The sequence below is a fragment of the Sarcophilus harrisii genome, chromosome 2, assembly GCF_902635505.1.
Source record: "Sarcophilus harrisii chromosome 2, mSarHar1.11, whole genome shotgun sequence".
Classification (NCBI taxonomy): domain Eukaryota; kingdom Metazoa; phylum Chordata; class Mammalia; order Dasyuromorphia; family Dasyuridae; genus Sarcophilus; species Sarcophilus harrisii.
The window spans coordinates 484,620,008-484,908,365 of NC_045427.1; the positions used below are offsets into that span (position 1 = coordinate 484,620,008).

The window sequence follows — 288,358 nt, forward strand, 5'->3', positions numbered from 1 at the left end:
CACTTAAGCCAATTGCCTCAGCAAAAACAAACAAATAAATAAATAGCAATATATATATATATATATATATATATATATATATATATATATCAATGAAATCACAGATCCATGACTATCAACATCTAATATGATAGATACTGGGGATGAAAGTACTCTGAAAGCCCTCTGAAAGGGCTAGTCCTTGATTAAAATCAAGGTATTAATATTCATCCTATAGGTCTTTCCTTCCACTCATTAAGTTCACAGTAAGGTTTTCTTCTAAGTTCTTAGTAAAATCAAGATATCCCCATCCACATGTCTTCCCCTTCCATTGTTCTCAAATCCCCTAAACAAGGCCATTTCCAGTCATTTTACTCTCCAAAGAAATGATAATATGCACTCTTTATTTAATTTGCCATGGCTCTAAAATACTAAGGAAAATTAATACATGTCCTTTTGGGATATTATTACATAAAAGTAAAACCCAGTGGGTTTTTGCTTATTGTGAGACTTTAGTGGGCAAAGGCATAATGATCCCACTCTCTATGTACTCAAAGACAGTGTAAGGGTCTTGATCCCCATTGACATAAATGACATTATCAAAAAAATCTTCCAGCAAAGAAGAATTTCTGTAAAAAAAATCAATTTTGACCTTCACTTTCTCCTCTGTATCCCCTGGGTGCTGCATAAGACGCTCCTGGATCTCCATTGTTGGAGGTGGCTTGTACATTAAGTGATATCTACAAAAGAACATATGGCATAAGAAAACAGAGAATCAACTATTTCAAGGGGAATTGTGAGATTTGATCCATTTTTTAAATGCATACTGAACTAAAAGCAGTATATGGGTTTCTAGAGGACCCCAAACCATCCTCACCAGCAGCACCAAACATTTGCTAAGTACTTATGACATGCAGAACTGAAGCTAGGCACTATAGTCACAAGAATGACCAAGACATTATCTCCTGCCCTCAAGGAGTTTATTATTATCGAAGTGGAAAAATAGGACATGAACATAAAAAAGAGAAGTGATCACAGAAATTCGGGAAAGAGAGAATCTGGTAAGCTGAAAGCTCAGGGAAAGGAAAGGTGGAAGGGATTTGATCTGAATCCACTTCAAGGTGATTTGGATCTAAATGGATGAATTAAGTTGATGATGGGACAGCCTCTCCATATCATCTATCTGTCAAAAACATTCATTACCAAAGAGGAAGGGGATGCTGGACTGCTTGCTATAAAGCCAAGTATAGAACCCTGAGTTCCTAAACAAGGAAATGTGCCTTTGACTATAAGAGAAGTAAGACAATCCAATACTTTGTTGTAGGAATATGTCACCTTGAAAATTAAAATCATATGAGGGATTTTATAAAATTAGAAGGCAGGAGACAATTCAGCCTTCAGTTCCTGATAAGCATGGAAAGAAGGTTCAAAATTGTACTACTTCCTCCAGAAAAGGAGTTTCCCCTATGCAGCTACAGATGTTACTAATCACTGAAAGAATAAAGTCCAAATGGAGAATTGCATTTTCCTCAGTTCTTAACTTCATTACAGTATATACATTTCACAAAAATGAGAAAAACAGGGGAAGAATATTGCCCTCTGGAATGTAATGTATGGCCATGTATCACCCTAGAGCTCTCATTGTTTTACTGTGTGATTTTAGGCAAGTTAATTACCTTCTCTCTGCCTGGATTTAGCTTCAGCCAAAGAGGGCCAATAAATCAGATAGTTCCAAGGCAGTTGGTCTTGTGAGTTCACTTCTTTAAGTCAGCTGTCAACATTTAACAGGACTTCCATTCGACTGAGATTTCATCAAGCAACTATTTTCCTTTCTTTAGAATTCAGATTAATAAAAGGGGATAAGGGGGAGAGGGAGAAAGGGGGAGGAGAGAAAAGAGGGAAAAGAGAGAGGAGAGGTGAGGGCAGAGAGAGGGATACAGAGAGACAGAGAACAGAGAGAACTGACCTTTCTCCTGTGGTTGGATCTGTTCTTCTTAGAGTTAACCGTTCAATGACAGAATCATATGGTACATTCAGAAAAAATACCCTGTGAAGGAAAAATGCCCACCATTAGCATGTTAGTGAATTCATGAGAACATGACATTCTCCTTACACAGAAACCAAAAGAGATGATCTTTATAAATGTCAGTGACAGCTTGAAATCATGAAATATCAGGGCTGGAAAGGACCTTTGAGACCTTAGTCCCACTCCTATCTCCTTGTTTTCTAGATGAAACTTAAAGAGGGCCTGTAGGCCCCAAGCTTCCTGCCTCTCTTTCCCCACCACTTTATAATCACTTCCCAAAGTTGAATGCTGCTTTCTTTTAGCAAATGTTCAAAGTCAAAATTTAAAAATATAATTCCAAGGCTTTTAAATGAAATGAAATATCTTCTTTTAAGAACAGTTTTTTTTTCTCTCCTCCCTTCCCTCTGTCTCATTTCCCTCTCTTCTGCCTCTATCTCTTACTCTTTTCCTTCTTCCCTGCCTGCCTCCCCCTCTCACCCACCAGCATGTAATTCACTGACATTTGCCTATGCAGTCACCAGAGAGCTATTTTTCTGGTGTCGGGTGGGGTCTAATCCTATGAAAAGCCTGAGTTTTCCCTCCATGCACATATAACAGTATACCAGGCATCCTTGCAGGCCTGAAAGTTATGAAAATCAGATATCTCGCTTCAAATGTTCACAGATAATGATTTCCATTCACAACGTGCTGCAAAATAACAGCCTCCAAATAAAACATTCCAGATTGGGGAAATTCCAAAGACAGGGGAAGCTGAGTTGTCTCAACATTCTTTCATCCCTTACACTCTGAACATGTTGTTTCCCCCCTTTATTTGTGTGGCCTACCAGTTGTACCAAAATGTGACTGTCAGAACAGCTAACGCCTCATGAAGCCTCTCCAGGTGAATATGCTAGTAGAAAGGAATCTGGTTTGGAAATCCATGATAATTGATGCCATTTCACAAACAAACAAAACCCCATTGAAAGAGTTTTAACCCAGCATATCAAGATCGCTTGTCGTCATTCTAGTGATTGGGCTCCGGGAGGATGGCGAGATTTGAAGTACAAGGACACAAAATTGGTACTTGAAACACAGCATTTGGAAAGCCTTGTTGGAGAGTCGCTCTGTTCTTACATGAGCTGGCTCTGATTACCCAGACTCATGTCACCATTAAAGGAAGGTGTCTGTGTAAGATGGGGGAGGCACCAGCCTTCTCTGCTTAGATGTGAAGCATCCCTTTCTTATTTCCCCCTTCACAGTAAGAAAACAAAAAAAAATGCACAAAGAAAACCAAGGAAAGCATTCGCCTTTGAAGTGAGCCATATTGGATCCAGGGAAATCTGTTTATGACGTAGAGAGTGGGATAGGCTAAGGGGTAGAACGAAAAGGGGAGAATGCTACCTATGGCTGGGATACAAATGATTTGCCAATGGTAACATTGAGTGACAAAATACTAGATGATACAGCTACAAGAATACTGGACTTGACATCACCAAGATCTTCATATTCTTTTTCCCCCGAGTCTCCATTCTCTTTTTTCCCTCCTTCCTCTCTCTGCTCCCAAATGTCTTAGCTATTCATTAGCTTTATGAATCTAGACATGTTACTTTATCCCTCTCATCTTCAGTTTCCTCATCTATAAAATGAGGAAAATAATAACTATAGTACTTAACCCATAACAAATGACAGCATAAAAAAATTTAAGACTAGACCAGTCTCTTGGTTCTCTTTTGAACATCCTACATTTCATCAGTAACTGTTAGAGGAGGAGAAGGTATCCAATGAGGGGTTGTGGAGAAGTCTCAGAGTAGGGCAGATAGGTGAGAAATGAGGAAATGTCTGAGTTCAGCTCTCTCCTTAAATGGAAGAATATATAGTCATGGTCTCATTTTCTAATAAGAGAGACAAAGTTAATGATGAGGTAGAGTACCAAGGCCACTAAGGTCTTATACCATAAGCAATTATAAAGTCACTGTAGACATTACTTGATAGTGTGAAGGAAACACATTATTTGATATTAGGAAGTTAATGATCCAATCAAAATCTGATGCAATTAAAAATATACAAATAGGTACATTTTTAAAAAACTATAGGAATCATGTACACAAGTGACAGCTATGTAGACATGAGTGTGAGTACTTGTATAACAGGATAATTAAATTATGATTTCTCACTCTAGGAAAAATGTTTCCTGAAAACAGCCTATTCACTAGACTGATTCCTCCAGAACATAAAAAATTCTGCCAGGCTATGGGTATGTGCTTTGTGTGTCCTTTGTGTGTGTGTGTGTGTGTGTGTGTGTGTGTGTAGTGTGTGTGTATGAGAAGAGAGAGAGAGAGAGAGAGAGAGAGAGAGAGAGAGAGAGAGAGAGAGAGAGAGAGAAGCAGAGAAAGAGACAGAAATAGAGAGGCAGAGACAGCAAGAGAGAGAGAAAAGAGAGAGGAAAGGAGGGAAGGAGAGGAGCAAGGAGAGGAAGGCAAGGAAAGAGAGAGAGAGAGAGAGGGAGGGAATATGGTTCTGGTTAGAGTCTAATGGCAATACTCCTTTTGTTGTCAGTTTTTCCTTAGCCTCTCTGACACAAGGCTAGATTCAGAGGTTGAAATCTCCAGCACACTTATTCTTCATAACACCAGCTATTTGCAGTCAGAGTTGTCTTTGACAAAGAGTTTTTCAGTGGCTGCTGCTGAAAAGGGGAGTTGGACAGAAAGGAAAAGGGACTTTTGATGGAAAGAAAAAAAAAGAAAGGCAAGGAAGGAAGGAAGGAAAGAAGGGAGGGAGGGAAAGAGGGAGTGAGGAAGGAAAAGAAGGAGGGAAGGAGAAAGGCCACACCAGAGTAGTATCTTGAAGAGCCTGTTTAAAGGTGTGAGTAAAGTGAAGTCAGGGAAAGACAGGTTATATCACATACAAAGTTACTATCAATTTTCTTTCCTTCTTATACTATCAACCTCTGAAGATTACAAAAGTACAACAAAGTAGAAGGTACAACTTTCTACCCAACTTCCAGGATAAAGTGTCATCCTAAAAGCAGAGATCTCATAGTATCTAGCAGTTGTTATTTGGAGGAAAAACCCATGTGAGAAAGAATTTGAAGAAGCTACAGGTTGTTAGTAAAGGGTTATTCTGTACGAAAAAGTTAATGAGGTTGGAATTTTTAAAATTAAGTCCCAGTTCTTCAGACTTTTAAAATCAGGTTACCTTTTGTAAGATTAAATCTCTTTAACAAAAATAAAACTTAAGCCACTTTTTGTAATATACAAAGCATTGTCCTATACATCGAGTTCTTAAACTTGACAATTGTCTTGTGAGACACAGTCCATATCCTATTAAAACTATTTTACAGATGAGGAAACTGAGGCTCAGATTATGATCTGTTTAAAGTAATTTCTTCTTCTCAGCTGCCAAAATGATTTTCTTAATGTGAAGGTCTGATCATGCCAACTCTCTTCCCCTTTCACCATTCCAGAAAATCCCTGTTGCTATCAGCATCAAATACAGGGTGTCCCAAATGTCTTGGTAAAACTTTAAACTCTTATTGGCCACTCTCTGGAGAAGAAAATGAGGCAGGTGAGCTTGCACAGTTGTTCCTCACTTAAATCCAGTTTATGACATCACCTCCCTGATGTTGTGGTGCTCTTCAAGAACAAAAGACAAACAACAGCTACTACCACTAGTGCACTACAAATTTTTGAATATATTATGTAAAGTCTTCTGTTTGGTATTTAAAGCTCTTTATAACCTGGTTCCTCTTCCTTTCCCAGTTACCAAGCTTAACTAACTGGCTGTTCTTCTCAAATGACATTTCATCTCCCATCTCCATTCATTTGCATTGGTTTTCTCCCATACCTGCACTATTTTTCTACCTCGAATTTTCCTGGCTTCCTTCAAGGTTTAAATCCAAGGTTTCTGCAGGAGACCTTTTTTATTATTCTCAGATGTTAATGTCTTCCCTTTTGAGATTATCTTTCATCTAATCTGTAGGTATACTTTATATAGTATGTATGTGTGTATGATATATATAATCCATAAAGTGTATATATATATATATATGCATTCTGTGTATGTCAAGTAATTTTCATATTTGCCTCCTTGAATCTCCTTGGGGCCAAGGGCCTTTTGTCTTTCTCCAGGGTCTAGTTCATGGTAAGTACCTAAAAATACTTGCTGACTAAGATCCCAAAGATGGGACTCAAATCCAGGTTTTCTAACTTCAAGCCAAAGTTTCTTTTCTGCTACTACTTCCAGTGTACCTAATGATGCAGGAATCAGTCATATTTCTTCTGGGACAACTTTAACATCTGATAAAGTCCAAAGGTGATTTTTATAATTTAATCCAAGGATTCTAAAGTAACCTGAGTGAAACAGTATGGTATAAATGAAAGAAACTATGGCTTTGGAATCAGAGGACCTGGATTCAAATACTCTCTCTGATGTTTGCAACCCTGGTGATCTTGACAAATCATATAACCTTCCTGGGTTTCAGTTCCCTTCTCTATAAAATGAGGGGATTGGAATAAGTACTCATTGAGGTTTCTTCCAGCTCTACAACTATGATCTTATGATCAGTATTCTTTGCCCCTCCTCAGGCTTAAGTCATAGTGAGATCAAAATGATCCAGGATCTGTTATCCAAGTATATAGATAACATAAATATATAAGATCAAAATCTTCTCTCCAACAGACAAGTAGCTAGACTACATGAACAGTTTGAAAAAGAATTGCAGACTATTAATGATCATATGAAACAGTACTATGAATCACTAATAATAAGATAAAATGCAAACCAACACAACCCTCAGCTTTCACTTTTACATCCAACAAATTAACTAAGATGACAAAAGATAGCCAATGTTGAAAAGGTTTGAAAAGATGGGTACATTCATATATTATTGGTGGAGTTATGTTTTGGTATACCCATTCCAGGAAACAATTTGGAATTTTTCAAAAAGAATCATTAAAATGTGACCCAGAGATTCTACAAATAGCTATATGCCCCCAAAGAATTCATTGACAAGAAGAAAGACATCATAATATTCATAGTGGTACTTAAAAAGTTTTAAAATTAGCAATCTTTTTTTCTCTCTCTCTACACTCCCTAATCAAAAAGAAAAACAAAATACTTGCAACAAATAAGCAAAACCAAATTCACATATTGATCATTTCCCAAAAATGTGTCTCATTCTGCATATTTACTCTATCACCTCTATGTCAAAAGATGATTAGCATTCTTCATTAGCCCCCTGGAAACATGGTTGATCATTGCATTTATCAGACTTCTTATTTCATTGAAAATTGTTCATCTTTACAATGGTGTCATAGTATAAATTGTTCTGGTTCTAGCAATATTTTTACAGCAGCAAAGAGCTATAATCAAAGTAGGTGTTCATTGATTAGGAATGGCTAAATAAGTGTGATACACAAATATAATGAAATATCACTGTGCTGCAAGAAATGATAGCTGTCATACATATAGGAAAATATAGAAAGACTTATATGAACTAATTCGATGTAAAAGAAATAACCAACAACATTCAAACAAATGAAATTGAATGCTGTGAAATTAGAATGATTTCAATCTAGCTCCCAAAGAAAAGAAATGAAAGGGAACCTGTGCCCATGTCTTTGAAGAAGCAGGGGATTATGGATGTGAGTATAGCACTGCATATAATCTTGGACTGTTTGGATACATTGGTTACTTTTGCTGAGCTTTCTTCCCTCATTTTTTCAAGATATTTTGGATCTAGCTCTCTGGGAGGAGGAAGCAATGAGATACATTAGAAAATGTAAATGATTTAAAAACAAAAGATATCAATAAAATTTATTTTTAAAAACCTAGGATCACAATTCACTTAGGTGCAGAGAAACAGGTTGAGAGATGAATTTAATGATCTTTGGAAGTCCATTCCAGATCTCTAGGGGAGAAGTGGATAGGTCCCATTTACAAAGCAGAGCAATGAGTTATTAGCTCCCCAAAGTGAGGGTCTTAAAAGAAGAAACTTAGGAAATGTGCGAAAGTGTGGTGGTAGAATGAATCACATGTTTGCTCCATTTGGGGTCTAAAGAATGTTTGTTCAAGGAATGCAGACTTTCCCATTCCCAGATGATTCTGTAACTTTAAAATTAGAAGGCCATACATCACATACTTCTTTTTTAAATGTCTTATGTATCTTGCTTCCTACTCTCAGGTACCAGATGTACTATTCTTATTCTTTCCTCTCTTCACTCCTTAGAAAGAGAAGCTCCCGGCTGGCCATTTCTTGTTTAAAACTGTGCATAATTGATAGTAGCAAATCTACCCCAGCTGTGTCTAAAACCTCTCCGGGGGCAAGAAAAACACTCTCTATGACTGTCATTAACTACTAAATTAGCAAGCACTACTGGCAGTTTACAATGCACCCTACAAAACACATCAATCTGGTTTAAGAAGAATGACCTAGGGATCAAATTCTTGCATAATCTATAGACATTTTAGAATCATCTTCAAGTTACTGCATCCTCTACCACGGGGAAGAAAAGGAATAATCCTGATCAGCACCATCAAAACATTCACCCAGACAACATCTGAAATGCAAATTGTGGGAAGCTAAAAAGTTCTGAAAACTTTCCGAGAAAAAAAAAATTGTGGTTAAAGAAGAAATGACAGAGGGATAGGGAAATGCAAGAAATAACAGAGAATAGGGAATGGAAAACACCAAAGAGCTAAATCTCCTCTTACATGATCAGAGGCATAGGAGAGCTTTCTGACCTATTCCAGATGCTCGAGGTCATGGTGGATACAAAAAGATGAAAAAGGTTCAAATTCAAAGTGAGTGTCAAGCCTTTTGGATCCTGTTATAGCAGGTCACTCAATCATCTGAGCAGCCACAAGGAAGGAGGAGTGATATAATATTTACCATATGCATTTGCAAATGAGGGGACATTATAATGAGACTAGAAACACAAAAAGTATGTACCATAGGAATATCAGGATATTTAATATTGTGCAGATCACCACCAAAGGAGGAAGATGCAAGATCTAGTATCATTTTTCACTGATGGACTACCCCTAATTATTAAACTTCAAGTACCAAGTTTCTACATCTCTTATGTCAGATGATTTTGTATTTTGTAAAGATCACATTCTATTTTGGTTATCTATAATGAATGCAATCAAGTTTCACAATAAATGCACTCCCTTGTAGCTTCAGAAGCATTCTATTTTTTTATGTAATCAATGAGAATGAAGAGAAAATTTATTCAAATAGCAGTGTTCCCTAAAAATTTGTTTCCCTATTCAAAACCTTATTCACTTAAGAGTCAAATGGGACAAGTAACTTGGATAATGACTTCTATTGCTTTTTAAAAAAACTGCATATTCCTCACTAGTTAGCACCTCTGATGTTTCATTCCTATAGAAAGATCTTTTTGATGGAGACATTGCTAGAAGGTTTGGCTGAATAAATATTCCAATTTAAAGGAATTCTGTTGGAAACTGGATTACCAGAAGATGCATGATCCTTGCTCTTGTGACTGGTGGAAAATCTTAAGAGAGAGATATCACAAAGAAGAGGTAATATAAAATTCTACAAAGACCTATTCATAGCTTACAGGTAGCCTCACTAGACAAGACCTTTGGAAATAGATGGCTGAGATATATGCTTGAAACAAGTAGTTTTCTTAGGGTCCATTACCAACTCTGGTAGGGAGAGAACCGATTCTAAGTGGGGGTGTAATCTTATCTTCCTAGAGCACAAATGATGTGTGATAAATTCAGGGGGAGAATCACAGAAAACTTATTGTTTGACCTAAGTAAATGCAACCTGTTCCCTAAGAAGTGGTTTGTTAGAATCTCGCTGATAGTAAAATTAAAAAAAATACTGGTTCTCATTTCTCTTCTGATCTATATTTTAGCTGGGTATGATGAAAAATAAACAAACAAAATGGACGTTTAATTTTTTCCACAGCAATTATCTCAAATTCATCTGCTTTCTAATACAGACTCTTTTTTTATAGTATCTTTTTATTTTTCAAAATGTATGCAAAGATAGTTTTCAACATTCACCCTTGCAAAATTTTGTGTTCCAAATTTTTCTTCCTCCCTTCCCCCTCTCTCCTAGACAAGTGATCCAATATAAGTTAAACATGTAATTTTTCAAAATATATTTCTATATTTATCATCCTGCACAAGAAAAATCACATTAAGAGGGGGGAATGAGAAAGAAAAAAAAAGAAGCATGCAAACAATAGCAACAACAAAGTTGAAAATACTATATTGTGATCTACATTCAGTCCCAATAGTCCTCTCTCTGGAAGTAGATGGCTCTCTCCATCACAAGGCTATTGAAATTGCTCTGAATCACTTCATTGTTGAAAAGAGCCAAGTCCATCACAGTTGATCATCGAATAACCTTGTTGTTGCTGTATACAATGTTCTCTTGGTTCTACTCACTTCACTTAGCATCACAGACTACTTTTTAAAGAGATTTTAGCCACTTTCTAGGGTTTGTTTGTTTTTTTGGCAAAGATACAATTTTCTTCTTCAGGCCCATTTTACAGATGAGGAAACAGGGTTACGTTTATTTCTGAGGGTCACATAGCTACTAAGTTTCTGTGTTCAGATTTGACCTCAGGAAGATGAATCTCCCTAAATGTCAGCCTCAGCACTCCACCTACTGTGCCACCTGGCTGCTCTATTGTACTGGATACTTTATGGGTACCTTAAGGAATTCTTAAGGGTATTTTGACCTATATGAGATTTTTGCCTTACTCCTTAATGTTTGAACTTAACCTTCAGGTAAAATATTACTTTCCTGTAGCTACAAGGCTCTGAGTTAAGGCTGGGAATAAAAAGACTAAAAAAAAAATTAACTGTTCCTGCCCTCAAAGAGTTTATATTCTTCTGGAGGGAAATGAGTTCCCCTACTTTACCAATAAATAAATCATAAGAAAAATTGAGGTGGGAAAGAGTTTAAATGATCAAGGAAGACTTCGTACAGCAAAGACTTTTTGCTTTGAAGAAAACAAGAACTCTGGGAAGCAGAGGGAGAGAGTACAGTCTAGAAATGTTACAGTTAAATGTAACAACTTGTATAAATTCACAAAGGCAGGACAAGCAGAATACTGTAGGAAAACTTTGACTGTAAAATAGGATTTGTACAGGGTAATAATATCATATAAGGCTGGGAAAGTAGGTAATGAGGAACCACTGAGGGTTTTAGAATGAAGAGAGTCATGATGAGACCTGTGTTTTCAGGAAAATATTTTGGTTATTAAATAATTTTTGACAAAATTATTTTGATGTGGTGGATAGATTGGAGAAACAAAAGGTCAATTTGGAGGCTATTGCAGAAAGCTGCAGAATAGTGGCTATGTGAATGAAGATGGGGGTGCCATGTGAGTAGTTTTATGAACATAGAATAGACAGTAGTTGGCATTTGATTGAATGAAGGGTGAAGGAGGAAGAAGAATCAAGAATGACTTCATGGTGAAAGACTCAGGAGACTAGGAAGATATTAGAGCCCTAAAAGTAAATATGGAAGCTTCAAAAAGGGGAAGCTCAGGGCAGCTAGGTGGCGTAGTGGATACAGCACTAGCCCTGAAATCAAGAGGACCTTCGTTCAAATCTGATCTCAGACACTTAACATGTCCTAGCTGTGTGACCCTGGGCAAGTCACTTAACCCCAATTGCCTCAGCAAAAACAAAACAAACAAACAAAAAAAAAAAAAACAGGGGGTGGGGGGGAGAGGAAGCTCATCTTGGAAGAGGGTGTGACAGTGGGTTTTCATACCCCATAAAGATTGAATATTCCTTCACTAGTAGCATCTCTAGTGTTTTAATCCTTTAAGGAGTCCCAGATGGGGTGGAAGATTGGCACTCTATCTGAACTTCTACCTTTGAAGAATTTGGGTGAAAATGATCATGTTCATGATCTAAACTATTCTTCTTACCAAAAGTATTTAATCAATGACTTGCCAAGCTGCTAAAGAAAACTTGGATGGAAAGGAGAGAAAGAAAATAGGGACAAAAGGGACACTCTTTCCTCTCCTCTGTCTCTCAGAATCCTGGTTTCCCTTTAGCAAAACCAAAATACCATCTCCTCTATTTAGTTTCTCCTCATCATCCAAGTTCCTAGATCAAGTTTTCTTCTACTGTTCTTATTGGTATATTTAAGGAACCCCTTTCCCTTCAGTAGAAGCTTTTGGAGGGCAGGAACAATTAGATTCTTTTTAGTCTTTTATTCCTGTCCTTTATCCTTTTTTTTTTATTCTGAAGAGAATCCTTTATGTAAAAGAACAAGGGTTTTAATTACTACTTATTAAAAAATAAAAATAAATACCCAAATAAACAAATAAAAGACTTGATGTCCAAGAGCCACTAGTTCCAACCCTAGAGCTTCCCCATGTCTATTTTTCATCCCTAGAACCATTGCCTAGATGTCAGTTCTTGCTGTTTCCACCAGAAAAAGCCATCAGACACTGTGTGGTTATGACATTGTCTTATATTCCTTGATGGATTACCCCTATGTGGGCAGAACTTTTGTAAGAATAACCAATTTTACCCTAGGCAGTGGAGTATTCAGCCAGTCTTTGATAAGTGAATAAAAATGGCAGCTATTTTCACTTACCATCATCATGGGAAAGTTGAAGAGCTTTCAGCAGCTCAAGAAAAGAAGTCTAGGCAAATAGAGGTTCATCACACCTGGTTTGAACCCAGCTGCTATGAGGCTAGTTTTATCCCAAGGAGATATATAAGAAAGGATAACTAGAGTAGGAGGCCAGGACTTGGGCTCAGGGACTAATGCCACCATTGGCTGTACAATTATGGGCAATATGACTTAGTAAACATTTACCAAGTACCTGCTCTGAGCTCAACATGAGAGATAAAAAAAATTAAGAAAAGGAAAATTATATAATTTCTGTCTTGTACAGTACTAAGTACTAAGGTACTGTCTTCAAGTACCTTAGGAGGATATGGCCACATACAGGAAAATGTGATAGATGCAAAGGAAAATAACAAAATTAACTGAGCAAAGACAAAGTAACTTAAAAAAACCTTAGGAAGAAAAATACTTCCAATTGAGGGGATGAGGGAGTTTCATTTACAAGGTTGTAGCAGGTGCACTGGGTCTTGAAGAAGAGAAGGATATTCAAAGGCAAAAATAAGGGAGGGAGTTCCAGAAATGGGCCCCATGGATGTAAGAGAAGACAAGATGAGATTCAAGAAACAGCTGATTGTCCAATTTGACACTCAATCCATGAAGGAGAACAATGTGAGTGGAGGTTGGAAAGTGGAATAAGATTACAAGGGGCCTTCAAATGCCAGGCTAAGGAGATTATGTTTTATCCCATGATCAACTATGAGCTACTGAAGGATTTGAACTGACAGTGTGTACATCATTTCAGAAGGTGTGTGAAAGATAAATCAGAAAGAAGTGTAGAAACCTCAGGAGAACCTATTTCACAGAATCATAGAATGCCAGAGTTGGAAGGGACCAGAGCAGCCTTCAGGTTCAACCCATAATATCCTAAAAGAATTCCCATTAAAACAAATGTGTCAAATGGGCATTCAGCCTATCTAACTGGGAGGGGGAGATGGGAGAAGAACAGATACACCACCAGTAGAGATATCCCATTCCACTTTTGGATAGCTCTAAATATTAGGAGGTGACAGCTAAGTAGTGCAATGGATAGAATGTCTAACCTGAAATCAGGACAACTCATCTTCCTGAGTTCAAATCTGGCCTCAGTCACTTACTAGCTGTATGACCCTGGACAAGTCATTTAAATCCACTTGATTCAGTTTCCTCATCTGTAAAATGAGTTAGAGAAGGAAATGGCAAACCACTACAGTGTCTTTGCCAAGAAAACTCCAAATGGGGTCATGAAAAATTGGAAGTAATTGCAACAAGACTAAAAACAACAACAAAATATTAGGAATTTAGGTTTTTCTTGATATGAAGTCTAAATATGCCTTTTTTCAGTTTATACTTATTGATCCTGCATCTGCCCTCTGGGCCCAAACAAATGTTTTCTTTTTACACATGGCAATTTTTCAAATACTTCAAGTCAGCTATCATGTCCTGCTTCTCTTACCCCTAAGCCTTCTCTTCTCCAGGCTGCACATTCCTTCTTCCTTCAGCCTAACCTCATATGAAATGCACTCAATACTCTTCATAACTTTACTAGCCTTCTCTGGATGTTTTCCAATTTAGCAATATCCTTTTCAAGCTCTGAAGCCCAGAACCAAACACAGAACTTCAGATATGGTCTGACCAGGGAAGAGGACATGAGCATTACAGCCTTCTTTTCCCTGGAAACTGAATATTGAAACAGCTTTTTGGTAGTCAGTCACAGGCAGCTAAGTGGTAGAATGGTTAGGGAATCAGATCTGGAGTTAGGAAGACCAGAATTTAAAATTCAGACTCAAAACATTTAATAACTGAGCAAGTCTTAATGTCTGCATGAGTTTCCTCATCTATAAAGTAAGAGTGACAATAGCACCTATCACCCAAGAATTGGGTGTTGTAAGGATAAAATAATATTTGTAATGCGCTTTATAAAACTCGAAGCACAATGTAAATGCTAATTATCATTATTGTTATTTCACATTAACTCATGTTGATCTTCCAATCTAATAAAACCCCCAAAGTGCTTACTATCTATCTCCTTTGAAGCCATGTGAAAGACTTTACATTTATATTTATAGGTTTTCACATTTTATTGCATATTTTACTTTATTATTTATATTATAAATATTATACTTATATGTATTATATAATAAATATTATAACATTTTATTATTAGATTTGGCCTAATGATCTAGCTTGTCAAGATATAATGTGTTACAAGCTAATTGTACAATATTTCAGAGTGTGATTCTTTTTCTACAGCAAAATAACGTTTTGGTCAGGTATACTTATTGTGTATCTAATTTATATTTTAATATATTTAACATCTACTGGTCATCCTGCCATCTAGGGGAGGGGGTGGGGGGGGGTAAGAGGTGAAAAATTGGAACAAGAGGTTTGGCAATTGTTAATGCTGTAAAGTTACCCATGTATATATCCTGTAAATAAAAGGCTATTAAATTAAAAAAAAAAAAGATATAATGTGTTAGCTATCTTTCTCAGCTTATTATTATCTGGAAATCTTATAAACATACACTTTATCCAAATCTCTGATAAATATATTACAGCAGTACAAGGTTAAGCACAGATCCCTAGGGTACTCCACTGAAGATCTCTTGCTAAATTGACATTAAACCAATAATGACTATTCTGAGTCTAGTCATTCAACTAATTATATTAACAGGTAATATAAATCTCCCCATATTTTCCATGCTTTATCAAACACTTTAATGAAATTAGGGAAACTCTAACTAATAGCATTCTTCTGACGTGTTGGTTGAAGTAACCTTGTCAATAAAGGAAATAAAGCTGATCTCAAATGACCTGATCTTGATAGAGTTAATGTTGATCCTTTGTAATCATTCACCGTGTCTTTCATGATCCATTCTAGAATCCCAGGAATCAAGGTCAAGCATATTGGCTTATAGTTTTGCAGACTGTTCTTCATGTACCTTTCTCCCTTAGGTAGTTTACTATTTCCCATGATATTTAATAATAGTGGCTTAGCAATCACATTTTCCTGTTTTCTCAGTATCCAAGGTTATATTCATTCAAATGGGCCATGTGGCTTACATTCATTAAGCAACCAAGTCTCTTACCATTTCCTTGCTGATCCTTGGAATATACTCCCCAATAGCCTTTGAAGGTTCATTCATTTCCAGAATAAAGTCTATCATCTTTCCCAAAGAACATGGAACCAAAAGTTTGTCTTCTCTCTATTGTCAGTTACCATTATTTCATCCATCTTAAAGTCCTTAGCTTCCCTTGCCAGTTCGTCCTGAGCTTTAGCCCTTCTAATGATATTTTTATGAAATCTTGCCACATTCCTAGTCATGCAACAGTCTGTTCTTGATTTCATCTTATGTGCAGATCTTTTTTTTTCACTCTTTAGGTCACTCACTCAATTCATCAATAAACTACTAGGTGCCAGATACTGTGATAAGTATTTTTTAGATCTTCAGATTTTCATTCTTAAGAATTTCCTCCATCCCTCTAGGCTGTCTTCCCTCGTAGAATTTTAGTCCATGGGATTCTATCTATTCACCCTTTGAACTATTTGAAATCTTTTCCCCACCAAATCTAGCATACATGTCTTCCCTCTCTTTTATCACATCCCAGCCACCATTCTACTTTGCTGTAAAAATTAAATCCAATTTAAAAAATCATTTTCCTATTGTTTATTTCACCTTTTGAAGTATGAAATTATCATTAAAACAAGTCAATAGTCAAGATGAGTACCAATCCACCCCTTCTAAGTTCCATTTTTTTCCATCTTTAAGATGAGAGGGCTGTGCTACATGATTTCCAAGGGCCCTCCAGGTCCTAGAGATTGTATTTCTAATCCAGCAAAAATAAAATGTCTGTCTGCACAGAGAAATTCATGTAATTCTATTGCCTAGTTTAAGCTAACAGTCCTAAATTCATGGTTTAAACATTAGTTTGGTAGGGCTAAAATGCAACTGAAATCCAAGGTCAGGGTCTGCAGAAATCAATACCATCTAAAAACCACGCAAAAAAGATCGCACATAGGACACTGGACATATGTCCTGGTTTTTTTGGGGTGGGTTGCTCTAAGTCTCTGCAGGATCAGCCATGTGAGATTCTACAATCATTTTCAGTGAAGCACTCCAGGACAAGGACTTCAAGGACTAGGGGGCTTAATTTTGAGAGTATGTCTGGAATGTTTTAAAAATCATAATAGACCAGTGTGTCCTCAGATTAGTCAACTGGAAATGGGAAAAGTAACGTATGTATACATGAATCAATTCTGAAGTTCCCCCACCAAAGCATATCAAATGCAGCATAAACAATTATGCTTGATATAAGTGTTATATAAGTTAATTTGACCATTCCACCAACCCTTGGCCAACACCACCCTTTTCACCCCACTCTCTCACCAATATCCAAGGTGCTCACACTTCAATTATCTACCTTTGCCACTTTCTACAACTGATAGGCTAGAATTCTGACATATGAGTCTCTGCACTGAAGTCCATTTTGAGCTTCATTTTTTATTCTTTGCATTTTCCTTCCTTCTTTCTTCCCAAATTCAACCCCTCTGTATACCACACTCCTGAGGCTGTTGTAAATATGGGGGAGGAGGCATGAAGAGTGACTTTTAGAACATTTCTGCTTGGATTATTCACTTCTGCCAATGTCTCATCCATCCCACAGTAGACGAATCAATCTCAGTCAAAGCTCCAACCTGTTCCAAGTTCTTCATCTTGTTTGAAATGGCCTGCATTTCTTTAATGCTTGGGTTCCTTTTTAATTTGCTTTCTTGGGACAAATCATACACACTTCAGAATCCCAGGGTTAAAGGTGAATAAACTGTATTCCAAAGAATCTTTTCTACCCTTACTGCTACTTTGCTGAGGAATCATTCTTATATCGGCTGCAGCACCTTCATTTATTAAACCAACACTTTAATTACTCCAAAATTATGTTAAATCCTGGAAGCAAATATTGAAGCAGGGTCCTCTGAAGAATTTCATTATACTGACGAGTTGCAGTGAAGAACAAATGGTTATAAAGTAACAGCCAAAACGACACATAAAGATATATATTGTTTTTAAATGTTTAAAAAAGCAAGCAGGTTATCATTTGTTGGATCACCCAAGTGTCAAAGGAAAAGAGTTTCATAATAGCAGAAATTTTCCATTTTAAAAGACCCAAGGAAAAAAAATGCCCTTCAGCCCTCCAATCTAATAGGCTATACTTCTGGAAAAACCTAAACCCAATTAAATATTAATATATAGTGGTATTAATTAAGGGGGAAAGCCCATCAAGAGAACCCCAATATGTTTACAGTGTCCCCAGGAAGCTGGAAAATTTCACAATCAAGTGTGTAAATGTTCTAAAAAAGGGTCCTGAATATTTTATGAATATTTGTCATAAAACAGAAATAATAACCACTGTGCAGAGCTATTAGAATTAATATTTATGCTGCCAGCCATGAAATATTCATGGGGACAGAGAAAGGGGGGCCGTAAGACAAGAATTAATTTACATTGGGCTCGGTTTACCCGCTGGCTTGATGTTTAAAGACGGGTTGACAAGCCTCTATATGAATCCGCCAGTCACTTTCAGCAGTAGGTGGAGTGGAAGGGGAGGGGAGGGGAGGAGAAGGGAAAGAAGGGGGGGAAATGGGTCCAAGCTGCTGACAGCTCACAGATTGAGTTTCTGACAGGCCTTAAAAAACCTAAACGGCCCCCCACCTTTTTTTCCCTTCTTCCATTGCCCAAGGCGCTCTGTACTGCCACCGTTCATCCGATCTCCCCTTCCATCTGCTGAAATTAACGAATTAATGAGAGCTATACGCTTTACTGTGGGGCCCTATGAATGTTTACAGGCGATTAAATTATAATGCCACGGAGCTGTATAATTCATGAACCAATTAAAGGAAGTGTTAGTTGATTTGATGGGATGAGGACGAACAAAATGCATTTAACTAATAGGGAACCGTGGGCTGCCGATCGGCCGGGCGGGCTCTCTCGGATTACGCGGCTAATTGCTCTACTTTATAGGGCTGTCACAGATAGCCATGCATATTTCATTGTTCTCAAATACTTCAATTGTTTGCTTTCGTGTCGCTGCTGTAATATGTAGAAGCCCAGCCAAACTTCAGTGTAGTTAAAGTACCTTGCCACCAAGGCAGACCGGCTGGGGCACCCGGATGGGAGGGGGGCGGCGGGGATGGGAGGAAGGAGGGAGGGCGGGAAGGAAGGAGGAGCGAGGACCTAACCTGAGCCCGCCGCCTTAAATGTCACTCGGCAATTACATGATTAGAAGTCTGAGCATTCGATCCTCTTTTGCTTTCACAATTTTAGGACGCTAATTTCCTATGCAGACTCCTTAACAATGAAAATATTAGTCAAGCGGCCGCATGATTTGGTGAGCGGGAGGGGTGAATATTCAGGCGGGTGCGCAGTAGTCTGGAGGCCTTAACTGACCTCAGCCCATGACTTCCTTAGGCCGGTAGGCTCAGTTTCCAGCAACCCCAGACAACTAAAGCGAGACATCTTTTCTTCTAAGCAGGAAAATGTCCTTTTCCTCTCTTGCTTGCCTCGATTGGCCCACCTGTTAAGTAGGGTCATTTGGTGCTTCAGGAATCACAACTTTTAAAGACATGTATATGACAAGCACCCGTGCATTTATCATCAATTCCCTTGGTTTACGACAGGGAAGGAAAAATCGGAGAGGACAAAGAGTTGCCCTGAGAGAGAGCTGAATTATCCTGGTTCTCAGGGAAAATATATAATGCTTTTACTTACATGACTCCATATGCTGAAGTACATAAGAGATGAAGGCAGCTGATTTCCCAGCTGGGAGAACGTGGGATGTCTAATTTAGAGAGCTGCCACATTATGTTCGCTCTTTATACCAACAATTTCAGTTTATTCTGCAAGGAACAGGGAACTCGACAGCAGGGTGGCTTGGGGATTTTTTTTTTCAAGCTCATCCTAGACTGACAGACCACAGCATCGATAAACTATTAATTTCAATAACACAGTTAACTCTGATCATCTGATTTACTGGCATCTTCCTTTCAAGTGGTTATGCTCTTCTATATGAAAAGATCAAGAAGGAGTTACAGCTGAGAAAATAAGTGTGGTCATCCTCATGGATTCCCTGGGTGCAGGTGGGATCTGTTTTTCTCCTTTCTCATACATACATTAGACTAAAATATGCTCCAGATCCCATTTAATCTGAAGAGAGATTGAGCTGCTTCTCTTGAAACTTCATTGATTTCCTTCAGTAAAATAAAGGGGCTAGATAGATAACCTCAAAGATCCCTTCTGTATTTAAATCTATGATTCAAATGATGTATTAATGGGGTGTAACAGTAGTAAGGCCTAGAACTTTTTTCTTATTCTTTTTTTTAAAAATACTGTCAAATTTGATCAAGTTTGGAAGGATTTCCTGCTACATGGTGAGAAATATATGTACTTACAACCACTTAGTTGATCATCCACTTGAATAGAATAATATGGAAATAATACTATATCATAGTCTTCACCACAGATTTGAGTATTAACCAACCAGTCCATGAATGGGAGGAGAGAGGGAAGGACAGGGCCCATGAAAGGAAATTTTATTGACAATGAGCAAAAGTTGAATAGTCTCATAGCTGAATCCAGACCTATACCATGATTGTAATAAATAGATTGAACTGTGAGGGTTAAATTCATTTTTAATATACTTTTGTTGGTCTAATGGTATAAGAACATATTGTGTAGTGTAAGTTTGTGTGAGAATTAGCATCTATGCCAAGCACTGTATTTTTTGGTGATATTTTGGGATAATATGCATGTATGAGATAGTAGAAACATTTCTTTTTTTCCCATGCCCTCTATATTGCTTGTACTCTCCCTATACCTTTCCCCTCACACCCCAATTCCTTGCCTCTAACTTTTCTTATCCAGATGAGAAAAGGTTATGGCCAATGAACCAGGCCATTTGTATTAAGCATGGGATTATAGTTGAATTCATATCATCCCCAATTACTGGCCTACTATCAAAGGTTCCCTGAAAATGTATTATGCTAAAATAAACACTTCATCCTACTATGGTATACAAAGTAGACAAGGGCACAACAGATGTCTTACTTCCCTCGGAGAAATTGCCTGAAGAAATGCATTCCTAACACTAATTCCTAACTAGCAGTCTAGTAACATGCAATGTCACCAAGGGTAGTATGAATGAGGAAGGATGACTCCAAGCAATTCAACACTTCAACTAACAAAATGATGCAACCAAATAAACTGAAAATGAAACTAAAGGCCAATGAAAGTTTAAAACCCATGAAATGTGTTGTTAACCCTTTGTGTGAGCTTCATGGGTGAGTTCTAAACTTGATGTGAAACCCAAACTACCAAAAAAATCTCTTTATGCTTCTATTGTCAACTCTAAATCCATGTTCATGTATTTTGTCTTTGTTACACTAATTAGTACCCTAGAGAGGAGTAAGTTTGAGGTAAGGAAGTGCAATGATGTATTGAAATTTCTGCAAATGTCTGATTTTTCAACTTGTAATTCACAAAAGACATCCTAGTTCAACCAACATTTTTATATCAGGTTGTGATTTGAAAAGATTTGAAGAGTGATTAGCTTTTTCAAAAAAAAGAAAAAACAACCTGTGAACAAAACCTTGATCCATGAATTGGGTAACTATTCTTTTTCATTTCAGATATTAATCCTCCCTCATTAGTCCTTAATTGTACTCTACATGTAATTTTACATGTGGTAGATAGAGAGACAGAGAGAGAAGACAGAGAGTAATAAAAGCATCAGATAGCTGAAAATAACTGCCCTTTGTGCTTAAAGTCATTTATTCAAAGTTGTCACCCCTGGTGGAAATTTCAATATGTGCTCAGGTATGTCTAAAAAGACCAATTTATGACTAACTATATGAGTAAGCACCATAAAAGAAATGTTATAATCTTTTTAGTTTGGGGTAAGGAAGAAAGAGAGCTTTTTTTCCTCCCTTTCTTTCCCAGCTCCCCTCCCTCAATTGAGGATGAATAGAGCATTCCCAAATAGTCAAGGTGCAGATATTGAGGTTGCTACTACAGCTGCAGCTACTAGGCAGGTGTGTGTGTGTGTGTGTGTGTGTGTGTGTATGTGTGTGTGTGAGAGAGAGAGAGAGAGAAAGAGAGAGAGAGAGAGAGAGAAGACAGATACATATTTATTAACTAGTATTAATAATTTGATATTTGATTTTTTTATGTAATGGGGAAGTTGGAAAAATACTATTTTTAAGTCACTCCGACAGCTCCAACAGAATTTCCCTTTGGGGTACACTCTACGGATCAATTCTTTTGCTCAAGGTGACTTTTTAGACAAAATTTTAAGGACAGTCCTTTTAATGATGAATTGTGACTTTTTAAGAGATGCTTTTTTAAAAAATGGGATGATGCTAAGGACATAAAACCAATTTTCTAATTTACCTGGGATTTTATTTAAGTGTGTAATATACAAAAAAAATCATAATTATATCTGATGCAGATTTTCCAAAGGGTAGGGCTCTCAACAGTATTTATGTGCTATTTAGCACATCTCTCCTTCCTTTATCTCCTTTATCTCTCCTTCCTCCCCTCTAACTTCTCTTTCCCCAGTCTACCTTCTGTTCTCAATATATCTCCTGTTCCAGTTCATCTTCTCATCAGTCCAATCATCTGCCCACCCCTTTCATCCTCTCAACTTCCATCTTTCTCAGATGCTAATGAGCAGCACCATCAGTCAAAGCTATACCTCCCTTGTCTCATGCATTTTGAAAAATTACTAACAATTTGCTTAACTGGATTTGTTGTTGTTATGAGAGCAGATGCTATGGAGATTACTGGGAAGTGATGGTGGTATAAAAAGCAAAATGTATTAATAAAATATCAAAAATCATTACCAAATTTTGATTTCACAAGTGAAATCATCTCTGTCCTCAACTTTCTAAATACAATACATCTCTTTTATTATAAGGTTTACTATAATAGATTCAGAAAGGTTAGATATCAAATTACACCTCCCCAAAACACAACTACATAAAGCAAAGGTTTGTTATAATGTAGCCAGCCTACAAGGCAGTTTGTTAGCCTTGTCCCCATACTAGCTTCTTCTGGGTTCCACTATGCAGTCTCTTTTCTGAGATTTAGCATGCCTAAAACTTTAGTGTCAGTGCTGAATTACAAATGGAAAGGAATACAAATTGAAACTTGGGACTACATTCTTGCTCTTCAAAATAAACCCATTATAAGGATAAAGAACACTGACTTCTTGGATACTAAACCTGAGATTAATTCAATGTACTGAATGTAAGCTCAATTAATGGACGGGGGGGAAAAACACTTGAGGTTAAACTGTTTATCAAGGTTTTACTTAGGTTAAATTTCTAAAACAGACACTGCTTAGGATCAGAATCCTGAATTGGTAGATAAGGCTTTTCTAAACTTTCAACTGGACAGTCAGGCTTGCAATTTAAAACCCAAGCTCTGAAGCTGACAAGAGTCTCCAAGAACTGTTAATTGAAATCAAACTGTGACTTGTCTTGCAATGCTATCAAAGCTGGAGGACGTTTTGACTACATCTTCTCATGGCACCTTCACTATTTAATACTTTGAATAGATGGGTCTATTTGTATGTCAGGTTCCCAGCAGTTAGCATTGGTATGTGCCAGCAAGTCCACAAATTCATACTTCCATTTCTATGGGGCAGCCCTAGATACATATTGGAACCTATTCAAAGACCAAATGATGTTTGTTTCAGGTTATCCTGTGAGCACTTTAAAAAAGTACCTAATGGAGGCTGGCAAAGCAGATTGGTCTGGTTTCTCAATCACATATGTGTACCACATAGGACTTCAAGACATGACAGTGATAGAAACACTAGGGAAGACCTTCAACAAGTCCAGATTCCCCTGAGGAAAGGGAATTTTGAAAGGCCTAGAGAAGTGTCCCCATTTTTTCCTTCCTTCAAGCCAGCCCTGTACCTTAAGAGAAGAACTCCTAGACCTCAGCAGAAGAGCTAAATAAACTGCAGGAGAGGTTAGTTCATGGCCCTGAAGAATCCATTCAGCACAGTGAAAACTGCGTAGAATAAAGAAAAGAGAAGATGGGTAATTTCACATTGAAATCTCTGTTGGCAACAGCTGACAGGAGACATCAGAATATGGCAATGTCAGAGAATCAGAAGCACAGCACGAATTACGTTCTTTGATGCTTTTGAAGCACCTTGGATATATTCAATCACAAAGATGTATTTCGGTTCGGTATGGAAATGGCTATTTGCATTTCAATATGTTGGAGCAGGACTGCCAATACAAACAGGGACCCATGAAGAAGAGATCAGCTTACTGGAGTGAAAACCACAAGGTGACATCTAGGAGACCTTTAAGATGAAACGGAACCCAGCTTGTAACATTTTTTGTTGACTTACCAATATTTCTGAATGATTGGGTTTTCAAATGAGATCAGTCAGCATGCAAATGAGGAAACAGGATCAAGACATCCTCTCTATCTGATTGGATGTGGAATATATCAAAAGAGTCTTTTTTTTGTATCAAATTTCCATCACAAAAGGTCAAACTTTCAACTCCCATTACTCTTGCTAACTGCATTTCCTGTGACTGCTGGTTTATTCCTGATGCTGTTGCACAAAGGCAAAATTTAACAAAATGCAGACAAACACACACACACACACACACACACGCACACACACATCACTACCACTACCATCATTGTATCTGTCAAATGCAATGGACCAGCATTTTCCAATCTGATTCTATTTTTCTCCAACCCATAAAAAAAGGCCTTACAGCCAAAACATCACCTCTAACCTGATTAGCTATTCCCAGCTGATATTTTTATCATCTCTTTTCCCTTTTCAGCTGACAGGAGCATTCACTGTAGTGCCAGAATATCTGGATTTTACAACTTGGTCATCTAAAATATTTAAAGGGTTTTTCATATTTTCCATATGTTAAGGACCTAGAGCAGCATCATGTCTTTGGCATCTCATGAATTGTTCCTTTGGCCTACAGTTCCTTCCAGGAGCCAGTCTGAGGTCTTGGGCAACGCTCTACTAGGAACAGTCGGCATTACCCCAGGAGAGACTGCTGCAGGTTTGCCTTTGGCACAGGCTTGCACACTTGCCAGGTAGTTTGCTAACCAAACACTTCCTAATCCTTTTCCCACTAGACGACATAGGTTTTAAAGAAATGTATTCAGCTGGAATATTGAGAACTATAAATCATTTGCTAGACCAGCAACAGAATAGGATTCAGGGAGTCAAAAAGGTCTCCAAGAAATCACCTAAAATTTTAGACCAAACTGCATTCTATTCATCCCACAGGGAAAGCTGTCTTTTATTCTTAAAGATTTCCAAGAAAGAAGATTCATTCCACCAGTTCCCATGGTAGTTATCTCCAGTGTCTCCCAACCTTTTTAGACATTAACTTTTTCTTTATGTCTAATCTGAATCCCTTTTGGGTCATTTTATGCTTCTTTCCCATTGTTCTGTTCTCATTGGAAAGAGAAAACATCAGTTTCCTTATACTCCACAGAAAATATATCTTATATATAATGTTTTATAAAATACATGTTAATAAAATATTGAATCTGTGTACACATTATATATTATATATGCATATGTATATAAATGTGTGTGTATATGGGCACACACAGACATTCACCTGCTAAGGCACAGACAGAGGAATTCTCCAATACTCTCTACAAAAGGCTGTTAGACCACAAAAAAGGTCATTGTTCATGAGACAGGGATATTACAGTACATTTTCTTACTCGAGTGAAAGCATCTTTTACTGTGCTAAATCTGACTCAATCTATCTTTGTGGGTTCAAACAAAAGAAATAAATAGGTGATAAAAAGACTACTACTTTCCAAAAATAATCCCATACTTGTCTTTGGCTATTTCTGGGAGAATCAAAGAGCCATAAGTAGGTTCTCTCTTGATTTCCAATTTCTAACTCTGCATTTCCTAACTGCTGAACAGCTTCTCTGAAAAATGAATTCCCACTTAACGTGCCCATGAAACTGGTCCAAAAAGAATGTGATGATTTGAGATCAATGCCCAATTAGGTGTCTGATAAATACTATCAACTGAATCTAACACCTTACTCTAAACAGTCCAGTCCTTATTTAGAACCATGCTGTGCAATCATATTTTGGTTTTGAAAAGAACTCTGAAGGTCAAATGGTTGGGTCTTTGGAAAGTAATGAGCATTTGGCTTTAGGCAATGAAGTTATTAATGTCACAAGCAAAAGTCTGTGTAAGGCAAATTAAAGTCAGTATGCTCATAAAATGGCTCTCTCAATATCATTATCATCACAACATATATAACTCATCAGATTAGCACCTAGAGATTTCTGCTCATCTGATTTTCTCTGTTGTTCTTATTACTCAACAACTAAATGTTTCACAAAGTCATTTCCTACCGAAATATTTATGTTCTCAAATGTTTATTATCCTCTCTATCATGATCAAGATTTTATGAGCACTCTATACCAACTGTGAATTAAATACATAATTTCTGATCCATCAAAATCCAGTTTGGCACTCTGTTTGTCTGTATTATATAGCAGCTGCAATGGGCTCCAGACAGATTATAAGAGAACCATTTTGGATATCCAAAGCAACTGATATTTCTGGCCAGGGGGCTTATTGGTCATCACTGTTAATTGGTAACGAGGAGGAAATTCATGGATCCCACTGAGTTGTCAGAGGGACGATGTGATATAAAGAAACCTTTTGATGGAATCTGTAGCTAAAGATCTAGGAAAGGTTTCTTAATAGCAAGAGAAGAGAGATACCAGAACATTAACATCAATTCTCAGTCTTCTACAAAGGAAAGGGAGAATCTGCCTAACTGTAGGAATCAGAAAAAGTCACAACTTTTAAATGTACAAGAGAATCTATAATAATAACTAAGATGTTTTTCCCATCTGATGTTCAGAGAGCCACCAGATCTCTTTGCTTGAAGACTATGGAGCTGAGATTCATAGAATATTAGAGCCAGGAGTGAAGAATTTGAACACGTAACATTAGAGCTGGAAGGGACATTAGAGCTAGTAAGAACTTGAGAAAACCGAAGTATAATATGACAAAATCTAGAATATTAGAGCTGGAAGAGGTCTTAAAAATCATCTACTTCATTGACCTAGAGAGGATAAGGAACTTACCCATGACAATAGCAATGGTCCCTAGCCCAGGGAATTTCCATGGTGACCTGGCACTATGGGAATGAGCCAGCCTGATTTAGAATGATGGTTTCACTCTGAAGATTTCTTTGCTTCTCCTGGGTTCCCCAAACCATCTTTAGTGGTGCATCTCACCCATTGGTTTTTTTGTTTTTTTGTTTGTTTTTCAAAAATACAATTTCCATGGTTTTCTACATGTTGTCAGACATGAGAACAATTTTCCCCAACCAAACTCCAATGCCCTAGAGTAGAGGTCCACCCTCCAGATTAAAATGCAATTGAGAAATATTTAATAAAATAAATAAAAATCGTAGTAAGTTATAGATAAAACTAAGTCATTATGTGGCTCAGTAACCCCATTTCTATTTGAATTTGAGATCAGTTCCTACACAAAATAATGTGGTCTATTGGAGAGTAGTAAAGATCAAATGAGATAAATAATATTTTATAAAGTATATTTTCTTTTAAGAGTTAGAGCAAATGATTTCCTTTCCTGTTGATCTAAATGCTATCCCCATAGCAGATTATCCCAAATTTTCACCTAACAGAAGTACTGTAACAATAGGAAAACTAAGTGACTTTCAGCTTTTTTCTTTTACATTTCCTGGAGAAGATGGTTGATATAAGTACGACTTGCTTCCTTACCAGTGAGCATTGTTATTTTCTAATTTTACCTATCTACTCAGAGCACTAAAAATTGTATAATATTCTTAAGATGAATTCTAACTACAAGTTAACTGAGAGTCACTACATCACCCCAATGTATGTAAAGATATATATTTTTTAAGTGGAAAGAATATGATATTTTATTCCTTCTTTATTGTCCATTTTTCCCCTTTTTTCTTTATTAAAACTTTATTTTTCAGTAAAGATATATTTAAAAGGAATTCTCATTCCTTCTACAGAATGTGTACCCTATGGTTAAGTTCTGGATAGCCCCACATTTCTCAGTGCTCAAATCCTGCCATTGATCAAATGGATTCATCTCCAAACCATATATGATCTATCATCCTTTAGCACAATCCACTGGGCCCATCATAGAACCCAGAATTCTAAGAGACATTTTAAAACATCTTGAAGAAAAATGACGAATATTAATGCACTTAAAAGAAATTTGTATTTCAGCATCTTAGGAAGGATCAAAGTGAGAAAAATGGCATGGGAAGAAACAATATGATAAAGGACACATTTCTACCCATTTCTACACATTACTAACTCTTAATGGAATCACAGACTGGTAAGACTAAGAATGTACCTTAAAAATTAGTACCCATAATTTCAGAAAGGCCTAAAAAGATCTACATGAACCAATGCTGAGTGAAGAGAATAGAACAAAGAGAACATTGTACACAATAACAAGATTATGTGATGACCATCTGTGATCAACTTGACTCTTTTTGACAATTCAGTAATTCAAGGCAATTCCAATGACTTAGGATGGAAAATGCCAATCACATCCAGAGAGAGAGGTTTGTATCTGAATGTGGATCAAAACCTAGTATTTTCACATTTTTTAATTATTTTTTTCCTTGTGGTTCCCTCCCCACTTTGGTCTGATTTTTCTTGCATAATATGACATATACGGAAATATATTTAAAACAATTACACATATTTGACCTATTTCAGATTGCCTGCTGTCTTGAGAGTGGAGGTAGGTAAGGAGAAGGGGAGAAAAATTTAGCACATAAAGTCTTACAAAAGTGAATGTAGACCTGTAAGATTAACTAGAATGACAGGGAAAGATAATGTGGAATGTTGGAGGGGATGTGGGAAAACTGGGACACTGATACATTGTTGGTGGAATTGTGCATATATCCAGCCATTCTGGAGAGAAATTTGGCACTATGCTCAAAAATATATCAAACTGTGCATATTTTCTGATCCAGCAGTGTTTCTATGGGCTTATATCCCAAAGAGATCTGAAAGGAAGGAAAGGGACCTGTATGTGCAAGAATGTTTGTGGCAGCCCTCTTTGTAGTGGCTAGAAACTAGAAACTGAATGGATGCCCATCAATTGGAGAATGGCTGAATAAATTGTGGTATATGAATATTATGGAATATTATTGTTCTGTAAGAAATGACCAGCAGGATGATTTCAGAAAGGTCTGGAGAGACTTATATGAACTGATGTTGAGTGAAATGAGCAGAACCAGGAGATCATTATATACTTCAACAACAATACTATATGATGATCAATTCTGATGGACCTGGCCATCTTCAACAATGAGATGAATCAAATCAGTTCCAATAGAGCAGTAATGAACTGAACCAGCTACACCCAGGGAAAGAACTCTGGGAGAAGACTATGAACCACTACAAAGAATTCCTAATCCCTCTATTTTTGTCCACCTGCATTTTTTATTTCCTTCACAGGCTAATAGTACACTATTTTAAAGTCCGACTCTTTTTATACAGCAAAATAACTGGACATATATACATATATTGTATTTAACTTATACCTTAACATATTTAACATGTATTGGTCAACCTGCCATCTGGGGGAAGGGGTGGGGAGAAGGAGGGAAAAAGTTGGAACAAAAGGATTTGCAATTGTCAATGCTGAAAAATTACCTATATATATATCTTGTAAATAAAAAACTTAATAATAATTTAAAAACTGAATGTCAAAATCCATCTTTACAAGTATTTGGAAAATAAAATACTATTCAAAAGAAGAAAAAACAAATTAGTTCCCAAAGAAGTGATATGAGAAAACACCCCAATACCTCCTTTACAGAGATGAGAAGTCTACAGTTATGACACACTGCATACATTTTTTGGACTTCTGTGGATTTATGGATTTCTTTTAAAACATTTTTTTCTCTTTTTCCTCCTCTTTTTTAAAAATGTGGGATGACTCTCTTGAAGGGGAAAAAGAAACGGATGACCAGGAGAAATTTTGTAAATTCAGGTATTTAAAAAAACACAACAAATAACAATAAAATATTTATAAAAGAAATCAGTCAAATGTTCTCATTTTATTTATAGGAAACTGAGGCCCAGAAAGGAAAAGTGACTTTCCCAGAGTCATCTAGCTAATGGGAAGGAAAAATGAGAGAGTTATAAATGTCAGCGAAAGAGGAAAATTGGCTAAGATTTCAGGAAAATAAAATGAGAGGCACTTGCATCTAATTTATGGGTCCTTATATTGTAACCAAATGTTTAAAATCAAAAGAGGTACATTATGGTGGTCTATCTCTATCCAGTCAGAAAAATCTGGGTTCAAGTCCTGGTCTTTGACACCTATTGGCTTTGTGACCAATCTCGAGCAAGTCAACAACCTCTCATTGCACCTGCATAATTTTCCAAATCTCTAAGTTGCAAAATAGTTGTTACATGTAGGTTTAGTAGAAGAATCTCCTCACTGAGACTTCCCTACACCAATAAAATCAAAAGTATAGTTTTAAACAAAATGTCAAACAAAGAGCAAGCTCATTTTAAAGATGAAGATAAAAAGGTCAGAGCTGAAAGGAACCTCAGAGATTATCTGGCTAACCCCCACTAATGTTATAAATGAGGAAGCTGTGAGATAGGCAAAGTCAATTGCATAAGCTCACCCAGACAGTGGTAGAACTGTGGCTGGGCTGAAATTCTCCTCATAAAATATTTTGTTGAAGTCATTTATTTCTGTTTGTGATGCTACTTTTTCTCTTCCATAGCTGTCATTCTCAATTAGCTTCTTACTAGCTGTGTGACCCTGAACAAGTCACTTAACCCTATTTGCCTTAGTTTCCTCATCTGTAAAATGAGCTAGAGAAGTAAATGACAAACCAGTCTAGTGTCTTTGCCCAAAAAATCCCAAATGGGGTCATGAAATGTTGGACATGACTGGAAAATGGCTGAACAACAACAGATTGGTTTTCTCTGCCACATATATTGTGTTCGTTCCCACCACTGTTTTCCTCCTCCCTCCCCATTCCCAGGGCTACCATCCTAGGTCCAGGGCCTTTATAAACCAATTGGGAATAATAATAATAATAAAAACAACAGCCTACATATTAACAAATCTTCCTGCCTCCATTCTCCCCACTTTCCATCATCTATGGGCCAAATGCCAAAATAATGTTTCTTACATATCACTTCTTTGCTCAAAAATCTTTAATGGCTCCCTCTCAAGTAACATTCAGTTTCTTTTGCCTGATACTCAATAAACTTAATAAGAAGCTGACACTCTACCCTTTCCAAGATGATTTCATATTACTCCCCTCCACATACTCAATGTTTTAGTCAAAATTAATTCTTCTCCAGGCCCCTTGTCCTCCCTCTAGACATTCTCTTGTATTCTCCCACCTCTGAACCTATTCTCCTTTGAACTTGCATGCCTAGAATGTGTTCTTTCCTTTCATTTTTAGAATTCTTATCTAGTCTTTAAAACCCAATGCCCTGATGAATCTTTCCCTGATATCCCCAAGTCAGGAATGACTTTCCTCCCTCCCAGAACCCTTAGTTTTGAGCTTCTTAATGCACTTATTGGATAATGTTCTCAATAGTTGTGTGTATTTCTGTCATTTATCTATTAGCTCTATGTGGGCAGAAAGAACAGAGTCTTTAACCTTCGTTTCTTCCCAAGTGTCCAACAAAGACTCTACACTTGATGGGCACTTACTAAATGTTGGTTGAATATATTTTCCCCCCATAGTAAGGGACAAGTCCCTAAGCATACCAAAACCCCAATTCCATATAAGCATTCATATCTCCAGAAATCAGCAAATGCAAATCAGGGCTAGATATACTCTTCTGTTGACTAGCCAAACTTAAGAAACCGATCGAGAAGATGTTAAAAACTTAAAAGTGGATCATGTATACATCTCTCCCTTCCTTCCTTTCCCCTTCAACTACTAGTGATTGAAATTATACTAGCAGATCACAGAGGGAGAGAAAATTCTCCCTATTTATTTCTCCCCTTTAGTCAATGTCCTAAGTGGGATCAAAGATATTCAGACATTGCAGGATCAGAGGAAGATGATGGACAAAAACTGAACACCAGGAGCACTTCTCAAAATTCCCCTTCAAGTTCTGTAAAGGAGAAAGCAGGGAAGGCAGTAGGCTTCAATCAATACCTGTCACAAGACAGGTATGCCCTGTTACCACTAGAGGGGGAAAAACTAACAAAGCTAGATGCACTGAATACAGCTGGAATGGCCTGTGACCCACACAAGCCCTGGCTTTAGAAAGGTATCAAATAAAGCCAGAGCATACCTTTTGCACAAGGCTGACACATGGAAACTGTTTTGGACTTGGAGTGGGCAGACTCAGATTCTTGTTGTAGCTCAGTGACAGGCTAATTGAATGTCTTTAGGCAAGTCATTGAACTTCTCTAGACCTCAGTTTTCCCATCTGTAATAGGGGAAGGGAATCAAATGGATGAATCCTAAAGCCCCAAACAGCTGTAAAATTCAAATGTAATAGTCAACAATAAGAATGCTGAGTCAGCATACTCTCATCCTGATCTGGGCACAATGGGTAGTTGTTTTTTTTTGTTTGTTTTTGTTTTTTGAGAAAGAGAGAGAGAGAGAGAGAGAGAGAGAGAGAGAGAGAGAGAGAGAGAGAGAGTGTTTAAGGTACGGAAACTTTCAAGTAAAATTTGAAAGGAAGGAAAGACACTTCAAGGTGATCCTCAGTTCTGACATGGCCATAAATTATCAAGAAAATTAGTCCTGTTCTCATATCACTCATTTAAAAAAAAAAAGAAGAAGAAGAAGCCAGGTTGTTCCGACTGATGCCACTTGCCATTCCTGGGAGGTAATCAGATAGCTGTTAATTAATAAAGCTGTCAGGTGAATCGCCCTACTCTGGTCATTATTATCCATTCAGTAACAGGATCCTGCTATCACCACCCCTATCTGCCCCATAGCTTCCAGCTCAATTAACTTAATGCTATGCAAATGAGAGGCTCTCCTCATCATTAGCTTAGAGTCCATGAATGTTAATAGCATAATTGGGCCCTTCAACAGGGTAATTAGACACGATTTCTTCCATTAGTCTTACAAGGCTAATTATTGTTGATAGGAGAGAGGGGACAAGTCCCAGGGCTACGTGCAAAGAGGGGCATCTGGTCAAAGCAAATATAGACAAAACATTGACAAGGTAAAATAACAACCAGAACCCAAGGCAAGCTAGGCAGAAAGAAAGGAAATAAAGAGGAAGAAATCTTACCACTCTGCAAAAGGGTAATGGCAATAACAGTAAGAACTTTTAGAATGTTTTACATTTTATGGCATTTTTGCTAGCAAGAAACTTTTGGTCTAGGGATCATGCTCACTTTATAGCTGAGGAAACTGGAGGCTCAAAGAAGACAGGGAACTTGATCATGACTAACAAGGCATGGGGTCAAGACTAATAGCCAGTCTTCTGACTCCTAAGTCCAATGCTCTGACTATACTACCTCAAAGAAAAGTGAGGAAAGGGAAAAACACCAACATGAGAATTCTGACTTTTGAAGTAATGAAAAACCTTATGGTATTGAAAGATAAACAGAAACCAGGTATATACCAACATCTCAAACTGCACACCAAGATAAGGTCAAAGTAGATACATGACTTAGACATAAAGGAATTTATCATAAACAAATTAGGGGAGCACAGAATATCTTACCTGTCTTATCTATGGATAAGGGAAGAATTTATGACCAAACAAAAAATAAAGAGCATTATGAGATGTAAAATGGATAATTTTTTGTAACATTTAATTTAAAAGGTTTTGGACAAATAAAACCAATGCAACCAAGATTATTTAAAAAAAGAGAAAGAGAGAGAGAGAGAGAGAGAGAGAGAGAGAGAGAGAGAGAGAGAGAGAGATGGGCAATATTATTATCTTAAGTTTTTCTGATAAAGACTTCATTTTTCAAATATACAGAGAACTGAGTCAAATTTATAGGAATATGAGTCATTCCCCAACTGATAAGTGATAAAAGGATATGAACAGGCAGTTTTCAAAAGAAGAAATCAAAGCTATCTATAGTCATTTGAAAAAACTTCTAAATCACTACTGATTAGAGAAATGCAAATTAAAACAGATATCATCTTACACCTATTAGATTGGCTAAAATGACAGAAAAAGAAGATGACAAATGTTGGAGGACAAATGCGGAAAAATTCAGATACTAATTGGTGAAGCAGTGAACTGATCTAACCATTCTAGCAAGCCATTTGTTACCATTCCCAAAGGACTGTATAAAACTGTGCATACTCTCTAACTCAGAAATATCACCACTACTAGATCTGTAGTAAAATAGATCATTTTTAAGGGAAAAAACATATATACGAAAATATAATGGGTTTTTCATGGTGGTAAAGAACTAGAAATTGAGGGAATGCTCATCAATTGGGGAATGGCTGAATAAGTTGTAATAAATGATTGTGATGGAATACTATTGTGTTTAAAGAAATGATGAAGGGGATGGTTACAAGAAAATCTGGGAAGACTTGTATGAACTGATGCAGAATGAAGTGAGGAGAGCCAGGAGAATATCGTATGTAGTAATAGCAACATTGTAATGAAGATCAACTATAAAAGACTCAATTACTACTTGATCAATACAATGATCTATGGCAATTACAAAAGACTCATGATCAAAAATACTATCCTCCAGAGAGAGAAGTGATCAGACTCTTGAGTGTATATTGAAGCATATTTAAAAAAAAATTTCTTGGTTTTTGTTACTGTTGACTTTACAATATGGCTAATGTGGAAATGTATTGCATGACTTCATATATATAACTAGTATAACATTTCTAAAGTTTTCAGTGAGTGGGGGAAGGATTAGAAGGAGAGAATTTGGAAGTGAAAATAAAAAATTTAAATTAAACACTTAAGTGACTTTAGGTCCTATAAGAATAGAATTTCATTTATTTCATAAAACAAGCTATACCTTTCTAATCTTAACCAAGGCTTACTATTTTCTAAACATGAACACTAATGACAGACTGTTGATGGCTTGGAAAGAAAACAAAAAAACAACAAAAACCCACAGTAATACTTTTTTTTAAAGGTTCCAGGATCTGAAATTTTATTTGACTAAAATTCTGTTAAGAGAAAAAAGAAGTGTGGAATTGGATTGAGTTACTTTTGATAGAGCATTTAAGATTCTATCTCAAAAGAATAAAATACTTCTTTGATGCTTTGCTGAGATGTTAATTTTACTGCATTAATACACATTTTTTTAAACACATATACTATAATATACCGGCACCAATATGCATTTTTAATGCTTTGTGTTGAAACCTACATTACAAAGCATCTTACATCTTAGTAGTAGTACATCTTAGGCAAAATTGTGATATGAATAGAAACTATCTTCAGTGACCCTAACTTATAAGCAACAGATCTCTTTATGCTTCTTCCCATTGTCCCAAGAATCTTGGAACTACTTTCTTGGGCACTCTCCAACATTCTCTAAATCTCTGCCTTATATCTTATTCCCAAAGCTGCTAAATGCTCTGTTTCTAAAAAGGTATTAGAATGATTTGAGAGGAACAGCCTCTTAAGCATTCATCCCTTCCAAGGATAACAACATATTGTGGATTTTAAAAGGATTTTAGGAGGTAACTAAGTAGTACAATGGATAGAATGCTAGGAAGTTAATTTCTGTTCAGGGACTCATCTTTCTGAGTTCAAAATTTGGCTATAGACACTAGCTGTGCAACCCTGGACAAGTCACTTAACTCTGTTTGCCTCAGTTTCCTCATCTGCAAAATGAGCTAGAGGAGAAAAATGGCAAACGACTCCAGTATCTTTGTCAAGAAAACCTCAGATGGGGATCACAAAAAGTCGGACATGACTGAAATGACTGAACAACAAACAAAAAAGGTAATAGACTTTGTTTTCTCAATAAATGATTCTCCTAGGTAATGTGATTATCAGTTCATGTGTAAAGTACTTAAAGGGAGGGAGGACATGATAATAATGGTCTTTGTGTGTCTATACAAATTTCAAGTTTTTTAAAAAGGGACTGGATTTGTTCCATCTTGCCCTAGAGGATAGAACTAAAAGCAGTATCTACAAAAGGGAAAACATGGCTTAACTTGCTAAGAGGAGAGCTGTCTAAAACTATCATGGGATGCTCCAGGAAAAGTAAGATGTAGTGATATTTCTGAAAGGGTATAGGGAGGAAGTTTTCACAATATTGGTGATATTTAGGAAGAGGCTCTTCAAGATTTTAAACATCTGCAACCTGCATCTGGAAAAGCTCCAAGCTTTTAAAGCACAAAGCAAGGTTCAGCAGTTCAGTGCTTTATTTATGCCTCTAAGGAAAATGGAAAATTGAAGTACAGTCTGAAGTCTCCCCAAGACTCCTATGGGTAAAGAAAAACAAATATGATTTCTCCAAGTCATCTTTGTGTCTTAGTCCTTTTGCCTTTTTCCAGGAAATGAGTTTAAGTTAATGGTCTGGCATCATGCTTGCTAAAAGTGGTGACATCTATTCATCAGGGCTTGAATCAAATGCCAACGATTCTGTGCTCTGGCACTGTGAAAGGTTAGTCTGTCATTCTCTACCCAAGGAATAAAGAAGTCTCTGAATTTACTGATTCAGCAAGTCCAGGGACCAAGTGTTTATTTTCTCTCCTTATTGGTTTGTCTTTAACTTTTACTGCTGGATATAACCTATTGCTCTGTTTAAGATTATAAATGAGTATGAGATTAGATGAATCACTATTTTGAATCCTGAAGAAAAGAAAGAAAAATTGATTGGATATTAAAGTTGTAAAATAATGAAACAAGTCATTGACAAAATCTGTTTTAGGTTTGAAGAGTTAATTTTCAAGGGTTGGGTGATCAGGCTCTTCCATGCAGTCCTTGGTACTTAACAGAAAATTCTCTCTAAATGGATAGTAAATGTTACTTCTATGCCACAAAAAGGTGACAACAGGATCTAATATACAATCCACATATATTTCACTGGGTTTTATTAATTTTATTGAATTTTTATTAAAAAACCTTTGACCTGACTATAATGATACTAGGTCTATACCTCAAAGAGATCAAAGACAAGAGAAAAGGATCTTTATGTGCAAAATTTTTATGGCAGCTCTTTTTGTAGCGGTAAAGAATTGGAAACATTGTATTGATCAATACAGCAATTCAAGTATTAAACACATTTAGCCTCACTTCCAGTGGTGACTTCATCCATCACTAAATACGTCAAAACAGAAACTATATTACAGGGATTAAAATGGAATGGAACAAAAATTTATTAAGTACCTACTATGTGTCAGACTCTCTGCAAAAGCACCTTAATGAACATTCTCTCAATTTATCATAGCAGTGATCACAAGGCTATGGGTAATGAAAAATCAACCTCAGGCAAGAAAAGAATCTTTTTCTTTTTAATAAGGAAATGTATCTGCCTGAAGATAAGAGAATAGGCTAAGTGACCTGTGGAAGTCTCTCAAATTAATGCTTTGGGGACAAGGACAACTAGATTAAAATTCCATAACAAGCCTATTTTATACCTAATAGAGTGTTACAGAATTCTTAAGAGCATAATACCATAGAAATTAGAGGTATTCTTTGTATGCACTAATATCTAACATGATGATTCTATCATCAGTCTTTTAAAAATTGCTTTGCAAGGAAAGACTGAATCTTGTTATAAAGTAAGCTGTATATCCATGGATGTCTTCATAGAAATTAAGCTTCCTAATTTTTTCTCTCAGGTTAAAGCAGTCTGCCTTCTATAGGTAGCATCACTTAAGAGTTCTTATTCTTATCAACCCTCAAACATCTAAGTGTCACGGTGGAAAGAATGCCAGGCTTGGAGTCAAGAAGATCCACTTCTTAAGTTCAAATTTAGTCTTAGTTACTTCCCAGCTGTGTGACTCTGGGCAAGTCACTTTACCCTGTTTGCCTCAGTTTCCTCATCTGTAAAATGAGCTGGCAATGGAAATAGCAAACCATTCCAGTATCTTTGCCAAGAAAACCCCAAATGGGGTCTCAGAGAGTTGGATATGACTGGATAACAATTCTTATTACTTCTCCCTAAAGTTTCTTTCCCACAGCATGATGTGTATCTCTCCAGATCCTCAATGTGGACAAGATGATCTTGGATGGCAAGGGGAAATCTGGACTCTCCATGAAATTCACTATATTTTTCTACTCTGTAAGATCCTGGAGGCTGCAGCCATGGAGTTCAAAGGTAATGTACATTTTTGGCTGTCTTTGCTTCAGAAGTAATTGCTCTTGTGCTCTCAACGACAGACAACAAACCTAGTAACAGACTTTCATAAACTAAGTTTTAACCCAGGGAGAGTAAAGCTGACCTTCCACATTTGCTCAGAATAATATTCACCAGACTTTTTCTTACACAAACATTGGAAGTAAGTGGTAAAATGTCAACAGTCCCTAGATAGGAAAATAATGGAAGAGATTTCCTTTTTCCTTTCAAATTCTTTACTGCAAGATTAAAATGCTACAACTTCATGAGACACATATTGCATCACCATCATGGATTCTAAGCTCTGAGACTGGTAGCCAGGGGATCTGAGTGTTTGATGCCAGGCCTGCTGACCTAGCCGCTGTTTGCCTGTCACAATCATCTTCATTTGCAGGCTCTGAAATCACATTAGGAAATGCTGGCTTCTTCAGCAAAGGCCCAAGAGCAGAGAAGATGGCAGAAGATGAAAAAAAATATTTTTAAGACTGGCTATTGTTGTCCCAAAATAAACTGACATGCATTCTTAGAATTCAGATTTTTTAGTTTGCCACAAATGCTACTTTTTCCTGTCTTCTTGAAGTATAGTCTGCATAGCACATATGAAAACCCTGATAGATGATTCCAAACATTTCAAACATTGCCTTCCTTAAAGCCGATTTAATTGGGAGTGATCGGCTTGTCGTGGTAGTTGCAAATTATGCCTCAGACAGTGGATATCTGTTTTCATTTTGGGATGGATCAACTTTTATGTGTCAAAAGGTTTCTTTTCATTAAGACCCAAGGAGAGGAATCCTACATAATAGGCACAGGAAATAAATTAGGTATGGATCCAATGGTTCAATCAGATGCCCCCTCACTGTCCAACCCAAATTACAGCCTAATTGAAAACACATTAGTTCCCTTTTAAGGGACATAAAAAGATATGACTACAAGGAACTCGTGGGCATAGAAACTTATAGAACAAAAGAAGACTACAATATCTCTTTTTAGTTTCATGTATCTGTGGAATTGGAACAACTAGATGGCTTAGTGGATGAAAGTGCTGGATCTAAAATCAAGAAAACCTGAATTCAAATTCAACCTCAGACACTGACTAACTATGTGATATTGGGTAAGTTACTGAACCTTTGTTTACCTAAATCCACCAGAGAAGGAATTGGTAAACCATTCCAGTGTCTTTGCCAAGAGAATTTCATGGACAATACAGTCCATGGGGTAATAGAGTCAGATATAACAATGACTGAAACATCATCATTTATAGGGTTGCTCTATGGGGCAGATGGAAGGATCTTCTCTATACAAAAAAAGATCACTTTGGTTGTTGTGTCTTAGGTAGCTTTTTTGTAGTGAAACTTTCATAACAGATCTCATTGTCTTTTTTTCACTGAGTTTAAATTTAACTCTTGAACCCAGACATGCTTGATGAACTGATGACCATTTCAAATAGCAAGCATATTCAAATATGAAGTATAAGAAATTAGGATTCACATGAAGTATTCCATATATATGTCCGGTGACATAAGTGGGCATACCAAGTATTTGCTGCACCTGTTTTTCCAGAAGAATTCATAAATGCTACACCTGGAATGGCTTACAGAATTGTTTTAAATATAGGTACATGACTGCCAAAGGGTAGCAAACCAAATATTAAGAGGGGTACTAAGATAACTGATCCTAAAAAAGGAAAAAAAATCTTTTCTTCCAATATAAAAGATGCATCTATGGAATCATCAGTCAATGATATGTATTCTGGTCCATGTCTGGTAAACTCTCAGATAATAGCAGCATGCTAGGGTCACTGGGGTTCTATTAGCTCAATTAATGAGGAGTAAGATAAGGCTAACACCCAGCTCTTCAGATGGCTAAGGAATAGAGCTGGTAGTAATGGAGTTATTAACCTGCGTCAGCCAGTAAATTTTGCTGCTGATTCCAACTCCATTTCCTAGTTCAGGCCTCCATTAATAGGCTGTTTATTATCCCTAATCCACATAAGGATCAGCTGCTGAAATGTGAAAGCTTCTTGGAAGGACCAAATAAATGGTCCCCACCAACCCACCCAAAATCTCCCTGCTTTGCATTCTAATTTTCCCTGTGGTCCTGTGAACTTCCTCTTAGGAGATTGTAACATCACCTACACTTTTAATTACATAGAGCTCTACATCCTATTGAAAAGCTACTGAAAAGTATCCCAGGTACCTAAAATAATAATCCAATCAGATGGCTTTGTCAAATCCAGCATGGGTTATTTTAATTGTTGATTTCATAAAGTATGACTGTAAATGAGGATTTGTTTATCCTCAATAACTAAGATTTTAAAATGAGTATTTAAAAACTACGAGTAGCAAAATGGCACTATGTGGAATTTCCACTTGTAGGAGTGAAAATGTCTCCCTTAAAATAAAAAAAAGACAAGAAAGGCAAAGCAAATGATATTAAAGGAATAAGTCACGCAGACATTTAGAATGTGTTATTCATATGATCACATATGGAATAAATATAACAAATACAAGTTGATATTCTCCTAATTCTGTCCCCCTTCAACACTTAGTTCAGGTGCCCTATCCTCCAGGTAGTAGTGTTTTGTCTTCCATTTTCATGCACCATACATGGTTTTTTATGAGTTGTAAAGTGTGGTCAAGGCAATTTCTCTATTCACTATTCCATACTCCTTTTTGTACATACCAAGTGTAAATATGTGTTGAATTAACTGCAGAAAGAACACTTAACCCTAGGGTCAGAGGAGCTGGGTTCAAATCCCACATTTGGTAATTACCACCTGTGTGGCTTTGGACATATCACATCACCTCCTCAGTTTCCTCCTCTATAAAAATGAGCAGATTAGGCTAGATGGAATTCTGAGTTCTATTCCAAATCTACATATAACACCCAAGAAATAGGGTGTTATATAGGGTCCAATACATTCACCAGCTTTATTTATTGATCAGTCATTTCAGTCATATCCAACTCCCTCTGACCCCATTTGGGCTTTTCTTGGCAAATAATTGAGTGGTTTGCCATTTCCTTCTCCAGTTCATTTTACAGATGAGGAAACTAAGGCAAGCAGGGTTAAGCAACTTGGCCAGAGTCACACAGATTGTACAGAATTGTACACAATTCAAGTTATCATTTACTAAATTCCTTCTCATGCAAAAGACTATACTATGTACTATGACCACCACAATAAAAAAGAACAATTTGTCTCAAATTGGCCTGTAAAAATTTCTGTTCTCAGAGTTTACAATCCAGTAAAAACCCATTCTTGTAGTTCTAATGTTGCTGAGCAGAAACTCTAGGCTAGAAGTAAATTCTTTTGAGATTAAGACACAAAAAAGAAAGAAAAAAAATTCTATAAATTTGACCTGAAGAAATTTGAGAAGAAACAGATTTAGAAAAGGTAATATTTGGCCAAGAAAAGATAGTGAATAAGTGGAAGGAGAATGGCTCAAAATTATAGGTGACATTGAACTAAAAGCCCATGTTGTTCAGTCATTTTTCAGTCATGTCCAGCCCTTCATGACCTCTATTTGAAATTTTCTTGGCAAGGACACTAAAATAGTTTATTTCTTCCTTCAGCCCATTTTACAAATGAAAAAACTGAGACAACTAGTAAGCATCTGAGACCAGATTTGAATTCATTAACATGAGTCTTTCTGATTCCACACCTGGATTTCTTTCTACTGTGCCATCTTCCTGCTCTAAAAGGTCATAATATTATTAAAATAACTAAGCCAGGGAAAGCTAGGTGGTGTAGGGGATAGTGTACCTGTCCTAGAACAAGGAGGATTTTAGTTCAAATCTGATCTCAAACACCTAATAGTTAGTAACTGTGTCTTCCTGGGCAAGTCACTTAACCCCAATTGCCTTGCCAATTTTTAAAAAAATAAAACATAATAATAACTAAAGCAATTGGACATAGAATCAAAATTAATTGCCCATGTACCAAATGACTACACTAGAATATTCTAGTAATAATAGTACAGATACAAAGACATCCTCTTTTAATAATTTTGAAACTGTTTGATTCTCCTTGACTTGTAATACTTTTATCTAATCCTGGAACTTTTATGGCAGTTTAATGTTATATGACTTAACATCACAAATTTATCTTTGATTTGTTTTCTCTTTCTATTAAACAAACACTGTTCTTTTGAGTTGCTACTATAATGGAAGATGTGCGTTTATAGAAAACTGCCTAAAATTCTCTAGAAGCCTCTAGAAAAAATATTTAACCTCCAAGTTTTTCTTGTTGTTTAGCATTCATGGCTGGTAAGGGGAAGGGGGTCTATGTTGGTCAATAACAACAACAATAATAACAGCACTATTATTTAGATAGCACTTACAGTGTGTCAGGCACTGTGCTAAAAACTTTACAATGATTTTTTTTATTTGTCAGTTTCCTAAACTTTGATTCACGACCCTATATGGTTGTCTTATAACTGAATGACGGAATTGTGAGATTATGTTTTATTATCAGTAAATGTGTGCTTTGTATCTATTTTATATACCTATATATTGAAGGTCACATAAAAATTTCTCAGACACAAAGAGATTGTGAATAGAAGAAGTTTAAGAAGCCTTGATCTGATTCTCACAATAACCTGAGAGATAAGTGCTATTATTTCCATTTCACAGATGAGGAAACTGAGGATGAGTGCCTTGCTCAGGATTACACAACTAGACAGTGTCTGATGATGTATTTCAACTCAGGACATCCTGATTCGAGACCCAGTATTCTATCCATTGAGCCACCTAGCTGCCTCTTAACAATAATCTTCCTAGCAATCATTTGATAAATTCATATATTTCCAATAGGTCTGATCCCCTAAAACACAGTGTGATTCAGTTTACTTGCTTCACAAACAGATGCAATCATGTTTTGAAATTAATTTCTATGAATCAGTGGCCATAACCTCCCCTCCCCCTGTTTTTTTTTAATCTCTCTCAAAGATAAATAGTTCCACAAAGGACTGGCTACGCTGACCTTTCTTTGTCTCCAAAACCTTTTACTCTCCCACTTCTGTGTCATTGTTCACTCAGTTCCTTATTCCTATCCCACTATTCACTTGTTGGATCCCTATTCATTCTTTAAAGACAAATTCAAATACCATTCTGACTGTTAATGGTCTTTCCCCTTGGGCTTCACATATTGCTATGTTTTGCTATTCTCCTATATTTAATGTTATATTTTATGCTAATCTATTTTTTAAAATGTTAGTGTCCTACTAAATTGTAAGTTCTATGTGGGTAGGATTTGTTATATTGATACTGCTTCTTTAGCGTAGCATGATGGTCTGTACATAGTGCTTAAGAAATGATTGCTGAATGAATAAAGGAGTGAATTTCATTGTCACACTGGATTTGGATTCAAAGGACCTAACCTTGGATCTTCCTCATCTACAAAATAAGGGAAGCAGCATAAAAAAAATAATGCTCCAATCCCTAAAAATCAGATAAATGGAATCAAAATAACCTCAGTGTATCATCATGTACCTAATTATACTGGATTAAAAAATAGCAAAGAATCATAACACTTAAGTGTCAGTGGGGCTGCAGAGAAACATACCTTATAAATCAGAAGTGAACTTCAGTCCCATATCACCAAATGCATTTTGGACCTTTCAAAATGGACTGTGGGTATCTCCATCCCAACAATCCTGAAACAGAAGCTATTTCTTTTTTTCTAAGCTCACTCCCTGCCCTCTTCTTCTGAATTTCCCTGTCTCTGTCAGGGGCATTGACATGCTTTCATTCATTCAGGATTGGCATCCTCCTCAACATCTCATTCTCCCTTCACCCAAAATATCCAATCAATTGCCACATTTTGCTATTTCTACCTCCACCACATCTCTCCCATCTATTTCCTTTTTTCTCCTCATACAGCCATCATCCTGGCCCTCATTATCTCACAGTAGCTTTTTAAGGGATATCCCTGTCTCAAGCCTGTTCCCACTCTGATCTATTCTCCACACAGCTGCCAAAATAATGTTCCTAAAACACTGGTCTAACCATCATTTTCTTAAACAGCAAGCTCCAATGACTTCCTATTACTATCGTCATATATCGCTGTGTTATATACATGATTATTATAACCAATATGGCATATATAGTTACATAAATATATTATACATGATTATCATATCATCAAATATAAACTTGTTCTGTTGGACATTTACAATGTGACTCTGCTGTACTTTTCTAGCCTTGTTCCCTATTATTCCCCCTTCCCTCAGTTCAGCCAAAATGGCCTTCTTATTAGTTCCTTTCACACCACCCTACCTCACCCATCTTTATGCCTTTGTCCAGGCTGCCTCCACACCTGGAATGCTCACTTCTGCCTCTTAGAATCTTCAGCTTCCATCAGCACTCAGTTCAAACACCAAAAGGGCCCTTTTGTGAACTGACTCCTAGAGTCTCCTCTCCCTCCAAATAACCTTTCATTCCTTTTGTGTAAAATTACATGGATATGCATGTTGTTATCCCCAGAAAAGTTCATTGAGAGCAGGGACTATTTCATTTTCATCTATGTATTCTTAGCACCTAGCCCAGTGCCTGGAATACAGTAAGTACTTAATACATGCCTATTAGTTGAGGTTGGTAAATTGTTAGTCAAACTTTAGGTTGGTGTCAATACTTTGGAAAGCAATAGGGTTGCCAATAACAGTCAGAATACCACTCAGTTCATAACCCAGTGATCCTATTGCTAGAATTTTGTTTTACAACATTATAATAAGGGAAAAGGAACCTATCTATACAAAAATATTCATTGCTGTTATATTTCTAATAGCAAAAAATGGAAACCATATATCCAACAATTGGAGAATGGCTGAATAAATTATGGTATATGAGTTTAACAGAATATTATGGTATCATAAAAAAGATAAATATGGAAAGTGCCAGAAAATATGGAAAGACCTATATAAGGTGGTGCAAGGAGGTATTAGCAGAATGGGAACTGTATGTACACTGACTGCAATTATACTTTTTTTTTTTTTTAAGGAAAGAAAGAGAAGAAAACCTGAAGTAGTAGATTTTCAGATGGCCCTGGAGAGAGACACAGAACAGAAAACATTTTTTAAAACTGGTTTGTTGTTGAGTGATTTATTTGGTTCTATTCTGCTAAATACGAATGGATCATTATTCATGTGGTTTATTTTATTATGTGCCTTTTTTGTAGTTTTTGTTTTTATGCTATGTTTTTAAACAAGAAATGAAATGGACTAGGTGATCTTTATGAGCTCTTCTAGATCGATACCTTATTATCCTATAACCCTGAATGAAAGTTCATTTGGGGAACGTATCCCCAGATACCTAAAGAGCCTTCGGACTTACTTGTCTGGTGAGAGGCACAACACCAGGACACCGCCCTCTTTGGCCTGAGATTCCCCACTCCAGCAGTCCAGAGGTGGGACAACAATCAATACTCAGGATCTTTGAGATGGTTGGAATTTGCCCGTGTTTGACTTGCTGTCAACACCATCTTTCCCTTGGAGGCAGTCCTTCTGTGTAGACACCAGTTTGGCTCTCTAGCAGGCTGTTTGTGATAACTGTCTTTTTGTTTAGCAGGGACTGAAATAACCCTGGCATAGTCTAAGAGGCAAACCTAATGACAAGAGATCTGTCACAGTTTTCCCAGTGACAATGAAGATAAAGTTCCCCAGAAAATGTGGGTGTGGAGCTGCATGTCTATCTTACTTGGGGTGTCCTTTTAGGGAACAAGCAACTCGTCTTAGCCTCTTTCACAGAGCAATTTCCATCTTGTACCAGGGTGTTTGAGACACAAATTAGCTCGTCCAAATGATCATCCTGGAGGGATTTATTTAGACCCCCACAAAAAGTGGGGGGAACGAATCATTTTAAGGAAAATAACAATTATAAAATGCCTGGTAGCACTCTGCTGTCATAAACTCATCTAGCATTTTACATATCTTGTACTGCATGATTCCTTTCTATTTTTCACCCAGGTACTTTGCAGCCATCCCTGCTGAACTAAAATAAACAGGATTCTGTACCGGCTGTCGATGAAAGTCTCCATTAAACCTTGACATAAGTAAACCAAAGCCTTTTATTTTAACCATCCAATTCTTGCAACTCCTGACATGAGAGATTTTAATGGTACTTTTTTTTTTTTTTAATGTCTCCACCCTGTGCTATCATCACTCAAGACTATCAGAGAATTGGGCTTCTCATTCACCTTAAAGGCTTCCATAATTCAACATAATTAAGATCACATCCAGATACCCAGCAACTTCCATAACAGGGAAGATTTTCAAAACAGGTTTCCCTCCTTGTACCACAGATGCGAAGGAGGCAAGAAGACATTTTTGTCTGGTTCACTGCAAACTTCCTGATATCAATCTGAATTCTATTCTCTTTCTATGGTAAATATTAATTCTAAAGGAAAATACCATGCTTCAAATTTGCAGCATGAAATGAATTATCTTACTGTTAGGCAGAGGGCAGAAGTTTGGATGAAGCAGTGGATTTTTTTATATCATTATTATTGTATTTTAACAAACTTTATAGCCCATATTGTTTGTTCTCAAATAACTTTTCCCCCCTTCTTTTCTGCCATCAATTACTTGGTTTGTTCCCTTCACTGTATGATGTTGGAATCAAAAGATTGATACTACTCAATGGTATATAATTTAGTATTATGTGCACTGGGTTTATGCGGTGGGAGTCAGACAAAACATAGCATTTGAACACTATCCATTTATTAGCTCTAAGAAAGAGATTTATATTGTGACAACTAGACAATAATTCTGTTTTCTGATAAGCCAAAGAGGTCTGTTTTTGAATCCAATACACAGAGTAGCTTACCCTTTCACCAATAACTCTGTTTACTAGTGTGAGTATATTTTAATAATAAACTTGATATATATGTAAATTTATTTTAATCTAATTTCATCAACTGAACCCTCCTAAAAATGAGTCTTTGTAGATTGTTTTCATATCTGAGTTATAGATTTCTGTATCCTATTCCCAGATTGATTTCTAGGCTATAATTCTGTCAAGATTTCCTCCTGGTGTCAAAAACAGTAACACCACAGCTAGAGTGTTTTATAATTGGCATCACACCTCAACCAGAATTATAGCCCTAATGTGCTTTCCCAGGGTGGGTGGTTTGATTTTTGAATCTCTCTTTCTCTCAGTCTATAACTGGACTTCAAGGTTTTATAGCAAAAATTGTCTGCAGGATTAATCAAGAAATATTTATTTTAAAGCATATACTTGGGTGTGGTAGAGAGAGGAGAAAGAAGGAGAAAAGAAAGAGAAAACAACCCTGTGAGGAATGGAAGGGAAATGTAGAAGAATGATTAAATGTACAAATTAATCAAGGATTTAAATGAATATTTTAAAATAAATCCATCTTTCTTCTAATCTGAGGGCAAATAAATTAAGTTGTTGTTCCTTACTAATTCTCCAAGCACTAATCATTATTACCTGGGAGAGTGGGCTCTTTGCAAGCCTAAATTAAATCAAGATCATACTTGTGAAGTGCTTTCTTGATCGATTAAAAATAAACACTTGGTAATACACACATCTTCTCTAGTCCACATTGATTCATCTGTTTCTCCTACGTGTATGATTGTCTTGAGTTTATCAAAAGCACATTTCATTCCCAAATATTTCATGTGCTTAAAATAAAGTGCAGTCCAGCCATGATGAGATTACTTGTCCAACATAGGAGTAGAAAAAAAAAGATATTGTGACCTCATTGAAATAATAGCCCCATAATTTCACATCATGTTGAAAGTTAATAAGAGGACCAATTTTAATAAGAAAAGCTCAGAAAACAATACTGCTCGGGAGTTATTAAGGAAAACAGAAAGGACTGAGAACTAATATAGGAAAGAGCCAGCAAAGTTTAAATTATAATTATGTGGTAAACAGAATATTTGACATGAATTACTGTAATCTATGGCAAAGTGATCCAGAATGAGAAAGGGGGCAATGTTATTGGGAAGAAAGAGTAAGAATAGTGAAAACACAGCACTATGGAAGATACAAAAACGTATGACATATTGGCCCAGCTCTCAAGAACCTTACTAAATTAGTTGAGGAGACGAGATTGTTCAGAAAGTTAAATAACAATACTAGAAATGCCACAAGGCAGGGTGAGTTGAATCCTACTCCAGTAATTGCCAGAATTGCTGCTTTGAGGATCAAATGAGTTGATGCATGTGAAAATGCTTAGGAAAATATTTAAAAACACACACAAGCATATTGTAATATTAATAGTAATGATAACTTGGCATTCTATTCTGGGCTCTCCAATCCTGAGCACAGAATCTTGGAAAAGTCAGTCAACCTTAGGCAGAATTTTCCCATTTTAGAAATGAGAATATTGTTTGAATATACTATGCTTGAGAATTACTTTAAGAACTATGAGGTAGACAGACTACAGAATTCTAATGAGACAGCAGCTGCAATTTAGTTCTGGCTACTACAATACCAGGATAAGGTAGTTAACTGGAAGTTTTCAAATAAGAGAAAGGAATATTGTACTTATATTGGAAGATAAAAGAAAAATAGCTACAAGCTATCCCAAACTACATTTATTCCATATTCCTTCAGTCTCCATCATGATCTTCTCTGTGATAATGCTGCTTATTCAGTTGTATAATCCTAGAGGACAAGGATCTTGCTTATTTAATTCATTTAGTTTCACAACCAAAGGAGTGCTTAATAAATATTTTTGAATAGAAAAAAGAATTCAGTGAATGGAGGCTGATGTCAGGAAAAAATTTAAAGTGATGTTATAGGAAGTAAGTTCCTTAATGCAAGGCAGATATGTAAGCTCAGGCAAATCATTGTTTCACTTTTCCCAAAGAAAAGGGAATGACTACAGGGGCCATTGCAGCTCCCACATTCAAAGTTCTAGGCATTTCCAACTTCAACATTCTTATTCAAAGGTCACTTTCCAAGTCTTGCATTCTGTATTTTAGGATCCCTTCCAACTCTAACAATCTATAATTCTATGATTCTACATGCCCAGAGTAACCTTTGCTGTGGTCCAGTAACAAAGATGTGATTAATTTATGGCTTAACAAATTAAGGCAAAGGATAGGCTTATTCATTTCTATAAACCATGAATTTTAAGAATTTACCTGCAAGATTGAATTAACTAAATGCACAATGATTAACAATGCATAACAAATACATTCATTAATTTGTTCACCGACTCAACAAATTTAGAAGAGATATGGTCAAAGCTAAGGGATTAAGCACAAAACATGAATGAGAATCAAATTTAAGGATATTAAAGAAAAAAACAACTAAAGCTACCCATTATCATTATCATTATTATTGTTGTTTTTTTTTTAAGTCTTATTCCATGGAGTTCATATAAAAATGGTCCTGGTTGGGAATTGATATCCTGCTATTCTTCTTTTATATTTGATATTCTGTAGTTACTGCACAGATGCACAAAATGATACCTTTTGTATAAAATTATTATTGATTAAATTAGCAAGATATAACATCATCCTCTACAGGTTCACTGAAAGCTTTCCTGATACAATTCCAGCAGACAGACAAGAGCAATGATATCCACCTCGTCCTATTCCTACATGATTTTGATCCACTCTGAGAGGTCTCTGATGATATCCTTTATACAGCATTTTAAGTTTTGCAAAGTGTTTTACAATTATTACTTTATATTTTGAAAGTTTTAAGGTGATATTCTCAAGTTTTTTAGATCCTTGTTATCTCTAGGTGATTAGGGGCAACAGTTCATTCTGTGTTGTTTTAGCATACATTATTGGTTGAATTCTCCTGATTGTTATCATTATGATCATTATTTTCATTACTCTACTAATACTTACTTCACTAGAGGGTGGAAGTGACTGGTATTTCCCAGATTATGCCAGTAGAGTACAACCTATGGCAGGTTTTACATCTTAGCAAGACAGGAAGGCTTTGAAGATGGGACTATCTAGGTACTGTATTATTCAAAGAATAGACTAATCAATCTGGCCAGTTTGTGATGATTTTTTTGGCTACAGAAACTCATGAAATTGCCTACTCATTCATGGTGAAGGGGGAAGGGAGAGTTGCAATCTGTGCTCATGGAAGACTCATAGAAATGACAATCTCTCTGAGTTATGATTTGCATGTAAAATAAAGGGGCTGGAGTAGATCATCTTTAAGGTCTTTTCCAGTTCTATAATTCTTTCAATCTAAGTACCAACCATACTTCATACTCGGATAGTGTTTTACAATTTTCCACAGAATTTTCACATATCTTATTGAATCCTAACAATAATCCTGTAAAATAGACAAAGGCTATGGCATCCATTTTATAAATGAATAAACTAAGGTTTGAAAAGTTTTAATGATTCTTTCAAGGTCACACAGGTAGTAAGTGGAAGAATCAGGTTTCTCATCCAGGCTTTTGAAGTCCTAAGTCCAGTGCTCTGTACTAAGGGAAGAAGAGCTAAGATACCCTTCTCAACATCCTTCCAGAAAAGGCAGAACTCAACATGCAGAAAGCATTGAAAACTCAACAATCTGAAATGAATGAAAATGTTCTGTGACAGCTCTCCAGTGGGCTTTGCAAATTATAATTAGTTCTAGTTTTAGAATGAGAGGAATTGGGTCCAAAGGCTGACTCCATCTACAATCTGTCTGTCTGAGGTAGTCATTGCCTCTGGACTTTAGCTTCCTTATCTATAAAATTGTAACACTTAAACTTGATCATTTATAAGATCCTTGCTAACTCAAAATGCTATGATGCAAACTACAGAAAAGTCTAGTAATGGAGACACTCACCAAACTTCAGAAATTCTTGCCACAAGGAATTGTAGTGGATGCTCATCAATTGGGGAATGGCTAAATACAATATGGTAGATGAATGTAATGGAATATTACTCTTCTATAAGAAATGATGAGCAGACTGATTTCAGAAAAGCCTAGAAAGCCCTACATTAACTGATGCTGAGTGAAATGAACAGAGCCAGGAAAACATTGTAACAGCAAGAGTATGTAATGATCAACTGTAATGGACTTGGCTCTTCTCAACAATGCAGTGATTCAAGGCAATTCCATTAGATTTAAGAATGAAAAATGCCATCCACATCCACAGAGGGAGATTGAATATGAATCGAAACATAATATTTTCAACTTTTTTGTTTGCTTTTCCTTTCTCATGGCTTTTTCTTTTTTGGTCTAATTTTTCTTGTACAAGATGACAAATGTGGGTATATTTTTTAAAGGATTGCACATATTTAACCTATATTAGATTATTTGTTGTCTTAGAGAGGAGGAAGATAAGAGAGAGAGGGAAAAAAATTTGGAACACAAAGTCTTACAAAAATGAATGTTGAAAAAAATTTTATACATATTTTGGGAAAAAATACTATTGAAAAAAATTTTTTGCTACAGGAAAACATTAAAGATCAATACAAGGGACTTAATGTCAAATTGTTTACTTCATATATGTGAAAATATTAGCATTACTCTTATAAAGATTGTCATCATTATTTGAGTTATTGAAAAAAAGGCTTAGACTGAGCTGAATATGATAGGGTGATGCTAAAAAAACAAAACTGTTGGGAAAGATAGAAAGAAATAATTTATCTCATACAAATAATCATAAAAGGAAAAACTGATACAGAACAAACTAGTAAGGGGGGAGGGCAAGTAGAGGTAGAACCTTACCTTTTATTTTTGTGTATATATCTAATTTTTATGTTTCTTGAAAGCAACATATTGTTGAATTCAAATTTTTAATTTGTTATCCATTTCTGTTTTGTGAGTAAATTTGTCCCATTCACATTCTAAGCTCCAATTACTTGTTTTGTATTTTCCTCCTTCCTATGTAATCTATTTATTCAGTGTCATGCCAATTAAATTACAAAAAAAATTGTTTTGCCGAGTTAGATAAAAAAATAACAAAGTTCATTTGAAAGAGCAAAATGTCAGGAACTTCAAAGAAACCAGGAAAAAAGATTTAAAGAAAGCAAATTCAGCAGTATCAGACCTTAAACTATATTTGAGGGAGAACATTGTTGGAGCATAAACAGAATAAATCTGATTATTTTAAATTAAAATTTTCTTATATAAATAAAACCTATAATAGAAAGGAATAGAAGGAATGCAAAAAATTAAGGAAAAATTTTCATAGACAATCTCTCAGACAGGATGTGATTGGGTTGGAATATTGCTGTGATATAGGAAATGATAAGCTGTGATTTAAAAAAAACATGGAGAAACTTGGAGTATGAAGGAAGATGCCATCCACCTTTAGAAGAACAAATAAAGGTGAAAATAAGCATAGTATGATCTTATGTATATGTGTACGTTTGTAGCTATGTTTATGTATGTATATGTGTATATATAAACATATATTCATGCTTAATTATAGCCTTCTATAATGGGGAGGGAAGAGAAAAAAATAAAATAAAAAATGTACAATGTACAAATGAAAACCAAAAAGGAGGCAAAGTTGGGAAGCTTTGAAAACATTATTTAGTTTTTATTATGTAGGTTTTCCTGAAATGGAAATTTTTTGTTTTCTATTAAATCTTTGCTTATGGCCTGTAGTGTATACATTACTATGTGTAATTTTTTCTCATTTTACATTTAAGTTTAAAATAAAATTTTACAAAAAAAATTCTTGTTACAACTAATAAAATACCTGTTGGGCATGAGTCCCGCACTATTCAGGAGAGTTGCTTGGTCTAAGTCTTGAGGGAAACCATGAAGCACCCATCCATAGCAAATACAATCCTGTTTTTTCAGACGGCTTGACAGAACTTTTATGATGATTTGATCAGGAACTAGGAGGAAGAAAAAAATGAAACCTTGTTTTGGACAAAAGCAAAAAATAGAATTTATTTATGGTATGTGAATGTTATGGAATATTATTGTTCTGTAAGAAAAGACGAGCAGGATGATTTCAGAAAGGCCTGGAGAGACTTACATGAACTGATGCTGAGTGAAATGAACAGAACTATGAGAACATTATACACAGCAACAACAAGATTATACAATGATCAATTCTGATGGATGTGGCTCTTTTCAACAATGAGATGATTCAAATCAATTCCATCTGTTCAGTGATGAAGAGAGCCATCTATACCCAGAGAGAAGACCATGGGAACTGAGTGTGGACCACAACATAGCATTCTCACTCTTTGTTGTTGTTTGCTTGCATTTTCTTCTTTCCCAGTTTTTTTTTCTTCTTGATCCAATTTTTCTTGTGCAGCAAGATAACTGTATAAATATGTATACATATATTGTATTTAAGATATTTTAACATAAAAATAGAATTTATGAAGTCTCTCTTGGCAGAAAGTAAGATTTATATGAACTGTCGGAAAGTGAAGTAAACAGAATGAGGAAAGCACTAGATACAATGATTACAACAATTTAAATGGAAAAAAAAACAACCAAAAAAAAACCCAATAAAAATTAAATGCTATGAAATTATAATGGCCATGTCTAATAAGCTTTATGTCCTCCTAAAGTGAATAGCACAGGATTTCTATATAGTAATCTCCTATGAAATGGTAGTTGGATTTTATAGGAATATACCTTGTCTACCAAATTAAACTGTCAGCTCTCAGAAGATGGTTTGTATTTTATACAACTTTGTTTTTCCCTCAGAGTACTTCAAATTTAGATTCGTATTTAGATCTGATTGATTCATAGCATTTTCAACTATCTATTTTGCTTTGTAATGGTTTTCAAGTTTCTTCCAGTATGTTTGGCTTGTTTATATACCTTCTTCAAGGTAGGAAGATACATATATATATATATATATCTTCCATTTTTAAAAGACTTTCAATTACTTCCAGTCTGTAGATCTGTAGACCCCAAGGAGATTAAAGAAAAAGGAAGAGGACCTATATATACAAAAATATTTATACCAGTTCTTCTGGTAGCAAAGAATTAGAAACTGAAAGGATGCTCATCAATTGCGGAATGGCTGAATAAGTTTTGGTATGCAAATATGATGAAATACTTAACTACTGTATAGTCAGAAATGATGAAGGAAATGGTTTCAGAAAGACCTGGGAAGATTAATATGAACTAATGGAAAGTGAAATGAGCAAAATCAGGATAAAAATCTACACAGGAACAGCAATAGTGAAAAGATAATCAACTGTGAAAGATTCTGATAGATACAATGATCTACCAAAGGATTCATAAAGTAAAAATGATATTATTTCCAGATAGAGAACTGATAAAAACTGAAGCATATTTTTCCCCTTTGTTTTTCTTGCTTTGGTGGTGGGAAAAGGAGGCACATGCATAATATGGAAATGTTTTATATAACTTCATGTGTATAATGGGTATCATTTCTTGTCTTCTTAGAGAATGGAAGGGAAAGTGGAAGAAGAACTGCAACTGAAAATAAAAAATAAAAATAATTATTTCCAGTATGGCATTCATGAGGTCAGGGTAGCAATTCCTAGTTCGAAATAAACAAGGGACAAATTCACAATGGCCAATCTTTTTGCCCAAAGTGACATTTATTTAGGAGAAGAGGTTCTAGACAAAATGAAGAGGTAATAGGCATTGGGAGTGGTAAATATGAGATAGATTTGGGAGAGCAAATAGGGTTAACAAGAAAAGGAGTTTGGAAAAATCCATTAAAGGAACATGTGGCCATGGGCAGATTTATAAGGGAAATATAATTTCAAGGGAGGAGGGGAAGTACCCGGGAAGAATATGGTAGCTCAAAGGGAGAGATCAAGGAAGAGCCAGATGGAATGCACCTGGCAGACCAGGTCCCAGACCAGTCTAAAGATATGCTAATCAATACTTCAAAGATTGTTTAAAGATGCTCTGAGTTTGGAGGCATAGACAATGGAGGCTGAGAGAGTTTCAGTCTTAAAATCACTGTATACAAATAGGATAGTCTGGGGCTTGGTTATGTCTTATAACAGCCAGATGGGCTTCTTCCCGACAAGGGAGAATAATTAACTCAAAGTCCACATCAGCACCATGATGCATAGCGTATAATCATGTAAATGTTTATCAACTTTTAATTACAGACAAATAAGGGAAATGATAATAGCTTGCTCCCTAATTGAGAGACAAGATAATGCTATCGGGTACAGTGTCACATGCTTAAAGACCTGAAGTATTATTTCATCATGTTGATGATTTATTTTCACTTAAGTGAAATCAGTCTCATAGTATGTCTCACAGGCAGAATTTGAACCAGGTCTTCCCAATTCAGAGGTTAGCTCTCTAATCACTAAAACATACCAATAGCATTGAGTGTCAGGAACCAAACATTGAGATTGAGGAGACTAATTGGCAACAAATGTTGGGGTTCGGTTGTGTGAAGAATTCACTATGGCCAATCTCTTTGGGAAAAGGTATATTATGTGTGATAAGAGGGTATAGATAAAATGAAGAGGTACAATATTCACCAAGAGTAATAAATATGAAATAAGAGTTGGGAGAACATATAAACATCATGAAACCTAGGGGAGGGGTAAGGAGAAAGACACTCTGAGGCAGAATGACATAGTGAAGTAGCCCAAAAGGAGTTCACCAAAGATGGCATGGGCCATGGACAGATTTATGGGGAAATTTAACCTCAGGAGTTTGACATAACTTAGATTTCTGACTGGACACAGCAAGGCGGGGCTACCACGACCTTCAAAGAGGGTGGGATTATAGGGTTAAGCTGATACCCATCAGTGTCCTTCCCTGTTTGACTCAAGGAGTAATTTTAGCAGTACTTCAGGTTTTCTCTAACAACACCCCCCCCCCCCAGTTACCCAGGACCTTATCCATACTGTCTCTCAATTTACAGATGAAGAAACTTAATCTGAGGGTTTAAGTAATAGCAATAGCAACAACAATAATAATAACTAAGATTCATATAATTCTTAGAAGTTTGTAAAGCACTTTACATATGTCATTTCATTTGATGCTCAGAAGAACACTATGAAGTTGATGTTATTACTATCTCCATTTTATTGATTAAGAAATTGTGACTTGCGAGGAGTCATACAGTTAATAAATAGAAGAGATGGCACATGAAGCCAAATCCTCTAACTTTCGGCTTTTTTAGCTTTTTTCTCTCCGCCACACTATATTTTCACACTACTAAAATGTTTCTAAAAATTCTGAGCATTTATGGAAGTAGGATGAGCTTAGTATCTAGAGAAGGCAATTGTTTTCATAATCAGAAAGCAAGCATTCAATTCAGAAGCATACCATATGCCTAAAACCAGAATCTCTGCATACTGATACATACAAATGGCCAGATGCACCCAGGTGAGACCACGAGAAGCAAGGTGAGGGTAGGTTGGGAAAATGAATCACAGAACACTAGAAACGTTGAGTCTGTTTCTCCTCCCACTGGAACTCTGTGAAGTCATACTATGAAAGTCCTCCTGACCCATTCAATGGTGTTCAGAGAAGCACAAGGAGTTCTGCAGCAAGTCCACAAATGAGATCGAGTCCACAAGCTTTCTGTTTAGCTGGGGGAGACAGGGAAGGATCCCCTGCACTGGCATAAAATTATTTAACAAGTTGGCTCCAGTTTCGGGTGTCGGGTTGCACTGGCTCGCCACTGTAGTTTTTCTCTAAAGAGACACATCACACAGGATGACCAACCTCAGTTTCCAATTGTCTCTTAAATGTTATTTGTCAATCTATGATCTCCTATAACTTGCTTTTCTTCCAGTCTTCACCTCACATTCTTTTCTGATTCATACTTAGAATCAACTATTTCTCAAGATTCAATGTTCAAGGATAACTGAAGACTACAGGAAATGTATATAGAAAATGAAATATTACACTGAAAGCTCTTATTTACATTGACACAACTGACATTTTCCTGAAATTTATACCTTCTCCCCCAGTCTCATTAAATATCCTATGTGGTGATGTTCTGAGTTCCAGCAATTTGCACTGCATTCCCTGCAATTTGCACTCATTTTTCAGAGATGATTGGTAAATATTACCATTGTTTGCTGTGAAATTAGTTCTCAAGAGAAGATAGGTTCCTATATAGTTATTATAACTGACTGTTTCACACCTTCTTTAGAGATGCATAGCTTCCCTAATGCAATCCTACAGATAAAAGAGACTCCAAAGTAAGTGCTTATCAGGGATTTACAACAATGTAAACAGAAAGAACAATAAAAACAAAACTGAATGTTTTGTAATTACCATGACCAGACTTTGACCAGAGAAGGGCTAGGAAGAGGTACCTCCCTCCCATTCTTGGAGACATGGAGAACCATGGGTGTAGAATATTGCTTGTACTTTCAGATACAATTGATGTTCACTGAATTGTGGTTTCTTATAAATTTCTGTTATAAAGGAAGGTTTGATGGATAGGGGAGAAGAGGGAAGGATATATTTGGAAATTCATTTAATATAAAAACAAAAGGCACTGGCAAAAATAATAATAATACTTTGTGCTGGGCCTGAATGCTGGTTATTGTTTCAATAGGTAAAGCTGGGGGGTGGGGGTGGGGGGAAGAGACATTATATCCATTAGGAACACTACAGAAATGCACAGAAATGGGAAGGTTTGGGAAATATTTACAGGAATAGTGAATAATTTATTTGCCAGAAACACAATTAGCCTGAGATAAAGGTAGAAAGATAGGCTGGAGCCAAGTTATAGAGGTCCTCGAATATCAGGGTAAGGAGTATATACTTTTTTTTTTTTTTTTTTTCAGGAGAGAAGTAGCAGAAAGAGCCCTGCATTTGAATAGATGACCTGGATTTAAGTTCCATATCTTCGGTGTACTACCATGTATGACTCCTCCCTTATTGGATCTTATTTTCTTCGTTGTAAAATGAGAGTGTTCAGCTCTAGGCCAATAATCAATGGCTTTGGTGGAGCCACCAAAGGTTCATAAATCTAGAAGTAACAGATTAGAAATATGCACTAAGAAGATCAAACTGTCTATTATATGTACAATGACTCCGTGAAAAAGCTAAATTGGAGGCAGGGAGGCCTGTTAGGAGACCAAACTATAAAAGTGACAGTAGGAGGGGCAGATGGATAGTGTAGTAGATAGAGCACCAGTCCTAAAATCAGGAGGACCTGAGTTCAAATCTAACCTCAGACACTTAACACGTTTTAGCTGTGTGACCCTGGGCAAGTCACTTAACCCCAAGTGCCTGGGATGGGGGAAAGGTAATAGGGGTAAGAAAAAAAAGATGACAGAAAATTTGACATGACCTTCACTGATTGTACTAAGAGGTTTCTTTAAGAAACAATATTCTTCATCCAAATTATTGATTTAAATGTTATTGTTGAGTGATTTTTCACTCCTGTCTGCCTCTTCGCAACCCATTTAGAGTTTTCTTGGCAAAGATGCTGGAGGGGTTTGCCATTTTCTTCTCTAGCTTGTTTTACAGATGAAGAAAATGAGGTAGGAGGGGTAAGTGACTTACACAGCTAGGAAATGTCTGAGGCTGGATTTGAACGCAAAAGAATGAATCTTCCTGATTCCAAGCCCAATGTTTATCCACTGAGTCACTATCTGCTTGATTAAATATGGCCATCTTCATACTGAAGATTCTTTAAACTCTAGAAAGAACTGGGTCACACTAAATTCAATTAAGTTCTCTGTACCAGTCAATGTGATGTAGTACAGTCGTTGTCAGGACTGATGTGAACCCTAACCGAGTCCACCCTGTTCCCACTGTCAACCTTGTCACACACAAAGGGAGGCCAAATTGTCAGCCTGACTAAGGCATACTCAATTAACCAAATCAGATAAGGGACCCCTCTTGCCTGAACAGGTGCACTAGACACATTCTTGCCCTATAAATAACCTTTGGAAGTAGCCTCATTATCCTGTATTAGCATACCTCATTTTCTCCAGTCCCAGTTGCTAAAGTAGACATAATGAAAATGTGAGTTTACCCTCAACTAGGACCTCCCTCATTCCTCCCTAACTCTCTACACCCCACCCTTATTTCCCCTCATCATCTTCTCTTTAACTTTAAATAGCCCTCTTCACTCACAGCCCTCTGTTTTATCATTTTGATTAGACTGGGAGCCTTTTCATGACAATAAAGGGCCCTTGTGATTATAATACCTGGCACTTCATCAAATGTACTAGTAGGTGCTTTGGATACAAAGAGAAAATCAAAGTCCCAGCCATCTAGGAGCTTACATATAAATTCTGGAAAGGGTCTAAACCTAGTACCAATCCACAAATGTTGAATTGTGATCACTTACAGTTTTTTTAGGATTTGACATCACCTTTCATTCACTTTAAAAACTTATAGCCCACCATGTTCAGTACACATTTGGCACTTACCAAATGCTTATTGAAAACTGAATTTCGTTTTAACACCAGCTCTGCAAGTAACTAAATAGATGAATCTTAGACCAGTCTTAGTCTCTGTTTCCTTCCTCATATTTAAAATGAGGTGTTGAATTCAAGTTTCTAAAGTCCTAGCTCTGATATTTTATGATTTTTATAAAGAAACAGGTTAAAGATGAACTCAACTACGTGTGAAAATGCTCTTCCAAACACAATGGTGACAATTGTCTTTTCTAAGGGGAAAACTATATTGATGCAATGCTTTCTTAAAAAAAAACAAAAACCTCTCTTCATCTGTTGCCTTAAAATAGAATCATAGAACCACAAGATTCTAGAAACCATACATATTAACTGGCAGGGAGATCTGATAAATTATCAGATTCAAGTCCTTTTAGAGCTACAATTTTCTGTTTAAAGCTCAAACCTTCCATCTCATATCTATCAGACAAGTATGGATGATATAAAAGGAAAATGACTGAAGTGGGAAGGACTACAGGAAAATAGGCACATGTATGTATTATGGGTGGAGCTGTGAATTAGTCAAGCAATTCTGGAAAACAATTTGGAACTAAACTTTCAAAAGTTACCAAAATGTACTCATCTTTTGACCCAACTATATACAATTCCTAGCCCTGTACTCCAGAGATCAAAGAGTAAAGGACCTATACATACAATTATATATATATATATATATATATATATATATATATATATATGTGTGTGTGTGTGTGTGTGTGTGTATATATATATATATATACATATATATATATATAACATTTATTTTCATAACAGTCCGAAGCTGGAAATCTAACAAAGCACCGATCTATTGGGAGATCACAACACAAATTATGACATATGAACATAATACAATAATAATGTGCTATGAGAAACAACTAACTAGACAGTTTCAGAGGAGACTAAGATGATGTCTATGAACTGATACAAAATGAAAAAGCAGAATCAAGAGAAAAAATTTCATAAGGAAAACAACACAGAGGAAAACAACTTTGGAAACTCTAATCAAGGCAAAACTAAACCATTGCAAATTCAAAAGATTAAAGATGAAATAAGCCATCCACCTCCTGTCAGAAAGATGATGAACTTAAAAATGAATAAGACATACATCTTGGACATGACCAATATGGGATTTATTTTGGTATAGTATAAATATTCAGAATGAGGGGTCTCATTTTTCATTTTAAAAAATTGTTCAGTAATACATGGGAGGGGTTTGGGAAAGATATACAAAATGCTTATTTTAAAAAAGACAATTGAATTTTAAAAAAGGAAATCAAATTCTGATCATTCAACTAACAATATAGAATAAGACACATTTTTGCCCATGAATAGTACAACACAAATTTACACTTATTTGTTACAAAGGAGGCTTTTTATTTGAGATGAGGGGAAAATTACCTCTCCCCACAAAAAAAAAAAGAACATCGTAAATAAAACATCTAAAAATACAAAGAATAAAAGGAAGAAAGGGGTATAGACAAGCCAGGAAATGATTTTAAAGGACAGGTTGATATGTCACAAATTCATAATTTCAAATATAACCCTCTTTTTTCTGGTTTTCTTTGTATATAGAAATGTTCTGTATTGTTCTGTTAACATTCAAGAGTTTAAAAAGACAAGATGGTAGAACCAGAAAAGACTTTAGAGACCATCTAGTTCTACCCTTTTATCTTGTAAATGAAGAAACTGGGATTTATTCAAGTTTATACTGCCAATGACTGGCTAGGCAAGAGACACAAATCAAAGTCTCCTGGGAGTTGGGACAAAGCAACATACATTTGGGTCAATTTTTTGAAAACTATGAATGAAAATGAAAATCTTTTCAAGTCTGTATGTATTTGTGGTCCATATTATCACTAAGAAGTACTCTTCAGGCAATAACACAATAAAATCTTTTGAGAATAAAAATAACGAGAAAACAATGGAAATAGTTATGTTAGGACATTAGCGCCCTTAAGAGACCACAAGGTTCAAACCCCTCATTTTACATAGATGAGAATAGGGAAACAAAAGAATGGATTTTCCTAGAAATGCATAGCTAGTGGTAGCAGAATATCAATACCAGAATCCACATCTGTTTCACCTTTTCCCCCCTATACAAGATTGTCCTGAACTAATGACCCTTTCACATAAATATCCTAGTTTATGACAATTTTCTGCACTCACTTATTCCATCCATCAATCAAGAATCATTTTAAGTACCTCCTGTACTAGGCACAGGGGGAGAATACCAGGTTTGGGTAAAATACAGTTTTTGATCTCATAGAGTTCACAGTCTAGTAAAGGGATAAGTCACTTAGTGTTAGGGGTACTTAGTGGCACAGTAGATAAAAAAAATGCTGGGCCTGGAGTCAGGAAGATCTGAATTCAAACCTGCCCTCAGACACTTACTAGCTGTGTGACTCTGGGCAAGTCATTTCCTCTGTCTGCCTCAGTTTCTACATCTATAAAATGGAAATGATTACCCCTACACCTCCCAAGGTTCTTGTGAAGATCAAATGAGATAATAATTGTTAAGCACTTATTGCAGTGCCTGAAACATGGCAAATGCTATATAAATGTTAGCTATTATTACTAAATACAATCTTATTTGTAAAGTACTTAATATAGTAGCAGGCATATCATAGACACTAAATATCTTTTCCTTTCCCTTCCTTATACATTTAGTATCATATGCAATGATATTTGAGAAACACCTCACTGTTGTATAAAACCAAAAACTATGTGACATCTGAGGGGAAAAACTGTCATCAACTGGGGTTATCAGGGACAAACTGATGAAAGGGGTAGCATGTGAACTGAAGACTAGAAATTCACCTAATGTCACACTGATTCAGGCCAATTTTAATAGACTTGTGATAGAGAGAACTATCTCCATCCAGAGAGAGGACTGTGGGGACTGAATATGGATCACAGCATAGTATTTGTACCTTTTTTGTTCTTGTTTGCTTGCTTTTTTCTCTTATTTTTTTTCTTTTTGATCTGATTTTTCTTGTGCAGCATGATAAATGTGGCAATATATATAGAAGAAGTGCACATGTTTGACATCTGTTGGATTGCTTGCTATCTAGGGGAGGGAGTGAGGGAAGAGAGGGGGGAAAACCTCAGAACACAGGGTTTTGCAAGGGTGAATGTTGAAAACTATCTTTGCATGAATTTTTAAAATTAAAAACTATTATTAAAAAGAACAAGAAATTCAATCAATTAAGGCAAGACTCGAATATGTGACATCATGGTTAATGGGTGCTACAGAGGAAATATGTGGTGTCTAAGTGGAAAAATGGGTATGATGGTATTAACATACCTTTCCTAACCTCCTTAATCTTTATGTCCATGGAATGAAAGAAATTGACACTAATGGGCCATCACTGTGTTTGTGTACTATCATATTGTGCCTCAAATCCCAAATAAATATGGTAATGGAAATGGCCCATTTATAGCACAATCTATGATCAATTAAAAATTCAGGTCACTCGAAGGCTGCCACTTTGACCAGACACATTTTGAGAATAAACAGGTTGCAACATATTAACAATGACATTCAAGGATTGGTGTAAAAGAGTTTATCACTAAGATGGTTAAAAAAAGAAGGTAAGCTAAGTTGATGGTGGTGAACAGAACTAGAGTACAGACTGTTTTGTAATTTAATCTTGCAGAAAGTCCCTGGATATTAAAGAAGTCATAGTATAGGGTTTAGAAAGACACCGAAACCAGAACTCCACTGGATAAACCCATGTGTATGGGTTGTGCCCTATACCATCAGAGGGAGTGACCACATTGATGAGATCACAGATTTGTTTGACTATATATAAATTTCTATCCATCAGCTTGTACTTTCCAGTATATCTCACAGGTTTATTGTGATGAAAATACTTTGTAAATCTGAAACCAGTATGAAAATGTAGGTTATAGTGATCGACATGAATAAAATGTCAAAATCATATGCATTGGCTGGCAAATCTGGTTAGAAGAAGAATGCTAGTTTACCTGAGCAGAAATCTTAACCTTGTCCCTCAACACATAAACTTCCCTTATCTGTGTTTATTCATTGTTCAGTTGCAGGCTGAACTATATAATGTGTTTGCTACTGGAGCAAACCTACAAGTCCTACCCCTGAGTACTTGCTAAGGCTCTTGGGCAGAGATCCTCCAACCCTGTGCACCACCAAACAGCATTAGACAGGTGGATTGTTAGCCTATTTTTAAAGATCTCCAAAGATTGTGGCATGAATTAATGAGCTAGGTGAATTACAAAAGCAAAGTTAAAGCGATGTCTGTTTAACATTTTTCTCACACAACATTAGGGAGCTCCCCCATAGAGCACTTCTGTGTCACTTATCTAAGTTGAGGTGAAGAGGGGTGGGAGATATTGCTAGAGGCTACAGCAAATTATAAATGACTCTGGGTGCACTGACTTGAACTGCTTCATCTGAAGCAAGAAAAACTCTTGCCAAATGAGCTTTTCTTCTCACCTTCTAGAAAGATTCCTTGAAACATGTAAAGTCCCAGGATACAACCCTGGAGAAGACCATGCATTTAGCTAAACTGACCAAAAAATCTATCTTCTCTCCTATCTCCAGTTAGTGTGCCTTTTTTTCTCTTTCACTGTCTTTTTTCTCTTTTTATCAACTCTATTTTTTTCCCTGTGAAGGCTATCGACTCATTTCTTCCACCTTGCCCTGTCTGGCTGGCCAGTTCAGCACAAATGCACTTTTCAGAAAGGATCTTTGCTGTTGTGTTCTGCCAAAAGTTTAAAGTACCCTTGATAATACTGCCCATTTAGCCTTTATCCTCTTCTCAGATAGAGATTTTTCAGCTTGGGTCTAAAGTCTTTCACCATTAATTCAGATGCCTAAGGCTTGATTTCAGTGCTTGACAGTTAACATCTTACCCCGAGTACAAGCTGCTGCTAAGGGCTACCTCCCTGGAATGTCCTGTCAACCCTAAATTTAGCAAAGTGCAAGATGTGAATGTCCTATTATTTTAGGAGGCCACACTGGATAACTTCACTTGCTTGCTCAAGATCTTCCATGAAAGACTTGAATCCTCACAAAGACCTCAGAATTGTTAAAACTTCAAATCACTTGGTTCCAATTAGACTTGTGGTACTGATTTAAATAGTGGTTTAATGCAGTTTATCATCACAGAGGCTAACTAGAAAATGCCCCCCCTCATAGAATGGGTCTATGTCCTAAAGAATGAGTTCCCCCTTAATCAAGCTGGAATTCTAATTAGGAAAAAGGTCACTGGTTAGGATGCCCCACCCAATGCCACAAGTGATGGATTGTGAAAAGGCTCTGCCTTTTTATTCTATGCCAAATCACAGAGTGTAAGGATGGGATCATCTTAAAACTATCTCATCTAATCTTCTGATTTTACATATAAAGATCCTGATGCCCAGAGAGGGAGTGTAATCTTCCAAAAGTGACACAGGTTTCCACAGTCCCAATCTGTGGGCTTAACATTTCACCATGCTGCCATCTGTTGTATTGACCAACACCCTCTTCCTCTTTCCTTGACCCCCTACTTTCAAATAAGTATTTTCTAGATGCAGAATAATTAAACATTAGAGCTGGAAGGAATCTGAGACCTGAAGAAATGTTACAGAAAGGTTTAAGTTACATCCCCAGGATAAAGGAATCTGAGTAAAATAACCTTATTTGCCTTCCTGCATATTTCCTTTTCATCTCCCTTCCAACACCATCCTCTCCCAATACACACACACACACACACATACACACACACACACACACACACCCCTTTTCTTCTGGCTGGGCAGTATGGTTTTATAACAAACCTGAAGCCTAAATGAATTTAGATGAATTAAACTCAACAATTAGCCCATGACCCACCTGGGTGTTCCCATCCGATTCTGTTAAAACTATCTCTCCTTTTCAAGTTATATTTTTTAGACTTTTTTTCTCTTAAAGACTGCCTCAGTTTTATTTTTTATAAAACTAAAGATATAGGTGTCAGGGAGAAATCATAGAATTTGAAAGTTGGAAAGGACCTCAGGGATTCACCTACTACAGCCTATATACCACTGTAATATAGACAACAAGGGGTCAACCAACTTCTGCCGGAGGGTCTCCAAAGAAGAGAAACCCAACACCTCCTAGGTTACACCGTTCTCTTAAACTGCCCACTTGGAAATGTCCATCTATTGCTCTTGCTTCTTCCCTCTGGGTCCAAACAGAACAAATTTGATCCATATGATAGCCCCTCAAATATTTAAACATGTTTCTCTCCCTAGAACCACTTCCCCACCACCATAGCCCGTGACAAAAAGATGAAACAATCAATGTACCATTGCTAGTCATTTACAACAGAGACTAAAAACAAAGTGGAGAATCCTATATACAAAAATGGCAGCACTTTTTTGTAGGAGCAATGAACTAGAAGAAATGCAGGTGTTTTATCAGTTGGGGAATGGATGAACAAACTTGTACATGGTATATTGTCTTGCTATAAGAAATGATAAATAGGAAGAATTTAGAAAAATTTAGTAAGTGTGAGGCAAGCAAAACCAAGAGAACAATTTATACAAGTAGCATAATAATGTCAAGGAAAACTCCATGAAAGATTTCAAGCCTCTGATCAATGCGGTCACCCAGTGTGACTTTGGAGGACTGCTGGTATGGAGCAAAGTGGTGCTGGATTTTAGGGGTAGAATGAGGGAATAAATTTGCAGACAGCGTCATTGACTTTATTCCTCTTTATTTCATTTGCTCAGTTTTGTAAAAGGAGGGTTACCTTATTATGGCTGGGGACAGGGGAGCAGAATCTCTAGGAAGTGATCACAGTATTAAAAAACAAAATATTTCTCCTAAAAGATTGATATGTCCTGAGTACTCCTCAGTCCCCCTGGGACAACTCTGAATTGGGGAGTATTGAACAGGAGGAATACTGTTCTTTTCAGACAGCTGGGTGGGCCGGTTACCATTCTTGGGAAGAGTTTTGGGAAAGTATGGGATGGGAGAAGGTCAAAGATGGGGGTGCTAGGGTCTTTTTGATGGCAGTCTCTTTATATCCCAAATCAAGTGTGGCTTTTAAAAGCAATAAAAGGGGACTCTGGGAGGCACCCAGCCTTTGCTCGGAGCCATGGTCCAAGAAATTCAAGGATGATTCCTCCTTCCCGAAAGACTACGAGTGCACCACGCATGGCACGGGTTCTGGCAGTTGCCAGTGCCTCCCTGCTTTCTTCCCGGTTGTAACTGGAAATCATGACTGTCATTCCTAGCACCCATGGTTCTGAAAGCTAGGTTAGGGGCTCAGATATACTGCCAATTCCTGCTCTTTCCAGTTTGTTTATTATTTACTGCCACCTGCTGGCCAAAGGTATATCCTGCACGTCTCCAATAGTCGGCTCGGAAATGCAGAGAATGGATTCACATAGAATCCAGGGAAGGCCAGAAAATAATGGAAAGTGTTTTTTACTCTCCACATCTGCCTCTTGGTCACACCTTGAAATTCTCCAGAGAAACTCATCATACTTTATAGACCTTTCTGATAAACTCAGATCACAGGTAACACAACTCAAACTGCTTTTAAGAAAAATCAAACAATTCCAAAAATCCTCTACAGGAAATATAATCAAGATGAGAATTTCTTATACATGTTTTTATATTTAATTTATTTATCTATACATTACATATTTATTTTTCCCTTTACAGAAATATATTGTCCTTGAACCAATTATAACCACACTTAATGACTCCCCAAACCTGTTTATTTTTTAAATAAATAAGAGCAGATTCTTCCAAACCCCAAAACTTAGTGAGATCTCATGCTTCTCCTCTGATAATTCTGCCAAGGAAAAAGGCTTAGAGAAAGCCAAAGAAATATAGTCCTAGAGTCAAGACCCTCAAACCTTGTGGAATCCTTCCTAACATAGTAGATAATATTCCTGGGATCTCTGCCAAGGACTTAATTTTTTTTTCCATTTGGACTAAATAATTAATATCTTTTTGGGTTTCTGTTTTTCTGTTTTGCATTTTGTCAATATAAAATGAAGCTCATTCTTATTTAGAAACATTATCTTAAAAACACTGTGGGATGAAGATGATACTGTCATTGAAATGACTGAACTACTAGACCCTTTGTAAAATGAAAGTTTGGATCTTTTCATCCCATTTTAACATAATTAAATGAAGCCTGATTTAATCTCCAGTACACAGAGTAACTTAGGAGGAACATAGGTCAGACGTAAGCAAGATGAACTTAATTTTTATTTTTAGATTTTGATGCAGTCCAAAATGTAAAATTCTAAAAAAAAAAATAAAAGGGTATTATAACTGTATAAATTTCATGCCTACTGGAAAGGTACAGTGCCAAAAAAAAATTGGCTTGAATCTCTCCAGAGGCACAACTTCAAAAATTGCTCACTGTAGTGGGTGAAAAGGGAATGGGGCGACTTCAAGGAACTACCAAATAACCAGCATCTCTACAAAACTAAATAGGAGAAAAATCTCAGGCTACTAAGCAGGACAGCACCCTAAATTAAGGACTCCAGCTTTGGTTTTCATTCTGGTTGCCATTTTAAAGTAGCTATTTTAGACTAACAAATTCATGTAGGTGTTCCCACAGTGATGTGAAATGGGAAGCTTGTAAATAGATCCTAAAAAAAAATTTTAAAGCATGCAAACAGACTTTGCTTAGATTTGGGGGAGAATGAGGGAGGGAGCTGTAGAAACTAAGCCCCTAAGATCAGAGAAAAGAGATAACACCTTGAGTTAGTAACATTAATATCAACAAATAAAAAGGCCTCAAGTTCATATACACTTATGGAGAAATCCTTTTATTCCCTCAAGGAAATGCCAGTTACCTAGCTTTTTGTCTCCTTCCCACCCTCCAGACATTCTTCTAGTTGCAAACAACTTTTTTGTTAGCTTGGGACCAGAAGATCATGGGCTTGTAGTTTTAGAGCTGAAAGGAGTATACAAAAGCATACCGAAGGACTCTGATAAGCCTGGTCTAGAGGAAAGGTTGGTTCTTCTGAATGCCTATGAACTAGTTTTTGTGCATGGAATAAGATACTGCATAAAGCTAAAGCTTGAGATGGGGAGTGGACAGCAGGGAAGGAATTGAATTAGTGGATAGAAAGTGGTCCCCAAAGCCAAAAGACCCAAGTTCAAGTTCTTCTTCTGGCACATACCTGTGCAAAGACCAGACTGCAAAGATTGGTACTTTTGTAGCTAGAGGGAATTTGCTCACGTAGGAGTTTTTTATAGGTCCAGTCCCTATTCCTTATAACTCTCTTTTTTTTTTCTACACCTACCATCCCCAACCACATAATCCTGAATCATAATGGTTTCCTCTGGTTGTTTCCCATATCCTGGAGATGTCAGGTCAGATAATAAATGGTATATTCTCCTTTTCACTTTAATGCTGGGGCATTTCAGTATGTCTGAGTCTTCATGACCCCATTTGTGGTTTTCTTGGCAGAGATACTGGAGTGGTTTGCCATTTTCTTTTCAGCTCATTTTACAGATGAAGAAACTGAGGCAATAAGGATTAAGTGACTTGTCCAGGGTGATACAGCTAGTAAGTATCTGAGACTGGATTTGAACTCAATGAGTTTTCCTGATCGCAAGCCCCATGCTCTATCCACTGCACCAACTTGCTGCCCCTAACTCTCATTTATTATATGCTGATACTGTTGATACTAAACTTAGGCTATGTAAATGTCCAGCCTAGACAATTCTGACTCAAATTTTGGGGATATTACTCGATACTTTGGCCACAATCACTAATCTCGAATGTTTAAAAGAAACATTGATAATTGCCCATTTTTTTCTTCCCTTCCTTTTGCAGCTTTAATGCTGGATAAAAGCTTTTGGCAGTGTTACCCATTATCATTCTCTATATTCTAACATGTCCACCCATAAGTTTGTGCCATCACTGTACATATATATTTACTAATCTATGTGTTTGCACTGGGTTTTCTACACAAAATCTTCAGGGATATTTTCCATTCAACAAGCTCTTACTATCACTTTTATATTCTTGAGTGGTTCCACAGATGTAAATCCATTTTCAGAAGAGAAACCCATTTGAGTTTCACCTGCCTATGTTGTCAGAAGCTGGGGGAGTTTTAAACAAACCAGGAATTAGAATTCTGAAAAGAGATCTGGAGGGCATCTCGAGGAAGGGCCTGGTGTCATATCTTTGTGCTCTGCCATGGGACTTCCAGGCTGGAGAAGGTAGTATTAAGTCCTCTGTAGGTTACTGCCTGTCAAGACCAATTTCATAGCTGAATAGATTGGAATGTTATTTTTTCTCTATAGCCATTGTGGCCATGGAAAAAGAAGGAAGAATTTCCAGGACATCTCCAATTAAAACAAGGAGAAAACCACACACTCATGGATTATTCACTTCATAGGACTAAAAGTGTGACTGATTGTTTCATGAACCAGACCCCTTTCAATCACTGCCTCAGTTTCCCCCAGCCAACTCTGATCTTTTCATGACTATACTTCGTAAATCATGATATGAAGATGTAAAGCAAAAATAGAAACAATCCAGTTAAAAGAATACAGAAGGGACTCATCATGTCAAATAAACCTATTGATGAACAAGGACTTTAACTCTCAGTTCATTAATAGAAATTTCAGCATTTAAAACATACTGCTACTTTTGACTACCCTGGCCACAGATTTTCTTCAACTGAAAAAAAAAAAGATTCCTACCTATTTTCCATAAAGAAATCTTTGTAGCAATCCCAGTGGAAAAGTCAAAAGTTTGACTTGAAAAAAGAAGCTACTTCAAAAGCATTGTCAAACAGAGGTGAGGGTTGCTTTAAAATGCATAAATTAAAGGGGTGTATATTAATACACCTATAGGAAACTTTACATGGGGGTTCTATCCAGAGGCGGGCAAGAGGATGTGTATCTGCATGTATTGGGGAGGTGAATAAAATATACATTTAATAAAAGAGCAAATTAATCTGTTTATTACTTACTGTTTGGACTGCCTCTGTGTGTGCAAGTGTGTGTGTATGTGTGTGTGTGTGTGTGTGTGTGTGTGTAGAAAAATGAAAGAAAAATGTAGAATTTTCTCAATAATAAAAAGGGAGTTGCACTGCGGGGCCCCTAAAGCTTGTGAAAAATTAAACTCGACGGATTCAAACTGTCCTATTTCCACTTCAAAAGAGAAGAGGCACTGAGCTCTTCCCAACTTATCTTCAAACGCCCAGCACCCTAGAAAGTTTCTTTAAAAAAAATAAAGTCTCCTGTTCCCCCAAGCACTGTACCGGTTACTGTATCCACTGTCTCTCCCTCTTCTAATTATACCCATGTGAGTCTATTAATCAACTTGTAAATTATTTAGAGAGTCATGCGCTATCTTCAGCTAGTACAAACACACTGCATGCAAAGACTTGCTGAAAACGCATAGAGGTCCCTACGGGTCTCTCTCCCGTGTTAAGACAGCTTGCAGCTCGCCAATACAGCGCCGTTAAAAAACAAGGAATAACATTCAGCTTTACCTCCTCAGATAGAAAGATTTACTTTGCCTTTCAACTCAGCAACTCTTTGCAAGTTTTTAACAAAAGAGAAAAGCTGGCCTATTGTCGAATCTTTAGTGCGCATTTAGTGATGAGAATATTAATTCACCGTCAGAAATGAAGGCTTTGGCAAAGCCGTGATCATTATCATCCTGGGGAGCCGATCTTTGGGAAAGTCCAATTTGGAAATCTTCATAATCGTTCCAAGTTAAAAATGTTTGGTTTTTTTGATTGCTGTACTTGTAGCACAATTCCTAGCACTGGTGGAAATTAGGAAACCCATTTTCCTTCTACTCCTCTATTCCATTCGCTCTTTCGTGGGTGTACACATTCATTAAGGATCTCTCTAGATGGAAATATCTAATAAATGTGGAGGGGGGGGAGAGAAGATATCTATTCTGGTTCCCCTCTGAGGGATTTCAAACAGCGACATAGTGTGATCTATTCTCTATGTGCATCAGGATCTGCATTTTAATGAGAAAAGCCATTATAACAACTAAATAGCTGTTTTCTCAACCAAAAATAAGTGTGTCTCTCCAATATGCTCTGAGGAATTCAGAGATTTTTGTGATTGCCCTCCTTTGGATGAGGGTAGGTGTTGAGTCGGAAATGTAGGGGGATGTGAGGAGGTTTGGTGTAAAGACTTGTTGCAGCCTGGCAAAAAAAAAAACAAAAACAAAAACAAAAAACCCCAACAAAACCCAACAAACCCATATTGCAAAGGTATGAACATACTGATATTGTCCCCGGCTGAGCTCTTAGAGAAGTCTATGAAAAACCATAGCCTGACTCAGAAATTCCTGGCTGGATGAATAATCTTTGGAGCATTATCCTGACCTTACTATTCCAACAAGTTTGAGAGTATGCCTCTCATTAATAAAGACAAACATCTCACACACTCAGAGCAAAGACTTCAACCAAGAAGGACAAGATATGCCTTTGGCTGTTTTTAATATCTTCCCTGAGCAGCCATTCTCCAGAGATGGCCAGGCAAAGCGAGGAAGAGAAAACAATTACCACAGTCTCAATGGAAGGCAACCTTTCTGAACTAAGGAGAAGATGAGGTGCAGCTAATTGGACTCAGGAATCTGAAGGTGGGGCTCCTACCTCCTACCGGTGTCTGGACCGCAATTTATGGGTGAAACTTTCTAAGGCACAGCCGCTTTCTTTATGGTGTGGTATTATCTGGTGGACTGTATTGGCTTTTATCCTCAGTATAAATACAGAAAAAGAATTTTATGATTCAAGAATCCTCACTCTTGTCTAGGAAAAGTCAAAGTTAGGAACACAGTACCCTAAAACCAGCTAAAGTATAATTCAGAGATGGCAGCCAGAGCAAATGTTTGAGATGAGAAGATGACTAAGACTCCATAACTAGGACATCATCTCCACTTCCAATACCGATTTGTGATGTCAATAGTCCAGACATGCTGGAAATCTATCAATGCCAGGAGCCTAATCTTAAGTGACATATAAACAACTCAGTACTTAATTCTACCCAACACCTGGAGTTGGTATTAACTCTGCATTCTACCATTGTAAAAGTGACAGAGATATACAGCTATGAAAATTGAATGTTTTAAAACTTAATATCATTCTTCATATGCAGACCAAACACCTATTGACTTTAATGGGGATTGTCTGCATAAAGAGCATGTGCTTAAACCCCTGGGGAATAAATTTGCTATTCAATGTGCAGCTATAGTCAGAATGAGTTTAGGAGGTCAGACCTATATATTTTCAAAGTCTAGGACACATACATTGAGCAAAATTAAAAAAAAAAAAACAACTATCCTTCAAACACTTCATCAATGCTGCTGTATTCAAGGTTCTATAACAGAAGATTTAAGACAAAGTTAAGGTAGGACCTTAGGATTCTCTTGCCAAATAAATGTGAAGACTTGGGTAAGTGGTATAATCACTAATATTGTAGTTGATACTGAATTTAGGAGATGTTGGCAGTACCTGTGAAGACCCCCCCCAAAAAAATGTAAGCAAGACTAGAAAAGTCAGAAAGGGTTTATAGGATCATGAAACCAAAACTGGGGTGGGGGTGGGGGAGTAGCAAATCCTTTTGAGGAATAGAATGTGACAACTGGTGCTATTCAGTAAGGGCAAAGTTAATGATATGATGTTGGTGGTGGTGATTATTTTATATCTATGTCTATATATATATATATATATACACAAATAGTCATGGATGTATATTTACATAAATATACCAAAATCAAGAATTTATCATCAAAGATGAACTCCCAAGAGTTTATCACTTAAATCATATATGCCTATGAGGCCAGAACTTGATGAGACCTTAGAAAATAGAATTATTAGAGAGGAGAATATGACAGTTCATATTCATTCATTCAGCAAATATTAAGTACTGTATCTTGTTCATAGCACTGTGATAGCTATTATAAAAGTTTAGATAATGTACCATTCTTATGCTTGCAGTCTAGAAGAAAGATAAGATATGGTGCCCAAATAACTATAATATATAATCATTTTTGCATTCAAGAATATAAAACAAAGTCTGAGCAGAATAATCAGAGAAGACTTCACAGAGAAAAGTAGCACTTGGACTTTAAAGAACAGGGAACTCAACAGTTGAAGACCATGGAAATATTTTAGGTCTGGGAACATCGTGAACAAAATGTTTAGGGACAGAAAGTAATCCAGTACAGGATTAGGACAGAGTTCTTGGAAGGTCACATTTTGAGATAAAATTGAAAAAGTGATACATGGGAAAGACCCTTGACCTTGAATGCCTTTGTACTTTCCTCAGTAACCAGCAAAGAGCTATCACAGATTTTTGAGCAGAGAAGTAGAAAGATCTTTAAGTAAGGACATTATTTCAACAAGGAAGGGAAAGACTTGTAAGGCCCTACAATGGTCCTGATGAATGTTAATGAGGGTCTATACTAGGGTGGTGGCAGCAGAAATAGAGAGGAAGGATTGGATGTGAGATGTTTCACAGAGGTGTGATGTGCACTTGTGATATCAAAGTCAAATAGAAATAGGGCCCACTATATCTTATGTTAGGATCCTTGCAGGCTTCATATTGACTTTGCTTTTAAAATGTGATATCTATGTTTTAGTGTAATTTTATTTTGTTAAATGTTTTCCAATTACATTTTAATCTGTTTCAGGAGGTTTTTGGTAGTGTTATGGTATGCAGGCAGCCCTTGGGCCATTTTTTTTAATATTTTTGTCTATAAGACTGGGTAATGAATTGTATAAGAAAGTAAAGAATAAATCAAACAATTTTTGATCGTTTGTAGGTGAACATTGCTGTTGTTGGGAAAAATTGTGAAGTCAGAAAGATCAAGTTAGCAAGTCAGAGAGCTAGACAATTTAGACAAAGTTAAGAGTAAAGACCATAAAATGCTGGAAACTAGAACACAGAATGTTAAAGTTGGAAGAACCCTTAGCAATCCACTACCCTCCCCCCCCACCATGTGTGAGAAAACTAAACCCAGCTAGGTTAAGAGGCTTGTGCAAGGTTACAGAAGTCAGAATTTGAATCCACTGCACCACCCCAGCACCTACTATGAGCAAGGCACTGTATTAAATACTAAGGAAACAAAGTACAAACAGACCTTGTCCTCTAGCAGTTACAACCTGGACACAGGTAAGTATGGCACAAGAGAAATGAGGGAAATGGAAGAACCATCAACGGGGGAGATGATCAGGGGTTTCTCAGTTCCCCTGCATGGATTCTTGAGGGAAGATGAGACTTCTGAGTTATCTCTCTGTTTTCATATCTATTGTCAGTTCTTGATTTGAGAGCACACTAGCAATTTAAAACAAAGGCTGAGCAACCTCTTAACATGGGCAGGATCAGAAAGGATCCAAGAGTTTAAAAAGTCATGATGTAAAAAGATTGCCTTGATGTCTGCCCTGGAGCCCCAGAATCCCACAGGGGCAGCTAAAGAAAATCCATATGGGCCACATGGCTCTGAATTTAGGAGAGAAGACTTGAGTAATTTCTTAACACCTAATGTGAGACTACCCTTAGAGCTGTCATGTAAGAATCCAGGGGAGAAAGATATCTACTCTCAGGCAAGTCACTCCACTTAGGTTTCAATGTTCTCCTCTGCAAAATGAGAGAATTGAACCAGATGGTGTCCAAGGTCCCTTCTAAGACCATATTTTAACATCTCTTCCAGTTCTAACATTCTGATATGAGGACCCACAAAATGTGGAGGAAACTTGAAATAATTATATAGCATGATCCATGAGAATAATTTAATTTGTCCATTCCATAGCACAGTACTCTGTGTACAGTAAATATTTAATAAATATACATTGAACATTATCAAATAATGAATGAATCAATTAACTTGGGTAGCAATTCAGCTTGCCTATAGCAAGTATTCTACATTAGTAATGTTGTCATTGGTTAAATAGGTCAGCAATTTTCAATCTGACCTTCTCTTCAAAACTTAATTCTATTGAGAATTGTTTTCAACTTTCTTCCTGAGTTAAATGGTAACAGAAAAGTTCCAAGCCAAACTGGTATTTTTCCTCTCCCTTCCTCCCCCTCTTTTCAGCACATAAACCTCTTTAGTTTTCTCAAAGGCTTTGTGAGGGCCACTAATGAGATCATGTTAGTATTTACTAATGTAAATTCATTCTTTGTTATTCCTTTGAGAGGAGGATTAGTGAAATGACAGAATTTATTGCAACCGTTACTGAGATATGATAGTTGTAGTTTTGGTAGCTTTAATTTTGTAGAGATGTACAGTCTAAATAAACAACAAGCTTAGGGGCATATTTTTAGCATAGAACACAAGGTCTGAGATTACCTGATTGCTACTAACATTTATGGGAAATGGTAGTCAACTTTTCTTGTGTTTCATTAAAAAAAATTATCCAACTGAAGTTAAAATTGAAAGAACTACTTTGGATTTGCTTTGGAAAAAATTGAGGGCATCTCAGAATTCCAGGAAGAGATCCTCCTCTACTTTAAAGATAAAGAAACTGACCCCAGAGAATTAAAATAACTGGCTAAAGGTTCTAAAGTTTGGCAGAAATGGAAATTGAACTTAGATTTCATGAGGATGATGATGATGATGATAACTAGCATTTCTGTACTTCTGGGTGTTTGCAAAGCACTTTACATTTGTTATTCCATTACAGATGAAGAAACTGAGGAGACTGGTTAAATGACTTGACCAGAATCATATAGGTAGTAAATGTCTAAAGCAGGATATAAAATCAGGGCTGCTTGGCTCTAAGATCAGTAACACTAGGCAGCACCTGGCTGCCTCCAAGTTTACTCAAATCAAAGTAGTGTATGTTTATCGTAGTTTAAAACAAGTCACTTCACCAAGGCTAATCTATAGGAAAGGAGTAATTGGTAAATGGATCCATGATAGGTTGAATTTTCTACAAGTATTTCTGCAAAGAGGTTCATGACATTCATTAAAATTAAGTGATATATTTTGGCAACACCATCAGGGAGGTAAGCACGATGTTTTCTTAATTCACTATGACAATGTAGCTATCTATAAATAATCCTATGGAACCAATCTTTAATTCATACTCCTATATTGACTTCTCCTCTCAAAGACAGTAACTTTTAAGATCATCTCCCAGACTCAACATCAGCCCAGCCAGCCTACACACCATTTCCCCCCCCCCCTACAATTTGCTTGTTCATTGCAACCATCTCACAATATCAAAAAAGTTTAAAATTTTAAATGGCTCACTTACTTGAGAGGGGGAAAAGTCAACCAATCACATCATTAAAATTGATGATTGGCCATGAGATCAAAAGGTTTTCAAGGACCCAGATGTCAGTAGCTTATATATGAATGTTGATATTTTTCATATCTCAAATATTACTCCACCGGTCTCACTGATAATCTAAAAATTTGAGAACTCCACAAGCCTGTGGCTTCTGATTTATTTCTTTCCTAAGGACTATGAGATAGACTAGGAAATATACCTATGAAAGATCTATATACATTCAAGTATGGAAGATGGAAGAGAAAAAAACAAGCATTTGTTAAGTGCCTACTATGTACCAGGCACTGTGTTAAATGTTTTTAATATCCTATCTCTCTTCAATCCTCACAACAATCCTGATAGACAGTGCTGTTATCATTTCAATTTTACAGTTGAGGAAACTGAGGCAGATTGTCTTAGATGCTGAGTTCCCTGGACAAATCTGGATTATTTGGAAAGTATTACCACTTTTATGTTCAGGGTGACTTGAGTAAACATCTTACCCTACACATCTCTATTGCTATCTAAAAAATATACATCATTTAATCTTATAGAATTCTATTTTACTTTCTGAAACTCATCCTGAAATATGTAGTCTCTGGAAACGAAGTACTGTTTTGGACTTTCTGTTGACCCAAAGCTTTCTTTGGCTAAAACACAAATTAAGAGAAATGTATGTATTCTCAGAGATCTTTTTTTTTTTTTAAAGTAGCATAAAAACAAAAAGACCAGCCCATTTTCAGAAATTTGCAATATTAATTACTCTGTCTAGCAAAAGAAGAAGAAGAAGAAGAAGAAGAAGAAGAAGAAGAAGAAGAAGAAGAAGAAGAAGAAGAGGAAGAGGAAGAAGAGGAGGAGGAGAGGAAGAGGAGGAGGAGGAACAAAGGAAGGGGGAAGGAAGGAAGGGAGGAAGGAGGGAAGAAGGAAGGGAGGGAGGAAGGAAGAAAGGAAGGAAGGGAAGAAAGAGAGAAAGAAAAAGCAAGCAAGAGAAATCTCATCAAAAAATTACTAGGTTGAGATTTATAAGTTATTTTTCATGAGAATATAATCTTTCAACACTTTTCATTTCAGCAAAAATCTACCACTATCATTAATCTGATGTTGTATTAAAGAATCCACAGAAAACATCTGTCTACAATGTGCCCAACAAGTGGTCATCCAGCTTTTGCTTCAATTTAATAATGATGATGATGGTAACTTCTTGAAACTGAGGAAAAGAGATTAAAGTGACTTGCCTAACGTCACACAGTTAATAAGTATATGAAACAAGATTTGAACTCAGTTCCTCAGACTCTTAAGTCCAATGCTATATCCACTGTCTCACTTAATTGCCTTTTTAAAATAGCAACTTCCTTAGGCAGTCCATTCCACTTTTGAACAACCCTAATTAAAAACAAAAACAAAAAACAAAAACTGTTTCTTTACACTAAATCCAAAATCTTTCTTTATGCAATTTATACCTTGATAGTTCAAGCTGCCAAATCATAATACATTTAGTTTTCATTACCCAAGCTACAATAATAGAAAAACTGGAATAAAATCTTGGATTGGCCAAATCTCTTCTCCAGATTTCTTTCTTTCTTCCTTTTTTTTTTTTTTTTTTTTTTTTGGCTGAGGCAATTGGGGTTAAGTGACTTGCCCAGGTCACTGCTAGGGAGTGTTAAATGTCTGAGGCCAGATTTTGAACTCAGGTCCTCCTGACTTCAGGGCTAGTGCTGTATCTACTGTGCTATCTAGATGTCCCTCTTCTCCAGATTCCTTGCAGTATATATATATATATATATATATATATATATATATATATAGGTTCACAAAGCTTTACTTCTTGAATCAGTTGTCAGAAACTTTATTTCTATTTGTTTTCACAACAGAGAAAGCACAAATTCTCTAGTCATTCTTAATCTAAAATTAACAGTGGCCATCCCTTTCAGGGAGCATGTCTGGTATTATGTGTAGTCCCTAGAATTGAGCCATATTTGTTGGTGACACATTTGCCCTTTCTAGTGAACTCTTTGAGAGAAGGCATGTAAAACCAGAGGCCTCCATGTTGATCTCCATGTGCCTCCTCTCTCCTATTTGACATGAAGGGGTGTGGGAGGTCTCCATGAAAAGGACAGAACTTTGAACAGTAGGAGCTATCCATTTAGCAGCCTCCAAAGGGAGAGAAAATTTTTTAGTTTCTTCTTCCTTTCTTCTGAATATGGGGCTTGGGACTCCAATAGCTACCCTTTGGGCTTTCTCAGGGGAAGGAAAAGGATTTCTTCTTATCCTTTTAGCAGCTAAAGAATGTACACTTGCCTAGGTGAATTTGAGAGTAGACTCTCAAGGTTTTGGCAGCCTCTTCTGCTTTGTCTTTTGCTGTTGTTTTTTTCCTGACCAAAGATAACTAAAATTGAGAGGGAGTTTTGAACCCAATGAATCCTTTGGGAGTTTTGAAAATCTTGGGTTCTTCAACTGGTTCCAGCTTCCCTGTAACTACTACAATGCTTCTTGGAAGAAAAGATGCCCAGTGAGAGAAGAATGAGGCAAAGCCATGCTTGTCAAAAGATAAAGACATTTTTAAAAAAATGTTTAGACAGTTTTAGACAGTTCAGAGCTGAGGTGAAAATAAACCGTCTGTTCCTATCTTAAGTGTTTGTACGATGCTCTAAGGATTTGTCAGTACAGGATTTCTTTTGTGGTGGAGGAATTAAATAGCTGTCCTATAATTGATCAATCTACTTGTCCATGAATATCTTTTTAGAAAGGACCCTGTAAATCCTTCTTGGAATATGAGTTAAATCTAAGCTTTGCTGAAAAACATTCTCCAGAATTCTATTTTAGAGGATGGAGGCATAACAAGCCAGAGAATTTGAGAAGATCCTTTTCTTCTAGAGGAAGAGTTATAGTCCCCTCCAGGACTGACTATGGTCTCTGAGTCCCAAGCCAGAATCCCTTAATTGAAAGACCACTGGGCCTGTTACACTAAATATCACACCTTGGAGGGGGACTTTAAATGATCATTTTAGTCTCTCGACCTTTAGGTAAAAGAATATCAAATCTGCCTAAAACAGAGAGTCAAAAATTTAATTTCAAGTTCATAAAGGAACTATTTTTTAAAAATCTCTTTAAAATAGGGATATAGTTCCCTTCCAGCATTATAATCAAAGTGTGCCACAGAAGAAAGATCACTGGATTAGGAGTTAGAAGACCTGGGGTCTAGGCCAAACTCTGCTACTACTAAGTCATTCTACTTTGTAAAATTTGGGGGACCTCCACTTCTCCATGAGTAAAATGAGGGGGGTTGGCCTAAATAATCTTTAAGGTCTTTTCTAGTTCTAAATTCTGAATAAGATTAAGTTAGGAACAATCGACATTAGTGCAAAGCAGGTCAGTGTCCATAAACTTGCCTTACTTGGGGATCCAACATAAATATATCCAGGAGCTACTCATGATTAAAGCATATGGATATTTGTTTATAAACCAACCTATCTCTAACTCACCTGGTTATCTTTCCCCATTATGAACCCTCAGAGTATTCGTATTATGGATTATTTCTCATCAGAATCTGGAGCCATTTGGTGTCTAGCAGGTAATATGACTCACCTTGCATTTTCTTTTGAAAATATGGCTGTATGAGTTCTCCAATTCTCGAATTGCTTGCAACGCATTCTTTCAGTAGTTGCCCACAGCAGACTGAGGGAAGAGAACAGAAAGACATAGGTTAAATTTTAAATAAGATGGAAAGAAGAGAAAAATAAGCCCCAAAGCTGCATGCTAGAAAAAGGTCACTGTGGAAGGAAAAAAATAAAAGGGCTTTTCTCGTATGAGAGTATAGCCAAGCAAAAACAAATATCATACAGAAACTGAGCAGCAAGAGCTGTGGAATGAAAAGGAATGCATTTGGTGAAGAACATATTAAAAATAGAAGGCAAGAGAAAAGACACTAATAAGATATGTCATCAAAATAGGAAATCCAGGAGGACCTAGTTTAAGCTCAGAATTACAGAGCAAAATTGGAAAGTCCCTGACTTCATGGGAACAAACAAAATATCCAGTTTGGAAATAAGTAAGCACAATTCTCTAAATGATGGGTCCCAAATACATTTGTGTTAATAACATTATTATATAGGAATTGTTACGTGCATAAGAGCCAGGAAGTATCAATTGCTGATTATGGGGACTATTTTTTTTTTCCATCAGCAAATTACTTCTAAGTCAGGGTGATCCCTGGTGAGTAATTTTCAAAATATGTCCAATGTAGTCATGTTTACACTGTTAACATTTAAAGACGTAATACCATCTTTGGGAGCAATGCCTCCTATTAATAACAAAGAACATTTGGTCATGGAACTTAACTTTCACATTAGTTGTGCTTTGCAGAAGTTGAATCTTCTCACTTTTGCCAAACCCTTTTCAACCTGAACCTGAAGCAAATGGTACTAATGAAAATTATATGCAAAAACTGAGGACTCCTTTACCAATAAAATAAGTTACCCATTATTTTGTTCATCAATGAGTATGTAAAATTATAACTATTCTGTTCAATGTACAATGAACTTGCTGTAATAGTAATGAAATATGCTTCAGAATCATTATAAATACCCTGGAAGTTTGAAGGGAAAAAACAAAATGGGATTTGTAATGAAAAAAAAGAGATATAACAGTATAAATATCAAGTTAGGGGTTCAGAGACCTGAGAGTCACTGTTAAGGGTCATGAAGATGTGCAAGCTTCACAATTCAGCTCTTTTAATGGGGAGTTGGAACACTTGATCTTTAAGGTTCTTTCCAGCTATAAAAGTCTGTTTTTGTGGCTTTGGATAAACAGTGATATAATCTGACAATTGCAAAGGATCCAGCTATATTAGACAAGATTCTAGAGGACCACCCATTCTCAGCTCACTTCTACTTCTTTCTAAGATGATGTTGGTTTGTGTTTCTGATTCAAATCCTTTTTTTCCCCATGTCTTTGCTAAAATTCTATATTTGAATCTGTAGTCCATCCTCAGATACTTACTAGCTGTGTGATCTTGGGCAAGTCACTTAACCCTGGTTTACCTCAGTTTTACCTCAGTTTTCTCATCTATAAAATGAACTGGAGAAGGAAATGGTCAACCACTCTTTGTCAAGAAAACTCCATTTGTGGGGTCATGAATCAGTTATAACTAAAATGACCTCCAAACAACAACCTGTACAATAATAAAAATTAACTGCATAAAAATGTTCACATTTTAGAAGCAGTATTTAAAGATTGTTAAGCTGTATCTTTCCATCTACCTACTTCTGGAGCCTAATATGAGGTCCTATAAGATAATAGTCACTCAATATGTCTACACTGACTAGAAGTTTGATCTTGCTGATTACTTAGTTTTTAAGGAAATGGTAAAAAGTGTGGTTTGGTAATTAGTAAGTGTGTGTATGGAGACAAAGCAAGGAGTAGTCCAGAAGACAAAGTTTTCACCACATATGCCTCAGAAAAAAATCCTTTTTAACTTGCTAGAGCAACTCAGTATCTCAGTGAAGAAATTCTGTAAATGTGTTAGCTATCTGCCCAAATCTTAGCTAGCTGAACTGTTTATTTATGGTTTCTTAAATTGATGAAGGACTGCTCTGTAGATCATAAAATTATAAATGCAAATCTCAATTGTCCAAGATAACAAAAAGGTTTCTATTCCAACATGTAATCCAGAAATAATAGCATGAAAAGGAAAAATTATGATGGGTCACTTTTAGCTTTTTTCTTAGAAAAATCTCACCAATTACGTTCATTTCTGTTCAATTAATTAATGGTGAAAAAATTCAAATAAAAACATTACTGAAAGAAATATATTGTATAAGATAAAAATAGAGCACAGAGATAATTACATAAGGATAAACTAACATTTCATCAATCTACTCCTTTTAAAAAATCTAGCACAATTGTGCTTTATCGGATCTCTTTATTCTTTATCTAACGTGTTTGCTGTAATAACTCTGTACATGTACAGCCATAATAAAAAAATTCAAACTACAAAAGCATCTTTAAACCAAGGATAACTCTGCATTTGCTATTCATTTGTGACAAAATGCCAATACACTCTATTAATTGCAATTAGGATTTTAATTATAAAAAGACAGGACTGAGTACATAAGCAAAATGAAATAGAGAACATACTATTCTAGACAAATTTGGCTTATAAAAACCAACATTCTATTGTTGCAGGAAGGGAAAATAAAAATTTTGGCCAGAATATGTACCTCTTCTCACCAACATAATGGATAACCAAGCAGCCATTCATTTTCAGTGAGCAAACACAGAGGCACTAATCCTGGTTATTCTGAGTAACTTTGGTGTAGAAAGTGGAGGGAAAACAACTAGAGTTATTAAATGCCTTTATCAACAGAAGATCCACTAGAAACTTCCAAAAGATGAAAATGGGGTGGGGGTATAAAGGTTTTGTAACTACATATTATCTTTAAAAATAAAATAGAGGTTGCTTCAGGGTTGCAGAGAGTTTAAGGCAGGGCCTTTAACTTTCACCAACTACATTGCCCTGTCTGGTGCTATTTCCTCTGACTTTCAAATCCTTTATGCTTTTTAACACATGCTGGCATCTAATGCTACCTGGGACCACCCTGTGAAAGGCCGGGAAAGCTCATTTCAATATTTTCTCTCCTGGTAAAATATTTATTGAAATGATATACAGGAAAAAGTCTCTATCCAGTTCAAAAATTGTTAGCCTGTAAACACCACCCTGGACTGAGGTTGTTGCATGTTCTGGTGTCATGCAACAACAACAGAAAATCAACCAATCAATCAATGAAAAGAGAGTCCTTATCATACAAGGTCTACACAAAATTCAAAGTATGAAGGTTATCTCTGGTGTATAACACATAAAAAACTACTATTCTAAAGGTTATAAAAATGATGACTAGAAAAATGTTCTAACTGGTTTGGACTTGCAATATATGGTTTTATTTGGTGAAAAAAATTTATAGCAATATTTTTCAGGGAAAAAGTTATTCTGCTGTGATGTACTAACTAAAAAATTTTGTGAGCACGTAGCAGGAAAGAAAAAAGATAAATGATTTCCCCCCTCCCTCCAAAAAAGTTGGAAAGGAGATGGAACATATGAATTAGAAACTTACCATTGATAATGCCATATTTCTGAGCAAGGAGAGCTGCCTGTAGACTTTTCCCACTGCCTGTGGGTCCACAAAGCAAAATCTTTGGAGTAAAAGGTGCATTCGACCGATGCTGGCTTTGGACATAGGTTAGAGCTGAAGAGAAAGGATAAAGGGATCATAAATTCAAGGTTCCAAATAAAAAGAAAACCATCTTACCCTTTGCCTTTCTTAATGGGAACAATTAAACTTTGTATCTTTGCTGAGTAGCCACCAGAGCAGCAAGAGAAAGTAATTATATTTCAGGGACTCTGTCCTCCATGGAAAGACATAGCAAAAGCGCGCAAAGGGGCAAAGAGGGGAGCAATTAATTTCAGGAGAAGCCGCATAAGCACCTGAGCATCCCCTGGCATTCTCTATAAAATACAGTGGCTTCCATGGACTATTCTTTCCCACATGTTCAAAATACTTGTTATTGGTATGCGGGCTGTACATGAATGGCATCGCACTGTGATTTCTAAAAAATCAAACAGGATTGTGAACTTCTTCATGCTTTATTCCTATTATTTTATTTGCATGAAAGAGGGGTGGTAGGAAGCCCCCAGAATGATTCTGCTCTCCCTTGTCAGAATCCGCTTTTGATTTCTACTGATCATGTCTGGTATTAGATGGAGGGTTCTAATAAATTTATTAGTCCAAGGGCCTATCTCCTGGGAACTTCTAAAGGACGGCAGGATTTGTGAAGAATAATCCGTGCAGCTGCACTCCGGTGACACAAACTTGGTTTCAGGTCCCCAAAGGGATGATGATCAAATAGGTCAGGGAGAAGGTGGGGTTTAGCTCCACAGGACCCACTAGGGTGTGCATGGCATTTGATGAACAAAGAGAAATGGAAACACGGAGGTGAGATACTCCTGGAAATGAGGTGACTATCACAGCTGAGTGCTTCAGGGGCCAGGAGCCATAAGAAAAAATAAGTGAGACCTCCTGAAACCAGAGGGACAAAAGCTGGGGAAGGAAGTCAGCTCATCAGTCCAGTGAAAAGGCAGACACTTTGGAGATCTAACAGCAGGTATTTTATAAGGTTGCAGGCCCCCCGTTGAAACCAGCTCCCCTTCTCCTTAACCAAACCTTCTGAGGAACAGGGGCACTGGCTTTGCAGTCAATTTGGAATTGCAAAGACAATTAGATTGCAAGTTGGTGTGTAAGGACAATATATTACTGCCTTTGGTCCCAGAATACCTTCTTATTTCCATGATCCTTCTAAATGGACTTTTTGGATTCTCCCACGCCAAGGAATGGAAGGAGATGCAGATACTCAGATTTCAGGAAATGGGACACTTCAGAAGAAGAAGAATTGTTCCCTAGTGTTAAAATTGTGGGAATTTCATAGTCAACGGTCTTCATAGATCTACAGAACTGAGATGGGGACTCAGATTGAAACTGGGAGTCCAGAACGTTGAGAGTTGAAAGTTACCCCAGAGTAAAGAATGTTAGAACATAAAATATTCAAGCTGGAAAAGACTTTATACCAATGATTGCTAAATCACAGAACAATGAATCCAGAAAAGTTCTGAGAATAAGATTTGAATAACCTAGGACATAGAACGTTAGAATATGAAGCACTAGATAGAGCTGGACACTTTAGAGCACAGAGTGTTAAAATACAGAACAGTGATTCTGAAAGAGTCCTGAGAATATGGAATGTTAGAACCTAATAACTAAATGAGACCTTAGTCCATAGAATGTTAGAACATAAATCATTAAAACTGAATGGAAACCTTAAAATGGCAGAGTTGGAAGTATCTCAAAGAGCCTTAAGTCCACCTTACTCATCTAGGGATGGGTAAACTGAGGCCCAGACACATTCTGTGAATTGTACTCCTCTCCATGGGGATAGAATTAATTCTTGTTTCATTGTAACATGTAGCCTGAATTCACTCCCCAAATAAGGAAAAGTTGGGGAAAGCTTGCCAAGGAAGAATCTTTATACTTGATCCTTTTCACAATCCAAAATGTCTAAAAGCATACACACTACAGGCAAAGCAGCCTGCTTACAAATGGTGCTTAATTTACAGTAAATAACTAACTTAATTAGAAATAATGATCCCCCAGACAGTCTCAACATCTAATTATTCTTTTAAAAATATCTGGCTGGTTGATACACTGCAGAGAGGAGGGGGAAAAACAAACTAGAGATTTTTTTATTCCAATTTTCAATTTATTTCTCTACATTATTAATTAATAATAATTAATATTCAGACACTCACATTTTTACTTACAATTCTAAGCATGAATTCTTTATGAACAATCATATGAACTTTTAAATTTAATTAAGTAATTTGAAAGTAATTAATGTATAAATTCAGAATCGAGGCATAATATAGACTTCTTGGTTGTTTATCTTAGAAGTACAGTGCTTGTTATTAAAGATCCTTTTGAGATGCAAAATAACTAGAAAATTATAAGTAATCACCAAATGGGGATTTTTTTTTAAGTGTAGTATTCTCTGGACTTTTTATTTATTTATTTATTTTTTCTTCATCAATTTCAGAATATAATGGTGTACCCCAGATATCACTCAGGTAAAAATCAAGCTTCACAAAACCCTTCAAAGCAAAGCCAGCTTACTCTTATCACACTTCTTCATATAGTAGCTCTTCAATTAAATGCCCCAAGAACAGCTAGGAAGACAGTGTCTACATAGGTAATATTATCAAGGGTGATTGCTATGGGTGCCTGACCTGGGTAATTAAATCTCTCAAAATCTATATCTCCTTTTCTTCAAGAGGTTTATTCAGATAATTGCCTTAGTTTTCTGCATTGCTCTGCCTGTGTTGACAGATTACATATAGACACTCTTCAGGCATCCAAGCACCTTTAGGAAACTGATGAATTTTGCAGATAACTGAAAGGTGAGCCTTTAAGCACAGGGGAAAAAAAGATATTTAAAAATGCTGTTTTGGAGATGGAAATATTTCTAAAACACATTATATTCTTTTTTGAATAAACAGGATTTATTGAACATAATTTTCTTTTTTCTTTATGATTCAGGAAAATAATTAATGATCGCAAATGTAGAACTATACAGGAGTCACAGTGATGTGCTCAAAGGTCTATTGAAATGCAAAAAGCTCTTTGCCCCCAGATTAAATTACATTAAACCTTTTGAGAGGTTGAGTCTATTTCTTATAGTTTTTCCTAGCTTATTCCTTCACTATCATTTCTCTTTAAAACTTTTTGTTTTCAGGAAATAAATATGGAATTTTCTCTTTCTCCCCTGACCCTCAGCACAGGAGAGGGAAGAAAAATGAAACTTATCTAATAATATGCATAATACAAGCAAAATAAATTTCCACATTGGTCATGTCCAAAAATGTTTTTGTCATTCTGCATCTTCCTGACAGGAGCTGGGTGGAACACATCATTACTGGGCTTCTGGAATTATCATTAGTCTTTGCATTGATAAACTTATTCTTATGGAGCAATAGTATTATTTCACTCATATGTCATCTTTTGTTCAGTCATTCCCCAACTGGTAGGCACCTCATTAGTTTCTAGTAATTTGCCACTATATAAATAGCTTCTAAAAGTATTTTAGACAGGTTAGTCCTTTTCCTGTTTCTTCATTCAGTTTAGAGAATGGGTCTAGTAATGGTATTGCGTCAAAGAATTTGGGGTTTTTTTTGCAGAGGGGTGCATTGCATAATTACAAATTACTTTCCAAAATGGCTTAATTGATTCACAGACATAAGCAATGCTCAAGTATACTTTTTTCTTGAAGCTCCTCCGATATTTCATATCTGCTTTAATTTGCATCTCTATATGCATTTTTTGATAGGATGATAACCTGGGATTTCTTCCTCTGAAAACTGCCTTTTTACATTTTTTTTGACTATCAACTGGAAAATGAAACATTCTTATAAATTTGGATCAATTCGTCATATATCTCAGAATTGAGATCTTTATAGAAAATTTTATGGCAAAGATTTTCCCCAATATTTCCTTTCAAATTTCATCTGAATTAAAAAAAATTATATAGTTAGAATTGTTTATTTTTCCTCTTTATCCCCCTATTACTCATGAATAAATTCTTCCCTTTTCCATATATTTGAAAGGAAATTTCTTCTTTGTTCTTTCTATTTATTAATGATGTAACCTTCTATATTCAAATCATATATTCATTTGGAGCTAATCTTACATAGGGTGGCTTAACCTTTCTTACTATTGTCAGTATGGCTGTTTTTTTTTTTCAATTGATAATAAACATTTAATAAGAAACTACTATTTGCAAGGGACTATGCTAAGCACTAGAGATTTAAAAAAAAAAGGCAAAAAATGACCAGTTTATAGCCTCAGAAGTTATTGTTAGACACTGGATAAATAAGATGTCACTATATCTTGATGACCATCTTGAACAGCTCTGGAATATTTCAAGTGATGCCCTGAGTTTATATTTACCCTGGTAGAAGACATCCACACAAGGCTGGTCAGAACTGATAATCTTCAAAATTTTAGGATAAGAAGGGAGAATCCTAGTAATGTTCCTGTGGTACTCCATTAGCCTTTTGACTGTTTCCTCCTCGGAGATGCCCAAAGGTACCTTCAGCCGATTTTGAACTTCAGGCTCTGAAGGCCAGTCAAAAGTTGTGTGATAAACCTCTGAGGAAAAAAAAGAGGTGGGGGGAAATCTATTAGAACAAAAGGGCATTGCTCAAAATCACCAAAGAATTGACTGTTGAGGATTATATATATATATATATATATATATACATATATATATATATATATAATCATACATAATCATAATATATATATACACACACATATATATATATATATATATATATATGCCATCTGCCACATTTTCAGTATTGTACCTAAACTTAAGCTAATATAAAGCTTAGAAATCTTTCACCTATGTTGTTTGGTTATGATCCAACATTCATTCAATTATTCATTTAATAAATATGGGATGAAGTGAATAAGTTCTTAGTTCAGTTCCCAGGTCTTCTCTTGGGTTTTATTAAATTGAACAAGAATTTAACTTCTTTCTGGTTCAGTATATTTGAAAGGAATGAATAATCACAGATTACAACTGAAGAAAACACAACCTTATCTGAAAGATGGCCAGAAGCCAATGGAACTTCTGAATGAAGACTAGGAGAGACCTTCATCGTAAGCAAAACCTAATTAAGAAAGTGTTTATTGATACAAAGCAAAATAAATTGTGATATTTTCCCAAGCCAAATTTAAATGATTTTGTGAATTAGTTACCACTTCAGGTTTTCCATACCACTTCCCCACCTCTCTCAGATATTGGCTCTTCAGGTAGAGGGAGAGGAAAAACTATTTCCCTTGGTTCCTCACAGGTTCCCTCCTTCAAAAGATGGAAGAGGCTCTGACACAATTATCATTTTCATGTATTCCTGGCTCCATTCTAAAAGGTAGATGATCAATAAATAATACTCCAAAGACATAAAACCACACTCCTGAAGTCACAATTGCACATCACTAATACATTCCTCAAAATGCCACGGGCTGTTTTAGCAGTTTATGCATAAATTTCCTGCTTAAAATATAGTTCTGAGAACAAATGAAAAGTTCTCATCTTTCTCATAACATATAACATAAAATAAAAATGCTGGCATAGATAGATGGATGAGGTCCTAGCCCAGAGATAGACTTAATCCTGAATGAATGAATGAAACATTTAAGTACTTAGAAAATGTCAGGAATTGTTCGAAGACCAGGAGACCTAATTTAAAAAGTAAGACCCTCCCTATTCTCAAGGGACTTTACACACTTCAATGGGATTGGAGAGGGCAGGGAGAGGGCAAGAGAGAGATAAACATGGAAATGTTCAGTTGCAGGGTAGATTTAAAAGCCCAGAAGTTCTAAGCATTCAGCACTAGAATGGATACTAGGACCCAGGAAACTGGAAGGGCAGCTTCCTCTTCTTACAAGTCCTCTATCTTACAAGAAGAATTGTAGTTGGTGGCTGTCTGCTCATCAAAGTGAATAGCCATGACTACTGTGCGGGAGCGAGTAGGGAACTAGAAGGATCTAGCCCATTAGAAACTGGGAAAGGGCTCAAGGATCTGAGTGAAATGGAGATTCTGAGCTCCTTCCAAAAGTGGGGAGAACTGACAGAAAGGTTTGGCGGGAAGGGCACTCATTGGCACTTGTTCCATCAAGCCTTCTGGCATCTACTTGGATGGAGGAGAGCAAGTTCTCTCTCATACTCTTGATATAGTTATTAAAAACCTATCCTTCCTAAAGTGACCCTGGACAGGCCTTATCCTCTCTCATCTCCACTTTTCTTCTCTTCAAAATAAAGAAGTTGCACTAGCTCAGCATGTTCTAAATTTAATACTAGAAATATTATCCTCTACAATTTCAAAGAGTAAATTATGTGTACACGAAAAATACTACATGCCACATGACATGAAAATAAGCTTAATTTCCTCAATCTTAATCTATTTATTTCCCTGATTACTTCTCATCCCCAAAGATAAGCAACATCCCCAGGTCTCTTCAGATTAGTAACTAAGGGTTTTCAATATGTTTCAATTCCAAAAACTTTCCAAGGTCAATTTGGGCCACTAGTTGTTCCCCTAAACTCATATTCCATCTCCCAACTCTGTACTCAAACTTTTTTCTGTGTTTGAAATGTACTTCCTCATCCTCACCTCTCAGAATCTTTGTCTTCCTGAAGAGATCAACTCAGATGCCAGTTCCTCTATGAAGCCTTCCCTCATCCCCACAATTGTTCATGTTCTCTTCCTCCTCAATTGTTTTTGTATTATACTTATTCTCTGCAGATGTTAAATTCTCCTGGTAGAATGTAAGCCAGTGGAGAGCAAAGACTGTTTTGCTTTGCCTTTGTATACCCAGAACCAAAAACCATACATAATAGGTACTTAACAAATATGTGTTCTGTTGAATTGTCAAATAAGTTTGGGAAGTATTACATTAAACTTGTTTCTCACATTTTATAAGTCTATAGATTTATGAATCTAAGAATAGAACTGGGGCAAAGAGTGAAAAAAAGGTCACCATAACTAAGATTTCTTTATAAGCCTTATTCTACCATCTTGATATGATTAGTGTCTAATATACTATTTTAATTTTTTTTTAGATGAAACCTGTCTGCAGGAGTAAATCAGTCAATAAATAAACAATAATTAAGCACCTATTATTATTTTTAATTAAAGCTTTTTATTTTCAAAATATATGCATAGGTTTTAAATTCACTCTTTCAAAACCTTGTGTTTCAAATTTTTTTCTCCCTCTCTTACTCACACCCCCTCCCTTAGATGACAAATAATTCAATATACATTAAACATGTGCAATTCTTCTATACATATTTCCACAATTATCATGTTGCTCAAGAAAAATCATATCAAAAAGAAAAAATGAGAAAGAAAATAAAAAGCAAGCAAACAAAAAGTAAAGTGAAAATACTATGTTGTGGTTCACATTCAGTTCCCACAGTTCTCTCTCTGGGTGCAGATGGCTCTCTACATCACAAGTCTGTTGGAACTGGCCTGAATCACCTCACTGTTGAAAAGATCCACATCCATCAGAATTGATCATTGTATAATTTAAGCACCTGTTAGAAGCCAGGCACTGTGCTGTGTGCTAGAGATATAAAAAGAGGTAAAAGACAGTGTCCATTCTCAAGAAGCTCTCAATAATATTACCTCCATTGGAAGGATCAATCCGTTTGCCCAGATTTCTCTCAATCAGGACAGTATCCGGAGCAGTCAACACAACTAGAAAGAGAAAGGTAAAAAAAGAAAAAAGAAATAGAAACAGAAACGTAGGTTAAAGATACTTTCCACTTTGTTTCTGTATTGGAGGAACGTGGATGCCATGTGAGCCTGAGACCAAATGCTACTTACCAACATGCCTGGGAGAGATTCCAGAAGTCTGTATCATCAGTGCCTGTTCTCGAGTTTCAGGAATACCATCCAAAATCCAGCCCTACTCAGAAAAATGAAGAAAGGCAGTTTTTGAAATGAGGACAATCTCTACTCTTAATTAAACCTGAAAAGTCATATGGGAATGAACAGAACCCTAAGGCACAAATGTCACTGTAGAACATCAAGACATTTTCCCCCCACACACTCACTTCTACCACTACTTTATGCCCCTCATATTTTTTTCATTTTCTCTTCCGTATCTCTCTCTCTCCATCTTTTCTCCCTTTTCTGCTTTTTCCCTGTTTTTTCCTTTCTCAACCTTTTTATTCCCCCAAACTATAGCCTAGGTTTATCAGTAGTGCCCATAGGTTGGTACTCTCCTTCCCTTTCTATCTTACAGTGTCATCAATTAAGTTAGAGGGACTTGACTGCTACTAACTTTACCAAAACACTTTTTCTTTCTCAAAGTAGCTTCTTAATCCTAAAATTGATTTGAGCTATTAATACTACTTACATTGCTGAAATTACTGACAACTTTCTGATTTCCTGATTGGTCATATGAGAATGGTCAAATATATACGAAAAAATGGTATTCCATAGACATATAGGAATTTCCCATAAAATTATCTTTATTCTGGAATTAAATAACTTTATTTTTAACTTGTCACCATGAATTACTTTCCATTTCAAGCTGCTCCCTGCCAAGTTGTTCTTGCTATTCTGAAATGTATTTTTAACAGCAGTGGAAAAATACATGATAGGTAGATGTAGATTACATCATGCTGCCAACAGTGACTTGTGCACAATTATCATTAAAAAAAAAAAATCCCACTGATTTTTGAGAACATGTAAGACATGTGGACTAGTCATGCATCAAGAATGAGGAGAGATGGACAATCTGAACACACAGCACTGGTTATCTACTATTTTTTTAACTGACTAGGATTAACCTTGATTTTATTCTTCTCATGCACCATGATAAATATGGAAATTTATTTCAAAGAATTGCACATGTTTAAACTATATTGGATTACTTGTTATCTAAAGGAGGAGGCTGGGGGAAAGAAAGGGAGTAAAATTTGTAGCACAAGGTTTTGCAAGGGTAAATACTGAAAACTATCTTTGCATATATTTTGAAAATAAAAAGCTATTATTAAAAAAAATTTCTTGATTATAGTCTATAGAGGATTTTTTTTAACCATGGCATTTATACATAGTCAAATGATTCTTACATTTTTTCTTCTCAATCTAATCTGTTTTCTACATGTTATTTTTTTCTGAGAAAGCCTTCATCTTCTTTCCTTTTTTCAATTTTTGACTATTATTTTTTTTTGTTGCTTCATGAAGTCATTGACTTACCTTCAATCCATTCTAATTTTTAAACAGTTTATTGCTTGGACAAAATTTTGTACTTCTTCAGCTAAACTTATTTCTCTTTCCATTTCTTTCTTCCTTAGTTCTCATCTCTTTTCAGTTTTTTCCTCAGTCTTTATTTCATTTATTTTTAAAAAATTACCTTTTTTAAAAAAAATTACTTGTTTCATGTCTTCCAAGAACTCTGACTAGTTTTGTGCCCAAGCTGCAGTTTTTTGTTTTTGTTTTTTTCTGAAGAGATGTTTTGGAGTCTCTTTTGCATTTATTTGTGTCTTGAGTGTCCCTCTCACTGTTGTGGTAGGAACTTTTGGGCTTGTTTGCCTGTTCTTCCAGGGTCTTGTTATTTAGAACTGGTCTCGGTGCACTTTTGAAGGGAAAACTGGTCCTGTTGTGACTTTCTTGTTCTATTTAGTACTGTGTTATTCCAATACCTCAGGAACAATACCTGGAGATCTATAAGCTTTCAGTGTTCTCAGAGTGGTCTGATCAAGGTTAAAGTCTGATTACTGCCCACCCTGGTCTGAACTCTACAAGTTCCTGACCTAGGTTTGGGTCTGAGCAAAAGTAAAATGCTACTGGATTTAGGCCTCTATTAGTCAGTTGGAAAGCTGTATTGGCTCTGAGCAGCCAAACTGTAGATTTCCAAACCACTAACAACATAGCAGTTAATACAGAACAATTTAATTTAATTTAACAAACATCTATTGAACGCCTACAGTAATGCAAGTCTCTGTATGAAGTGATGCAAAGAAAAAAAAACTATTATTTTTTCCTCTCTAACAAATAACATTTGTAATATGGGATTGGCTTTTGGGGAGTGGAAGGGGAGAGTTAGGGATAACTATAATGGTGGAGGAAACAGAAAACATATATAAAAATTTATTTTAAATGTCATGTTTAACAAAATAAACAAAAATACAGTACAGCTTAAAAGAAAAAAAGGAAAGCAGCTTCTGTTTTCAAGGAATTTACCTTATATTTAGGGATGTACATAAGTAAACAGAAAACTAAGAACAAAAGTAATTTGAGGAATGAAAGAGAACCAAGGGGGAAGAGGAAAGGCACATAAGCTGATCCTTGGAGAAAGCTAGGGATTCTGAGAGGTGGAGGTGAGGAGGGAGCACATTCCAGATGTGGTGAAAAGCAAGCCTGCACACAGGGGCACAGAGACAACAGATGGAATGTCAAGTTCAGGAAATAGCAAGTAAGCCAAGTAGGATGTGAAGTGGGAGAAATGAGGGCTAAAAAAATCTCTCTTGAAAAATAGTCTGAGCTCATGATGAAAAACCCTATCTGTATCCAGAGAAAGAACTGATGGGAGTTATGAATTCAGATTAAATTACTTACTAGTTTTCATTTTTTTTCATGTTTTTTCCCCTCTTTTGGTCTGTGACCACATGATGAATATGGAAATATGTTTTGCATGATTGCACATATATAACCTATATCAAATTGCTTACTGTCTCAGGTAGAATGGAGGAAGAAAATTTGGAACTCAAAAAAATTTAATGTTAAAAATTGGCTTTGCATATAATTGGGAAAAATTAAAATATTTAAAAGAAAGGAAGAAAAACTGGATCCAAATTTTGAAAAACCCTTAAAGGCCAAGCTAAGAAGTTTGCATTTTATGAAAGAACACTAGGAAGCCCCTGAAGATTCTTGACGAGGGTGACTTGATTAGCCCTGAGCTTTAAGAATTTTGGTAGCTTTATGGGAGAGAGGATTGGAAAAGAGAGAGCCAAAAATCCAATTAAGAATTTCAATTACTTAGGCAAGGGCATGAAATAGAGTGATAGCTAAGAGAAAAGAGAAAAGGACGTAGATGCAAAAGATGTAAAGGTGAACAACCCAAGGATTTAAAGTCAGGTGAAGTTTTTAATAACTATACTGTCAAAGTGTAATTCATCTTCCAAGGCTCCCCATGACTAGATTCACATTAGACCATGAACTGGTCTGTTGCTTTAGGCCTTTTCCAAAGGGTCACATTCTCTTATATCTATTTCCCCCAATTCAGATTTTACTATAGAAAAATCTTCAGAAAGTATCTCAAGTTTAAGTCTCCACAAGATCATTACTGGCTTCCAATGATTGTCCTTCATTCTCAAAAAGAGCCATGACATCAGAGAGGCGATGCCATGACATACAAGTAAACGGTACTTAAATGAGGTGGAGGTGTGCAAAGTCACCAGCCTCAGGCTCCCCTCTAGAGCCATCTGGGCCCAGTGGCCAGATATAGATCAGGATAACTGGAGGTGGTCCTGGATACAGGGGGAGACCTTGGCCTTTTTAAGCTAAAATTTTAACAGGCCTCAGTTTGATTAAGCAATGCCCATTTAGTGATTAAGGTTAGGTAAGAAATGAGACAAGAATGGCCTCTTTTACCTAGCAAAAACAACAACAACAAAAACAAACAAAAAAACAAAATCAGTCTTCGAGGGGAAACCCTCAAGATTTCTGGACAAAACCAAAATGTTTGCTATTTATACTCACGCTAAGCCATCAGAGCCCAAATAATGACCAGGTGAGGTTTGGGCTGGGACCTACTGCTGGTCACTCCATGAGAGTATTGACTCCCACACAAGCATTCAAAGTAGCAAATGCTACTTTGTAAAGGACAAACTTCATTTCATACCTCAGACAATACAGAATGCAAAGACATATTTGGACATATTATGTGACTCAAAGGAGTCACAGGAGCCCATCAAGGGATAGATTTTAAAAAATAAAGTACTTAAAAAACTCAAAGAAGTCAATCAGAATTTTTCACTTTTGAAGGAACTGAACTTGGGTTACCACTGGGAAATACTGACATTCTAGAGAATCCCACATTTTTCAATCCAATTCAATTCAACAACTATGATTCTAAGAATCATAGTGTCCTTGTTCCTAGTAGATAGAGGGAATTCCCTCCTTTCCCCCCTCCCCGCCCGCCCGCACTTATTCTGAAAATAGGCACAAGGGAAAAGAGCCAAGAGCCATTCATCACTCATTTACATAGGCTAACACATAAACCAGATCGATAAGGGTTCTTCCCAAGAGGCCTTGCCAGCTAATCATCTTGGGGGAAACCTCAGCCACTGGAGATTAATAAGGAGCTTATGTCCTGTCTTCTCAAAAAAAGTGCCAATGGGCATATCCCCAATTGCCAAGAAGTGTTCATCAGCTACTCTCTGGATATCTGCTCTATAAGCATATCAAATTGATCAAGATGATCATTAAATTAATGTGGAAAACTCCTTTGTTTTTAACAACCTCTCCCTCCCTCCCCAAAAAACCCCACAATTTTTTTTCTAGGAGCAATGTAATGTAGAATTACTAACCTAGGAGTGAAGAGTTCTGAATTTCCATTCTCACTTTGCCACTTATTTATTGTGACTTAGAGCTTTCTCCAGGTCTCTTGGTCACTCCTAATTCATACTATGAAGAGATTGGACTAGATGGTCTCAAATATCCCTCTTCCTACCTATTATCACCTGAAAATTTATGGGAGAGATTAAAATGATTTGCTCAGTAATGCAATATTAAAATCAGAGGCCTTTTTTTAGGTACCTTGAGTCATTTTTTGTAAATAGGTGTGGATAACATACACATATATACATATATATGTATATATAAATACGTCATGTGCATGCATATATATTTATATTATACACACACATACATGGTAGGTAGGTAATCTAATGGCCAATTAGTTCAAATAGAATCAGTTTTGTGTACTAAGTTGAACAGATCATTATTTTAACTCTCCATTTTGCAATTGGTAAGACATAATGCTATCAAATGAAAACTAGAAATGAACTGTCAGATTTCCTGTAAAATATTCTTTACAAGAGATCTCACTTTAAACCAGATACTTAACAGAAGTTGGCAGTTCTAAAGATATATTTGTTGGAGCCACACAAATACAAGAATTCCAAGAAAGGTCAGAGGGTAGATTGATAGGCATGAAGCAACAGTCAAGGTCATGCACAATAAATAACTGTTGATTTACAGAAAGAAATCAACTTTAACCTACCAACAGAGCGAGGGTTAACAGAAAACAAATGTCTTTCTCAATGTATTATGTGGAGAGGAGAATTTTTCCAATATTAAAATATTTAGGTTGCAGCAGCAATCGAGTGAAGATAAAAACAAGCCAAAGAGATTTGAAAAGCAAAGAACACTGGCAAAAATCAGGCTTGCTTTCATTATTTTCTTAAATTATACAGCAAAACTCAGAGTCACTGAACCCCTCATTTCTAGAGCTAATGAAGCAATAGTGTTAAAAAAAAATGTTAACAGCCTTTTGCTCCCTTAAGTCCTTGTTATAGCCAGCTAAGTGTTGGATTGCAGTTCTTAGAAAAAAATAAACATCTACAAATTTAAGCGATACTACAGGACTAGAGTGGAACACCTTGCTTTTTAAGAAGCATGGTATTTGATATATCTCCCACTTAAAGATCTTGAATTTGAATCCAAATTTTCTAAAAATTTATCCACCTCCTAATTCATTTTCCTTTTCTTTGAGATATATAAGAAGAGTTTGTTTGTTTTTTTTTAATAGAACAAATTTGTCATTATGCTTCAAATCACTTTTGGGGAATGAAGGAGGTTGATGTAACATCTTCACTCAGTACCTTAAAAAAGGCCTCTGCTTTTAATATTGCATTACTGAGCAATCATTTTAATCTCTCCCATAAATTTTCAGGTGATAACAGTATGTGGTCCAGAGCTTTTAGAACTATTTCAGGGGAACATATCTCACTGACTTCTTTTGGGGAAAGTGGGACATTCCAATTACATAGGAAAAATGCAGCAAATGAGGAACAACTCCCTAATTAGCCTGGCTTCACTGACGCACCATTCTCCAGGTGCAGAAATGAAATAAAAAAGGAATGGAGCAAACCAGCAGTCAGCCGTTCCCAAGGTCTGCTTTCTCAGACTAGGATGAACGATAAGGTCACCCAGGTGCCAAGAAATGAATTATTCCCCCCAGGACTCCTAGGGGAAAGAGAATGCCAGTCCACGGAATGGCAGCAGTATCAGAAGTCCAGAACTCCGCCGCCGAGGCAGGCTGTTTAGCCAGCCAAGTGAGACATTTTATCACCACGCCTGCCCAAGTCAGCTGGCTTGGATTCCAAAGAGCTAAAGGGAGCCATAAAGCAGATCTCTGTATCAAGGCAGTTTCAATATGGCGACTCTCCAAGACAGAAGCTCTGAGTCTAGCAGGGTAGCTCAGAGAAGATCTTTCTCTTTCAAGTTGCTCTTAATTTTAGGGATTGTATGCAGCTGCCCAGCTTCAAAATGGACTTCACTTGCTAGCCTAAAAGAAAGTACTTTAAGCTAGAGAGCAGACAGCTTAATGCCTGCAAATTCCAGTGAAGCAAGAGGTTATAAATCAGGCAAGAGCATCCTTCACTAGCAGTCTGGGGCACCAAACACATGTGGAATAAAAGCTATAGTTAGGTTTATAGGTCTGATTTCCAGGAGTCTCTGGATGCTAAGGTATCAGTCAATTTCTAATTAGAATATATTATCCATCTTCTTGACACTTCAGTGAAATGTCTATTCCACTCCAGAGCTGCAGCTTTGTTCAGAACAGGTTAATTGATATTCTGATGCATTCTCTCACCATACCCCCAGTGGCTCGGTTCTGTTTTATCACACATCAAAAAGGCCTTCTGCTCAGGGCACCCTATGCACCAGCACGGGGCTGGAGGTCTGAGCAGCTGCAAGGAGTACGGTATCACAGGAGGGACAAGCACTGAGCAGATGTCACAGATAAAAAAAAGACAGTAAAAAGGCAAGAAGACTTGGGAACCAGGCAAGGGGAAACACGGCCCAGCAGAGCAAGACCTGACTTCAAAACATTCCTATCATGCTTTATGCAAACACGGGTCCTTTCTGCCCTTATGACTATTATTAAAGTGCAATTAGCAACTTCACATGGTAAGATTTTGCTGCTCTCTGAATCTTCTTCTATCCTATTGAGTTGCTCTTCATCTCATGTCCCTCCTTTAAAGGTCAGATTCCCTCGTGTTTTAAGCTCCTTGAGGGCAGGGGCACACTTTATTTATCTTTCTCTCTCCCCTACGAGTGCCTACCAGTGTATCTTACACATGACTAGGCTCTAAATTGGTTAAATGAGTGAATGAATATTCTCCCCCCACTCCCAGTATCACCACTTTTCTCAAATACAATCTACCAGAGATTTTCAATCAATAAGCAACATGTCTCTTTAGAGATACAAAATCAGATCTGGATCCAGCACTGAGTGCTTCCAGAACCAGATTAAAATGTAATTGGGAAATCTTTATTTCCCAATAATACAGTATTCACAGTAATATAGAAAAATGCAGTATAACAGAAATAATGATAATTCGTGGTTTTGTAAATCAATAGGTGGCCTATAGGAATCTGTTTCTATTTGAGGTAAACACCACTGCTCTATACTTTGCAATTAAAATGGTCATTTCAGGATACTCAAACTAGCCATGCAAAATTCTCTTTGACAACTAACCCTAGCAAAAGGATCCTTATTTTGAATTCAGGCCTTCCATTTGAATATTTCACAATGTTTGAAAATAAAACTAGATATTTATGAAAAATACAGAGCTACAGATATTCCAAATAGCCAGCAAAAATCAGATAATGTTAAAAATATAAGTCTAACATTATACATGCATACATATACACACTTTATATATTGTAAATATATATATATACATATACATACACACATATACTAAAAGAGAAGAACCAATTTATGTTTTCTGTGCCTAATATATATTCTTTGTACATAAAATAGATGGGCATTTTGTACCCTTTCACCAAGATTGTATTAATACTGAGTTAAGTATTATTTAGAAAAACAGTTCTACCCGAAAATCTAGTCTAAATTTTTTTAGATGATAATAAAAGTGCAACCTCTTGGCAGGAAGAATAATAAGTGCTCCTAATTTGAAATTATTATTTAAAGACTTAAAAATTGTGTATTTCAATTATATCTGGAGTGAACCTAATTAGGTGTCAATCTATAACTATTCAGTCAAAAGCATTTCTTCAGACTACTTTAAGCATTAATATTATGTCAGCTAATCTCAGCCCATGGATTGGAAAGATCGCATCCAATAGTGCAAAACATTTTTTTAATGTGGAAAGCTAAGTCTGTAACTAGGGTCAGAGAGAACATATGTCTTATAGGTCTCACATTGCTACTATGCCTGCTGACTGAAGTGAGTTGGAACCATGTTAAACCATATTAATGTAATAATTATATTTTGAGAGTCTTTACTTAACTAAAAGTCATTCACTTAATGAATTTTTTCAATATGTACACTGCAAATCTGGTGTAATTCTGTCTTTTTTTACTTAGATTTTTATGAAAACCTTCAGTTATTATCTTTATTTAATGTCTCTGTTGCTCACTCTGCATCATTTCTATACTTTAGATCTCTGTTTCCTCATCCATTAAATGAGCTGGTTGTATTTGATGACTTCTAAGATTTCTTCAAGCTCTGATACTCTGTGTTTCTATAGTCCAACATCAGTAATTCTAATCTTTAGTAAGCCTATTTCCATCTGGGGTGAGCTATATCATATAAAAATCAGTTCCGTATGTTAGAGAATTCAGTCTGGTATTCACATCATCAATTAAAATATCTTGTTTACTGAAAGTATCTCCAAGAATGTCTTTAATTATCGATCTGGTGGTAGATCATTTGGAGGGAGAAGGAAGCTCACCTGGCTTTCCGGTATCTATTACTTGGGTTTCACAGTATTATAAGTTTTTCAACAGGATCCATCCTTTTTTCTCTCATCTCAAAGCCAAATCTTCTGCCTAGGCTTTCTTTATTCCTAACAGTGAAATACAGGGCTAGTCCATGGAAGACTTGTAAAGTTGGGGAAATGTATCTTTAATACACTCTTCCCATCTTCTATCAGTGCCTTCTCTTCCTGCTCTGCTACCCCTGGCATCCCAACATAAGCATCTATCTTGATCTCAGCTGGCTGTCAACTAAACCCTGATAAAGAATTCACTGATTCTGGTTTATGGCATTCCCTTCCCATGGGTGCTTGCATTTTAATAGGTGTCTTTGTACCTCAGCAACATTTTCCATTTTCCATTAACACTTCTAAGTCCCAACTACATTGGTCAAATGTCAGGCAAAATTCTTCCATTCAAACTTCCTAATTTAAAAAACACACACATTATATATCATAACATTATATCATTTATGTTGAGGAGTAATCTTACCACATAATAGTATGGATTGTTACATTTTAAACTGCATTTATGTCTCCTTGGTATTAAAATAGTGTACCAAATAGAATTTATTGAAACATCATTAACTATATGGACCAACCAATGGTCTCTAAATCTCTAGCCTCACTAGCCACCCCCGTGGTCTAGCAACACCAAAAATAAGGAAATAATGGAGCCATACTCACTGTGCACTAACCCTGTGAGATGAAATGTTCTTCCAAGTCTCCGCTCCTAACATAATGCTTGCAATAAGTTTTCTGTGTACGCACTAAGACCTCCCCGTCTGATCCCCTGCAATCCTAACTACATTTGTATTGGAGGAACACACAACACACAGTCTCAGCAGAGCTGTTGATCAATAAAACCATACTCCTTAGAGGATGCATGTGACATCTATAAACCTGTGAGTGTCAAAACAATGGCAAAAAAATTCAAGATTCCTACTGTCGGTGGGATGAAAACTATGCAATTAATGCTGGTCCAATGACACCACAAGGAAAAATAAAACAAACAGCTGGTGGTACTGCAGTCCAGCATACGACTTCTCAACTCTGTTAACATTTTCAGTATAAAATACTGACTCATGTTATGGGCAAGACAGCATAAATCTGTTACCAAAAAATAAAAATAAAAACTCTGGAAATCTTCCAACTATGAGCTTAAAGTTTTGGTTCTATGGTTAAAATGACAACACAAAAGGAAGGACATTGAAATTTTCTACATATTTCTTCAGGAGGCAGTCTTGGAGAGGTGAAAACTAGATAGAGATAAGTTTAATCTATATATACTGAAATCAGGATAGCTAATACCAAAGGAAGCAGTGAGTTCAGGTGTCAAATATAATCATTTAATTTTATCAAGTGCTAAATGTGTGCAATTCCTGTGCATTCATGGCATGTACATATATATATATATATATATGTATGTGTGTATACATATATGTATATTATAAATATATATTGTGTGTATAACTATATAGTATAGATCACCATGCAGATGTATTGTCTCTACCAACTTATGTTTCAGACAACTTTGTCAATGAGTGGTCGGGAGTTTTTCAGGTCCCTAAAATATTTTATCTTCTCAAAATGGAATTCGTTATAATTGACAGATCTATACTTACTTTCTATCTAGTCCCTTTGTTACCTTTAGCCTGAGTTTGGTCAATTGTGGATATTAATATCTGAAAGACTTGGCATAAGCCTACTGTATGAAAAAAAACCCAAATTATTAGCCTTAAGGTGCTATGGAAACATCATTATTATCTTGAATCCCAGATATAGTTATGATTATGATTAAGGTCTTTAACTTTATAAAATAAGGTCCAGGCAAAAATGCATTAGGCTATGAGCCCTTTTGGTGATAATTTTTCACTTTCACTGAAACAGAGAAACTACCTCACAGTAATATATCTGTGTATAGTTTACCTGTAATGTGTACATGTAATATACTTTGCTCTTTAGACAACTGTCTCTTATAGTTGCTTTTAAGATTGTTGTAACCAATGAATGTTCCCACCAGTTTATATTCAGACATATACAATGCAAATGTCTGAAACAGGTAAGAGTTCTGTATACTGTGCATTCAATGAAACTAAATGATATTTTGTACTAGAGCAGAATTTCTTCCTTTAGCATTAGTAGTTGTGTTTATACCAACTATTCTGATTTCAATTTTTATATGGTTCAGTGGATAGAGCACTGGATCTGGATCTAGCTATATAATCCTCAGCAAGTCACTTCACTCTGTTTACCTCAGTTTCCTCATCTGTAAAACGAGCTGGAGGAGGGAAATGGTAAACCACTCCAGTCTCTTTGCCAAGAAAACCTCAAACAGGTCTCAAAGTCAGACATGACTGAAATGAGTCAAAACGACAACAAAGATTGAACACATCCATGTTTATTTCTTACCTCTTCTGAAAACAGGCCCAAAGGTACGTAGATTCATAGAACCAATTATAACAAACAAACCTAGTCAAATTTTTTTCTTAAGTTCTGTAGGAAGCGTGAACTCACACCATATTTAACAATAACAGCGAGCTCAGGTGGGATATCTGACAAGGAGCCAGAGTGTAGGGAGGGGGAAAGGAAGATTCTTTTTGAACAGGTAGGTGAAATGGGGTGTTTAGAATTCATTAAACAGGAACACAGACTTGAGAGAGCCTTCCTCTGCAGACTGAAGAATGTCTTTCATTTAACAGCACCACAGGAAGACACAAAGATGCAGCACGTATGTTTTTCATTAGAGAAAATGTGATTTCAACTAGGGGGACTCAGAGTACCATGGGGCTTTCCAAAGTGTTTGGCAAAGAAGAAAGAAGAGATACTTGAAGACAGAACCATGATTGAAGATCATATCAGCAGAGAAAGACAGAAGGATAAAGTGACCTCCACAGTTGAACATCAGGGAAACTAATTTCTAACTCAATCACACTAAAGGCCCTTCCCTTAAGGCATAAGTATGTCTTAAAAGGAGTATACAGAGAACTGTGTATGCCCTGCCTTCTTTCATTACACTCAACAAGTTTTTGAACTAGGCCTCACCTCCAAAAGAAAATGAGCTCAGTCCCAAAAGGGAACTCACACGAGTGAGAGGGAAAGAAGAAAGAAGATGGAGGTGGAGGGGACTGGGGGAAGCAGTTTATGGCTGGTCTTGCAATCTTATTGATTTGTGTGTGTGTGTGTGCTCGAAATGCATTTAATCGTCATGCATTTGGTATCCGAGCTGCTCAGACTTCTTTGAGGCACCTGAGGATGAACAACATCAGACACTCAGTCTATAAGGGCTCGGAGATCTAATGGTCTCATTAGTCTATGGATTCAAGGATTTGCCTTCACAGGTTTCTCCCTTTTGTTTCCTTTCTGCAAACTCCCTCAGCTGTTGTTCTGCTGCCCGGAGATATAAGGCTTGTCCAGTTCCTTTTGCCTACTGACTGCTCGTCCTTGGCCCTCTGTGGAGAACCATAAAATGCTGCCTTCTCGATGCTATGGAGAGCTATGGCCTTTTGTGGGTGATAAAGCATCAGGCCTCTGACAAGTCTATAACTGTTCACAAGTCATTGCTTCTGTGTTTTCATAAATTTAAAAAACATCATTCCCCCCCATTATACAGATATTGCCTAGCTCGTGCTACCCTGGCATGATCTAAGGGAAGGGAACAACATTTATTAAGCATTTACTAAGTACTGCACTAAGGGTTTTACAAATGTTATCTCATTTGACCTTCACAACAATCTTGGGAGGTAGGTGCTATTATAATCCTTATTCATATGTGAGAAAACTGAAGCAGGTTTAAGTCACTTGCCCAGGGTCACAAAACCAGTGTCTGACTCTTCTTCAGATCCAGCATTCTACCTACTTTGCCACCAACCAGGCTCCAAGACAAATTCAAGGAAAATTCAAACTAGGTTTTTGTCTAAAGACCTAGAATCAAAGAATATAAAATGTATAAGTGTGTAAATATAATCTAGGTGAGTCCATTCTCACAATCAAAAAAGTTTTCAAGGAGAAAGCACTATGGCACATTAAAATGAAGAAGTTCTAGGCACAGCTCTGTACTTATGTCACCTTAGTCATTTCCCATCTTTGCCTCAGTTTCCCCTCCTGTAGAATAAGAGGGTTAGACTTGGATGACTTTTAAGATTCCCTCAGATCTGAAATTCTGTGATTTTATTTTGATTGTGTTGCTGTCTTTTTAATTTATTTCCACCAAAAATCTAATTCATATGCAAGGTGATGTTTTTATTCTTAAATAAGTTTAGGTACACAAAGCCACATTCATTTCTTCATATAGAAAGAAATGTATCATCTGAATATGAATACACCTGCTAAGCAATTAAATTCTGATTACAATGGGTAAAAGAATGAAGAAAATATAAAAAACGTTGGTGAGCAAAATGGCAAGATTAAATTGGAAGATTAATTAGTTCTCAAAAACATGGACCTTGAATATCTTTGAATAATGATGTGAACAATACACTGTAGTTGTTTAATTTGACAAAGGTGCAGAAGACCAAAAAGAGATGAAAAAGAAGCAAGCATTAATGGTCGTGGAATCTTAAAAATGCTCCAGGGAAGCAGTGTATCTATGGATCCCTATTTCAGATAAACACGTTTTGTTTTTTATAATGGATCAATAATACAAAAAATTCTCACCAAAAAACAAACAAACAAACACTAACAACAACAAAAAACCCAACCCACCCTAATCATATTGTGGAAGTCTTTAGGAAAAAAGATTTGATTGAATTATCCTGAAATAAAAACACCTTATTTCTTTCATCTTTCTTACTCAAAACAATTTTCCATTGCTTATGATGAAAAACAAAATCAAGATACAATTTAGACAAATTAAGTCTGTTTCCCTTCCTCAAAAGTTATTTTTATTTTATAGGTAATTAATTCTCATTTTGCAGGCAATTCATGAATTTAATCAGGCAGCTAGCTGGAGCAGAAGATAGAGGACTGAATTTGGAGTTAGAAAGCTCTAAATTAAAATGTTACATCAGACACTTAGTAGTAGTTGTGTGATCCTGGGCAAGTCACTTAACCTGTTTGCCTCATTTTGCTTAGCTACAAAATGCAGTTAAATTTAAGTTATCTTAAGTGGTTACTGTAAGGCTCAAATGAGATAACATATGCAAAAACTTTTAGCATAGTGCCTGGCATAAAGTAGGCACTATATAAATGCTTATTGCCTTCCCTCTTCCCAGAATGGACAAGGCAAAATGAAATATATAAACACTATGTTTAAATAAGTTGGATTTGGTATTGAGATTTTTCCCTGAATTATTAAGACAATTTCTGAGCTATATGGCTTTAAATAAGACCTTATGTTAATAACTAACAAAATTTCAAATTTTTAATTTTTAAAAATTTAACTGAGATTGGCAATATAAATATTACTTTCCCCATCCTACAAATGAGAAAATATAGAGAGAAACCCAGAAAGTGACTTGCTTAGGGTTACACAGGTAGTTAAGGAGCATTGCCACAACTGACATTCCTCTTTCTACATACCAAGCTGTTCCTGGAGCTCTCTTGAGCCCATCTATTCTGAATGTTCTCCTGAGCTGCCAAACCTCAAAGTCATTCTCCTCACTCTTAAGAATGGTTAACCAACTTAGTACTGGTAGAAACCAATCTCTTTTGATGTTTCCAATACAAAGTGCTAATCTCTCTTTCTTGAACTTATTTGATGGTCACTTCAAAGAAATTCTTCAAAGAGATTGTGTTATACCAAAATAAAACATTATATACTGAATCCTGATAAGTTGCATTCCCAACATTTCTCCCAGGAAGTTATCTGTACTTTTATCTCTCATTCTAAATTATATATTGATCTTCCTATATAGCCAAATGGGAATAATTAAGTGATAAATGAATATGTATTTGTATCAGCTTTCTGAAAACAGAATTATATATTTACTATATCTGTGTGTTGAGGGACCAAAAAACACTGAGATTCTCATCACCTTTAACCCAGACTATTTTTCAAGACCCTTCTAATTGTTTTTCCCTGCATCCAGTCTCTCCCTTCTCCAATAGATGAACTGCAGTTACAATCAATTTTTAACATTCATGGGTTTTTTTGTGTCTTTAGGAATTCACTTGATTTTATCAGTAACTACATTTTCAGTTTTGTATTGGCAATTGTGCACATTCAGGGCTATGTGGAGTAAAGAAAAAAAATGAGAGGTATGATATCTGGAAGTTTGTGGAGCAGCTGATGTCCTATTTGTCGAGTCACTGGTCTTATTTAGCCTATCAATGTAGAATAAAGAGCTGCCTGAGCATCTGTTGCATATTTTCATTGTTTGCCTTAAAAATCCATGTTTTATGCTGCAATGCTGCCCCAAAGGATAGTACAAGTCCTTTGCTTTTAAGGTGATATCAAGACCTTACCAGTCTCAGATTTTCCTACAGCTATGATTTAAGTTCTAGTAAATTCTCCTTTGGTTTTTCAGAGGGTGAACAAGGCTAAGAGGTTTGCAACAGTTTAGTATATAGCACAATGTTCTCATACCACCATCTTAACATAATAGAATTATGCATTGTTTTAGTTGTAAGAATTTTCATTGCTGCATAGTATTTATGATATTGTCAATTTGGTATAAAAGTGGATATTATCTGAAATAAATATTTTCTTTGAGATGTCAGCACAAAATATTATAGAATACTAGAAAATTGCTGCTGAGAAAAATATTTTGCATGTTGCCAATTTTATTTTGTTTATTATGTTTCATGGGTTATTTCATGGTTACTGTGTTAGGAAAAATATATTATCAGAATTAATGTTTTGTTCTTACAAATTGTGTGCAGAAAAGTGTATTTTCAATCATTTCTAGTGAAATTACAATTTTGGGGGGCAGCAGAAACCTAACCTCTTATTTCCCATAGATTCAATGTATCAACATTCAAATTTCTGACTTTCCAATCATTTTGTAACCACAAAAGTTGAAGATTGACTGACATTCCTAAAGGATAAATCACTTCACTCCACTGCTCATGAAGTTTCACTGACTCTCTAATGCCTTTAGAATGAAATACAAACTTCTTTATTTAGTAAAAATTTACATTCTGGTTCCAACTCCAAGGATCATCCCTACTACTATCCCTACTATCAGGAGGATATCCCTGATTAATTGACTTCTGCTCAGCTCAAGTAATTAAATTACAACAACAAAGGGCATTTAAGTTAAATGCCAAGAAAGTGTTTGGTTGTTTTTTGTTTTTTTCTCCTATAGAAGGTGGAAAGAATTCTTCAATTAAGCCTGATAGAATTAAGAATGCAATCAATACATTGGCATTTAAGGACCATTGACCAATGGTCCTTTAAAAGTACAACATATTTTCTACAGAAGTGAGTTGAGGGAGTAAGAATTTGAGTTTAGCAAGGGTCAAAGTCTCTTACTCAGTAAAAGGCACTAAAAAGTCAACGGGGAAAACAGGCTGAGTGAGTCAAAGAAGGAGATGGCTCTGATGAATAATATAACCTCTGGCAATAGGAAAGAGAGCCAGTTATATAAAAAGGATCTAGTTCTTGAGAAGCAGGTGAAAGAAAAAAAATACTATAAGCAATCAAAAACAAATAGTTAAAAGTACCAACAAATTACTACGTTGCATCCACTATAAGGAAGAAAAAAATTAGGAATACAACATTCCAAAAGTTAAAAGACTTTTGACCAAGAATAACGTATCCTGCAAGACTGAGTATAATCCTATAGGGGGAAAATTGTCCATTAAAAGTAGGGGTCAGCAAACTACTACTAGAGGGTCAAATCTAACCTACATGTTGTTTTTGTACTATGAGATAAAAATGATTTTTACATTTAAAAATAATAAAACTTTATTTAAAGATGTAAAAACCATTTCTAATTCTTCTGCCCTACAAAGATAGGTGACTGGCTAGATTTGGCCCACAGTCTGTAGTTTGTCAATTTCTATTTAAAAGAATACAGGCAGAATCTTTAAAATGCAAACATAAGAAACAAGAGGAACCCAGAAAGGAAAACATATTTTAACAACTGGAAGGGGCTATAAGGTAAAAAAGGACTTCCATTCTATTAAAACTTGAACATTCCTTCAGAATCCCATTTTCTTCAAGGGTCTAAGAGAGTTTTAAGAAAAATAAACATGGGATGAGGGTAGATTTTTGGTGTTTTTTATTGTTTTATTGATTTTTAATGAATCAATAAAAGAGAAGAGAAAAAGTATTCACCAGAAATCTCATGAAATTATTCTTAGCTGAACAAAGGAAGATTACATGTGCACTCAGGTACACATACACATACGCATGTATACAAGAGTTTGAATACATCAAGTTCAAAAGGAAAATAGGCAGGGACAGGGAGGAGGGAAGGAAAATTTAAGAGGGAAGATTGCATCTGAGAGGAAACAGACACAAACAAAACAAACTTTAACTTCAGAGAATGAATCATGAGGGGGTAAAAAAAAAGAGAGAAAAAAAATTCACTGAACAACATCTGAAAGAGATCTCAAAATAAAAACTCTCAGCAATATTATAACCAAATTCTAGAGCTCCCAGGTCAAGGAGAAAATATTGCAAGCATCTAGAAAGAAACAAATCAAGTAGAATGGAGCCACAGTCAGGATAACACAAGATTTAGCAGCTTCTACAATAAAGGGCCAGAGGCCTTGGAATATGATATTCTGGACAGCAATAGAGCTAGGATTATAATCAAGTATCATCTTCCCAGCAAAACTGAATATAATCTTTCTGAGGAAAAGGTGGTCATTCAATGAAATAGAGGGTTTTCAAACATTTATGATGGAAAGACCAGAGCTGAATGGAAAATTTGATTTTCAAATACAGGACTCTGAAGAAGCATAAGGAGGTAATGAGGAAAGGGATATCACAAGAGACTTAATAAGGCTTATTTGTTTGCATTCCTATATGGGAGGATGATACTTGTAACTCATTAAAATGTTTTCATTATTCTGGCAGTTAGAAGGCAAATATATATAGAGAGAGGGCATAAGTGTAAGTTGAATATGAAGGGATATTATCTTTTTAAAATATGATGAAATTAAGGGGTGAGAGAGAAATATACCGGGAGAAAGGGAAAGGGAGAAGTGGAATGGTGCAAATTATCTCCCATAAAAAAGGAAGTGGAGGAGAAGAGAGCAAGGAAAGGGAGAGAGAATGAACGTTACTCTCATCAGAATTGGCTCAAAGAGGAAATAATATACATACTAAATAGGGTTATGGAAACCTATCTTAACCTGCAGGAAAATAGGAGGGAAATGAGATATGGGAAGAGGAGGACAGTGACAAAAGAGAGGGATTATTGGGGGAGGTACTGGTCAGTACAAAACATTTTTGAGGAGGGACAGGGTGGAGGTATGGGGGGGAGATGTAACAATAGTAATTATAATTGTGAAAAAGAATTCCAAAGCAAGTTTCTTTGATAAAACCTCATTTCTCAAACGTAGAGGGAACTAAGTCAAATTTATAAAAAGCAAGAACCATGACCCAATTGATAAATGACCAAAAAATATGATCTGTGCCTCAAAGGCCATGAATTCATGCATATCTTTTGAAGTAACAACACTACTACTAGTCATGAATGCCAAAAGAGATTTTTTTTTTAAAGGGAGAGAAATGATCTATATGTACAAAAAAATATTCATAGCAGCTCTCAGAGCAAAAAAAAAAATTGGAAATTGAGGGGATGCTCATCAATTGGGGAATGGCTCAATAAACTGTGGTGTGTCTTTATGATGAAATATTAGTGTTTTATGGGAAAGACTGAGCAGGATGGTCTCAGGAAGAAAAAAAACCTGGAAAGTCCTCCATAAGTGAAATATATTGTAGGCAAAGTAATAGCAATGTTCCAGGATGGCCAGTTGTCAATGACTTGGCTATTCTTAGTAATACAATCATCTATGACTACTCTGAATGAAAAATCTATCCAGATCCGGAGAAGGAACTAATTGTGTCTGAATACAAAATGAAGCATTCTCTCTCTCTCTCTTTCTCTCTCTCTCTCTCTCTCTCTCTCTCTCTCTCTCTCTCTCTTTCAGCTTGATTTTTCTTGAGAATTTTAAATTTTCATTAGGGTAGGAGATCTATGGTGTTTTCCCCCCACAACTTGACTTTTATGGAAATGTTTTGCATAACTTCACAAGTGTTTTTTTTATTATTATTATTGTGGATGGGGATAAAAAAGAGAACAGAGAACTCAAAAATTTAAAAAAAATGTAAAAAATTGTTTTGGATGTAACTGGGGAAAATATTAAATAAATAAAACACAGAAAAAATAAATATAAATGGGATAAATTCACCCACAAAACTGAAGATGATAGCAGAATGGAGTGGAAAACAGAATTCATCCTTTTTTTCATTTTTTATTTTGACAATTTAGTTTCCTTCTCTTTTAAAATTAGTTAGCAGTTGTCTATTAACGTTAAGTAGAAGCTCAATTAATTAAACATAAAGTAGGAAAGCACAAATAAAAAGCCCAACTAAACATCAAAATAGAAATTCTGAAAATTAAAAAAGAAAAAAATTGAAAACAAAAAATGAATTGATTAATAAAAGTAGGAATTTTTTAAAAGTAAAAATAACAATATAAGAAATAATAGACAACTATTAACTAAATTAATTTAAAAGAGAAGAAAACTAAATTGTTAAAATGAAAAATTTTAAAAATGATTTACAACAAATGAAGATGAAATAAAGAAAACAATTAGTTTACTAAGAATGAATCGACCTATATGGGACCATTCCATAGCATAAAGAGAGATGTCATTTTTAGTTTCAGTCCACTACATACATTGTTGTTGAAGAGTCTGCTTCTATTCACAAATGACACAGGGTTAAAGGGCTTGAATATTGAAATGAAAGAGCTGCTTTTTCCGTTATAGATCCAAAAGTGCTGATGACTCAGTGAGCACATAAAAGAGAACTAGTAGCTCTACTTCTGTTTCCTTTTCTAGCTGTGAATCATGTTAGAGATTATTCCCAGTAGGAGAGAGACCAAAAAGAGGAAAAACCTAATCTTCCACACTAACTGCAAGTTCTATGTAGCTATGATCAAATAGCTACATCTAAAGTATCTAAAGCTTATGTCCTGCCTGGGTAATCCTGAGCTTAGAATCTGGGATGCATCTCTTTAAGTTTGCTCTTTCTTTCATGAATACTTATCCTAAAAGGAGTATTTTCAAATTTGGAAAAGAGTTCAAGAAATCTCAAGACTGAATTTAATGAGCTGATTTTATACCTAGAATGAAAGTTTTGTTCAATATTAAGAAAGCAATAGACATAGTAGATTTTATTATAAAAATCACAATTATATCACTAGATACAGAAAAAAATTTTGAAAAAATGCAGTGCCCACTTATGTTAAAAAAAATGTTTGAAAGTTTAGGAACAAAGGGACTTTTACCTAATAAGGTATATAGTAGCTATCTAAAACCAAGATCTAGCATTATCTGTGTTGAAGAAGTACTGGATGCCTGTCCAGTTTTATCAGGGGTAAAGACAACTTATGATAGCACGATATGGATCATGGGGCCTGGAGTCAGGAAGATTTATCTCCCTGAATTCAAATGTGGCTCAGATACTTTTTAGCTATGTGGCCCTGGCAAATCACTTAAACCTGTTTCCGTCAGTTTTCTTATCTGTAAAAAAAACAAAAAAAACAAAAAGTGAGCCAGAGAAGGAATTGGCAAGTCACTCCAGTCCTTTTGCCAAAAAACAAAACACAAAAAACAAAAAAACCCTAAATGGATTCACAAAGAATTGGACACAACTGAACGACAACAACAAAAAGCAAGGGTGTCCATTGTCTGAATGATTATTTTATATAGTTTTAGAAATGTTAACTATAACAACTTAAAGAAGAAATTGAGATAATAGGCATTGGCAAAAAAGATATAAAATGGTCACTTTTGTAGATAATATGATGGTTTACTTAGGGATTCAACTAAAATTAATTGAAATAATTTCTTCAATGAAGTATTAGGATAGAAAATAAACCCACAAAATCATTAAACTTTCTAAATATTACTAACAAAATCCAGAAGGAAAAAAAATAAATCTCATACAAAACAACTATGGATTGCATAAAATATCTGGTACTCCACCTGCCAAAACACAAACAGACAGAAAGGGGAAAAAAAGGCTTAAATGTAAGGGTGGAATTGATTAAGTCAATTAATCCCACTCACCCCATTTAAAACAAGATGAATACCTTAATGAGGTGAGAGCCAGGCTCAATCAACCAAACCAAACAACAAAACACCATAAAGTAGTAAATATCCTTGGAGGAACTAGAATATCATAAAGGATTTATGGACTAGCTGAAAAAACTTTAGAGTTGTACCCTATGAATCACCTATAAAATAAAATAACAGTTTGGAACTCAAGTTATGGTCAATGAGCCATGAATGAGATCAAGTTCTTGCTAAATCCTCTTAGGAGGAATTTCTTGGGGGTAAAGAATGAGGAACACCTTGACTTTGGCTTTGGTCTCCTTCTCACCTCCACTGACCAGAGGATGACCTAGTCGACTTTGATGATCTGGAACAGAATTAACACAGCTTGTAATAGGTAATCAAATTAAAATGTAATTGGGAAGCATTTAACTAAAGAGATCAAAATACAATAGGACACAGATAATGTTAATATGTAGTTTTCTAAGTCAATATTCAAACTGTAGGGATCTACATGTATGGTTTTATTTAAATCTGAAACCACATGTCTGGAAGACATCAAAACCCTATAGCAGCACAGAGTCATGTTTGCATAGAGAACCAAGAACAGAGAGGATGCTCATTCATAGCTCATCCAGGGGAACTTTTGAGCACCTCATGGAGGGAAGAAAGAGACGTCCAATAACCAGAGATTGTGAGGTACCCTACATGTGCTTTCTAAGCTTGAGTCCTCTTTCCCCTGTACTCTGTATGTACTCAGGGTAAGAAACATCACAGAATTCTGGATGAAGAATATTTTGTATCAATTCTCCTTACTTACTGTGCTTTAGTAATATTTCTTCCTGAAGAAATACTTACTGCTGGTTAATTAAAATCATTCTGAACTAATAGGCATGGCAGGAAGCACATCAGTAAAGGGTTAGTTGAGTTCTAACTCTAGTAAAGTCTTCCCCAACACCTTTTGAAATATCCCAAGAGACCTACAGGGACATAGCAGCCATGTCCTGGGAATTTGACTCATCGAGGTGAGCAGGAATTGGAACAATTGCCTAAAAACCTGCACTACATAAATAATTGTAGAAATACTCATCATAATATAAATAACTACTGCCTAAACAAATCTATAGATTCATGCTAGTCAAATTACCACTGGATAATATAATAACAAAATTCACTTGGAGGAACAAAAGGTCAAGAATCTTAAGGAAAAAAAATGTGTGTGTGTGTGTGTGTGTGTGTGTGTGTGTGTGTGTGTGTGAGAGAGAGAGAGAGACAGAGAGAGAGAGAAAGAGAGAGACAATAGAGAGACAGAAACAGAGAAACAAGAGAGAGACAGATAGACAGAGACAGACAGAGAGACAGACAGAAAGAGGCACCTAGTAATACCATATTCCAAAATATATCATAAAGCATAATTTAGTCATCATGACTATCTGATATTGGTTATAAATTTAAACAGTGGAACAGATAGGTATACAAGACCAGAAGAAACTAAACATAGAATAGTAATTGATAAACCCAATGATACCAAAACTGAGTTAAGTATTCATTATTTGATATTAAAAATTTTATGTATCTCTTCCCAACCCACTCAGTTCTAGAACCTTCCCTCTGTTAATAATTTCCTTCTTAGAAGCAGCTAAGTGGTACAGTGGTTAGAGCACCAGCCCTGAAGTCAGGAGGACCTGAGTTCAAATCTGGTCTTAGACACTTAACACTTCCTAGCTGTGCGATTCTAGGCAAATCATTTAACCCCAATTGCCTCAGGAATTTATTTTCCTTTTTATTCTATAGTTTGCTTTGTATATATGCATTTTGCACATTGTTTCCCCTATTAGATTGTAAACTCCTCAAGGAAAAGGCTTGTCTTTTGTCTTTTTTTTTTTTTTTGTATCACTTAAAGCAGGCATTTTAGAAATGTTTATCAGTTGCTTGAATTGATACAAATATATGAGAACAAGGGATATATTACCAGTAGAATGCGATACCCTGAGCACATAGAGATAAGTAAATCTGAGGATGGGGGGCAGAATGAGGCTGGAGTCTCATTTTTCCGCAGGCCCTTCAGCCCCTTTCCTCTTCTAGATCTGAAAAGCTCTGTCCTCCTCCCCACGTTTCCCTCATACTAATTTTGTTTTTGAAAAGGATAAATGACACCAGGAGGATGCTTACATCTACTAGAATATATCCCTTCTGAGGGCAATGATTGTTTATTCTATGTCCCCAAGGCCTGGGATAGTACCTGACCTTGCCTCATATTTACTGAATTGAATAGAACTGATGTGCAAGATTGCATATAGCTGAGCTTCTTAAATTCAGTCTGCATATATATTGATGAGTTCCATCTCTGAATGAATCTAGTACATTTAGGAAAACGAAGTAAACATCACTAGATATTTGGCCTAATGGGACACATCGCTATTGCTGATGAAAAAATAAAAAGTAGCTCAGCTTTAAAGGGCACTGAGAGACATGAGGCAGACCCAGATAATTCAAGCATAGTGATTTGCAATGCAAAAGTCCAATTCTACTTGGAAAATTCAAAATAAATTATGGATTAAGGCATAAGGCATTTTGTAAAGGAAAATGCAGACCATTTCCAGGCAATAAGACTTTCTCCCACCCTCTTTATCCCAAGGAAAATTGTTGTTTTCATTCTCTGCAATGAAAGAGAAAGAATTCCTCTTAAGAAGCAAAAAAACAAGATTGGTACATTACAAGAAAAGAAGATCTAAGATCTTTTGGGCAGAGTGATCATTTTATAATATTTTCAGTTGAGAAGGTAAACCACTTTGGGAGGCCATAATTAATGGGAGGGGGGTTGGATTATAAGAAAATTTAGCCTTTTCTGGGATTCTTTTTTGCATTAGCTTTTCTCTTGATAATTTCATAACTTCCAAATTCTGTTACTTATGACACAGAAGACCCAATTATATGCCCTGAACTATGTTTCTCCCTATCTCCTAAAATTTGGTCAAATTATTTAGCCTCAGTTTCTTCATCTGTAAAGTAGGGATAATAATGCTTGATTTATCTACTTCACTAATTCATCATGAATGTCATTGTAAGGATGATTCATAGAATGAATTCCCTTCATAGCCATAGTATTATGTGTCTCATGACTCATCACAAGCTGCTGTACTTATAATCAGACTTTTCAAAACCAACTTTTGCCAACAGACGCTCACTTGTCCTTCTAGTACAACCATTAATATTAAGCTCTACTCCTTGAGTAACACCCACTACAACACTGCCCATGGTCTATAGTCTAGCCTAAGAATCAATCGATCAACAGGCATTTATAATATATGCCTACTTTCACTTAAATCCAACTCACTTGCATGTCATGGCATCACCTCCCTGATGTTGTCAAGAATATAGAACAAACAGAAACAATGACAACATGTGCAAGGCACTGTGGCCAGTAGTAGGAGGTACAAAGACAAAATCAAATCAGTGCCTTCCTTAAGGGAATTGACATTCTATTAGGGGATAACAACATGTACACATAAGTGCATATATTTGCAAAATATATAAATCAGGCTAAATGCAAAGGGAAGCCCTAGTCATAAAGAATTAGAAAAAGATTTCATGTAGCTACTGACATCTGATATGAGTGTGAAGGAATTCTAAGGAGTGCAGATGAGGAAGGAATGCATTCTAGGCATAAGGAACGGCCTATGCAAAGGCATAGAGATGGGAAACTGAATGTCTTATGTATAAGAACCAGCAAAACTGGTTGGAACATAAGAGTGTATGTACAGGAAAAATGGATAATTAGCCTGGAAAGGCAGTCTAGATTCAGGTTGGGAAGTGTTTTAAAAGTCAGAGTGAAAAAAAGTCAAAGAGCAGAGTTTATATAGTTGATCCTACAAACATTTAGGAAGTAGCTATTGGTAATAGAATGAGAAAGGAGAGACTTGAAGCTGGTAGACCAATAGTGGATTATAGTTTATCTGAATTAGGAGTAGTCACATGAGTGGGGAGGAAAGAAGGAAATAGATGCAAAAGATATTAGGAGGTTAGAATCAACAAGATTTTACAACAGACCAAACTTGGGGAGAGAGAAACTGGATATTTACAGGTTATGAGTCTGAGTGACTGAAAGGATGCTGATATTCTTAATAGAAATATGGAAATTTGGAAGAAAAGTAGGTTTGAAAGGGAAATAATATATTCGTTTTGGATTCTGTTTTAGATATGCTGAATTTGAGATGGGAAGTTCAGTTTGAGATGTTCAATAGGCATAGAAGAATAGGAATTGTAATCAGGGCAGAGCCAAGATGGCATAAAGGCAAAAGCAATATAGCTGAACTCCCCTCTACAACTCTTCCAAAAATATCTATAACATTTACCAGATTGAATCCTTTTTAAATTTAATTTCATTTTAAGTTTTTTATTTTCAAAATATATGCATAGATTTCAACATTCACTTCTGAAAAATCCTCTGTTCCAAATTCTCTCCCTCTTTTCCCCATCACCTCCCTTAGACAGCAAGCAATCCAATATATGTTAACATGTTTCCACATAATTCCAGAATTATCATGCTGCTTAAGAAAAATCAGATCAAAAAGGGAAAAAATGAGAAACCAAAAAACTAACAAACAATAATAAAAAGATGAAAATATTATGTTATGATTCACATTCAGTCCCCATAGTCCTCTCTCTAGATTCAGATGACTCTATCCATCATAAATTTGGAATTGGCCTGAATTACCTCATTGTTGAAAAAAACCAAGTCCATCTCAGTTGATCATTACATAATCTTGCTGTTTCCATGTACAATGATCTCCTGGTTCAGCTCACTTCACTTAACTTCAGTTAATATAAATCTCTCCAAGCCTCTCTGAAATCATCCTGTTGATCATTTCTTTTAGAATATTAATATTCCATAACATTCATATGCCATAACTTATTTAGCCATTCTCCAACTGATGGCATCCACTCACTTTCCAGTTCCTTGCCACTACAAAAAGGGCACCTATAAAAATTTTTGCACATGTGGGTCCTTTTCCCTTTTTTATGATCTCTTTGGGCCCAGTAGAAACACTGGATCAAAGGATATACACAGTTCTATAGCCCTTTGGGCATAGTTCCAAATTGCTCTCCAGAATTGATTGGATCTGTTCAGAATTCCATCAATAATATATTAGTGTCCCATTTTCCCACATCCCCTCCAACATTTATCATTATTCAGATCAAATCCTAATGAGAAAGTCATCAAAAAGTCACAGTGAATCATTTGTGAAGTTCATGTCAGCAAAGGGGAAACAGATAAAAATTGGCTGCTGAAACTGGGATTGAGTCAGGGCAAGAGGATTCCATTAGTCAGATAGACACACCAGAGCAGGAAATCACTCCCAGACTTATTATATCAGGACACTTCAATTGGGACAGATACCAACTAGTAGCTTTGTTACCCACTATCCAGTTCAGGCTTACAGAGACTAAGAAGGGGAACTTGCAGCAGAAGGAACAGAACAGAATCTCAGCTACAACATCTCTAGCCCAAACTATAAAGGAATAACCAGGGCAGAAACCTTAGGCAAAAAAGGAACTTTCATTTTTGTCATTCTAATTCACCAGAATTACCTACCTGGCTAATAGTGGCTGAGTAGAGGAGCAATCTACTATACTACTACTTCTAACTAAAACCCAGATCAAGGAATCACAGAGTTCAGAATAGGGGAGTAGCAATCAACTTTGTCCTAGATCAGACAATTCTGAGAGCATTAAAATAATATGACACTAAATAACTCCAGGAAATCAGCATCAAGACCTGGCCAGTCTTTTCCTCAGAAATGTGTCAGAGTCCAATACTGACATTAAATCCAAAGTCAAAAAGTAGGCTAAAATATTGGGAAAACAAGCAATAACAATTTAAAAAATTCTAATATAATAAGCTATTTTGGTGGAAGGGATGCTAAATACACAAACTCAAAAGAGAAAGATTTCAAAACATCTGCAAGCAATTCCTCCAAAGAAAAGACAGCTTTTGGACACAAACTCAACTAGAATTCCTGAAAACATGAAGCACATTTTTTTAAGTTGAAAAAATTCTTTTAAATGAATTGGAAAGGGAATTAACATAAGATCGATAAAATCTTACCCAAGCAACAAATTCCCTGAAAATTAGGATGGATAAAATAGAAGCCAATGAATCTATGATTCAACAAGAAATATTAAAACAAATTCAAAAGGTTTGAAAAAATGAAAGAAAATTAAAAGGATCTCATAGCAAACGAATCTCATAGTAAAAACAAAACAAAACTTAACTGGAAAACAGATAGAGAAGAAAAAGTTTAAGAATCATTTGAGTAGGGGCAGCTAATTGGTGCAGTGGATAGAACACCAGCCAGTCAGGAGGACCTGAGTTCAAATCTGGTCTTAAACACTTAACACTTCCTGGCTATGTGACCCTAGGCAAATCACTTAACCCCAATTGCCTCAGAGAAAAAAAAAAAGTATCATTTGACTATATGAAATCTGTTGGAATCTTTAAAAACTGTTAAGCCATTGAAGTTGATAGAGACAATAATTATCTAATTTGGCATGGTTCAATATAATTGATATGATCTTAGAAGGAGATATTTTGGGCCAGAACTTGAAACAAGGTACTAAGTACAACTGATAGAAAGGATGCTTGTGTTCACACCTTTAGAGAGCTCATGAAGTATCTAAGTACTCAATGGAGTTCACACGTTTGGGAGATTTCAGGGTTTAGTATAGCTTAGTATGAGATATCCGAATTCACACCTCCCTTAGGGCCAGAGAGCACTCTGGGAGATAACCCAGAATCCCTCTCTCTCCAGAAGGAGGAGTTATCCTTTGGGAGATCATATATATACAGGAAGCTCTTAGAGCTTGAGAGAGAGTTTTCTTGGGAACATTGACTGGGGTCAGAGAGGAGCACTCTGGGAGGAAGCCCACAAGCCCTATCTTCAAGGCAAGAGATTCATTGCATTTTCCAACTTGGTGCTGTCTGGAGGCTGAAGAAGGCAGAGGCAGAAGCCAAGGACAAAGCTGCAAGAGCTTTTGGGAGAGATAGGTCTCTGAGCTAACTGGGCTATACTGAAGGACACAATAAAAGATCTGAACTCTTTTATCACCTGGCTGTGTTTTGGAAAAAGAACACCACAGAAGTCCATAACTAAAACAAAACAAAGAACTCAGAGAACCAGAGTATTTCTAGACAGAATCCACCTAAACCTTAAAGTGAAAATTCCCAGGAACATCATAGCCAAGTAAAAGAAAAAAAAAAAAAGCTTCAAGTAGCCAGAAAGAATTAATGTACTGAGAATGTACTAATTAATACTTTTATCTTCCAAGCTTATATCAGTCCAGATTCCATGTTGTACTTTTTATTCCACAAGCACATACATCTGAGACTGAGTTTCTTATAGAACAAATGAAATAATGTGTTTTTGTAAAAGGCTTCATAAACTATAAATAGCTAGCAGTACAACACAAGTCCCTTAAAAGGCAAGGATTGATACATCTAGCTTGTGTCTGAGGGGCTTCAAAGTGTATCTGACTCATATGAAGGACTTACTGAATGAATGATTGAAATGATCATTTCCAAACTATTGACCAAGCTACTGAAGGTGGCTTTGGCATATTATAAGACAGTAGCTTAAAAAAAAAGAAATACCATGTTCCAACATAGAAGATCAGAGAATTCTATCCACAGACCCACATCTGTATTTGTGCTACCTGTAGCACCATAAGAAGAGTGGTGACAGAAGAAATGACTGTGCAGAGAAGTAAAGAAGTAAAGCTAGGTCATGAGTCTACTCCCCCACCCCGATACATCTATTCAGAGTAAGAAATGATAAAGATCAGACTGCTTTGTATAGAGCCCCTCTTACTTTTTGATTACTCCTCTTTTGCTGGTAAAAACTTGGTTTCTAATGCTTTAAAAAGATTAAGAAAGTGATAGCATAAGGAGCCACAGACTTAAAGAGACTTAGGTTATACTTTTCAGGCACCAGAAACTTAAACTGACTACTTTGAGATCAGAGACAGAGGCGAACACAAAGTCTATATGGCAAGCAGAGTCGAGAGAGTTTCTGTCCACTCTCATATTGGCTTTGTCTGTCTGCACCTTGACTCCCGACTCATGACCTAGTTGTGAAAAGAAACAGTCAGATGTCCCTTCCAGTGACAGTACACTGAGCTTCTATGTATACCCAGTCCCAGGACCATGTATCCCTGTTGCTCTAAGGAGGAGGGCTAAATCTTGGGAGCCTAATTCCTTAGTCTTCAGCTAATGATCTGCCCTAGTGGATAGCATGAATAAAAATATAGCTGGCAATTCCGAGCTCCTTTGCCAACTCCAAGGAGGACTAGCTATTAGGGGCTAAGCAAAGCGAACTGTATCATGCACCCTCTGCAACCAGGAGAAGCAGCCACAATATTAAGTTTTATTATATGTTGTATCCAGGTATTAGGAGACACCTTGTTTTCCAGAGCCAAAGCTAAGCAAGCAAGCTGTACCCTGGACTTGGCACAATAACAATTCTTTGCACTCATCCTCTGGATGATTTCAGAATTATTTCATAGAATTACTGCATTGTTGTGAGCAGCACCTGAACTTGGACAAGCGCCTGCGTATCCATGTTCCAGTCATGAAGCCCTGCTATGAATCAGACTTGTCACATTGTGGCTGTTACCCCTCATTGTCAGGGCAGCCCCTAGTATTAGTATTGAGATTTGGCCACACTAAAGCAAAGCGGGTGGTCCCTCCCCACTAGGGGAAGGGTTTCAGCACATGAGTCCTTGCTTGCAAGCTGTTTCCCTGTCTTTGAAATTAAACTTCCATTTGATTCCTGACTCCTGTCTCTAGCCTGCTCTGTTCATCTCTGGTCACCCACAGATTAGAGGCCAGTTCAGTCTGGTTGACAGCTAAACTGCTTTTATTTATTAAAATTGCTTTTATTATTCCTGTGCCAAAAGTAAAACACTATACAGTTGAAAACATTCTGTCTTTTTCTGTGGAAAGAAAACCCATTATGTCAAGGTCAAGTGACTATGGCACAGAACAATACCATAATTTCAAGACAGAGGTGGGGGTTCCAGGAGAATGGAAACTTGGGAGTTTTTTTGCTTGGATAAAACCACAGTAATTATACCCTTTATATTGACACAGTATCTGATACATTATAGGTCCTTAATAAATAGTCGTAGATTGTTTGATATTGGCCTGGTTACCCAGAGAAAGGTGGAGATGTTAGCTGGGAGAGGCAGAGTTGCCCCAGAGTTGGGGTCCCTCTGAGAACAATAGAATTTGGTCTCTCCTCTGGCATTTCTATGCATATAATTAAGGGAATCCTGCAATTTCCAGAACCTAAGGCATCTTGTTAAATACGATCAAGTCAGTTGTGAGTTGTGATACCTAGTGGTGAAATTATACAATTTATCTGAATTACAGTCATCTGAGTTCTGTTTAATTTTTGTTTCAAAAAAAAAAAAGTAATAGGGAAAAGGGAAAGAGGATTAAATGAGCAGGCTACAAATCACTACTACAGTGTAAAAGATCCAGTCATTTCTAAAGGTCTCCCTAAAGAAAAGAAGAGAAAATTGCCAAAATTAACTTCTCTTTTCCTCTTCATCAAAGGTCAAAGGCAAATTCAACCTTTTGTTTTTAGATGGTGTGTGTTTATCAGATTTGTCCATCAATTTTCTGGGCCTGCCACAGAGTAGCCTTCCATGCTCTGCCTTTGATCATCCCTATTCTAGAAGATTTGCATGTACACTATTCATCTTTCTCTTTTCCTGCTTATGATACCTCACACTCGTTGTTGAAAAAGGCCATCAGATGGACCAGGCCATCCTCAGCAACGAGATCAACCAAATCATTTCCAATGGAGCAGTAATGAACTGAACCAGCTATGCCCAGAAAAAGAACTCTGGGAGATGACTAAAAACCATTACATTGAATTCCCAATCCCTATATTTATGCCCACCTGCATTTTTGATTTCCTTCACAAGCTAATTATACAATATTTCAGAGTCTGATTCTTTTTGTACAGCAAAATAACGTTTTGGTCATGTATACTTATTGTGTATCTAATTTATATTTTAATATATTTAACATCTACTGGTCATCCTGCCATCTAGGGGAGGGGATGGGGAGGTAAGAGGTGAAAAATTGGAACAAGAGGTTTGGCAATTGTTAATGCTGTAAAGTTACCCATGCATATATCCTGTAAATAAAAGGCTATTAAATAAAAACCAAAAAAAAAAAAAAAAAAAAAAAAGAAAAAGGCCATCAGATCCAAAGTCCCCTAGCCAATTCCCTTTTCTAGTCCCATCATGTGAACTAATGGTACTCCCATATTGTCCTGTTTTTGTCTAAGGAATTATTCTTACCTTTGAGATGCATTCTTCTTTTGACATACGTTCCAGGAGCAATTTCAACAATAGAAAATCAGGAATTGCCTAGAGAAAGCATCAAATATACAAAAAAAAAAAAAAAAAAAAAAAGGAAGGAAAGAAAAAGAAGATAAGGACTAGATATTTACAGGTAAGGTAAAAAGGAATTTTAATAGGCAAGAGCACTGGTTAAAATGAAAGGAATATACTTTTAAAATTAAAGTTCTTCAAATCCTAAATCAGTATTATATAATTCAAACAGCTTTAGAAGTGAAAAATTCAAATAATTAAAAAAAAAGAAACTTGGAAGCACATTTCCCCTGTCTTTCCTTTTCTTCTAAATTCTCTTTCTTCTCCGAAACACTCCAGCGATGGAGGGACCAGAGACACCAGCTTAACTCAACATCTGTTTGTATTCTAAAGATGCTTAGAAGACTAAATCAATTTCTTAAACTCTATATTCTTCACTCAACAAAGAAGCCAATCTTGAAGGTTTGCCATGCTCTAATGGTGTCAGGGCTCAGTGAGACAAAACAAATTTCAATGAAGTTTCTAGTGTCTATTTTACTAATCTCCCAGAAAATCTAAAATCCTAGAAGTATTCCAAACCAGAGATGTCCAGTTTCCTTCAAGAATTGCATAAATGGGTGGAAAAGAATCCCAATAGTGCCTATATCTGCACTCACTCCCATGATTGAGTTAGTACAAGACCTGATTTAAGGGAAGTGGAAAGCTCTTTTCTATGGGGCTTTCTAGAACTGTGTGTAACTCCCCTTCCCTAAACACTCATAATATCATCATAACGAATTCTGTGGGAAGTAAGGAATGTACTTTGGAGTAGAATACCTTTTTCTAATCCTGTATAAAGCCTTTTTTTAATCTCTTTTTGATCATTTAGAATTGGTTTTATTCACATATTTATGAAAGTCTGCCAAAGCTAAAGATGTCTTAACTTTTCATCAATGTATGTATTTATTAAAATCTACATTATATTTTTGGCAGCTTTCTTTGTAGTGGCTAGAAACTGGAAACTGGGTAGATGACCATCATTTGGATAATGGCTGAATAAATTGTGGTATATGAATGTTATGGAATATTATTGTTTTGTAAGAAATGACCAACAGGATTTCAGAAGGGCCTGGAGAGACTTACACGAACTGATGCTGAGTGAAATGAGCAGGACCAGGAGATCCTTATATACTTCAACAACAATACTATATGATGATCAACTCTGATGGACGTGGCTCTCTTCAACAATAAGATGAAAAAAATCAGTTCCAATAGAACAGTAATGAATAGAACCAGCTACACCCAGCAAAAGAACTCTGGGAAATGAGTGTGAAGCACTATATAGCATTCCCAATCCCTCTAATTTTTGTCTGCCTGCATTTTTTATTTCCCTCACAGGTTAATTGTACATTATTTCAAAGTCTGATTCTTCTGGTGCAGCAAAATAACTGTATGATCATGTATACATATATTGTATTTAACATATACTTTAACATATTTAACATGTATTGGTCTACTTGCCATCTGGGGGAGGGTGTGGGGAAAGAAGGGGGAAAGTTGGAACAGAAGGTTTTGCAATTGTCAATACTGAAAAATTACCCATGCATATATCTTGTAAATAAAAAGCTATAAATAAAAAAATCTACATTTATGCTTGGATCACTTGAGAAGGGGAAAAATACAGTTAAATTGGGGGCACTCTTTTTAAAATATGACAGAAAATGTGGCATCTGCTCCATCACAATGCCCCCAAACAGGATAACTGAGCATCCATACCCACAGACGTTGTTAATTGTGCATAGTTAGTACAGTGGATAGTTTGGAAGTAACCTCAATAGGACCCATGGAAATAAGTCCTGAGAATCTAGAGAATTTGAATCTTCAGAGAGCTGAGACTCAAAGGATGTGATTAAAGAGGAAGAGAGCTATATGCATAGTTCATAAAGTTTGTCTGGATGCACAAAAATTTATGGACAAAAAATATAAAATTTCCATAAATTTTGAAATGAGAGAAACAAAATAAACAATTTTTTTAAAAAATTGAAATACATATACTTTGTTGATTTAGGAGCATAAAGATATGTTGTGAATAGCTTGGTTTACTTATAAAAAATTTTATTTCATTTAGAGAAGCAAAGGTTTGGGGAAGGGAATGGGAAGAAAAAAATTGTTGTTCATTTTTTTTATGATTTTGAAGGGGAAAAGTCTCCCCTGCCACACCTTAAATGTGGAATTTTCCTCCTGATTTTTTATTTTTTTCTAAATATCTTTTTCTTCCAGCCTTTTTATATCCTTAATGTGGGTTGAAATGTGATAGAAGGGAAGATAATCAGGAAAGCAATGATGAGGATGGGATGAAATAGAAAGGAAAGACAAATTGTTTGAAAACCTTTAACTTCCCATTGAGGATCTTTATTTAGGATTCAGAAGTAGCTAGCTGCTCCAATCTCAGCTCATTATCAGGGCCAGGTGGGACCTAGGAAATGAAGCCCAATGGGGTACCTTTCTTGTAGAAGCATTTTTTTTGTCTAAGGATCCTTGGGGAGAGGGGCAGGAGAAAAGGGGAAAGCATCTGGAAAGACTCTCCATTCAAGGCGACCCCTCTTTTGTTCTACCATATTTCTGCCAGGTCTTATCCTTGGATCCTCAAGTTCACCTCTCCCAAATCCAGGAGGGGCCCAGGTCAGAGACTAAGGAATGGAAATAAAGGAGATGGTTTCAAGAAAGTAAAAGTGCAAGGACACAAACTCCCAGAACAAGTCTGGGTTTCTGCTCCACTTGATTTTCTCCAACTCTTTCTCCCCTCCCCTAACAACAGTCACTCTGGAGGTGGCATTAGAGAGGTAAAAGTAAAGATGGGGGGGATTGGAGTAAGTCAAAGAAACCTGGGGTTTGAAAGACGACAGGTCCCATAGTGTGGGACGTCAAAGCCTCCCGCAGCCTTGCGCTGCTGGAGCATGGGGCTGTGGCTTTGAGTCTGTCACCTTCCAAAGGTGCGTCATGCTGCTCCCTGAAACTGCTACTGTCTTGCTTAGCTCTTTGATGTGTCATGTCAACAGGGGTTAGCAGTTTCCAGGGGGTCCACTCCTCCAAACCCTGCCAAACCTGAACAGAAATTAGACTTTACTCTTTTCAGAGTTTATGATAAGATCCTGCCCCATCAGCCCTGAAGGGAGTAAAGGGGCACACACTGGCGGGAAGCCCCAGTCAAACCAGTTAACAGCTGTCCCCAAGCATCCCAGCTTGGTGCTAGGTTTTCTGCTACTTGAGATGCATGCTCACAGCTCTCTGCTTTTGCTCACAGAAAGCTGCAATGCACTGAGACTACTTCATCCCTTTTAAGGGCAAGTCTGTTGGATTTCTCTAAATTTGGAAATCTCTCACTTCTTGTTCCAGGTCTCCAAGTGTTGCAAATAGCAATGTCCTGGTGGGATCATGTCTCATAATCACCAAAATCACTGTTAACTCATTCTTCCCTACTTCCTGTGATTCAAAAGTACCAGGATAGGTGATAAATTTGAGAGCTCCCTGAGGACAGGTATGGCTTTATGGCTCCTTTTGTATCCTCAGCACTTAGCCCAGTGTCTGGGACATTGTTGTTATTGTTCAGTCATGTCCAGCTCTTTGAGAGCCTGTGGATTATATCTGTCCATGGGGTTTTCAGATATAGTCCATGGAGTTTTCCTGGCAAAGATACTGAAGTATTTGCCATTTTCTTCTTCCAGACAAACAGAAGTGATTTGCCCAGAATCATACAACTAGTAAGTGTCTGAAGCTGCATTTGAACTCAGGTCTTCCTGATTGTAGGCTCAGGGTTCTATCCACTGAGGCACCTAGATGCTTCATCTGGCACATAGCAGGTGCTTTATAAATGTTTATCAATTGATTAATTCTCCACAGATATGGCACCTTTGATCTGCAATTACAAACTTCTTAAAACGTAGGTTTTTTTCTTCTTTTCTTCTCTTTTTTTTAATAAATAAAGGGGAAGGATTTTGGTGAGTTAGGCAGAGCTGCCTCCGGGCCTTTCCCTTTATGTTGTTCTCCTGGAATTAATTCCCCTATGCCCTCTGCCTATTTGAATCCTCCCCATCTTCAAGATTCAGCTTATCATGAGATTTAGAGCTGAAAGGTACCTTAGAGATCATCTAATCTAACCCCTCATTTGACAGACAAGAAATCTGATATTCAGCTCAAGTCATTCATTCAGTAAATATTTATTGAGCTCCTCCTCTGTGGAAGGCCCTGTATATAGGAACTATAAAGAATACAAAGAAGTAAAAGATGTCCTTCCCTATTGAGAAGGAGCTGAAATAGAATATAAGGACTACAAGCTCCAACTCTTCCTCAGAACATTCCTGACAACCCCAGCATACAATGACTCCTGTCTTCTGAACTATACATCTAGGACTTACTGAGAGCTGTTTTGTTCTGTTAGTTGTTCTTGTATTCAATCCAGTCTTTAAAAATATATATGAAATGCCTACTCTCTACAAAAAACTGTTAGGCAATAGGATCATAAAAACAAAAACTTTATGTCAGCCCTGACATCAAAAAGCTTATTCTAGTACATACAGTTAGGTAGAGGAGATATGTAGATACATAGAGTCTATATCCGTCCTGAAGGGGAAGAACCATGCTCTTGGCATGGTACAGTGGAAAAAGCAACGGTTCTGCCACCAAAAGACCTAACTAAATATGAATGCTGCTTCTGATGCTATGTGGCTTTGGATAAGACTTTCACCTCCGTGGGCCTCAGTTTGATCACCTGAAAAATGAAGGAGTCAAACTAGTTGGCCTCTGAAATCTTTCTAGCTTTAAATACACAAACATACACATTTATACCTACATATACATATGTGTATATCTAGTTGTTGAGTTGAATATAAACAAAATAACTAAATAACAATATATATGTGTGTCTATATATATACAGATATGTACACATATACACAATCATATATATGTATAGTCATGTATATTCATAACCTTATGGATATAAGAACTGTGTTTGTACGTATGATCTCTTGTATAAGATTATTAATAAATGTGATTATGGATTTAAAATCAGAAGAGCCTCATATATACATATTATATGCACATATACACATACAAATATACATATTATGTAAATGTCATATTGTAGTATGTATATGTATACATGTATATACACAGATGTGCACATACATGCATAATCATATAAATGCACAATCATGCCTTATGGACATGAGTCATATGTGTCTATATAATCTCATACATAAGATCATGAATATCTATATATGTATATATGATTATGAATTTAAAACCAACTATATATCATATGTGTATATGTGTAAGTATATATGGATACTTACACATTATATAAATGTCACAGATGTGATATGTACATGTGTGTGTGTGTTTAGCCTTTCTCATAGTCCCCAGCACAGCTTCTTACAATAATAATAATAGCTAACATTTATATAGTGCTTAGTATATTCCAGGCATTGTGCTAAGACTTTATAATTATTACTCATTTGAGCCTCACAATTACCTTAGGAAGTAGAAGTTATTATCATCCTCATTTTACAGATGAGGAAACTGAGGCAAACAGAGGTTAAGTGACTAGCTCAGGATCACATGGCTCCCAAGGGTCAGGTTTTCCTGACTCTACATCCAGTGCTATCTACTACACCACCAGAATATATTTATCAACAAATTTTTGCTGACATACTTTTTGACTGAAAATATTGTGAGACTCTTGGGTACATCACAGAGGAAGGTTGGATGGTCTTCTTCTGTCGGTGGACAATCTTCACAAAAAGGGCAGGTTCTTATCTTGCTGGTGGTCCTGTGTGCCATTAGTGTGAAGACAGGAGAATACATAAAAGTAGGACAGTTCTGCTGGACTTAGGTGTCCATAAGTTAGGAGTTCCAGTCTTGGCCCTGACACTTATTAATGATATGATTCTGGCCAAATTACTGGAGCTCTCTGAGCTTCTACTTCATGATTTTATCATCAACCCCCTACCCTTAGAGCACTATTGTTTTTTGTAAACTTTAAAATATAGATATGTATAAGTAAATGGCTAAAAAGCTCCTCCCCACTTTACTGCCTGCTAAACTAGGGCAAATCCTGGGCCTTCATTATTTTAAAAGAAGATTTTTCTTCAGCTTTCTTTTTGAATCTCTTCATTTTATATGAGACCTCAAAAATACATTTTCAGGTCCTAACAGGGGGAAATAGTTGTTGATCAGACATGGTGGTAACTCAGTCTTTACAGATTTTCCTCAATGAAGGAAGATGGACACAGATTATAACAGGATATTGGAGATAGGCTGTTTTCTGAGCAAAAGCCCAGAGAGCAAGTGAACTCTGAGCACCTAATACCAACCTTTGTTCTCACCTTCTGGAAGCTGAGATTGGGCAAGCACCAACAAGCCCAGGCATGAAGCCCTGCAATGAATGGATTTTTGGTCTCTAGACAATCTTGCCACTGTTGCTTGCTGTGCCTCACTACTGTTGCTACACTACTGTTTGACCCTGTCTAGACACAAGTATTTAATTCAAGGTTCAGTAATACTAAAGCAGATTGTTCCCCCACCTCCCACTAGGGCTCCTGCACATGTGTCCTTGCTTGCAAGCTGTTTCCCTCACTTTGAAACTAAACTTCTTTAGTTTGATTTCTTACTCTCCTGTCTCTAGTTTGCTCTTTTCGGCCATGGTCACCCACAGGTTAGCCACTTTTCTGTCTGGTTAACAAATGGTAAAGGAGAAAAGGGATACCAGCGTACCCATCCAGTCCCCAGTGATCAATCAATAAGATGACAGACATCTTCAGAGTCATCTCTCTCTATCACAACCCAAATCTTCTTTTCTCAAGGCTAAATCCTTCGGGATTCTTCTCACATCTTCATCTGGCATAATTTCAAGTCTTCTCACTCTTGTGGTTGCTCCTCAAGTGCTAATTTTTTCCCTAAAATATAGCACTCAGAATTGAACACAATACGGTTTAAATGTTATCTGACTGAAGCAGAGGAGAGCAAAACTATAACTTCTTCATAGCCCTCCATTAATGAAGTCTAAGATAGGTTAGTTTTTGGCTGCCATAAGATATTTGACTCATATTGAGTTTGCAGTCACTATTAATTAGGCATGAATTCCCTTTATAAAGTTCTTGATGGATCAGGATTATACTCCCATGCCCATAGCGGTGCAGAATGTGAATCTCTCTCATTATAACATAGAAAATCTAGAATTTGGGTTCTATCTTTGTTTTAATATCTATGATATAATTATCTTTATTGAACTGTACAGTTTATATAGATATACACTAAACTAAATGGGCTGAAAATACAAGAGAAAAATAACATATATGTGAGTATTGAAAAGGTTTGTTATTTTTTCTAAAAAGAGACACAAAGAATCCCAATCAGCCTAAGGATATGGAAGACCATGTAAATAACTGCTGTTTTCCTGGCAGACTATGTTCTATAGCCTTAACAGTCAACCACCAAGACCTCACCAATTTCAGTCCTTCAGAAACTCCTTTAACTATCTTATTAGTCTTGACAGCCTTGCTTTTCATCTTCCCTCCCATCAGTGTTTCTGAACCAAATAACCCCAACAAAGCACCCTTGAAAGTACTTGATATGATCTAAAAATATGTGGATAATTAGTATAATTAAACCCAGGAGGGTTCTGTATAAATTCTGTCATCTAAGTTGAAGTTTATGAACCTAATAAAATCATCTTTACAATAGAAATAAACATTTTCCCCATAAAAGTTTGTCTTTTATATAAAATTAGTTAATTTTTTCTAAACTTATGTTAAGCCCAAAAATGTTTTCCAGCATCCCAGGGTAGAAACACAAACAATTAATACTACAAATATACATAGACTTTGGAGTAAGATTGTGAGGAATTCCAGCACTTTTCTGTCATTAATAAATGTTGCCAGAAAAGTAAAGAATCTGGAAAACAGAGGTGAATGGAAAGCTGCAGGTCATGCCTCAGTCACATCATCTACTTTGGCAGGTGCTGATCCTAAAAATGTAATTCTTTCCTGTGTCTCTTCCATTCAGAGAGGCAAATCTAACTGGAATATCATCAGCTGCCTTCTTTTAGATGATGTCTGGATTGGGCCAAAAGGGCAATATCATCTGAGGAATTGTATCCACACTTCAGTGTGGGTTAACCTTGCCAAGTTGTTTTGAATTGAAATACAAAGATATACTGCACTTATAGTTATCATCAAAAGGCGAAGATAGCCTCAGATGCAAATTAATGTATTTGCCATGATCAAAAAGATCCGAATGTATAGATAGAAGAAAGCTTTTGAATAGAATGCATGCTACATAAAACAGTGCAAAGGTTTGTTATTGCTTATGATCTATAGAGATATAAATGGAGCTAATGTTAATTCATGGATATGTATATCACTTTAAAGATTTAAAAAGTGATTTCTTCAAATAATCCTATAAAATAGTTAAAGTGGCAGAAAATAGTTATTTGTCACACATGTTTCTTATGTGTGTGCTCCACTATTGTCACGATCTAAGTTGAAGGTTACTCCTCCTCCTCCTCCCATGGATACTGAATTTGTGAGGAGTAAGCCAGAATGTTTTTTATTAACTGCCTTCATCATGTTGTCTGAGAGTAGTATTAACTGCCCTCTGAATAATGCTACTGCTTTTCTTCTTCTTTCTTCTTCCTCCTTCTCTTCTCTTTCCTTTTCCTCCTCCCTTCCTCTTCCTTCTTCTCCTTCTTCTTCTCCTTATTTTCTTGTTCTTCTTCTTCCCTTTACTTTTCTTCTTCCTTCTCCTCCTCTTCCTCTTCTTCTTCCTCTTCTACTGCCTTCTCTTCATCTTCCTCAGAAAATCAAAGTCCCTTGCCCATCATCCCATAGCTAGTAAGTACAAGATCTGTCCATTTTCCTGACTTTACTGCCTTTTAGAAGCTTCTATTCATACAATACTTAAAAGGGAATACAGCAAACAAATTCTATAGGCAGAAGAAATATTTACCCTTAAAATAAATTAATCCTTCAAAATAGGGTCATGTTGAGAATTTTAAGTTTCAGAGAATCCAAATCCTGCTAATTTCACTCATCCTTCACCCATGGTATATATGATACCGAAATGGATCACAGCACTGTAAGTCTAAGACTGACCATATTAGACTATAAGTTCCACAAAAGCAGAGAATGAGTATCTAAACTTTGAAAGTAGGTACTTAATAAACATTTGAGAAGTGCTACTGAATAAATAATGATACCAAATTCCTGAAGGACATGACAATGGAGTCAAAGTACAAATATTAACAAATTAAAGACTTGAGATAGAAGCCTGGTGATAGTGTATCTGTAGACCAAGAATAAGCCTTTGGAAAGTGGGAAGGATTCCATCACAAGATCAGGCACCAGACAATGAATCCTTCTGTTCAAAACAGCTCCTGAAAACTGGAAATTCTGGAAGAATTTGCAAAAGCGTCCATGGAAAGAATAGATCTGCCCTGATGAAATCTCTGAAATAAAAGCATGTAGGTGGAATTCCTCTCCAAATATGCTCCAACAGGTATATTTGTTCTCATGGAATTAAATGATAACTCTTAATTATGATGTCAGAGGCAAGGGAGTGAATAAATTGGCTTAGCTCTGCCACTTAGATGCTATGTAACCTATGATAAAAAGTCATTTAATAATGTCTCAGTGCTTCAGTTTTACCATCCATAAAATTAAAAAAAACCCTCATCATTCCCCTTCTCTCTGCTCCTTGTAGAGAATATGCAAAATAAATTAGAAAATTTCTAAAAGAAGTACTCTGAGACTTTGTATTTATTCAAAACAATTCTTTTATCATTTTTATTTTCTTTTATCTAGCAACTAGCATCATAGAAACCTTTTCTCAATTCCAACCAGGTTGAGGAAATGCCTAAGAATTCTCTCCCATCTCTTTCCCACTTGTTCATCCATCATACCTTGAACATGTCTTCTCTACATCTCCTGAAAAGAACTATTTTCTTTTATTTGATCCAAGAAGAAATTGAGACTAGTTTATCTATAAACTAATAGTTTAGCAGCATTAAAGAAAGCCTGGGGTAAGAGCCAGCAAAAAGTCATACCTCTTCTTTTTCATATATTTGAAGTGCTTTAATAGCTAGTCCAGAAAGCTTATTCCATATTAAGTTCTCTGCTGTAATGAGGGAGGCATTCAAATGTTTACAGAGCCACATCGCCTAAAAAAAATGGAGAAAGGAAAACATCAGTAAAGAAAATGAATATATTTACCAAATTAAAATTCTATGATGTAATAAATTATATTAAAATATTTAGATCCTTCTACTTTCTATCTTTTATTTTTAAAAAGAGTTTTTAAATGTGTTTATTTTTTTATAGCCATGGCCTTAGAATGTTTAAGCAAAATTACAGCTAGAGACAGGAAGCTAGACTATATGAACTCATTAGATTTAGAGTTAGAATGGTCTTTAGAAATCATCTTTCCAACCTTCATTTAACAGATTAGAAAACATTTGCCCAGAGAGATAAAGTGATATGTCCAAAATCAGCCAAGTAATGGGTAATTAGAGCTGAGAGTGAAACCCAGACTTAACTCTCATTCACTCTACCATGCTGCCTCTTTCTTTCTTTCTTTTTCTTTTTTAGCCAGGCAATTGGGGTTAAGTGAACTTGCCCAGGATCATACAACTAGCAAGTGTTAAGTGTCTGAGACCGGATTTGAATCCGGTTCATCCTGATTTCAGGGCCTGTCATGTTGGCTCTTGAAGTCCTTGCTACCTCAAGGATTCTACTTATCCCTTCATCTCTTAAATATCAAATGATTGCAAAACAGAATAGAAACACGATAATCACATTGCTTCTTAGGTTTAGTGTCATGTGCATTAGCTTTCTGCATCATTCCTTTTTTTTCTTTTTAAGTTTTATTAATACCTTTCCTTTGCATACCACAGTGATTTCCATTATATCCCCCATCCCCCATCCATATAGTAAAAGAAAAAACAGTTAGGCAAAGTCATCCAAAAATAAACAAAAGAAAAAGGAAAAAGCAACTCAAAGAGCACCTGCATCTTATAGCCTTTGCATATGCCATTCCTATAGAATCCCACCCAAGAGCTTCATCCTCTTGTTGTCTAGAACTGATTATTCATCAATCACACAAGTTTGGTTGCCTTTTTTCTTTTCATTTGCATTATTGTAGTCATTGTTTATATTATTCTCCAAGTCCTGATTAAATGCTTCACTGTGTATTAGTTCATAAAAAGTTTTACTACATTTTTAAAATGTTGTTTTTAACATTACTTTGCTGCTTCTTAAAATTCAATATTTCATTTCATTCATAAAACTATACTTTTTCAGCCATTGCCTAATTGATAAGCTCCTAGTCTCTATGCCTTTCTGACTATGATCTATGAGACATACACACACACACACACACACACACACACACACACATATATATATATTTTTACACACACACACACACACACACACATATATATATATATATATATATATATTTTTTTTTTTTTTACACACACACACACACACATATCCTATAGCCAGATAGCTAGATCAAAGACATTTTCTGGGAGCAACATCTGTTCTAAGAAGACTTTTAAGAAAGTCCCTGCTATATAGGTTTGATTTTCCCTAAAAAGGCAACCAAGCTGCTTTCCAAAGTTAATTGGTCCAGTAGATTAAGACTGAACTATTGGCGAAATGTCTCGGTCACCTAAGGCATGAAAGCTGGTAAGCACTCCTCAAGCTTCATGACTTCCCTCCTTTCAAGTCAATTCACCTTTCCTTTGGATCTTTGGCCATTGTGACAAATGAGGAGGTAAGGGAAGCCACATCTAACTAACGCAATTACATCTTGGCCAAAATACTTGCTATGTTATTATTGAATACACTTCTCTATATTAAAGGTTATATGTTCTATTTATCCTGGACTTTCTCCCAGGGGAAGGCCAATTTACATAGGAATAAAGAAAAAGACATTGCTGAGTCTTGAAGGAAGCCAGGGATGCTAAGTTATGGAGGCAAAGAGAGAAAACATTTTGGCCAGGTGGAACAGTACATACAAAGGAAGCAGCCCAGAGAGAAGGGATAGAATGTAATGTTTAGAGAACAGTAAGCAGACCAATATGGTTGTATCACACAGTTTGTGTACAGGAGCCTAAAGTGCACCAGGTTGTGAAGAGACTCCACTGTCAAAGAATGGCTTTTCTATTTGACCCTGGAAGTAAAAGGGAGTTATCAGAGTTTGTGGAGCAGCAGTGAGATATAGTCAGGCTTGAGAAGTAGGAAAATGCCTTTAATGACTTTGATTAGAATGAGGAGACACTCGAGGCAAAGTAACTAATTAGAAAGCCAGAGCAAAAAGTTCAAGCAAGAATAAGGGCCTATAATAGAGTGGTTGCTATGTGAGTAGAAAGGAGGGCACTTATATATCCAAGAGACATTGTAAAAGTGTAATCAAAATTTGGCAAATTATTAATCTATGGGATTAGTGAAAGACAGAGGTCTGGAAAGACAGCAAAGTTGCAAACCTTGGTGAGTGGGAAGATGGTGGAGCCAGGTGTACCATTGCTGAAGCTGTTGCTGGTGCCTACTACATCACTGCCCATTCTTCTAGGGCCCATGCTGCTGTTGTCTGCAGAGCCAACACTGTTTTCTTTTTTTAAAAAAACTCTTTAAAAAGACTTTTTGAGAAAGGCTATAAAAATGTCTACTTGGGCAAAGGGTTCTCTAAAAAATCCAATACTTTTTTTCCCTAATGAATTTATTTACTTTTAATACACTTTGTTTTATAACCATGTTGGGAAAGAAAAATTTGAGCAAAAGGGGAAAAACCATGGGAGAAATAAAAAAAAAAAAAGAAGTGAACACAACATGTGTTGATTTACATTCAATCTCTATAGTTCTTTTTCTGAATGCTGATGGCATTTTCTATCCAAAGTCTATTGAGATTGCTTTGGATCACTCAATCTCTGAGAAAAATCAAATCTCTCAGAGTCGATCATTGCAGATATTTGCTATCATTGTATACAATGTATTCCTGGTTCTGCTTGTTTCACTCAGCATCAGTTTGTGTAAATATTCCCAGGCCTTTCTAAAATCAGCTTTTTCATCATTTTTATAGAACAATAATATTCCATTACCGTCATATACCACAACCTATTCATCCAATTGATGGACATAATCTATTCATTTTCCAATTCTTTGCTACCACAAAAAGAACTGCTACAAACAACTTTTTTTTTTTTTTTTTTTTTTTGCTGAGGCAATTGGAGTTAAGTAACTTGCCCAGGATTACACAGCTAGGAAGTGCTAAGTGTCTGAGGCAAAATTTGAACTCAGATTCTCCTAACTTCAGGGCTGGTGATCTAAAACATTTTTACACATGTAAGTCCTTTCCTCTTCTTTATGATCTACTTGGGAAACAGACTCAGTAATGACACTGCTGGGTCAAAGGGTATACAAGCTTGATAGCCCTTTGGGCATAGTTCCAGATTGCTCTCCAGAATGGATGGATCATTTCACAATTTCACCAACAATGCATTAGTGTCCCAGTTTTCCCACTTCCCCTCCAATATTTATCATTATCTTTCCTGTCATCTTAGCCAGTCTAAGAGGTGTAAGATGGTACCTCAGGGTTATTTTAATTTGCATTTCTCTAATCAATTTAGAGCATTTTTTCCTATAACTACAGATGGCTTTAATTTCATCATCTGAAAACTGTCTATTCATATCCTTTGACCATTTATCAACAAGGGAATGATTTGTATTCTTATAAATTTGACACAGTCCTTTATATATTTTAGAAATGAGATCTTTATCAGAAACATTAGCTGTAAAGATTTTTCCCCAGCTTTGTACTTCCCTTTTAATCGTGTTCCTGTTGGTTTTTTGTTTTGTTTTTTTTATTTGTGAAAACTTTTTAAGTTAATGTAATCAAAATTGTGCATTTTGCCTTTCATAATGTTCTCTAATTCTTCTTTGGTCATAAATTCCTCCCTTCTCCAAAGATCTGATAAATAAATTATCCCTTGCTCTCCTAATTTTTTCATGATGTCATTCTTTATGCCCAAAGGAGAATCCAATAATTCTTAAGGGTTTCTTAAAACTATAGGAAAGTAAAATTCCCTAACAGTATTAGAGGATTTGTTTGGTAGAGGAGGACTGGGGGGAAAAGATGAATTCTATTTTGAGCGTATTGAATTGTTTGTGTAATATCTAGTATGAAACATCCAGTAATCAAGTGGGACTAGAACACAGAAGAAATATTAGCACTAGATCTATTGAATTAGGAATCATTTGCTCATGATACAAGGTAAAGTGAGAAAAACAAGGAGAATACAGTAATATTGTCATGATAATCAACTATGAAGGGCCCAGGTATTCTGATCAATACAATGATCCAATTCCAAAAGACTCATAATGAAAAATGCTATTCATGTCCAGAGAGAGAATTGATAAACTGAATAAAGATGAAAGCTTTTTATTTTATTTTATTTTTCTTCTTTCTTTTTGATAATGTTAGGCAAAATGTGAAAATGTCTTTTGCATGATTTTGTATATATAATGGGTATTTTATTTCTTATCTTCTCAAAAAGTGGGGACAGGGTGGAAGGAAGGAGATAATTTGAAACTGAAAATAAAAATAAGTTTTTAAAAAAGGAATTGTCTTTTCAGAGATAAAGACTAAATTCATGGGAACTTATGAGATCATCAAGTAAGAATAGTATAGACAAAAAAAAAACCAGAAAGTCTTTGACAAAACTTTGGGAAACACCTAGAGGTATGATATCCAACAAAAAGACTGAGAAGTACAGATTTTCATCCTTGACAATCCTTTTTCCCTTCTGCTCCAATAGTTGAAAATAGCCAGGAGTAGTTTGCCTTTTTCACCTAGAAAGTACTTTCACCATCCTTCTTCAGGGCTCCTTAACATCCCTCACACTGCCACAGTCAGGTGAGCAGAAATTCAGATAATTAGACAAGGTCCACAATGTGCTACTGATACTCACTTTCCTATAGTTTTAAGAAAGCTTTGAAGCTCATTGGATTTTTCAGGTTTTAGAGAATCCACCTTGCCAATCTGGGCATATTGATAATCCTCCAAAAGTCTACCTCTTTCTATCAAGGTTAAAGAAACCAGGAATAACAAGGAGGACATGCCCTAACCAGTAAGAGGCAGCAGCATAGGCCCCAAAAGAATGGGCAGTGATGCAGGCACTGAAGCAGAATTGGCAGTGATACAGATAGCCTGAGCAGCAAGATAGGCAACAAGCAGGTAGTGAAAATGGAGCAAAAAACCCAGCAAATACAGCTTGAGACAAGCACAAGTACACATGCAACTGTGGAAGTAGGACAAGTAGGTCCATTGTAGTCCTTCACTAATTGAAATCTTGGCCTTTCTAAGGCTCCTCCACACTACTGCCAGCACCATATTAGGGATCAACTCAATTCATGAATATAGGGTATAATCAAGATGTGAATTTTTCCCTTTGCACTGGACAGTTTCTCTTTGTTATTCTAGCTGCATTGATTTTGTTCATGTAAAAGCTGTTTAATGTAACTGAAACTGCCTTTTTAATTTTTTTATGATCACCTCTGAGAAATGGCATAGAATAATAGAAAGCTAGCCATGGAGACTGAAAACCCTAGGTGTAAGTTACACCTCTGACGTGTACTGTTTGACCCCAAGAAAGTCATTTAATCTCTCACTGTCCTAAGCAATTCTTTGTGACAAGTTACAGATAAGTTACTGATAGGCATTGGTAGAGGAAATTTCTTCACAAAAGTTACCTAAACTCATGAAATAAAATGCTCAGATTTTTTAAAGTGTACATGGATCATGTAAAAATAAACCCAAACATTCTTGTCTTCAAAGGATTACATTGTATTGAGGAGATACAATGTGGAGAAAAAATATATACATAATATGTCCAATGTAATTTAAGGAGGGGTTTAGCAATAAGAACTGGAGAAGATGAGGAAGAGAAGAAAGAAGAAAAGATAAGGAAGTTATGTAAACTTGGAGAAAGACATGGATTCTGAAAGGCAGAGATTAAGAGTAAATACATTCAGATATCTATGTAAATTAGGCAAAAATGATCTTTGTCCCTAAGGAATTTACTTTCTGTGGGGACTAGTAGAGGAACACAACAGGTAAATAAATATATACAGAATAAAGATACATTAGAGAGGGAGGGCATTAGTAGCTGGGATGATCAGGAAAGACTTTATATAGAAGTATTAGAACTAAGTCTTGAGGAAATGAGCAGGGAGCACATCCAGGTATGGGAGGCAGTAAGTAAAATGGTATGGAAATGAGAAAGAGCCTACTATATGTGAGGAAAGGCAAGTACTCCAGTTTGGCAGGAGCAAAGCGTGCAAGAAGGAAAGTAATACATATATAAAAAAGCTAGAAAGATAGATCAAGGCTGAGTTATAAAGGGCCTTAAATGCCAAAATGGAATTTACACTTGCTCCAGAGGCAACTGAGAGTCACCAGAGATCTTTGAGTAGGAAGTGACAGTTAAATCTGTATTTTAGGAAAATCAGTTTGGCATCTTTGTGAAGGATGTATGATAGAAGGGAGAGAAGAGCAGAGAGACCAATTACAAAGCAATATTGCATAATCCAGATAAGAAGGATTGAATTAGGAAAGTGGCCATGTGAATAGAAAGGAGTCAGATGGGAGCAATGTTGTAGAGTTATAAATGACAAAATTTGGCAACCAAATGAATATGTGGGTGAAGGAAATAAAGAGTTATGGATAATAATGAGACTCCGAACCTTGGAAATTCTTAATAATGTCCAGGTTAGAAATGGAGAAATACAGAATTGGAATAAGTTTGGGTCAATAGATAATGAGAAATACAGTAAGTTTGGATCTATAAATAATGAATAGCAATAATAAATTATTGTTTTGAACATGAAAAATCTAGATATTTACAGGACATTCAGTTAGAAATTTCCAATAGGTAATTGATGGTTTGTGATTGTTCCTCAGAAGAAAGACAAAAGCTGGATACAGTTTTAGGAATCATTTACATAGAGATGACAATTAAACTTATGAGAGGTGAAGTAACTAAGTGAGAAAAACAAGGCAGTTTAGAGCCAGTTAGTAGAAACAAACGGGCCAATAGGCCACAAAAACTGCATTATATGACAACGTAACATAACAATTGATATAAAATAAGCAAGTTCAGCTAAATATCCATTCCAATTACACAATTTTTTTCTTATAGTCAGAATGATGGCCCTGAATCAACAAAACAACCTCAAACTATGTTCATCATTCTTTTTTTTTTATTCTTTATTATTGTTATTATAGCTTTTTATTGACAAAACATATGCATGGGTAATTTTTCAACATTGACCCTTGCAAAAACTTCTGTTCCAACTTTTCCCCTCCTCCCTTCCATCCCCTCCCCTAGATGGCAGGCAGTCCCATACATGTTAAACATGTTAAAATATATGTTGTGTACATATTTATACAGTTATCTTGCTGAACAAGAAAAATTGGATTTAGAAAGAAGGTAAAAATAACCTGGGAAGAAAAACAAAAACAACCTTCTCTTTTAAGAAGGCAAGGAAATGTATCATTTGAGAAAAGTTTCAATCAAGAATGGTTCAAAAAAATCTTTTAACTGTGTAGCTACAATCTAGCTAAATTAAATTAAATTAAATTCCCCGCTTCCAAAACATGTCCTGTACTTTCACGCTCCTGTGTTTTTGCTTATGTTGTTTCTTATACCTGGAATGCCCATCTCCCTTTTTCTTCCCCTATCAATTCTTTCATATCTATTACAGTATAATTCAAGTGCCACTTCCTACAGAAATACTGTAGCCCATCTTTTTTCCTCCATCAATATTGACCTTTTCCCTTGGACTTCATGTACCATTGTTTTACATCTCTCATGTAATATCATATACTTCACCATAACTAGATATGTTTGCAACTTCATACCTTACTAGTTCCTTTGACAGCAGGGATTTTTTCTAAACTTTGGAGCTCCCTCTGTGCCTAGTACAGGGCTCTCTACACAAAGCAGATGCTTAATAATTGCTGTATCCCAAAAATTCACTTATAGAGAACACCTAATTCCCCATCAGTGCTGGGTGAGTGAGATGCTACTATAAAATAACAATACAATGTACTTACAATAGTCGTTTTCCCAGAGGCAGGTGGGCCCAATATAAAAATCCTTGGCACTGTGGAATGAAAAGATTTAAATATCAAATCTCAGCATCACAAAGCATCCTCCTATGTCTGCTGTATTCTGGGTGTATTTATTCCTCTCCTCCCCAGGATTTCATTTTCCTTAAATGACACAACCATTTGTAACAGGGCTATGCCGGAGATACTATTACTGTAGAACATATTCTCTGTGTTTAGAGAGGTAAGTGATCACTGAGATGGTTTATTTTTCTTACTCCAAGGGGACACAGATAAGGTAGCTTACTTACTGAACTAATAAATATCAAGAACAATTGGGATTTCAACCAACATAAAGCATTTTAAACAGGAACTTTGTCTCCAAGACGTTCTCCCAAATAAAGCTGTATTTTATGTAAATCGACCTTCAAAAGCATTTTTATATTTATGCTTTTTTATTTAGCAAATTGTATTCAACATCATTTTACTGAGAGAAATAATAGGAGGGAGTCCATAGTGTCTGAACTAGATTTATAAAACCCAGGATAAGAATGTCTTTGTTTTCAAATATGGGCATTTCTATGCAAATAGGAAATGCTGCCTGAGAATTTCTGTCATAGTCTGATACTCCCTGCCCTAAAATAATTCCAAAATGGCCACAGAATTAGTTTGGGGTCTCTAGTGATTTTGAAAGAAAAGATTGCCATCTTAAGAGTTGGAATAGGTAAGTGATTAACTGCAGTCAGGACTAAAGGAAGAAGAGACCAGATGTCCTCTGGAGAGCTTTCCCACACCAAGGTGCTACACAGATTCCCGAGAATGTAGTCTTGACTGTATCATGTTGCTGTTAGATTTTTTTAATGCTAAGTGAAAGGAGGGAATGTTTCATTCACTAATAAAGGATGGGAACTTGTAGATCTATCCCCCTTCTGTTCCTTGCTTAGCTGTTGGCTCTGGGAATATAGCCAATAATTGTATTCTCGGTAGGCCATCTTTTTTAATAATATTTACGTAATAGTTTTAAGATTTGCAAAGCACTATCCTCAAAGAAAACCTAGGAAGTAGAAAGTTTAAGTAATAAATATTGCTATTCCCATTTTACATACAAGGCAAACTGCTAGTGCCAGAGGCAGCTCCTGAGCCCAGGTCTTTTGGCCACAAGTGCAAAATTTCTTCCGCATTCCCATGACTGCCTCTATAAGATATAGCCAAGTCCTGAGAGCCAAACTGACAGACAAAGATCAGTCGTCAGACATGGATCTCACCTACTCTTGCAATCCAAAGACTTTTATTTTTCTAGAAGCTTTTCTGAGAGGACATAAAGAAGGGACTAGAGAGTGAGAACACAGGGAAGGAAGTATGGTACCTTTCAAAAAAGAAAACTAAATGTTAAAAGAGAACGCAAGTGATCTCCACAGCTCCCAGAGGATGCTCTCTTTCAGGCAGTTCATTGTCCAAATTCAGTGTCCTTTCTCATCATTTCTGGGTAGGACTAAAAAAACTGAATTAAAATTACCTCTGGGAAGTCCTATTTACCTCAGTCTTTTTTTCCAACATCTTTCCATCCTATTATTTAGACAAACAACAATTCCTCAGTCCATACTCCCTACTCTATTTAACATTAAAGGGAGGTCCCTTCCTTGACAGTTTCTGTGCTTTTATCCTTGAAAATTTTATGCAGTTAAAGATTCAAAAATAGATTTCAGATAGATTGAGATCCACAATGAATAATGAAAGTGACTTACTACTACAGATCATTAGTCTAACTCAACAAGCTCTCTGGACAGGGCCATGGATGCTGCCTTCAAATGTGGATACAAGAGTCTTGTCCTCTTTCTTCCCTTCTTCTCTTTCCATATTGAACGGAGTAGGATGAGGTGTAACATGAATAGGAAGGACTCATAAATAAGATATGATTTCAGTACAAATATTTTAGACCATCCAGAAGGGCCTCAACATAGAAGACTTTACCTAATTTATCCTTGTAAGCTGATCTAACACTGGCAAGGGGAGCTGTTTGCTTTGTTCAAGCTATTCCCTAGACCTATAATGCTTTCCACAATTCTGTCTATCTAGCCAAACTCTTTCCAAAGTTTAGTTCAAATCTCATTTCCTTCATGAAACTTCCCCTGAACACTTCAGCTCCTGTTATCTCCCTCACCTCTGAAATCTTATAATATCAATCATTGGTACCACTCATTTTGATGCTTAAACATATTTTGTGTCATGTTATTTAGCTTTTCATTTTTACCTGTTTTATCTGATCTAGACTGAGTTCTTTGGGACAAGGATCATGTCTCAGGCTTTTTTGCATATCCTACTGAGCCAAGAATGAGGACAGAGGTGAGGGCATTCAATTAATGTTCAAATTAATACATGAAAGAGCTATGGTAGCAGGCATATCATGTGTCATCTACTTTTTATCACCTACATGAAATCCTTCTCTCTAAAGATGTTAAAGACTTTCTTCTTCCTCTTCCTCCTCCCTCTTCCTCATCTTCTCCCTTATCCTTAGCAACATATATTTTCTGGTCACCTAAAATAGAATATACCTGACCCAAGTCTCTTCCTTTTCCAATCCATTTCACATGATTACCAAAATAATCTTCCCAATGCACAGGACTAATGATACTTCCTTTTTTCAAAAACCTTCTGTGGCTAATTATTGACTATCAAAAAATACAGACTTGGTCCTCTACAATCTGACTTGGAGTTGCCTTCTCAGACTTATTTCATATTCCTCTCTTTCCTACTCCTTTATGTTCTTGCCAAAGTAAACTATTGTTTCCTGGTCTCTTGGGGTATTCTGAGAATTTGTGCAGGCCATCCATCAAGCCTAAGAATCCACCTTCTGCTCATCTTTGATTACTGAACATCAAGTGCCACCTCCTCCACAAGCCTTCCGTGATCTTTACAATCCAAGGTTCTCTCTTCTAGTTCTTCTTTTCCAATAATCCTTTGTCTGGACCTCTTTTTGCCTCTAACACACTGAACTGATGATACTCATTTGTGTGCATGCTATAACCTCCCCTCCCCCCCCCCAGAGACTCTATTATTCTTTTTCATCTATTTATCACCAGCATCTAACACAAGACTGTGTACCTAAAATTATCTAAAATGGAATGCTTGTTGAGTGATTGCAAGGCATCATGCTATATACAAGGCAAAACATGGCCTCTCTTCTAGAAGCTTATAAGCTTACCAAAAGAATGCTCTGGGTACCGAAACCTCTAGGAATTGAAAAGAGTGAGCTTGGTGAAAGTTAGTATGGCCAGGGAAATCTTCGTAGAGAAGATGGGCTTTCATGTGGGCTTTTGGAGGAGGAAATTTGCATAAGAAGATATATAGAAGAAAGGAGGCTATTCTAGGTGGAAGAAATGGCCAAAGATCCAGAGGAAAGGAAGAATAGAGGTTTATTCAGACAAAAGTGAAGGAGAGTACATAGAGGAATGATGAGATCTAAAGCTGGTTTTAGCTTGTTCTATGTATAATCTCTATCTGCTTCTCCAAAGCTTTGGTTCATTTGAATTGGTCTTGTGTTTGAGTTGGCCTTGTGTTTCTGTGTATTCTACCTTCAATGACCCTCTTTTCTCTCTTCTATCTCTCTCTGTGTCTCTCTGTCTCTGTGTCTGTCTATCTCTGTCTGTTTGTCTGTCTGTCTGTCTGTCTCTGTCTCTCCCCCCTCTCTCTCTTTCTCTCTCTCTCTGTCTCTCTCTCTTTCAGAGAAAAGAAAAAAAGAAGACATACCCAGTCCAGTACCCTTCTAGTATAAGCCTGAGACCTAAATTACACATTCATCTTGACAAAGTTATCTTACTTGGAAAGCTGCAGGGAAAACCCTCCCCTTATTGGTTTCCATAAGTGGCACCAAAATTGTACACAATCTATGAAAATGCTTTAAAAGGGGAACATCAGCTGCCTTTCTCTCCATCTAATTTCTTTCTCACACATTATGTGATTAATTCTGGTTTCTTAAAATCTAACACCTTGAAACTCCAGCCCTGCTCATGAGTAATTATTTATAAACAGTGTCATAAAAGACTGCTTGAGTGCCAAGAGTAATCAACTTCTTCAAACCACTTCAAAGGAAATCAAAAAACCTTTCCATCCACAGATCCTTTTGAGGTTGAACTAGGATGTGATTTAAAATTCACAAGAAAACCCTTAGGTATTGGAGCTTTAATACACAGCTTTCTTGGACAAACGTTTGATAAAAAACGAAACATACCATTATATACACCATCTCATGCTTTAATATTGCCCAGGGCTACTGTAAATGCTCACTTTGTACTAAATCTGCTTTTCTCTGTGCTTAGGGGCTGGCAGCCAATGTGGCAGCGGTCTAGCCTCCTTTGCTCATCTGCACACTCTCCAGGGATCTGTCTGAAGGCCTGCTCCCCCTTTGCACCTGACACTGGGCATGTCGCTATGTATTGTGTTTAACCCCCACTCACCCAAATCCAGGACCAATTAGCATAGGAGTTGGAGACTGGTGTGCCAGTTAACAAAGGCCCCTTCACTTTGCCTATGGAGAGAGACATGGTAGTCTAAGGCAATGGCCCAGATGATTCAAGCCCCTTTAAAAATGCCTTCAAATTACACCAGAAAAACTATTAATTGGATAGATGGATGACCTGAGTTTTAACCCCAGCTGGATTACAAACTAGCTGTGTGATCTTTCATAAGTCATTTTCCTTCTTTGGAGCTCAACTTCCACATCTGTAAAATGAAGGGATAGATATAAATCCTAAAATATTGAGAGCAACTCTTTTTCTGATAGGAAATAATTGGAGAGTTGCCAAACAACTATGGTATATAAATGAAATAGGTTATTACTGCCATCCCTTAATTCAGACTTCAAAGAAGCATGGGAAGATATACAAACTGATAGATGCAGAATAAAGGAAACAGAAAGCTATAGTAGGGATGCAGGGGGAAGAGAGTACACACAAAGATAGCAACACTGCAAACGGAAAACAATAAAAATTGAATGCTAAGTAAATTAAATGAGCTTAACCCTTGAAAAGAGAGGAGAAAATGTACCACCCTCTTTTCCTTAAAAAAAAAAAAAAGTTGAATGTCACAGAATATCTGTGATATCACAGATGTGATATCTGTGAATATCTGATTCAGTTGATATGCTGATTTATTTTACTAAACTTCTTTTTTCCTTTTTTTTATTCTTTGTAACAGGGGATGATTCACAGGAGCAGGAAGGGGGAGAGGGATATCTTCTTCAGAAGGTGATACAAAAATAAGCAATCAGGAATTTTTCTCAAATGAAGGAGTTGGACTAAATTTTTGAAATCCCATCCAATTCTTACATTCTAGTCAGTGACATCAAGTAAAGGAAATTTACAATTCCTAGAAGATTCAGTATCCAGAGTTTTACAATTCCTAGAAGATTTATTATCCAGAATATTACTTTGGTACTTCTCTTTAAAAAAAAAAAAATGTGTTCATGTTCAAGATTACAAGCTTCTAGAGGATAGGGATTCTATCTTAGAAATATCCTAGTCCCTGTGGTGTATAACTCAGAAAACGTTATTGCGATTTTTGTTACTTTTTTTCCCTCTTACTTAGCTGAAGACCTCATTTCTCAGTCTGTCTGTCAGGATAGTCCTATTAAAAATAATACTACCTCACTTCTATAGAATGTTTAAGGTTTACCAGAAAAAATTAATAGTAGAATGTCAAACACTATTCATTAAGTAAAAGAGACATTTTTGAACGAAAGCAGAGTGAGACATCTTCCTGGTACTCCTAATAATATACCACAAGGGCACCTCCCTCCTCTAACTAATAGTACCAGAGCAGGCCTAGACTGAGAAGTGAATTAAAAATAGTCTTACAGCAAATGAAAATAGTATACTCTACTGAGGCTCACCTCCATCTTGAAAAAGAATTAAATCACTGGCCTACTATACTTCAGTTTCCCTATTTTAAAATGAGGGAGTTAGACTGGATGAACTCTAAATGTCCCTTCAACCATAAAATTATGTGAATCAACTAAATGTCCTTGACTTGGACACTCTGACATCCCTTCAAGTTCAACATGCCCCAAACTGAATTCATTATTCCCATGAACCACGAACTCCCTCAAATTATCTGTTAATTTCCTGTTTTCTATTGATGATAGTACTAATCCCCAATGCCACAATCTGGGAATCTCAAGAGATTTTTTTGGTCATTGTTTTTTTGTTTTTAATCTCTTTCTTCTCCTTCCTTCCCCCCTTAATATCCAATCAGGTGCAATCCCCTTTTTATTCTGCATGGATATTATTACTGCAATTACCCTAGTTCTGATTCTCATTTCTTCCTTCTCTTTCCAAGATCTCATGATTGTATATTTGACTCCTTCTATAAATCTGACCTATTCTAATTTGTATTATATATATTCATGTATACATGCATTCCCTCTCCTAAACTGTAATTTCCTTGAACACAGGAACTATCTCATTTTCAAGGGATTATTTTTGCAACACAATATCTTAAACAAAAATTACTTAATAAATGTTTGTTAAAAGGTAAAACACTGTGATATTAACACATAGGAAAAAAGCATTTCTTAAATGGAGGTTATTATCATTATCTTCTTAAAGAGAAAAGTTTTATTTGTGTCTTTAGTCTTTGCATCAAAATCATTTCTAACCTCACTGCAGATCAAACACTCTCTTCTGACAAAGAAAAACATGCAAATAAAAAAATCTGAGACAAAGAATGTGTCTGACAATGTATATTCATTGTTCTTTTCCAGTAGATCACCATCTCTCTACCGTGAGGGAGAATACATGTTCTGCACTGTGTCTTGCATCTATCCTCTCCTATTTACTGCTACCACCCTAAAATGGATGCTCATTACCACTTGTCTTCGAGCATGTTTCCCACTTCTTCCATCTTCTTTCCTCTAATACATTCTTCATCCTGCTTGCAGACCAATATTTATTCTTACAGTTGGTTTTGTCTTTCCCCTGTCAGGGCAACTTAGTGGGGAAGTGGAGTCAGGAAGACATCTCTTAATTCAAATCCAGCTTCAGACACTTACTAGCTGTGTGAACTTAGGCAAGTCCTTTAACCTCTTTTACCTCAGTTTTTCTCATCTGTAAAATATGCTGGAGAAGGAAATGGTAAGCCATTTCCAGAGATACTTCTGTATCTCTGCCAAGAAAACCCCAAATGGGATCTTTGAAGAGTCAGATACAATTAGAACAACTTCTCTTTTTAAAATTCTACATAGGCTCTTTATTACCTGTGAAGGAACTTTCAAACTCCTTTGCTTGGCATTCAATGCCTTCTCTAATTATGCTATCAATTTAATAATTTTTTCCTCAATCGACTCCTTGTCATGTATTCTTTCACCAACATGTCCAGCACTTTCCTGCTCCCATGTCCTTTCTCATGCTGCTCCCTACACCTAGAATATTTTCCATGTTCTCTTCATCTTTTGAATTTTTAAATTTATTTTTAAAGCCCAGTTGAAACACTACTTCTTCCATGAAGACTCCCTTCTGTCAGTAACATTTCCTTCCTTGACATTCACACAATTTCTTTTCACACCCTTCTAAAGCGGGAACTTTGTCCTATCCCCTAAAGGAATATCAGAATCTAAATATTTCTTTGCATTTAAGTAAACATATATTGTTCTTTGTTATTGTACACCTTGTATTCTGTAAGTTCCTCATTTGGGCTTGAGAGAAATCAGTTAATCAGAAGTCTGCTGATAACACCCCAGATATACACTTCTGTTAGAACAGGTCAAATTTATAGAAGTCAAACAGATATTGGGTCATCTATAAGTAGTATCACCGTTCCCATGAAGGCCTTAAGTTCCATGAAGAAAGAGATCACATCTTACCTGAACTTCAGACTTCCCCCAGTACTCAGGACAAAAAAAAGCTCTGCTCATTAATAGGTGCTCAGTGAATGATTATAGAATCAGCACACCAAAACCTTTCTAGGAGGAGTAAGGTGCAGTCAGACCTAGAAGTAGCAGGATGAACTAGTTTCTAGATTAAAAGAACTTTACTGCCCTGAGAATATCAGATTAATTTGATAGGTGAGAATGGCCTTGGGTGATGCTAGAGGCCTGAAAAGGGAAAGAATTTGGCTTTTTCTTTTGACCACACTTCACAGAGATATGAAATAAGAGTTTGGAAAACTGATAATACCAAACTACGATTCCACCTCAGCTATCCTGAGACTATATTTGAGCTGGGCCATAGAACAAATTGTGTGGAACAGACATCATAGAATCAATAGGACACAATTTGCATGGCAAGAGAATTTTTCTCTCTCCCTTCTTCTTCCCTCTCTGCCCACTACTACTTAAGAGCATGTCACATTGACAGCCATCCGAACACCACCATGACATGTCAAAGCCCCTCTCTGAATCTCTAAGCCCTAATTTCACTGATGCTCTGGTAGATCTTTCATAATGGCTTATGTTCTGATTTGAAAGAAACATCAAAGCACCATGACATCAGTTCATCCTGACAGCTCATGCAGAACAGAAATGATAGTTCACTTGTGCATAGCCAAATATAATCTGCCTAAGGGTGAACAGTTTGTAAATCAAATAATCTGAGAGAGTGTACAAGCATTCCTTGTTCAGGATACATCTTTCCTCACCAATTCATCAGCTTTGGATTTCTGTTCATGCAGATATGTTCTTTAGCAGAAGTGCTCCAAGCACTAGAACTCATTAACAGATAATGAACTAATCAAAAAAGCAGAGATGCTGCCTATCCAGGTAGGACAGGAAGCCAAATTTACACCTGACAAGAGGGATAATTAGAGAGCTTTAATGACAACAGGAAATATCAGATAGGGCACTAGAAGCATTAATAATTGATACCATGGAAGGCTCCAACATTTTCATTTTTATAACTGTTCAAGTGCATTTTTTATATGTGCTATAAAAGAAATTAAAGCATCTAATTAATTAACTATTCCAAATTCCCATTCCATATTCCCTTCAAACAGCAAATTAAACTTTTTCTATGGATAGATCACCATAATTATAAATATTAAGCTGTAGTTCTTGAGACCTTACCCATATCATTGTCTCGTTCTAAGTGTTCCAACATAAACTGAATGGGCTCCTTTGGTTGATGAATCAAGAGTTCTTGTAGCATGATCTGCAATGAATTGGGGTCAGATCAGAAGGAAGCAAAGTCAGCATCTCATGAGATTGAAGGAACCAGGATTTTAAATGTCCAGTCACAGACTCTGGGAAGCTCTAGTCTGAAAGATGCTGCCACAGGTATAATTGATCATAATTTCCTTATCTTGCTACCAAAGTCTCCCCCTTCTCCTACCCCTTACAGCACTCACCCAAAATTCTGAGAGTTCAACATGCCATTTGGCAACTACTTGTGTTCATATGGGCAGAATGACAAGAGAGATGCCTCTTTCAACTGAAATATTGCATATTTTGGATGAGGTAGAGAAATGAGGAAGAGACAGTGTGAGTTTACTTCTTATTGAACTCATCTTTTCCAAATTTAGGTCTGAGCAAAGTTTCTGAGGTCTGATAACAATATACACAGTAGGATAGATATAGGGCTAGGGTGAATATGCAAAGAGTGCTTTATTCACCAGGTCTTTCTGTCTGTGTCTGTCTCTGACTCTCTCTCTCTTTTCTCTCTCCTCTCTTTCTTCTCTACCCTGGTTCTCTTTTCTTTTCTCTTTCTCTCTCTTATTCTTCATAGCAATATTGTCTACTGAACTTCACTACAATCTGAATGGCGTCTGGGGTTATCTAGCCATACTCAGAAAATAAGAGAAAAAGCATAAAAATTAAGAAAGTTTCTGATGAAAGCTAAATATTCATGTGTGTCAGTAAGGATTATTTTTACTTAAGTTGATTGCTAAGGAATCTTTAGTTCCTGAAGGGAACTAATACAAAAATTTTCGAGATTACTCTGGAATGCCCTATTTTGGACAAATCACTGCTCTCTGGGTTTCACTTTCCTCCCAAATAAAACGAAGGGGTCGGAATAAATGGCTTCTGAGGTCCTTTCCAACCTGACATCCCATGATTCTAGTGCATCCAGAATCATCCTTCCCCCCTATTAGTATGCTAACCTCACTGATATAACATCGCCTCTTTTTCTAATAGTTTAAATTTGTTCATCTCTTTATAAAAGTTTATTTATTTCTTTGTCATTTCCCAGCCTTTCAAAAGTGTACGCTTTTTGTTAATACCCTCTGCAGATAAACTTTCCCAAAGCCAAACTCTTGTCAGGGGCAAAAATGGCTGCAAATGTATCATTCCTGAATCTGGGGGTAGCAGGGAAGAATCCTGCCAATCCCAGCTCCCCACTGGAGAAGGGTCCTGGTGGAGACAAGTCCTCCGCCTTGACGTCTCTGCTGGGAAAGGTCCTTTGAGTGGGACCCATTCTCCTGGACCTGGGCCCTCCGTTGCCCCTTCCCCCGTCTCACCCAGGTCAGGGCCAGAGTGAAAGAAGCCCTTTTATTTTTTTCTCCTGCAACCCGGAGAGGAACAGGGGGAGACCCTTCTAGGGCTTTGCCTTTCGACCACGACCCAGCCGCAGAGACGTCACTCTACAAAGACTCGCGATCCTCACAAGCGCTCCTGCTGCAAGGGAGGCTAATAAACGAGAAACGCCGCTCCCCCCCAGTCACTCCAGTCTGTCCGCGTCCGTCACGCTAGCCCGGGGGAAGCCGCGACGTTACCCACACCCGGGCCGAGACAGAGAGAGAGCGTCCTGGAGGCGCTTCGCGCGGCACCTGCATCATCTCGAAGATGTGATGGTGCTCCCCGTATCTGGGCATTTCCACTGGGATGCGATGGGGGGCTGTGGTAGCATCCATGGTGCCGACAGCAGCGGAAAGAAGAGCCTTAGCAACGCGCCCGTCGCTAGGGACGCGAACGTGCGCCTAGTGCGTCATCAACCCGCGGCCGCCGCCCCCCGCCGCTCCCACTTTCCCCGCTGCCCCCTTCCCCCAGGCTTGACTGAAGCTTGCCGCTCTACGCGGGTTCTCTGATCTGGACCCGCTTCCTATTGGCCGGCATTCGTTCCGGGCGGTGTTCGATCGCCCCGCCTCCCTCCCGTTCTTCCCTCTGCCTGCAGTCTCACAACGCCCGGCCCCTTTAGTTGCCCCGGCAGCTGACCTCCCCACGCTGCCGGCGCTGGGCCCTGCACCGTGCGGGGAAGTGCGCCGAACTCAGACATCAGGAGAGGCACACTCGGCTCAACCTCTTCCCCTCTCCGGGTCTCGATGTCCCCATCCTCCTCCCAGAGTGCTCTTGAGCAAGTCACTTCCGTTCTGGGCCTCAGATTAAATTACATTAAATACAAGAGGACCTCCGGGATGCGGCTGGCGCTAACGTTGTTAATCAAGTACTTAAATCCCGATTAGTGGCGGCTCGGGCTCAGAATGATCCTCCTTTTGGGAGGACTCCGGCAGGTCCGTACACTTCACGGAGGGCCGGAACTGGATGGAAACTCTGAGAACATCTACTCTAATTGTCTCGTTTAACGCGAAACCCTGGGGGACTCGCTCAGATTCGCACGGGGAATCGGACTAGAAAGCATTTCTCTTGATTTTTAGTCCCGTTGTTCCTTCCGCTCAAGCTGCGGAGCCACCTCGGGAAAAGCCACGATTCGGCAGCGCACAGACACACAAAAAAGACCGTCTCTGTTGCCCTCACCCAAATCCAGACGCAAGAGCCACAGCAGGGTTGTCAGAGGGAGGGATTGCCTCGTGACGCGGTTGCCATGGCACCTACAGTAACAATAGCCCGGCAGCCCCGCCCCCTTCCCGCTTCAGTCTCCCCCCCTCCCTCTTTCCCCTCTCCCCCCTGCGGCCCCGGGCAGTGCCCGGGGCCCACCAGCACAGTTGGGGTCGCAGCAGCTCTCCTGACTCCAGGCAGTCGGCCGCAATTTCTGGACATGAAAGGTTAATGAAAATCCCCGGGGATGGGCTTACACCGAGGAGGGCACGGGCTAGCAGAAGCCTTCTCGTCTCTTATGACTTGAAGACCAAGTTGGCCGGGAGTGTAGGACTAAGGAGAGGAGGGGCGGGGGTGCAGATACACGAGATGTCCCCGACTGGCTACCAAACTCTCCCCCCGAGGCTTCAGACCACTGGTTTCTAAGTTCCCGGCTTTGGGCACCTCAGTCAGCTTCCCGATCTCTAGGAGGAGGAGGTGGGACTCGATATTCCGGCCTCTCAGAACGTTTCCTTCGTATCTCATGAGAAGCCACCCTGTTCTGGGGAATGGGCATCAGGCTGAATGTGTCTGTCCCCTTTAAGCCTGGGGAGACAGCTTGCGGAGAATTAGAATCTCTCTGGTCTTTTTGAGTAGCCATCTGCCTCAATATTCCGGCCTGGGGTGGAAATCCTGGGTGGGGGGGGTGCAGGTGACTGTTACTGCCCTGCAAAAGTAGGCGCCATTCATGGATTTCTTGGATTTTGCAATTGGCGATGAAACTGCTGAGCTCGATTCCCTCAAGGGTCTCCACAGGGTCTGGAGTTACCCTGTGCCAACTCCGAAGCAGTCCCCCCTCCAAAGTATTCTCTTTATAGTGATTAGAGCAATTCTTTCATTATTATTCTACAGACCAGCATTTCCCATACTGTTCCCTGAGGAAACCCTAGAATCAATAAATGTTTTGTGGGAAAAGTTTGATGCTGGTAGAGTGCTGTTCCCTCTCCCCCAACCACATTTTTAAATGAAAAGTAGTGTATAATGAAATTCCATATGTATCAGGCACGTTTTCTCTGAGAAAATTTTCTACATGTTATACAGCCTCTATTTTGTTCTAAACTCTTTTTCCCTTCAGGGAAGGGGAGAAAGGGGATTCCTGGCACATACAAACTGCACTTCTCTCTTCCTACTCCATTTATTTAGTTTGCAATTTTTGGTGCTTCGGGCAGTGTCATTTATGCCCCTCTTTCTGAAAAACTCAAATCTTTCCTTCTTGTCACTTCTTCTGCTCTGTTTATTAGAAACCCATAGACTGTATGCACATAATTCCTTGAGAGGTTGAAATCGTGTCCACCAAATTGTATCCAATGAGTCTTAGTCAGCAAAGATGTGTGCAAGACAGAGTAAATAAACACTTTTGAAAAAATCAAATTTAATTCCAGCCTTGAACTTTATTTAGTCCTGTAATCTGGATTTAGGGTTTCCAGTATCCCAAGAAAAACTTTCTACTACAAACCAAATCATGAAGCCAATGCTAACCTATGAACTGAAAAACCTAAAAACTCATTTCATTTCAGAGTTGTGCTATTGTGTATATATATATTATGTTTTCTTTTAAACAAAAATTATTCAAGGAATTGATTTGTTTTAAGAGTATGTCATCTGTTTTGAGTAATGTCTAACCAATGCAGAGGACCCGTTACTCACTAGCGTTACTAATTGCCGAGTTGCCAGGGAGTTAACTTACTTAACACTATAGCACAAAACCTCCAGTTTTGGAGCAAAGAATTTTCAATCGGAGCAATAGGATTGGTATAACTGTAAGGAAGTTAGGGTTTTAGGATTGTTTTTCTGGAGGGGGTTGTATGTATGGGAGATTGTAGGATTTTTGTTTTTGTTTTGCTTTTTGTCTAGATATGGTTCTAGAAAGACTTTACTGAAGGTTCTTTAAGCCAATACTTGCCACTCCCCAGCATTCAGACAAAACATAAAAAAGACAACCCTTCTGCCAATTCCCCATATAGCAAATAAATCACTTACCTCTTGAGGTTTTAGTTTTCCCATTCATAAAATAACAAGTTTGAATTGGGTGTCTAAGCTCCTTTCCATATGTGACTAGCAGGGGAGTTTTGTTTTTGTTTGCTTGTTTGTTTTTGGAAGGATCCTGGTCCTGGTAAGACTTAAGGGAGACTGTTGACTCCTTAGGTTATCAGTTTTTTAATATTCAGTTTGTCTCTAAGTCTCTTTGCAGCCCTAAAACACCATGATTATTTCTCTAATAAACTGTTTTCTTAAAGTGTACCTAACTTTGTGGGTCCATCAAATACAAATTAAGAGAAAAAGGGGAGGAAGAGGGAGAAAAGATGCTATTGCCACCACCGTGACCTATTCTTGAACAAAGAACAAAAGAAAACCTGCAATTTGCACTGGAGAGGTTCACTTCTCTCCCTGGACATTTCTGAAATGGCTTGCCTTTCTCCTCGTTTATTTTAGGCCGTAGGCACTTTTCATACCATTATTTAATCTTCTTTTTCAGCCTTGAAAAATACAAATCAATTAAAGCCTAAAACCTATTGGGTAATCATTTTTTCCTCACTCACTTCTCCCCACACATCCTGTACTTTGTGACTTTCATCCATACTAATTTGGTTGCAAGTGACTCTTGTACAAGGAGATATCACTTTGGATAGCTTATTACAGCTGCTCTCTTGACATGGATTCTGTGTGCATGTCACAAGTCACTAGGATCAAGAGCAGAGGCAGCTTCCCTCTCTAGGGTGTCTGGAACCACTAGACAAGGTGGCTTTTGTATCCCAATAGAATTTGGCATCCAAAGGGGAACACTGTTGGGACCTAAACTCTTTATTGGTAGTCAAAACTGACCTCGTCTCTTTTAGAGCTGGACATTCACAGGCACAACAAAAATCAATTCCTGCCATAGCTACCATGGGTGGGATTAGGGGTGGAAGTAAGTTTCACTAGAATGGACTGCTAGAGAAAGGGACAAATCTTCTATGTAGGTACAGAAGAAACTCTATTTATGTATATTCCATGGCCTGTCTGCAGCCAACTAAAGGACCAACAAGACTCTCTCTCTCTCTTTTCATACTTTTACATTCAGCCCGTCTGATCCCAGAGATAGATTTAGGTAATTTCTCAATCTTATTTCTGGGATCCGATTGCACCTATGGATACATTTACAGAGTGAGTGCATATGCACAGAAATGCTTAGCTTCATTCAACACACATTAAGTGCTTAATATATTGCCACAGTTAGGGTTGAGAAGATAGGTTCTCAAGCAGTTATAATTTAACTGGGAAGACAAGATAAGTGCAAATGAATGGAATACAAAATAGAATATGCAGGTAGTAAAGTCTGAAATGTTAAAAATGCAGGTTAGGTGTTTCCTTATTGTTTCCACACACATGCATACATATACACAGTTTTTTGCCAAAAATCAATGAGTTCTTAGTGGTGGAAACCATTAATTCAGAAGATCTTTAACTAAGTCTTAGAAAGTTAGGATAGGAAAAAAACTAAATAGTCAAAAACCACATATTCTACTTCTAATTATATATGTAAAAAAGAACCTAGTTCGAAGTTTTTTGGGCTATAAGGCCTGGTGTCAATCTACTACACAGAGCTGCCTGTCCAGATGAAATCTTTCTGCTTCCCTCCATATGCCCTATTCTTTCACTCAAGCCGTTTCCTCCATATCATTATTGTTAAGTCATTTTAATATGGTCCAATTCCTCTTCTTCAGCACATTTGGCATTTTCTTGGCAAAGATATTGGAATGCATTATTTCCTTCTCTAGTTCATTTTACAGATGAGGAACTGAAATAAATAGGATAAGTGATTTACTTGCCCAGGGTCACACAACTGGTAATTTCCTGAAGTTGGATTTGAATTCACAAAGATGAATCCTCCTGATTCCAAGGCCAGTGGTCTATCTACTGTACAACCTAATTGCCTCTACATCAGTCCTAACCAAATTTTATTAACACCCAGGGAAAATCTTTTTTTTTCTCAATGATCCCAGCCTAACACTTTCTCCTAAACAAAATGACTAAAATATTTTCTTCATTTGGTATTTACTTCCTTCCATCTCCTATTCTTTACTTTTCCTGTATTTCCTATTTGTTTTTATTTTATAAGAGCTTTATAATCCTCTCTAGGTCAAGGTCTGTCAGTTTTATTTCTCTATAAAACACAGCCTTGTGAATGGCAAATATTCAAAAAATATCTATTGATGGATTTTTCCAAGTCAGTTAGTCATTTAATCACAGGCCTTATCTTGTTCCTTCCCTATTTTCTCTTATTCCGAGATTAGGAAAGAGGGCAAGGCCTACAGAAAGTCCATTCTCCTTTTTTCCTATATCCTCCTAACCCCAAAATAGGTCTTCATTGTACTTCTCACCAATCTTCCAAGGACCCATTTCCCTGTCTCATTCCTAAACTCAACCCAAGCCCTATTTCTCCCAATGTACATTTAACCTGCTATTAGAACTGCTTCTTTCTTGATCTGGAAACATTGAAGTTCCCCTTGTATCCTCCAACACCAATCACAACCACCAGTCATCCACCTAACATTGAGTTTGAGGTTAACCTGAAGCCTAGATCTTCCCCATCCCCAAACTCCAGAGAAAGTTAGCACCTGTGGCTAACTGAATAGATATTGTTCCCCCAGGCAACTTGAAAATTTCATAGTCGATGGAATAATATATTATCTTTACAGTGAACACAATAGTCCCTCTGAGTTTCGCTGTTCCTTTATTATATACAGCCTCATAGGCTTACTGCTTCTGATTCTAAGATTGCCCTGGCTCTTCTCTCATGGGGACAGAACTAAACTAAAAAGGCTTCTTTTTATTTCTTCTGCATTTTATACTTTACCAACAGCCTGTCAGCTTTCCTTAGAGGTAGCTTTATTTGGAGAGGATGACCCTCATTTATGCCTTTGCTTTTCTGAGGAAGAAGATGGAATTGGGAGCTGAGAAAGATGGATAGCGTTTAGGAACGCTACTGAGGGGAATAGCAACAGGTAACTAAAGCCACAGATAAATGACAGGATTGATAAGTAATTAAGTCAGAAGGTTGTCCCAGAAAGTGGGCAATTAACAAATCAAAGACCAAAATAAAAGACAATTTGATATCAGAAGCCCTGAGATCCAATCTCAGCTCTACTGTATACTAGATATGACCCTCATTGAACTATGGTTTTCATTTCATTGGTCATTTCCTTATATATAAAATGAACTAGATCATTACTAAGGTACCTTCTAGCTAAATATTTAATGTTCTAGAGTCCCTCTAACACTCTTAACTTCTAACTCAAATGTTCTAAACTCTATGCTAGAATTCTATAAAGATGTTTTTCATTCTTCCTTCTTATGCAAACAGTTCCACAATTCACAAAGCCCTCTCTCATTCAGTCAGTCCTTCAACAATTGACAAGCTTTTATTTAGGAACTGTCAGACAATGTGCTAATAGAGCTACAAAAGCAGGCAAAAAAAAAAAAAATTAGTCCCTGCTCTTAAAGAGCATCCAGTCTAATGGGCAAGACAACATGCAAAACAAAAGTACCCAAAACTAAAACTAAAAGAACATCAACAGAGGGAAAACACTGGCATTAAGGGTGAACATGAAAAGATTTTTATAGAAGGTGAGATTTTAGCTGGCTCAAACTGAAGGAAACTGGAAGGAAGTCAGGAGAGGTCAGAAGATAAAGATGAGGAGGGAGGACATTCCAGATATGGGGGGCAACTAGGGAAAAGGCACCAAGTCAAAAGATGGAGTGTTTGGTGTTGAAGAGTAGCAGCAAAGGATTTCAATGTCACTGGACTGCAAAATATGGAAGAGTCAGGGGAGAGAAATAAAGGGTAGGAAGACTAGAATGGAAGGAGCTAGCTGGGCAGGTTATAAAAAAAAGGATTTGAATGTCAGATGATTTTGTACTGGTTCCTGGAGGCAATAGGGAGCCACTAGAATATATTGAAGGAAGGAAAGGAAAACGGAACACAGGTAATTAACATTCATTTCTTCATACAAATAGAAAGTCTAGATACATGTGTGTATAATACATGACAAGGTAGTCTGTTACTATGTAGCCATTAAATCCCATGACAGCAGGGATCAAGTTAGCTAATCCTTGTTTTTTCCTTCTATGATATAACCTAGTTCTTTCTAGATGCTTAAGACATGTTTACCAAATGGGTGCATGAATTTTTAAGAGGTTCAATTTAGATTCTACTTGCTGTAAACCCCCAGAGACTATTCCACAAATCTGAAGTAATGCCTTGGGCCTTTGACATTCAAAATTCAGGATTCTCCCAGAAAAGAAAGTGTGAGATGATTTTTCTCTTTGCTTTTGAACTCATGTCAGGAAAATGTCTGCCTTGTGAATTCAGGCCTCTAGCCAGTAGAGGACTCACGCCTTTTTTCCCTGTTCATCCCCTAGGATTTTAAGACTTCTTAAATGACCATCAAATACAATGAACGAGGTGAAAGAATTTCTCAGGAACATCGAACAGAGTTACAAACTTTTCCAGCAACAGCAGTTCACTTTTATTGCCGCCTTGGAACACTGCCGGGAGAATGCTCACGACAAAATCAGACCCATCTCGAGCATTAGTCAGGTATTTGGGGAAGGGGGGAAGAATGTCTCTCCTAGTCAATGATAGGAGTTGGGGAGGAAGTAATAAGAGAAGGAGAGGGAGGATAAAGAGGTCAGAGAACAGCATCAGATTCTAAAGGGTAGGGACAGTGTGTTCTGCAAGCTTGAGGAACTGGAATCCAGAGGGACCTCGACAGGAAGTCATAAGAGCAAGGTGTTTAGAAAGTGCTCTTAGAACGCTTGGCCAATGAGATGTTTGCTGGAACCTCATCCTTCAGATGAACCTTCTACAGTGAGCAGAAGGAAGGAATTTAAGGATTGATGCTGATTAGGGAGAAGAGACTGGTGGGCTGGTTCTGCAATCTCAAATCAGAAAGGCAGCCCTGTTATGGGATACTGAAAAGAACAACATAATTGTAGTCTGAAGACCTAGGATCAGATTCTCTCTTTGCCATGTTACCTTAGAAAAGTAATTTTCCTTTTCTGGGCCTCAGATCTATCATTTCATTTGTAAGCTTTACAAACGGGTTGAACTTGATTGTTTCTAAAATCTTTTGTAGTTCAGATCCTATGGTCTCTAAATCACAAGAGATCTCTGGGTTTAGAAACAAAGGGTAAGGAAGACTCCCTATTTCTTAGTTCCTGTTTAGGATCATCTGTTAAACTTGTACCCAACTGACTTAGCCTTCACAAGTGCCTGGACTTCAGATAGGAAATAGCTAGAGTGTTCTTATTAGTAATGTTTGGTTGAACCTGACAAAACCCCTACCTTTCTTAAACAGAATGAAGTACTTGGCAAACAGAGTTCTTCCTACTCACCAGAGGTACACACCTGGATACCAACAACCTTTCCCAGTAGTTATAAGGGACTGGTCTATTTTTCCCCCTCTCACCACCCCACCCTCCATTCCTATAGGTTGGGGGATGTGCAGGAACCTGCCCCAACAGGCTATAGAGTCTTATTGCTAAATTTTCAGGGAGAGCATTTAAAAACCTCATTAGTGTGACAAACACTACAAATCAGAGTTTATTGTTTTGTTGATTGTTTAGTGGTAGGGAAAATGTTAACAAAGCAGATGAAATTTTAAAGTAAGAATCCCCACCCTCATTCCCACTCCTAGCCTGGTGTTAATCTTTAACCTCCACAGTAGCTATAGGTATGGCTACTTCTTTGTGTTACTACTCCCAGACCCAAGGCATACTTAGAGCAGACTAGGATTGGGGTGTCCAGTCCTAGGTTATGTTCCACTCAAAAAGTAAAATCAGAAGTTTTGTAAAGGTGAATATTGAAAGCATTTTGGAAAAATAAGATACTATTTAAAAAAAACAAACAAACAGAAATCAGAAGAAATGATCTGAGGGGGAAACAGCTTTCTGTTAGAACAAAAGGCAATTGCTAGATTTTAGACTAGATTTTAAAGGGAGGATTTGCTGGGTATAAGGGTTACTTAAAGGACATTGGGTCATCACTCTGGAGATGAGCAAGAATAGGAGGAACTCTTGTGATTGTGGAATGGTGAGAGGAAGAGCAGATTTGTCAGGTGAAAGGAGGCTAAATTGTTTAAATGGGGTTGCTTTTCAATCAGGGAATGCTAGAGTCAGCTCCAACTGCTTAGATGATGTTACATTTTCAGAGTGAGCATTTATATCACTTGCTAAAAATCAGGGCTTATTCATTGTTTGTTTAGACTGGAGAAATTGATGGACAATGTTAATAAATACAGATCAAATTTCAAAGTATGTAGCATTTAACTTGTTATTAAACATTTACCAGGACATTCCTGCCTCCAACCCTAAACTCTATCCATCTTTGCACACACTTCTATCTCTCCCTGTGCCTGACATAATTTTTTGACCCGAGTAGCTATTTTATAAATATTGAATCTCATGTTGGTTACAAGCTGCTGAGTTCAATCATCTAAAAACTCAATGATCTTCAGCAAATTTTCACAACCAAGAAAATATTGTCATCAATATTACTATTCAGCAACCCGAAAGTGAAAGTATTCTTGAATTTCTAGAGAGAGAAAAAAAGACAATTTGCCCCATTCCAATTTAAAAACACAAAACTTATTGTTTGAAGTTCTTGTTACTGTTTTCCCAGAGAGAATGCCATTTGTACCAAAATAATATTTCTTACTTAAAAACATCTGGAAAACTTTGGAATTGCAGATTACAATCTGGACATGTACTGCAAAAAATGTTTGAAAATCCAGATGATTTGTGGTATAAAGTGAAATTCTAGCTTAGATTAAAGAACTATCTCCTTCTAGCCTCTTACCGTCATGGATAAATGTGTCAACTCCAGGAGTCCCTGGTCCTTTGCTAAATTTCAACACTACCTCACCACTGGCCTAACTTGGTGGTTCTCAAAGTGTAACCAAACTGATGGAACAATTCCCAGAGCACTCATAATCATCATAACACCCATATTTTATTTTGGCCCCAAATAATTATTTGCTTTGGATATTAGAGGTAGGTAGCTACACATTGGATGGGAGGGTGGACTAAGAATTGCACAGAACTGAGTTCAAATACTATTTCAGATACTTACTAGGTGTGTGGAAGTGGGCATATTATTTAATCTCTCATTCTCAGTTTTCTCAGCTGTAAAATGGAAATAATAAGAGCACCTACCTTCCAAGAAGGTGCAACAACAATCTTTGTTGTTAGAATTAAATGAGAGAACATTTATAAAGCCTTTTACAAACTTTAAGTATTATATAAATCATAACTATTTTAAGAAAAACCTCTCAACTATAGCAGAATCATTCACTAATTAACAGAGTAGAGGTTTGATCACAGAATTTAGAGGTAAAAGCACCTTGAAGATCATTCTGCTCAACCCTCTTATTTTACAGATATAGAAACTAAGACCTAGAAAAGCTGTAACTTGTTGACTAAAGTCCCTCAATTACTCGATCATAAGGACTCAAACCAAGTTCTCTGACTCCAAAAGCAGTGTTTTTTATATTATGCCACAAAAGGATTTGAACCAAAGTGTTGGTTGCAAAATTTGAGCCTTCCAAACTGAAGAAATTTGGGCTGGAAAAAATTATCAGCTGGGGTCTTTCTGGGTAGCCCCACATGGGATGTAGATATGGGGAGGAAGGTATCAATGGATGGGTACACCACTGACTTGTATTATATCCACATGCTCCTGCAGGTACAGAACTATATGGAACATTATTGTAACAACAGCACTGACAATCGGATCCTTCAAATGTTCCTGAAACTCTGTTCCGAGATGAGCAAGCTCTGCCAACAATTTGAATCCCTGCACCCTGGAACCCCAGCCACCAACAACATCTTGGAGAAATGCAAAATCCTTGTCAGCCAAAGCAATGACCTGAGCAGCCTGCGGGCAAGGTAGGTCCTCCTTCATTCCCACCTCTGAAATCTTTTGGAGAGCTTCAGAATCCTGCAGATCTACCCTTCATTCTGAACAACACGATGTTACTGTTGTTTTGAATGCTGGATTTAAGAGACCTGGATTCAAGGCTTTTCGAATTGATCTCCCTGCCTCAAGTTTCTCCCTACTCCAATCCATCTTTCACTCAATTGATATTCCTAAAATACAGGTCAAGCCAAGTTACCTCCCTACTCATTACTCACCTTTTGTCATTTATAGCATTGTACAACCTTGGCCTCTTCCTACCTTTCTAATCTTACAATTTACTTTCCTACATATACGTATGCTATACTAGCTTTCTTGATGTTCTTTGCACATCATACAACATTCCATCTTCTGACTTTGTCCAGGACTTTTCATTGGCTCTTCCTCATGCTTGGAATGCCCTTCCTCCTCCCCTCCATCTCTGGAATTGCCTTGCTTCAAAACTCAGCTCAAATCCTACCTTCTGCCACAGATTGCTAGCTCTCAAAGATCCTGCCTATACTATCTACACTTCCCCTAGCACACAGTAACATACAACTATTCATTTCTTCAAAAAGTGTCTACCCGTGTTAGACACACAATCCCTGTCTTCCTCATCCAGTTCACATGCATCTAGACAGTGAACTGGGGAGGCAAATAATAGATAGGAGCATACAGAAACCGCTTAGGGGGCCAATTCCCTTACATATGTTGCTGTTGAGTCATTCCAGTTGTGCCCAACTCTTTGTGAGCCCATTTGGAGTTTTCTAGGCAAAGATACTAGAGTGGTTCGCTATTTTCTTCTCCAGCTCATTTCACAGATAAGGAACTGAGGCACACAGGGTTAAGTGACTTGCCCAGGGTCACACAGCCAGCTAGTTCCCAAAGTTGGATTTGAACTCAGGAATAAGAGTCTTCCTAACTTCAGGCCCAGTATGCTATCCACTGTGCCCACCTAGATGCCTTCTTTTACATATACCTATTTCTTATTTAACTGAACAAACTTCCTCTTAATAAAAGTTTATGTAGCCAAAATTATAAGAATACAAGTCATTCCTCAATTGAGAAATGGTCAAAGAGTGTGAAAGGGCAATTTTCAGATGAAGAAATTAAAGCAATCTATAGTCGCATGAAAAAAATGCTCTAAATTTCACTAGAAAAATGCAGACTAAAAGAATGAGGCACTACAAGACTGGATAATATGACAGAAAAGGAAAATTATACATGATGGAAAAGATATGGGTAAACATGGAACATTAATGCATTGTTGGTGGAGTTAGTAACTGATTAACTACTCTGAGAGTAATTTGGAACAATGCTTAAAGGACTGCAAAACTGTGCATCTCCTTTGACATGAAATCCTTCTTTGAGGTATTGCTACTTTGAACAATACCACTACTAAATCTATATCCCAAAATTATATTAAAAAAGAAAAAGAACCCATATGTACAAAAATATGACAGCTCTTTTAGTACTGATAAAGAATTGGAAATTGAGGTGATGCCCATCAGTTGGGGAACAAGTTGTGGTATATAAATGTAATGGAATACTATTGTGCTATAAGAAATGATGAGCAGGCAGATTTCAAAAGAACCTGCCTTCTTACATGAATTGATGTTGAGTGAAGTGAGCAGAACCAAAAGAGCACTGAACACAGTAACATCTATATTGTGCAGTGATTAACTATGATAGTTTTAGCTCTTCTCAGCAATAGTGATCCAAGACAGTTCCAATGGACTCACAATGGAAAATGCCATCCACATCCAGAGAAAGAATCTGAATTCAGATCAATTCTCACTTTTTTTTTTTCTTTCTTGTGGTTTTCCCCTTTTCTGATTCTTCTTTCACAACATAACTAATGTGGAAATTTGTTTAAAATGACTGTCCATATATAAACTATATCAGATGGCTTGAGGTATATACTAGAGAGGTAAAGGTAATCTTAGATCCGATTCATGCTGCTTGCCACCTCTTGACCTGGGACAAGACTCAAGTGTTCAGAGCCTTTTTCTTCATCTATAAAATGAGCATCATGCTTTTCTCTGTTCTAAAGCCAATGATGAGCTCTGTCCATTTCTACCCTGGAACCACTCTTCCCCTCCCTAGGGTGCCCAGTTATTTTCAGGCATGCTTTTTCAGATCATCCCACATCCAAATCTAAATGTAGGATCTATGGAGCTTTTCCAAAAGCAGGGTTCTTCCCAAAATGAATGATGTAGCATAGAATGACTCTTGATTGGCAACATCAAATGTTAGCCAGAGCCCAGTGCAGCAAAAGCTTAGGACTAATTAGGAATGACTGACCATTGCTTACTGATCTTTCTCTTTTTCCTACCCCACAGATACCCGCATGATGTGGTCAACCACTTGAGCTGTGATGAGGCAAGGAATCACTATGGAGGAGTTGTGAGTCTTATCCCTATAACATTGGACTTAATGAAAGAATGGATTGCCCACTCTGAGAAATTACCGCGTAAAGCAATTCAACATGTGAGTGACCAGGAGAGTGAACAGAAGATAGCAGGAGACAAAATTAGCTGCCACTGCGTTGCCACACAGACTTTGGCTAGCACAGAAAGAAATAGGGACCCTAAGGGAGGGAAAACTGAAGGGAAAATGATCCGTCCTCCTTGGAGGCCACCTGGTGGACCTACCCTTTAAATATTAAAGCCAAACATTTAAAAATGGATAAATTGGGGTAGTTTCTTATTTAATATCCATTAAGTTTTCCACTTCTATTGCCCTCACCTCACTTAGTCTCTGCCATATTTTGACTTGAAAATGGGCTGGCCCAGATAGTACCTTAAGCCACTTCTCTTCCTTTTCCCTTTTCCAGTCTACAAATCAGATCACATGCCAACAGAAAAGGGTCCCAACTTAGATGAGGAATAATTAGAATAGGTGGTGTATGGATACAGCCCAGGACTAGGAATCAGGGAGGGGGCTTACACTTAGACCCAGCTTTTTGCTACTAAGCAGTTGTGTGATCTTGGGCTTCACACTCATTCTATGAATGGACTGAAAGAGAAAATGAGGGGATAGTATTCAGAGCAAGAGTAGGGTAGCTCCACCAATTTTACTTTGTGAGCTACCTCACCTTGGTCTAAAATCCTTTCCTTTCTATACAAGTGAACAAGAGAGGAGGGAGTAAAGTTTTCTCTACCTCCTCCACTTGACATACCTGGTAACTCATATTACCTGCATGTATCTTTAGTCCAGTCACAATCTCTCTTTGCCTTTAGTTATTTGCCTATAAAATGAGAATGTTGCTTCGCTTCTCACTTTACAGCAATGTATATATGATGTGCTGATTTTCAAAGTGCTTTTAGCTCTTTGGAGTTAAGCTAGTAACTGAATGGGATTAGTTCCTACCTCATATGCCCTGTTCCTACTCACATTAGTAGATTTAACACCATTTCAGAATCATTTGTGATCCATCATTTTTTAAATGTGTCACTAGTATCAAGCCCTACCAATGGTGATGTCTGACTGTTGATTTTCCCTTTACAGGGGGCGACTTAGCTTCTGTACTCTTGCTTCCTCGGGGGAGACACTCAAGAATTAAAGTGCTCCACCAGCTATTTATCTGGCTTGGTTTATTGGGATTTTCCCCTTACTGTACCCTCGAATTATCCTAAAACACTCAAGGACATCAAGTTGTCACCAGATGAGCAGAAATGATTAAGCCATGCCTTTTTTTGTATAATCTAGGTCATTACTTGCCCAATTAGCATATAATTTTATTAAACTAGCCATACATGTTAAATAGGAAAGAATCCTAACTTCAGGTTACCTAGGATAAAAAAAATAAGGGTGGGGGGGAGGGAGAGGAATCATTTTTTAAATAAAAGTCTTAATTTTAAACAGTAGGATTACTGGATGAAAGGGGAAGTTTAGGGGATAGGGAGTGGGAAAGATGAAGATTATCACGTCTTACATAAAATTTCAATTTTAAGATGCCATTGTTAAGGTGGTAATGGCATATAAGTAACTTCATATACCTAGAGAAAAGAAGTCCAAAATGGTCACAAAGACAGGAGTTGCTTGGAAAGTTGAGACTTTCAGTTATCTAATGGAGCTAAATGAATTTTGGTTAACATGTTATAAAACATAAATCAATTCCTCTATAATTTCTGAGGTCCATAAAACAAGCAAGGCTTCTGAAAGTAATGACCAACTAGTTCTTCCTAGAATAACAAGCCACAGATGCTGCATATATTTTTCTAGTATCCATGAGAAGTGCATGACTTTTGGATAGAAGTTTGACAGTCCTGATAATTTTCAACTAGTTGTCTACTATTGATAGTGTTTGCACTTAAGTTACCCATCCTTGTCACAATTCCCTTTTTTGTCACAATCAGGAGGTATGATCCAGGCACATCTCAGTCTCCTTTTTTTATAGATTTGAAAAAACACTTATTAAAGATTTGTGTGTGAAACCTTGGGCTAATAATTAGGTGTTAGTAATTAAACCCCCAACCTTAGACTTGATAACATTCTGATCTTAGCCAAATTTTCAAGTATCTAGACTGGTTGGTTAAATCAACTAAAACTGATTTTGTATGTTAAGATAACTAAAATTCTTATTGTTTTATTGCTTAAAAACGATAACCTTTGCCCTCATATCTCCTACAAAAGATTAGTACATGTCTCCCATCTTAGTTTAACACAGGAAAATAGTGCAAAACAATAAATTTTTATTTGTTCACAGTTAGACACAAGCAACTGCCTTGACATTTTTAGAACATTCTAATAAGGACAGCAAAACCTTTTGATTCCAATTCTCATTCACTAAGATTGTACCATTTTCCCTTGCAGTTCATATTTATGGCATTTACTGTGGATTGTTTTTGACATGCTTACAAGCGTGAGGCAGGGAACGGATTGAACCTTTTTGACAAAAGATGACATTTTAGATTTGAACTAAAAGCAGTTAAAAGAGAAGTGTTGCCACTTTGCTAAAGGATCCCCTTAAACTGCAAGTTCACTCTATTATTCTGAAGTTCCGTGGTTGAGGTTTATAAAACTAATTATGTCCTTAGCAAAAAAATCTGTTCCTCCATAATCTTTGTGGTCCATAGAAAAACAAAGTCTTCTGAAAGTGATTCCCAATTCTTCCTAGTGTAAAACACCTGACACTCTTGGGTTTACGTAAACCCATTCTGGAGTCAATACCATATGATCTTGCTATAAAGAACACCTCCTCCCCCCTCTCCAAACATGGCACCTGGATTTAGCCTACAGGTTTCAAATTCCCAAAGGAATCCTCTGAAAGGAGATGGAGCTCAGTAGGTAAGTCAAGTCTGTTTACTCAAGGATAATTTTTGTGGCAAAGTTACTTATCCATTATCCATTGAGCAATGGGGAAAGAAGGGACAAAAAAAGACACTCTACCTTCATTAAATCATCTCAAATGTAGGAAAGTCATGTTAGGGAGATAGAACTCCTCATTCACAGTAGTGCAAGCTTAGCTTTTTATGAACAAACCAAAGTTCACTTTTCCTCTCGAATTAGCATATACATATAGATTGTAGGAGTATACGTGTAGCTATATTTTGGGGCCAAATATAAGGGCACACGGTAACAACTCAGGAGCCAATTCCCTTACATAAAACCATTCCTTATTTGGATGGACAAAGTTCCTACTGGTAAAAACTTAGATAGGTGCAATTAATTTGCAAATGGGATTACTCTGAAAACTTAAGAAAATTTCACACACACTCACACATATGCACACACACACGCGCACACACTTTGGACAAGATAAAATTTCTAACATTCATTATGGGGCAATTATAAAGCACGTACCATGAAGAGTAAAGAATGTAACAAGCTAAATTGTCCAGAACACTGATTTCTCCAACAACTATATGAAGTAAACCATCCCTGGTCAGATTGATCTACTCAGTCCAATATTTTGTCTGATAGTGACAACCAAAGGCCATTGTGAGAAAACACAAGTATTCTTCCTGAAGCCATTTCAAAAGGCTATGGCCCATCTCTATTTTTTCAAATAATCTATTATGGATCAACCTTTTATAAATTAATATAAATCTTTCTTAAACCTGTACTTTTAACTTCCAAACCACCTTATCATATTCCAAAAGTTTTGCTAGCCACTAGCAAGGTAAACTTAAGCTTTTCTAAAATTATATCTTTCTAGGTTCAAAAGGGAGGTGGGGATACTTGGGGTATTCTCTAGTTCTAGTATTCCAAGATTTAGTAAAAAAGGCCACTTTTTCCTTTAGTAATTCTTTCCATAATTTTATAGATTTTGACCACATCATCCCCTCAGCCTTCCTTGTCAATTTTTTTCATTTTTGTTTGTCCTCACAAAAGTTCCCATTATTACCTGCCTTGTTCTTGTCACCCTATTGACTGGCTGGTCTCTGGCTTTATCCTTTTTAAGCAACTGCATATATTGCAAACACAGATGAGTCATGGTTTGGTTGTTTTTCATTTTGTTTTCAATTCCATTTGTAATAAAGTTTGCCTCCACTTTTCTGATTTTTCAAGCTATAGCCACATTGTCCTCAAGAAAGAGGTGATGATTCTCAGATCTAAGATGTTAACAGCTCATATTTTAAAGTCTGATTTGGAGAGAAAGTGAATTATTGACACTTGCTTACACTGAATTTCATCTGTCACCTTTTTTCCTATTTAGACCTCATGAAATTTTCCTGAAGCATATTCCCACATACTTGGTATTTCACTACCTAGAAAAACTTGAGTGTTACCCACTAACTTTAATATTTATTTCATTTGTAAAAATATTAATTGACTGCTTCTAAGAATCTTGTTAGTATCCTATCCACAGAAATGATTATTATCTCTTATACTTTGGTTCATGTTTCTGAGCAAGCTCTATTCCATGGGTAAACACTTTTCTTAACCCGAGTAATTCAATTTTCAACTTTCTGATATCTTTGTCAGAGATACTGGGAAAACCTAAAATTTACACCTTCAAACTTAAAAGATTCCGGCATGATTTCTTCCTATTGTTAGCATATAGTTATCTCCCAACTTTGCTCCCAAAGGTCCACTTATGTTGTTCCTTTATAATTGATTCTACCAGCTTAATAGGTACCAGACTCACCAGTCTAGAATTCCAAGTGTCCTCAAGGAACAGGAAATCAGTAGTAATCTAGTAGTTTTCCGATCTGTGATCTGATCATTTCTAACCGATTGCACACTTGGCCTAACTATTCCTTAATTTTTACCATTTAGTTTATTGATAATGCTTTGATTTTTAAGAAGATTCCATCAATATGTGATTTATACTTAATTTGGTATTAGTCTAGGACACACTGTGTGCTTGTACCTCTATTTGTTCAAATGATTATGACACAGAGACTTCAAGAAAATTCAAGAATGAAGAAGTCTCTCTTCTATATCCTTCTCATCTCCTGAAAACTTTCTGGACTGTGATCAATGTTCCCACTGACTTTCTAACTTATCCATGTAATTAAAGAATTGTACTACTGGCTTTTTTAAGTCCTTCAAAAAGTATATGCAGAATGAATGCTTTTTTTTTTTTTTTTTTTTTGGACTATTTTATATCTAATTTTCATTCACTGCAGACAAAGTTTTATTAACTACAGAATGTTTGACCTGAATGGGACCTTTTAAGTTATTTAGCCCAATCTTCATTTTATATAAACAGAAGCTCAGAAAGAGGAAGTTATTTAACTATTGTCATAGTTTAATTAATGGCAGAGCTGGGATTAGAACTGACTCCCAGGCCCATGCTTATTCCTCCAGATATTTATATGAATATAAAGCTACAAATCTTTTTTCCCCTCTCCTTCCAAAGGCCTTCTTTAATTCACTTATTAGCCATACGAGCCTTTTGTTCAAGTACCTAACATTTTTCAATTTGTAGCACATATTTTTCTTGGGCTTTGTAGAGGGTGTCTAAAAAGTTTCTAGGGTTACCATAACTTTCTAGTTAGAAATAGTTATTTTGGCTTTGTTGCCTCTCCTAAAAATGAATAATTTATTAAAAGTTTGGGGCTTTCCTTCATTAAACTAAGTGTGTTGAAATATTTACTAAAACATTGTGTTACCCACAAATAAACCCCAGACAAGTTTCAACCTACTACTATGAAGTTACTCTCTAAGTCAATCTCTTTAAAAAAAAAAAAAAACCTAACAACAAGTACCACCTCTGACCTTCACATCTTGTCCTGATGAGATATTCAGTCAAATTAGGCGTGGATATCAGAAGGCCCCCTAGTATTAGCCAGCCTAATTTTGCAAATTCTAGTCATTTCTTGCTCAGTCTCATCATGAGAAGGGATACTAGGGCTGGTTGTTATATTATCAGTTATTTTCATTATTTAAAGCAAGGAGTTTTCTGCATTTCCTTGCCTACTAAAAATAAAAATCTTCATCTTCTCCTAGCTTCGCCATACCTCTCTTTTTTTTACAATTTTCTACAGCCCCATGGGTCGGTCTTTAGTCTTCAAAACATTACTTGTAATTATGCTCTTCATTTGCCTAGTATTCCAATTGAAGTATTTCTTAGGTTTCTAATGTTTTCAAGGCTTTGACAGAGCTGAGTTTTCTGCCCTTCTCTCTCCCTGGCTGATGTCTTAAGTACATGGGCATCCCTTGTCCACATTTGTCTGATCACTTAAATGGGATCTCTGTTGGTTACAACTTCTCAGATTTCCCTCAAAACCCTCACCACTGAAACTTGGAATTCCAACAGTTACACCCTACTTGCAAACCAGGTAACTAACATACAAAATTAAGAGTTAGTATGGAAAAAAAGCTGTAGCTTTGTTGGTCTAAGCCACTGAGGCAATTATGCCAGACCTAAGAAAAGATGGTCACATAGCTACATAACAAACGACACTGAGATTTCTTTGGAAATTCTGGTCATTTCTGGTGCAGTATTAGAGAGTGAGATGAACAAGGCAGGATCATGAAAAGTAATGGAGAGAAAACAGAAGGAAAAAGGTTTAGCCAGTCCTTTGGATGCATTAATGCTTCCACAAGGGTTCCTTAGGAAAATTTCCAGTCTCCATTCTTCCCCTTTCCCCCCCACCCCCCAGAGTTTGGGTTTCATCACCTGCACCCCCCCAATTGTAGTCAGAAGAGTACCAGCTTTTCAGCCAACACCAAATAAATAAGAGGTAGAGGGGAAGGAGAGATGGTGCTTCACCAAACCCCACAGCTTCAGCTCCAGTTCTTTGAAATGGCAGAAGAGGGTGTTCACAATGAACTTTCTAGGAAGCATTGTCAGAGCCTCCAAAGAACATAAGGGTGAATAATACCCCCTTTTTATCTTGATCATCCTCTGCTTTGGGTGCTGAACTTAAGAACCAGAAAGCAGAGAGAAAAAACCATACGCATTTAGAAGACTTCACCTGAAGGTAACTGGCTCTGTAAACTGCATCCTAGAAAGCAACAAAACCAGACTTACCTGTACCACCACCAATCAACTGGTCTGCACTGAAAGCTGGGCAAGCTACTTGAGCTCCAGTAAAGCAGAAAGTTGTGTTAGATTCAAAGATTAAATTTGGCCTCATATTGCACAGGTTTATAGGATGCAACCATTTGGGGAAAGGAAGAAAATAAAGATACTTATGAATGCAAACTGGCCCTTGGGTTAGCACACTGCTAGGAAAGAAAGGAGAGGTTTTAGGTAAGAGTCAAGAAAAGGTCAGAGGCATTTCACTGCCAGATCCAAACACCATTCTTCATTCAGTCTTTTGTCAAAAGGAGTTCAGTCCTATTTCCATGGCAAGAGTTAGCTACTCACACCTGGAAATATGAAAGCTTTTACACTTGCATTCATGCCTCCCATTCTATGCCAAGAATATGAAAGTTAACACTGATTGACCATCATCCTTTAACTGGGTTCATGCTGAGTCTCATTGTAGTCCATGATACGAAGCTGTCCAACACTTTCCTGGTTTTTGGGAGATGGGTGAGGGTTGTCTAGGCCCAGGGGAGCCTTTACTTCCAAGTTTGGATCTTTGTACAGTTCAGTCTTTAGTGTCTCAGAAAGGCTGTTGTTGGTCAAGCCATCCTCATCACACTGGCTCTCACTCTTATTACGAAACAATTCTCGAGCCTTTATGGCCAGGAAGCTCTTTGAACTGGGAAGTGAGCCCACAGTCACAGGGATGCTGGTGGAAGGTTCTACTGTTGTTTCCCACCGACTGCTGAATGGCCCTACTCTCTGGTTTGGGGGTTTCTCAGGGGTAGAAAGCTCACTACTGCTGCTACTACTTCCTCCACCACCTCTGCTGCCACTACTGCCCCGGCTGCTACCAGACTTGGGGGTCTTAGTTTCACCATTGTGGCCAGCAGCCTCTTCATTGTGCCCTACCAGTGAATCAGGGCAACCTTCATTACAACAGTCAAACCTGTTAATGACAAAGAAAGATGGGGAGAAAAGAGGTAAGGGTTATGATTTGAACTAGCATCTAAAAGGTAACATATAATAGCACAACTCAGAAATGACTGTTAGGTCAGAACTGCTCATGTTAATCAACTCATTTAGTTTGTATACAACAAAGAGAGGGCAGAATCAAGCATAAGTATGAGCTCTCAGATCTTCATGAAATTTAACTTAACTTTATGAAAGTAAAATGGAGATTTTTAAAAATATTGTTGACTCCTACCATTAATTTCTGGAATTAAGGAAGGCCTTAATCTTAAGGTCTTAAAAATATGACAGAATTCCTTCTTCAAAGGCAAAGAGGAACTGATTTGACAAACCAAACTGTGGTTTTAAATAAGTATAAATTAGGAAATATAAAATCATTGTTAAAATTGTTCATACCTTTTAATAAAAAGAAATGTTCATTAAGTCAATAGGAAACATTTTCACCTCCCATTAGAATGGCAATAATTGTTTAAAAAGCTAAAATTTAATGGTGACTGTATTATTATATTACTGGTTGAGTTTTAAATTAATGCAGTCTTTTAGGAAAGCAACCTGGCAATATAACAAATTTTATGTCCGGGGGGCAGCTAGGTGGAACAGTGGATAGATCACTAACCCTGAAGTCAGGAGGGATGGGAGTTCAAATTTGAACACTTATTAACTGTGTGTCCCTGGGTAAGTCACTTAACCCTGATTGTCCTCCCCTTGCTTTCCCCCCAAATCGAACATCTCCTTTGATCTAGTGAGTCCATTAATCAAAACTATCATGATTCACAATGAGAACACTCTCTTTTACTAATGCATAACAACATCTGCCCTGTAAATTAAATCTTTAGAGAGTTGCCTAGGCTACTAAGAAACTGACTTGCCCAGAGTTACAGAGTTAGTATATGTTGAAAGTAGGATTTAAACCCAGAATTTCCTGATTCTGAGGCTGGCTCTCTATTCATTATGCCACATTGTCTGAACACTATTTTTAAAAAAGACCTACTTAATAAGTGATTTTTTTTTTTTATCAATGTAATAAATTGTTGCAATTATTTAAATGAGGAACAAAAAAATATAGAAAAACAAAGAATTATTAACTATTAACAAAACCAGTATACAGATGGAAAAGAAATGGAAGTCAGCATAAAGGGAATTAAATTATTTTTGTTAAAGCATTTTTAAGACTACTGAGTTTAAAATAAACCAAAGCTTTTCAGTTCCAAATATAAATTTAGTTGCCAAATATAAATTGATGTAAGCGGCAAGTCATTACCTCCAGAACACACTTTTTTCCCAATCTGCTCTTACCTTTCCTCAGCTGCCTCAGCTGCTTCTGTCTTTTCTTCAAGTTTTTTCAGGAGGCCATCTTTCTCCAATCTGCCATACAAATCTAAGATTTCTAATTCAAATGCCTGGGTAATCCTTTTCTGAGCCTCATACCTGCTCTCTACTGCCTGTAGCTGTCCTCTGAAATGGAACAAGAAAACAAGAAGTTGCCATAAATTTGAGAGGTTTCACTTATAAGCTGCATTTTATACTGCTAACACAAAACCTCTCTTAAAAGAGGCTACCTAGCCTGAAGTTTAACATCCTCCAGGTATTTTTTCTGTTCCAACAGAAGATGGTCTTTCTTGGCCAGATGAGATTCTAGTTCCACAATCCGTTTTTGAGAGGTATCAAGCCGCTGATTCTGTTGAAGAAGATGGCTTCTATTTTTCTCTAGTTCCTTCCGATAAGAAGTCTTCATCATTTCCACTTCCTTAAAAACAATCAAGTTAAAAAGAAATTTGAGTCAATGCTTATTAATGAATTAAGTTTTTTTTTTTTAAATGAAAGAGATGTAACCTATTTGTATCACATACTAAAAGCTAAAAAGTAATACAACTGAAACAAAAAGGGTAGAAACTGGCTAGAATGTGTTATACCAAATGGGTAGGTCTGCTCAAGTAAAGCATTTATGACATGGATATAATATAAAAGGTTTGGCAAGAATCATTTCCCAAACACACTGAATAAAATAGTCCTGCCCTGTTCATTTTAGACAAATCAGATAGCCTGTAATATATCATTTCTATAGTATATCATACACCACAGTGAAATAATCATTTAAGTATGAAGTAAAGGAAACTAATAACAGGGGAAAAAATCCTCAGTGATACTTCAGAAGTTATACTATCTGGAATGTTATATATTAGAAAACTCAAATGCTACTCTTGAGATTGAATACATTCCAACAATTGAGCACAGAGCTAGGCTATGGTATCTAAACACTTCTCAGATGTAGCCTACTAGCAAGGACTCAAGTAAGACGCTTATGCTAGTTTTACCTCTCTGACCAGCACAGATAGATTTGTTAAGGGTTCCAGAACATTCAGATATATGCTCTGGGGCACTGTTGAATGGCTGTCCTAGACCCTCTTCTCATTCCTCTCAGCAACTTCACAAGCTCCCATGAGTCCAATTACTGTCTCTATGCTGATGTTTCCAAGATTTATATACACAACCCTAATCTCTATTCTGAACTATAGTCCCACATCAACAACTGTTTTTTTGGATATCACAAAAGAATGTTTTGTGGACATCTTATATAAAAGATGCCTAAAATGGAACTTATACTTCCACCCCAACTCTTATCTGTTCCAAATCTCCCTAATTACTGTGAAAGGACATCATTATACATCCAGTCACACCTAAGTTCATAACCTCATCATCTCTCTTTGATTTTTTCCCTCAAATACCTGTTTGTTTTCCATATTTAAATGTTTCCCTTTGTTTCTCATCCAACTCACATATCTACCACATTGCCAAATCTTGTTTCTACCTCCACAACATTTAGTATATTCTCCCCTTCTCTCCACTCTCATAACCATCACCCTAGTTCAGCCCCTTATTACCTCTTCTTACCTGGGATATTACAATAGCCTTCTAATTGGGCTCCCAGCCTCAAATCTCTCCCCACTCCAATTCAGGGAGCTGAGTTCCATTCAGTTGCCAAACTGCTTTTCCTAAAGTGTAGGTCTGTTCATGTCACTTGCCTATTCAATAAAGTCCAGTGGCTCTGTATTAATTCCAGGATCAAATATAAAGTCTTCTGTTTGCCATTTAAAACCCTTTACAAACTAGCTTCTTCTGACCCTTTTAATCTGCTATATTTTATTCTTCTCCATTGATTCTACAATACATCCACACCTGCCTTCTTGCTGTTCCTTGCACAAGCCACTCCACCTCCTGATTTGGTAACTTTTCACTGGTTGTCTCCCATGCTTAGAATAAATACTCTACTTCCTGGAGTCTCTGACTTGCTTCAAGACTCAGTTCATATCCAGATCTTTTCCTGTCCCCTCTCATTCATCTCCACTCCACCAAGCTCTGGCTAGTTCTTCCCTTTTGAAATTATTTCCTGTCTGTTCTGTAGACATCCTGTATTTATCTAGCTTTTTTATATGTCGTTTTCTCCATTAGAATATGGTAGGGTCTACGTTTGTCATAGTGCTTGGCACACAGTAAGTATTTAAATGTTTTTTTGTTTTTAACAGCCTAAATGCTTCCTGAAATTCACTTGTGTTTTTGATAACTAGCATATCTAAGTATAATGAGTACGAGTGAGACTGAACACATGACATTCTCTACATAGCATCTTCCCAAAGCCATTTTCCCTCCTATGGGTTTTCCAAAGCCATTAAACCATTCAGATAAGAATTCAATTTATTTATCTAGAGTTAGGACTGTCTTACTTAAAATAGTTTTTGTCATTTAGCAAGTGGCTGAAATACAATAAAAGGCAACCTGGCCTATCGTGAAAATTGTACTTTACCCCTTTTCTAAGACTATTTCAGAGGGAAGAAAAAAAATGTTATGCTCTTAAACAAGACTATGAATGATGAATAATTTAGTGACAGGAATCATTTTTAGTTTTACTATTAAAATTCTATTCAATACAAAAACATAAATAACATTACTCAAGTCTATCAAGTTAACATAAAATATTTGCTTTAACAATACTGGTGAGTCACATAAGGCCAGGAACAAGATGGTCTTTCTGACAAAAGTAAGCTCAACAACTAAACAAAATTAAAAGCTAAAGGAAAATTAAATTGCATGCAATTACCAAAGGAACACATAATCCAGCATGCACCCATATGCCTCTAGGCCTAAAAGTTAATAAAAATGACTTTCTTTTTTGTTCAATTTTTTTTTTCTGGCAAAGGGTGTTTTTAAGGGTACAAGAACATACTTGACAGCTGGAAAGTGCTTGTGTCATTAGCCTAGGGACATGGGGTAAGGGGAGATTCTCAAGCAAGTAAAATAATTCTATTATGTAGATTCAGGCTTTAAAATCCATCACTGAGGCTGATTTTCTCAACAATATTATCAATGCCATCTAACTGAATCCCACATCAATATTCTGCATCAAGAATTTTCATTTCTCTTGACCCCAACATACCTGTGTAGTATCTGCATGCTTGTTCTGCAATTGTTCCAAATACAGCTCATTGACCTCCCCAAGAACTAACAGCTGCCTGTTCAAGAACTCCATCTGCTGCTGGACTGACTCACTGTTTGAAAGCTAACCAAAACACATGAACACATACAAATAATCAGGTATAAATTCTGCAGAGCTAAAAACTACTAAAGGGAACCTACAAAGCAGAGCACAAGCTAGACATATACTATTTTCAAGTGTAAAAATCAAAGGACTGAATAAATTACTCCCTTTGTTGACACTTCATCATTCCCTGGCCTCAGAAGTAAGGGATTAGAAGGGAGGCCTAATATGTGGTAAAGATAAGGAGAAAAAAAATACTCAAAGAGTTAAAAAATAAAAAAGTACAAGTGAATTATAAAAAACTAAAAACTGAAAAAGGAATTTCCATACCCTAAACAACAAATTATTTATGTATAACCACCCCAGCAGAAATTTAGAGGCCCAGTAGAGTAACAAAGCTAGAAGGAAGACTCACCCATTCCTGGGCAAATGGATATTTTCATATCTGCAGTGAACCCCACAGGAAGACACACAGCTCAGGAAACCTAAAGGTCAAACTTATTCCTTTTCTATAAAAGGGTACACCACTGCAAGCATCACATGGTGGGCAAGGGATGCATGTCTCCAGTTGGAAGGAATGGTGTTGTGCAATGCTGTCAAAGGGCCAAGAGTTTACTATATTTCCTACCTTTTGAGAAACTTGGCTGAGCAGCAACTCTCTGTGACACACCTTATTATTGGCCTTCTTTAATTCTAACCTCAGCTCTGCAATCATATTTCGGCAGTCTTCCAGCTTTGTCTGTCCAAGCAGATGTTGGCAGAAGATTAGATAATGACCGACTGTGAGACCAGATTGTGTACTACTCCAAGGGCTAGCCAACCTTCAAGTGGCAATAATTCTTCAATTATGCTATTATCCATTGTTCCTTAAAATACAATTTCTTGGCTTCAAAAATTACAACACATTTGACTTAGCAGCCCTATATTGTCAAGACCAAATCAAGATTTAACACAGATACCAAAAAACTGATTAAGTTACTGTATTATGATCTTGGAAAATAACACTTTCATTTAGGTGAAATGAATAAAGTTAATTTTCTTGCCCCATACAGTTTTAACTTTGGGCTGCTCCCCCATTGAATTTGCTCAACATTGTAGTTTATACCTGCAGTTCCTGGCTTTGATTGTAAAATTCCTCCCGATCATGTTGCAGCTGTTTGATCTGACTGTGGAGCTGGGTCACCACAGTGTCACGTTCCTCTTGAAGCTGATTGTATCTGGCCTGTTCCTTCTGCATACTAACCTTCCACATCTGGATGTCTTTCTCTTGTAACTTCAACTGATCTTTCTATCAGAAATCAAAATTGGCATGAAGTTTTTTAGTTGCCTAGCATAGGGATTTGCACAGCTAAAGTGCTTAAAAAATACTTGTACTGGAATGCATTTTTTCCCAAAAGGCAACAAAAATTAAAGGTTTCCCAAAGTAAATGTCCATCAAACAAAGAATGACTAAACAAATTGTGGTACGTAAAAGTATTGGAATACTACAAGTACTGTGAGAAATGACAAATATGATGAATACAGAGAAACATGGGGAAAATCTATGAACGATAGAAAATGAAGTAAGCAGAATTGAAAAAAAGAATTATACAATAGCTACAAAAATGGAAATGGATAGAAATAACAAAATAATTGAAACTAAATGCTTCAAACTTACAATGACTGATCAAGTTTAATTCCAAAGAAAAGATATTAAGAAGATACTTCTTCATAAAAATAGGGGACTGTAAATGTGAAATGTATTCTGACTTTTTCAATGGGATGATTAGTGTTTTACTAAACTATTTTTTTACTTTCTCTGATTTATTCTTTCTTATAAGGACTAGCTTTCTTGGAGGAAGAGAGGGGAGAGACCAAGGAGAAATGTAGGTGATATAAAAATAAGTTATTAATATATTTTTTTAAAAGCTTAAGTTTTCTTTCTCTGTAAACACTTCATTTAAACAATCATGAGTAACCAAAAATAAAGAGTTACTACAGATGAGAGATTGCATACTGCTTATTATATCTGGTAGCTTCATATGACACAATTCAAACTTGGAAAGCTTTTAGCCAAAATACTTCAGTTACTATACTTAGATTGAATGTAATTTGCTTCAAGATATTTTGAAAAGTGTCATTTTCTTTCAAGCTTTTCAAGACTCTAAACTATCAGCCAGGGTTTGAATCTAAAGACTTTGGATCAAACAAAGGTAGAGTAATGAATGCATTATCTATGATTATAAAATGGACTATTCTAACTATAAACTTTTTTCCCTCAATAGAAAATCTTCTGAAGTATTATACTATCACACTAAGCTTTATAGCATGAAAATAGTTTATTTTTTAAGTTATTCTTTTAAGGAATCACTCTCACATTCAAAAAAATAAATTTTCACTTAGCAGTCAATAAAGATTTATTAAGCACCCTCTATGTACTAGGCACAGTGCTAAGTTTGCAGAGTAAAGATCAGGTGTTCTTTAGTACAATCAGTAGTCATCAGTAGTATAAAAAATGATCTACAACTGGTAAATAAATAATTTTGGAACTATAAGGACTTTGAAGATTATTTAATGCTACACTCCCACCTCCAACCTTATCTCTTTTTGGCTGAATTTATCTCATTAACCTAAAAAACTCCCAGTGAGAAAATTTTCTACTAATGCTGACTGGCAACTGCAACTTATAGCCTTAGAGAGTTGCCCATGGCATTGAGAGAGAGGCAGGTCAGAAGACTTTGTTAGAGGCCAGTATTGATAGAGGAAAGATTTGCACCTAAGTCTTTTGGACTTTAAAGTGATCTCTCTATGTATTAAATCAAACCACTTCCACTCTTTTTTTTTTTTTTTTTTTTTAAAGATAAGGACACTATGGCCTAGACAAGTGAAATGATTTGCTCCAACTCATGAAACGAATGATTACCCAGCCAAGACTACAGCCTAGTCGGCTGACTCCTAAGTCTAATGCTCTTTCAACTAACCCACTGCTACTGCATATTTAGACCAGTGTTGGGCACCTGCACAAAGCCTTACCATAGCAGCGTTGTGTTCCTCCAGAGCTGTGGCTTTGATCACCTTCCGTAAGAGTCTTCTGTTCCGGAGAGCATGCTGCTGTCTTTTGAAGCGCTCATAGAGTAACTGGTTGTGCAGTAACAGCAATTGGTTCCGAAGGGTGTGAATCTCATCTGAGGGTGGAGAGCCTAAGCCAGGAGTGAAAGGTAGGGAACAAATGCTGGAGCACCTTTTGAACATTTCAATCTTGAGCTAACCATGAAGATTTGGTATACTTTAGTGGCAGGGAAGCTTAGGGAACAAATTTATAAAAAAAACAATTACATTATCTTTGGAAATATTCCACTGGCTACACAAGAGCCAGCCAATTCACTGGGTAAGAAGCAAGACTTGACAGTTTATCAAGTATCTATGTTCCCTCTCTTAAAAAGACTAGATGGACAAACACAGGCTATTCTTTTGAGGGCATTTATGTATTTATTTATTTGTTTTTGTCAATGAAGATTATAGCTATAAATTTATTTAGATATTTATTTAGATATTTAATCACTGTATTCCATGTTTATTCTGTGAAAATTGTCCATATAACTTTTTTCTCCAGGGATACCTGCAGTCAATATCTGCTGTAGTCCATCAATTTTCTTAATGACTGAATTAGTGGCACTTACCACATTTCAAAAATAGGAAAGGCCTCATTTGCAATACTACAGGAACTCAGTGAAAGTCTGATAACTATAACTTAAGGGGTAGAAATCATCATCACTTTCCTTCAATGTTCTTATGTGACAGAACAATACACAGAAATATCTGGGGCCTTTTGAACTAGTTATTTTTAGTCTGGGTTTAAAACAAAGGAAGTTTACCTCCAAAGTGGGTCCAATCGACAGATTTACTGGGCAAAGACAACCTACAATGAAAGATTTTACTCAGGTGACTTTTCAAATTGGAAGCTAAAATTAAGTACCTTGCCTTTAGGAGACAACCCTCCTGGAACATTTTATTTTATCACTCTCAACTTCCTATTTCCCTTTTATTTGACCCGTTCCTCCTATTAAGAATTCCCAATCATAACATTTAACTCATTTTTTAAAATAGAAATTGCCTTATTAAAGGTAAATAGAAGAGCCTCTTGAGACATGGTAAGAGTTACTGCTTTTGAAGAGATTCCATTAGAGATACTACTTTTAATTAGTGCTACTATAGTCTAATTCTAAGCACTATTCACATTCAACATCACAATCTGTTTTTCAAATGTCTATATCCACAGGATGATCAAACATATTGAAAGCAATAGAATCAAGACAAAGGAATAAATAATGAAAAACACTATTCAATAAAGTTCAAGGCAATGAGAATGTAGGCATCCTAAACCTCTAAAAAAGACAGGTTTGATTTATTTTATATTCCATATGAAATTGCAGCTCATAAAATCAACTAAGTTTCTCCAAACTTTCACCTACTTTCTGTCTCTCCTCATTCACAATGAAGACAACAAAAGGTTTAAAAACAAGTTCAAGTTACTTACTTGTTTAGCTCTTTTGTATGTGCATCTGCTCCCTGTTGAATCAGCCTATCCAGCACCTCCACTGGGGAAGTGGAGGGCATATAATCTTCCTCTGTATTTCCTTTTACTTTCTTTAATAGCTCTTCTGTCTTCTTGCTGACAAAATGGTAAGCAGTCTTTGGCAGTGCCATCTCAAAAAGATGATCATATGGGGGAGGTTGTCCACTTCCAAAACCTACTTTCTGAGATGGAATTTTACAAGGGCTAGGCGTTAAGATGTTTGTCTCCAATGAAGTCTGGCTTTCCCTGTTACCAGCAGGGCTTTCATTGTCACACCCACAAGGCCGATCTATGGGTGTAAAGGCTTGCTTTGGTGTGTCAGGCCCAAGCTTGTCCAGAGAGGAAGTTAGAAGTTCAGTGCTCACACTAGGACCTTGAGTGTTAGAAGATGTTGAATGGGACTTCCTCTGAGAACATGGGAGACTGTCTCGATAGAAAGGAGAGTCAAATCCTCCTCGAGGCACCACAGGCTCAGTATCTGCTGTAGTGATCTCAGAAAGTTCCTTTGATATTGCAGCTAACAGGAAAAGAGGAAAGAAGAAAACCCAGAGTTCAATTGAGCGTACGACTGGGCAATTTTTAGGGTGTATGCTACAATTTAGAGTGTTTATGGATGGCTCAAAATGGGAGACTGGTATTAAATTACCTAGTAGGAAATCTGAAATAAAATGTCTTTTTTCTGAGAGAAAATTAAGTGGACATATACATTGATATTAAAGCAATTTTATGACAGAATAATGCCATTTAAATTTTGCCATTTAAGTAGCTGAAATACTAGAATTCTATATGCATTACCTTCTTCCTTATCTTTCTCAACACTATCTTCTTCAGAGGCTAAATCACCTAAAAACTCTGGAAGATCACTTAAAGTGACAGAACTCTTATTGTCAGATGTTTCTTCTAAAGAGAAAATGGACAAATTAGTTTACAAAGATAACAACATTTACAACTATAAGCCCACTTCTCCCCTCCCCCACCCTTACCCCCCAATATAAGACAACTGAGGATTTGTAACCTTTATCCCACCTGTTTGAGAAAATGAGAAAATACTCACTCTGGAGCTAATCTCTCCAGAGCTCCCTCTGCAGACTGCTAAGAACTTTAATAATGATCTAGTTACAGTTTTCAAAATTAGTGATTCAACGCTAAATGAAATAAACTAAGATTAAATTTTCATGAGAGGTAAGAGAAAAGGCATCCATGCAGCTCTGTTCATGAAACTACTTAAAACAGTTCATTATAAGTGCTTGAAAAACAAAGCTTAGACTAGACAAGTTAGAGCTGATTTCTTTTAACTTACTATCCAGGGTCCCTAAAAATGCATTGTTGCAAATTATTTCAAAATTTCATGTGCTTTTCACTTGTCCCAGTCCAAACCCTTATAATTTTTAAAGGTATGCCCCTGAAGGATCTGGTTTGTTTCAATAGAGGGAAAACAGATTGTGAAATCTACCACTGCTGAATAATAAATTTTACCTAATCCTCTATCATTAGGAAGATGATGTTGTCTGTGTAGACATGGTCTCACAGAATCCAGTCTGTCCTCCTGGAACAACAACAAAAAAAGGACATTTTCAACAGAGAATAAGTTTATGTATATACTCACTGATGTTTTGAGAATAGAATCCATAATTATACCATATAATTAGGCATAGAATTATTACGCAAAGATCAGCCTAGTTACCTTGACTCAAAACTGACAAAATATCAGGCCAAAGTCATATTTGGTATAATTAGGCTTTATAAAATCAAGTTAAAAGCAACTCCTCATGATTAGGCAGGAGAAAAAGATGGCAGCTAGGCAAGCCTGGCATTTACCTTCTTGGGGGGCATGACTATAGCCTGAGGGGGTGAAATGTGCACGTAGTCATCTGAATGGCAGGGAGGAGGAGGGGAGGTTGCTGGTGTTCCCAAAGGAGTTCCTTTCCCACCTGATCAAAAGATAAGCATGGAAGAGATATGAATCCTTTGCTAAATTACTTATGTGAACTTCTAATTATTTGTAGCTTCAACTATTACCCCACAGTTAAACTTTTATTATTCAATTCTTCTTTTGGGAATGCCTGTCAGCAGTCATCACATTTGGAAGTTCAGTTTACATGCTTTGAAAACCCCAATAGCTTACTTTACCAATGTCTAGAGATTCACTTCTCAAATCTACAGCAAAGCTAAGCATATTAGGTATTTATAAAGTTAGCTTTTACTAACTTATTTAAAAAAATTGTCTCAGATATACATACCAGGTGTACCAAAGACTTTGCTATAAGGGTGTGACAACTCAGGTGGGACATTTCCAGGTGAGGTTGGAGGAGTGGTCATACCACAGACTGCAGAGGGGCTCCATATAGTAGCCTAGAAATTTAGTAACATTAGATAACTATGGTGAAGAAGTAGCAAATCCAAAGGTATTCTGGGCTTATCATGTGTTTCTTAAAATATTGTCTATGCTTCTAATAGCATCAGGTAACCTTGACATGAACAAGAAAGAGTAGTTAAAATTCAAAAAGCACATTGGTACTAAGGCAACTCAATCAAAGTAGCATTGGTGGATTTTTAATTGCCAAAACTAACAAGAGCAAAATTAGATATTTATACCATATTTATACCTTAATATATCTTAAGAATAATTTTTGATATTGGTGAAATATCTTATTCATACACTAAACTTCTAACCCAAATGAACCTGTTTCAATACAAAGAAAGATAGAGAATAGGCACCATACTTGTGTCGGCTCAGTTGACAGCCGTGTTGATGAGAAACTCAGAACCTGAGGTAGCTGCCCTGGCGTGTTTAACAACGCCAGCCGAGGAGTGGAATAAGGGGTAGAAGTAGCATTCCCTAAAATGAAAGACATACATGGGATTAATAATTGGTTTTAGATCACTTCAACTGAACATGATTCTCTTAAACCATCCAATTCTCTATCTCTACAAAGGTCCTATTATCTCAGAGACAAACTGCTAATATTTTCTGCCTAATATTTAAAAGGTTCTTGAAAGAGATTTTATAAATGAGAGTTAATGGTATTCGTTTCAGTTAAACTTTCAGGATTCTTTTTATGAGTCTAATGTGGAAGGCAGTTTTAATTAGTGTGATGGTATAAATTTATGGTTTAATAAACTTTCTACAGGTTGATACCTGGATTGATATCCTATATCAGGTACATTAATTCCATAGGAAAGTAGATCCTTCTTTATTCTGGATAACTGTACAAAAGTGTTTGGCAAGTAATAAATATTCCCTTGTAAGCCAGAACAAAGATGTTTTTACATTTAAACATTTTTTCTTTATATAGTCTAAGATATTATTTCTGTATCTGGTATATCCCTGCTAGGCTGCCATGTAAAGATCCAAACATAAGATCCTGAAATTCAAGTGCTACAAACCATTAACATGGCATTAAGTGAAGAGATTTAAAAAGCTGGGATTAGAATTTGAATTAGAAATTTTGGGAAAAAAAATGCCCAAGTCTTTGATAACTCTTATCCCAGAGAAAAAAAATTAAATCACCAGCAGGAGTAAAATGTTTTCTGGAGAAAAAAGTTTTAAAGTAGATAAGTCCTAGAATTCTCTCTCTTTTTACCATAGCTATTCTGTGTGTCAACATAAGGGCTGGCGATGGCATCAGTTGGACGATGATGAAAGCGTGTTGAGATCTGCTGAGACACAGAATAGCCATCTTCATATGAGGCTTCAGTGGGGTCCAGAGAAATTTTGGCACATTCTATTACAACATCATGAGTTTCTAATCTCTTCCACCTGTAACAAGGGAATTGAAAATCATGAAATACAAGTTTGAACCAACTCAGATTTGGAAGCATATTAAGAACTACATATTTGTTCTGCAAATCTGATTCTCACTAGCTTAAAAAGAACCATATTAAGCTGATTCCATTTTCAAAAGCTTAGGAATATGCATAAAATACAGTTTTTTAAAGGATGCTTCATTGATTGGAGTTCACCATAGGAGACTGCTTATCAAAGCAGCAAACAGGGAGACTTGGAAACTCCTAACCAGCAACACCAGGTGGTAAATCTAAGTCTTCATATCAAAGCCTGAAGCTTCTCCCAATTCATCCTTAATGTGGAAAATGTTGACTCTAGGAAACTAGCTAAAATATAGTTTACCCCATCTTTGTAAAGTTCTCCAAATAGTAAGACTTTATTGGGAATAAAAATTTTCTTCCTAATATTCCAAAGTTCTGGGATATTAGCATGACAATAATATCCACTAATTAAAGGAAAAGAAATTCCACAAATAACCCAAAGGATTTTATTGCCAAAAATGTTTTCAATTTCCAAAAGACTATTTTAAATGTTTGTTGTCAGTTAGCTTAAATTTCCAATACCTGCGTGGGTCTAGTTCATGGTCCTTGGATCCAGTCACTAATTCTGGATGAATTCGAACATGTTCCATCATTGGCTTAAAAAAAAAAAAAAAAAAGATTGATAATTTCGATACTTTCATGTCAGAAAAAAAAAATCTAACTTTGGGTAGTCAATTTTAGGAGAATTTTTAAGTACAGAAAACTTAGACTCTTCTTTAAGCAATATAGCCCCACATACTTCTTTTCAAAAGTATTTCTATCATTTGAGTAGAATGGGCCACAGTTGAAGATCAAAGTTACATAAATTTATTTTATCTAAGTAAACCTAGCAGCTAGATGGTCTAGTGAACCGAGTGCCAAGACTGGAGTCGAGAAGATTTATCTTCATGAGTTCAAATACAACCTCAGACATCTACTAGCTATGTGACTCTGGACAAATCAGGTAATTCTGTTTGCCTCAGTGTCTGAATTGTAAAGTGAGTTGAAAAAGAAAATGGCAACTATTCCAGTATTTTTGCCAAGAAAACTCGAAAAATGAGATCACAAAGAGTAGGGCACGACCAAAACTGAATAGCAACAATAAAAAGACCAGTAAACTATGCTTTACCTTTACCACTTCTTCAAAGGTCTCCAAGTTTTCCTTCATACTGTAGTGAGAACGTAGAAAGGAGACAAAGTTGCATGGGTACATTCCATAAAGGCGATGAAAGAGAGCATAAACACTGGCATGAAGATGGACGAGATAAATTTCTGTCACATGACCTAAAGAAATTAGACTCTTTAGAAAATACTAATAGTAGGGCACATGAGCAGAAAATCTACACATTTGTAAGAAAATCTTGCTGAACCATAAGTGTTGAGACTTCCATAAAAGGGGGCAAATTACACAAAATAATGATTCCCAACTTCAAAGAAATATTCCACTAATAAAAAACAGCTGGCATCATGATAGCTGTTTTCCACATGTTTAGCTGTGGGGAAAAAAATTCTATTCTTGTATAGAAAATTACAGTATGCAAATTCAAAAAATGTTACACATTCTATCACTGCAATGCTAATGTCTCACAGTGAGAATGGCAGAAGACTAAGAATTTATCACATACTCATAAACTTATGAGTCACTTTGATGGAGTTGTGCTACCTGTAGATAAGTAGAATTTTCTGTAGCTCTTGAAACTAGATTAATGAGTACATATAATTTCTCCCTGTTTTCTCTATATATACAAATATATATATATATACAAATAAATATTCCTTAGTATTAGAAGGCAGAATTTGTTCCAAGAGGCTAAAACACCAAAAAGGCTCAGAGCTGGGTCTCTGATACAAAAATCTACAGTAATCTCAATTTCATTTTGTAATTAATGGCTTATATTGTCAAATCAGATCAATGAACATTTATTTAGTACTTAACTGTAGCAGGCACTATGCTAAGTGCTGGAGATCAAAAGACAGCTTCTGCTCCCAGGTTTGTCTATTATACCTAGTCAACTACTAATAAAATGAAGTATCTTATGCTGTACCACAAACTATTCTACTCTGACATTTAACCTTTCTGGAGTAAAGAATACTAAAAGACGGGGTGTCTCTCAGTTGCTTATCACATATGTATGTATAGCTAATTTCCAGAGAATTTGTAAATCACTCAAATTGAGCTCACACCAATTAGGATGAGGGCCTATTTACCTAGAATAACAAGCAAAAAAAACTCATATGCTCCACCTAGTGTCTGATATATGCAATTCAGCAAGAATCTTACCTGGATTCTTCAGGCACCATGATGAAAGACGGCCAAAAACATCAAAGAAGTCATGAAGGTATTGTTTGCCTGACTGTGGAATCATTGGCAGCATGGTTATTAAGACTAAAACTCCTGTTGTGAGTATTACTACATCTGTATCAGTCTGCAGAGAGGAAAAGCCAAGTGAGAAGAGTGAAGACAACCTGCCAGAAATAAGATTAGCATCAGCACTACATACTTACTGATGAAAATCTAAATGAATGAGCCTCATACCAAAAGGTCATTCATTATTAGCTTTGAAACTTTTCCTTAAGGATTTGGAGATAAACTCAAAAGAGACTCAACATAAGTAACTTTTTAATAGCTTCATGTTAATCAATCTTTTAAAAGTTCTCACCACACACTTTTAGGATATGTGGCAATATCATATAGTGAATTTCAATTTCTAACTCCTCAAGATAAATTTATGATATTCAGCTGAAAACATAAAAACTTGCTTTTCACCAGAAAATCTTTCCAATGTTATATCAACTAGATTATATGTTGTTCTCAGGGTTGGTCCACATATCTTAGTTCCTAGTCAGTGAAATCTTAATCTATGCAGAAGTATTTTTACTATACATTCTCTGGTAATGGCAAATGTTACCATTCGTAACCAAGTCCTTCATCACTATGGAAAAAATACTTTTTCTATTTAAAAGACTATTGAATTAGAAGATCATCTAAGAAGAAACCAATCAAGACACAAAAAAGTAAATTAGGAGAATAAGGCTACCTCTGGAAAAAAAAAAAATTTATGGTTTTCTTATGTCGCCAAATAACTCAGAAGAGAGTAGTACTTAACTGAACTCACAAGAAATGAATCCAGAGTCACTGGGTCTCAAATGAGATATGATTATGACATAAATGATTTGCCAAATAACTGAAGCTTTGCCAAGTAACTGAAGCTAAATATTCAAGAAACAATGTTAGATAAAAGGATATCAGTTCAAGACTAAGAACTCTAAAGTTCTCTATCATACTAAAAAATCCTGAATTGCATTTTGCTTTGTTTTGTTTTGGTGAGACAACGGGTTAGATGACTTGCCCAGAGTCACACAGCGTTAAGTATTGGAGGCTGGATTTGAACACAGATTTTCCTGAGCTCTATTCACTGCACCATCTACCTGTCCCTTGAATGGCATTTAAAAAATCTGTAGCTTTTATTCATAGAATCACAAATACAGAGAACCAGGGATCCAGAGCTCAGAGATCACTTAGTACCAATCCTTTATTTTACAGATAAGAAACTGAGACCCAGGAAGGTTAAGTGAGTGTTCATGACCAATAAGCAGTGATAAAGCTAGGATTCAAATCTAGATCTTCTGATTCCAAATCCCTGGCTCTTGTACTATACCACAATGTCTCATCTAAAGCCTCTAAGTCTTCTATTATCAGAGAGATATTAATATGTTTTTCCACAGTCCTATGTAGGTTACAAAATGCTTCTTTGTGTATCTAAGAAGATATGATAAAATTCATCAAGTCATGCCATTAACAGATGTGAATAAAAATAAAGCATGGATAATTAACCAAGTTTTGAATATACAGCAAACACTATAATAAGGTTTAAACTATTTTATAGTTAACTCAACAGAGCATCTAAATAAAAGTGTTATTTTAATACAAGGAAAAAAATAGACTAACCAGCCAATTTTTAACAATTTAAAGAGTATATAGTTTAAAAACTGTCTTAAAGTTATACACTTTTGAACAGCGGTACCTAATAAGTTTTACTGTACTGTATTTTACTGTAACAGATATCAAACATCCATAGTATTCCAGGTATCAAAAAATTCAATGAGCACAAGTCATATATTATAGGATACCTGAACAAAACTGTTGAATCTTAAAGAGCAGGTCTGGTTTAAAATAAAAACTTATTTTATAGCACTTTATGGTTTACTTTATGCATTTTTATTTAAACTGAAAAGTCCCTTGAAATAAGTAAGACAGATATTGCCTTTATACAGTTAAAGTTTATGGAGGTGAAAGACTTGTTTCACCAATAACAGAAATGGAACGAAGATCAAATTCTGACCAACTCCAGAAGGCTTTCAACTACATTGCCTTCCTTACTTATTATAATTAACAAGCTCACTGGTTCCAGAGAGTTCAGTATTTCAGAAACTAAGCTCATCAAACAAATTATTCAAATCTTCAGAATGCCTACCTTGAGACACTTAAGCAAAGAAGGCAAGAGAGGCGCTTGAGAGAGCTTATGCTTCCACGGGGGTTGCAGTCTTATGACATGCCCCAGTAAGGAGAGGACAGGTAAACGAGTAGCAGCTTTGCCCACATATTCATTAATTTTGTCCATGAGGTGCTAAAAATGGAAAAGACAGTTTATTTTATTCATTTAGGCAAGAACTAATACATGTAACACTATTAGAAAAGGATGGGTTCTTATTTGCAGTCTTCAAGTGTCTAAATCATTCTAACTTGCTTTTTGATGCAAAAGCTGAAAAAGACAAAAAAAAGAAAGAGAGAGACAGAGACAGAGAGAGAAGAGACCACAACAGAGTCATGATTAAAAGTATTTTTTTCTTTGACTTTTATTTTGGGGACCTATCTCATATTTTAACCCCAAACAAGCATCATGAATCAGAATAAACAAAAATGACAAAAATATAAAATTTCTCCAGCAAAAACTGACACAAGTAGCACATTATTAGAATTCTTTAGAAAGAATTATAAAGTATTCACACACTCCAAATCACAAAGTTCCAAATTTTATGAATACAAAAAAGATTTTTATATTCTCCCAACCAAAGAAAGGGGAAATAGGTATTGATATAGCAAAATCCTCCTTTGCTATCCTATCCTTTGGCACTAGGTTTAACAAATGACTTCACAGATTTAATGCATTTATAAATTTTTCTCAGATAAGAATCTTTGCATACAAAATTATGAAAAATTGAATTTACAAACAAGATGATTTATTCTTCACAGAAGATTTACAAGATTCCTCCAAATAGCAAAGTCTATAGTGCATTTTAAATGCTTTTAGACAACTTTTTGATAAATTTACATTAAAAAGTTATTCTTAAAGGTAGTTATATTGGACATAAGTTGCAGAGCTTTGTGATATGCCTAATGTGAAACATTTAATGTACTGAATACAATAACGATGACAATAATAGCAACAAACATTTATATAGCACTTATTACATGTCAGACCTTGTGCTAAGGTGCTTTACAATTATTATCCCATTTGAGCCTCAAAACAACCTTGGGAGGTGGATGTTATAATTATCATCCCTATTTTACAGATAAGAAAACTGAGGCAAAAAGAACTTAAGTGATTTGTCCATGGTTGTATGGCTGGTATGTATCAGAGACTGGATTTGAACTCAAGTCTTCCTGATTCCAGGCCCAGCACTCAATCCACTGTGCCATCTAAAAATTACATCATTATTTTATAATTTCATCAATGTTCTACTATCAAATATGAAGAAATTACCTTATCATGAGGCTCTTGCAATGTAGTCAAGATGCGTAATACCTGTTGAGAATTGGTTTCCAGATAATAATCCACCAATGTGTTTACAAGCATAGGACCACGGTCTAAATAAACAGAAATATGATTTAAATATGGCTTTCTTTATTAAATACCTTAAATACATATTTCAATATCTTCCAATGTGAAATATGCTCTAGTCTATATTTAAGTTGTATGAATAACTTTGTGGCAAGTTATCATCTAAAATTGTATGAAATTTATCCTACTTCAATTCGGGTCATAAACCAATTTCTAGTTTTTTTAAACTCTGAATTGAGTAAGTACCTAATTGTTTTCCCCCATAGCCTAAATCCATAAAGATCCTAAGTTTATAATAGAGATTTTAGAGATAGGGTGTTTTCTCCAGATTAGCGCTAAAAAATGAATCTGGGAATAAACAAAAAATTTTACTATTCACATTGGTTACTTACCAGAATTGAGATTCTCTTTAAAGACAGTTGTTATGTCATCTAACACACCCAGAGCTGAGGAATCCAGCATGGAGAGGAGTTCACTAATATTTGCTTGCTGTGCCATTATCTTATATGTATGTGCTCTTGCTAGTTTTGGTACACACATTAAAATTTCCACAGGTTCTTCATTTGTGCCTCTACCAGACTGGGGAAAAAAAAAGAAAACTATTCATATGTAACAGTACCACTGCCCACTAGCTCCACATTCCCAAATGATTATTAAAACACAAAGTAGAGAAGAGAAAAACTATAATCACTTTTTCACATGACACTAAGGTCTATGTGATTTCATTCTTGTCGATTTTATGACCAAATTATTAATTCTAGTTAATGAAATAACTAAAAACACCATAAGTGTTAGAATAGTGAGTTACTGACAAAAGAAATTTATAAATGAACAAATTTCCCCTTGGACAATTAATAGAAGTGGATAGAATATTGGGATTAGAGTCAGGAAGACTTATGTTCCTGAGTTCAAATACAGTCACAGACACTTAAGAGTCATGTGCCTTAGACAAGTAACTTAATCCTATTTGCTTCAATTTCCGCATATGAAAATGAGCTAGAATAGAAAATGGCTAACCACTCTACTTTCTTTACCAAGAAAACCTCAAAATGGGGTCATAAATCATTTGAAAATACTGATAAATGACTGAACAACAACAACAAATTTTCCTTTAATATCTATTTTAGCATCTGTGCTTGGGTTCACTATTGATTAGAACACTAATGCTACTGAGACCATAGTTTCAAATTAACTGAGTCTACACATTTTTTTCACACTTCATATTTCCCTCCCTTAAACCTCTTCAGTCCTTTCAAAACACATCTGTTGCTGGACAAAGGAGACAAGACAAGAAGGTGAAAAAATCTCAACATTCATACCTTATCAAAAGTAGAACACATAAAAGACACATATTATAGGAGTCACCACAAATATCTATAATCATACATGCCTGCTTTAATCTTTAAAGTTGTCTGGTACCAATTATTTCATCTCATACAGGTTTGTTAATAATAAAAATATAGCCACCATATGTTGCAATGATTCTAATTAGCCAAGAGTAAATGGCTAAAATGTTAACAAGTAAGTTGCTTTCAACATCATCTGATTCTAACGTTAAGTTGTAAAACAGTCAGTTGTAATTACTGCAACTAATGTAGTATTCCATTGCAATGATGTTAATCCAAGAGCCCAAATTCTTTAAATTTTTAAGCAAAAACCTTGTGACACTCATTGGTTTGCTCCTCTGGAAAAAAAAAAAAAAAGCTTAGAAGCCAAAAAGTCAATTAAAATATTTAGATGTGTTCATGACTACAATCAAGATATGGGAAGAAATGTAAACCCACCTAGAAACAGTAATCACAAAGCCTTAAATCATTGAATTATTTAATCAATTTTTTTAAGACTCCATTGCAGAAATGGTTCTAAAAAAGCAATAACTCCATTATAAATGGAGTACAAGACTTACATAACTTCTAGGTCATTCATTTCTATTCTGAAATGTTACACAGGAGACTTGGAAAGAGTTGCCAAAAAGGCATAATTCAGGAGCCAAGGAAAAAAAAAATCTTACTCAAGTCTTCTAGAAATTTCTGAAATGGGGACTTATTTTTGCTTTCACCAAAACAAGCACTTGGGTAAAGCATGAAGAGATCAGTTTTTAATTAAAAAAAAAAAAATCTACAAACTTAGAAACAAACTGGGTAGTTCAAATCAGTTAGCCTTGACTATAGTAGGCAAGATAACTGGATGCTTGCCATCTTTGTTTAGGGTTTTGCTAATGTTTCTCTGTGCTTTAGGAGTGAACATATTCAGAAGAAATTGACAGCATTTCCTTTTGATTTCTCATATAAAAAAGATGTCCTCAAATTTAATTTAAGGATGATAGAATTACAATACAAACAGCACTGAGCAAACCAATGGATACTATCAAATCAAGGAACCATAGTACATTAACTGGAAAATAATCCTGAGATTTACTCAAAAAAGAAACAAGATCTTCATCATCATAATATTCAATTTTGAGGGTAAAGCATTTATAAGCCTGCATGTTTAGTTGCCAGGGATAAATGCTGTGCCACGTAATAGTCATTTCAAAGTATCTTAAGTAATGGTTCAAAGATTACTGAAATTTGGATAAAAAACTTTTAGAAATGAAGCTTAAGAATGCCAGATAATCTTAGACATCTAATCCTTGCTAACTAGTCCCAAAATATAACTAAATCAGAAGATTTTCCTAGCCTTCAAATTTTTCAAAGCATAAATATCTAAACTTGATGCATCTCTGATTCTAAATACTACAAACACGGATTTACATTGCTGAATACCCTAAAAGAATACAATGCTTTTTTTGGTTTTGGTCCCATTTCTGCATTCTCAGATACTAACTTTAAAAGCAGAACATCTGCTGAGCATTTCAATAAAGTAAACAAAGCCAGCCAATAAAACTTTTATGTCCAAAATACTTACAGAGTATAGTAACCAAGGAAAAAGGTGAATTTTCTTTTCTGTCTTAATAAAAAACTAGTATAAAAATCAGCTGAATTTCCCTGTGAAGTCAAAAGCATACAATATTTCAAAAAGCTGATTGGTAAATGCCCTGGTCACACAAGAATCTGTAATTCACAGATCATACAAAAAAGCCTGGTATTTCAAGGGCTTTAAACTTAAAACCTGATGACTATAGACTTGAAGGATTTTAAAAATGAAAAGCACTTTATGGGTCATATAGTCCAAACCTTTTATTTTACAGAAAAGGAAAGTTGAGACTCAATTACAGAAAATGGAAGGTCTTTAGACTCTAAACAGGATGCCCATCCCATTAAACCCCACAAACAATAATTATTTATTTTTAAAATAATATTTATACCCCTGGAAATGAAGGACTTTATTATATTTTAATATTCTTCTCATAGCTACTGAGTATATATGCTAAGTCTCAGAGATTGAAAAAAAGACAACATAACAAGTAACTTGTGACTTGATCAAGATTTTTACCTATTTGTTTAAGAATTCCATAATTGAAGGATACTAAAGTCTAGTACCCAAATACAATGACACTTGTACTCTTAGCCACTTATAATTAAATAATAAGATGCTAGTAGTTCAAAAGAAAATGGTTATATATCATGAATAACTCAACAGTAAATCAAGAAATATGTGTGTATGTATGTATATGAAATATTCTTTCAGATCAATAAACTTCTCTCAGCTGTTTGAGAACACCAACTTGGAGGTAGAATACAGGGGAAGCCAAAAGTCTACATTCTAAGTTAGTAATGTGTTTACATATCTGAAAACAGTGTTAAAAATATTTTAGGTACACTTTAAGTGAGTAGTCAAAGTTGCAGGTAAGTGATTAACTTGGAAAATCTGACAATGTTACATTATTATTTCTGAACACTTAGCTCATCTAATTACAGCATTCTGTTCAACTCAAGTAGCCCCCATCTACTACATATTCACAATGTCTACAGGAACAGGTCCCTTGCACTTAGGTTCAGATCTTATTTTTAAGCCCTGAGTAAAAAAGATGTGAAGATCATGTGCATTATCTAACACTTAGCCCCAGCTAACACTTGTATATATAAAAATAACTAGGATATTTTACTGATCTTCATTGTACTAACATATGTTGCCCCACATATATAATATAGACTAGAAAAGAAATAACTCCACCCAAACTTTAAGAGAAGGAAGGTAAAGTTAAAAGTAGGGTAGAAGTTCTGCTTAAGGGAGGTGTTTAAATCAGTTCTAAAAAGATAAACAAATACAACTCCTGTTGTCTATAAAGTTTTTTATGTCACTTAATTTCTTTCAAAATGTTCCTTTTTGCTCCTGAAAGATCAATAGCTAGGTTAAAAAGTCAAATGTAACTAAGCTTCCTACTCATAGAAGTTTTCTAATTAGAAACTGATTTTAGATAATTTTTTTTATAGCTATTTATTTACAAAACATATGCATGGGTAATTTTTCAACACTGACTTTTGCAAAACCTTCTGTTCCAAAATTTTCCCTCTTTCCCCCACCCCCTTCCTTAGATGGCAGGTATTCCAATACATGTTAAAATATATGTTAAATCCAATACATGTATACATATCCATATAGTTATTTTACTGCACAAGAAAAACTGAATCATTTTAGATAAATTTTAATGAAATGAGATATTTGTGTTTTGCAAATTTTAAAGCACTATTTTTAATATATCCTCTTTGCAAACCTTAAACTACTAAATAAATGTTAACTATTATTTTAAATATATCCGCTTTCTATCTCATTCTCAAAGCCCTCCTTCAACTGCTTTCCCTACAATGCACTCCATCACAACCATTTTACACTTTTATAAAACATTTATTGTCTGATTCTCCATTTGCTATTATATAATGCAGTTTACTATGTACTTTTTTGTGTGGATATGGGTGGGTGGCTATTTATCTTGTTTACCTATTCAAATTGCAAACTAAAAGTTAGAAACTATTTTCCATATAAACTCGTCCCTATGATATCTAACTAGATACATAGCTGGTATCCAAATACAAATTTGTTAATGAATTTCTTTTTGGTGCTTTTTCATTCAATTTTTAGAAATCTGATTTTTCCCATTCCAAAAGAATTAAAGCTAAAAATTAAAGCATTTGGGCCAAATGTTCTCTGTAAATTAAATGGAAAAATGGATTGAGTTTTAAGTTAGTTATTTGTCATCTTGTTGAATATTCAGATACAATTTCTATTAGCATTCTTAATACTTAAAAATTTGTGATTTTGTTGTTATGAACTCTCTCTTCATTGATTTAGACTTCAGCCTCTCCACAGCTATATAATGATTTCAAGAATTTCTCTGACTGACAAATTCAACACTTTGTAGCCAATCTGTTTGTGAGCATCAGTCTCAACTAGTAGAAAATGTCTTTTTTTGAATCACAGAAAAATAGGAGGCTTGAAAATGGAAATGACAAAACTTAGGGAAGTTTCTTTGACAAAAAAGTGAAATGTTTTCATCTATTTTCACAGGGGGCAACTAGGTGTCATAGTGGATAGAATGCCAGCCTAGAGTCAGGAAGACTCAACTTCCTGAGTTCAAATCTGGAGACAGACACTTTCTAGGAAATCACTTAACCCTATTTATCTTAGTTTCCTCATCTGTAAAATGAGAAGGAAATGTAAAGCACTCCAGTATCTTTGTCAAAAAACAAAACAAACAAAAAAATACCAAATGGAGTCACGAAGAAGCAAACATAACTGAAAACTACTCAAAAACAAAGATTTTCATAGGATCACAAATTTTAAGGTAGAAAAGATCTCAGATGCCATCTAGCCCAATCTCTTCATTTTACAAATGAGGAAACTGAGGCCTGGAAAGATCTAACTAGTACTAAGAGATAACATCTGATCCTATAATCTATCTCAAAATCCAGTGTTCTTTTCACTGTACCACAGCACTTTTCTTAGTCTACAATCTACAAAATATATATAAAGAGCAGAAATTACTAAGGTAATAACAAGCTTATTACCTCATAAGTTCATCACTATCCACCAGAGCTTACTTATATGAAGGTAATAAATGTCACAACATTAACAATACAGAATGACTTATATTAGCTAATTAACAGCATGAATATTCATGCCAAATACAACTTTCCTTCTCAGCTCCTCAAAATATATACACACTATTCTGCTACAGATGACACTCTTACTAAAATGGTCAGCAATATTAGACCAAATATAAGATCATTAAGACTACAGTCAACTCTAAAATAATGTCTAAAATGGAAAATACACTCCCCCTTAGTGGAGGAATTGAGCCAAAACTGACATTAAGCATTTTGCCCTCATTTACCCCAAATGAGAATGACAAAACATAAGATATTTATGTTCTACCTGTTCTATGGACAATAAGTACTTCAGTTTCCAGTGCTCTCAACCTGGTGTCTTTCATGATCTCTAAAGAAAAAGAAAACACTACATAAGTATACAAAACTAATCTTATAATATAATATGCTCACAGAATATTAGAGTTGGAAGGGACCTTAGAAGTCATCTACTCAAATAAGTCTAAAATTTCAAGTGACAGCCTTCTAAAGAGTAGAAATCAATTAATGTGCCCCCCCTCCTTGCCTCCAGTTTCCTCTCATCCAGACTAAATATTCTGAGTTCCTGCAACCATTCATCATGACATGTTTTCCAGACCCTTCAATGCTCCTATGATTCTTCTTTGGACAAAATCTAGACCTTCCTAAAATAGGACAGTCTAAATTGTTTAAAGCTTAAAATACTGTCTTGCAAATGTAGAGTGTAATAGGACCTATGTTTCCTTTGATCTAGATTTTACTTCTCCTAAGATTATTAATTTTTTGTCCTCTCATGTCACATTGCTGACTTATCTTCTCTCCCCTCCTCCTCTCCCCCATCTCACCACTTACCAAATGAGTTAAGCCCTGAGGGGCTCTCACTTCTGATGTCTGGCACAGTGAAGAGTGAGGATTTTGACTGAGGCACTATACCCACCAGACTGTAATGCAGGTATCTTAAGGCAAGTTCAGGGAGGACAGAAATAGCCTATGAAGCAGAAGGGCAAAAGCTTACTTGGTGTATATTTATTTAATATGAATTAAACCACTGAAAGTGTGGCTCTACGAATGATATTCTTTATTTACCTAGCAATGAAGACCAGTAAGTTAGAAGCAACTAAGTTATTTAAAAAATAGCCAATCTTAGTCAAAACTAGACTGTTGATCTTTTACCAATTTAACTTTATTAATCCAGCTGATAGAAAAGATTGTACATCAAGGTTAAACAGACATTTTCTGGTAATCAAAGGAACAATTCTCCATTAGTACATTATGTGCAGAAATTATTCTACAAAGCTATGGGTAGGTCCATTTCAGTAGGTTAGACAAACAATTAGAAGGACCTAAACCAAGGTCTCTAAACCTAGTAGATAACTAGGATTAGCATACAAGACTTCAAGTCTTTAAGAAGCTTAGCTGCTTAGCCTAGTGAGTCAAATAGATTCCCCAATTTATATTTATTCCCAGTCCATATTATCAACCTAAAAAATTTGCAACAGAAGGATAATTGTGATCATTCATATACCACACCCAAATCTTTTCCAGTTTTCTCTCCTACAATCCTAACCACGTATTCTCCTAAAACTTTCTACTGGAACTATCCACCACTATCAATTTCTGCTCTTTCCTTATTTTCTTAATGTAGTTTCCTCTACCTAGAAATGTTCTTTACATTCTAACTTCTGCCTATCGTTTAAGGTCTAGCTCAAATGACATCTTTACCACAAAGCTTTTCTTGATTTTTTTTCCTTCTAGCAATCTCTTCTTCCTTTTAATTTTTACATCCCTCCTCTTATTGCACTTAATGCATATTCACATTACATTCTGTATAATAATCAATGCCTTATTCTGCTCTACAAGAATAAATTTCAAAAGTCAGAAATGTTGCCAATCTTTGAATTCCTCATATTCTGCTCTACAAGAATAAATTTCAAAAGTCAGAAATGTTGCCAATCTTTGAATTCCTCATGGTATGTAACAGAACAAGCACTCAATTTGTTCAACTGGTGAATTATAGAAATTAACTTCAACAGGAAAACAACTATTTCAGAAGTTCTTAACCTTTTTTGTGTCATGGACCGCTTTGGAAGTTTAACAAAGCTTACAGACTCCTTCTCAAATGTTTTTAAATGCATAAAAAAATACAAAGAATCATAAAGGAAGCTAATTATAATGGGATAGTTACAGATTTTAAGAAAAAATTCATGAACTCCAAATGAAGAATCCCTGAACTCCTTATTGACTGCCTGTAAGACACTGAGCTGGATCTTAGGGATTTGGGGAAAAAAAGACAATGTAATACATTGTCTGTGCCCTCAGAAACTTGTATTTTACTTAGAAGACAACAATATTATAATTTAAAATATGAAACTATAATAAAAGATGTAAGCAAAGCAAAACCAAAAAAAAAAAAAAAAGGAGAGGCTGGAATAGATTGGGGAAGAACAACAAGTTATCCACTTTCAAAACAACCTCATATGGGTTTCATTTCTGGGGTTCATGAGTGGATTGTTTTCATATCTGAACACAGGGTAGATATGAATTCTAAGCTATTCATATGTGACCTTAATATGAATTTTTTTTTAAAAACTGGGTTTTCTCTTTAGTGTAGGCTGAAAGTACAACTCAAAATTCTAAGCTCAAATAATACATCAACTTTTCCCCAAATTAGGGATTGTAGGCATGTACCACCACATCACAGTATGAACTTGTAAAGTTTTTTTCTACATTCTTATCTACGAGATTGTTGTTTGTCCTTCATTCTTAAAGAAGACCATGACAACAAGGAAATGATACCATGACATGCAAATGAATGGAATTTAACTGAGGGAGAGCTGTGCCAAGTTACTTGCCTTACTTTCCCCTCTAGAGCCATCTGGATCAAGATGACTGGAGATAGCCCTGGATTTTTCAAGTGCATAAGTAACAGCTATGAATTTGAACCTATCAGTTATCATCTGCAGTTGAAAAAAAGGATCTAAAATGCCCTTAAAAGTATTCTAGGTGGAAATCCTGCCTTAGAACTCTCAGGATTCAGGGAAGAAAGTTTCATATTTTCCCTAGAAAGAGCTATTTGTCAAAGTTAACAGTACTTAAAAAAATCATTTTGAGGTAGTGTGGGACTGGTTTTACAAATAAAAATACAAGTTATAAATATGAACTTTATCCTTCCCCAAAACTGTTTCTACTCTCTTGCTGAATATAAATATTAAAGAGCTATTCACTTGATGAAATGGGTTAAAGTATTAATACAATGGAAAAGAAGATAAAGTTACTCTATTATGTTAATATTTTTATTAAAGGCCAAGGCAAATTTGGATATACTATGGTTATTTGTGTTGCACAGTGTGTACAAAGTTCCCTCACATTTTTCTTTAACCAAAAAAAAGCAAAAGCATATGCTATCATTTGCCCTGATTATATTCTGAATGATACCAAGTATCTTGAACAGCACTGAATGATCTAGGAAAAAGAGAGAAAAAAAAAAAAAAAAAAAAGAGAACACTACTTGCCAGGGAGAAAAACAGCTGTTAGTTAAACCTGCCAAAGTCTATGGTCATGTGTTGTCTCTTCAGCTGTACTACCTTCCAAGGTCACATTAATAGAGGCAGTAGAGAGCTTCAACTTACTAATTTCTAGGTTCAACAGTATACATGCCACTTTAGTCCAGTAATCAGATACAGCTTTGCTCCCTATTTTGTGAATTCAGAAATACATTCCAATCAACTGTCTCAAGAGGCAGAAATGACTATTGTAAGAAAGATTTATTTAGCATTGTCTTCCCTGAGTCAGACATAAGAAATCCTGGAGATCTTATAGGATATCCATGGGATCAGAAATGTAACTTGTCATTTCATCAGCATGTTGAACATATACTTGCGAAGTACCATGGGTGCCAAGGTTAATGACCACTAAAGAAAAAGAGTTGAAAGCAAGATACAGGAAATGCTAAGATAAATGCTTGGTTTTAGGTTCAAACAAAGAAGAAACTCAATATTATATAAATCTTGAAGAGTTGTTGTACAACATTCAAATACGCCAAAAATGGATTGGTTTTCCTCATCAGTGTACTGCAAAATTTGACAATTATTTAGAAGCTGTGAAACAGATCCTATTCTCCAAAGTCAGACACTGAAGTTCTTCAGTATTAAAAATATGATTTTTAAGTGGCACCATGTTTAAAAATAAGGAGAATAACAAAAAAATTAATTGCTAGAGATAGGGTATATCATCTTTTAGGCTATGGTCTTAAGCAAAATGGTTTAGTCATGGTAGTCCATAGGCCATCTTTATACGAAAGCTGCCAGCTACAAACCAATTGGGGACTTTCCAGTATGCTAGTCATTCAAGAAATTAATTTATGCTTATCAAAGCTTACCAATCTTAAAAAAATATTATATCAGAAGTTATTACTAAAAAGATGGATTAGGAGTACAATGTATACTTGCTTCTTTAATCTAAAGCATTAGAAAACTTTACTTCTAAAAATGACTATAATAATATAACATGAATACACTTCTGTATCTTTACATTACACTGTGTGAACAGCTAAAGTCAAAGCAAGTAGTTATGGATTATAGTATGCCTGAACACATTCCTTTCCCTAAATCTGTTGCTATTTATCTTTTATCTTTTCCTATACCCGATCTGATACATGAACATCGAAAATGCACCTTGTTGCTCAAACCCAAGATGAGATTATTATTAAATCATCATTCTATTTGCTTTATAAGACCCTTACCAATGGGTTTGAATAACTATCATGCCTGGCATTTGTCCAAGTAATGTCTTTAAGAGGAGAATATGGAAATGCAATGATGAATGCCCTCCTCACTCATCTGACACAGAAGCACTCTTTACTTTTGACTCCCTCTTCTGCTTTTTATTGACACTGAGACCCCTATACAGCAAAAGACAGGATTACATGAGTAAAGGATATGATTTTGTGAATTTTTATTGACAATTAGCAATGACTACTAACTTAATAGCATTTAGATTCTAGAGGTTTACAAAGGCTAATTTTTTACTTATTTTATTATCTTGAAATAACCAATAGTTATTAAAATTAACTGGAAACTGGCAAATATAACATCGTTTGGGATTAGGCTTGCTTTCAGGTCAATTTAAATGGGAACATCTATATTTGCTCATTTTTGCTTCTGTGCCCTTTGATATAAAATGAAAGTCACATACCTCTGTCCAGCAAGTCATTTGGGCTACATTTTGGCTCATTGTGGAAATCTGATTTTAGGAAGGTCACTGACAAGCTACAAAATAACCAGAAAGATGGGGGAACTCAAAACCACACATGCCATATGAGGAGCTATTAAAGAACTTTGGGATGTTTTGCCTAGAAGATTCAAGGAGATGATGATTGCTTTCTTCAAATATTTGAAAAGCTATATGAGGGGGAAAAAAGAGTGGAGGTTGGGGGTCAATTTCTTTTGTTTGGCCTCAGAAGTCAGAACTATGATAAACTCTTCCCGAGAGTAAGGGAGGAAAGAAGTCACAGGAAGGCAGATTTCTTCCTAGTAAGAGAAATTCCATAACAATTAGAGATGGGATGCCTTAGGAGGGAATGGTCTCCATCACTTAAGGTATTTGAGCAAAGGCAATTAGGGTATATCATAAAAGGCAAAACTTTTCAGAAACCAAAGAAAGACAAGATGACTTCTGATGACTCTTCTAATTCAGGTTTTTAAAAACTGCATTGTATTAACTTTTGCATACTTAAGTATGAAAAAGGAAACTATTCTTATAAGCACTTCTCACATATAATTATACTCCTAATTCCTATGAAAAAACAATCAGTCCCTTAAAAAATATACTAAAAGAATATATTAAAGAAAGGAATAAAAGGAATTCACAAATTAGTAAGAAAAAAAGTTAAGCAACAAGATTTTATAGAAGTTCAGAAGAGTGAATTTTTCTAAGCTATTAAATATATAAAAATATCACCAACAGGTAAAGTCTAGATTAAATATTATAAATCTATTAGCATTTTGATGGGGCAAGCCAGAATTGGGGACTTCAAGTCAAGAACTCAAGAAGCATTTATTAAGCACTTACTATATGTCTTGCAATGTACTAAGTGCTAAGGATAAAAAAGCAAAACAGTTCCTGTTGTCAAAGAGCTCATATTCTGGCGAGAAAAACAATATGCAAATAACTGTACACAGAAGAAACAGACAAGATAAACTGGAAGTAACCTCAAAGAAAAGACATTGGGGTGGTATGGAAATTGACCAGGAAGGGCTTCTTAAAGAAGTCAGGGTTTGAGCTGAGTAGAAGGAAGCCAGGGAAGACAGGCAATGAGGAGGAAGAATAGATCAAAGATGAAAGGGAGCCTGTGAAAAGGCAGGGAATCAGGAGATAATTGCTATGTGTAAAGAATAGCAAAAGTTCCAATTTCAGAAAAAAATTAAAATTACAGAATCTGAAAGGGACCTCTTTGGTCCAATACTCTTCTATTAAAGATGAGGCCAAGGAAAGGTTAGGTGATTCAACAAGTTCACACAGCTTAATAACCTTCAAAAATAAACTGATTTATTTTATTGCAAGGTTTCCAGTATGCCACTGGATTAAGACTCTCAGGTACATATGCACTTAAAAGAGCACTATTAAGAGTATACAACAGCTTTAGTCCACTGTGACAAGGAAATAAAAATTGTACCTTGGCAATTTCCTAGAGGAATCTGAGATAGTGTTAGATTCCATCTAACACCAAGGTTAAGATAAGTTAAAAAAAACAAAAACAAAAACAAAACAACAACCAAAAAAAACCTTCATTCACAGTACTCTGCATGCAACAGTCTCTTATTAAATGTTTGCTGAATGAATGAAAATCAAACTAAGATTTCTTGAATATTTATATCCAAGTACCATGCTATATAAATTAACCTACATAAAAAGAAAATACAAACTGAAAAAGAAGTCATGAAATTGCCACTGTAGGATTATTGGAAAGCTATTAAGTTATTCATTTGCCCTGATTAACTGATGAAATTGTGCAGTTTCACTGCATAAATGAGGCACTTAAGCATCAGGGGCTTTCCTAGTAATACACTGCATAACCAATACACCATATATACCAGAACTCTGTTTTGATATGTCAGTGAGAGTTCAATGATTCACATGATGAGACAGTTTATGAGCTCTCAAATCTAGAATGAACAGGTTAAGGAAGCTGACAAAGGCATTTTAACTAAGGGTTTAAAACACACCATGTGCTTCATGCCACCAAGAAATGCATGAAGCAAGAAAAGCTGACATCATCTGCCTTCTCAGAAATAACATACTATAGTTGTTTTGTGTTTTGTATAAGATATTAACTTTAGTAGGTATGGAGAAAGTGGTATTTTCCATTTATATCTACTATAAATACCCCTTAAGTTTACACCAGGTGGTTATAAGAAGATTCTGTAGCTCCCCAGGGCAATAGCAAAGAATGTTTCAGTGTTGAGTAGCCTCATTTGCCTGATGCATGACTGTTAAAAGCATATTTCCCTACACAGTCCCAAATCAGTTTATCCATTTGCATATTCAAGGTTTATTTAGGGATGTTCAATTTAAGGATCACAGGTGTTCACTGAATAAATCAAAGAGTTCTCTGGTTTAATGTAGCCTCCTGAAATTAACAATTCTTTTTAGTCAGGATGTGTTTGAATTGGGAAAACTACAAGTTTATCCCAAGAGTACAAAATATAAAACATCTCAAATTAAAATACTTCATATAATAGCAATTATATATCTTGACTATCAAAAGTCCAACACAAAAGCTTATTTTGTCTTGAAGAAAAACATTCTCTGGGATACTTATCTATAGAAGCTAAATAGTTTGAACTATTTATATATACCTTTCTACATTAAGTTCTTTATACTTCATGTCAACAATTATAAAGTGCCTATGACCTGCTAGGCAATGGGGATACAAGGAAGAAAAAAAACAATCTCCATTCTTATAACTAAATAGGAGGTATCCAACATGTGCACAAGTAAGTATAATAAAAGACTGGGCAAAGGAGGCATCCAGATCTAACCTGTTAAAAAGGTACTGGATGTTTTCAACATATTACATACTTACATACATAACACATAATACAATGTTTATGATAGTGTCATTTTATGCTTTTGGTGAGGGAGTAGCCTATTTCTCATGTTAACAGACAAGAACCCCCCCCCCCCAAAAAAAGAAAGAGAAATCCAAAAGATTAAATAACTCCATCTTCTCTGAATGACAAGAATAAAATATGGACATGAGGGAATGAATGAGCTACATTTAGGAACTAGAAAAAGAAAAGAATCACTGATACTACAGTAAAATTCTTTATCACTGCATGCAAAGAAAATGCTTTTTAATAAAGCAGCTACCTCCAGTAAGCAGTCTCTTCACCCTCTGTTCCCTTAAATGAATGAATGGGTGACCTGTGGTTGGTCCGAAGTCACTGCAAATAGCATTTTAAGTATTACTTGTTCTGACAGTTACCTTAACGTCATCATCAATTAACGGGCAAAACCACTTGTCCTCTCGGGCCTCAGTTTCCTCATTTGACAAATGAGGGATTAGACTAGACGATCTCTAAGGTCTCTTCCAGCTTTAAACCCTGTGAATTCGCTGAAGCTCCCAAAGTGCAAAGCACTCAATTAAGATAAATCTCAACCGAGGCAAAGTGTAGGAGGAAGAGAGAAAATGAGGTTCAACTAAGTGCAACAGGACACTTAACCTCCCTCCATTCATTCTCTCTTCGACCCTTCCAAGAGGCTCTTTCCCCTCATCTTCCCTTGAAAGAGTCAAGAGCCCCGATCTCCTCAGAGAAGCTGTGGTGTTTCCCCGCCCCCCCCCCCCCCCCCCCGGGGAAACTATCACCCCACGAAGTGGAGAGGAGGCGGTGCAGGGAAAAGGGCCCATCATCTCAGGGCTCCCCCTGGCCGCCGGGCCTGAGGGATGAGGGGGCCCGGGATCAGGCAGGGTCCGAGGAGCAATCCAGGGGGCCCGCCCCCCCGCTTCCTGAGAGCTGCCAGTCCCCGCAGGGCCCGGCCCCCGAAGAGAAAGAGAGGAGGAGGAAAGAAAGGAGGGAGGGGGCCGCTAATGAAGCCCCCTGCTCCCAAACGCCTAGCACCAGCGCCCCCTTCTCCTGCCAGGACCCTCCCCGACAAGCCTTCCCAAGCGCGGGCCGTCCCAGGGGTCCCCGGTGAGGAGGAGAAGAGCGACACCCTTATACTCACCCACCGCCTCCTCCCCCTCGGCTGTTTACCTCTCACAGCTCCTCCAGCCTACAGGGCGCCGCCATCTTGGCCGTACAGCGCCCCCCTCCCCCTCCCCTCCTGGGTCGCGTGCTGCAAAAGCCTCGGAGACCTCCGCCACAGAAAAGAGTCCCCGGCTCGCTGAACCATCCCCTCCTTTCCCCGCTCCCCCCCGGTTACTTGTGGGTATTTACCATGGACGTCCTCCGAGCGATAAACTCTCCACAGAAGGTTAAGAATACCTATCTGTGGGATGGGAATGTGTCTAGGAGAACTAGAGTGAGCATAAAAGTGTGCTGGGGGGCGGGAACCAGCGGAAGGATCGAGAGAGGAGGCCACGGTAAAGTCTTGTGACTTTGAAGGCGGCAGAAAGAAGCGCCGGCGCTGCGGGAGGAGCCACGAGAAATGGGGCGGGGGGGCGGGGGGAGTGGCGTCACGTGACGGGCTCTTTCCGAGGTGGGGGCGCTGCTCCGGAGGGATAAACATGTTCCTTCGGCCCGGGCGTGGTTTGGGCTATTTTCTGCCATTCTGTTTGTTTGGCTTTTTCCTCGTTTGCCTCCTGCTGCGTTGTAGGATTACTTGTGGAGACCCTGTTCCCGAGGGAAGCGGGGGACCCAGGCCAGGCGCTGCTTGTGACAGGCCTGGTTTGGAAGCTCCCCCAGCACAAAAATATCTCTGCTCTCCGCGTTTTAAAGGTAGCGTCAGGCACGGAGCGTTTAATTCTCCTAGCAATCCCTTAAAATAGAGCGCTTTCCTGGGGGAAGAAGAAGACTTGCACCATGCGGAAGCGAAAGAACCGGGACTGGCGCCCAGATACCTTTGTTCAGCTTCCACAGCTTGAGGAGCCCTGTCAGACCATTTCCCCTCTCCTCCCTTCGGCGCACTGCGGACTCGTGCCCCGTTCTTTTCTGGACTGGGTCCGAGAGGTCTCACTGACGTCTCAAAGGAGAGGCCCGCCAGGCGTCTCAAACTCACGCGTCCGAAACAGAACGCGTCTTTCCCCCAAGCCTGCCCTTCTTCCCAAAACTTCCCTGTTATTGTTGAAGGCCTTCGTGATGATGAAGGCTTGCCACCTTTGGGGCATCCTCACGCTCATCCCAGGTCTTGTCCTTTCTATCTCCAAAACATCTCTTACGTACATTCTTTCTATTTACAGAGCCTGCTTCGGGCCCTCGTTCTCTTACACCTTGTCTACTGAAATAGCCCTTCTGGTCGGATTTGCCTGCCTACCTCAATCTTCCTTTCACCCCAATCTGTCCTCCCCTCAGTGGTCAAAGTGCCCTTCCTAAAGCTTGCCATTTTCCTACTCCATAAATTCCACCTCTAGCATCAAATATAAAGGTTTGGTTTTTTCTTTATCTTTTTTAAAAATTATTTTCTTTATTTCTCTGATTATACACATACATTGATTTTTTTTTAATAGATTTTTTATGAATCATGGTGGGAGAGAAAAATCAGAACAAAAGGGAAAAACACAAGAGAAAAAAAAAAGGGAACCAAATATAATCTTTAGTTTGGTATTCAAAGCCCTTCAGAACGGCAATCCTTCCTATCTTTCTAGTCTTCTTACACTTTTAAACCTTGGCAGGTAGTCTATGATCCAGCTACACTGCCTGCTTGCTTGACACTTCCCATAGGACACTATCTTCTGACTCCCGAGTCTTTTCCTATACTGGAATGTTCTTCCTCCTCACCTTCCTGACTTTCCTGGCTTCCTTCACCTTGTGAAGGAGACCTTTCCTTCCCAATCCATTCTTCCCATTTCTAAGTGTCTTTTCTCTGTCAATATCTTTCATCTATGTTGAATATATATGTAATATATGTGCTATATGAGAATCTTATACAGATATATAAGATCAGAGAAAGGAGAGAGATAGCAATACAGACACAGTTATTTACAGATTGAATCTGGATGAATATAGACTCCCTGAGAGCCAGAATCTTGTTTTCCCTTTCTCAGTGCTTAGCACTGAATCTGGCATATATTAAATACTTGCTGATTGACTGAAGGCATTCCTCCACTAAAATGTACACTTGGTTTATTTTGGATTTTTATTTTAGAGATAAGGAAGAGATAAAGAAGACAGGATTTGAGGCAGGGAGGCAAGAAGAACCTGTGGATTTCTAAAGCATTTCACCAAAGGAGTTTTGGCTATAAGGAAACTACATACATATAAGTATTTGCCCTTTATTGAAGAATCCAAGAAAGAAAGAAGTCTAGATGTGATCCCCTTGGAAATTTGCCTGGCCTACTTTGTAAAGTTAAATTTACCTTTCTCTTCCCTTGATCATAATTTGTGACTGTGAAATCAGTTATTTGTTCTACAATTACTTATTCTACATCTGCCACATAGGGCCAGAAGTATGCTAAGAATTAGGAGGAATTTCTAAAAAAAAGAAGATTAAAACATGATCCTTCCTAAAAATGCTTAAAATGCAATTGAAGACACAACTAAAACATAAATTCCTCAGTTCAGCACTCTTAACCATCAATATTGTAAATAAAACATAAAATTCTTGAAACCAGGGACGTTTTTCTTGCCCTTTTAATCACAATTCTTAGTACATAGTAGACTTTTAATACTTCAATATAAAATCAAAGGCGTTGTGATCCTTACATGTATATGAAATGTGTGAGAGGAGTCAAACTCCCATTTTCAGATCTGCTTTTTTCCATTACCACCAAAGCTATGAAAAATGGTCATACCTGATGTTTGTTTGGAATCAATTCAGCATTTATTAAGTGACTCCTTTGTGCAAGGCACTGTACTGGGGAAGAATTTCAGGGAGAGAGGAAGAGAAGGAAATGAAACTCAAGCTCAGTCTTGTAAAGTACTGTTACACAAATGTAATACAAATTAAAATATAATATATACAAAGGACAGATTAGAACATGGTAAGTACAATACAGTAAGCACCTACTATGTGCAATGCACTGGATATATATATAAAAATAAAATGTTCTCTGTCATCATAGAGCTTCTATTATAGAAAATGAAACATACACAAATAGCTAAATATAAAGTAATGCAATTTAATTTCAAAAGAACTATTAATTGAACTTGTGAAAGCTGATGAGATCATCAAAGAAGAGACTGTATAGCAAGAGAAAAGAAAAAGGCCCTGGACAAAGCCTGGGGGAATGACTACACTTGGTGAGAGAGGGGAATCAGAAAAGGAACAATTTGGGGTTGAAGAGATATTAAGGATGCAAAAACAAGGAGGAGGAATATATAGGAGGAGGGGCTGATCAGTGGTATCAAAGCTTTGCAGCTTCTGATAACTCACTCCCCTTCATTTACCCTACCTACAATCCTAGAACTGACTGTCCTTCCAACCAGTGTTATTTCCAAGTACCAGATAGAATAAACTTGTTTGGGTAGCTCCAGAAGACCAAAATAGAACTACCAAGTGGAATTTATAAATTTCAACTTAATATAAAGAGAAAGTAACAGCTAGAATTATCTGATAATGTAATAGACTATCTTAAAAGTTGCCTATCATTGAAAGTATTTGAAGAGACCAGATGACTACCTTTTGGGGTTGTGTTAGGAAAGAATCCAGTGTTAGACAGAAGAGTAAATCAATAAAGAAACCTGCATATTAAATGCTTACTATGTGCCAAGAACTTTATTGGAAATAAAAATCACAAAGTGATATGATCCCTACCCTCAAAGAGCTTCCATTTTAATAGAGGAACAAATGGTCCCTCTTGGGTACCACAAGTGGTACCAAAGGGAAGTGGTAGCAAGAGAGTATTTTGATTTGAGAATTCAGAGTGTTACTACAAGAAAGCTGTCTACATTCCTTTCCAAAGTCTTGAATATCTGTAAAAGCACTTAGCACATTTCCTGCATATAGTAGATGCTACATAAATGCTTATTTCCTTATTCCTTCCCCTTCCAGTAGTAATATTGATTTATTTTGGTTTCCAGAGAAAGAGGTGAAAACAGTGGGCCATGTTCTCCTAAACTGAATGATCTCCAAGATTCCCCTCTCCCCAGGGGGACTCTATTATTCTATGGAAAGATATCTATACTCTGGGAGATGACTAAGAACCATTACATTGAATTCTCAATCCCTATATTTTTGCCTGCCTGCATTTTTGATTTCCTTCACAGGGTAATTGTACAATATTTCAGAGTCCGATTCTTTTTTGTACAGCAAAATAATAGTTTGGTCATGTATACTTATTGTGTATCTAATTTATACTCTAATATATTTAACACCTACTAGTCATCCTGCGATCTAGGGGAGGGGGTAGAAGGAAGGAGTAGAAAAATTGGAACAAAAGGTTTGGCAATTGTCAATGTTGTAAAATTACCCATACATATAACTTTTAAATAAAAAGCTATGAAATAAAAAATTAAAAAAAAAAGAAAGATATCTATGTTCATTCACCAAATTCTTTGAAAAGAATAATTGTTGTCATCATAGATATATAACACTAGGGGGCCCTAAAAACTTTCAGAAAAAAAGGTAGCAAAAGCTCTAACTATATAAGGTATTTGCCTCTTTTGTTTGTGAACAGATTAGTTGATGAAAGGAATGGAAAATGAACATTTGTATAAGTGAAACTGACCATGTAGCATATCTATTCAATAAACTTCAAAGGCTTCTTATAACCTGTAGGATCAGTTACTAATAATCCTTCACAACCCTGTTTTTTTTTTTTATGTTTTCCTTCTTATGTATTACTCCCTCCTATGAATCCTACAATCCAGCTATACTGGTTTATACTACCATTCATGCTTCTCATACACGATACTTCATTCCTTATCTCTGTTTCTTTTCATTGGCTATCTCTTACCCTTAGAATTCTCTCTCCAAATCTCAATTTTTAAGAATCCCTGACTTTCTTTAACACTCAGCTCAAGTGCCACCTCTTGCCATCTTAAAGTTATCTTCCATAAACTGTATGCTGATTTATGTATATGTTATCTCTCGCGTAAAATCCTTGAAGTTAGGAACTGTTTTTATTTGTATCTCCAATGCTAAGTACTATAAAAAGTGTTTATTGATTTATCACCATTCTTTGATTCAAATTCTTAGTCATTTTTAGACTGTTCTCATTTTCCTTCTACCTTTCTTTTAGTGTAAATCTGTGACAAATGAAGTAGATAATCTCTCAATTCAGAAACTCCCACCTCACATAGATAGTCTTTGTAGCTTAGTTTTAGAGTTGCCTAGAGCAGTAAGAATTATGGGATACCCAAAGTAAGTGTCAGAGGTAATCTAATGCCAAGATAAGTCTTTTATCCATTAGATCATGATGGCTTTCTCCACTTTTCTTTATAAGCATTGTAGTTTGACTATCTATATTCTCCCTTCTTACTCCCATTCTCTTTAATGCATCTTATATGCCTCTTCTAGACTTGTGTTGCAATTTAAACATTGAGTCTGAATTCTTCTATATTTCATGATACTTCATAATCTGATTCTACAGGCCCTGCCAACCTCATTTTCCAATTCTCTACATACATTTTCTAATGAGAATCTTGTATTATTCAAACTAAAATGTTGACTACCTCCTCTGAATCTCAGTGATGCTGGTACCTTATCTCATTCTCTTTTTGTCCCTTATAATGCCTTCTTCTTTTCCCTTTTCTTATCCAAATCCAACTAATCCTTCAATGATAGGCGCTAGTCTCAGTCAGAAGGACTTGGGTCAAATCTTGCATCTTACTAACATTTGTTAATGACACAAGATCCACTTTATCTTCTTAAACCTCAGTTTTCTCATCTATAAATACAGATTGTAATATCACCACTGATTTCACAAGGTTGTTGTGAAGATTGAACTCAGAAAATCTCTGAAAAGCATATTGAAACAATGTGCTATAAAAATGTAAATTATGATAATTATCTCATTCAGATCTTTTTCAAAGAAGTTCAGATAGAAAAAATCCTGGGACATACTACTATTTTGCTTTTGTTCTTTAGACAGTTACACAGGTGAATAAAACAGCTATGGTTTTTTTAATCAAGTAAAAGGATTGGGATAGAAACTCATTTTCTGTAGGCTCATTCAAAGCATCTTTGAGACAACTCCATTATCAGATAGGATATGTACCTTATCCCTTCCCCCAAATTATTTTTATTTGTTCTGCTAAATATAGTTTAAAAGTCCTCCTCACCCCCAATTCTAGTTTGATTATAGCTTAGGAATTATGAGTTTTTGACATGATAATATCTAATTGAAAATATCCTTAAATTTTTATAAATCAGTAATATGCATTGGTAATTTGATTAGTAGTTCTACTAGTTACAGTAGGATTTATTAGCTTAATTCTCAAGTATATTTTGAGATCTGTGGTTTGCATATTTGTACTCTTGTGAAAGATAGCAAGTTTCTCATATAGCCACTAGGTCATGTCTTACTGGATATTTGGTAGGTACTAAATGTTTTAAATCTGCAATAATGAATTGTATAGTGTCTACTATTTTTTAGGATTTAATCCATGGATCTTCATTTGATCTCTAAATCCTATCCTTAAGGGTAGTCTTAAGGGCTTCTTACAGAAAAACTATTTACAATTTCTAGTGCTGATAACATGATCCTAAATTACATAAAATAGAAATGATATAGCAACTGATCTGAAATGAACAATGAGGAAAAGGGAAGAATTGGCTATAACTCTCAGTTCTCTCATCAGTTCTCAATTTTCTCATCAGCTTCCACATTTTCAGATATCAATTCCCTGCCGATGACTTTTAGATCTAAAAATCCACCATCATCTCCTTTCCTGACTTCTAATCTCACATCACCCATTGCCTCCTGGACATTTCCTCCTAATTTTCCTATAGACGTCTTAGACTTAGCATGTATAAAGCAAAAGATGTTCTCTTTCTTCAAAGAAGAGACCCATGTCTCCTCCATATTTCCTTATTTTTGGTGAAGATATCACCATCCTTCTACTCACCCAAGTTTGAAACCTCAGAGTCATCCTTCACTCTTCATACTCTCTCAACTCATTTTCATTCATTTTCCCAGTCTTACTGATTCTACCTGCATTACATTTCTCATACCCATCTCTGTATCTCCATTCACAGTGCAACCACTCTAGCCCAGGCCTCTATAGCCTCTCATTCAGACCACTGCAGTAACTTTCTAAATAGTTTCTCTACCTAGTTTCTTTCCTCTCAATATCCTTTCAATATCCAAACACACACACACACACCCCTCTGTATATAAACATATGTATGTATGTTTAATTTCATTATTATTGAATCATTTCAGTTATGTCTGACTCCTTATGACCCCATTTGGGATTTTCTTGGCAAGGATATTAGAATAATTTGCCATTTCCTTCTGCAGTCCATTTTATAGATGAGGAAACTATGGCAAACAGAGTTAAGTGACTTGCTAAGGTCACACAGGCCAGAAATGAACCCAGGAAGATGAATTTTCTTGATTCCAAATCCAGGGGTTTAGCCACTGCACCACGTAGCTGCATGTAAATGTGTGTGTGTGTGTGTGTGTGTGTGTGTGTTTATACACACATACCCTCACCCTCACATATACATATATACATATAAATTAGTTACTACCTTATATTTCATATTTATACATATGTTATTTATATATATGTGTGTGTGTGTATAGCTAGCTCTCTATCTGTCTATCTGTATGTATGTATGTATGTATTTACTTAGAAAAATCAAGAAAAAGCACTGGCTTTAGAGACAGAGTCCTTGGGCTCAAAACCCAGGTCATTGTGTGACCTGAGCAAATTGCTTAACCTCTTTGGACCTCAGTTTTCACATCTGTAAAAATGATGAGGTGGGGTATACTAGATGGCACCTAACATCCCTTATACCTCTAGATCTATGACCATATATCATTTCCCCTAATAAAATGTAAATTCTTTAGAGTCAAGGATAAGTATCATTTTTGTTTTTGTATCTCCAGAATATACCCCAGTGACTGAAATATTAGAGTGATTGATAATGTTTGCTAAGATTTTTTTTCCCTCAATGAAATGTAAACTACTTGAAGAAAGGGATTTTGTCTTATAATTACATATCCCTGACTCTACTGGACACTGTCCTGGAAATATTGTAGGTGTTCAGTAAAGACTTGTTGACTGGATTCTGAGTGACTTAGAAACAGAAATTTCTAAATTTCCAAGTCAATATACTCTGGTAAAGATCGCTTCTTCTTTAGTGAAATTTAAATTCTATATCCCTTTCTACCTCTATCACCTACCTCTCTTTTTTTCTTTTTTATTAAAAATTTTATTGATATTTCATGTTTTCTATCATTTTCATTTCCCAGTATTGTATGTCCTTTCCCCCATACCTAGAAGAGAGCTATTCTTTATTTTTTTTTTTATTAGAGCTTTTTATTTACAAGATACATGCAGGGGTAATTTTTCAGCATTGACAGTTGCAAAAACTTTTGTTCCAACTTTTCTCCCCCTTCCTCCCACCCCTTTCCCCAGATGGCAGATTGACCAATACATGTTAAATATGTTAAAGTATAAATTAAATACAATATATGTATACATGTCCAAACAGTAATTTTGCTGTACAAAAAGAATCGGACTTTAAAATAGTATACAATTGGCCTGTGAAGGAAATCAAAAAATGCAGGTGGACAAAAATAGAGGGATTGGGAATTCTATGTAGTGGTTCATAGTCATCTCCCAGAGTTCTTTCTCTGAGTGTAGCTGATTCATTTCATTTGGAACTGATTTGTTTCATCTCATTGTTGAAGATGCCCACATCCATCAGAATTGATCATCATATAGTATTGTTGTTGAAGTATATAATGATCTCCTGGTCCTGCTCATTTCACTCAGCATCAGTTCATGTAAGTCTCTCCAGGCCTTTCTGAAATCATCCTGCTGGTCATTTCTTACAGAACAATAATATTCCACAATATTCATATACCACAATTTATTCAGCCATTCTCCAATTGATGGCCATCCACTCAGTTTCCCATTTTTGGCCACTACAAAGAGGAGAGCTATTCTTTATAACAATGAATAAAAAATAATAAGGTGGGGGGTGGGGAGTAGTTCATTGAAACTAACTCATATGTTAACTAATTCTGGCCCTATATGCAATTTCATACCAATAGTCTCCTATTTCTGTCAAGAAAGAAGGGAACTCAGATGTGCAAAAATGTTAGTAGCAGCCCTTTTTGTAGTGGCAAGGAATTGAATAGATGGGGAATGGCTAAATAAGTTATGATATATGAATGTAATGGAATATTGTTGTTTTATAAGAAACAATCAGCAAGATGATTTCAGAAAGGCCTGGAGAAATTTACATGAACTAATGCTAAGTGAAGTGAGTAGATGTACACTGCAACAAGAAGATTATATGATGATAAACTGTGATGGACTTAACTCTTTTCAACATTGAGGTGATTCAGGGCAATTCCAATAGACTAGTAATGGAAAGAGTCATCTGCACCCAGAAAGAGGACTACGTAGTCTGAATGTGGATCACAACATAGTATTTTCACCTTTTTGTTGTTGCTTGCTTTTTTCTTTCTCAATTTTTTTTCCTCTTTTGATCTGATTTTTCTTTTGCTGCATGATCAATATGGAAATATGTTTAGAAGAACTGTCCATGTTTAATCTATATAGAACTACTTGCTTTCTATGGGACAAGGGTGAATAGAAGGGAGGGAGAAAAATTTGGAACACAAGGATTTGCAAGAGTGAGTGTTGAAAATTATCTTTGCATGTATTTTGAAAAATAAAAAGCTAGAGGAGGTAGATACCATAGTCAAAGAATGCATCTACAAGTCTGGTCCATTAGAGGTTCTGGTGAGGAATAGCTTAAGGAAACCTCACCAGAGGTGTAAATTATACTTCCATATGGATTTCTCACATGGGGGCTCCATATGTGATCTCTGTACTTACTGTCTTCATCAATGCTGTGTAGATTTGGGGAAGACTGTACCTTAGGCTTGATGGAAATGGTCAAACATAAATCTTCTTATTAGTTTACTCTAGTAAATGTCTTTAAGCTAGTTGTATTTTCTGGCTATTAAAAAATGAACACACCAGTGGGAGCTCATTAAGTGTTTGGACCCACAAAGCACTTTGAATCTGTAATAATCATCCCTAAGAGTACCTTACCTGTGAATATAAATTGAAAGGGGCGTGCTCTCTAGAGTACTACAGGTCAGAAAGTAAGCACATCTTTGATTGTTTTAAAATTTCTCCTTTAATAGCAGTACAACATACAAATTGAAAAACTTTCATTGTGGGAAATGGATGTTGGCAAGTATGAGGACCTCCAAAATGTAAAGGGGAGGAATTCCCAATATTTTGACCATTAAGCAAGCAGATTTTTCCAGAAATTCAGGTTTATCCACTCTACAGAAAGCACAATTTACTACTTAGATTCCTCAGTATATGTCCAAGTACCCTTCAAGATAGTCCTATTCATTATTGTAATGAGAAACTAATAAAAATAAAGTCATTTGGCAAAGATTGAATTCTGACTTGAATGTTAGTCTTAATTGCCCTGAGTAGTAAATAAAGTGTTAGATTTTTAGTCAGCTAATTTTGAATCCTACATCTGATACTTACTAGCTGTGTGGCCATGGGCAAGTCATTTAATTTCTCAAAGCCTCAATTTTTCTTCAACAAACATTTATTAAATCACAAGTTGATTTTTTGTTATTAAGCACTTACAAAGTACCATACCTCTGCTAAATACTAAGACTATAAATACAATAAAAAATAAAGGCAGTTCTCCTCAGGAAGGATGGAAGGAGACTACTTATAAAAGGGGGAGGAAGATGTGAAACAAGGAAAGAAAAAAAAGCAGAGAAAAGGCAGGACCGGAGAGATGGCACTGTCCATTGGAGATAATCCTCTAACACCCTGATAGGGGGATAACCTTAAAAGGAATAGACTCATTCAGAAGAGGGGTGGGAATGAAAAGAAAGATGAATTTTGCTTAGGACATGTTGAGTTTGGGTTGCCCATCCAACATCTGACGTGAAATATTCAATAGCTAGTTGGTGAAAACAGACTAAGACTGACTGTGTAGATCTTGGAATCATTTCCTTAAAGATGATAATTAGATGCATGAGAGCTAATGAGGTCACCACATGACAGAATATAGAAAGAGAAAACCCAGGACTGAGCCTTAGAATATACTCATAGTTAGAAGGATAATATATATGATGAAAGAGAAAAATAATGAGAAAGAGATAAAACAGGAAGGAGAACCAAGAGATTAAAAAAAAAAGAGGTGATACAGTGTGTACATAAAGCACTAACCCTGAAGTCAGGAGGACCTGAGTTCAAACCGAACCTCATACACACAATCTCTCTGTGACCCTAGGCAATTCATTTAATCCTGATTGTCTCTAAGAAAGAGAGATAAAGGGAAAGAAGACAGAGACAGAAACTGAGAAGACAGATTGTAGGAAAGGAAAGGGTGCTTGACGGTGTCAAATGCTGCAGAAAGGTCAAGAATAATGAAAAATCCACCAAATTAGTCAATTAATGGATCATTGGTAACTTTGAATAGAACAATTTTATCCCATGAAGTTAAGTGAGATCAAAGAGTTGAGTATATAAGGCAATAAATAACATCTGTACTTCACTTGAGTCTTAGCTCAAGTAAGGTAAAATTAAAAAAGCACTAATGTCATATGTTATTATTATTATTATTAACTAAATATCATCCACATCTTGTGAACTGTGCTTTCAAATTCCCAGGCCCCACCTCATTCTCTTTCAAATGCTGGAACAAATATTTCTCTAGATATCTATTGCAACTGTATATGTGATCTGCTACATTGTTTCTTGACTTTAAATATAAAGTTTCCCCATATTAGGGATATGCGGGTTCCAGCTCTAACCAATCTGCAATAGCCAATTCTTAAATTTTCAATGTGAGTACTCATTCCTCTGAAGCAATTCCTACAAATCAGGGTTAGATTTATTGTTATTGATTCTCTAGAGTTTAAAAAAAGTGTTAATAATTAAACTTAAGTTTAAACTTAAACTTAAAAGAGTATATACATATATTAAACTTAAAAGATTCAACTTAAAATTTAAAGTATATTTAGGGGGCAAATAGGTGGCAGCTAGGTCCTGGAGTCAGGAGGACCTGAGTTCAAATTTGACCTCAGATACCTTAACACCTCCTAGCTGTGTGACTCTGGGCAAGTCACTTAACCCCAATTGCCTCTGCATAAAAAAAAAAGAGTATATATACATATATTTCTTCTTCCTCCCCAAAATGATTATTAGCCTTTTTATTTGTTTTTGTTTGGGGTGGGGAGGGAGGAAGATGGAAGTTCTGGGGAGACAATGGGGTTAAATTGAAATGCCCAGTGTAACATAGCTAGTAAGGGTCTGAAGTTAGATCTGAACTCAGGTCCTCCTGACTCCAGGACCACTACCTACCTGCCCTTATTAAATATATAGCAGCACAGTTCTATATTGAACTATAAATATTGACTGAACTCAGAAAAAGTGTAGAAAAAGCCTCATGAAATGAAGTGATTACCAGATTGAAGGCCTAGTGACTGTAGGATAATAATAGTAATAACAGTTAATAATAATTGGCATTTATATAGCACTTTAAAGTTTACAAAGTACTTGCATCCATTTATCTCATTTAAACCTCACAATATCCTTAACTACAACTGGAGTACTACCACAAGTCAGAAGCAACAGCCACACAGCCAAACAGAAACTGGGCTTTGCATTCATTCTTCCACAAAAATCTTTGTGGAAGACACCTTATTCTGATGAGAAGACAACCCTGAGCTCTGGAAGAATAGGCCAGTTAAGAATACAACATCTGGCACAATCTATCAAGCTGGAAAGATTTTAAATATATCTTCAGTGAGAGATTTGTAATCCAAAGACTGGCTTCAATAAAAATGGGGAAACTTGTTACCTTACTATAGCAACTCATTGAATAATTTATTAAGACTGTATAAACAGTCTTAATTGTAAAAGAAAAAAAAAATTTATAGGAAGGGACTGTGTTCTGCATCATTTAGGAAAGGAGGAGCCCCCATCGGTAAATAATAGATCTTTTGAATCTAATCAAAGTGCCTGGCTTTAAGAAAACCTGTTATATAATGGTCTGACTGAGAGATTTTAGTCCTCAACTCTTTCTTGAATGCTTACTCTGCTTTCCACAGTGTGCAAGGTGAAAAAGGAAGAATGTGAGCCAAAAATAGATAGATCTCTGGACTGAAAGTCAGGACATGATTTCTAGTGAGGGCTCCACCATGACTATAGTTTTGGACAAATTACTTCTCCTTGTGTTTCAGTTTCCCCATTTGTAGAATAAGAATTGGATGTTAGTTCCTTTCCAGTTCTAGCATCTTGTAAAAACTGGTTCTTTGTTTTATAATCATTCACTAGTGTTCTCTTTTAAGTAACTATCTTAGATAGTTTAAAATATTATTTTTGAAAAGTACTCACACACACAAAGGTTTAGTCTTTCAAAATTATTTCTATTATATTGTAAACTACTTGAGGGACAATGCTGTGGTGGGCATTAATATTCTTCCTTGAGCTTTAAGCCCTAAGGAACTGACTAGATGTCTTAGACACAATTAAATAACAATTATAAAATGTCCTTTTGAGGGAAAAGTGGTCAGGAAGTTACCAGAAAATACAGAATAAGTAGCAGAATGAGTGAAGAGGAGATATCATCTTAGTTCAGGGGGTAAATTATAAGCAAAGGGTTTATAAACCCTTCATTTTAGTTTCTAAATATAAACCTTCAAATATTTCAGGGTAAAGATATCCACAAGGCCTTCTTGTTCTAAGAGCCTGTTTTCTGTTCCTGGTAACTGTCCTTAGGACATCTGCTGACCACTGTGACTTTCCAACGAGTTGTCAGCTCTCACTGGCAAAACTACAATTATTCTGACTTTTGAGTATTTGTGGATTTGGTGTTTGCCTCTTTTTTCTTTCTCTATCTTTTTCTTCCTTTCTTTTGTCTTATATTAACTATGTTTAGAATATGTTTTGTGTCCTACTTTTACTAGGGAGGGACAAATGGAGTGGTATAATAAATTGCCTTACATCTAGCATGTAGAATCAAGGTCCAGTTTATCCACTCCTGAGGCAGCTAGATGGCAAAATGAGGTGGTAAAATAAATGGTAATCTTCTCTAGTATCTTTGTAAAGAAAACCCCAAATGAGGTCACAAAAAGTTGGACATGATTACAATATAACAAATAATACTAAAGTATAGTTTAGTTCTGATGTGACCACACTATAATCAAGACCAAGGGATAGATTTATAGTGGGCACTACAGATTCAGGGATATTAATTTTTTTTTCAATTTTCCTACTCTCTAATACTGTACAGAATATGTAGAAGGAAATTAATAAATATTTGTTGAATGAATGAATGGATGAATAACTATTATGTATAATCAGATACCTGTATACCTCTTTCTCCCTACACATATTCTATTTTGTTATTGCTACTTTAAAGTTTTATTGATACATTTTGTTTTTTACAACATAATCATTTCCTGATATACTCCCTCCCACAACTGACACAGAGACCAATCCCAGCCTCAAGTAACCGGAACAAAGGCTATACCTTCACCACAATGGACTTTCCCTCTCCTTGAATGAGGTCTGAACTAGATTGAGGAGAAAGCTAATCCAATCTCATTATCACCATATCCTTTAGATGTTGGCTTGGCCTAATACAGAATGAGGATCTAGGAAGAGAATAAAACCTGGATCTCCTTCACAATGGTTTATTTAATAATCATTTCTCTCAGAAGTAAAAAAGAACTATATACCAATATTGTTGCTAAAGTGTTAATAAATGCTGGCACATAAAATGTATTTTAATCTATCAATAATTGAGATTCAGTCTATAGTATTTATATTAGGAATGCATGAATGATTCAGTATTAGGAGATTAATATGATAAGTAATATCAATAAGAAAAAACAAAAAAGATATTAATAGATGCAGAAAAGGCCTTTAATAAACTACAACATTCATGTATGTCAAAAGCATTAAAAAATATAGGAATGAAAGGATTTTAGCTCAGATTTATAGCACTACCCTGGAGTCAAGGTCTACCCAAGTCAGAAAAGAATTTAAGTTGACTAAAAAATCAGCTTGCACAGTCCAAATGACTGATTTCAATGATGAAAGAACTTTTGCTCTAGCTCTTTTGACTGACTCCTTGCTTGAAGTAATAATTTCTTACATAACAGCTTCTACTCTCTACTTTGCTTGCTGTCTCTCTCTCACCCCCTCTCTTTTTCAGGGGAAAAAAAGATTACATCTCCTAAACTGAAATAATCAAGGATATATGCCTCTAGGTTACTTAACACAACTACAACATTTTTTGTTGGCCCCACTATCTCCTTGAATATTTTCTGAAGATCTTTCCACCACTTGAGGTACTCACCCTTCACTTCTAACTATTTTAGGATAGATTCCATTCATTCCTTCCTTGCCTTAGGGTATAAAGGGTGTTGCCTTGTCTTGGTTAGAACCTCAATTGGAGGCTAAAAGAAGCCAGGGAAAATACTTGAATCCATTTCTACCACCTTTCTGATTCCTCCATCCTTTCCTTTAGTAACTAACTTCAGGCAATGAAAATAATCCTGAGACTCAGAGAAACCTTAAGATACTTTTAAGAACACTGAAAATAGGGGCAAAGATGGTTATTCTTATGCCAGAGCAAATACTCAACCTGAGAAGTTTTTATATTGTTGGTTTAATTGCGCAAAATAAGTCTTTGTCAGTTTCCATTATTTCTTCTTTGTTCACTGTAATCTCCCCCTTTCTCATTGCTAATTTTGATAATTAGATTTCTACTTCTTTTTTGATTCAATTTGTTAATACTTAACAATTTTGTTGTCTTTTTAAAAAGTTATTTTGTTTAGTTATTCCATTATTTTTTGCTTTACTGATTTATCTTTTTATTCTGAGGATTTCTTTGTTCATACTTTTGGCATATTAATTGGATTATTTAAATGTCTAGCTGTGAGCAACTCAAAAAGTTTTTCTTTTCACCTCTTTTAGTATGGTTCCAAAATGAATTTGCCTCTATCTCTTTAGTTGCATCCCACAAATTTTAACATGTTATATTTATATCATCATTATATTTTTAATATCTCCTTAGTGTACTACACTAAAATTTTCTTCTGATATTTCATCACAGCATAGAACTAGCCAAGGTTTGCCAAAGGCAGGAACAAAGGAGTAGAAGCTACATTCTCAGGTCCTATCTTTAAAGACTTTGAATATAGACTTCATAATAGATTGGAGGCCTCACACAGAAGGACCAGACTAGCTAGATTGAGAGAACTATCACCAACTTGGTCACAGAGTGACGAATTTTTCATCCAGTATAACTCTAGAAGACTTGGTGGAAGAGTTGCCAAGTACTGTAAGTCATAGAGGCATTGTTGAAGGACTAATTCATGAATTCTTGAAGCAATGAAATATCTTAACCATAACTTGTTATTGATTCCATAATTTGTTCTTTAACTGAACCATTATTTGACAAGATCCTATATATGCCTTTATTTTTTATACTATTTATATTTATATTTCTGTAAGACCCATAAATGTTCTCTTTATTTACTTTTCTAAAGTTATCTCTAACTTTGTGTCTGATAACATAAAATTTTTTGTGAATGTTTTATATGCATTTGATAAAATATAATTTCTTCTTTTTCATACTCTCTTTATATCTATTAAATATAGATTTTCCTACATACTATTCAAACCTACAAATTTCTTTCTGGTTTATCTTTTTGCTTGATTTATCAATTCCTTGGGTAGAATGTTAAAATCTCTCATTGTTTATTGATTTTGTATTTGATTCTTTTTTAAAATTTAATTATTTTTTCCTATATAAATTTACTTGGTTTTCCATTAGGCAGGTAAATGTTTAATATTGATATTTTCTTAATATCAATGGCACCCTAATGGATATTATGATTCCTTTGCTTCCTTTAATGTTTTCTATTAATTTAGTTTTATCCAATATCATTACTACCACTCCAGATTTTGTATATCAACTGAAATATAGTAGGTTTTAAATCTAGGTGTATTTTGGCATTAGGCTTATTGTATTGTAGGCTGCATTTTTCAATCCAATAATTCACCTATTCAATCCAATTATTCATCTATTTATTTGTAAGAAAATTTAAGCATTTACATTTGAAATTATAACTGGTAAATTTAACTTCTCCTTTACCACACTTTCAAATTATTTCAATTTAAAATTTTATTTCAGGGGCAGCTTGATTGCAAAGTGGATAGAGCACCAGCCCTGAAGTCAGGAGGACCTGAGTTCAAATCTGTTCAGACACTTGATACTTCCTAGCTGTGTGATTGTGGGCAAGCCACTTAACCCCAATTGCCCCAGCAAAAATAAAATAAAATAAAATTTTATTTCAAAATTAAATTATTTCAAAATTTCTCTTGAAAACTTCTCCTAGTGTTTGTGTGGGAGTGTTTCTATTATTGTTTTTGCGGGGAATAATGAGGAGATAAGCCTTCTTGTGGCCTTTTGTTCCTCCATCTTCCTAGCATTCTTCCAAGGAGCATCTTACAGACTGTCAAGAAGAAAACATGTACAAATTATTATATGCATGAGATCAGTCTGGAAAAAGATAATAAGAATATTGTTGTTCTGGCATGTGGTTTGCCATTTCCTTTTCCAGCTTATTTTTCAGATAGGGAAACTGAGACAAACTTGGTTAAGTATCTTACTCATAAGTGTCTGAGGTAGAATTGGAACTCAGGTCGTGATTGCAGGTCTTCCTAATGCTCTATCCACTGTACTACCTAGCTGCCCAAAGACAAGAATTAAGTAAGCGTAGCATACCCACTTCTCTAATCAATTTCATTGCAAAATGTCTTTGGGTTTCCTCTTCTTTGTCAAAGGAAAGACTGGGCTACGCTCCCTGCTAGTTTAACATATGCAGCTGAGAGTTTAGAATGGTGCATGTAATAAAGGTATTATCCTGATAAAGAGGTGGTAGGCAAAACATAGACTTGGTCAATCTGAGATTTTGTTTGGCTTTATTATGCATAGTTGTAACAAGTTTTCTTTTTCTTTTTCATTTTCAATGAAGGGGTTGGGCAAGGTTAGAAGACAAAAAATAAATACTTGATAATTTTTTTCAACTGAAAGAGCACTTTATTAATTTTTTCATTAATATTTTCCCCAGTTACATTCAAAACAATTTTGTTTTACATTTGTTTTTGTTTTGTTTTGTTTTTTTTGCTGAGGCAATTGAGGTTAAGTGATTTACCCAAGGTCACACAGCTAGTCAGTCTTAAGTGTCTGAGATCAGATTTCAACCCAGATCCTTCTGACTTCAGGGCTGGTATTCTATCCACTATGCAACCTAGCTGCCCTTTATATTTGTTTTTAAGATTTTTAAATTCTAGGCTTTCTCCCTTATGCCCACTCACAATTAAGAAACTACAAATGTAGTTATACAAAACATTTCCATAAAAGTCAAATTGTGAAAGAAAATATGAATTATGAAAATAAAAACCCTCAAGAAAATTTATTTTAAAAGAAAAAGAGATAGAGAAATAGAGAATGCTTCGATCTGTAATCAGACACAATCAGTTTCTTCTCTGGGTATGGATAAGATTTTTCATCATAAATCCTTCAGATTACTTGTAGATGATTGCACTACCGAGAATAACAAAGTCATTTAAAGCTGGTCATCGCAGAACATTAATGTTACTTTGTATACAGTATTTTTCACTTTGTCCATTGAGAACTTACCAGGTTTTGTTTTTTTTTCCTGAGAGCATCCTGCTTATCATTTCCCAGAGAACAATAATAGTGCATCAGAGAAACTTGCTTTGAAATTTTTTTTTACAATTACTATTGCTAATTGTATTTCCCCCTTTCCTTTCTCCCTGTGTCTCCTTAAAAATGTTTTACTATTAACCACTTCCTCCCCCAATATGCCCTCTCTTTTTTCATCCTCCCCCCTTCCCATATCCCATCCTCTTCATACTTTCCTGCAGGGTAAGATAAATTTCTATATCCTTATTGAATATGTATGTTATTTCCTATTTACCAATTCTGATAAGAGTAAGGCTCACTCACTTACCCTTTCCTTGTCCCTTCCCCTCCACTGTAAAAGCTTTTTTTTTGCCTCTTTTTTAATGGCAAGTAATGTGAACCATTCCACTTCTCCCTTTGTTACTTTGAATACAGTATATTTATTTATTTATTTATATACAGTATATTCAAGTTACTCCCTTTCTCCCAGTACATTCCCCTCTCACCCCTTAATTTCATCATTTTTTTTAAAAGACACTATCCCTCCATATTCAACTCGTGCCTTCTGTCTATATATATTCCTTCTAAGTGCCATAATAATGAAAACATTCTAATGAGTTACAGAATATGATATTTCAAGCCCTCTGGTACTTTTAAAGTGGTTAAATCTTGTATTATCTTGACATAGTGATTCCACTGTGCTTGAATTGTTTCTTTCTGGGTGCTTGCAATATTTTCTCCTTGATCTGGGAGTTCTGGAATTTGGCTATAGTTTTCCTGGGAGTTTTTATTTTGGGATCTCTTTCAGGTGTTGATCAGTGGATTCTTTCCATTTCTATTTTACCTTCTGGTTCTAGAATATCCAGACAGTTTTCCTTGATAATTTCTTAAAAGATCATGTCCAGATTATTTTTTTTTTTTATCATGACTTTCAGGACCAATAACTTTTAAATTATCTCTCCTGGATCAATTTTCCAAGTCAGTTGTTTTTCCAATGAGATATTTCACATTTTTCCTATTTTTAGCTTTACTTTATTGTATCTTGATTTCTCATAAAATCATTAGTTTCCATTAGCTTAATTCTATATTTTAAGGAATTATTTTCCTCATTGAGCTTTTGTACTTCCTTCCCCAATTGACCAATTTCATTTTTTAGGGCATTCTTCTCTCCATTAGCTTTTTGTATTTCATTTTGCACCTCTCAATTCTTTCCCTATCTTTTCCTCTATCTTTCTTACTTGATTTTCAAAGTCCCTTTTGAGCTCTTCCATGGCCTGAACCAATTTTTATTTTTTCTTGGAGGTTTTGGAAGTAGATCTTTGACTTTGTTATCATCTTCTGAGCGTGTGTTTTGATCCAACTTATTGCCATAGTAACTTTCAATGGTCAGAAACTTTTTTGTTTTCTACTCATTTTCCCAGCCTTTTACTCAGCTTTTTACTCTTTGTTAAAGTAAAGTTCTGTTTCCAGGAAGGAGAGTGTTTCAGGGGTTTTGTGCAGCTGTTTTCAGAAATTCTTCTAGGAATCTGACCCCAAACACTCTTTTCTGCCCTGGAATTGTTAAGTGTGTCCCCACCTCACTATAACTGTAAGATCTAGTGTGCCAGCCATGACTGGGGCTTCACTGGGACAATATACTAGATTCTCACCTCATTGACACAGAGCCTCTCCACTGACCTTTTCAAGCCCTCTCTCGTGTCCCCTGGCTAAGAGGTCCAGAAGTCTCCAACACCAACTTTTTTTTTTTTGAAATTTTTATTAAAGCTTTTTATTTATAAAACATATGCATGGGTAATTTTTCAACACTGACCCTTGCAAAACCTTCTGTTCCAAATTTTTCCCTTCTTCCCTCCACCATCTCCCCTAGATGGCAGGTAGTCCAATACATATTAAATATGTTAAAATATATGTTAAATCCAATATATGTATACATATTTATACAGTTATCTTGCTGCACAAAAAAATAGGATCTCTAAAGAAAAAATAAATATAAAAAATTGGATCTAAAAAAAAAAAGGAAAACAAAATGCAAGCAAACATCAACAGAAAGCATGAAAATGCTATGTTGTGGTCCATACTCAGTTCCCACAGGCTTTCTTCATCACTGAACAACTGGAACTGATTTGAATAATCTCATTATTGAAGAGAGTTGTGTCTATCAGAATTAATCATTGTATAATCTTGTTGTTGCCATATATAATGATCTCCTGGTTCTGCTCATTTCACTTAGTATCAGTTCATGTAAGTCTTTTCAGGCCTCTCTGGAATCATCCTGTTGGTCATTCTTACAGAATAATAATATTCCATAATATTCATATACCATAATTTATTCAGCCATTCTCCAATTGATGGGCATCCATTCGTTTTCCAGTTTCTAGCCACTACAAAAGGGGCTGTCACAAACATTTTTGCCCATGTAGATCCCTTTCCTTCCACTTCTGGGTCAAAGGGTATGCACAGTTTGATAACTTTTTGAGCATAGTTGCAAATTTATCTACGGAATGTTTGAACCTGTTCACAGTTCCACCAACAATGTATCAGTGTCCCAGCATCCCCTCCAACATTCATTATCTTTTCCTGTCATCTTAGCCACTCTAACAAGTGTGTAGTAGTATCTGAGAGTTGTCTTAATTTGCATTTCTCTGATCAGTAGTGATTTGGAACACCTTTTTACATGACTAGAAATAGTTTCAATTTCTTCATCTGAAAATTGTTCATATCCTTTGACCATTTATCAATTGGAGAATGGCTTGAATTCTTATAAATTTGAGATAATTCTCTCTATATATTTTAGAAATGAAGCCTTTATCACAATCTTTGAATGTAAAAATGTTTTTCCAGTTTATTGCTTCCCTTCTAATCTTGTCTGCATTAATTTTATTTGTGCAAAACTTTTTAACTTAATATAATCAAAATTAGATATCTAGTTTCAATTGGTCACAAATTCCTTCCATCTCACAGATCTGAGAGGTAAACTATCCTTTGTTCTTCTAATTTGTTTATAATATCATTCTTTATGTCTAGATCATGAAACCAAAATTTTGATCTTATCTTGGTATATGGTGTTAGGTGTGGGTTAATGCCTAGTTTCTGCCATACTCATTTCCAATTTTCCCAGCAGTTTTTGTTAAATAGTGAGTTCTTATTCCAAAAGCTGGGGTCTTTGGGTTTGTCAAACATTAGATTACTATAGTCATTGACTGTTTTGTCCTGTGAACCTAACCTATTCTACTGATCAACTACTCTGTTTCTTAGCCAATACCAAATGTTTTTGATGACTACTGCTTCATAATATAGTTTTAGATCTAGTACAGCTAAGCCACTTTCATTTGCTTTTTTTCCCCATTAATTCCCTTGAAATTCTTGACTCTTTGTTCTTCCAGATAAATTTTGTTGTTATTTTTTCTAGATCAGTAAAATAGTTTCTTGGGAATTTGATTGGTACAGCACTAAATAAGTAGATTAGTTTAGGTAGTATTGTCATCTTTATTATATTTGCTTGGCCTATCCAAGAGTATTTGATATTCTTCCAATTGTTTAAATCTGACTTTATTTGTGTGGAAAGTGTTTTTTAGTTTTGTTTATATAGTTCCTGACTTTCCCTTGGCAGATAGATTCCCAAATTTTTTATACTATTGACAGTTATTATATTTTATTTTGTTTCATTAAAGCTTTTTATTTACAAAGCATTTGCATGGGTAATTTTTCCAACATTGGCCCTTGCATAACCTTTTGTTCCAAATTTTCCCCTTCTTCCCCCCACTCCCTCCCCTAGCTGGCAGGTAGTTCAATACATGTTAAATATGTTGAAATATATGTTAGATCCAATATATGTATACATATTTATACAGTTATCTTGTTGCACAGGAAAAATCAGATCAATAAGGAAGAAAAAGAAAAACTGAGAAAGAAAACAAAATGCAAGCAAATGACAACAGAGAGAGTGAGAATGCTATGTGGTATTCCACACTCTCTTTCCGTGGTTCTCTCTTTGGGTATAGATGGCTCTCTTCATCACTCCACAAATGGAAGTGGTTTGAATCATCTCAGTGTTGAAGAGAGTCATGTCCATATTAACAGTTGTTTTAAATGGAATTTCTCTTTGTATCTCTTCTGTTGGATTTTGTTAGTGACATATAAAAATGCTGATGATTTATGTGGATTTATTTTGAATCCTGTAACTTTGCTAAAGTTGTGGATTATTTTTGATAAAAAAACTTATACATTATTCAGTCTGACCAGACAGTAAAGTCACTGAGGGTCTGCATGGTCTCAGGGGCACCCTGATACCATATCCTGAGCAGGAACCAGAAGCCATTGGGTTTCCATTTTTGTGGAAATGGTGATTTTCAGATCTGTGTTTTCCATTCAGCTGAAAATTCATTTCAGAGAAGTTGCAGAAGAGAATTCATTTTTTAAGTTTCTCATTCCATCCAAATCTAATAGAAAAAAAAAATAAAATGAAAAGCACCCAATCCTTCTTTCATGGACAAAGGTATAAAGGGGTGGAGCCAACAAACTTTCAAGTCCAAGGATCCTTTCCAGCTAAAATCACAGAGCAGCCACTAGTGCCCATTTTTTTTTCAGACAGCAGGCCTCTTGGATGCTTGTGTTGAGTGAGGGCTAGGCGATGCCATCTGACCTCTCTAGAAGTTGAGGGGCAAGTGGTGATCCACAGCTAGGACTCTGCCAATTGTGTTTTTAGTAGAGTCAAATCCATAGTATATATATATTATTTTCCTTTAAACCTGGACATTTTGCTTCTCTTCCTGAGAATATAACTTGAAAACACTACAGAGCCAATACTCATATATAAATGTATACCATAAATGCTGTATAGTTTTTATATACATTAACAATATACTTTTGCTGCCTTCTAGATAATTTATTTTGCAACACAATATTGCACAGCTGTAAATAACATGTACTGTTACATCATTTTCAGTTATATGTAAAGAAATTAATTAATAAAAAACAATTATTTTTTAAATTTTGCTTTCAAATTTACTCCATCTTAATCTTCTCCCCTCCATTAAGAAAGCAAGATTATGTGAAGTCATACAGAACATATGCTTCACTACTCTTATACTTTAAGTGACCTCTTATGTGAAGTCCTGTTTTAACTCTAGTTTCTCAATACATTTATTTTATGGGGCAGTTAGGTGCTGCAGTGGATAAAATACCAGTTTTTTATCCTTTGCTGAAACATCTGGTTTATATAAGAGATATATTTCCCACTTCTGCCCCTGGAGCCTTCAGTCCAGAAGTGACTAGTACATTGTGAATAAAATGCAATTGTTCTCTCCCTCCCAGTTCCCCTCTTCCCTGGGAGATGCCTCTTTCTTTCCACTGAGGGAGTCATCAACAAGCATTTGGGATGAACAGGAACTCAGCCATTCATCCAGGAGGGCTCATGCCATTTCCAGTTTCCTGTAAGATTGTCTTGGGATCTGGTCATGTTATGCTGGCAAGAGCACAAAGTCATTGACATGACTATTGGCACACAGAAGGGCAGCATCCCATTCAAGTAGGGAGATTTGTGCCCTGCAGGGTTTAGCTCCTGGACCTTCAGCTGCCATTCCATCCTTTGGACCACATTGAAGACCTCATGTTGCTGTCACATCAAGAGACACCTCTTTATCCAATTGTATTTTTCATCCATATCCTATAACTCAGGAATTGAAAATGAATGTTTTTTTAAAAGTAGTGAAGTACATGTGTAGAGAACCCAGGTGGCAGAGGGCTAACCCAAAGTTTCTAGTTACTACAGTCTCTTTGTCCCTTTGTGGAGTCCTCTTAAATTCCCCTTAAGTATAGCTCTCTGTTAGGCTCCAAAGTTTTGGTGACTTTGAAGAGTCCATAACTAGCACTTATCTTCATTAAAATTGATCACAATCCCTGAAACTGCTGGTATTTTCTAGTGACTCATCCATCTACAAACTCTTCTTCAATCATTAGTTCAGAATGTGTCTACCTCAACCATGTAAAAACTTCCCCTAATGTAATGGGGGATGAGAACATTTTGTTCCAATGGCCATGAAGACAGGTGAAGCAGGTGTTGTGGAGCACGTAGAGCTTGGTTAGACATCGAAGATACCAAGTCATCCACTGCATCTTGAGTCATTACCCGTTGTCTTGACTCTGTCTTGCCACTGGACTTTAGAAAAAAAAGTGAGGCTGATGACTTCATGCAGTTAACTCTGCCTCACTTAAATCCAATTTATGCACAAATCAAAAGACATCACCTGTGATGACCACGTATTTTAAAATCAGCCGGAGTCAGGAATTCAGATTAAGGGAAAATCCTCAATCTTTATTCTTTGTGGAGATGAAGGGGGATGGCAATAGGAAGTAAGAGCAGTCACTACATGAACTCGGCCAGCATTCTCTCTGCCTCTCTCTCCGCCTCTCTCTCTCCACCCACCAAAATCATCTCTACATCATTTCCTATACAACACATCAAAACTTGTACAAAGAGTGGGCAGGGCCATTCTTTCTCCAAGCATATATTAATAGAGTATCGTCCAATTGCTATTTAGCCTCACATGCTTGGGACCTCAGTGCATCAACTCAGCTTCAGCCCATTACATCTCCTGCTTTCTTTTGTTTTAGAACAGAGGTGGTCATGCCATCCCTGACTTCTCAGGGAGGTCAGAATCCCCAAGGGGAGGTGATCACACCCTCCCTGACTTCTCAGGAAAGGAGGTGAAAGCACCAAAAAGGAGGTGATCACAGCCCCCTCCCCTCCCCCGACTTCTCAAGAAGGGAGGTGAAAGCACTAAAAAGGAGATGATCACGCCCTCTCTGACATCTCAGGAAGGGAGATGAAAAGCACCAAAGGGAAGTGGGGGTTGCTAGTGGGTTTCTGGGCTGAATGGTCTTATTAGAAACAGGTATGCACAAACCCATCAGTAGGGGGGGGTATTACACAAGCACATAGCAATAATGCAAAGGCTATTAGTGATGACTCTCCCCACAGTCAGTGCAGGCTTGATGTGGTGTAACAAACATGAATTGTACATGCAAGTAGCGGTATAACAAACAATATAAATCAATATGGTATTGTAAAAGATTTCCAGAAATCCTAGAAGGAGGATATGTAAACAACAGTCACACATACACCTTCTTCAGCAGCCAAGAGATAGTCCAAAACCAATCCATTGCTTCACATGTCAGGGAATCCAATGATCCCCCCAAGTCTTTGAAATCCTGCAACAGTCCTTTTATGTGTTAGGGAATCCAACAATTCCAGCAGATTTTGAAGTCCTACAACAGTCTTATCATTTCTCAGAAAATCCAATGAGCCCTGAGGGTTTTCAAGTCCTACAACAATCTTATCATGTCTCAGAGAATCCAATGATTCCTGAGGGTTTTCAAGTCCAACAATTTTCGATGTCCATGATTCAAATGCCATAACTGCCAGGCTCTTTCAGTGGTGAGCACAATCAGCAGCAGAACCACCCAATATTTCTTGGGTCTTCTTCGTTTCAAGGGTCTGCTCCATCTCTCTGCGATGGACAAGGCAAATACGGCTTGTTGGCACCCATCTGATTCCTTCTCCACCTGTGGAGATACAAGCAAGCCCTCTCCCCCAAGCAGTTAACCTGTCTGGTCCCTTCCATTCACCACTTTCTGGGTCTCTCCACATCGCCTGGCGATTATCTAAAGATAGTGGAGCCGCTACCACTGGACACTGCCCTTCTGGTGGGTTATAAAACCTGTCTGCCTGAGGCAGGGCACCTTTGTCAAAAATCAAGAAGTTAATAGTAATCACCATACCATTTTACCATTTCTACATATCTTAAAGCCCTGTGGCAATAGGTAAGTGATGAAGCAGCAAGTATGGATACACTAGTAGCTGTAGTCATAACTCTGCACACAAGCAGAGGGTCTTCTCCCTGGAAGTATCAGTGGGATTTGGCAGCCTTGTAAGAATTGCACTGCTTAATGAACTGAACCAGCTACGCCCAGAGAAAGAACTCTGGGAGATGACTAAGAACCATTACATCGAATTCCCAATCCCTCTATTTTTGCCCGCCTGCATTTTTGATTTCCTTCACAGGCTAACTGTACAATATTTTGGAGTTCGATTCTTTTTGTATTGCAAAATAATGGGTTGGACATGTATACTTATTTTGTATTTAATTTATACTCTAATATATTTAACATGTATTGGTCATCCTTCCATCTAGGGGAGGGGGTGGGGAGAAGGAGGGGAAAAAATTGGGTTTTTTTTTATTTATTTTTCTTTTTTTTCTTCTTTTTTCTTTTTATTTAATAGCCTTTATTTACAGGATATATGCATGGGTAACTTTACAGCATTAACACTTGCCAAACCTCTTGTTCCAATTTTTCACCTCTTACCCCCACCCTCCCCAGATGGCAGGATGACCAGTAGATGTTAAATACATTAAAATATAAATTAGATACACAATAGATATACATGACAAAACGTTATTTTGCTGACAAAAAGATCAGACTCTGAAATATTGTACAATTAGCTTGTGAAGGAAATCAAAAATCGAAGTATTGTAAATATGGGATTGAGGAATTCAATGAATGGTTTTAGTCATCTCCCAGAGTTCTTTTTCTGGGCATAGCTAGTTCAGTTCATACTGATCCATTGAAATGATTTGGTTGATCTCGTTGCTGAGGATGGCCTGGTCCATCAGAACTGGTCATCATATAGTATTGTTGTTGAAGTATATAATGATCTCCTGGTCCTGCTCATTTCCTCAGCATCAGTTCGTGTAAGTCTCTCAGGCCTTTCTGAGAATCATCCTGTTGGTCATTTTCTTACAGAACAGTAATATTCCATAATATTCATATACCACAATTTATTCAACCATTCTCAACTGATGGACATCCATTCAGTTTCAGTTTTAGCCACTACAAAAGGGCTGCCACAAACATTTGTGCACATACAGGTCCCTTTCCTTCTTTATAATCTCTTTGGGATATAATCCCAGTAGTAACACTGCTGGATCAAAGGGTATGCACAGTTTGATAACTTTTTGAGCATAGTTCAAACTACTCTCCAAAATGGTTGGATTCGTTCACAACTCCACTAACAATGCATCAATGTCCCAGTTTCCCGCATCCCCTCAACAATCATCATTATTTTTTCCTGTCATCTTAGCCAATCTGACAGGTGTGTAGTGGTATCTTAGAGTTGTCTTAATTTGCATTTCTCTGATTAGTAATGACTTGGAGCATCTTTTCATATGACTAGAAATAATTTCAATTTCTTCATCTGAGAATTGTCTGTTCATATCCTTTGACCATTTTTCAATTGGAGAATGGCTTGATTTTTTATAAATTAGAGTTAATTCTCTATATATTTTGGAAATGAGGCCTTTATCAGAACGTTTGACTGTAAAAATATTTTCCCAGTTTATTGCTTCCCTTCTAATCTTGTCTGCATTAGTTTTGTTTGTACAAAAACTTTTCAGTTTGGTATAATCAAAATTTTCTATTTTGATTATCAGTAATGATCTCTAGTTCTTCTTTGGTCATAAAGACCTTCCCTTTCCACAGGTCTGAGAGGTAAACTATCCTGTGTTCCTCTAATTTATTAATAATTTCATTCTTTATGCCTAGGTCATGAACCCATTTTGATCTTATCTTGGTGTATGGCGTTAAGTATGGATCAATGCCTAGTTTCTGCCATATTAGTTTCCAATTTTCCAGCAATTTTATCAAACAGTAAGTTCTTATCCCAAAAGCTGGGATCTTTGGGTTTATCAAAGACTAGGTTCTATATTTGTTGACTGTTTTATCCCTTGAACCTAATCTATTCCACTGATCAACTAATCTATTCCTTAGCCAATACCAAATAGTTTTGGTAACTGCTGCTCTATAATATAATTTTAGATCTGACATTTTAGCTAATGCCACCTTCATTTGATTTTTTTTATAATTCTGAAATTCTTGACCTTTTGTTTTCCATATGAACTTTGTTGTTATTTTTCTAGGTCATTAAAATAGTTTTTGGGACTCTGATTGGTATAGCTAAATAAATAGATTAGTTTAGGTAATATTGTCATATTTGCTCCTCCTATCAAGAGCATTTAATATTTTCAATTGGGTAGATCAGACTTAATTTGTGTGAAAAGTGGTCTGTAATTTTGCTCATAAAGTTTCTGATTTTCCCTTGGCAGATAGATTCCTAAATATTTTATATCATCAGTAGTTACTTTAAATGGAATTTCTCTTTGTAACTCTGACTGTTGGATTTTGTTAGGGATATATAAGAATGCTGATGACTTATGTGGGTTTATTTTATAACCACAACTTTGCTAAAGTTGTGGATTATTTCTAATAACTTTTAGCTAGAATCTCTGGGTTCTCTAAGTATACCATCATGTCATTGGCAAAGAGTGATAATTTGGTTTCCTCATTGCCTATTCTTATTCCTTTAATCTCTTTCTCACTCTTATTTCAAAGCTAGCGTTTCAAATACAATATTAAATAGTAACAGTGATAGTGGGCAACCTTGTTTCCTCCAGATCTTATTGGGAATGGTTGCAGTTTGTCTCCATTACATATGATGCTTACTGATGGTTTTAAATAGATGCTGCTGATTATTTTAAGGAAAAGTCCATTTATTCCTATACTCTCAAGTGTTTTTAATAGGAATGGATGTTGGATTTTATCAAATGCTTTTCTGCATCTATTGAGATGATCATATGGTTTTGTTAATTTGGTTATTAACATGGCCAATTATATTGATAGTTTTCCTAATATTGAACTCAGCCCTGCATTCCTGGTATAAATCCTACTTGATCATAGTGTATTATCTTGGAGATGATTTTCTGTAGTCTTTTTGCTAATATCTTATTTAAGATTTTAGCATCAATATATCATTAGGGAGATTGGTCTATAATTTTCTTTCTCTGTTTTCAGCCTACCTGGTTTAGAGTATCAGTACCATGTCTGTGTCATAGAAGGAATTTGGTAGGACTCCTTCATTCCCTATTTTATCAAATAATTTATATAGCATTGGGCCAATTGTTCTTTAAATGTTTGGTAAAATTCACATAAATCCATCTGGTCCTGGAGATTTTTCTTAGGGAGTTGTTTAATTGCCTGTTCTATTTCTTTTCTGAAATGGGACTATTCAAACAATTTACTTCCTCCTCTGTTAGTCTGGGAAGTCTATATTTTTGGAGGTAGTCATCCATTTCACTTAGGTTATCAAATTTATTGGCATAAAGTTGAGCAACATAACTCCTTATTATTTCTCTAATTTCCTCTTCCTTGGTGGAAATTTCTCCCTTTTCATTTTAAGACTACTAATTTCATTTTTCCTCCCTCCTTTTTCTAATCAGATTTCCAAAGGCTTATCTATTTTATTGGCTTTTCATAGAAACAACTCTTAGTTTTATTAATTAGTTCAATAGTTTTTTTTACTTTCAATATTTTTAATTTCTCCTTTTAATTTTAAATTTCCAATTTAGTATTTGATTGGGGTTTTAATTTGGTCTTTTTAGTTTTTTAGTTGCAAGCCCAATTCATTAATCTTTTCTTTCTCTGTTTTATTCAAAGTAAGCCTCTAAGGATATAAAATTCCCTCTTATTACCCTTTGGCTGCATCCCACAAATTTTGGTATGATGTCTCATCATTGTCATTATCTTAGTGAAATTATAATGTGTATCTATAATTTGCTGCTTCACCCAATCATTCTTTAAGATGAGATTAGTTTTAGTTTCCAATTACTTTTGGTCTATTTTCCCCTAACTTTTTGTTGAATGTAGTTTTATTGCATCATGATCTAGAAAAGAAAGCATTTACTATTTCTGCTTTCTTGCATTTAATTTTGAGGTCTTTATGTCCTAATATATGGTCAATTTTTTAATAGGTTCCATGAACTGCTGAGAAGAAAGTATATTCCTTTCTATCTGCATTCAATTTTCTCCAAAGATCCAACATACCTAATTTTTCTAATATTCTATTTACTTCTTTAATTTCTTTCTTATTTGTTTTGTGGTTTGGTTGTCTAATTCTGAGAGTGCAAGGTTGAGATCTCCTACTATTACAGTTTTGTTGTCTATTTACTTCTTGCAACTCTCTTAACTTCTCCTTTAGGAAGTTGGATGCCATACTACTTGGTGCATATATGTTTAATATTGATATTGCTTCGTTATGTTTATCTCCTTTAGCAGGATGTAGTTTCCTTCTTTATCTCTTTTAATTAGATCAATTTTACTTTTGTGATCTAGAGATAAGGATGATTACCCTGCTTTTTGACTTCACCTGAAGCATAATAGATTTTTGCTCCAGCCTTTTACCTTTACTCTATATGTATCTCCCTGCTTTAAATGTGTTTCTTGTAAACAACATATTGTAGGGTTCTGACTTTTAATCCAGTCTGCTATCTGCCTCCTCTTTATGGGGGAGTTCTTCCCATTCACATTTATGGTTAGAATGACTAAATCTGTATTTCCTACCATCCTAATAACCCCAGATTATGCTTTACTTATTCTTGCCTCCCCCAACCCTCTTTCCCCTTTTAAACTTATGTACCCCTCTTGTATCAGATGCTTACCCTCTTTATAATCCCTCCCTCCCCTTTGAGTCTTTTCCCTTCCTTCCCTTATTACTCTTTTTCTTTCCTTTTCCTCTCCCCCGTTTTTAATGAGGCGAGAGAATTTTCTCTAAAACAAATGTCAATTATTTTCTTTAGCCAACTCTGATGAGTAAAGATTCATACAATGTTCCTCCCCCTCTCTAAATTCCCTCAGATATGATAAGTTTCCTTTGCCTCTTTGTGGGATGTGGTTTCCCTCTTTTTATCCCTCCTTCCCACCTTATTCTGCCATCATCCCTTTTCCATATCTACTTCCCTTTTTATATTATATCAGTACAATCAAATTATACATGTATTCTTTTGTATATCCACAACGAAATACAATTCTCAAGAGTTATTTTACCTTTTCTGCATCTCTTGAGTTCTATGGTTGGAATCAAATTTTTGTTTAGTTCTGGTTTTCTTCAGAAACAAATGGAATTCATTTGTTTCATTAAATGTCCATCTTCTTCCCTGGAAGAAAATGCTCAGCTTAACTGGGTAGTTTATTCTTGGCTGCATCCCAAGTTCTTGTGCCTTTCGGAATATCATATTCCAGGCCCTTCTTTCCTTTAATGTATTCCATTTACCTAAATGCAATAAAACTTCATGGATACACCTTAGCAGCACAATTGGCATTTAATAGACTATGTGATTATAAAGAAGAAGAGACAGACAGGATATGAGTGACCAAGGCAATGTGTGGTACAGAGTTCTGGACTGATTATAGACTCATCCTCTTCAAGCTGAATATTTGCATTCAATTAAAGTGGTGACCCGAAGGCAAAAAGACTACTAGAAGAATTAATATCAACAGATTAGAGTGCTTCTCTGAGAGGAAACAGTTTGCTGCCAAGTTGAATCAACACATAGTTAGCAACAATAGAGCAGAAAAGGAATCTACAGAATATTTGCAAACATCAACACTGGTTTAATGAAAATGATGGGGAAATTCAGAAGTTCCTAAATGAAAAATGAGAACTCCACAGGGTATACCAGCAGAATAGTTTAAACATCTCTAAGAAGATAGCATTCAATTCCATCAAAAGTAAAGTACAATCAAAACTTAGAGAGATGCAGGATTCTTGGCTCAGAAAAAAAGGCAGAAGACATTCAGTTTTATGCCTATAACAACAACACAATGCATTTTTATAATGTACTGAAGGCTATTTATGGACCAAAGACCTATCATGCATCTCAACTACTCAATGCTGATGGTGCCACACTGATTAGAGATGATTAGTGATCCTAGAAGGATGGATGGAACGCTTCCATAGTGTTCTCAACATACCATCATCAATCAATACTGAAACTATTGACTGTTTTTACCTCAAGTTGAAATCAATCACTTGCAAGTTGAAATTCCAACTCAAGAAGAGGTTTCTTTCATGTGGTAAAGCACTGGGTGCTGATTCTATTCCAACTGATATTTACAAGGGGGAGGACCATTACTCATAGAAAAGCTGACTGGAATTTCCCATATTGTATGGCAAGAGGAAATTATGTTACAGGAGTTCAAGGATGCCTCCATTATCCATTTTTATAAAGGTAAAGAGAATAGTTTATCCTATGATAATCACTGGGGAGGGGGATTTCTCTCTTAGTCATTGCTGGAAGGATTCTTGCCAGAGACCTCTTTAATAGGCTGACCTTACACTTCGATAAAGGTCATCTATCTGAGAGCCAGGATGGCTTCAGAAGGAGCCATTGACTGATAACTCCAGGAAAAATTCCAAGAGCAGAACAGAGGTCAGTATACAACATTTTTAGATTTGACCAAAACCTTTTATACTGTCAGTCATGAAGGCTTATGAAAAATTATATCAAAATTTGGTTGTTAGAGAAATTCATCAGTACAGTACATCCACTTGTATGGCATGCTTACCAGGTCCTGAACAATGGGCATTGCTCTCAAACTTTCCCAAGTCACCAATGGAATGAAATAAGATTGTATGCTTGCTCCCACGCTTTTAAGAATGATGTTTTCATCTATATTGCCAAATTCCTTCAAAGAGGAAAAACATGGAAAACATTACCACACAAATGGTAAATTCTTCAACTTAAAAAGACTACAAGCCAAAACTCAAGTGGAGGGAGTGTTGATGCATGATTTTTTGTTTGCAGATGATTGTGCACTCAATGCAACCTCTGAAGCTGAGATCCAACAGAGTATGAATCAATTCTCTGCTGCTTATGTTAATTTTGGGCTAACAATTAACACCAACTTAATACAGTACCTCCATCAACCGGCACTACACCATGTATATGTAGAACTATTAATTACAGCAAATGGTGAAATTCTGAATGCTATGAATAAATTCTCTTATATTGGCAGTATACTTTCGAGGGATGTCCTCATTGATAATGTGATTGACACATACATTGCCAGAGCTAGCTCAGTATTTGGGAGGGTCCAAAGGAAGGTGTGGGAGAGGAGAGGCTTTGGACTGACTACTAAACTAAAGGTCTACAGAGCTGTTGTGCTGACCTTACTGTTGTATGCCAGTGAAACCTGGACAGTCTACTAGTGCAAGAATAATTGGAACATCAAGCCTGAGAGCTAATCAACTCATCTTCAACTCTTTTGATAATCATGACTATAGCCATACTCAGTTGGTACAATAGGTACCTCTATATACCTAAAGAATGTTGTAAAGAACATTTTTCAATCTCCACAGATCTCCAAGAAAGTTAGGTTAAAGTGAGTTAAATCCTTTTAATTCCTATCATACTATTGATAGAATCTTAAAATTATCTTGACATTTAAGTCAGCCTTAAAGTCAAATTCTGTACTAATTATCTTAGTAATATTGGAGGAGTTCAAGCAATGTTATTCTTCATTTCTGTCACTGTTGTACAGGCATCTTTGTGTACTTTATGTAAATAATGGAAGAGTGTGGATTTATATATGATAGCTTCCCCCAGTGGAAAAGGAATTAAGCCTTGGATGTGAAACTTGGGATCCTCCTCTTCCCCAATAATGAATAGTGAACAGAAATTAAATTGAACCTGAAAACCACATCCCCTGGACTAATGATTTTTAAGTGAGCAGATAGATACAATTCTTGTCCCATATCCCCTCTCTCTGAGGAAAGCAGAGCAGTCTGTGCCCTAAGTTTCTACTTCCTTCCTGGAAGAAATTAAAATTTCCCTTAGAGGAGGATTGGGGAAGATGTAGAGATGACTATTCTAGCTCCCTTAAATATTGTATGTGTACATAAAATTTTGTGCTTATATGTATACAAAGATAACTATTATATACATATATGTATGTAAACAATGTGTGTATATTACCATATACAAAGATAACTATTATACACATATATGTATGTAAAAATGTGTGTATGTAACATTATATTGTGTGTGAATTTATGTGTATGAGTATATTAGGGGATTAACATCCTTAGCAGTTGTCAACTGTCACAAATAGGCTAAGCAAGCAAAAATAGAGATGCAAAGATAGAGACACAGAGAGAAACAGACACAGAGCCAGAGACACAAAGACAGAGAGATGGAAAAATGTCAACATGTGCCAGGAAAGTCACACAATTACTAAAATCTTGATGGTCATCTCCACTCAGAGGAGACAGCTCAGGACTCTGAACCCAAGACTTAAAAGTAGCATCACTTCTACCCTGGTTCCCTCAACCATCATTTGGAAAGTAACATCTATGAGAACATAACCTGGCAGATATTCCTGCTGCAGGTGCTGCAACTATAAGCGACTGAAGACCTAGAAAGGAAAGTTCTTACCACCAAAGTTCTTGGCATTATCAAATAATTAATTCAACATCAGAAACTGATATAATTTTATTAGTGAAAGTGACATTAAAGAAGAAGCATTAAATCTGTGTTGCTGTTGTGAGATTTTTTCATTTGACCGTCAGCTGAAATCTTCTATATGTGTTCTCTCCCCAATTAAAATGTAAGCTTCTTCAGAGCAGGGTCTGTCTTGCTTTCTATTTTTATTCCCAGTGATTAGCACAGTGTTTTGAATATAGTTTGCACTTAAATGCTCCATTTATTCATATATATTTAATATTGACATTGTTTTATTATCTTTTGTGGGAGGAACAGATTTGAAATTTTATTACTTATTGTGTCATTTAAAAAATATTTATTTTGAGGCAGCTAGATGCTGCAGTGGATAGAACACCAGTTCTGGAGTCACAATTTGATCTCAGACACTTAACACTTACTACTAGCTATGTGATCCTGGGCAAGTCACTTAACCCTAACTGGCTCTCAAAAATTATTTATTTTTAATTTATTATCTCTCCTTGCTGGCTTTCATGAGGAATTTTTTAAGAAGAAAAAATAAAATCCTCATAACTATATATGGTCCACCATGTGTGCAAAAATGTTTGTGGCAACCCTTTTTGTAGTGGCTAAAAACTGGAAACTGAGTGAATGCCCATCAATTAGAGAATGGCTGAATAAATTATGGTATATGAATGTTATGGAATATTATTGTTCTGTGAGAAACGACCAACAGGATGATTTCAGCGAGGCCTGGAGAGACTTATATGAACAGATGCTAAGTAAAACAAGCAGAAACAGGAGATAATTATAGGCAACGATAAGACTATACAACAATCAATTCTGGTGGATGTGGCTCTCTTCAACAATGAGATGATTCAAACCAGTGCCACTTGTTCAGTGATGAAGAGAGTCATCCACACTCAGAGAGAAGACTATGGGATCTGAGTGTAGATCACAACCATAGCATTCTCACTCTCTCGGTTATTGTTTGCTAGCATTTTGCTTCTTTTTTTCAGGTTTTTTTTTTCTTCCTTCTTGATCTGATTTTTCTTATGCATCAAGATAACTATATAAATATGTACACATATATTGGATTTAACATATATATATATTTTAACATATTTAACATGAATTGGACTGCCTGCCAGCTAGGGGGAAGAAGGGAAAATTTGGAACAAAAGATTTTGCAAGGATCAATGTTGAAAAATTACCCATGCATATGTTTTGAAAATAAAAAGCTTTAATAAAAAAAAAACTATATATGGTCCAGAAGAAAACAAAATCTCCACACTGGCCATTTCCAAAAATGTAAGTCTCATCTTGCACTTTAAACTATCATCTTGCTGGAAGGAGGTGGATATTATATTTCATCTTCATTGTTAATGCATTGATCAGAATTTTAAAGTATTTCAAGGTTGTTTTTCTATATGTTGTTGGAGTATAAATTGTTCTCCTACCTGTGCTCACTTTATTCTGCATCACTTCATAGAAGTCTTCCCAGTTTCTTCTGAAACTATCCATTTCATGAGTATGAACCACTACATAGCATTTCTAATCCTTCTGCTTTTGTCTACTTACATTTTTTATTTCCTTCTCGGGTTAATTTTACATTATTTCAAAGTCCGATTCTTCTTGTGCAGCAAAATAACTGTATGAATATATATACATATATTGTTTTTAACATATACTTTAACATATTTAACATGTATTGGTGTACCTGCCATCTGGGGGAGGAGGTGGAGGGAAGGAGGGGAAAAATTGGAACAGAAGGTTTTGCAAGGGGCAATGCTAAAAAATTACCCATGCATATATCTTGTAAATAAAAAACTAAAAAAAAAATTCACATGTGTAACATAAATAATTATGTGCAAGGTACTTTTTGCATGGGCAATCCTTAGTACTGTCATCCACAGACATGTATAACTGTATCTTCAAAATTACCTGTAGCATCATGACTTAGCCTAGTGACTGTTCTACTATGTCTAATTAAGGACATTTCCTGTGAACTTCCTCTTCTCTTCCCTTCATCATCTCTTATCATTCAGGTGCCTTCTATCACTCTTCACCTCTGTCTAACTCATATGATGAAGTAGCCTTACTCCTTACCCAAGCTAACTTCTCTACCTGTTCAAATGATCCCATTCCATCCTCTCTTCTCCATTAGACTCTCTCATCTGCCATGTCCAATATTATCCTTATTTTCAATCTCTCTTTGCTTACTGACTCCTTTCCTACTACAAACATGTCCATGTATCGCCCACTTTAAAAAAAAAACCTAACTTAATCCTTAAATCCCTGCTGTTATCATATATCCATTCTGTTCTTTGGGGCCAAACTCCTTAAAAAGAACATCTATAATAAGTACCTCTACTTTTTCTCCTCTCACTCTCGTTTTCTTAACCCCTTTTTATTCCATCAAAACTACTCTCTCCAAAATTATTCCAAAAATTAATTGTCAAATCCAAAGGCCCTGTCCCTATCCTTATTCTCCTTGACCTCCCTGCAATCTCTGACATTGCTGATCACTTTCTCCTCCCTGATACTCTCTTCCTCTAGGTTTTTGGAGAATGACTCTCCCTAGGGCTCACCCTACCTATCTGACCACTCCTTAATTTTCTTCTTTGTTAGATCCTACTTCAGATCACACTCTTTAACTACTGCAGGTATCACTCAGAGTTCTGTCCTGGGGCCTCTTCTCTTCTCCCTCTATACTACTTCATTTGGTGATTTTATTATCTTCTTGGATATAATTATCATTTCTATGCTGATGATTCTCAAATCTACCTACCTTTCACCAAACATTCTGCTGACCTCTAATTTTTGCATCTCCAATTGCCTTTTAGATTTTTAGAACTAGGTAGTGCAATAGATAGAGCACTGGAGTGCTCTAGAGATAGAGTACTATCTCTAGAGAGATAAAAATAACTGACATTTTTACAGTATCTTAAAGTTTGCAGACCACTTTGTTGTTGTTTTGTTCTTGTTTTATTTGTTTTTTCAATAGTATTTTATTTTTCTGAATACATGCAAAGATAGTTTTCAACATTCACCTTTGCAAAGCCTTGTGTTCCAAATTTTTCTCCTCATTCTCCTCAAGACAGCAAGAAATTCAATATAGGCTAAACATGTATAATTCTTCTAAATATATTTCCCTACTTATCATGCTGCACAAGAAAAATCAGATCAAAAGAAAAAAACACAAGAAAGAAAAAAAAAAGCAACAAACCAACAACAAAAAGATGAAAATACTATGCTGAAGCATACCCACATTCAGTCTCCATAGTTTTCTCTCTGCATGCAGATAACTTTCCATCCAAGTCTATTGGCATTGCCTTGAATCACTCCATTGTTGAAAAGAGTCTATCACAGTTGATCATCCCCTAATCTTGTTGTTACTGTGTACAATGTTCTCTGGATTCTTTTCACTTCACTCAGCATCAGTTCATATAATTCTTTCCAGGTTTTTAGCGTGCTCATCATTTCTTATAAAACAGTAATATTCCATTGCATTCATAAATCAGAACTTATTTAGCCATTCTCCAACTGATGGGCATCCACTCAACTTACAATTCTTTGCCACTACAAAAAGGACTTGCAAAGCACTTTATATCCATTATCTGGTTTGAGCCCCACAACAATTGTTTTGAGTGGGTATTATAGGGCTTTTCGGTACCTTTTTACAGATTAAGAAACTGAGTTTCAGAAAGATTAAGCAACTTGACTAAGGATCAGTAAGATCTGAGCCCTATTTTTCCCTATTACCTTTCTGAGATTTCAGAGTATCCTAGTCTTGACCCTTTATTTGTACTAAAACTTGGATGATTTTAAGTATTACTTCATTTTCAATCCCTTTAACCATCACTCAAAGTTGCTAATAATTTAATTCAGCATTTTCCTCTTTACACAGAATCTTGAACTTTCAGTTTAAGTTGGGACTTCTTGTCATCAACTTGTTTTCATAGTAAGGGAAACATAATCCCTCAAACACCCAGGTTTAAGAAGATGCAAATCAGCCTAACAGTCCTCTGTTTTGTGAACAGCTTTTACATGCAAAGCTTGGTTACATAAATAAATGAGCAAGTAGGTATTGGGAGGGGGGAAAGGGAGAAAGAGAAAAAAGAGGAGGACTAAGAATGAGGAAAAGGAAAATATTTGCCAAAGTGTGAGATTTTAAGTGTGCAAAAGCTCAATTTTTGCAAGAACTTCTCCTCTTTAACTGCTGGTTGTTTATAGGGAAAAAATGAAGATTTTCTAGGGATTAATAGAAACTCCTGGTCTCATCAAATATGACTGTAAATCTGCAGTTCATGGTTAAAATATATTTCTTTCATTCCTGCTTTCACCACCAGGTGGCATCACAAGCAGTTCCTAAGGAAATAGTATGATGTAGTACAATTACAATATCAAAACTCTGATGAAGGAGTTATGTATCTGGTCCGTAAGGTAGGGCAGAGGTTCACCCTATACCAAAACAAAGAAGAGGGTTTGCTTTTAAGAACTGACATTCAACAAACATCTTGCTCCTTCTGTGCATTTGAGTTTAGTAATTCTTATATATAAGGTTTCTTCTTAAAAGTATTGTCTTTCAGAGTAATGTTTCTTTGGTAGGGTGGAAGAGAGAGTGGGGCTGTTGACTGTGCAACTCTGCCTCACTTAAATCCAATTCATGGATAAGTCAAAACATCACCCCATGATGTCATTAGTCCTTTTTGAAAAAGAAAGGACAAACAGCAACAATAATCAAAACTAATTAAGAATTATTGAATCATGGGATCTTAAAACATAAATTATCATAGCTGGGAAAGAGTTTAGAACATAAAGTGTTAGAGCAAAAAGGAAACTTAGATAACAGAATGTCAAAAATGAAAGGAACCTTAGAACCAAAAATGTCAAAAATGGAAAATCTCTTGGAACATAGATTTTCCCAGTTTATGGGTCTTTAAAGTAGAATGTTAGAGCTGAAAAGAAGCTCAGAAAGCATTTATATCAGGATTTCATATCTGAATTTGTTTTTTAAAAATATTTTTATAACTATTTTGCATTAATTGCTTCTTTTTAAATCTTAGGTATTTTATTTTATGTTTTTAAGAACATTATTCTGAGGTGTTCATAGGCTTCACCAGACTGTCAGAGGGGTTCATGAAACAAAAAACATTAAGAACCTCTGATCAAATCTAAACTTTTTTTCTCCCTTCTTGTGAGAGAAATGATGGTCAGAGAGGGAATTAATTTGTCCATTTTAGCATTTGTCCATGTTAGCAGAGGAACTAAGGGTAGAATTTAGATATCATGGCTTCCATTTTCTAGAGCTTTTTGAGTAAAACTCTAGCATTTCACACATTTAATTGCAGCAGGGTTATATTTGTGTGATTAAAAGGAAAGGAACTAATTTCCCAGTAAGAAAAAGAAGCATCATATTAGTTCTCTATATAAAACAGGTTTGATGCAAACTAGTTTTTTTCTTCTAAAGTTGTATTCAGTTTGTCACTCCTTAGAACTTTCTTTATAAATATCATACAGGAACTCAAGCAAACAGGGTGCTGCTGCTAAAAGGGGCTCAGGATTAGGACTGAGAATTCCGTTCCTTAACTCCTGGAAAGTTTTGATAAGCAAATACAGCCAGAACTCTCTCTCTCCATTGGCTGTTACTTCACCGCCAGATTTTGACACAAATAATCAGATTGAAAAATCAGGGAGGGGAACAGTAGAAAAAAAAAAAAAAAAAAAAAGGAGAAGTATCTGTTTGAGCAGAGAGTAACAAAGTTGACAGAGAGGAAGAATTTACCCAAAGAGAATGCTGTAAAAATCCTTCTGGCAAGAACTGAAGTCATAACTCAAAGAGTTTGAACCTCTACTTCCCAAACAGGTGAATGATTTAAAAGTTGATTTCATAGATTTTTGATTTGCATGTCTTAGACATTTTTTTTTTTTTTAGCAGTAATCATTGTGTGGCTCTTGTTGTAGTCTTTACAAAGAACTCAGGGGAAACAGTATGGCTTTAAAAGATTATGGAAACGAAAGTGTTTAGAAAGGTATTAGCTAGGTCTGAAATGCTACATGTTTTTATGCTGTAGTATAATGGGAAAGACTGGAAATTAGAGCAGGTTTTACAGTGCTGGTGCTGATTCTAATTTGCTGTGTGATCTAGTTAGTGCAAATCACTTAACGTCTCTGGGGCTGAATTTCCTTATCCCTGAAATAAAGGGATACTATTTTACTAACCTCTTAGCTCCCTTTTAGTTCTAAAATTCTAAGTCTATGTCATTTGATATAATAGAAAGAGCACTAACTCTGGGGTCAGAAACTTATTTTCAAATCCCTTTGATCTGCCCATGGGCCACTTAACCTCTCTGGCCTTCAGTTTCTTCATCTGTAAAATGGATATGAATTCAATGATCCCTAAAATGCCTTCTACCTCTAAATCTATGGTCTTCTGATCTGATTCTATAGCTGGATGACCTCTGAAGTCCATTCCATCTCTTGATATATAATATTATGATTTATATATAAGCAAGCTACAAACTCTCTTTATGGATATTATTCATATTCAAATATGTTATATGCATGTACTTACCTCTACAGATAGATGCACTGGCAAACATGCTAACATTCTCCATTAGATTTTTAAAAAACCATTTATTGTTTCTTTTTTTTTTTTTTTTTTTTTTGTAATTGTATCCTCAGCACCTATCCTGCTGCTGGGCATATAACAACAGGTGCTTAATAAATGCTTATGTTTATCTACTAAAGTGTACTAAACTGGAAGTCAGAAGATTAAGATTTTAGTCTCAGCTTTGCTATTATCTTTGGGCAAAACACATCACCTCTCTATGGTTGTTCCCTGAGCTATGACATGAGGGAACTGAAGTAAATGATTTCTAAGGTCTATCCTAGTTTTAACATCCTATGATTCTGTGCTAATCCCACAAATGTTCACAGCATTCCTACAGTGTGTAAACTCACACACCTTTGTGTTCTTCCATGTACTAATAGATACACTTTTAAAAGTCTTACAGAGGAACTTGTTTCTGGCAAAACTTGTAAAAATTGCTAAGATCCAACACCTGATTTCCTGACTCTGGTGAGCAAAGGAAATACTTTCTTAAAGTGTTGCATAGATATGGAGGTGCTGTGACCATATCTGCTTTCCCTGTGATTTTTACAATTTTTCAACCTTCCTTTCAGAAAAAAAAAAGTGTGCAGTCTTTAGAAATGAAAGGGTAGAGATCACATTAGGTCCACTTCTAGGCTTATGATAATATAATGATAACTAAAAATAATTCACTGGGTTGGAACTGACCACCACCTCTCTTACCTATAAAAGAACAGGTATATCAAGGAGGTTTCAAAAGATTTCAGTGCTGGTCCTTCTAATGAAATTTAAATAACTTCTGAGGTTTTGTAGACAGTTTAAAATTTGATGGATGAATTTAAAAAAAAAAACTACTTCTTAAAAAAAAATGTGCTGTATTTCCTAGAGATGCAAGTTGAAGACAAATCTGTTTGTGATAAGGGTATCATAAAATTCTGGGGACCAACCTTCCCTAACTTTTCCTGGGAAAGTATGCTCCAATCTAACTTGTGGGAAGTTTGTTGTATGAGGCATAGTATATAAACCACTTTGTGTTAACTTTTAACTGGAACAAAAGAAAGATTTGCCTCAGTTTAGCCTAGATCAAGGATTCTCAACCTTTTTTGTGTGTGTGTCACAGAACCTTTTTGGTAATCTGGCAAAATTTATGGACTGCTTTTAGAATAATTACAGAAGAAACCAATGATATTGAAATACAGTTTTCAAAATATTTTTCCCATTCAAATTCACAAACCATAGAAATCTGTTTGTAGGTCTCTTGAATTTCTTAGTATCTTCCTTTCTTTCTCCTTTTTTCTTTCTTTCCTACCTTTCTTTCTCTTCCTTCCATTCTTCCTTTCTCTTTCTTTCTTTCTTCTTTTTTTCTTTCTTTCTTTCTTTTCTTTCATTTCCTTTTTTCTTTCCTTCTTCCTTCCTTTTACTACGGTAATAATATATATTTTTAAAAACTATGGGAATTACTTAGAGATCTAAAGGCTATATTTTTCATTTTGTATGCTTTAAATATGCATTCATTTTGGGAGTTTATGAACAAACTATATACTAGCTCTTCCAAATCTAAAAAAAAAAAAAGGGGGGGGAATAAGCACAATCACTTTCTATAGAACGGCTCTAAAAGTAACATACTATTCTAACTTCTGCAGCTAAAGGTATATCATAAATTCTTTTCAGGAAGCTTACCACTGGAGGGCTTCCATAGTTTTTAAACACAAAGGAAGTCAAAATAGTTCCATGTTACTGACCCTGAGAAAATACTGTGAGAATTACCCAATACTTCCTAAAAGGGAACCCCAAAATACAAGTTTCTTTTTCAGGTGGGTCTGTCATATGAGTCATATGACTCAAAGGTTTTCCAAGTTGGAAAGGACCTCGAGTGATCAGCTAGCCCAATCTTCTCATTTTATAAAGAGGGAAATTGAGGCCCATAGAGAATTGATACCCCTCAAATTCATAGGCTCATAGAATTAGAATGGCTTTTAGAGATTCTCTAATCAAATCTCTTCATTTTACAAATAAGGAAACTGAGGCTGAGAGGGGTTAAATGGCTTACCCAAGGTCACACAAGTGATAGAACTGGTATTTGAATCCTATCCTTCTGAACTCGAATCAACTATCCTTTCTACTACTTTCTCTGCTTCCTCCTCAAGTCTATTACATTAGAGTACTTACACTGATTATGTATGATATGTCACCCATCTCAGTTCTGTTGCCTAAATTGAACATGCTCTTGTATAACAAATCACATTGTTTTTGTATACCTTTGTCCACACCGAAAATGGTACCATAATGCATCCAAGATCAGCTGAAACTCTGTATTGAAACAAAATGCTACATAGTTTAATTGAGGAGAAGGGACTGATTTCTCAGGAATAGAGGTTTTCTGAAGAGAAGTTAACAGTGGTTGACTTTCCCCACACCTGATAAGATCAAGACACTTGCTTTATGAAGAAATAGATGCCTTCTTTCACAATCTGTGCCTTCAGCTCTTTGCCAGGATAGATCCATGTGAATCAGAACTGTTTTACTGGCTATATAGTTGTTAATTAACTGCATTATGGATGATTAGTTCCTGTTTTCTTGCGTGGGGAGTGAGGTGGAGGGGAAGGTTATAGGGCAAAGGGAAGTTCCTTTAAAGCATTTCTCATTTCATTTGTACTTATGGTTTAGTCTCACTTGGGGTCCCAAGTATTATTAATTCTAGTTTTGCAATTCGTATAAAGACAATTACATGGGAAAGAAAAGAGCAGGAAATTTTTGTTTCTTTTTTTGTTTTGACTTCATCGACATTTCCCAATATACTTTCCCCCTTCTCCATTAAACCTTCTCTGGTAGTACATAAAAACAGCTAAACTATTATAACTAACACAATTGTTGCATTTCCTGACTCCAACAATCACATTCTCTCACCTCTTTCCTAGAGAGAAACTGAAGTGGATTTTTAACTTGTTCTCAGAATTTGAGATTGATCATTACCATTAATCCATGTTTTGCCGTCTTATACTGCTGCTTTCATCTATGTGATTGATGATACAAGGGACCACGTTGTTGTGAGCATAGGTGGTTCTCCTAGGTCTACTTACATTTCTCTGCATCAATTCCTATAAATATCCCCTTGTTTTTCTGGATTCATCATACTTGTCATTTTTAATGCACAAATATTTCATTTTATTCATATACCATAATTTTTCCAGCCATTCCCTGAGCAATAGGCTCTTAATTTATTTTCAGAGTTTTTTTCTCTACCATAAAAAAATACTGCCATGAAAATTTTGCATTTATATGGCCTTTCTGTCTGGATTAGCTATTAGAAGAACTGGTTCCATTTCTATGTTATGACTTTGGGCAAATCACTCCATCTTTCTGGACCTCAGTTTATTCCTTTATAGAATTAGTAGGTTGAACTAGATGAGATCTAAAGTTACTTTTAGCTCTGAAATTCAATAAAGGAGAATAGGCCATCTACAATCTAATCTCTCTGTCTCTCTGTCTCTGTCTCTGTCTCTCTGTCTCTCTGTCTCTCTGTGTCTCTCTCTCTGTGTGTCTGTGTCTGTCTGTCTGTCTGTCTCTCTCTCTCTCTCCCTCTCTCTGTCTCTCTCTCTCTCTCTCCCATATATAAAAGAGAGCAGACAATCTCAGGAGGATTTGATTTGGACATTGAAGGTTTACTACAAGTAAATGCCAATCTGCCAGCGGAAGGTGTCCTATGTGATCCAAAACATGAAAAATCACCAGTATTCCCTTGTCCTCTGGTTTCAGTGAGGTTCCTCATTATTTCCTGCCCTAAGTGGTATTTCTTTGTGGCTTTGGAAGGGGTAGCTATGTTGAGTCCCAGATGTAATATGCCTCCCGAAGGTAAAACATTATGGGCATTCTCTGGTGTTTTCATAGATGAAATAGAAGTATAGTAAATTGTCCTATCAATCCTCCCGAATCAATTCTAACTCTCCCACTTAGGAAAACCCTTCCCATTTTACACACACACACATATACCCCACACACCCCACACACATCCCTCCCTCCCCACACATATCATTGCCCACTTTCAGCTATTCGTATCTGAACCAGAGATACATCTCTACCAAAAGGAAATAAATTATCCAGCTTCACAATTAAACTCTGGTTTTCTTTGGAGTCAATCTCTTTTTAGATCTTGTTCTTTCATTGCCTACATATCCTTGGAGAAGCATCTATACAGCTCTGCAGTGAGAGGCTTCTCAGCCTGGATTACTTTGATTTTTTTCATGAAGCTCTAAAAAACAAGAGTAATTATTTTCCAATACCTAATTGGCAAAGCTTCAATGGCTCCGATTAAAAGCATTTAGAACAATAAGAATAACTTTCCCTGAAGTCAGACAGGGGGAGATCCAAAATTGCTTCACCTACAGTGGTAGCAGCTTCAGGTATGCCACCCAAGTGTGCCGGAACAAATGCAAATTTTCATGCAAATCCGTCCTCCACACCCCACACATTTCTCTCCTTGAGCCCACCAGAACCTGACTACTCTTAGTAGTCAGGGATTTAGTCTCATGTTTGGCTAGACCAAACTAACTTAGCGAAGGACAAAGTTGGAGGAAGAGGGAAGGAAGAGGGGAGGGGTTGTGGGGAGAGTGTGTGTGTGTTGGGGGGGGGGGAACAAGGGGAGGAAAACTGTGTCCCTAGGAGATAAGGAATTTATTGCAAGGAAAGTATGGGTGATTACAGTGCCAGCCTGTTCTGTTTGCTTGACAGGGGCCGGTAAGGGATAATATCCAAAGCCTTCTCATCGTCTTTCCTTCCCCTTGGAATTTGGATTCTAAGAGCCAAAAGGATTTCTTAAAAGCATTTAATCAATTCCTCTTATTTTACAGAAAAGGAAACTGAGGCCCCAGGGAGTTAACCCAACTTGCCCAAAGTCATATAGCCAGTAAGTGGCACAATTGAGACTTCAATCCGGTCTTCTGATGTTTAGACCAGTGTTCTTTCTACTGTCCTGACCCAGGCATCATGAAAGATATAGGAGGTCTTTGGCTATCATGGGAAGATGATGCTTTGCAGGTTAAAGGGACTCAGGATGGGCCATCTTTTGTCCTTATTAAGATTGGAAATTTGTGCAAAGACTTTTGGTTAAAGAAGATATAAAATATTTTCCCATCTTTCTTTCCCGGGTTCTTGCTTAAGGAAAATACTCTTACTGGGTTTGGGAGGTAAGGAATACGACATTGAGAAAATAGGCAAATTCTGGGTACAGTTGTCTTCTGTGTTGCCTCATTTTCCCTTCCTGATTCAGGGAGCTCTTTCTTCCTACCTCCTACAACTGCCCCAAAGACCAAAGCTTGATATTGTATGCTCCTGGTAATCTCCCTCGCACCTACACTCCTTCTTTGGGCCAGATATTTTATCAGTGGATAACACCCATCCCATCCCTAAAAGTGTTGTTCAGAGCTTACTTTATGAGGGTACTGCAATCCTTTTTCCCGCGCTTTACAGATATCAGACTCAAAGCTCAGTGAGCTATAGAAAAATTTCAGAAATATTTGAAATGGTGTTGTCAGAAAAATTTAATGCAATAAGCACTTATTAAATATCTGTTATGTCATAATGTCAACCTACAGTTATTAAGTGCTTATTTTATGCCAGGCACTGGGCTAAGCATAAGGGATACAAGAAAAAGCTATGTATACAGTACATTAAACAAGCTAGTATGTTACCAAGTATTGAAAGATAATGTTCCAACTAAGGAATAAAATATTAGATTTGTTGTTAAGAGGGAAGACCATTAAACTGGGTATTCCTTAGATTATAGAGGTTGTCTTTTATATTTTCTTTGTAATATCAAGTTGGGCAAGTTGCCTGACCCAGAGAAGGCACTTAATAAATGGTTACTGACTGACTAAGAACCTTGTTGTTAATCATGTGGTCCTAGGTAAATCATTCAATCCTTTTATTCTCAATTTTCTCATTTTTAAAATGGGGTAGAAAGAAAGTGAGGAAACAATCAAGAATTGTATCTAGGTTAGTGGGAAGAGCCACAGAAAGTAAACTTTAAAACTATATGTATCCCCTTGTTGAACTATTCAGTGATAAAAAAACAATCAAAAAACATTTATTAAGCAAAGAAAAAAACAAAAATCATCTCTGTCCTTAAGGAGCTTATATTTTCATGGAGAAGACAACATGTACATTAAAATAGGTACCTTCAAGAGGAAAGTAGAGTAGATGGGGAGTCTCCTTAGAGGAGAAAAGACTAACTGCTACTTGGGGGTAAAGGAGTATGGGGAAATGAGGGGCTCAGCTTAATTAATACTATTATGCCAGGTCTTTACAAATATTATCTCACTTTGTTGTTATTCAGACATTTCAGTCATATCCACTCTTTGTGACCCCATCTGTGGTTTTCATCTCTAACTCAAATTGGGTTAAGTGATTTGCCCAGGATCACACAGATTGCATTGGAACTCAGGTCAATCTTGACTCAAGAATTAGGAATGCAGTCACTTGAGCATCCAGCTGCAGGGGAGTATCGGGGATGAAAATGGATATTGCATGTATAGTTTGTCTTTAATCCTAGAGGAAGACTACAGTACAATTTACATGGTGTTTTCGAGGTACTTTCTTTGCATACAGTAGGCACTTAATAAGTGAGTGTTCAATTGATAGAATGAAATCAGTTATAATTGGGTTTTTGTAGTAGCAGGCTTACACACCCACTTGCCCTGTTTCTGGAGTGTCCAAAGACAAAAGATTAGTTTTGTTCAAATCTTCTGTTTAAGGGAATTAAAAGGTGTTAATGGGATGTGAAATTGGGTGGTGGCCTAGTAGCAGAAAAGAAACAATGGCAACCCAGCCCACAAAGGGAGGAGGTATAAGGATTAGCCTCCAATATTAAAGGAAGTCCCTCCGCAAGAAGTGAACGAAGATCCAGAAGAACTTTGGAGAAGCCACAAGACAAGAGAAGAGGAAGCTAGAAGCTGGGGAGAGGAGAGGTAGGGCAGACAAAAGGCTGGGGTTAAAGGAACCGGGGAGGGGTCAGGAAGTTGAAGCATCCAGAATAATTTCTAAAGGGAATAGCTGGAAGCCAGGTCCCAGAGTGAAAACTAATCTCTAGTTGTTCTGGCTATTATCCTCTAAGGACTCCCAGTCAAGAGAAGGTTGAGTTGGGATGGAAGGAAGGAGAGAAATAAGACTGGAAGCTTCTTTTTCCCTCTGAAAACTGGGAATCCTTGTCTCTTCCCCACTCCTTTGTCCTTTTGGAAAAAGTTAAGGTTCACATAAGAGGAAAATACTAGCTCTGATTTCATTGTAGACTTCTGAGGTCTCATGCAATAACTATTCAATTTTGAAGAGCAGTGTGGTATAATGGGAAGGTTTGAATTTCTCATCTCTTAACATTTTTAAAGATAGAGATAACATGATTTTCCCTAATTCACAGGTTTTTATGAGGAGAGTTTACAAAGTATTGGACGAATGCAAGTCCACCAAGAGGAGGTGGTGGAAAAGGAAAAAAAAAAAAAAATCTTTTTTTTTTTTTTTTGCTAATTTTGGAAGGAGCCCTGGATGACAATGTGGGTCCCAGCCATGACCACCACTTTATTACCTTTGCTTGGGCAAGTCACACAAATCTACTCTCATGGTTTCCTCTATTGTAAAATTAAGATGACAAAATTTGCCTGACATTTTCCAGGACTATTGTGACAACTGTGCTTAAAAAACAAAACAAAAAAAAAAAAACATTTAAAAACAAAAATGTTATTGTTTTTATTTTTATTTCAGCTCCAGAAAGGTATTAAACATGCCTCGTTCCTTCCTGGTCAAGAGTAAAAAGGCCCACACTTACCATAAGCCTCGAACTCAGCATGATGATCTATTTTGGGTTTACACACCCCCCTCAGGTGAGCCAAAGACTTCTTTTGGGCCCTCTTGGGTATACACTAGAGTTCATTGCTAAAATCAAAATCACTCTGATTCTCATTGATTGGCTACCTATAAATCCCAGTCTTAGTCCCAGTAGATCATTGTTTGGGTCCTGATTGACTCAGATTGAATGTAAATAACAGTCCTTTCTGCTTTGGGCAGAAACCCTAAGGGTCTTCCCCTCCCAGATTTATTTAGATTTCTTTTTTTTTTTTTTTGGACTAGTAGAAAGAGGAGATTTTTTTTCTTCTATAGTTACCTAGCCTTAATCACTAAATGGGTGCGGCCTCAGTCAAACTTAGTTTAAAAAGGCCGAGGTCTCCCATTGTATCCACAGCCACATTCAGTAATCCTGATCTATCTTTGGCCACTGGACTCAGATAGCTCTGGAGGGCAAAGTGAGGCATGTGACTATACAAGGTTACTGCCCTTCCTCACTTAAATCCAAATTACAATTTACATTACACCTTCCTGATGTCATGGACCTCTTGAGAAAGGACAAAACAACAAAAAGAATTTCAAAGGAGGAAGAGCAATAGGTTCACACATCAAGATTTTCCTTCCTTTCTTGATCCCTAAGCTTTATATTCATCAGTCTTTCAAAATCTTTTCTAATACCTTGGAATAATGGAATCCTTGAGATTTCATTTGCTCTGGAAAGCTTTCTAGAATTTCAGGGATGTGGTATGGTGGAAAGCACATGCTAAAGATGGAGTCAGGGGTTCATATACATAGTTCTACTACTTATTACCTATATGCATTTTTAATCTCACTAGATCTCTATTTCCCTAGCTGTAAAAGGAGTTGAACTAGATGAATATATGATCCAGATATATGACCCTGAATTGAAGGGATGCCTATCAGGAAATAACTGAACAATTTATGGATAGATGGATATGATGGAATACTAGGGTACTATGAGGATGGTTTTTGAGAAATCTGGAAAGATTTATGTGAACTGAAACAGAATTAAATGAGCAGAACCAGAACAATTTGTACAGTGACAATACTGAAAAGACAAACAAAACTCCATAAAACTTGCCACCCACCTCCTGTTAAAGAAGTAAAAGACTCAAGAAAATGAAACTTTTCTTTGACTCAGTTAATTTGGGAATTTTTTTTTACTTGAATAAATATGCTAACAGGGGTTTTGTTTTTCCTCTTTGAAAGGTTAGAGGGGGACGGGGAAGGAGGGAAGTTTTTGCTATTTGAAAAAAATAATTAATTTAAAATTTTGTGATTCTAGTCGCAATGTAAGTTCCTTGGGAAGCAGTGAGAGCTTCGGCTGATTTTTTGGTGGAAGTCTCTGATGTCTCCCCTCCCTTTTTTTGATGCTTTGGTTCCAAGCAGAGAGCCTTTAGAGGACTTTTGTTCAGGAAAAAAGGAGAAGTGAAGGAAAATCTCCTATCTTTGCTTCCTGCGACATATATGAAATCAATTGTAATGTGACCTATTGTTTATAAAGTAAAATTCAGTCCCTTATACCCTCTGTAATCTGGTGCTAGCTTGCCTTTTCAGCCTTATCTTGTACTCATAAGAAGTTTGGTACCTTGAAAAAAAAATGTACAGATATGGAGGTAAAACATCTGGATTTGAATTCCAAGTCTGCAATTTATCTGTGTGACAGGGGCAGCCCATTTGAATCTCTCTAAGACTCAGTTTCCTTATCTGTAAATTGAAGAGGTTGGTCTAGATCAGAAGTGTGAAAGTAAATTACTGGGCTGCATGGTTCAGTACCAAGTTAAACTGTAATTGGAAAATGTTTAACAAAATGAGTAAAAATACAATAGAGTATAGATAATGGAATCTATGGGTAGCTGGTTGGTATCCTTATCTACACTTTAATGTCCCCATTTCTTTTTGAGTTTGACACTGATCTAGATGACTTTTAAATTCTGATCTAGCTCTAAATTTCTTGATCCTACTCCAGTCAAAATAGATTGTTCCCTTCCCCAACCTGAATAAACCCAGTGCTCTCTTTACATTTCCACCTAGGCTCATGACATCATTCCCTGTGGCCATATGCTTTTCCTCCCCATCCTTCCCTATTCAATTTATATTGAATTTTGACTTTAAAACCCAAGTCAAAAGCATATCATCTTTGTGACTTTGAACTTCACATAAATCCTAGGAACTCCTATAACACTTTGCCTTGTAAAGCTCTATATGTTCCTCCGATCCCCCAAGCTAATACTATGAGTACTGTAATACTGGGACTTCATCTTATCTCAGTTTTATTAGTCCCTTAGCACCTAATACTATGTTGTATAAACAATAGGTGTTTGTGAATGAATCAATTTGTTGCTTATCAAACAATTCTTAAGTACCTGGGGGAGGTACAACTTTTAAATATGAAATGGTCCCTGCTTTCTGGGAGCTTATACTCTTGTGAGGAGATATGACATTCACTGGTTAACATACAACAATACATAAAATAAAATGATAAGTGCATTAGGGAGTCACAAAACAAAATGTCTCTATAAGGTTGGGGGAATGAGGCTGCTGGTGGTAAATATTCCCAACTAAAAAGACTAGGGAAGACTTCCTGGAAGAGAAGTTGGAATTTCAGTCCCATTTTCCCCTGTTCCCCCCATTCCCTTTCCTTCTGGTTAGAGGACAATGGATTGCTATTACCCAGGGTTTTTCCCTTAAAATGGAATTTCCTTGAGTACCTTCCTCCATTCAGGTTGAATGTCAATAACAATCATTTCTGCTTTGGCCAAAAATCTGAGGGTCTTCCCCTTCCATATTAATTCACCCTTTCATTTATTTATTTAGATTTTCCTTTTAAGTGAAAGGGGAGATTCTTTGTCTATTTTGCTACCTATCCTTAATAACTGATTGAGCACTGTCTCAGTCAAACTGAAACCTGTTGAAGACCTTAGCTTTCCAGTCATCTTGATCTATATCTGGCAACTGGCCCCACATGGCTCTGGGGAGGAAGATAAGGTAGGTGACCTTGCACAGCCTCCCTCATTTAAATCCAATTCATTTACAAGTTACAGCATCACCTCCCTGATGTCATGGTCCTCTTCAAGAATGAAGGAAAAACAGCAACAACCTCTTCCCCCTTTCCCCCCATAATGTGATTATCTCCAAAGGATGGTAACTTTCCAAGTGTTTTTTCCTTGCAGTTACCACTGACCAGGTCCTAGGGGACGCCACAAACTTTAGTAGCCCAAGCCAGTGTCCAGAATGGAATGACTTCCAAAAAGATCTTAATATGGAACAGTGTCAGACCAGAACAACTTCAGTTCCAGGTACTTTTTTTTTTTTTTTTTTTTTTTTTTGGCTTTCTTCCCAATCCCAAGGTTAATTTACCATATCAACACCCTGGGGCCAGGGGGAGTGGGAAGAAGAGATGGGTGTCAGGCAAAGTTGTACTACTTCCAAAAAGCATGAATAACTAACCTAAAAGTGATTTTTCCAAAGAGTATCCAGGACCTAGAGGGTTGTAGTCTTAATTTCTTGAAGCCTGGGGCAACAGGGAAGAGAGTTAAAGAGGATAGAACTGGCCCAGTCCAAGACAAAGCAGAGGTGGAGATATGCCTGAGTTAAATGGGCTAGAAGAATAAAGGAGGAGGTATGATAGAAAATCAATTCTTTCAACTCAGTTTTAAATCCAGCCTTCTGGAGGAGGCCTTTGCTGGTCTCTCCAACTGTTGGTGCCCTCCCTTTTGATATTACCTTGCATTTAGTCTATATATTTTTTATATTTAAATGCTGACTCCTCCCAAAAATGTGAGTTCCTCGAGAGCAGGAACCATCATTGCTTTTCTTTGTGGTCCTAGAACTTGGCACATTACCTGGAACATAGTAAGATTAAAATCAGAATAAGCTAGAGACTGGACCTACAATTTCACTTCCCTCTGCCAGTATATGTAGTCACCTCTTTGAAACTTATAGAGGTGCTTGGGGGCGGGGAGTGAAAAGTTAAGGGACTTGTGACTCTGGATTTGCCCAGAGTTACCCAGTCAGTATATATCAGATGTAAATCTTGAACCCAGGTTTTTTTAGATTCCAAGACTAACTGTTTAGCAACTACCCGTGTTTCCTCATATTAAGCAACTAGTCATAGTTTGCTTTTATTAAATGCTTGGGATTTATTATTATTAAATGCTTGCTGAACAAGATGCATCCCAGTGTCCCTTACCACTCAAGATAGGGCATTGGGTACTTGGCAGAAGTAGGCTTTAGTTAGGACTGAGGGTAGGTGGGATATTACTATGTTGTTTTTTTTAGATTCAGTACCCTGCCTATTTAAGTAGGAGAACTGTGTGGTAGTGAGTGTTTGATGCATGTCCCTCCCCTCTTCACACCTCCAGAGACTTCCATCTTGACTCACCAGCCTCAGGACCATTGCTTATCCCCTGCTTCACCTCACTACTACAAACCCAGCTTCTCTTGGGATTCCTTCTCTTCCCCTTATGGCTATGGACAGATTACATCCACCATGCAGTCTGCCTTCTTGGAGAATTCAGTAAGCTTGTATGGCAACTCACTGATCCCCAATTCTGACCCTCCCTTGGACTACAGTCTACATTACTCCCCTGGCATGGATGCCTATCACTGTGTCAAGTGCAATAAGGTAAGTCATCAGAGGAAACAAGAGATGCACTTTGGATGTCAAGTCAGAATAGGTTACCTGGTCTTTCTGACTCTTATCATGCTTATCTTCATTCTTATTATCATATCCCATTCTATCATAGGATGTCCCTGAATTATCTTGTCTTGATTTTGAATTGGAAGACTGTGGAGCTAGGGTAGGAATCAAATAACTATGGAATTTTAAAGGACCTATGAACATAAAATCTAGACTATCAGAATGGGGAAGGGGGAAAATCTTAGAATGTAGAACATAGTATATCAAAACTGGGAGAGGCTTAATTTAAAATAGGTAATATTAGAGATGGAAGGGACTTAATTTGTAAGGTAGGAACTCTTAACCTTTTTAGTAACTCTTGGAAGTCTGGTGAAGCCTATGGACAGACCCTTGATCAGAATACTGTTTTAAAACACAAAGGAATACAAAGGGAACCAATAATATTGAAAGTTATCAGAATACATATTTTTAAAAGTTCAGGAATTCTGGTTAAGAATTCTTACCTTAGGTGGTTAATTCCTTCATTTCATAGATGAGGAAACAAAAGTACAGAGGACACTTGCCTGACAACATCACACCAAGAATTTGTGTTAAAGATTCAAACCCAAGTTTCCTAACCATTAGTTTAGTAAGGAAGAAAGACGAAATCAAGGAAGAAAAGAGGGAGGGAAAGAATGAAGGAAGGAGAAAAGAAGGAATTTTTGTGAATATCATTTATTTATAGATCACATCTATATTTCCCTCTTCCTGCCCCCTCCCAGAAAGTGAGAATAAAGGAGAGAAAAAGAAACTGTGTGATAAAAATTAACCAACATATAAAAAAAGGCTGAGTTTATCATTGCTCTACAATCATAGCCCCTAATCTCTATAGAGAAAAGAGTGGGGCAGAGTGTTTTCATATCTTTTGGTTATTTTCATTTCAAAGTATTTATTTTCTATTGTTTATTATTTGTCCATTTTCATTCATTATGCATATTACTTTTCTAATTCTGCTTATTTCACAATAATGATAGCTATCATTTATATAGTTCTTGCTATGTTACAAGCACTGTGATAAACATTTTATAATTATTATCTCATTTGATCCTCACAATAACTCTAGGAAGTAGGGCTATTATGGTCCCTACTTTACAGATAAGAAAATGAGCCAAACAGATTAAGGGACTTGCGCAGGATCATGTATACTAGAAAGTATCTGCAGCTACATTTGAACTACCCATCTTCCTAACTCTAGGCTCCACTTTCTACCTTCTGAGGCATCTAGCTGCCCTGAAGACTTTGTTGAATTCTTGTTGGGCTTCTTTATATTCAGTCTGGGGCTCTTCCCACTGCTTTCATGGAGAAGTAGAATAGAATAATCCTGGCTGCCCAAGGTTTTAACTGTTTTTTACTCATGAAATCCACCAGACCAGTAGTCAGTGCATCCATGGAAGGATCAGCACTCAGAGGAAGCATCTTAGCCCTCACCACTATCTTTTCTTTCTCCCATTCCTACCTCCCTGCAGGTATTTTCTACCCCCCATGGGCTGGAGGTTCATGTCCGGAGGGCCCACAGTGGAACTCGACCCTTTGCTTGTGAAGTTTGTGGCAAAACATTTGGCCACTCAGTAAGCCTTGAGCAGCATGCTCACATACACTCCCAGGTAGGTAGTCTGGAATGGGTAGAAGGAGCAGGAAGAAAGTTTTTCCCCTTGGGAGAAGTAAGAAGAGCGGAGAAAAGACAGATAGGGAGTCCTCTTTTGTACCCACAACTCAACCATCTTCCTTTCTCTATCTGCCTCAGTTTGTTACCTTTCTACCAACAACACATCTCCCTCGTTCTTCCCCCAGTCCTCAGACAGAAAGCAGAACACACTACACGTGGCAAAACTCCAGATAGGAAAGCACTGGCCAAAACCCTCGAAATCAGTAAAAATAAGTAGGGCATCCATATAGTGACTACTGTTACAACATTTGCTTATAACGTAGAGACACCTTTCTCCCTTCTATCCCATGAAGACATAAATGGGGCCCCCAATTTCCTACGTCCCCAGTGTTCTGAAAGTCATCCCAACTGAGTCTCCTGTTCCTCAGGGGCTCCCCGCTGGGTCCAGTCCTGCTCCAACGTTCACAATAAACGGCCCTGAGCTCCCGCCTGCACATGACCCACCGGGGCCCCGTTTCCTCCGGCAGGAGAGGAGCTTTGAATGTAAGATGTGTGGCAAAGCTTTCAAGCGCTCCTCCACCCTGTCCACCCACCTCCTCATCCATTCGGACACACGGCCTTACCCCTGCCAGTACTGTGGCAAGCGCTTCCACCAGAAGTCGGACATGAAGAAGCATACCTATATCCACACTGGTAAGCTGAGTACGCCCACACAAACACCAGAGCCCAGATTGGCCGCTGCATTCGCCTCATCCCAGACTATATTCTTCTTCCCTCAAGAATGTTTCTGGGCCTGATTTTGTCAAGCATGGGAGGGTGGAGGGTGTACAACCTTTGGTTAAAATTGGCCTGTGCCAATTTTTTTCGGTTTTATTGTTATTGTTCTTGAGAAGGACCCTGACATCAGGGAGGTGATGCCATGACATGCACGTGAACTGGATTTCATTGAGGGAGGGCTGGGCAAGGTCACTTGTGACATCAATACCCTTCCTCCCACCCCAAACTCTAGAAGAGAAGCCAAGTCCTAAGAATGGGGTAGGAGGGCTAAAGATCAAGGAGAATCCTGGCATCTAGAAAAACCTAAAAGCAGCAATGCCTAGGCTCTAATTTCTTAAAACTACCCCTTCAACTTTTTCTTGCAGGAGAGAAACCCCACAAGTGTCAGGTGTGTGGGAAGGCTTTCAGCCAGAGCTCCAACCTGATCACCCACAGTCGCAAACACACGGGCTTCAAACCTTTCAGCTGTGAGCTCTGTGCCAAAGGTTTCCAGCGCAAGGTAGATCTCCGCCGCCACCGGGAGAGCCAGCACAGCCTTAAATGAATGATGCTTCCTCACTGGAAACCCCAGCTGGCCAGGACCTTCCCTGCTGAACCTTAGAGAGGTTGGATGCCTCCGCATTTTGGGTTCTTCCAGTATTGAGGACAGTTCACAAGAAAAAAGCACACACAAAACAGAAGCCAGGTCACTTGGGCTCAAATGTTAGTTCTACCATTCACTCTCGGTGAATCTTGGACCAATCATTTAATATCTTTGAATGTCAGTTTCCTAAATTTAAATGAAGGGATTGGGTTAGGGAGTCACAAAAATGATATGTTGGACATGATTTGCTAGAGCAATTTCCATAACCAGAACTTGAACTGGATCTGATTCACTTCAGAGAGATAGAAGTGAAAGGAGCCAGAGATTAAAAGAGGCAGAGGGAAAAGCCCCCACCATCTTTTCTCTAGCTACAAATTCATTCATTCATTGATTTAATTAACTTTTGAGTGTACTCTCTGTGTAAGGCTCTGTGATGGGTTTGGTCTTGATATTTAAATTCTTTTTTTCCTAAGAGATAATTGGTGTGACTCCTTGACTTTAGTAGGAAACAAAAGAGACCAGTCCCAGCTGGCACAATTCTCCATTAGAATCCTAGCCCTTCTGTTTAGGAGACAGAACCATGTATTTACAGCAGAGACTTCTGTATTCTATACTCCATCCTTTTGGACGTTGTAAAATAAAACACAAACTTAAAAAAAGTATGTGATCTCTAAAGTCATTGTGTTTCCTTTAGCTAAGGATCTAATATGAGACATATTCTGGGACCCTCATTCTTAAGAATTGATGGCTTATCTCCCTGGATTTCTTCCATACTTTTCCTACACCTTACCACCCATTCTCATCTTTGCTCCTCTCCCACCATTATCCTGAAGAACTGTTATTTCTCAGGGAATGCATTCTAAAATCTCACTCTTTCAAGATCTAAATATCACTCTTCACTCCACTCCTCACCCTTGGTCTTCAACTGGCAGTTAGGGGCATTAAACAAAGGAAGGCCAAACATACCTGGGTGCCTTCCTCAGCCATAAATACAAATCTGGAGCCAAGCAGACAATGGGGCTCTGAAGGATATTTCCATTCTTAATCTATGATTTGCATGAGATGGCATTCCTGAATCTTCTGCCCTTACAGTTCTAAACTCTGTGTGCTTTTAAACCCAAATATTCTAAGTTGGAAACTGTTGGTAGACTATGTTTTCTCAGACTACAAGTCTGATTAATAAAGATGATTATCTTTAATAATAATAATAAAGATGATTAATAAAGACAGGGAGAAATGAAATTTCTAGCATTAATTTTCTAAGATTGTCATTGATAAGGCATTCCATCCAAGGGTCCTGAAAGCTTTTTCCTTGAGGTCTAGGCTAAGATATCCCTTCAGTACAGATATCTCCTTCAATCTCATAGTTTCATGAGCTTGGATTCTGAGAACCTCAGGTCTGATTCAGGTTTCTGAGCCTTGGGAAAGGACTGTATTCCATAGTCTTCTAGATTTACCTAATTCCTGTTAAGCCAGTAATACCAAAAGATCTCTTTCGAGGAAAATTCTTCTCTCTTCAGGGCCCTGTTTTGCTCTTAAATTTAATCTTGAGGACTTGAAAGTGAGCAAGTTTAAAGGTGAAATTGTGAAGATAGTGGATTCTGGTATGGGGTGATGTGAAAGATGAGTTGGATTTTAACAGACAAAAGATAGAGAATATTCCAGAAGAAAGAAATACCATACTCAAAAGCATGAAGATAGAAAGTTTAGGTCACATTTGGGAACAAAGAGTAAAGCAGTTTGAGTGGAATGTTTCCTATCTTATATGACATGTCTTAGGACTCCCTGGACCTTTATAATCATTAATTAATTAGTTCATATTTTGTTAGTAGAAGGCCAGATGGACATCCTGAGAATTTTCCTTGTCTACTAAGATATCTTTTGGAAACAATGGCCCCATCTTTGTTATTTAACTCTGAAGTAACTGTTGGGGAAAAAAAATTCAGGTCAAATAGAAATGTAAGGATAAACATGTAACATAGGTTATATGTATATGAACATATAAGTCAGTGGGTGAGAGAAATTTTGGAAAAGATGATACTTATACTCATAAAAGAAAAAGGCAGAAGAGAGACCATTTTATGATTTCAATTTGGATTATAGTTCCCATTGGATAAATATCTGTGAACTGATGTTGATTTGCTTTGATTCTTTGGAGGAATCCATCATTTTTCTACCACAAATTCTAAGCTCTGAGCTTTTGAACTCCATTCACAAAACCCCAGGACTCATTAAATCATGGCTATTTGATTTAATGTTGACCAAGAAATCAGTGACTGTATAAAGTACTGGGATGGGTTGGAGTGAATACTTTAAGAAGTAATTTGAGATACAGTGATTTCGTAAGACATGGTCTATGCTTTTATGGAGCTTATGGTCTATTTAGGTCTTGAACAGAGTAGACAAAAAAGGTCTTGGACAGAGCAAACAAATTAATCTTTGCGGATCTGAAGGAACAAATAGTGCACATTTGAAATTATATGATATAATAATAATAACCTCCAAACTTTTTGATTATTCTCTTCTCAGTCTCAGTGCTAAGGGACCATTGAAATCCCTTTATCCCTGACTCTGGGCCTGCTCCTGTGAAGCATGATTTACTTAGGTTTTCCTTGGAGAGTGTAACTTCATATATATCCATGTGGTCTCTCTCTCCCAGCATGCAAATTCTTTCCAGTTTGCCCTACTCTAAGACTAGTCTATCCTCTTCTTTCCCTGCTCCTCCCCTAACCCCCTTGGTGGATGATCAATGGAAGAACTAGATAATCTAAAACCCAATCTCAACTAACCTAAGAGGATGAAGAAAGAGCTCCTTGTCTCTCTTTCTCCAACCTCTCTCCCCCATGCCCCTCCTTAAAAAAAAATTCCTTTGTGGCAGCAGCAACAAAAATTCTGATGTTGGTTCAGTTTTGTTTAACAAATAAGAGACATGCAAAGTAGCTCACTGCTTCCTGAACCAGAGAAGGGAGAGAGAGAGAGAGAGAGAGAGAGAGAGAGAGAGAGAGAGAGAGAGAGAGAAGAGAGAGAAAGACAGAGAGAGATTGTTATATATATCCTAGTGTCACCTCTTGGTGCCCCAGAGACCCCAGCCCTACCCTGAACATAGACAAAGGGTGTTCTGACTTACCATCATCCATGACAAAAAAAAATTACCTACTGTCATGATCTCATTTTACTTTTCAGCTAAGATCCTTTCTCTTTTAAATCTGAGCAGAAGGGAACTTAGCTGGCAGACCCAATCCTAGGGGAAGTTGGAATCGGGGTGAAACCACAAAATGTGTCATGTCTACCACTCTCCTCACCAAAGACTATATTGTATATCCAGGTGAAATTGAATTAAAGTGACTATTTACATTCACTCTGAGTCAATCATGGCCCCCAAAACGATCAAGTTAGGCTTGGCTTTGGTCAGTCAATGAGAATGATTTGGGTTAAAAGCATGGTCCTTAAGAAAGAAATCTAACCCTAAACCCCAAAATATCTTGCAAGGTTCAAGTTTCTGCCTTCATTTTAGTCACTGATTGGGCATTGCCTCAATCAAACTGAGACCTCTTAAAAGCTCTAGCTTTTTCTCCCACTGAATCCAAGGCCCTCTCCAGTTGTCCTATCTCTATCTGACAACTGGACCCAGATAGTTCTGTAGGGGAAAGTGAGGCTCACTTGCATGTGAAATCATGGTCTTCTTCAAGAACAAAGGACACACAACAAGTCAAAGTTTCTATCAAGGGAAGCCCCGAGGGAGGAAAGAAGAGCTGACAGAATAAGACTGATACAGATCCAAGAATTTATGTAAAAAGCAATATAGAGGACTGTTATGAAATGTTTTGCATAGCTTCACATATATTTTCTTAATGGGACCTAGAAGTGGGGATAGGGAAAAGAATCTTGAACTCAAAGTTTTAAAAGGAAATGTTTAAAAATTGCTTTCAATGTAACTGGGGAAAAATAAAAATATCTTTTTAAAAAGCAATATAAGGGGAGCAGCTAGTTGGTGCAGTGAATATAGCACCAGGCCTGAAGTCAGGAGGACCTGAGTTCAAATTTGATCTCAGACACTTAACACTTCCTACCTGTGTGACTCTGGGCAAGTCACTTAACCCCAATTGCCTCAGGGGGAAAAAAGCAATATAGGGAGATCTGGGTTTGTATTTGATTCTGATTCTTATAAGTAGAGTGACCATAGACAAATCATGGAGCCTTTTGGAGCCTAAGTTTTCTCATCTATAAAATGAGAAGGTTCTATTAGATGACCTCTAAGGTCTTCTAAAAATCTGTAGTTAGGAAAGTTATCTGTAAGCCTTCAAATTCTCTAAAAATGTGAGCTATTATTCCTGCCAAGCAAATAGCCTAACATAAACTGAGTACATATTTAAAACCTTAGGTCTTTGATGTGGCACTTCTAAGGTGCCTACTAACTCTGAATCTATGATCTTATTGTAGAATACTGTCTGGGTTCATTGTCTCAACTTTCATTGGACTAGCAGATTAGATTTTCCAGAGAGGACAATAATCATTGCCTCTGAAAATGCTATCTGCATCCAGAGAAAGAACTAAGGAGACAAAATGTAAATCAACACATGCTATGTTCACTTCTTTTTTCTGTTTTTTTTTTAATCTCTCCCATGATTTTTCCCTTTTGCTCTGATTTTTCTCTCCCAACATGATTCATAAAGCAATGTATATGAAAAATAAATAATTTTTAAAAATTATTGTCTTCCTTGGGATTCCTAAGGGTAATCCTGATTGATGGATTGGGTTTTTGATTCCTATGATTTAGTATGTCCCTCAAGACTGATCAGTTAATGTTTGTTAGCTTTTACAAAAAGATATATATATATATATATATATATATATATATATATATATAGGTTGAGAAGTGTAGCAGAAACAATAATTACAAAATAATCCCTTCAAAGTGGAGATACATTTTCCCCTTAAATACACTGGAAAGAGTGAGCTCAGACTTAGATGACAAAGGATTATGAAATATACATATAGACTAAGAGGTACTTCATGATTCCTGGTCCTAGGAATTCCTTTCTTCCTTTCGACTCCACTAAATTTTTTGTTGTTGTTGTTGAGTATCTTTTTTGTTTATTGTTTTCTTATTTTTGTCTTTTTTTTATATAATAGCCTTTTATTTACAGGTTATATGTATGGGTAACTTTACAGCATTAACAATTGCCAAACCTCTTGTTTCAATTTTTCACCTCTTACCCCCCACCCCCTCCCCTAGATGGCAGGATGACCAGTAGATGTTAAATATATTAAAATATAAATTAGATACACAATAAGTATACATGACCAAACCGTTATTTTGCTGTACAAAAAGAATCAGACTCTGAAATATTGTACAATTAGCTTGTGAAGGAAATCAAAAATGCAGGTGGGCATAAATATAGGGATTGGGAATTCAATGTAATGGTTTTTATTGACTCCACTAAATTGACTTCTGATTGAGGTATTATTGATTCTTCAGTTGCTGATTATGCTGATAAGTCAATCCCCTTCTAAGCTGGGTGACTCAGCTCCTGAACTGGTTCCTCACCAAGTTGGACTTTTGTTGCTACCAATTCTGCTTGTTGATTGGCTTTAAAGTGTCTTCCAGTCTCATCATTTACCTGAGCAACTTTCTTGAAACACTCATCTCCCTAAAACCAGAAAAGTATATACACAAAAGATGCTATTCTCAGCAATAATTGTGCTAAAAAATTCATTGGATCCACTATTACTCCAAAGGACTTGTGATGAAAAATGCTGTCCATACACAGAGAAAGAAGGGATTGTGTGTGAATACATATTGAAGCATACTCTTTTTTAAATTCTTTAAGTTCTTTCTAACTGTATTCCCAATAAATACAATCCCTATTAGCAGGTGTTCATGTTTAGCACTGTTTATAATGACAAAGTAAACTTCAAAATAAAAAAAGTAAATAAACTTCTTCTTCCCCTGCTCCACATTCAGAGGAAAAGACTTCAGACTCCCACAAAAAAAAATCTCAAAGTTGAAAAGGATACTGCTTTGGAGAAAAGCACAAGTGTCAACCATATCACTTTTATCCTGATATCTTGGGACCATTTTCTTTTTGTTTTAGGCTATCTACTTGGTATTAACAATAACTCATATCTAGAACATATTAAGGCTTACAAATAGCATCTCTAACCATAAACCTTTAGATTTTGACCTAGAAGCCATTGTGTGCTAGTAAATGTTTAACAGCTGGATCTCCAGGGAAAAGAATTATGTTGGACAAACTTTTAATATCCATCGGGTAGCAGAAGCTTCTTCAAGCTGGCTCTAGGACATCTCTAGAAATCTCTCATTCTGTTCAAGGCTCAAGAAATGCAGTGACTTGCTTTTGAGCAGTCAGCTTGTACCAGAGCTCAAATGCAAACCCAAATCTCAGTGTAGATTTCATGTTCTCTCAATTGTTCATGGCTTCTTATTGAACCCCTTTCTTCAACTCCATATCCTTTACCACAGTTTCTTTCTCTCTAGCTTCATGGCTTTTCTGTTCACTCAATCTTCTTTTTGTTCAGTTTTTCTTCAGACCTTTCTCTGAACTCAGAGTATAATATGGCTTTGGACATCTGTCCAAATGTCCAATAAATTTTCAGTGTGAGTATTCACACTTTAGAAATCAGCAAATTCTATAAATCAGGACTTGACTTATTATTTGGCTAATTGTCTAGATTTAAGAAAGGGCTGGAGATAATATTAATAATTCAGATTAAACTTAAAAGCCACATGTATGCATTTTCCTTCAGAAACCTGATGTTAAGCATTTAGCAGCACATTCCTGAACCGGAGTATCTTCATTTCATTGTTCTTCCTGTAGCATTTCATTCAGGGGACTAATTCAAACCTCAGAAAAGGATCATCTGGCTTGTTAGTTGAATATATCATCTTCTTTTCTGGGATCAGGTCAGGGAAAGAGCTTTGTATATTCTTCCCACCCCCACCTTTATATTTCCTGCAATATCTAGCATAGTAGCAGCCACAGGGCAGCCTCAGGCAGGAATCATAGTCTAGACAGGAAAATAAGAAACACACAAAATAAACTACTGAAATAGAAGACAAAATGTGGTAAGTGCATGAGAGGGGCAAACAGCAAGCCACGAGGTTGAAGAGGAAAGAGTGATCCTTTTTGGCTGGAATAATCAGGAAAGATTTTCTGGAAAAGTTAGTTCTTATATTGATTTTTTGAAATAATGGTTAGAAATTGGCTAGCTGGAAACTCACATGAGTTACATAGGCTACAGAAACTCATTAAGTGTCTCCTGATGGCTCATTTTGAACCTTTGGGAAGAACATATAGGAAGTCTTTGTGTTGTTGTTTGTCCTTTGTTCTTGAAGAGGACCAAAACATCAGGAAGATGATTCCATGACTTGCAAGTGAATTGTATTTAAGTGAAGGGGGGCTGTGTCAAGTTACCAGAATCACTCTCTCCTGTGGTGCCATCTGGGTCCTATAGAATAGCAGCAATGGAGAAGGTATTAGATGCATGGAAGATCTTGGCTTTTTTAAACTAAGGTCTTTAGTAGTTCTGTTTTACTGAGGTAACACCCATTTAGTGATTTTAGACAAGGCAAAGAATGACCTCTTTTACCTAGTCAAAAAAAAAAATCAATCTGGGAGAGGAAGATGGTTAGAATTTCTGACCAAAATAGAAGCAATTTCTTTTTACTCATTCTGAGCCATCAGGGCCCAAACTATAGCATCCTGAAACTTGGGCTGAGACATAGTGTTAGCAAATCAATAAGAGCCACAATGATTTAGGTTTAAGGTATGGTCCTTAAGAAAGAAAACTAGCCCATAAATCCCAAGATATTGTACAAGATTTCAGTAATCAAAATTTATAATCCTTTGGGCAAAGCACCTTCAATTTAGGGATATGATTCCCTATGTGGAAGTATAAAAAAGAAAAGTAGGAGGAGACATCCCGTCAAAGAACAATACTTAGAAGTCAGGGTTAACCAAAAATCAAATACAATTAAAATATAGTAGATGCTAAGTGGGTTTCAAGGGGCTCTGCTTAAGCAAGATTCCACCAAACATGAGAAATCATGGAAAGAAAACTAGAGATAGCACTAGATAGTGCAAGTATTTGAGGCAGGATTTAAAGGTAGGTCTCCTCACTCTAAGGCCAGGGATTTTCCACCTCTTGGGAAAAACAGGTAGCCACGGTGAGCAAGGGAATTTAGGGACTTATGATAGCAGTTTCTCACAGGAACAACTGATAGTCAGGCATCTTTCCTTATACTCAATTCTTTTTTTATTATATCTTTTTATTTAGAAGATATATGCATATGGGTAATTTTTCAGCATTGACAATTGCAAAACCTTTTGTTACAATTTTTCCCCTCCCTCCTCCTACCCCCTCCCCCAGACGGCAGGTTGACCAATACATGTTATATACGCTAAAGTATATGCCAAATACAATATATGTATACATGTCCATACAGTTATTTTGCTGCACAAAAAAAGAAATAGTCCTTGTACTCAATTCTTAAGAAGAATAGCAGTAGCTTGAATCTCTCAGGTCCTTTTCCACCCCGGACCTGGCATCCTGAGGATAAACCCCCACTGCTTTATTGAGAGCGGATGCCTACTCCGTGCTTGAAATTAATAAGTTGCCAGTGCTTCTTGGTGGCTACCTGGAAAAGAAGGAACTGAAAATAGAGGTTCAGGACAGTTGCAATCAGGGAGGGAAAAAAAAGGAAGACTAAATCCCTTTGTGATCTAAGACAAGTCATTTCACCTCAATGAAAATTGGTTTCCTTATCATTTATAAATGGATTATGTATTACATGATCTCTAAAGTTCTTTCTAGTACTAAAGACCACGATTTTTTGTTGAATTTTAGCTGGGGCAAAGGACAAAGGGGCAGGGAAAATCTGAGGAAGGGGAGTTGTTCAGTGGTCAGTAGGCTCAGGTTTAAGCTGATAAGTTTATCAAGCTGTGCCGGCTGCCAACTGTCAGCTTGGAGAAGGCAGCAAACCCGGGAAGGAAAACAGCTCCTGGGCACCTGATAGGAGCCTGTACTTGTTATCAGGGGCCTGGTGGGGTAAAAGAGAGAGACAGAGACACACAGAGACAAAGAGAAAACTTTCAAACTTCTTCATTGGAACAGTAGATAGACTGGCAGGAAGAAGCAATTCGAAGTTCCTCTACATGCTCCCACTCCCCATCCCCCATGCATTTGTAGCCACTGCAGAGATGGACTGCAAGCCAGCAGCCCCTGTCTTCATTCTCAATCTGCTCGCAGTTTTGGGGCCCAGTGCAGATGCCCTGTTTTTTAATCTCTCCTGCCAGTTTTAATGAGAGATTCCATCTATTGAAAATGTCTCCAATTCAATGAGACCTGAGAGACAAGGTAGTCTTCAAACTATCAGAGAAAAGAAGGCCATCCCAGTCAATCTTGGCCAAATTGAGGGGGGGGGAAGGGTTTCTATCTGTGTAAAAGATGAGGTATCTGTCCTCTGTTAAAGGTAATTCCACAAATCACTAGACTCTTTCCCCCATCTCACAACTCTCAGAAGTAAGACCTCTCTTCCTGCTATTTTTAAGCCTCAATTTTCTCATCTGCAAAATGAACAAGGGTGCAGTTCTAAATCCTATAACCCAATGATCTTCTTCATGACCTTCCACTTTTATCTAATTCTCATCTGGGGTTCCAAGAAGTTGTAGAATTCATAGTAGCCCCACCCCCAATAAAACCATCTCAGCAAACTGGCTAAACCAGATCAAGGGTAATTGATATGCCTCCAACCTGTTGGTGAGTTAGGGGGATATCTATCCCCAAATGAAGACTTACCCTATTGGAATGAATGGATGACTAATGGCCACAAAAATAATCGAACCAGGCACTGTGGAGTATGTGAGTAAATTAATAAAATTAATATGAAACAATACCTCCCTCAAAAACCACCTAAATAGCCTACCCAGGTCTTTGATATTCCAGACAAGGAGCGAAGAGTTTATGTAATGAGCCATTTAGCCTTGTGCTTTGAAACCAAAATTGGATATTCAGGCAGCAAGGATTCCTAATCAATTATAGCATCAGAAGCCATGCCTCTCCTAAGTCATAGATCCTCCCCCTCCATCTCTCTTTCCCCACTTTAATCACACCAGTTCTGATATGTGATATGTGCTTTTTCTCCCCACCCCAGTTTCTCTACCTGTTGAAAACCTACTTAGCCCTCCTATAAAAGCCAGTGACATCTCTTCTCTGAAACCTTTCCTGATCTCTCTTGAACTCCCAGTGCATATTGTATCCTTGTTAGGCTTATCACATTAAACCATATATTATTGTAATTTATGGATATGATTTATTTCCCTTATTAAACTGTAAGCACTTAGAGACTAGGGACTGTCTCATTTACTTCCTTAACTTCCTCAGAAGTTACTTAATTACTTTGTATCTAATTAGTGTTTTAAAAATGCTTATTTCCCTTGCAGCTCATTGCAAAAATGCCCTTGGCAGGTAATAATATGCTGGAAGTTTCTCATTTGATAGGCAGTGTGACATCCTGATGAGAGCACTACTTTGTCAGGATAGCTGTATTCTAGTACTATCTTTGCCACTGTGTAATCTTGGCTAAGTGATTCACTTCACTCTGAACTTCAGTTCCTTTATTTATTAAAAGAAAAAAAAGAGGATATTTGATTAGATGCTCAAGAGGCCTCATTTTTATTTAAAAATAGTATTTTATTTTTTCTAATTACATGTAAAGAGTATTTAAAACATTTATTTAAAAAATTTTATTTCAAATTCTCTCCCTACCTCCTTTACTATCCTCCTTAAAAATGGTAAACAATTTGTGCAGTCATATAAAACATTTCCATATTAGTCATGTTGTGAAAAAAGAAACAACCCCCCCCAAAAAAAACCCAACTCCCTTCCCCTCCCCATGAAAGAAAGTGAAAATAGCTTTAATCTGCATTCAGAGACCATCAGCTTTTTCTCTGGAGGTAGATGGCATTTTCCATCATGAAGCCTTTGGAATTGTCTTGGATCACTGCATTTTTGAGAAGAGCTAAGTCATTCATAGTTACATACATAGTTACTATTCACAATGTTTTCTTGGTTCTGCTTATTTCACTTCCATTACATTCATATGCCACAATTTGTTCAACAATTACCCAACTGATGGACATCCCTTTAATTTCCAATTCAAAAAGGCCCCTTTTAAGGAAAATGTGCTAATTCCTAACAAGGGAGAAGCAGTGATGGCTAAACTAAAGAAAGGATACATATATGTATCTATTTATATATAGCATTTCAATAAAACATATTTATAATGTGAACTGTAATAATATGGTTACATGCAAAAATAAACATATTATAATTTATAATCTTGTATAACAAAACCATTAGTAGCCCTTAATCAGAATTTGAACTGATTGTAATATGAAGTAGTTGTAGGACACCTAGAGAAGTCAAGACACCTTTCTAAGCTTTAGTTTCTTTATCTGTAAAAAATGGAACAGCCTGTTTGCATGCACTACCTACCTTACAGGTTTTATATTGCTAATGCTTAACATACTAGCTATAGGAATCTGAGCCATTTTTCAATTCAACAAACTTTTCTTAAGTGCCTACTATGTGCCAGGATCAGTAATACAAAAATAAAAATGAAAGTTTTTCTCCTGTCCGTGGGAACTTACATTCTATTGAAGGAGGGTGTCCCCCAAAATATGGATAAGTGTATACAAAGTAACTGCAAAAATAGCTAGTGTTACTAACTTCCAGGGGTAAGGAATCAGCTCAGCAAGCATTTATTAACTGCTTATTATAGGTTAAACACAGAGCTAAGATACTGTACTAAACAAAACAAAATTTGGGAGACAAAAACAAGCAGCAGATAGATCCTGCCTTCAAAGAACTTACATCCTAAACAGAGAAAACAACGTATTTACAAAAGTAGAAAAGGAAAAGAAGGAAGAGGAGAGAGGATACTCATGTTAGGGGAGGAGGAAAGCACAGTAAAGAAAGCAAATAACCCAGAGAGGAATGAAGATATGACAGACCTAGATGTCCTCCTAAAAATGGAGATTCATAGAGGAACCAACCAATCAGAAGAGGAAGTCATAAGAGTAGAGGGTACTTCTATGGGTAGAGATTTCTCTGCAATCTGGAGAGTAAGCAAAATTTTAATATACAGGAGTAGGCATCTGAACTGCCCCTTGTAGCAGTCTGGGGGTTTTGTAAGGCACAGGGAAGGAAAGAACAAATTTCCCGTACGTGGGGTATTTGTACAGAAACTCAGAGGTGGGAAATATTATATGTTGTAAAGGAAATAGCAGGCCCATATAATAGGAATAGAGAGTTCTTAAAGAGGGTTAATTTGTAATAAGACTTTAAAGGTAGATGGAAGCTATATTTTGGAGGGAACGAAATAGTAAGTTGGGGGGAGAGCATGGAAATATTGTTAAATAAGTGACATTCAAAATATCAAAACTATATCTTATGTTTGAATAACATAACTAGATTTTAAAGCCCCAAAGGAAGAAGTTATTGAGGTAAAAAGATACCAGAAGTATGATTTTGAAGTTAAACCAACAAAGCCTATAACCATGTCAAAAGTAACACAGTAAAGTAACATGATTTTCTTGAAACTTATTACCTGGGAAATGCAGGGGATGGAGGTGGGGATAGGACAGGACTTTCAGTAAATATGTTAAACATGCTGTAACTTTTAGTAAATATGTTAAATATGTTCTGTGTGTAGAGGACTGTGGTAAGAGCAAAGGGAGCTACTTTAATATTCTGATCAATCTGTGAGTTCATAAGGTGGTGATTAGAGATGGTTCTCTCTCCATAGATTCATATTGCAAACCATCAAGACCTTCTCTTTCTATGACATTCTGATCTATGTCTTCTGTAAGCTCTTCATAGAAGATCTTCCAACATGTTGAAAGACTTCCTCTGCTTCTTTTGCTATTTTTTTTAGTATTAGTGCAGCAGTGAGGCTGTTCATGCATCATCCCTCATTCTTTCTATATGACCAGCACACCTTCTTTTTCAGTCCTGTATGTCCAACATGGGGGAGATAAAATGATGAAATGCAGAATATAGAAAACACCTACATATATCAGTCCCATGGAAGTTCCCAAAAATTTATTGAAAAAAAGGAAACTAATTAATTTATGATGGTATATGGGAAGACAGAATCTAACATGCTATTGGCAAAGCTCTGAACCTGAAAACTATTCAAATACTATTGAGAATTTTGCAATAAAGATCATTAAATTATTTATCCTTTGACCTAATGATCTTGCTGTCAATGAAGCAATAAACAAAGACTTTAAATTTTTTAATTATATCTTTTGATTTAGGTCACTTTCACTTCCAAATAATTCCTTTATTCCTTACTCAGCAAGATATCCATTAGACTCTGACAGGTTCCTTGAAAGCAGGGAAAATGTTTTGTCCTTTGTTCCTAGTGCTCACCTTTCTACCTGGTATGGGAGAGACACTTAATAAAGGCTAGGTTACTGACTGACACTAAAAAGGAATTGCAAAATTAACTAACACATCTGTGGAATCTGACAATATATGTAGTATTCCACACATTTAGCTCTACCTTTAAAAAGAAGGGAAGATGCAGCTAGATGGTGCAGAGCACAGAGCACTGACCCTGGAGTCAGGAAAGCCTGAGTCTCACACACCTGGCCTCAGATACTTAACACTTCCTAGCTGTGTGACCCTGAACAAGTCACTTAACCCTGATTGCCTCTCAAAATAAAAAACAAAAACCCTCAAGAAGGGAGGGAGGCACATTTTCTTTCTTTCTTTTTTTTTTTTTTTTATTTAATAGCCTTTTATTTACAGGATATATGCATGGGTAACTTTACAGCATTAACAATTGCCAAACCTCTTGTTCCAATTTTTTACCTCTTACCCCCCCCACCCCCTCCCCCAGATGACAGGATGACCAGTAGATGTTAAATACATTAAAATATAAATTAGATACACAATAAGTATACATGACCAAAACGTTATTTTGCTGTACAAAAAGAATCAGACTCTGAAATATTGTACAATTAGCTTGTGAAGGAAATCAAAAATGCAGGTGTGCATAAATATAGGGATTGGGAATTCAATGTAATGGTTTTTAGTCATCTCCCAGAGTTCTTTTTCTGGGTATAGCTAGTTCAGTTCATTACTGCTCCATTAGAAATGATTTGGTTGATCTCGTTGCTGAGGATGGCCAGGTCCATCAGAACTGGTCATCATATAGTATTGTTGTTGAAGTATATAATGATCTCCTGGTCCTGCTCATTTCACTCAGCATCAGTTCGTGTAAGTCTCTCCAGGCCTTTCTGAAATCATCCTGTTGGTCATTTCTTACAGAACAGTAATATTCCATAATTTTCATATACCACAATTTATTCAGCCATTCTCCAACTGATGGACATCCATTCAGTTTCCAGTTTCTAGCCACTACAAAAAGGGCTGCCACAAACATTCGTGCACATACAGGTCCCTTTCCCTTCTTTATAATCTCTTTGGGATATAATCCCAGTAGTAACACTGCTGGATCAAAGGGTATGCACAGTTTGATAACTTTTTGAGCATAGTTCCAAACTACTCTCCAAAATGGTTGGATTCGTTCACAACTCCACCAACAATGCATCAATGTCCCAGTTTTCCCACATCCCCTCCAACAATCATCATTATTTTTTCCTGTCATCTTAGCCAATCTGACAGGTGTGTAGTGGTATCTTAGAGTTGTCTTAATTTGCATTTCTCTGATTAATAATGACTTGGAGCATCTTTTCATATGACTAGAAATAGTTTCAATTTCTTCATCTGAGAATTGTCTGTTCATATCCTTTGACCATTTTTCAATTGGAGAATGGCTTGATTTTTTATAAATTAGAGTTAATTCTCTATATATTTTGGAAATGAGGCCTTTATCAGAACCTTTGACTGTAAAAATATTTTCCCAGTTTATTGCTTCCCTTCTAATCTTGTCTGCATTAGTTTTGTTTGTACAAAAACTTTTCAGTTTGGTATAATCGAAATTTTCTATTTTGTGATCAGTAATGATCTCTAGTTCTGCTTTGGTCATAAAGACCTTCCCCTTCCACAGGTCTGAGAGGTAAACTATCCTATGTTCCTCTAATTTATTAATAATTTCATTCTTTATGCCTAGGTCATGAACCCATTTTGACCTTATCTTGGTGTACGGCGTTAAGTATGGATCAATGCCTAGTTTCTGCCATATTAGTTTCCAATTTTCCCAGCAATTTTTATCAAACAGTAAGTTCTTATCCCAAAAGCTGGGATCTTTGGGTTTGTCAAAGACTAGGTTGCTATATTTGTTGACTGTTTTATCCCTTGAACCTAATCTATTCCACTGATCAACTAATCTATTCCTTAGCCAATACCAAATAGTTTTGGTAACTGCTGCTCTATAATATAATTTTAGATCTGGTACAGCTAAGCCACCTTCATTTGATTTTTTTTTTCATTAATTCCCTTGAAATTCTTGACCTTTTGTTTTTCCATATGAACTTTGTTGTTATTTTTTCTAGGTCATTAAAATAGTTTTTTGGGACTCTGATTGGTATAGCGCTAAATAAATAGATTAGGTAATATTGTCATCTTTATTATATTTGCTCACCCTATCCAAGAGCATTTAATATTTTTCCAATTGGTTAGATCAGACTTAATTTGTGTGAAAAGTGGTCTGTAATTTTGCTCATAAAGTTTCTGATTTAGGGAGGCACATTTTCAAATTTTATCTATGAGTCCAAGCTTCAATAAGCATTATAGAAAGCAGGCACATAATAAATCCCGCTAGGTTCTGGAAGCAAATACAAAGATGAGGCAGTACTTGTCCTTAAAAAGCTTACATTTGATAGAGTTGTGAATTGGTTCAACCTTTCTGGAAAGGTATTTTGAATTAGGCCGGGGAAGGAACTAAAATATTCATCTTTTTGGAGCTAGAGACTCCACTTCCACTATGTACCTCAGTGAGTTCAATGGCAGAATGAAAGGCTCCATTTATATCAAATCACTTGTAGCAGCACATTTTTGGTAGTAAAGAACTGGAAACAAAGTAGATAACCTGTTATTTAGGGAACTGCTAAACAAATTATACTACAAACATGCAATGGGATATTACTTTAAACAATGAACAAGATGATTTTGAAGAAGCCTGGAAAGACCTATGTGAACCCATGTAAAAGTGATGTAATGGAAACAGGAAATTATATTGGTGACTATAGAATGAGCTCGAGCCCTAAGAAAATATAGAAGACACTTCTATTAATTCCTTTTTAGAAGTGTGTGAAAGTATAATCATAATTTGAAATACTGAATAAAATGTCAGATTTTTTTTTAATGTTGTAGGACATTCCCCTCTTCCCCTTTTTTTCTATTATTATAAATGATGTAGTGGAATTGTGGAAGTTACAATGGGATATGTAGATGTTATATTCCTTTTTTTTTTAAAAAAAAAAAGCTTACATTCTACTGGTGAGATATGACACACTTATAAATATAGAGAGGATATATTTTAAAAACTAATGCACAATGGTGGGGAGAGGGGATTGAGAAAGACCCCTTGAAGTCTGCATATAACCCAATATGGTCAAAGATAGACTAAAAAGTCTTGTCTATGCTAAAAAAATATTTATAGTTGTAATCTTGTAATAGCAAAACATTAGGGAAAAACTTCCAAAGTACCTACTGACTATGGAATGATTGAATATATTATGATACTTAAATGAAGAGGAATAATATGGTGCCAATAAAAGCCACAATTCTTTGTCATTCTTTGTATTTGTTTCCTAACTGCACAGCAATGTCTTGCATAGAATAGGTATCTAATAAATGCTTATTTGATTGATTGAAGTGATACAAAGTAAAGAAAGCAGAACCAAGAGGTTAATATGCACAATATATTCTCTTCTATTAAATTGTGCAATTTTATATCTTACATTTCTTCTTAATTCTTTCAAGAGGTTACTATCTTTCGTCTTGTATCTCTAGCATATAACATTGTGCCTAGCACATAGGAGGGGCATATGTTTATTGACTGATGATGATTGCAATAATGTGAATTAAAAACAACCACCAAAAGGCAGTAACTCAAATTCAGTGTAATAACTATTCTTGTTTTGGGAGGACAGATATGACATACACTTCCCTCCTCTTGGTAAGGAGGTAGAGGACTACAGATATGAAATGATACGTATGTTTTTGGATGTGGTCATTCTGGGATTTTGCTTAATCTTTTCTTTGTTACAAGGGAGGGTCCAATGGGGATAGTACTGGGAAATGAGGAAAACAAAGGATATCTTTAAGCAATAAGAATTTTAAAAGATGTACATAAGCTAACAATGAATATTTGGATCATTTGTGTCCTTAAACTGGTGTTACACAGTATATGTAGCAACATAACTTCAGTTCAGATAAGCATAGTGGTTATCAAAATGTATGTACATCTTATCAAAACAGTCACAGCATGGAGAGAAGGCAGGATTTGTAGTTGTAGGAATTGAGTTCAAATCCTGACTCTGCTACTTATGATCTGCATAGCCTGGGCAAATTTTTAAATCTCCTCCAGCCTCAGTTTCTTCATCTATAAAAGGAGGAATTTGAATTAAACCTTCAAGGCTCCCAATAGGTCCAAGTCTATGATCACATGATTCTACCTGGGAAAGGGAGTTCTGTACAAACAATCAACAGAATCAAGAGAGAGAAGTTTCCTTATCCTAGTTGGTCTTGGCAAATATCCATTTAAGTGATAGAAAAAGGTTGGGAATCCTGGTTTTTAGGAATGCTTTATTCTAGGCAAGACAGAAGGGGCAGAAGTAGAGGTAGGCATAAGGGCGGGGATTGGGTCATCAACCTTCTGACAGCTGTCACCAATCTTTCCAAGCTGGAACTTGGAACTATTTATGTGAACTGTGACTTTAGACTTCCTCCCAGATCATTTAAAAATAAAGGAGGTTATCATACTTGTCAGGCTCCTCTATATTAGGAACTCTGACATGATTTCTAGGAGAGGCCTAGACTAAGAGTTTTCTCCCTAAAGAGGCCAGAACTTATCTCTCTGCTCAGTTGGGGAGCAGGAAGGGAAGAGACCATGGTGGGCCGATCTTCCTGACCCAGAGGCCTCCTTTTGGAGTGGTGAGGGGGAAGTGGTCACTGACTCAGGGCATCAATCACCCCCTTCCCCCACAGGCTGTGGTTGCCCACCCTATCTCTGGTGGGATTGGAAATCAGTCAGGCAAAAAGACAGCTTGGGGAAGCATATGGCAGGCCTGACTTGTCTATTCTATTCCTAAATTATGTCCTTTGTAGAGACCTAAGAGGTAAGGGTGAGAATGAGAATAAGGCATTTGAATAAATGAAGGAAACTGAAGGAGAAGAAGCAGTCTAGACAGTAATGAAAATCCAAATTCTCAATATACATACCCCATTTCCCCTCTTCCCCCCTCATTATACTCTTGGAAGAAGTGACAGAACTCAATTGGGATCATAAAGGATTAGTGGGTAGGAGGGAGTTGTGGTCATGACATGAGAATATTCCAGAGACATTCCAAGTCAGAGTGATCTTTCTGAAGAACACTTTTAGGGTTTTTGAAGAAACTGAGTACCTAGCAGATTTATTCCAAAGATATTTATTAAGTAAATAGATTCCAGCTTTATTAGTTATTGGGTTGGTATGAGAAGAAGAATCAAATCAATGCACAGTGGAAAGAGTAATAGACTAGGAATCAGGAGACCTGGTTTAGTTCTAACTTTTTAATTAGAGTAAGACAAGTAATTTCCCCTCTCATTTTATCAATTCTTCCATCTCTAAAATTAAGGATTTGGATAAGGTTTTCTTGGATAACTTTGGATCCAGAGGCCTTCCATTTCTGACATTCCATGTTCTGTTTCTTTCCAGCTCTCATTCTATTTTTCTTTATTTTCTTTTTTAGTAATAATATTTCAAAATACTTGTAAAGATAGTTTTCAACATCCACTCTTGAAAAATCTTGTGTCCAAGTTTTTCTCCTTCTCTCCTTACCTTCGCCCTCCAATATAGGTTATACATCTCATTCTGTTTTCAAAGATCTTTTCAATCTTTGACATTAAAAGTCAAAACCTCCTTCCTTCCAGTTATCTAGGCTTGAAATCTGGGCCTTGAAACTTTAAAAGACCCTCTCACTGTCCATATCCAATTTGTTAGCAATTTCTGAAGATTTACCTTTGATACATCTTTTATATGTTTCCCCGTATCTGAGACACTGCTAACATTCTATACCAGCAACTCATTGCTAATTTTCAGCATCCCTCACAGCTGGATAATTGCAATAACCTTCTGGTTGGCCTCCCTGCTTCATCTTGCACTTCAGTCTATCTTCCATCCAACTATCAAACTGATCTTAAAGTGTTATTCTGATCATGCCCTCTCACCCCACCTCCTCAATTCAATAAACTCCAGCAGCTCCCAATTACCTCTAGGATCAAATATAAAAGCGTTTGAGCTTTAAAGCCCTTCATAACCCGGTCCCTTCCTTCCTTTCTAGTCTTTTTACTTTTTATTCCTTTCCATATCCTTTTCAATTTAGTGTAACTGGTCTCCTTGCTATTCTTTAGCTTACAACGTTCTGTCTCCTGTGCATTTTTGTGCATTTTTGTAGGCATCCTTCCTCCCTGTCTGGAATTCTCTCTCCTTCCTCTTCTTTATTTCTGACTTCCTTCAAGTCTCCACCTTCTGCAAGAAATGTCATCCAAATTTTAGTGTCTTTCCTGTAAAATTATATTTAATTTATTTTGTACATAACTTGTTTGCACATAGTTGCTTGCAGGTTGTCTCCCCCATTAAATTAAGAATTTTTGAATTTTGAAAGGAGAGTCAGGTTTTGTTTTTGTTTTTTTGCCTTTCTTTGTAACTTCAGCATTCAGCATAGTGCCTGGCATCTAGTAGATACTTAATAAATGGTTGTTTTTTTTTAAAAAATGGTTGTTTACTTGACTTGACCAAGTCCTAATGTTCTTTCCAACTCAACATTCTATATTCTGAAGTCACTTTCAACTGATATTCTATATTCTAAGGTTTCTTCAATCTTTGACATTCTAGGTTCTAAGGTTCCTCTAGCTCTGCAGTTCTATAATTCAAGACTGTTGAGCTCATATCAGGTCTCAGATGTTAGAAGCATTTCTTTTTTTATATTCTTTTAAAAATTATAAATTTTATTTATTTATTTTATTAAAGATTTTTATTTTAGCAATTCATTGCTAATTTTCAGAATCCAACCTTGCAAACAAACCTCTGTTAAAACTTTTTTTCTCTCCCTTTTCCCCCCACCTCCTTCCCTAGATGGCAAGTAATCCAATATATGTTAAATGTGTGTAATCCTTCTATATATATTTCCACAATTATCATGCTACCCCAAAAAAAATCAGATCAAAAAGGGAAAAAATTAGAAAGAAAACAAAATGCAAGAAAATAACAAAAAAAAAAAAAGAAATACTATGTTGTGAACTATACTGAGTCCCCCCAGTCCTCTCTCTGGGTGCAGATGGCTCTCTCCATCACAAGATCGTTGAAACTGTCCTGAATCATCTTGCTGTTGAATAGAGCTACGTCTGTCAGAACTGATCATCACATAATCTTGTTGCCGTGTACAATGTTCTCTTGGTTCTACTCACTTGGCAGCAGTTCATGTAAGTCTCTCCAGGCCTCTGGAAGAACCATTTCTAACCTCTTCCATGATAATCCTGTTTCCTCCAACCACTACTCAGGCTTCTGCTTAGTAGTTCTGTCTAGGAAGCACTGGCATCATAAATTTAAAAGTCAAAGACAAAGTGGAATAAATTGTCACTGAAAAAGTGAAATGAGAGCTGGAATTGGGTTCAGAGCTTCTGGACTCACATCCTGGCTTTGTTGACTACTATCTGTAATCATTTTATTTCTCTAGGTCTGAGAGGGGTTTAGACCAAATGACCTCTTAGATTTCTCCCAGCTCTAAATCCACCATATTTTCATATTGATGGGCATGTGACCCTTTTAATGACCACTCCTCCTCTTCTAGATCCAACCTGGGCTGTGGGGGTGGAGGGTGGAGAGAGAGTCCTATCTGGAGACATGGTAGCTGAGGCCTTCCTAGAGGCTTAGTTTCCCAGGTATCTTTATCAGTTTCTTAGTTTTCATTCCTTCTAGCTGGGATGCCTGACTGGAAAGAAGAAAAGAACTGAAATTTTTAGCCTTAATATTAAGGGGCTCAGCAATCCTCACTAAAAACCAGAGCCAAGCCAGAGTCTCTTTCCTAGGCCTGTCTTTTAGAGGCCTTTGGGCATGGACTCAGACAGGCTTTATCACTGCCCCACAGCTGTCTCTGTCCTGTCCACCACCTCCTCCTAAATGATTCAGCAAATCTCTTTCCCTTCCCCCTCCCTCCCTGAAGAGAAGAACAAGGGTGAAAAAAAATCACAATGTCAGATTACAAACCCTCAAATGAAGGAGCAGATCCTTTCAGAAGAGAGAAAAGGGTTCTACTTGCTCTCAGGTCCCCATAGGCAAGAAAAAGCCTAGGCAGCATCAATGGGTGTGAGGTGGAGAAGGGCAGGCAAGGTGGCCCTGAGGACTGGCTGCAAGGCTGAGAGATCTATGCAGCAAAGCTAGCTAAGGACAAAGAGGAACCATCTACTTTAGGCTTGGTGTTGCCATCCAACCCCAGGCCAAAAGGGGAGAGTAAGAAGGGTGGAGTTCCCCTCGCAGAAAGCATCTGGGGACCAAGCAGATAGAAACTGGGCAGCAGATGGCTGACTGCCCTTTCCAGGAGTCTGACCTTAACTCATAGATTGACATGTAGGGAAACAGTTCTCCCAAAGCATCTCTATAAAAAGATGTGGCTGCAGAGGGGCAGCTGCTCTTGGGGCTGCATAAAGTAAGGATCTTTCTTTAGCAAGTTTAGAAGTCCATTGTCTGGAAAAAATCATGGTAGGAGAACAGAGTTCCTAAAGAGCTAGATTGGTTTGGGGGAAGCTGGGGCTGTGCCTTTCCCTACCCCTCCACTTCCCCCAACATGAATATGCTACCTTTTTCTCTGAAGAGGCAGTGTGTTTCACAGTTAATGGTGACTAGAAAACCCTTTTAGGGAAAGTCTGGTTGGACTTGGTGCTTATCAGCTCTGAAGGCTTTTCTAGCAGAAATAGATCTCATAGAGAAGGTCTGCTTTTCTAGCTATGTGATTGGCTCTCTCTCCATAGCTGAGATAAATGTGATTTTAGCTCACTACCTGAAGTGGTAGCAGACCAATTTCATTGATGGGATTTCCTCTTTTAAACACACCAAAGAGAGATCAGGTTTCTGGGACTTCCAGGGGAGTTGGTCACAACATCACACACTCCTGTTCATCCCACCCTATTCCCCCCAAACCCAACACAATGATATAAAAAAATTGATCTATGGGATAAATTCCAGATTAGTCACTTCAGGACTAAATGTTATTGTTGTTGTTATTGGGAATTTCCTGAACTAATAAAATCATGAATCAGTCTTTTTGTACAGCAAAATAATGTTTTGGTCATGTATACTTATTGTGTATCTAAGTTATATTTTAATATATTTAACATCTACTGGTCATCCTGCCATTTAGGGGAGGGGGTGGGGGGGTAAGAGGTGAAAAATTGGAACAAGAGGTTTGGCAATTGTTAATGCTGTAAAGTTACCCATGTATATATCCTGTAAATAAAAGGCTATTAAATAAAAAGAAAAAAAAGAAAAAAAAAGAAAAAAAATCATGAATCAGATTTAAAAAATAAAATAGAACAAAATAAGAGATAGTATTTAGCCCAGTGATGAATAGTAAGTGTTCAGTAAAGGTTGGTAGGATTAATGGAGGAAAGTTTCTTCCCTGCCAGAACTCATAGCTTAAGTTGGGGAAACAACTAATACCCTAAAAGATTATTAGTAGTATGTAACTAGACATTCTTACTTTGCTACTATTTTGAGATGTGAGCTTGAGCCATTCACTTCCCTGCTTTGGGTATTCATTTTCCAAGCTGTACAATCAAGGAATTGGAATCAAATATTTCTAAGGCTCTTTTTAGCTCAAAGATTTTATAATTGGTGTATCTTGAAGGTTTATGAGCACTACAGCCAAGGGGAAAGAACAGAAGAGTTATGGAATCATGGGAAGGGAAAGAACCTCCAAGGTCATCTAGTCCAACTCCAACCTGAAGGCAAATCTTCCCCTTCACCAGGCCTCCCAAGAAGTCAGCCAGACTTCTTGTGAAGAATTATATAGATAGGGAACCCACTATTTTCCAAGGTAGTTCATTTCACTTTTGTACAGTTTTTAATAGCTTTATATGGTACTCCATCTCTGCCTCTAGTTCTGCCCTTTGGAGACCCAAGAAAAATGAAGCTAACTCATCCCTAAATTCTTCCTTCTCTTTTGCTTTAGAATCTTTCCCCCCCATTTATTCTGGAAGATATAGCCTGGGATAGTTGCCTTCTGGAGTTGATCTACTATCAAAAAAAAAAAAAAAAAAAAAAAGACAGGGCTTAGAGGGGACCTTTCAGGAAAACAAAACCTTTGTCAGTCTCTCACCCCAGCCCAATCTCAAGTACCCAGCTGATGTGGAAGGTGGGAAGGAGAGATCCAACAAGTGAGAGATGGGTCCAGAAGTAGGCTCCCTGTTGGGCAGTATCCTTCCATTTTATCTTGTCCTTTCTGCACTGTCTCTACCACCTTATTTTGTTTAATCTTTTAGAAATGGACCTTGGCATCAGGAAAGTGGTGCCATGAATTGCTAGTGAATTGGATTTAAATAAG

General features: G+C 36.5%; 4 protein-coding genes across 20 annotated transcripts; 2 read left to right on the plus strand and 2 right to left on the minus strand.

The window, feature by feature from the left end:
• Positions 1-348: 348 nt before the first annotated feature.
• AK8 (adenylate kinase 8) lies at positions 349-153,115 on the minus strand. Of its 3 annotated transcripts, none has more exons than XM_031954899.1 (13): positions 152,464-153,115; positions 150,379-150,463; positions 141,333-141,382; positions 133,261-133,374; positions 123,147-123,215; positions 91,458-91,539; positions 91,257-91,328; positions 88,012-88,212; positions 83,575-83,706; positions 80,051-80,140; positions 52,588-52,729; positions 1,946-2,026; positions 349-719 (listed from the first exon to the last, which is right to left on the minus strand). In XM_031954899.1, exons 2-13 carry the CDS (start codon positions 150,458-150,460, stop codon positions 479-481), a joined length of 1,356 nt encoding a protein of 451 aa, XP_031810759.1. In that variant the 5' UTR covers positions 150,461-150,463; positions 152,464-153,115; the 3' UTR covers positions 349-478. The 3 variants fall into 3 exon arrangements, with proteins under 3 accessions (XP_031810759.1, XP_031810757.1, XP_031810758.1); XM_031954897.1 differs by lacking the exon at positions 152,464-153,115 and adding an exon at positions 152,079-152,260; XM_031954898.1 differs by lacking the exon at positions 152,464-153,115 and adding an exon at positions 151,770-152,047.
• SPACA9 (sperm acrosome associated 9) lies at positions 153,085-166,580 on the plus strand. Of its 4 annotated transcripts, none has more exons than XM_031954900.1 (5): positions 153,085-153,251; positions 159,466-159,643; positions 162,788-162,990; positions 165,340-165,487; positions 166,508-166,580. In XM_031954900.1, exons 2-5 carry the CDS (start codon positions 159,500-159,502, stop codon positions 166,517-166,519), a joined length of 507 nt encoding a protein of 168 aa, XP_031810760.1. In that variant the 5' UTR covers positions 153,085-153,251; positions 159,466-159,499; the 3' UTR covers positions 166,520-166,580. The 4 variants fall into 4 exon arrangements, with proteins under 4 accessions (XP_031810760.1, XP_012409432.1, XP_012409431.1 ...); XM_012553978.3 differs by lacking the exon at positions 166,508-166,580 and adding an exon at positions 157,978-158,048 and having other exon boundaries at positions 153,122-153,251; positions 165,340-165,658; XM_012553977.3 differs by lacking the exon at positions 166,508-166,580 and adding an exon at positions 157,982-158,048 and having other exon boundaries at positions 153,125-153,251; positions 165,340-165,658.
• A 1,092-nt stretch (positions 166,581-167,672) lies between these two features.
• Positions 167,673-207,695, minus strand: TSC1 (TSC complex subunit 1). Of its 11 annotated transcripts, none has more exons than XM_031954886.1 (24): positions 207,369-207,474; positions 198,454-198,516; positions 195,046-195,125; positions 192,531-192,717; positions 192,061-192,164; positions 190,771-190,923; positions 188,577-188,721; positions 187,425-187,579; positions 186,839-186,912; positions 186,073-186,248; positions 185,212-185,327; positions 184,729-184,840; positions 184,307-184,419; positions 183,965-184,034; positions 183,284-183,388; positions 182,450-183,005; positions 181,788-181,831; positions 180,946-181,112; positions 179,039-179,221; positions 178,562-178,672; positions 177,832-177,954; positions 174,959-175,146; positions 174,696-174,854; positions 167,673-173,376 (listed from the first exon to the last, which is right to left on the minus strand). In XM_031954886.1, the coding sequence occupies exons 4-24, from the start codon at positions 192,676-192,678 to the stop codon at positions 172,857-172,859; spliced, it is 3,522 nt and encodes a 1,173-aa protein (XP_031810746.1). In that variant the 5' UTR covers positions 192,679-192,717; positions 195,046-195,125; positions 198,454-198,516; positions 207,369-207,474; the 3' UTR covers positions 167,673-172,856. The 11 variants fall into 11 exon arrangements, with proteins under 11 accessions (XP_031810746.1, XP_031810749.1, XP_031810750.1 ...); XM_031954889.1 differs by lacking the exon at positions 207,369-207,474 and adding an exon at positions 198,996-199,089; XM_031954890.1 differs by lacking the exons at positions 195,046-195,125; positions 207,369-207,474 and adding an exon at positions 207,581-207,695.
• A 40,500-nt stretch (positions 207,696-248,195) lies between these two features.
• Positions 248,196-265,218, plus strand: GFI1B (growth factor independent 1B transcriptional repressor). Of its 2 annotated transcripts, none has more exons than XM_012553979.3 (7): positions 248,196-248,336; positions 256,812-256,930; positions 260,087-260,212; positions 261,278-261,540; positions 263,061-263,198; positions 263,629-263,893; positions 264,343-265,218. In XM_012553979.3, the coding sequence occupies exons 2-7, from the start codon at positions 256,831-256,833 to the stop codon at positions 264,519-264,521; spliced, it is 1,071 nt and encodes a 356-aa protein (XP_012409433.1). In that variant the 5' UTR covers positions 248,196-248,336; positions 256,812-256,830; the 3' UTR covers positions 264,522-265,218. The 2 variants fall into 2 exon arrangements, with proteins under 2 accessions (XP_012409433.1, XP_023350086.1); XM_023494318.2 differs by having other exon boundaries at positions 263,728-263,893.
• The last annotated feature ends 23,140 nt before the right edge of the window (positions 265,219-288,358 follow it).

What these genes read in the sequence shown, in the direction of transcription:
- AK8 (XM_031954897.1), bottom strand. Translation starts at nt 152,162, where the DNA reads ATGGATGCTACCACAGCCCCCCATCGCATCCCAGTGGAAATGCCCAGA. An exon ending in ACATCTTCGAGATGATGCAG is followed by an intron (nt 150,464 to 152,078) that starts GTGCCGCGCGAA and finishes AATTCATTGCAG; the next exon opens with ATCATGCTACAAGAACTCTT. An exon ending in TTTTCAAAAGAAAATGCAAG is followed by an intron (nt 52,730 to 80,050) that starts GTGAGTCATATT and finishes TCTTCCTCCTAG; the next exon opens with TTCCTGATCAAATCATCATA.
- SPACA9 (XM_012553978.3), top strand. Translation starts at nt 159,500, where the DNA reads ATGAACGAGGTGAAAGAATTTCTCAGGAACATCGAACAGAGTTACAAA. An exon ending in CCATCTCGAGCATTAGTCAG is followed by an intron (nt 159,644 to 162,787) that starts GTATTTGGGGAA and finishes ATGCTCCTGCAG; the next exon opens with GTACAGAACTATATGGAACA. An exon ending in CTGAGCAGCCTGCGGGCAAG is followed by an intron (nt 162,991 to 165,339) that starts GTAGGTCCTCCT and finishes CCTACCCCACAG; the next exon opens with ATACCCGCATGATGTGGTCA.
- TSC1 (XM_003775243.4), bottom strand. An exon ending in CTTTGCTTAAGTGTCTCAAG is followed by an intron (nt 188,722 to 190,770) that starts GTAGGCATTCTG and finishes TCCTCTCTGCAG; the next exon opens with ACTGATACAGATGTAGTAAT. An exon ending in TGAGAAAGATAAGGAAGAAG is followed by an intron (nt 183,006 to 183,283) that starts GTAATGCATATA and finishes TTTTCCTGTTAG; the next exon opens with CTGCAATATCAAAGGAACTT.
- GFI1B (XM_012553979.3), top strand. Translation starts at nt 256,831, where the DNA reads ATGCCTCGTTCCTTCCTGGTCAAGAGTAAAAAGGCCCACACTTACCAT. An exon ending in CAGAACAACTTCAGTTCCAG is followed by an intron (nt 260,213 to 261,277) that starts GTACTTTTTTTT and finishes TCACACCTCCAG; the next exon opens with AGACTTCCATCTTGACTCAC. An exon ending in ATGCTCACATACACTCCCAG is followed by an intron (nt 263,199 to 263,628) that starts GTAGGTAGTCTG and finishes CCTGTTCCTCAG; the next exon opens with GGGCTCCCCGCTGGGTCCAG.